General features: G+C 46.9%; 10 protein-coding genes across 15 annotated transcripts; 2 read left to right on the top strand and 8 right to left on the bottom strand.

Annotated features, from left to right (window-relative positions):
- Positions 1-15,972: 15,972 nt before the first annotated feature.
- UBLCP1 (ubiquitin like domain containing CTD phosphatase 1) lies at positions 15,973-33,566 on the top strand. The gene is made up of 11 exons (XM_084637396.1): positions 15,973-16,126; positions 20,185-20,375; positions 20,906-20,997; positions 21,397-21,482; positions 21,574-21,689; positions 22,851-22,949; positions 23,973-24,010; positions 26,738-26,836; positions 27,337-27,453; positions 29,811-29,938; positions 32,549-33,566. The coding sequence occupies exons 2-11, from the start codon at positions 20,222-20,224 to the stop codon at positions 32,574-32,576; spliced, it is 957 nt and encodes a 318-aa protein (XP_084493522.1). The 5' UTR covers positions 15,973-16,126; positions 20,185-20,221; the 3' UTR covers positions 32,577-33,566.
- A 20,859-nt stretch (positions 33,567-54,425) lies between these two features.
- Positions 54,426-56,898, bottom strand: LOC311525468 (ovomucoid-like). Of its 2 annotated transcripts, XM_084637643.1 has the most exons (5): positions 56,837-56,898; positions 56,221-56,414; positions 55,618-55,640; positions 54,865-54,989; positions 54,426-54,622 (listed from the first exon to the last, which is right to left on the bottom strand). In XM_084637643.1, exons 2-5 carry the CDS (start codon positions 56,276-56,278, stop codon positions 54,577-54,579), a joined length of 252 nt encoding a protein of 83 aa, XP_084493769.1. In that variant the 5' UTR covers positions 56,279-56,414; positions 56,837-56,898; the 3' UTR covers positions 54,426-54,576. The 2 variants fall into 2 exon arrangements, with proteins under 2 accessions (XP_084493769.1, XP_084493768.1); XM_084637642.1 differs by lacking the exon at positions 56,837-56,898 and having other exon boundaries at positions 56,221-56,651.
- A 6,512-nt stretch (positions 56,899-63,410) lies between these two features.
- Positions 63,411-66,270, bottom strand: LOC311524611 (ovomucoid-like). Its single transcript, XM_084635870.1, has 4 exons — positions 66,156-66,270; positions 65,671-65,693; positions 64,952-65,067; positions 63,411-63,625 (listed from the first exon to the last, which is right to left on the bottom strand). Exons 1-4 carry the CDS (start codon positions 66,211-66,213, stop codon positions 63,580-63,582), a joined length of 243 nt encoding a protein of 80 aa, XP_084491996.1. The 5' UTR covers positions 66,214-66,270; the 3' UTR covers positions 63,411-63,579.
- Positions 66,271-70,932: 4,662 nt separating this feature from the next.
- On the bottom strand, positions 70,933-75,560 carry LOC311524610 (ovomucoid-like). The gene is made up of 4 exons (XM_084635869.1): positions 75,394-75,560; positions 73,544-73,566; positions 71,378-71,493; positions 70,933-71,137 (listed from the first exon to the last, which is right to left on the bottom strand). Exons 1-4 carry the CDS (start codon positions 75,449-75,451, stop codon positions 71,056-71,058), a joined length of 279 nt encoding a protein of 92 aa, XP_084491995.1. The 5' UTR covers positions 75,452-75,560; the 3' UTR covers positions 70,933-71,055.
- Positions 75,561-84,675: 9,115 nt separating this feature from the next.
- On the bottom strand, positions 84,676-89,046 carry LOC311524608 (ovomucoid-like). The gene is made up of 4 exons (XM_084635867.1): positions 88,922-89,046; positions 87,072-87,094; positions 85,121-85,236; positions 84,676-84,880 (listed from the first exon to the last, which is right to left on the bottom strand). Exons 1-4 carry the CDS (start codon positions 88,977-88,979, stop codon positions 84,799-84,801), a joined length of 279 nt encoding a protein of 92 aa, XP_084491993.1. The 5' UTR covers positions 88,980-89,046; the 3' UTR covers positions 84,676-84,798.
- An 8,729-nt stretch (positions 89,047-97,775) lies between these two features.
- LOC311524609 (ovomucoid-like) lies at positions 97,776-102,378 on the bottom strand. The gene is made up of 4 exons (XM_084635868.1): positions 102,234-102,378; positions 100,386-100,408; positions 98,221-98,336; positions 97,776-97,980 (listed from the first exon to the last, which is right to left on the bottom strand). The coding sequence occupies exons 1-4, from the start codon at positions 102,289-102,291 to the stop codon at positions 97,899-97,901; spliced, it is 279 nt and encodes a 92-aa protein (XP_084491994.1). The 5' UTR covers positions 102,292-102,378; the 3' UTR covers positions 97,776-97,898.
- Positions 102,379-114,645: 12,267 nt separating this feature from the next.
- On the bottom strand, positions 114,646-132,427 carry LOC311524607 (serine protease inhibitor Kazal-type 6-like). 3 transcript variants are annotated; one of them, XM_084635865.1, is made up of 10 exons: positions 132,129-132,413; positions 131,385-131,407; positions 128,282-128,406; positions 127,925-127,970; positions 126,560-126,687; positions 126,369-126,414; positions 118,345-118,422; positions 116,781-116,806; positions 115,684-115,799; positions 114,646-114,852 (listed from the first exon to the last, which is right to left on the bottom strand). In XM_084635865.1, the coding sequence occupies exons 1-9, from the start codon at positions 132,184-132,186 to the stop codon at positions 115,721-115,723; spliced, it is 609 nt and encodes a 202-aa protein (XP_084491991.1). In that variant the 5' UTR covers positions 132,187-132,413; the 3' UTR covers positions 114,646-114,852; positions 115,684-115,720. The 3 variants fall into 3 exon arrangements, with proteins under 3 accessions (XP_084491991.1, XP_084491990.1, XP_084491992.1); XM_084635864.1 differs by lacking the exon at positions 114,646-114,852 and adding an exon at positions 115,892-116,017 and having other exon boundaries at positions 115,683-115,799; positions 132,129-132,427; XM_084635866.1 differs by lacking the exons at positions 114,646-114,852; positions 115,684-115,799; positions 116,781-116,806; positions 118,345-118,422 and adding an exon at positions 124,344-124,556 and having other exon boundaries at positions 132,129-132,420.
- A 12,299-nt stretch (positions 132,428-144,726) lies between these two features.
- LOC311524605 (ovoinhibitor-like) lies at positions 144,727-159,572 on the bottom strand. 2 transcript variants are annotated; one of them, XM_084635859.1, is made up of 14 exons: positions 159,414-159,572; positions 158,773-158,792; positions 157,569-157,705; positions 154,510-154,570; positions 153,015-153,151; positions 152,188-152,248; positions 150,760-150,881; positions 150,198-150,258; positions 148,751-148,887; positions 148,181-148,241; positions 146,784-146,920; positions 146,224-146,284; positions 145,376-145,491; positions 144,727-144,927 (listed from the first exon to the last, which is right to left on the bottom strand). In XM_084635859.1, the coding sequence occupies exons 1-14, from the start codon at positions 159,460-159,462 to the stop codon at positions 144,882-144,884; spliced, it is 1,206 nt and encodes a 401-aa protein (XP_084491985.1). In that variant the 5' UTR covers positions 159,463-159,572; the 3' UTR covers positions 144,727-144,881. The 2 variants fall into 2 exon arrangements, with proteins under 2 accessions (XP_084491985.1, XP_084491984.1); XM_084635858.1 differs by lacking the exon at positions 144,727-144,927 and adding an exon at positions 144,986-145,236.
- An 8,812-nt stretch (positions 159,573-168,384) lies between these two features.
- LOC311525479 (serine protease inhibitor Kazal-type 5-like) lies at positions 168,385-191,739 on the bottom strand. Of its 2 annotated transcripts, XM_084637650.1 has the most exons (14): positions 191,636-191,739; positions 190,384-190,409; positions 189,041-189,177; positions 188,196-188,262; positions 186,226-186,356; positions 184,987-185,074; positions 182,692-182,783; positions 180,768-180,867; positions 178,310-178,437; positions 177,915-177,978; positions 176,890-177,011; positions 171,627-171,675; positions 169,864-169,915; positions 168,385-169,152 (listed from the first exon to the last, which is right to left on the bottom strand). In XM_084637650.1, exons 1-13 carry the CDS (start codon positions 191,691-191,693, stop codon positions 169,910-169,912), a joined length of 1,068 nt encoding a protein of 355 aa, XP_084493776.1. In that variant the 5' UTR covers positions 191,694-191,739; the 3' UTR covers positions 168,385-169,152; positions 169,864-169,909. The 2 variants fall into 2 exon arrangements, with proteins under 2 accessions (XP_084493776.1, XP_084493777.1); XM_084637651.1 differs by lacking the exon at positions 191,636-191,739 and having other exon boundaries at positions 189,041-189,112; positions 190,384-190,401.
- A 57,987-nt stretch (positions 191,740-249,726) lies between these two features.
- Positions 249,727-255,038, top strand: LOC311524532 (pancreatic secretory trypsin inhibitor-like). The gene is made up of 4 exons (XM_084635699.1): positions 249,727-249,893; positions 251,084-251,124; positions 251,759-251,868; positions 254,836-255,038. Exons 1-4 carry the CDS (start codon positions 249,839-249,841, stop codon positions 254,879-254,881), a joined length of 252 nt encoding a protein of 83 aa, XP_084491825.1. The 5' UTR covers positions 249,727-249,838; the 3' UTR covers positions 254,882-255,038.
- Positions 255,039-261,720: the final 6,682 nt, after the last annotated feature.

Below are 261,720 nucleotides of genomic sequence, written 5' to 3'. Positions count from 1 at the left end.
CCCGGTCCGCCGGTGCACGAGGCTCCCCCTGTCCCCCATGTGTGCACCCCCCCGGCATATGGGCGCACGAGGCTCCCCCCTGCGTGCACCCCCATGTGTGCCCCCCCCCGGCACATCTGTGCACGAGGCTCCCCCCTGCGTGCACCCCCCATGTGTGCACCCCCCCCGGCACATCTGTGCACGAGGCTCCCCCTGCGTGCACCCCCCCATGTGTGCACCCCCCACGGCACATCAGTGCACGAGGCACCCCCCCATGTGTGCATCCCCCCAGCACATCTGTGCATGAGGCACCCCCTGTCCACTCCTGCATGCACCCTCCACGGCACATCAGTGCACGAGGCTCCCCCCGCGTGCATCCCCCCATGTGTGCATCCCCAGGCACATCAGTGCGCAAGGCTCCCCCTGCCCTCCCATGTGTGCACCCCCCCGGCACATCGGTGCACAAGGTACCCCCTGTCCCCCCCCGCATGCACCCCTCCGGCACATCGGTGCACAAGGCACCCCCTGCCCCCCCCCTGCATGCACCCCCCACGGCACATCAGTGCATGAGGCTCCCCCTGCGTGCACCCCCCCATGTGTGCATCCCCCCAGCACATCTGTGCACGAGGCTCCCCTTGGATGCACCCCTCATGTGTGCACCGCAGGCACATCAGTGCACGAGGCTCCCCCTGCATGCACCCTCCCCCGTAGGTGCACCCCCCCCAGCACATCGGTGCACGAGGCTCCCCCTGCATGCCCCCCATGTGTGCACCCCCCAGCACATCTGTGCACGAGGCTCTCCCTGTTCCCCCATCTGTGCACCCCCCGGCACATCGGTGCACGAGGCTCCCCCTATGTATACAGCCCCCCCAAATCTTGGTGTCTGCAGCTGCCCCGAGCTTCGTCACCCCCCCCCCCAGGTGCACACTGCATTTCCCCTTCTGGGGCACTTGGCCCCGGGACTGCAAACTGCCACCCTCGCGAGCCCCCCTCTTCGTTTCTCTCCTTTGTGTTGTTTTCTGGTTACAGACTCACTGCTCCGGGCTCTGTCTCCAGCGAGACTCGTACGTGTGTGTGGGGGGGGGGATGTCTCAACGCTTCACATGTCTGCGGATTGTCCCGCGCTTGCCAAATAGTACCGGACTGAGCATTGCAGCTCTCTGGATAGGTAGGTAGGTAAGGGCTGTATGGCGATCACCTTACCAAACACTGAAATGCAGCCACCCCTGGGCTGGATCACAGCTGCAGTTTAGCAACAAATAGCTACGATTTAGGACAGGAAGTGAAAAATATTGCAGTTGAGGGAAATTACAGTGGGAATTAGGGACAGACAATTGGGTTTGGGATTTTTTCTTCTAGCTCCCCTCATAGCAAAATCTAACCTCTGAAAAGAATCCAGTTATCCAAGGGGGAATTTGGTCAAGACACAAGACCTAACACATCTTTTTCAAAAGTGCGACAAGCTCTTCAATAACTATAAGAGAGCACACAACATCTGTTTCATGTCTCAACCAGAAGACAATGCAAAATTCTTGCAAGAGGGAAAGACTGAAAAATGCTTTGTGATCAATTCCAAATAAGGGAGTCTCCCTCTAACTACAGTAAGAGACTTGAAAGATGTGTCTAGTATATATTTAAAATGTCGGCAGCTACATAACTGAAGCCCTAAAACAAGTTTGTTACCATTCCTCTTCAAAAATGTCACTAAAGTCAGAGGCTTGGTTTAAATTATGATGAAAGATTATTTTTTTAAATGCTAACGACCCTTGGCCAAGTCTCAGTTCTGCCTGTTTCAGATTTGAAAGATATAACAGGCTATGCTATAAATCAGAAAATCAGCCCTCAACGTCTGGTAAAATTCAGGGATATAGTCTCTGGATGGATTTTTCTATAGACACCTCTACATTTATGTTTTAAAAATGAAATTCAGTGAAACCCTGTTGTAAAGCACACAATGATTTAGCAATTAAAAATATTAAAACTTACTATAAGAGACAGGTAAGTGATGCAGTATCTTTTATGGGACCAACTGAACAAGCTTTCGAGCTTATCTCACCTACTCTGTCTCTATCAGATCCTGGGACCAAAATGGCTGCAACACTGCAAAAACTTACAAAATCTTTTGCAATAGTGTACTTTAATTTCAATAGTGCCTTTGTTGCAGGACCTGCTAGGAGATAATTGACCTTTTGTTGTGATGCTTTGTCATCTTTTTCAGCTGGAGAGAATATTTTGTGTCACAGTCAGTTCTCTCATACCACAGCCTTGAAGGGCAGGAAGTATTGTTTAAAGACCCAGTCCCACAGCCCTTACTACTGTAAATAGTTCCATAGGAATACTCATATGAGTAAGGGCTGCAGAACTGGGGTCTAAATGTGTGTGGTAAAGCAAGAGTTACAGCCAAGTCTGAGCAATGAATTTGTCCTTATGGTTTATTAATTGTAAAGCTCCATTGTTCGAAGCATTTCAAATTAAGCAGCACAAAAGCACTAAAACTATTCAGAAGGCAAAAATCTTGTTGTGTCCAGGGGATGGACTATCCAACGTAAGTTTTTCCTCCCATGTCTAACTTACAAGGGTCCTTGCCTACAGACAGCCCCCCAACCTGAAGCAAATACTCACCAGCAACCACATACCACACAACAGAACCACTAACCCAGGAGCCTATTCTTGCAACAAAGCCCGTTGCCAACTGTGCCCACATATCTATTCAGGGGACACCATCACAGGGCCTAATCACATCAGCCACACTATCAGAGGCTCGTTCACCTGCACACCCACCAATGTGATATATGCCATCATGTGCCAGCAATGCCCCTCTGCCATGTACATTGGTCAAACTGGACAGTCTCTATGTAAAAGAATAAATGGACACAAATCAGATGTCAAGAATTATAACATTCATAAACCAGTCGGAGAACACTTCAATCTCTCTGGTCACGCGATTACAGACATGAAAGTTGCGATATTACAACAGAAAAACTTCAAATCCAGACTCCAGGGAGAAACTGTTGAATTGGAATTCATTTGCAAATTTGATACAATTAACTTAGGCTTGAATAGAGACTGGGAGTGGCTAGGTTATTATCCAAGGTAACCTATTTCCCTTTGTTTTTTCCTATCCCCCCAGCCCCCTTCAGACATCCTTGTTAAACCCTGGATTTGTGCTGGAAATGGCCCACCTTGATTATCATACACATTGTAAGGAGAGTGGTCACTTTAGATAAGCTATTACCAGCAGGAGAGTGGGTTTGTGTGTGTGGTGGTGGTGGTGGGGCGAGAAAACCTGGATTTGTGCTGGAAATGGCCCAACTTGATTATCATACACATTGTAAGGAGAGTGATCACTTTAGATAAGCTATTACCAGCAGGAGAGTGGGGTGGGAGGAGATATTTTTTCATGCTTTGTGTGTATATAAAAAGATATTCTACACTTTCCACAGTATGCATCCGATGAAGTGAGCTGTAGCTCACGAAAGCTTATGCTCAAATTGGTTAGTCTCTAAGGTGCCACAAGTACTCCTTTTCTTTTTGCGAATACAGACTAACATGGCTGTTACTCTGAAACCTTACATGAGGACTGGAGGACTTCCCACAGAGGCACAGATTCTACAGAGGTGTAGCGTTAGATCTGAAGCCATCCAGTGCTACTGAGAACAGATATTCAAAGAACAAGCTCTGTCCATTCTTTGAAAATTCCCCTGGTCTGAGTGCCCCAAACCTTCTTCAAAACACTCAAAGACGACCATTTGAAAATTCCCCTATCTTCTTTCTCTACAATGTAGAGTCTACATACAAGTAACTTCTGTTTCTGTGGGATTCAGACTACATTCATTGAAATCAATGGCAAAGCTCCCATTGGCTTTAATGGTGCAGTATCAGCACCTGTGAGTCCTACTCCATATAATCAGTGGTACTCCTGCTGGGAAGCATGAAAATGACATCTTACACAGAGAGAACCATCACATCACTCACAGTTACAGATAATGTGACAGTCATTTACATTGAAAATTCCTTTTTTGATATGTTTCTATTCTTATTTGGTAAGTATTTATGTAATAAGGGTATTATAACAATCTATGAGTTTTCCTTTCAGTGTGCAAGCAAATGATAAGAATCCAATCTCAGTTTTTGTTTTGTCTATCATCTCTCATGTTTTTCATTCTGAAAAATGTTTTCGTTCAGAAAGACACAAGCTTCTAATGGGTAGACCAGGTACATGGCTTTGCAATTGCTCCAGTGTCATATTTTTAAAATCGTTCTGCTTCACTTGTCAGTGATTTCAAAGGCCTTTTATGATTCTCCATTATTGTACTTCTGAATTCAGTTATCATTTACATCTCGTTAGTAACACAGGGAAACAATTTTTATTCCAAACTTTTAGCAATCAGCAGAAAAAGAGCTGGCACATATCAGAAACAAAAGCTCTGTTGAAGTCCGAAGAAAAGCCTGCACGGAGGCATCTCATTAAAACTTTCAAAAGACCTTCTCATAGCTCAGAGATAATGTGGAAGCTGGTGACAGTGGCTGGACATGTGCCAATACCTCAAATCAGACACAAAGAAAGTTTCTTTGAGGGGTGTAATGATGCTGGTTCTGGTGGGACCCAACTGAGTGTGCCAATTCAGGACAAACTGCTTAAAGCAGGGCAGTTACAGCCCAAGACTGGGGTTTCTATGCACACCAAGGCAAAGGAAACCAGTCAGACAGAGAAGACTTTGGTTTTACCCCACTGGCTAACCACAAGTCACACAAGCAATTCCCTTAGACACTCCAGTTTCCCAGGATCACCACCAGTGCCACTCGTTATGGGGACAAATGGTTATGAAAACCAATACCCCAGTAAAAGAAAAAAGGTTCTCTCAATCCCAAAGGACCAACCCCCAGACCCAGGTCAATATACAAATCAGATTTTACCCACAAATCACGCTGTTACCAATCCTTTAGAATCTAAAATCTAAAGGTTCATTCATAAAAGGAAAAAGATAGAGATGAGAGCTAGAATTGGTTAAATGGAATCAATGACATACAGTAATGGCAAAAAGAAAAGGAGTACTTGTGGCATCTTAGAGACTAACCAATTTATTTGAGCATGAGCTTTCGTGAGCTACAGCTCACTTCATCGGACGCACCATCTGATGCATCATCCGATGAAGTGAGCTGTAGCTCACGAAAGCTCATGCTCAAATAAATTGGTTAGTCTCTAAGGTGCCACAAGCACTCCTTTTCTTTTTGCGAATACAGACTAACACGGCTGTTACTCTGAAACCTGTCATTAGTAATGGCAAAGTTCTTGGTTCAGGCTTGCAGCAGTGATAGAATAAACGGCAGGTTCAAATCAAGTCTCTGGAGAACATCTCCAGCTGGGATGGGTCATTCAGTCCTTCCTTCAAAGCTTCAGTGTAGCAAAGTTCCTCCAGAGGTCAGAAGCAGGATTGAAGACAAGATGGAGGAGCTGCAGCAGTTTTTTATATTCTCTTGCCCTGTGGTCTTTCTTTCTTTGTCCCAAAGACAAGCTGTCCATCACACGGCATGGAAAAACCTCAGAGTTCTGTCCATAGGCATGTCCCTGCATACCTTGCTGAGTCATAAGGCGAGTCTGCCTTTTCTCAATGGGTCAATTGTATAGCTGATGGTCCTTAATGGGCTATCAAGCAGGCTAGGCAGAGCTGACACCAGCTTGTCTGGAGTGTTCCCCAGAAGCATAGCACAAGTTTGAAATACTGATAGTATAGAGCCAATATTCATAACTTTAACTACAAAAATAATACACACAAGTAGACAGTATAATCATAACCTTGTCTTAGACACCTTATTTGACCCCCCCTTTATACAAGATTTGGTGCCACTACAGGACTTTGGTTGCAATAATGATCTGTACAGTCTCAGCTTAAGTCAATAACGTCAAAAGGGGATTTCAAGGACAGCAGAAACACTGGCCTGGATGAAAATGCAATGTATGTCCAAAATGGAAAATGATTGGAGACTTTGTATTTTAGTGTTTTCCATGCAATTATTGCAAGAAACATTTATGTTAATTTACTTACACACACACAAATAAAAGTTAATCTTTGTATGTATTAGGTACAGTGACATAATGAAGTGTAATGATTATATACACAAACTGTGTCAAAAGAACATTATTAAAGTTGCAAAGTCGGCACTGAAAAGTTAGGAAATGTCCGATTTTGCTCATGCATTAGGACAGTCTTTAGTTACATGATCACATACTATTTTTCCCCGCACAGGACCCCTGCCTCATTCAGAGCACAGGATTCATGGTGCTCACTTAACGAGGAGCAGCAGCTATCAGTATTTTTTTTTATTCTCGTTGTGTGTGTGGCACCAGGACTTATTTACTGCACACTATTCAAACTTGGCTCTGTACACAGAATTATGGATTTCCTCATGGTCTTTTCTATGGTGCTCATCACTATGGTATCTAAGTGTTTACACTAATTAATTATCTTCACAACTCCCCTGTAAGGTGAGAGGGGGCTATTTACAGGTGGGGAGCTGAGGCACAGAGAGAGTAAGGTCAAAGTATCCACTAACTCTGGGTTCCCAATCTGAGTCACCTAGATCCAAATCCTCAGAGATATTTAGGTGCTGAATTCCCAATGGAAGCACAGCTTCCATGGATTTCAGTCGCAGTTGTGAGAGCTCAGCACTTCTGCAGATCTGACCTCATGCCAGACAGGTCTCATATCTGGAACGCACAATTAGTGACCATCTATGAACAGTATGGTTTAAGCGCATCACATCGGAACTCTAAGAAAGGAACGTATAGAATCCAATTCTCCAGAGCAGCATTCAACTGCCTACATGAGACCACCTTTTCTCTTCCCATAATCCCCTGCATCATGTATTACACACCTTTGAACTTCTGCAACAAATGAAGCAGCAGTCCTACAGACATATTTCTTTACTACACAATGCCAGAGAAGGTTCTTCCTGTGAATGAGGCAAGGGTCCTGTGGAAAAATAGTATGTGATCATCTCATTTTTTGAAACATACTTTTTAGTGTGCAATTTCCAAGGTTTTTTAAAGGATAAAACTGAATAAACAGAAATTCCATTATGTGGAATCATACTGACTCCCACTTGGCTGTCAGCACTGTGTCCTTTGGATCCACAGCACAGACCTCTGCCAGTTCTTCTAACAGAGTAACTCATAGCAGTGGTAGGTTGTCACCCTCTCTGTTGACCAGCCACTAGAGTGGGATAAGAAGCATCCTTTGCCAGTGGGTTTCACAGCTATTTGCTGACAGAAGAATGAGGAGACTCAGGAATCTTGGGTTCCATTCCAGGCTTTGGAAGGGAGTGTTCTCTAGTGGGCACAGTCACCTCTGACTATTGTCCCCAAGTATGACCCCTTCTGACCCATTCCCTTCAACCAGTCCTATGTTCCCCACCCCTGCCTCCTCATCCCATTCTCCTTGCCTACCCAGCCCTAGTCTTCATCCCAGTTCTAGTCTCATTGCCCTGCCAGTCTTAGTTTCCACCTTGAGTCAGTCTCCACATCTGAGCTGTCATTTCCCGCATAGGCTCCCAGTCTTCTTGCCCAGCTGCCCCATATTCCCCCCCCCACCCTAAGCTCCTCATTTGATCTGTCTTCCCCCAATTCCAAGTGTCCTTGACTAGCCAGCTCCAGACTGTCTCCCCCTGGCTCCCAGAACCCTCCCACAACCCCCCTAAACTCTTAATCTGTCTTCCTCCTCTCCCCTCAGGCTCCCAATTCTTCCCCTCCCATCTTCCTGTTCCCAGTCTCCTGGCCCAGTCAGTCCATCTCTCCCCCATCTCTACTTCCAAACTTTCCAAGATACTGTTTCTCACTTCATCATTGAGAATCATACAGGAAAGACCAAAAATCAGCAAGAAAGAAATCAAGATTTTATCATTATCATAATAATGAGGACGCGGACCCAAGAAAAATCTATAGTCCCAAAATATACAGCGTTTACCACTGCCTAAGTAGTAATGTGCTAGTCTCTGTATTGAGAAGCTCTAAAACATCAGGTAGAAGAGAGAGCTGGAGGTACAGGTAAAGTGATGAATGAATATTTTCTCTGCAAGCAAAAGTACCAAAATCATCTATCTTACTAAGGCGCCCAACATCCTTCTCCAACTCCAGGTAACCTAGAACATAACAACAACAGAAATAAATAAAATTGGGTCCAAGAGTGGAAGAAAGCCAATGTTCAGATTCAGAAAGTGATGAATTAGATCATACATATTATGCCACCCTCTAGTAATTACAGCATGTACCAACACCGATATTAAACAATCCTCACAACACTCCTGTGAAGTAGCTATATAAGTACTGTAAACTCGATTTTATAGATGGGGAAGCTGAGATACAGACTAGGGAAGGCTTATATTTTCAAGTGTCCACTAATACTGAGTGTTTCAGTTTAAACTTGAGACACCACTGTCTCTCCAAATGGTCCCCTTACAATAGACACACCCCAAATTAGTGAACACTTGGAAATTTAACACTAAGTGACTTGCCTAAAGCTACACAGTGACTCAGATCAGAGCCATCATACAAATTCAGGAGTTCCTAAATGTCATGACTGGGCACAAAATTCACTAGAAGATCATGCTGCCTGTTAAATTACATTGACAATCACTGGTCATGACAAGCAGTGCAGGCCTGAATAAAAGCTACACTTGGTATGAACAAACTCATTTTGCAAAACTTTGAACCTATTCAGATACTATAGGTTTTAATGTTTGACGTGTACTCAGATGCTATTGGATTCACCTACCCCTTCTGAGAGACTATGAAAAAGGAAGCAGGGTGTGGGGCAAAAGGAAAAACAAACATGAAACTGTGCAAAAAAGGCTGAAATGGGAGACCAAGATTAATAAAACTTGATTTAAAAAATAACACCCACAAAACACCCACTGGTGCACTGAATGTAGGGGTTCTTCTGTCCCTGAGAACACAGACTCCCCTTTACATTTTTTTTCCTGGCATGTGTTTAAGTTAGAGGGAGGGTGGGGGAATGTCACAGATTCAGATGATTTTTCCAAACCAAAACACAGTCTGAGGGGCTTGCAAAGCCTAAAATTCTGGACAGTCGGCCCATCTATAATCCATACCACATTAAGGCCCTGCTCCAGCACCCATTGCAGTCAGTAAGAATGGCAGATGCTCAACACCTCAGGCTTGCAATGTTGTTACTTTTGCTTTCTAACTCATTCACTCTTCACAATCTAGAATTTTTCCTTAATAGAGCATTCCTGAAGGCAGCTTTCTGTCTGAGATTTCCATACTAACTGTTTTCTATTTTTAACGGCCATTTTAAAGGATCCTTTTGTTCCATTTCCCAAATAGAGCTACATACTGCGGCTGCTCTAAGAGTTTGATCCTGCTCTCTAATATGCAATATGCACCACACTTTAGGAAGTCAGCCACTTGGCTTCTGCACGTATGCACAGGAACACATTTTGCAAGATGCTCAGCAGTGCCTGCCAGGAACATGAGCTGCTGGAATGGAGCCAGTGCGCATCGGTTTGATGTGCCACCACCTCTTTTATTTCATTCTGGAGCATACCAGGACAGAGAGGACATGAGGAGAGGCAGGAGGGAAGGCTTGCTTTTAACATTTCCATGTATTTTTGTTCTTGATTTCCTGCAGTTAGTTACCCCGTTCTGTACCCAGTGAGCACTGTCCACAAGACTTACCCTTTAACTACACAGAAGAGACTGTGCTGTCTAGATTTAACATGAAACTTGGTACCACCAGCTCCCAGACTTTAATTCTGTGTGGGCTTAGACAAGTCACTTAACCCACTCTGGACCAAATTTAGAATTGCATCCACTTATGCCAGTATTGAATTTGGGTCTGTGTGCCTCAGTTTCCCCAGCTAGGAAATTATCTACACCACAGGGGTGTTGCAATTATTAGTTAAATGCTTGTATTGTGCCTAGCACAATGGGGTCCTGCTCCCTGGCTGGGGCTTCTTGTCATTATCACAATACCAATAATAAAAATAATTTGTGCATCATATCCCAGGAACAAAGTATGCAGTATAAACATTGAGGCCTAAAATGACCTCTTCTCTTCAGCTTCATTCCCCAGACCAAATAAGAAAGCTTACTTACTTTTTTACTTCATTATTTTTCTCTTAGACTTGTAAGAACCATCAAAGATTTCAGAGACAGGGAAACTACCAAACTACGTGACATTTTCCTACTCAACATCTTTGAAGAGAGAGGAAATGGGAACCAGCCTTGTAGGAGTATGGGGGAGGGTAGTGTTCCTATGTAGCAGAACGTTTTAATCTCAAAATACGACTTTGTTAATTGCTATGTACAACTCTGGAAGCTCCCTCATAGAGGGACACGTCAACAGAGGACAATTGCATGTCATAAAAGGAAAATATGATTTCAAGGAAAATGTCTTCTTGTCTGAGATAGACACAACAAACAGTATGTGAGATGCATTTTAAAGGTAAAGGAGTACTTGTGGCACCTTAGAGACTAACCAATTTATTTGAGCATGAGCTTTCGTGAGCTACAGCTCACTTCATCGGCTGTAGCTCACGAAAGCTCATGCTCAAATAAATTGGTTAGTCTCTAAGGTGCCACAAGTACTCCTTTTCTTTTTGCAAATACAGACTAACACGGCTGTTACTCTGAAACCTGTCATTTTAAAGGTGTAACTGCCATTTTGGGGAAAAAGCTCATTATCTGCTGCTTCTCAGTGTCTCTTAAAATTACATATTTTTGTAAACTCCTCCATCACATATAGTTTATTTAGTGAGGCCCAAAAGTATCAAATTAAGACTTTTTACAACTTCTACTCGAGTTTTCACATGTAAGAAATCAGGCTGTTTGCTGCTGAACGATTATTCCCTAACTTCCATAAAACAGGAAACCCCCATGTTACAGGACATCATCTCTGTGCAGAGGTTATTTTTCCTTTCTCTGCAGTACTTCTGCCATCAGCAAACAAACAAATAAAACCCTTTCAAATGATGTCCATCCACAGTGATTACTCAGGAGATCCTTGAGGGGAGGGGTAGCCTCTGCAGAGTTGGTACAGTGAGACACCAAGCCTGATGGGAATCAGCTGAGCAGTTGTAATAGCCTTGGGTGGTACTAACTGCTGAGTCAAGATCCCTAGGCACTGAGGAACCTCCATTTAAAGGGTCTATTGCAGGGGTGGGTAAACTTTTTTGGCCCGAGGGCCACATCTGGGTGGGGAAATTGCTTGCAGGGCCATGAATGTACGGCTGGGGCAGGGGGTTGGGGTGCAGGAGGGAGTGCTGGGTGTGGGAGGGGGTGCGGTGTGCAGGAAGGAGCTCAGGGCAAGGGGTTGGGGCAGAGGAGGCGTACAAGGTGTACGAGGGGGCTCAGGGAAAGGGATTAGGGTGCATGAGGGGGCTCAGGGCAGTGGTGCAGGGAGGGGTGAGGAGTGCGGGAGGGGGCTCAGGACAGGGGTGCAGGAGGAGTGCGGCAGGGGGTTGAGATGCAGCAGGGGGCTCAGGGCAGGGAGTTGGGGTATGGGGTGCAGGAGGGATTCAAGCTCCGGCCCAGCACCGCTTACCTGGAGCGGCTCCAGGGTGGCAGCGGCACGCACCAGGGACAAGGCAGGCTCCCTGGCCCCACGCCACTCCGGGAAGCGGCCGGCACCTCATCCCTGCAGCCCCAGTTCCCTGTTCCTGGCCAATGGGAGCTTCGGGAGAGGTACCCACAGGCAAGAGCAGTGCACAGAGCTCTCTGCCCCACCCCCACCGCACCACAGGGACATGGTGCCAGCCGCTTTTCGGAACGGCAGGGGGCCCATGGCGCCACGGGGCCGGCAATCCCGCGGGCCGAATCCAAAGCCCTGAGGGACCAGATCCGGCCTATGGGCCGTAGTTTGCCCACTCCTGGTCTATTGGGATGATGATGAGAAGAAGATGCACAAGAGAACAGGAGTTGGAAGCTATGTAAAGGCACAGAACCTCTCAGTGTGTGGCCCTCTGCCTCCAACAGATTTCCTGGAATCCGCATGGATTTCAGAGGATCCACTGGGCTTCAGACCAAACCCACAATCTGCTCCATAAGTGCCAACAATAATCTAGGGAAACATAAATGAGAGGAACCTGGCAGTTTTCCTGCTCCCTAAATGCCAGCTCTATGTTTTTTCACTGGAAAAGACAACCTGATCCACTGAGAGTGAAAATAAGTGTCAACAGAGAGAAAGCGCCACCTCCTCTTAAGTCAATCATACTAGGCAAGCTATTTAAATGATTCTATTTTAAAAAGTTAGTTTCCCCTCTTCATATACCTTAATAAAAAATATACCGCAAAAAGATAAAACTTTCCTAGCTATAAACAGAGCCTCATGATCACCGTTAGAAATTACTTTCCGATGTTGTCATAAATAAACGTGCAGTGGTACAAGATTGTGAATTGGTTATTCATCTCCCTGACACTCCGTGAACATTGAAAGGTGACTTCTATTTGTATGTGCTGCTTTATTTTTTAAAACTACATTTATGGATTACTTCTTTTCAGTAGCCTACCAAAACCAGAGATATTGACAGAGTAGTAAATGAACACTCATCTAATAAAGGGTACGTATACACCAGCGCTGCTGCTATGCCACTGTAGCACAGACACTTGCTACAGCTACAGAAGGGTTTTTTCTGTTGTAAATCCAATCCTTTACAGCAGGTAGGTTGACGGAAGCAGTGTCTACAACAGGGCTTAGGTCAGCTTAACTAATGTCTCTCAGGGGGTGTAGCTAGGTTCATCTAACTTTTAGGTGTATGGCCAACTCTACACTACAAACTTACATTGGTATCACTCAGGGGGATGAAAAATCTAACCTCTAGCACAGATAGCACTGTGTTGACAGGCGAGCTTCTCCTGCCGACAAAGCTACCGCCTTTCACGGAGGTGCATTAACTACCCTGATGGGAGAAGTTCTGTCAATGTGGTAGTATCTTTACTAACATGCTACAGCTTTTCTAAGTGTAGACCTGCCCTCAGACTTCTATGCTAGTGTGACTGAAGAACTTCTTTCAGAGTAGCAGCCGTGTTAGTCTGTATTCGCAAAAAGAAAAGGAGGACTTGTGGCACCTTAGAGACTAACCAATTTATTAGAGCTTCTGTAGCTCTAATAGAACTTCTGTAGCCAGCAACAGAGCCTCACATTGTGGAAATCTTCTCTTGTAGGGTGGCTGTAATGCTGTGTTAAATGGGCCTCATGCAGTGAGCTGAACCAAGAGCCACTGTAGGCATGTAGCTTAACTGGGGCCTAATCAAAAGAACTGGTGCTAGAAGTGTTGGGAGCCCTAGTGTAGACTGGGTTTCAGTTGTCAATGCAGAATTCAGCCTCTTGCCAATTAAGCCTTGACTACACATAGCAATTACATCTATTTAGTTAACTTGGTACAACCCTCTCATGTTAATACCATTTAAAATGTAGCTTAATCTGCTAACATATTGAATTAAGTTAAATTTATATTAGCTACTCTTAAAACTGATTTATGAGTGTCCATTCAATAGTGTTCTACTGAATTGATTTAGACAACAGTTTAGTTAAATCAGTGCACTTTGAGTGTATTCAAGGCCTTAGACATGATCCCAGCAGGGTTAGATGACATGCTGAAAACTCTAGTGAAATCCAAAATGCTGTCGACAATAAATGGGAGTTAGCAGTGGTGGAACATTTTTCAAACATTGCCTAGTGCAAAGAAGATTCTGGAGAAGCAGTAAGTGGAAGGACAGCAGAGAGGATGTGAAATTGGAGAGAACAGGGAGAAAAAGGAGGGGATTAATGTAGGAAACAGTAGAGTGAAGGCAGAATTCTGTAAACCTAATAAATGAACAATTTAACTACGTGTTTGTGCATATTGGTTTAGACAAGTTCAGGTATTTGTCCTGGGATTCATTTAGGAGGACTAGGTGTTTTTGCTCTTCAACTACCACCTCTATCTTTCCCCCATTAAATTGGAATTTCTGAGGGCAGGTAGGGATCCCTAAAGAAGCTGCAAAGTGTTTGTCACTCCTGATTTCATAACTGTTCATACACTGATGTCTCACCAAACTTTGGTTGCCCCAGTCACAAGAACACAGAAATGATCACATTGGATCAGACCAGCAGTTGATCCAATCCAGTATCTGGTCTCACCAGTTTCCTCAGAGGAAGTTTATAAGAAACTGTACAACAGGTAATTATGGAACAACCTTCTTACATGGAAAGTTTCTTCATAAACACTGCCAACTAGAGGGTGACTTATGCCCGGAGGGTTTATATCTCTTCTACACCTCTGATGTAACTCTGGATGTTCTTGCTAGCCATGTAAGTGCTTGTCTCACAGAGCCTGCCCTATACTATACCTAATGAACTTGGCTAACTACAGATAAGAATCCAGAAATACCCATGATAAGATAGGCAGGTAACAATTTAATTCCAGGCCATGTTTACTGCCTGCAGCTGACAATTATCTTTCCAATTCTATGAAAACAGCAAGCTGAAACACACTGGAACAGGGTAGGGCATCTAGTAAACAGACCTTCAAGTACAGAATACCGTTTGCTACTAATTTAGAGTGAATTTATTAAGGCGTGTGGGTTTTTCCATGTATACAAATGAAAGCCTGCTTCTGCCAGCCTGAAATATTGAGTTAATGACCAGCCAGTTGTTGAGCTACCTGCTACCCTTCTCATTGCCACAACTCCCAGCCAACAAATAATAGAACCTCCCCTTCCCCAACAGCCAAGGCAGCTTCCCCAAGTAGATACAGCTCCCAACACACACACAACATCTCTGGCACCCAGACACCCTCTACCCCTGCTGCACAGTCCCAGCCCTTAAGGCCAGGACACCCCCTTCACAGGCATGCGTCCCAGCCAACATGCATGCAGCCTCCTCTTGCCCACCAGCCATACCAACCAGCCCAACGTGCATGCAGCCCCTAAATGCACATATAACTTCTAGTCTACAAAACCATTCAAAAATTCATTTCCAGTGAATGCATCCGATGAAGCGAGCTGTAGCTCACGAAAGCTTGTGCTCAAATAAATTGGTTAGTCTCTAAGGTGCCTCTAAAGAGTCCTCCTTTTCTTTTTGCGAATACAGACTAACACGGCTGCTACTCTGAAAACCATTCCTGAGACCGAGACACGCCCCCCCACCACGTCCCCTACGGAGCCCCTCCCTCCTGGGGACCTAGACTCCCCCTCAGAGCCCCCCCATCCAGGGGGCCTAACACCTGCCCCCTCAGAGCCCCCCCCCCCTTCCTGGGGGCCTAGGGCTCCCTTCCCTGCCCTTCAAACCCCTCCTACCCAGGGGGCTAGGCCCCCTTCTCCTCCCCCCTGCCCTTCGGAGCCCTCCCTTTCCGGGGGCCGAGCATCCTCCCCCTCAGAGTGCCCCCTTCCCCCTGCCCTTCGGAGCCCCCCTTCCCCGGGGGCCGAGCATCCTCCCCCTCAGAGTGCCCCCCTCCCCCTGCCCTTCGGAGCCCCCGGGGGCCTAGCATCCTCCCCCTCAGAGTGCCCCCCTCCCCCTGCCCTTCGGAGCCCCCCCCCCCCCCGGGGGCCGAGTATCCTCCCCCTCAGAGTGCCCCCCTCCCCCTGCCCTTCGGAGCCCCCCCCTCCCCGGGGGCCTAGCATCCTCCCCCTCAGAGTGCCCCCCTCCCCCTGCCCTTCGGAGCCCCCGGGGGCCTAGCATCCTCCCCCTCAGAGTGCCCCCCTCCCCGGGGGCCTAGGCCTCCCTTCCCTGCCCTTCAGCGCCCCTCCCCGGGGGCCTAGCCCTTCAGCGCCCCCCGACCCGGGAGGCTCACCCCAAAGGCCCAGCCACCCTGGGTCCCCTTCAGCACTGCAGCCCCTCCCACCGCCACCCAGGCCGGCCCCCCCCCTTCAGCTCCTTGTCTCTCGCCCGACGCCCCCGCTCTCGTCCCGTCGAGACTCGAGGGCGCACGCGCACTGTGCCGAGGCCCCTTGCCCAGGTGGTGCCGCGCGCACATCCGGGTTATCGGTGGGCTGCGCGCGCTCGGCGGCGGGAAGTGGATGGCCCAGTCCTGACGCCTGTCCAGCCACATCCGGGTCCTTCTCCACTACTACTTCCGGGTCGCGGGGGTGACGGCAAGTTCCGCTTCCGGTGTGGCCGGTACCGGGAAAGTGCCGGTTCCGTTACCCAGGGTGAGTGAGGGGGCGAAGGGCCCTTTGCGGCCGCCCGCAGTCGGGACTGGGATCCCTCTCCCACACCGCTCCGTGGGGATGCAGCGGGGGGGGGGGCGCTTCTTCCTCACGGGCCGTGCCCGGCGGGCGGGGGGGCAGCGCCGTGGCTGGACTGAGCTGGGTGGGTGCCACAGGTGCGCCCCCGATGCCGCTGGCTGCAGGGCACCAGCCATCGCCCTGGCTGGCGAGGGCCTGCGGGCCGCGGGACGGGCCGCGGGGGGCCGGCGGCACGGCGCGTGGCGAGGCCCCGGGCACGCCGGTGATGGGGGGCGGTAGCCTCGCCGCTCGTGGTGCGGGCCTGCGGCGTGCCGGGGAGACGGGCTGACATGGCGGCCTGGGGCGAGGCGGTCACTGTGGGCGGTGGGATGGTATCTCAGTGTGCAGGCGGTGGGAGTTGCTAACCCGCAGGTTTAGAAACTCTCCCCTGCCTTTGGGGTGTAGGTGCTTACGCATGTGTCTGTTGCATTAAGGAAAAATGAGAGCGGTCACGAGCCTTGGTTGTAGGAGCCTCGTTAGAGTAGGCCCACTGGCCCCTACTAGCTTGGTAGGCCCTCGTGTCTTGTCTTCCATTTCTGAATAATGGTCTAAGCTGTGACTCCTCAGAGCCCTGGTATACAGAAGACCTATGATAGGTGAAGTGAAAGGGAGACTATGGAGCGCTAGCAATGGAAGTCATTCTGAGTTTGACCAAAACAGAACTTTTGCAGCTGTGCAAGATGCAGAGAGCTTTATCTCCACCATAACATCTGAATTTCTAACTGGAAACATTCTTCTGGGTGGCGAACAAGCTGGTTAATCTGTTTGCATCCACTAGCAGAGCTGAGTGTTCCTGACAGTGAGGTGCGCTCTCTCACTTTCCAGATAAGAGCCTTTGGATTTGGACAGCGCTGTTTGTCTTGGGGGAGGGGGGTGGCAAGTCATCTGAGACCAAGTTTCCCCCAGTGTTGCTCACTGAAGTTCAGGGGGTGCTGGGTGACATGCAGACACAATCTGAATTAGAACCTAGTTCCTCTCAGCTAGTGAAGACCAATGGGAAGGTGCTGGGGTCACTTTTGGAGGGCATGATGCTAGCTGTTGCTAAATAAATGACTACTAGACCTATGCCCAATAAAATCTCTTGATGCTGCAGGTTTATCGCACTTTAATTTTTTTAATGGAAGATTCTTGAGGAAGCTGATGTAGCTTCAGCAGTGCATGAAGTCCTTTGCTCTCTTTGATCCAGCTGTTTCCTTCTAGGCCCATCCTGGGCACATTTGAGAAAGCTGATTGGTTCTGATAACTGATGATCTCTTGGCTGTGGATGAAGTTAATTCAGATCTGTTATCTGCTTCTGATACCAGGCACCTGAAGGTGGTGTACTCCAGCAGCAATAGATGGTTGCTTAAGTGGCTGTACAAGAGAGGAAGGCTGATCTTGTATGTTAAGCACAGGACTGACATGTGAGAGATCTGGTTTCAGTTCATGGCTCAATCCCAGTTCCCTGTGTGATCTTGGGCAAGTCACTTATTCTGTCTGGGCCTACTTTCTCATCTGGAACATGGGGATATATGCTCTTTCTCTTGCGTACTTAGACTGTAAACTCTTCTGGGCAGGGATCATCTCTTACTCTGTGTTTGTACATCACTTACTGCCATGGGGTCTGAGTTTGCTAGGGGCCTCTAAGTGCTACTCTGATACAAATAATAATTTTTCTTTTTGAGCGACCATACAGGATAATATTGGATGCATATCTGTCTTGAAGGATTTAGAATAAAACCCTCAATTTTTTTTATCACCTCTCCTGTTCAGTTGTGTATATGTGGCAGTTAGGAGCGTTAATGAGGAGGTGTGGACTGTGGTATTCTCAGGACTATACAAGCCTTCTGTCCTCATCTGATTTGATTGGTGTCATTGAACAATTACTTCCCTGTGCCTAATAGAGCAAGGGTGTGGTGAGCACTAGTATCCCTTGTGGTCTAGTGGTCAGGATTCCTGGTTTTCACCCAGGCGGCCCAGGTTCAATTTCCCGTGTGGGAACCAGGGGCCCCTGTTCTGCGAGCCCCCCACCGCCTCCCCGCTCCCACACTCCGAGCCGGCTGCATACCTTGCAGCCAGTCCAGTTTCGAACCGCACCCAGAAACCATCTGTACATGCTCGTGCTCCATACACTGCATTTCCTCACCCTCGTGTCCCGCCCCGACACCAAATGGCGGGACTATCTTCCATCTAAAGTGGGTGAGGAGCCCCGGTGGGCCAGCCTTTATTTCACCTTGGTCCCATGGCCCGCTGGAGACATTAGTTGACGGCTCCTTCATGGAGCTGTGAGCACGGGCATGCACCTGGCACGGTTCATCCTGAGGCCTTCCCCTTTTGCTGGCGCACGCCTATCTTGAATGCGCCAGGTTGCAGCCCCTATTCTGGCTCCTCCAGAACCTCTTATTGAGGTTATGGCTGCACTTCTCCCCACACTTGTTCCTTTTTGCACACCCTATCTGTGGCCCCATGTTGACGAGGAGGTCTCGGGACTTCCTCCTCCTGGCTCTGGCCAAAGTTACCATCTATAATACCAGGAGGAGGATGTTAGACGAGGGGGTGCTCTGCGACTGCGGGGCCTATTTCCGTTCCTCCCTAGTTTCATGCATCCGGGCAGAGTTCCACTGAGCAGCGTCCGCTGGCTCCCTCAACAGCTTTGAGGAGCAGTGGGCACGGTCCGGGGTTCTCTGCTTAGTGTCCCCATCCGGTATCCTCATTTTGAACCTTTGACCTTCACTCCGATCCCTGTTTTTCATTAGTTGTCCCCCGCAATCAGTTGGTCCCTGGGTCCAGTGGTCCCTCCCGCTAGGCTGGGGGAGGGGCCTTTAGCAGTAGGTGGGCATGCGCCTGCCCACCTCCTGGGTTTTTCCAATACGACTAGTACGGCTGAGATCCAGATAATTCTGAGGTAGAACACTGGAGAGAGCATCAAATAGAAAAAAAAAAATCAGATTTAAAGCATCTGACAATTTCTTTTCAGTCTGTAGTTCCAACTTGCCTTACTTATTTTTAAACACTTCCATGCACTTGCTGTAGATGTCCTCAGCACTTCTGTGCATCAGCTCTTTCCACTTTCTAATGCCAACCTTCTGTTTGTCCCTTGGGACAGTTTATCACTGGTGATACAGGAGCCTTCTCCTCTTCCCCTCCTGCTAATCTGGAACAGCCTTCCTTTGACCTTGTACCCTCACTGATTCTCCACCCGTTTTCAAACCTCAACAGAAACCATGTTTTCTTCCCTTCTCTATACTACTCATCTCTCTTTCCCTCTGCTATTTGTATGTTGCTGTGTGTGACTTAACTGTAAGCTGTTTTGGACACAGTTGGTATAAATGATACTAAGTAAATCAACAATAGGGTTGTTTTGAGTGAACTATAAGGTACTTATTATGATGTAATTGCATTGTCTGGGCAAGTGCTTTGGCTTTGTTTTCACACACCTACTTTGATAATGGCACAATAAAATATGCCCTGGAGTGTGTTGTATTACACATCTGTAATGGTGTAAATGAGTAGGCAAGGCTAATGCTTAAATCTAACTGTCAAGATTAGAAATATATTTATACGTAGTTCTTCCATAATTACATGTGTAGAACTCACACTCTTGACAGTCTCATTGCTTAATAGTTCCTTAGTGCAGTTGAGATTTGCAGTGACTATGATTGTGACGCTGCTTTACTATAGTTGGGTGCTACTAGCATAGACTGGGCTGGATGTGCATTGAATCAGCATTGTTGGAGCACCTTAATGAATATAATACTGCTAAATTCAATACAAATGTAACTACAGGCCCCAGTTTTAGCTCTGCACTTTATCCCTCAGTTTTAAAACTTGGTCATAGCTGCTGCAGTTCATACAAAATTAAAAACTTTAAACAAACAACCTAAGTAATACTGCAGCTTTTAAAATACTGTAAGTATAAACTTAATTGCCTTCCAATTAAATGCTTTTCTCACTTCTGTATTTTTTTTAATATCACCATCTCTTTGTCCCTTCCCTTCTTGCAGATATCGCTGGCAGTAATACTGAACATATGCTTCAAGGATGTCTCTCTCTCTCATAATAAAATGGGGTGGACAGGAATATTCTATAACCTCATTATCAGAAGATGATACAGTGTTAGATCTTAAACAATCTCTCAAAGGCCTTACAGGAGTGCTACCAGAGCGCCAAAAGCTGCTTGGACTTAAAATGAAAGGTAATTCTTCACATTAGTTATTGGTGGAGCTGCGTAACTCAGAGGAAGAATCTGCTTTTGTGTGTCCAAGCTGTATACCCCAGTGGAGCTCTCTCCTCCCCACCCGAATGGCTATGGATTTTGGATGGGTGTGTTCACAGGGATGTCACACGTCACGGGATGTTGCTTAGCATTGGTACATCATGCCTGTTTTTAAATAATTTGCAGAAATTTCACATCAGTCAAAGTTTTTTTTTAAAAAAAAAAGTAAACTGCAAGTATGAGAGGGATTTTATGTATAGTACCTGGGCAATGAAGCCCCTGTCTTGATTGGAGATTCAAAGCACTGTTGTAATATAAGTAATTTTTTATTTCAGTTTGGCATTACTCTGTATTAATACAGGTTCATAATAATAGTCTATCCTTGAACGTGTTAGTGACATAGGGAAACTGAGGCTCCAATGACATGGTATTTAGTATGGGTCTGTCATCTTAAACCAAATGAAATCCCTCGACTTCAGTGCGAAAACAATGATCTGCTTGTATTGTAGGCAAACCTGCAGACAATGATGTTAAGCTCGGAGCTCTCAAACTGAAACCAAATACTAAAATCATGATGATGGGAACTCGTGAAGAGAGTTTGGTAAACATTTTCTTTTTGCCCATTTGTTTCTATAAAATTATGAACTACACTTTGTCATGTGTTTCCTAATTGTGACTGAAATTCTAGTGTTCCAGAGACTAGTTAGTTTAAGAATAATGGCACCATACCAACTTTGCTGCTCCTGCCTTGTGTGTAAAATGAACTTCCCTGTAGAACTGTAATAGATTTGCTTGTTATAATTGCTGTAGTGATCAGTCTTAAGTATAAGCTCTGTTATGTGCTTCTAGCACCTCTGAAACGTTTCACTAATTGTGCCACTGTTAAAATGAAAAGCATATAGATTAAGCAGTTTTATCTTTTTCCTGTAATGTGTTGTAACAAAATCCTGAGATTCAATTGTGTTTATTTTAATGCTGCTGTATTTTTTCATCCTTCTAGGAGGATGTCCTTGGACCACCCCCTGACAATGATGATGTAGTCAATGACTTTGATATTGAAGAAGAAGTTGTTGAAGTAGAAAATAGGTGTGTTATAGCCATTTTAAGAAAAGATTGCAATGTTGCTGAATGTTCAGTCCTCACTTGTTAACTATAACTGTATGTACTGTTGTATTAGGGAAGAAAACCTACTAAAAATTTCCCGCAGAGTCAAAGAGTACAAAGTGGAAATTCTGAATCCTCCTAGGGAAGGGAAAAAGCTGTTGGTACTAGATGTTGATTACACACTGTTTGGTAAGTTATCAAACTTTTTTTTTTTTAAGAAATTAGTCTGGTCATTAACTACTATGTTAGCCTTTGATAGGTATTTTTCCCCTTACAAGTCACAGTTAATACCATCTGCTTGTACCACCATACTGCTGCCTTGTACTGTTTTTTTGTCTTGCATTGCTACTATTTTTAAAATAGCCTTGTGCTTTATCAACATTGAATACTGTTGATTTAAGGCCACAATACATAAACACGGGATTTGGGATCCATGCACGGTACCGCATTATAGCAGGGACCGCATTAAAATGAATTGCAATTAAAGTAATTTAAATTTGGGATCCGTGGCTGCAACCGCATTATATGCGAATTTGTGCTATATAGACGTGTGTTCTAGCGAGGGTCCGGTGTAATTTTCCTTTTGTATGCTGTCCCAGGCATTGAGGTGGCAGTGAATGGAAAAACACTTATTTTAAATATGATAAAGTCAACCTGTAGGTGATAATGTTTCTCTTTTTGGTAAGAGGAGATTAGTTCAGTGTTGATTCTCCATGGAGTTTTGAAACACCACTCCATAATGCATTGCATATTTAAACTACCAAAATGGTTTCTCTGAGAGATCAGTGTTTTCTTATGACTTCACAGACTGTATTGGGATATGGGGACATTATGGAGTTTGACTCTAAACCTTGCCAATTATCTTTCTCTCTCCTTTCCTCCAACCCCCTAAAAAATTATGTGTGAGATGTTTGTAATCCAGGATCAGAATTCAAGTCATTAGTAAGAACATGAGTTGAAGGTGCTGTAATAATGAGAGTTTCACAGGAAGCCATTTTCTAATGAAGGCAGACTGTTATGTTTATGTGTTTGACAGTAAGAATCATTAAGGCACATGGTCACAAATATTGCCTTTTGAAATAAAGGAGGAAAAATGGTCCTATGGTTAACTGGACTCTGTCTGAGGGAACCTATGTTACATTTTTGGTTCTGCCACAGGCTTGGGCAAGCTACAGTCTCTCTGCTTTAGTTCCCAGAGTGGGGATACAACTTCCCTGTATAATAGGATTTAGGAGAATTTATTCATTGTTTTTTTGTAGTGTTGGGTGTTTCATTGATGGGGCCCATACAGGAATTGGATTTAACAAAAAATATGCTAAACTAATAATGAGTTGTTTGTTTTCCTCTCAGACCATAGGTCATGTGCAGAAACTGGGGTAGAGTTAATGAGGCCATACCTTCATGAATTCCTGACGTCTGCATATGAAGATTATGATATTGTAATTTGGTGTAAGTTATTTTCTTTACCAAATGAAAATCTTGTGAATTGTTTAGCATGTGGGATGCTGCAGTAAAGTTGTTAAATATAATTGCATCTTTTGCTGTTTATTGTAAAACCTTATGCAATACCTTAATTTTGGCTGTATTGAATTTAATCCCTGAGTGAGTAGTCGGTTCATGCTCAGTAGTGATTAGATCTATTTTTAGAAAGATGGTAGACCTCATGTGATAGCTCAGTGGTTTGAGCGTTGGCCTGCTAAACCCAGGCTTGTGAGTTCAATCCTTGAGGGGGCCACTTAGGGATCTGGGGCAAAAATTGGGGATTGGCCCTGCTTTGAGCAGGGGGTTGGACTAGATGCCCTCCTGAGGTCCCTTCCAACCCTGAGATTCTATGATTCTATGTAGCTAAACACAGTATACTGCCCAGGCAAATAAATGAATGTGGTGAAGAAATGAACAGGGTATAAAACAATATCGAATATTACTTTGTACAGATTAACAAGTAATTGAAGGGATCAAGATGTATGTTAAACACCCATACGCTGCTTGATGATGTGCATATATCCCAAAGCAGCCAATAGATAAAGCGTATTCATCAGCAGAGTGGGGCAGGAAACAAGCAAAACTCTGCCATTATTACAGGGTGGTCACTAATTTGCCCTAACACACCAGTTGGTTTCCTGTCTTCTCGCAGGTTGAGGCTTGTCTCGAGCTGAGCTACGGTCTAATTTTTTTTAATCTAGCTTTAATCATGTTACAGCAAAATGGTTAATTTAGTTTAAATAGTCTGCCTTTTAAAGTGTGTGCAGAATTTGATCTAGTCTGTTAGCTTTTTCAAGCTAAAAGGAATTAGTTTCAACTAAATATTTTATATAGGAAACAAACTTGAGGACAGTGGTGGAGGGAAAATGTAATGATAGTTTAACTTGTACCAAGCAGTTAAACAGAAATGATAGTTTAAAAGAACTGAAACTTTACCTTTCACTGGTTCATCTTGATAAAGTGTTCTTCTCCCTCCTCCCCTTGTTTTAGCTGCTACTAATATGAAGTGGATTGAAGCTAAAATGAAAGTAAGTTATGTCTGGAAATATCATTTGTTTCTGTTATGTTGTTAGTATTTGGTAGATAGGGGTTTGAAACCTTTAATCGGACTGTGTTCAGCAGCTTATATAGCAATACTAGCAGTTAGGGAGTGTGGGCAGGGCGATAAAAAGCTGTTTGGGTTTTCTAAAAGTTCCTAGTGTTTTTAAAACAGTCTCCCTCACAAAACTGAGAATAATCCTAATTTTAGAATTCCATACAAATGCGCTAGGAGGTGCTAGAGATTAGATTGGTCATGCAGATTTTGCTCTCATTTGTATATATAATCTGTAATTATATCAAATACTATTTTTCATAAATGTAATGCAGTTTTAAGTGTCCATAGATACACATGTAGCATCCTAGAGAACAGCAGGAGGGAACCCCTCCCATTTTTTCCTTGCACCTTCCCCAATGGTGGAGTTCTGCTCTCTCCTGTGCCTCTTACAAAGTCCATAGGAGCCCTTTCAGATCCAGTTCTTTACTGATTTAAGCGCAATAGACAATTAGCTAGTGACAGCACAGCTGACTTAGCTGTGAACATATTTGCAGCTAGCTTTAGCTATCCACTTAGTGAGCTTAGTAAAAATTACTGTGTGCTTGCTTTGTAATTTTCAAATTCTCAAAACTCAGTCAAATCAAAACCAGTTTCAGTTCCAGATTTATGCCTTTTGTACTTCTGCTGTTTTGGCTTTGTAGCTGCCATTTTTTGAGTGTTTTTTTAATTGGGACAAGTATATTTTCCACTTTGCTTATGCTCAGAATAGTCATGGTCTTTTTATAAATCAGCTTCAGATAGAGATCAGTGATCGAGAACTTCAGGCAAAGCTATGAAAGCTTTGAGTTATGAATGAAATTGGGGTGAGAATGGTAAACATGACCCATCCTTAACTATGGTCAATTGTACCTCACTATGATAAATTAGTCTGTCAGACTTTCCTGCTCTTATTTTTTTATTGGCTAGCGTTTATTGCGAGGGAAACTTCAGAGAGTTTACATTTCAGTTCACTGGTACTAAAAAATGGTTTCAAACCAATGTGGATATATGATTAAATATCTTTGTAAAAGGGTTGCTTACCACTCATGTGAGGTGCAGCTGCTGCCTCAGTTTCCCCTCTCTGGTTGGTCAGCACTCTAGATAAAACCAACAATCGTCCTGTCATAGGTAAAGGAAAGTCTAATGAAATAAGAGATCCAGAAAACCAATAATTTGCCTTTCTTTGTCCACAGCCCATTCCCTAGATACATGCAACAATCTCCCCTTGATTGCTGGGATAGAACCAGACTACCTCTAGATGGTACCTCGGCGCCCCAGGGGCGCCTGTGTGATCTCCCTCTACCATGGGCTGCAGGTAGTCCTGGATAGCAAAGCAGTCATTTGGTCTAAACTCAGCTGTATCTGCTTCATACTCAGGCCTTCCTGGTTTCCTTCTCTGCTGGGAGCCCCACTGTGGTCCAGGCCTCAATCTTGGTCACTTGATTCCCACCGATAGCAGTTTGCTGCTTCTCTCTCTAAACTGAGTAGAAGACCTCTCTTGTATAGTTGTCCCCTTCCATAGCTTCAAGCTTATGTTGCTTCTAGCCTACAGTTTGCATCCTCCATTTGGGAACAACCACCCCCAAAGTACCTGGCCTTAAAGGGCTGAAACAGAAAAAAGTTCTGGAGCTGTCCTTAAAGGACCACCACACGTTGTTAGTTCTCAGAGGTAACATCTGCAGCAACAAAAATGAGGCAGAATAACTCAGTTCAATTTTATTCTTATCACACACACATAAATGGAATTCAGATGCTGTTTAGCATTTTGCTTTGGTATAACACTGACACTGATCTATGTAGAGAGCACTCTTCATTTGTAAGAAGATTCACTTTGTACATAACAGCAAGGCATTCAGGTGTGGCTAGATGTCTGAAGGAAAGCTGTTGCAGTGGATGGTTTGTGCTTACTTGGCGCATGGTTCTGAATTTTAATTCTGGTATGTGCAACAAAGGAATAAATAAAATTTACACATTATAGCAAAGTTTAGTGTTACATGATAGTTTTAAGAAAGGATTTGAAATAGAAATGATGCAGTGTCATTTACTCAAAGATTATTTTCTATAAATGATCTAAGTTGTCTGTGCTCCCATTGTTTCAGGAGTGGCCAGGTCTATAAAAGGTGAGCCACATCTGTTGCAAGGCTGATCCTTTCATTAGGCACTTACTTACTGTCCCACATGTTGACTACTATCATATTTGCTTGGTCGTTGGGCCTGGCTATAATGTGGAACAGGAGCAAATTGAAGAAAGGAAAACACACGCTCTTTGTTACACACTTAGCTCTAGAGACTGAGCGGGGGTCGACATCATCTAGAAATTTTGGAGAACATTGCCCCCTCTTCTCTTCTTGCTTGTTGTGGATACAGGGATGATACTGAGGTGGGTCAGAAGCTCTCTGTATCTTCTCTCTTCACTGAACTCACTGATTTTATTCTGATGTCAGTTTATGAAGTTTGGCCCGAGGAATTGCAATACTACACTCTCACCAGTTTTTTCTGTTAGTAGAATTCTGTACTTTATTCTCGCTGAATAGGAGAGTAGAAATCTATTTTTTGCATGTCTCCATTCATCCTCCGCCGCTGACCCCTTCACAAATATAATGTGTTGCAATCAAAGTTTTTAATTGATAGCAGTAAAACTGTCTGTCTGGAATTTCAATTATTAATCTCTGTTACCCAGGAGCTGGGAGTGAGTACAAATGCAAACTACAAGATAACCTTCATGTTGGACAGTGCTGCCATGATAACGGTGCACACTCCAAGGAGAGGACTAATAGATGTAAGAATCATTTTGTATTTCCTAGATTAATGGCTTTCCTCCTTTTAAACAGCAAAGTTTTTTCTCTTTTAAAATAGCTGGTGATCGGAACCCCCTTTATATATTTTTGTTTGTGTTGGGACTTGCACATAAGAAAATCCTAAAAACCACCTGAAGTTCAGGAAGGGGGACTGGGAAGAACAATCTCACTGTAGCATTTTGAATTTACAGTCGTTCTTTGGTTATAATAGACAATGTGGCGGTCAAACAACTAATAAATAGGGCTATTAGGAGAACATTCATTTGTGTCACAAGACTACTTTTCACGATATACATTTAATGAGTAATTTTGAAGTACTATATTGAAGACAATAGACTGCATGCACCTGCTAATTCTTCAGCAAAAGGATAAGTGAAAAGTACAGTAAAGTTGCAATACTGATGGTATGATTTCCACATCTCTTGCAATCTTTACATCATGTGTTTTACCTCAGGTAACTCTTACACACTTCTATTTGCAGGTGAAACCTCTTGGTGTTATATGGGGCAAATTTTCGGAATTTTACAACAAGAAAAATACTATCATGTTTGATGATATTGGACGAAACTTTCTAATGAACCCACAAAATGGACTAAAGGTAACTTTCAATGAAATTATTAGCAAAGCAGCAACAAATGAAAGTAAATTGACTTCTTATAGCTGCTTTCTGTATTTCTTTACTGTGTTTTTAAACTACTGTGAGATGTTGATGAACAAAACACAATGCATATTTGATAGTTTAAAAACAAAACAACTATTTGGACTAGATAATTGCTTTTTAGTAGTAAGGGAGATGTACTGAATATGGTATTTTGATTTACTGTTAAAGTAGAAACATTTAGACTACTGAAATGAAGTAGGAAGACTAAAGACCAATCAGATTAGGCCCCACTGTGCTTGGTGCTGTACAAACATAGGATATATGACATTAAATATCTTGTTGCTATACTTTATCAGAGGTATGCCAATATAAAAAAGGTCCTGCTCCTATGAAATCAGTGGTACTGCAGAAATGCAAGTTATCATACGGAACAAAATTGCCAACTAACTTGTTTTCAGACTCCTCTTTATTGATGTTGATTCAGTAAATAGAAAGAACACTGCTTGAATTTCTGATAATGGGTTAAACTTGTTAAACTCGTGTTGTTCATGAGGAAAAAAAATCTTGTCAGTCTAAGAAATAGGACTCCAAGATGTTTGCACACGGACATATGATGGGTGAAATTGTATGAAATTTTCAGTAAGAAATGTGCACTGTTTTGGGAAGCAGAAGATTATCAATGCTCTTTCTGTGACAGGACTGCCCAAGGATATTCCTCCAGGGCAAAATCCTAAGAGAAGTGTATGGCAAAATGCTATTAGTAAAGTAGAGGGGGAAGAATGGTGAGTGGCTAAAATGAGGCAAAGGTATAACACATACCAAGACTAAGGCAATTGTCAGCAAAGCTATATTAAAGCCTTCTTTTTCCAAAGAAGCTGTCACCCTAGTAAAATGTTTGTGTTGGATGAGACATGTTGTTGAGGTAATGCCACAAAGTTCAAGGAACTGAAAACTATTCTTACATCCCTTGTTGTTGTAAAATCTATCTGGTTGTGTTAGAAATTGTGGCAGACCAGTGCAAATCGCTTGACCGTTGAGTCTGACTAGAGGGAGACGTGATGAAGTGCGAGACTGACAGAACAGTATCATTACTTGTTCACGGGGGTACAGCACAAATGTGTTACAGCCCAGATTATATTGACAGCAAGACAAATTGGAGGTGGTTGTTGAGAGAGGATGTTGGAGGAGAGGGAATCAAGATCAGATTTTCAACCTAAGGCAAAAGAATTTAATCAGCCACTCCACTTGGGCTTCACTGATTGTCTAAAAGCTTATGATACAAGTAGATAGCGAGATTTGGAATGAGTTTCACAGCTCCTTTAAAAGGTCACAGTCAACTCAAAATCATTTAAGTTTTTTGAACCCTCTATTGTTACAAGCAACACCAGAGATTACTGAGACACAAAACTTCCTTTTCAGTTTTGTTTTGTGCAGTTATTTTTACTTTGTTCCTCTCTCCACCCCCTTTTTGGTGGTGTGTGTGGGGGCGTCTTTCACAGAATAATAGGGGAGAGAAAAATGGTAGGGAAAAATGTAATGCCACAAACTAGCAGGGGAATTTGGGGAAGACGCAATACCTGACGCTTCAATTGACTTGTATTTGACTCTGTCCCTTTAACTAACTCAGAAGTCAAATAACCTGTAATAGACATGTTCAAGCTAGAATAGCAGCAGATTGATCTGGGACTGGAAAATACCTTAAGTTCTTACTATAATTTTGTACCTCTGTGGTGAGATGGCAACAGGAACAGACTGAGAACAGAAAAGTAACAGTAGTGTTCTGTTATGGATACTTAAGGGACTTCCTTTCTATGAGGTAGAAAGTTTTCTACAGAAACTTGTGGAAATGATCATTTAAATGTCTCAGTTATGGCCATCCAGGCGTCCAGATTCCAAATGCAGTATGCATACCACATAACTTAAGACTTTAGTGAACTGAGCTTCAGATTGTAGGCACTTCTGGACTAACTAGCGGGAAAGTAATTATGAAGAGTATCCTCCTTTGCTCCTGTTTGAAAAAAATGAGACAGCAAGAATTTTATTTTCTAGTTGGTTTAAGCGGTGGGCATTTCATGAAGGATGAGATCTCTCAAGAATTAAAAGCCTATAAAGTACCCTGTTCTATACAATACTGGAAAAGACTTAGTTGGTATAGTTTGTATACAGATTATTTTTGTGTAGACTTTTCTGGGATTTCTCTTTACATGAGTGAGTGGCAGGGACGCCTAACTTACTCTGAACAGTATACTTACTTCACAAATAATAAAAAAATATACCTAATTCACAAATAACCAAATGTGAGAGAATTGCAAGTGTTGTGTTAGGCAAATGCTTATACTTCTGTCTCTCAATAGATAAGACCCTTTATGAAAGCACATTTAAATCGGGATAAAGACAAGGAGCTTTTAAAGCTTACTCAGTACCTCAAAGAAATAGCAAAATTAGATGACTTTTTGGAACTGAATCACAAACACTGGGAAAGGTAAGGACTATGTCAAGTTTTCTCCCTCCCATCATCCCTAAATACCATATCCTGCTTTAAAATTACCTGGAAGGAAAAACTGCACTGCTACACACACTTCAACTTGAGATGGGATGGGTCTCTAGTTTTTGGTTAGAACTTAAGGCTTTGATTTATGACCTAACCCACTAAATGGTTTGGGACCTGACAGTTTGGGTGAGCACCTCTTGTTCCATGTGATACTATAGCAGTTGTGGTCAGTGGAAGTGTTCAACCTAACTGCTCTATAGTGGGGTATGGAGGTTAGGGTGTTCTCAATCAGAGGGCCTGGAAGTCCTTCTCTTCTCACCCCCAGTCTGACAGTCTAACTTTATTAACCTTCAGGGCATATTACAGTCTTTTTTCAGAACATATGATTAAAGAGTTGGAGGTGGTTAAATGTGGATCACTGTATATAATGAGGTTCTTAATTGTTAATGAGGGTTTATGCAATGCAGAGGGGTTATGTTGTGCACCAGGTTTGGGCAGTAAAGTATTAAGGCCATATAGCCTTTGGGGGGAGATTTTCAAAGGCATAAAAGGCAGGTAAGTGCCTAACTTCCATTGAAAGTCATTGGGAAGTTGGGCAACTAACTCTCATTTGTGCTTTTGAAAGTCTTCCTCATAATCTTTTATACAAGTGCCCTGAGCTTTGAGAGGAGCTTGCTAAAAGTGGAGTAATTGAATGGCCTTACTCTTTAATGAATGGTCATCAAAACCTTAATGTTTAAAGGCATCTTCCATCAGAATTTGTCAGACTCCTAACAGCAGAATGTTTAGACCAAAAGAACTTAGAGAGAGAGCTATTCAGGTAATTTCTGATTAACTGAAATTTCATTTAAACGTGTTTGTATATTTAGTTAGTTGTTACTTTCAAAAATAGTAACCATGTCTGTGTTGGATTGTAGGAAATCTACTTTTCACAGAGGGGAATGATGGTGAAATCTTGAAAGCTGCCTCTAACCACCACCTTTCCATCACCCAGTGCATTAATGATCATAGGTCTTGAATCATTCCATTTGTAATAAGTCATTCAAAGGCATGCTGGTTCTTAAGCAGTGTCATTATAAAAGAGCTCGTGTCATAAATATAAAGGGAAGGGTAACCACCTTTCTGTATACAGTGCTATAAAATTCCTCCTGGCCAGAGGCAAAACCCTTTCACCTATAAAGGGTTAAGAAGCTATGGTAACCTAGCTAGCACCTGACCCAAATGACCAATGAGAGGACAAGATACTTTCAAATCTGGAGGGGGGACAAAGGGTATTTCTGTCTGTGTGATGATTTTGCCGGGACCAGATCAGGAAGGCAGTCTCAGAACTTCTGTTAAGTTAGTAAGTAATCTAGCTAGAAATGCGTTAGATTTCCTTGTGTGTAAAGGCTGGTAAAATAAGCTGTGCTGGATGGAATATATATATTCCTGTTTTTGTGTCTTTTTGTAACTAAGGTTTTGCCTAGAGGGATTCTCTATGTTTTGAATCTGATTACCCTGTAAGGTATTTACCATCCTGATTTTACAGAGGTGATTATTTTACCTTTTCTTTAATTAAAATTCTCCTTTTAAGAACCTGATTGATTTTTCATTGTTCTTAAGATCCAAGGGTTTGGGTCTGTGTTCACCTGTACAAATTTGTGAGGATTCTTATCAAGCCTTCCCCAGGAAAGAGGGTGTAGGGCTTGGGGGGATATTTTGGGGGAAGACATCTCCAAGTGGGCTCTTTCCCTGTTCTTTGTTTAAAACGCTTGGTGGTGGCAGCATACGGTTCAAGGACAAGGCAAAGTTTGTACCTTGGGAAAGTTTTAACCTGAGCTGGTAAGAATAAGTTTAGAGGGTCTCGCATGCAGGTCCCCACATCTGTATCCTAGAGTTCAGAGTGGGGAAGGAACCTTGACATGGTGGCAGGGTGGTGGGATCGTTTTGAACTAGAAGCACAGCAGGATTTTAAAAGCCAGTTTTGTAAAAGGTGATTGCAGCGATAGATTCTGTGTGTCTGCCTGGGGGACAGAGCAACAGGCATAACAAAAGGATTTTTCTGTAGGTTGAAAACAGCTATCGGGTTACAGCACAGCAAAATTTTACAAGTCAGGTTTTTGGGGGGTTTTTTTGGTTTTTTTTCCTAACTCTCAGGTGTAAAGTTAGTTAAAAACAGAGAGGTTAGGATGACAGACTGCACTGTTCAACAGAAGTTGGAATTAGCCAGATTTGAGGCTGAGGAAAAACAAAAGGAAATCTAACGCATTTCTAGCTAGGATTACTTACTAACTTAACAGAAGTTCTGAGGCTGCCTTCCTGATCTGGTCCCGGCAAAAGCATCACACAGACAGAAAAACCCTTTGTTCCCCCCACCTCCAGATTTGAAAGTATCTTGTCCTCTCATTGGTCATTTGGGTCACGTGCCAGCTAGGTTACCTTAGCTTCTTAACCCTTTACAGGTGAAAGGGTTTTGCCTCTGGCCAGAAGGGATTTTATAGCACTGTATACAGAAAGATGGTTAACCTTCCCTTTATATTTATGACAGCTTGTGTACTAACTAACATTCTCCCCTCCCCCCCATTTTATTTTGTTAAAAATAATTTGTTTTGTTTCTTTCAGGTACCTTTCAAAGAAGCAAGGACAATAGCTTTAATAAACTCTTGTGGCACTGAACTGAAGGAAACATAATTTGAGATCTTTGGACTTTTCCTTGCTTTTCTGCTAGAACACAATAGTGCTGGACACTGACTCAAACACCAGAATGACTGCTTATACTTGGTCTTCCAGTTGGTTTGTTCTAATTTTTTTTTTTTTTTAAGATCACAGCAATAAGCTCAAAGAGAAATAAGTTACTTTTTCTTGCATTCATTTCCGGTGTTATTTAAAATACTTTCTCTTTCATTGCTGCCATAATACCCCCATAACCATTAAAGAACAACACCATTCTGAAACTGGAAAAACAATTGTTTAGACCAAAAAGGTTGAGTAAGGAGCTAGTCTTGGCATTCTCTGAATTCTATCAGTCCTCTTTCCCCTCTGTCTTAGAAACAGTCTCCCTCTCCCATTCCACTATTTAAGACTATAAAATACAAGCTGTCTAATTTTGGTATATATTAGTAGGTCAGTGTTTCTTTGTGCAAGACAGTTCAAGATTGGAAAGCACCATCTCTAAGGCACATATATACCTGTGTGCAAACTTATACTATAAAGCAGTGGATTACCGGAATACAAAAGACAAAATTACAGAGGGAAAGAAATCCAACCTTGTTTAAGTGAAAAGCAGTCTGCCTGAAGAAAAATTCTCCTAACCCGATAAAGGGTGTAAACCTCAAATGAGAGTCACATTCCTACTAAAGCATGAACAAAACCCTTGTTCTGTTCTAGTTAACCTTGTCAAAGTGCAAACACTGTGTTTCAATTATAATATTCAGCCATACTGTTTTTAAAGTATAATTTACTTGCGCTGCTTGAGCCTGCACTATAGAAGTGTCATGTGTGACTGCTGTTTTGCATTACTGACAGTCCTGCATTATGCAGTTCTTGTATTTGAAAGAAGACTGACCCTTTCAAATAAAGATGGTATATATTGTTCTTAAGGAACTATAGCAGTTGTGTAAATAAAATACCTTTTTCTTAACGTGTTGGTTGCATGTGTCTTATGTTATTTTTCTTAACAAGGATCTCTTTCTCCTTCCCCATATTAATCTTACACAATTTTTAAGGACCCTCTTTTCCCGTCTGTGTGAATAACCCTATCATTGAATCACATGAGGATTTTTGCATCTAATTGTCCTAATTTTAGTGGGAAATGGTTTTGGGTTTTATTGTCAAAGAAAACAGGTTGGGAAAGAGATGTACTTTGTTAACTACCTTTACTGGGTAAATGAACTATGACACTACATTTCAGGACTGATCAAACTCTCACTGAACTAAATAGACCTTAAGGGTGGGAGCTGGATCAGGCCCTTATCTAGCTGTACACCTGCGCCCAGTACATGTACCTTTAAGGCCACAGTTCTGCCATCAGATCCAAGAGGGCACATCTTTGCATTCACATGGAGTCCCACTGAAATTAATAAGAGTCTGCCCACATGGATCAGTTTGCAGGATAAGGGCCTTCTGTTACTGCTCCGCAGAGTTACATTAGTCTTTTTTGTAATATCACCTTGTGGCTCATAGTCAATGTGTGAGCTGCTGTAACTTCCAGATCCTTTTTTGCAGTACTACTGCCTAGCCAATTATTCCCCATTTTATAGTTGAGCATTTGATTTTTTTTTCCTTCCTAAGTGAAGTATTTTGCTCTTTTCTTTATTGAATTTCTTCTGATTTCAGACCAATTCTCCAATTTATCAGGGTTATTTTGAATTCTAGTCCTGTCCTCCAAAGTGGTTGAAACCCCACCCAGCTTGGTGTCTGCAAATTTTATAAGTGTACTCTCAACCCCTTAGCCAAGTGATTAATGAAAATGCTGAATAGTACACGACCCAGGACTGACTTGTTGGAATTTCTGAAGGTAAGATGGTATTAAATAACCATATAGAAAATCACAGTGGGACTTATGCTCAGTTTTACAGTTACTTCTTGCAGTTGATTTAGGAATAGATCTTCCTTTTTTTTAATCAATAGCCATTAACAATTTTCATTCTTCCATTAGATAGTGTTAAAGGAGAAATAAATTAGCCACATCCTCTTAATTTTGATACTATAACACAGCTCTTGTGAGATGAGCATCTGTGAAATGGGAGTATGGTATAGGCCAGCGCAGATTAGACTGATGTTGAGATACTGAAGAGCACAGCTGTCTCGAAAGAGAACTGGGGCAGTAAGCTATGTCTACACTACCCAGTAAGTCAACCTACACTACGCAACTCAACGTAGCTGGAGTTGATGTACCTTAGGTCGAGTTACTGCAGGGTCTACACTTTGTGGGGGGGTCGATGGGATAAACTCTCCTGTCAACTTAATCTTCTCGTCAGGGGTAGAGTACAGGGGTCGACTGGAGAGCGATCTGCTGTCGATTTGGCAGGTCTTCACTAAACCCGCTTAATTGACTGCCGGTGGATCGATCTCAGAGCGTTGATCCCAGCTGTAGGGTAGACCTGCCTTAAGTGTCAGACTGTCAAGGCTACAGACACAAATGAGCCATTAAGATGAACGTGCTATAGCATAGCTGACTGACTTGTCAAAAAATATACAGTTTCCTATCCACTGCTCCTTGTGGCTTTGTGCCAAGCCTAATTGAATTTTAAATAAGTAGACCAGAAAGCTGTTAAATGCAGATCTTTGTTTTAGGTAAATAAAACTATGTTTAGGGGTTTTTTTTAATTCAAAATGCCTCAGACTTCTGAGCCAAAATCAGAGAGACTGGCTTACAGATTTCCAGCCCAGAAATACTTAGTAACAAACCCTGAAGTTATGGAAAGCTTTGAAACAGTGATCCTTTTACTTGGATATGTTGCAATTACTATAATATTAAAATACACAATTATTTTATATGAAACTATTTTAAAACTCCTTAATAGTGACTCATACTAACTGTATACCCCAATGAATAAAGAACCCAGTAAGAGGACCAAAAAATGCCACCATGGCTAAACAGCAGAGCAAGAGATAGAGATGAAAAGACATCCTTTAAACATTGAAAGTCAAGTCCTACTGAGGGAAATAGAAAAGCTCAAACTCTGGCAACGCAACTGTAAAAGTATAATTAAGCAGGCCAAAAAAGAATTAAGAGCAATTAGCAAAAGACAGAAAAACTATCAGTGTGGCCTCTGGCCGATCAAGGTGCTGAAGGAGCACTCGAGGAAGACCGGGTCCATTCCAAAGAAGCTAAATGAGTTATTTAGATTGGTCTTCACTGCAAAGGATATGAGGGAGATTCCCACACCTGAGCACTACTTTTTAGGGGACAAATCTGAAGGAGCTGTCCCAGATTGAGGTGTCAATAGAGGAGGTTGCGGAACAAATTGATAAACTAAACAAGTCACCAGGACCAGATGGTATTCCCCCAAGAGTTCTGAAGAAACTCAAATATGAAATTGTGGAGTTGCTAACCGTGGTATGTAACCCATTGCTTAAATCATCCTCTGTATCAGATGCTTGGAGCTAATGTAATGCCAGTTTTAAAAAAAGACTCCAGAGGCAATCCTGGCAATTACAGACCAGTAAACCTAAGTTCATTACCAGGCAAATTGGTTGAAACTACAGTAAACAACAGAATTATCAGACACACACATGAACACAATATGTTGGGGAAGAGTCAATATGGGGCTTTTGTAAAGAGAAATCATGTCTCACCAACCTATTAGAATTCTTTGAGGGTGTCAGACATATGGACAAGCGTGATCCAGTGGATATAGTATACTAGGACTTTCAGAAAGCCTTTGAAAAGGTCCCATACCAAAGACATTTAAACAAAGTAAGCAGTCATGGGATAAGAGGGAAGGTTCTCTCATGGATCATTAAGTGGTTAAAAGATAGGAAACAAAGGGTTGGACTAAATGGTCAGTTTTCACAATGGAACGAGGTAAATAGCAGGGTTCCCCAAGGAGCTGTATTGGGCTCTGTGCTATTCAACATATTCATAAATGATCTGGAAAAGGGGGTAAACATGTGGCAAAGTTTGCAGATGATACTAAATTAGTCAAGATAATTAGGTCCAAAGCTGATTGTGAAGAGTTAAAGAGATCTCTCTAAACTGGATGACTGGGCAACAAAATGACAGAAGGAATTCAATGATGATATGTGCAAAGTTATGCACACTGGAAAAAATAATCCCAGTTATACATGGGTTCTAAATTAGATCTTGGAGTTAACCTGTGTAGCTCTCTGAAAACATCTGCTCAATCTGCAACAGCAGTCAAAAAAGCTAACAGAAGTTAGGAACCATTAGCAAAGGGATAGAGAATATGACCGAAAACATCATAATGCCACTTTGTAAATCCATGGTACACCCACACCTTGAATACTGCGTGCAATTCTGGTTGCTCCACCTTAAAGGAGATATATTAGAATTGGGAAAAATTACAGAGAAGGGCAACAAAAATTATTAGGGATACTGAACAGCTTTCATACATGGTCTGTGCTGTGTAGGAGGTCAGATGAGGTGATCAGAGAAATTTTAAGACTAGAAAAATATCAATGAATCTTGTAAATTTTAACCTAAAATCTTAGTTTCTTGGCCATAAGAGTTACATACATTTATTTAAAAAAAAAATCAACATTCTTGTAAGGATTTTTACCAGTAAATTGTTGATGTTCAGCCTTAATTCACCTTATTTTTAAAGTATCTTGCCATTTGGTCTCTGAATAGCCTGTAAGGCCTCAATGACTTAGAACTTCAAGTCTTGCTGTCTACAGCCTCACTAGACCAATGGATTGAAAAACCTTTGTTTTTCAATGTCACTTATTAGAGGGGATGTTTGCTATTTTAAGACTATCACCAGGTATTATAACAAGGAAAGCAGGTTATGTTAGAGTAAAATGACCACAAGTACTCCTTTTCTTTTCACAAGGGGGTGCTATCACAATTTTAAAGAAACCATCCGACCAAGTGAGCTGTAGCTCACGAAAACTTATGCTCAAATAAATTGGTTAGTCTCTAAGGTGCCACAAGTCCTCCTTTTCTTTTTGCGAATACAGACTAACACGGCTGCTACTCTGAAAAGAAACCATTGACTCCTACAATAAAGAGCTGCTGAGTTTATTTCCTATTTCTGTCTTCTGAACAGGAAGCAAGAGAGATTTTCAGAGGCAGAAGCAGCTCTGATTTATTGTACTTTATAACAAAGCATTGTCAAGTTGAGCACAAGGATCTATATCCATTTATAAAGTACATTACTAGAATCTTAAACTTCCTGATTGCTTCTGATGTGCGGTTACTGAATAGAAAACAAAGCACAAAGTGGAATTACTCAGAGAAAAGCAGTCATGTTTTGTTTCCACAGAGGCCTTCAAAATAACATTGACTCTGTATGTTGCACTCTGAAAATCATTAGATCCGGTGGGCTCAATTCTGCCCCAGGACACAGGTTCAATTCTAATGGAAGGCCCTGTAGTCAAAGAGGGTGGTGCATTTGCAGAGAAACATCTATGGACATTTGAAGAAAACTCAGAGAAGGGTAACGAAGATAACTAAGGAGCTGGAAGGACTGATTTAAATGCAGTGTTAAGGGGGGACTTTCAAAGACACAAGAGACCGATGCCCAACTCCAGTGAAAGCCAAAGCTACCCTTTGAGGCTGCCTAGCTCCCCTCTGTCTCTGAAAATCTCTCCCTAAAAATGAAAATCCAGCGTTAGCGTAAACCCACTGAAGTCGGTAGAGTTACACCATTGGAAACGGGCCTATTATGTTTACCTTGGCTAAGTGACAACCAGAGCTACATCTACATTGCAGCTGGACGAAGTAACGCCCCACTTGGGCCGACGTACACAGCTAGCTGAGCTAGCATGCTAAATAGAGCGGTGTGGCCACGGCAGCCACAGAGGTGGCAGCTCTGGCTAGCCACCTGAATACAGTCCTGTCCAAGAACCTAGGTGCAGACTCAGGCAGCTAGCCCGAGTGGCCGCCATGGCCACGCAGCTATTTTTAGCGCACTAATCTGATCAGAGCTAGTGCGTGTATCCCCCCTGCTGCTTTGTACATATACTCCAAGGGGAGAAAAGTTAGCAGCCCACCAGTATTGGAAGGCTGTAAAGACCAAAATGGCAGAAAAATTATTTAGCATGATACAAATGGCTGGAGTCCTGTGTTGGAAATATGAGGTGAATGGCTCATTATTATCAGTGATATTATCCTAGTTCCTAAAAGCCCAAATGAGGGATCAGAGCCCTGTTGTGCTAGATGTTGTACAAGGAAGTGAAGCAGCTAAGATCATATAGCAGCCAACGGTTGAATCTGGGACTAACATTAGAGTCTCCTTAATCCTAGCCTCGTGCCTTAGCTACTGGACCACCCTGCTTCCTCAGGTCTTTAGCCCCTCGCCTAGCTGCATTATTCCCCCCACCCCCCTATGCGATGTCTCTAGCTAACTTCCTGCTTGGTGGAAATCAGGTGAGGTCTCAGCCCCCTCTCAGCCATCCAGCAAACACTGCCAGAAAAAGGCACAACAACAGATTGCCTGAAAGTGAGCAGTATAAATACAGGCAATCTTCCTTTTGCAGCCCCGAGCTTCATTCTTTAACGCATATTTATGCCTTTTGTTCAGCTCTAGGAATACACAGATCCTGCTTTGATACACTGCAGGCACTTAGATATGCATTTAGTTCCCCTGAGCCTTTGCAGGCTTTGGCATGTTTCCTCTACACCCCCCCGCCCCCATGTCCTCATTTACTGGTTTCCTGTCGCTCTCTCCTAACGAACAGCTCCAGCACCAATTAATTTTCTTTTGCACAGTAATCAGGGACAAATCAAAGAAAGCTTGTTCTTGGATTGCACAATGTTCCTACTAATAGGAGTAGTGTCACGGGTGCAGGGGAAGAAGTGGATCATTAACATTTAGTTCAAAGTTATTTATTTTCTTTCTGAGAGTTCATTTGATATTCTAAGTGCATCTGTTATGCTAATACAAACACTGAAAGTGTTTGTGGTACATGTACATTAGGAAGTAAAAAGAAAAGGAGTACTTGTGGCACCTTAGAGACTAACCAATTTATTTGAGCATGAGCTTTCATGAGCTACACACGATAGCTTATGCTCAAATAAATTGGTTAATCTCTAAGGTGCCACAAGTCCTCCTTTTCTTTTTGTGAATACAGACTAACACGGCTGTTACTCTGAAACCTGTCATTAGGAAGTAACTGAGTCTGTAATTCCCACTGTGGTAGGGGACCCTCTTAAAACACTGCAGTGTCTCTTAGCACAATTAAAACATGAGCTATTCTAGGGAGCATCTAGGGCTGAAGCCACATTTGCAGCCCTGTTCCATACTGTGCTGCAGCCCAGCTAAAAGTCCAAGGCCAAGATCTGTGGAAGTGGCTAGTGATTTTTTTTTTTTTTTGGTGCCCAACTTGAGGCATCTTGATGGGTGTTTCAGAAAGCAAAGTGGACCCTCCCAGAATTCAGACACCTCCAAGTTTTCCCAGATTGAGCTCTTAAAAATGGAGGCACCCAAAGTCACTAGTAACTTCTGAAAATGTTGGCCCATGCCTGTAGCATGACTTGGGAACATAGTTAAAACATGGTGCCATCCCATCTGCCATGATGATCTGTTCACAGCCAGGGACTGCAGTTTTGCAAGTTATGCCTTGAACACAAGCAAACATTACAGTATAGATGGTTTTATTCAGAAGAAGCCCATGATGAAGGGCTAACTGCTCCCTAAATGGGCTGTAGAAAGGGACTTTCTAGGTCTTCAACATAAGTTCTACATGGGACTTCCTTTGGGCACTGGGTACCTTCCCAGTTTGCAGTGAGATTTTCTTATGTTCTGACCCCCATTCCCCCCACACGGGGGTATTTAGACTGCTTATCCACTGCTACAAGATGTGAGCTGACACAGGCATGGAAGATCAGACAAATACAGGGAGACCTCCCTGGAAAAAAATTTCATGAAATGCAATTCCAGGCTCCCTGACACGAGAGACATGAAAGGGGCACAGTCAGGTTAATAAGTTCTACTGAAAACAAGCAAACCTTTCACCTATGTCTGAGCTTATTGAAGTCCTCAAATCATGGTTTAAAGACTTCAAGAAGCAGAGAATCCTCCAGCAAGTGACCCGTGCCCAATGCTACAGAGGAAGGCGAAAAAGCTCCAGGGCTTCCAGGTTGTCCTTTGCAGGAGGTGGGTCTGAACCTCATCAGAGTTCCCAGAGAAGTTATATCTCCATTTGAACACTCGATCCAAGCTTTGGGAAGGTTTTGAGTTTGGCTCAGGATTTCAGTCTCCCGTGTTTGGCTCTGGTGTCAATTTCCCGTGGACCACAGAGGAAGACTACAGTATCAGCAGCAACAGTCTACTGCTCCTCATCAGAACTACAGAAGATGAACCTCCAGACCGAAGATGAGACCAAAAAATTCAGCATCCACTTCTTCTGTGCCTAATGTCAGATCTCACGTTAACATCTAGCCAATTTCTACAGTGGGTGGCCAAATATTACCACAGACGGGATGGTTTTTGGACACTATAAAAGACGTTGATACCATCCAGTTTGAAACCCTGCCCCTCCCTCACTTTTCACAGACCCCTCTCATGAGAGAGCGTTAAAGTCAGAAAGCAATTCTCTACTTCTGGAGGAAGCAATCGACAAACACTAGTAAACCTCAGAAATCAGGGGTTTTTTTTACTTCTGCTAAATTTCTAATTCCAGAGAAAGATGAAGGACTTTGCTCGGTCCTAGAGCTGAGGAACCTAGCCAGCTACATCTGAAAGTTTCTCTTCAGAATACTAACTCTAGGATCTGTTCCTCTGCTATCCAGATTGTATCGCTGCTCTCGATCTAAAAGATACGTACTTCCATATCTCGAGAAGACCATCACACAGGAAGTACTTTACCTTAGGGCAGGGCCATTTCCAATACAAGGTCCTCCCCTTTGGCCTTTCTACTGCACCCTGCATCTTTACAAAATGCGTGTCAGCTGTGGCTGCTTTTCTGAGAAAGAAAGGAATTTCCGTTTCCCCATGTTTCCCCGTGACTGTCTTCTGATAGGCCACTGAAGATGAACTAAAGTCCATCATTCATTACACTTGCTCTATGTGCTGGCGGGGGGAGGATCTCTGTTGCCCCAAAACATGAATCGTGGCCAAAATGAACAAGTTTTCCACGTATTACAGGTGCCCAATGTCTCATTGAAACAATGCAAACGCCTCCATCACTAGACAAGTGAGAGATTTTTTAAAACGGCATTTAAACAATTCCCTAAAGTTGGCTGGTCTCACTGCAAATGTGTCCAGTCTTAGCAGTGGTGGAATGTTTTTACACATCAAACTCTTTAAAAATAAATATGATTGAAAATTAAAAGATACGTCACTCCTTGCTAAGCTTAACATGTTAAAAGAGTGGAGTTTTAAACTCCAGACAAAAATGTGCAGGTAACCAGCACAACTTAAGTGGCAGTGATGCAAATGACAAGACTAAATGCAGGTTATTTTTATGCTTATTACAGCAACTGGACAAAGCTAAATTGCCAGCCCATCTATTTATAGCCTAAGCATGCTATAAGCTTCGCAGTTAAACCTGTATCATTAGTTCTGAACCATTGCTCGGAGAAACATTGAAAGATGTGCCTAATTGCATATGCTGAGACTCTCACAGTGTAACTCCAATCAAGGATGCTTCTGTGGACCTGACATTCTAAATTGCATGGCTGGTGTCCAGAGATAATAAAAGAGCCCAGAGATTTATGGAAGAAAGGTTACAACTGGCGACTTCCAGATCCCATCTGTCCTCACATTTAAAAGTTAACACAGCATGTTATGTATAGAGAATGCAAGCAGAGGGCAAAATGCATGTGCTTGAAAACATGAATGTTGAGTGAATCAGATTTTGAGAGATTAGGGTACAGATCCAAGCCCCCTTAATTGATAATAAAGGACAACCCGAGTAATAAAACAGTCAGCTGGTCATGACATCTCAGAAGTCAGTAACAACATTCCACCTCTACTAAGATTGGACACATTTGCAGTGAGACAACAGTTACTCAGCAGTTAGGGAAAACATGGAGGGAGGAAAACAGCAGTCTCCAGGTTAAACCATGAGATACAGGGTTCACGAGGCATTTAGGGAAGCATACATCAAAGTCATTTTGGCTCTGAAGGCCAAACGCTGCCCCTGATTATATACTCGCAGTCCTCAATGATGTTCCTGGGAGTTGAACTCTCACGACACACAGCACAGTTTAGCCCTTGGTGAATATTACTTGGCAGGCAAGCTGTAAGCATCCAGGGCCATTGGCTGCAGGATTTTGGGGGCTTTGCCAAATCTACTTGTGTTTTGGCATCATAAAAGTTTTTGTGCCTATAGCACCATAATCCTTTTGCCAGGTATTAACAGCTGTTAATAGGGCCAGGTTCAACATGATGTCTAGGGTTACTACCAGGGCTCCGTTTCAGAATAAATATAACACTGGGCTCAAGCCCCCACCTAAAACCTTATTCACTCCCAAATTCTTTGAATACAAGAGTAAAACCCAGATTACTTTTAACAGTGTCCCTCCTCCCTCAGCCAATATGCACCAGCGTCTCTGGGATCATGAAACACAGTTATTTAAAATACAGGGTTAACACACTATTGAAATAAGCTTTTTTTAAAAAAATAGAGAAAGCCTCCTAAAATAGGTGCCATCTGGTACAATCCTCAGACCCTTTTATTGGACTAGTTTGTTGGGTCCCTTAAACTCTTACTCAAAGCGCAATCCCCACCCGCCGAAGGCATACTCACATCTTTGACTCAGCAGTTATCAAGCAGATGCAAAGTGGGGAGACAACCCCTTCAGCTAGATTGCTCTGCACAATACTAAGGTACTTCTGCAGGTCCAGTGGTCTACCACTGTCTAGTGAGGATTACTTAGCTATTTCATTGACTACATCCACTGAGCCAAGTCAGACCCAGTCTATCACTGCTAACTTTCACCTAGTCTGCATTGCTACTCAACCTGCACTGGCAGCTCTGTGGCTATTATCACTACTCTCTTACAACACAACTGCTCTACTACATGGCCAATATGACATGCTGAGCCTTATTAAAGCCAAACAAAACATTCAATAAAATCCACTCTCTTACTTTCCTATACCCTGCACTCAGCTACCCTATCTGAGCCCACCGTCTACTGGATTAGGGTGCCCAGCTTTTCCTATTGAATAATCAACATAAATTCATCTTCTCAGCTACCCTTCCACATCTGTGCAGTTACATAGTGTATTTAACATAATTCCTAAGAACAGAAGACACAGAAACACCAAATGAGGCAGCTTCAAGCGTTCTATGAAACCATTCTGAAGCATATGCAAATAAACCTGGCAGCAGGAAAGGAATCCCCTCAATTTCTCCATTTTTCCTATAGGGGGAGCCAGAACCTAATATGCAAATAACAAGCTAGCAACACACTCTTGATTTTCCCTTTTTACCTATAAAGGGCACCAGAGAACTTCCAGTCCCAGGAACTCCTATCCCAGGGATTAATGGCACAAAGAATTTTGCAGTGTTGACTTTATTGTACAAGCAAAGCCAAAGGGAGAAGCTCTTGTGGTCCCCATGGAGCTTAGGATGCCCAGAAAATGGATTTCCGTGCAGGGATCTGCACATGGAAACTAAAAACAAAAGCAGCGCTGGGGAGCTGCTGCAGGACTCTGATTGTGTTCATTCTGAAGCTGCATCAACAGAAAATTTGAGGTGCCGGGGAACGTCTCCCTCATCTTCCCTATGGTCATGGCCTTTGGCTAAAGGGGACTGAGTTCTCAGTATCAATGTGTTTAAATGGTCCATAGTATCTGATGCAAAATTTTCCATGACTTATCCTAAAAGGAGAGATCCAGAGAAATCAACCCAACTGATACAGTACTTCTCGAGGACTAATAGCCCCTTCCCACAGTGACAGCCATGGCTGGGAGGGCAGGGAGAGGCTCTCTTTCCATGGAGGGGGAGTGGCAGCTGTACCCTTCAGAATAGGGCACGATTGAAGTCTCTAAACTTAGAGAATCTCCTAGGGTATGCATGGAGATAAAGGGATACGCAGAAGGCCGGGGCCAGCCCCAGGATCCCATTTGCTCAGCTACAGTCCCTCAGAGCACCCACCTGGATTTATAAACCCATTTTGTAGAGACGCTGATAGCTCTGGAAAGCAGAAGACATTTATTTGTATGTGACACGCCCTGCTGTCAACAATGGGAGCCTGTGCCACAGGAGTTTGATAAGGGTGGGCATCCTTATCAGACTCCAACCTAAACTGGCTGAGTTAGGTCTTAGTGTGGACAAGGCCATCTTGCTTTGCTTGTGCAATGGAAGAAATGCAGCAGAATTCTTTGTCCTCTTTTTTTTTCTCCCCTGGGGGAAAAAATAGGTCCCCCTGCATCTCATATGAGGTCTTTCCCATTTATAGCAAAAAATATAATACAAAGCATAGAGTAACATTGCTGGGAAATAGAGATTGTAATACCAATAACATGCACTAGGTGGCGTCACTTATTGCAGGGTGTTGTGTATTCTGAAATGAAACATTGGTGATGAGTGGTCTAGTTCTAGGGTATCTTTGTTCATTTGCTTGGTCTGACAGGCATGATGAGACTCCCAGTAGCTGCCCCATATAGATATCTGTGCGGGGGGTTGTGTAGTTGCAGCCTGAATCACAGCTGCCTCCTGGAATGATTCCAGCTGAGGACTCAGAGTGTCCCATGTATATTTCCTGGGGAACCCAAGGCGTCTAACCCCACAGCCCATCCCTTACTGAATACATCTTTTATTTGTGCTTTATTTGTCTTACAGAGAGTGAGGGGCCAATGGCAGGTGTTGACTCAGTGATTCTGTCAAGAAAGCCCTTAACACTTTGGGCCAATAAAAGAACCAAGACCAGCACCTGTGTTGAATTTATGGTGCTTTATTCAACCAGGAAACTGAGAGCACGTGATGACCTTGGGTGACCAGGGAAGGCAGCATACAGGAACGGCAGCTGTAGGTGGAGATTCCCTAGTAAAGCCTGGGTGAAAGTTAACCAGTACCCCTTGTGCTATACACCAGTTCTCCCATCACTTCCCCTAGAGAGAGAGAGAAATCAGAGGAGCCAGGGTAGCAGGCATGGTACAAATGTAACCCACACACGCCTTGGGTGTGGTGCTCTGTCCCCGCTAGGGCCAGGGAGACCACTTACAGATTAATGAGTCAGCTCCAGCCTTGGCTAAGGGCCATGGGGCTTTTAACTCATGCAGCAGGGGCTCATGCACTAAGCTCCAGAGATCCCAGATTCAGCCCTGCCTGCCAACGACTGGGGTCTGTCAGTGTTACACAAACACCTGAGAAAACTAAAAAAAAAAAGATACTGGAGATTCTGGCCTCGGCACCATAGGGCCGGGAAGGGAGCCGCTCCAGAGGTTCCTGCTCAATCATACACGAGCTACTGGGCTCGGACTCCTGCCAGAGCGGAGTAGCAGTCAAAGGTTGAAGTGCCATTGCTCTGTGTGTGTACGCATGAGCTTACAATCGTCTAGCACCAGAGGAAGGGGGGGGATGAGCTAGACCAGAAAGCCTCCAGCCATGCTATCTCCCAAAGGTACTTACCTGCCCCGCCCCCCCCAATGGATCTGAGCACATCACAATCTTTAGCGTATTTATCCTCACAATCCCCCTGGGAGGCAGGGCAGTGCTAATATCCCCACGTTACAGATGGGAAACTGAGGCCCAGAGAGACTACGGGTGCAGTCCGCAAAGTCCCTCTTTTGGGCACCTCTGCGATTCACAAAACACCCACCCAGCTGCTGCCTAATCCTGGAAGCACCTAACCTCCCCTGGCACCTCTGTTTTTTCCTCTGGCCATGTGCAATGCAGCCTCCTGCCAGGCACCCGGTCACCTAGCTCCCACCTAAGCCCCAGAGTGATTTGCCAGCTGGGGAAGAGAGGTGTTCGGCTGCCTAACTCAGTGTCAGGGCCCATCCCGGTAGGCGCCCTCTGAGCTCTCCTACTGGATCGGGCTCCTCTGGCAAGTTCACACAAAAGAAGGTGGTTTTCCCTTATCGCCTTTAGCCCAGAGGGTAGGTACTCATCCAGGATGTGGGAGACCCCCGGTCCAAGTCCCTCTCTGCCTGAGGGGGAGAAGGGTCTAGCCAGGGACCTGCTACCTCTCAGGAGAGTGCCCTAACTACCAATCTGAAAGTTCTGTGCTGAGATGTTCACCATTGTAACACCTCGGTCCCTTCGTGGATCCCACCCTGCATGACATGCCCAAGTTCACACAGGAAGTCTGTGGCTGAGTCCCTAACCACTAGCCCATCCTTCCTCCTTCAACCCTCTGCTCACGCACTGGTGGCTGGTGCTGAGGATGCGCATGCTACGTCCTTCTACGGGGCAGGGTAGCCGCTGCTTCTGAAACCCTTTCCTGTCGTGGCAGCCTGCCTGCCTCCATCGTCAGCATGGAGAATGCCTCCTGGCAACTGCCTCTTGGGCACCAGCATTTCCACACCCCACGAAGCTGGGCTCCTGCTCTGGAAGCTAAAGCAGTGCTCAGCGCCTCAGAGACCCTCTCCTGTTACTAGAGACTGGCTTGAATTAGAGCCACACGCTCAGCTCCCCAGCCGGAGCTTGGGATCCAGACTCATTCCGAGTCTGAATTGTGTGGCTTAGCCCCATCTGTGTCTATCGCATTAATTACAGAAAAGCCAAAAAAACCTCTGAAGGGTTTGACCCCAGACTCGGGAGCCTTCCTGCCCTGAGCTGCTGCAACCAGCTCTTGGCTTTATCTCACCATTCAAACAACAAAGAGTCTGAGCAATTAAGACTCTCTGAGTGTAGACCGCTGTGCCACCTACCCTGCCTAGAGGGCTGATGCCAGGCAGGCTGCTGTCTATGTTCAGCGTTAGGATGCAGAACATGTGCCCTGCGGGGGATTAGTGCTTTGGTGGGAAATGAGCAGTCAGTTGATAGTGGTTTTTCCAGCTGAACTTGTGCTACAGACCTCAGGGGTCCAAAAGATACAATTTCTGTGTAAACTATTCTCATTAGCAAGAGCATTTATGTACAATCCCAGCTGGATCATCCAATTATACATAGGCCAATTATCAAGGTTTTACAGCTCGGTTTATGGGGTTTCCTGGTGTTTCTCCTTTTCTCAGCTGTTTGAACACAACGGTTTTGGAGCATAATTTGCTCGTAAGTGGAGGGGTTGGCTTAGGGTACGGGTACACTGCATTAAAGGCCCGCAACACGGGCTTGGCCCAAGGCAGCTGAATTGGGCTCCCAGAGGTAAAAATTGCTGTGCATATGGTCAGGCGTGGGCTGGAGCCCAGGCTCTGAGACTCACCCCATTGTGGGGTTTCAGAGCCCAGGCTCCAGCCCGATCATCTACACTGCAGTGTTTAGCCCCATAGCCCTACAAGCCTGAGTCAATTGCCCTGGGCTCTGAGACTCTGTGCCATGGGGTTTTATTGCAGTGTAGACAAACCCTGAGTGACCCAAACCAAAGGTTTGAAATACCTAGACAACAGGCTCAAATCCCAGAAGAGTCAGCTTAGTCCCTTCATTCTCCTGAAGCTGATCAAATAAATTCCCTATGACTTTCTGTGGGTGGCTCTTTGGGATAAGTCCTCTCTCTGCCTCTGGTGTGATCATTAAGTACCCCAGGCCACCTCTCCAAGTACAGGCCTTTGGCAGGTGTGCTTGGTCCCAATCCCTTTCCCCCAACTGGAATGCTGCTATGCCTCATCTGATTAAAGCCTTCTGCCTCGTTGCTTCGGGGTGTACAGGCTGCAGATCCTCTAGCTCTCTGGAGTGTGGCCTGCATCATATAAGCGTACAATATTATTCACCAGTCTCAGGTAACAGCAATTACCATCACTAAATATACCCCTGGGTCTACCTGTGGCTTGCATTCTCCTTCATTCTCCATGCTGAGCTGGGTTCCACTTTCCCTGCAACAGTGGGAGAGAGAAACATCCACTGTCACAGTGCTTCGCATAAGACCACTGTTAAATTGAAATCCTGGGGTGCACCGAATGAGCAGTGTGGCTGGGTCAGGCATATCCATGGTTACCACCCACACTGCCAGGCGGGTACTGCCAGTTCTTTCCATGCGTGCCAGGCCCTTCCTCAACCACAGGCTGCCCTGAACATGGCGCCTCCTCAGGCATTCTGGTAGTTTCGGTTTGACCCCTTAGGTCCCACCAGGCTCTAGAGAGAGACGCACGGTCCCCGTGGTGCAAACTCGTGACATTGGCATCATGGGTGTGGGCGCCCGCCTTGGCTAGAGGATGCACTGCTCCGAGTGGTGACCTAGGAGCACTAGGCACCACAGAAACTGTAACAAGCCTCAGCTGAAAGACTGCCTGTGAGCCAGTGGGCCAGCTCAGCAGGAAGTGATCAGTGAAACCACTCACAGCATCGGGAGCTTAGGCCCAAGGCCTCAAAGGTATTCAGGCTCCCAACGTCTATTGAAATCCATGGGCCTCAGTCCCTCTTCCTCAGGGCTGCATTTTATTTCTCCAAAACAAGCCAGCTCGACATAATTTCTACATCAGCCAGTTCCTTCCCACTGACCCAGGAGCCGATCTGCAGCCTCCAGCTCTCACTCCCCCAGCCTGGAAATTAAGAGTCGCTCTGCTCCCTTCTGCTGAGTCTTTTCTTCAGCTTCCAGCCTTCCTGGCCTGCTCCCTTCAGCCTGGGAGCTGAGGAGAACCTCTCTACCTGAGCTAAGCCTGCTTGTTATACACTGGCTGGCCTGGTTCTGAGACCCCCAAGCTTTGACCATGTGATCCGGGGGCTCATTCCCTTCACCTGGAAGGTGGGGGTGAGCCTGGGGCAGAGTGCAGCTGAGCTGCAATCCCCTTAAGGGCCCGCTCGCCCTGTGACGCTGCCCTTCTGAAGGAGCTAGGGGTGTTCATGGCAGGTAGAGCTGCTCTCGGGAGAGCCCGTTACTCGTTTGCACTCACCACATTGCTGAACACAGGAGACATCTGTTGCCATATTTCACACCATCCGTGCCACAGACGGGATCGTACCCCTTCGGGCAGAAAAAGGGGCCACGCCTCTTTGCTTGTGGATACCGACTGCAGTCAACCTGAAAACACGGTTGCACAATGCTCCAAACTCATTCAATGAGGTTGTTATTGCTAGTGGTTTTCCCCTCTATAGCGTATTCTAGTAAGCAGAGGGCACCTGTTCTCTCCCCCTTCTCCTGCCTTCTCTTTCTGCTGGTGTCTGTCTGTGTTCAGGGGCAACTGACTTGACTCGACCAACAGCTCTGGTAAGTGAGCAGAGAACGTTTTGGCTGCAGACCTGTTGCCATTTCCACCAATGACAAAACCAAAGCAGGACCTGTAGCTCAAAATGTCCCTGCCCTGTGAGGCCAAGAGCAGAAGCTTTGCGTCATGTGTGGCTATTGAGCCTTAGCCCACAATAAAAGGAGCCTAAGATTTGGCACTAGCCGTGGGGGGACCCCCAAGTGATATCTATGTAACTATGAGCCATACCAAGTAGTTGCACGAGCATTTTGAGTGCAGAGCTCTTTTCAGTGGAGCGGAGGGTGTCGTTTTAGAGCTTGTGGGAACTGGAATTTCTGGCCTGCAAAAGTTCACCCCTCCCCCCCCGAATTTGTTCCAAATCGGAACGAACAGCTGGAAATGGGAAGTTTTCTGCAGAAGGGAAAATTTCAAAACATTCAGTTTTGGAAGGGAATTTTTTCAAACTTTCCAGGCTGGCTGGCTAGGGAGCTTGGTGGCCTAGAGAGCCTGTCCGCCCCCCAGCTCAGGCAGCCGGCCGGGGCATTCCCACAGAACATTTAGACTCTGTTGAATCAGTGTGTTCTGATGGAAAATGTCCAACCAGCTCTGCTTAGAGGTCCTTGCTGAATGTCTGAGACACCCTGAATCGCAGGATCAAATCCTACCAGAGTCAGCTCAGCTCTTCATTCTTGCATGGTCGATGTGTTCAGTCCCCTGCAATTTCCTTGTCTGTAAACCAAGGTCCGGTTTCCTCTGTGTGAGGGTTAAAGATCCCCTGGCAGGTTTTGTAGGAACAGGACTTTTCCATGGGGTAACATTACTTCTCCCACCTCTGTACACCCAAGTGGACCCCTGCTTTCCACCCCGGTGATGGCTGCATTCCACAGGGCACTGTAGTTTGTAAAGCCTGTGGGATTGAACGCCATATAAACATATAAATTATGATATGCCTGGATTTACCTTTTCCCCACATTTGCCTTTATGCTTCATGCCAGTGTTGATTCCAGTTTCCCTGGGAGAGAGAAGGAGAGATTAAAACTATTTCAGAATATAACTATAATGGAACAATTGTACCCATTTTTCTCTTGTCTGCTATACCAGGATGGTATAATTTGCCCATTATTCTAGTCTGAACTGATTTCTTTCATCCCATGCCTCCATGAACACCCTCCTGATGCATTCTGGGATCTGATTGTGCTAGGTGCTGTACACATATATCATAAAAAGGAAGCCCCAGGCCCAAATAACTCACCAGATTGCTGAGCACAAGAGGCACTTGTTGCCATATGTCATATCATTTGTGCCACACCTTCATACAGAAAAAAGGCCCTTGCTCCTTTGCTTGAGGGTACCTGGTACAATCGACCTGCAAGAATAATTACACACATGTATTATCATCACTTTTAGTAAAGCCGGTACTTTGCCCTGATACAGCACAAAGCAGTCAGCTTCACCAAAGCACCCTGAGGTATGTTGATATTATCCCCATTTTACAGATGAAGGGAGTAGAAATCTTCTGGCCTGGTTTCCTATCTCTCAGTCCTGTGCTTTCCCCACAGAACCATTCTTCCCCCTGGTTTTAACCTCTGTCTATCCATCCCTCTGTCCACCCAGCCACCCACAGAATGCAAGTAAAATGCGCCATCCCCAGGGTTTCAAGGCAACACTGTGATGCTGATGCCCTGTGTGTTCTACAGAACAGCTGTTGTCAGGCTAATGTCTTTCCGAGCTGCAATGAGCCGTGGAAGTACCGAGAAGCTCAAATGTGTCATTCTTTGCTAAGTCCCTCATACCAGCCGGGAAGGCCCCATGCCCAGTTCGTTCTCCGGAGCTGCTCCTGTCCCTTCCCTGGGAGCACTTTCTCTCTGCAGCTTTCTCTCTGTAAGCCCCTTCTCTCCAGAAGCCCCTTATCCCTGGCAGTAGCTTCCTGCCACGGTTTGGGAGGTCCCTTTGCTGAGACCCAGGCCTCCCTGGCTGTCTGCTTTTTGCAGCTCTCCCTTGGGAATCTCCTGCCTCCAAGAACATCTCCTAGACTCCCTGTTCTGGTGGGGTCTCCAGACAGTTCCCTGTCTCCAGAGAAATCTGGTGATCTGGGAGCTCCTCTCCTCAGGATCATTCTGTCTCTGAGGGACCTGCCCTCCTTAGCTAAGCTCAGGTAACCTTTTTATTAGGTCCCAGGGCTCATTTAGCAGTCAGTTACCCCCAGGTCAGCATTCAGCAGGCGATCAAGGGCAGATTGGGCCCTGATTCCCCTTAAAGGGCCAGTCTCCCCATGGCACCCTGAGTTCACACGACATTCTACCACTTATCCAGTTTGAATGAAAGGCGTTAATGTCCACTTGGGAAGCTGGGCTCCTGTTACATAGCTACAAGTCCTCCAATGGAAGGACATTGTCAGTGTGGGCTGGATTTCAATTTGTGTTCTAGCTTGAATGGCTTAGTACAAAAAGGGACAAACCCTAAACACTGACTTGATGAAGATGGCCAAATACTACAGTCGGTGGCAGTTACCACCAAGACCGTTCTGAGTGTGTTCCACCTTTATAACGCCAGAGCAGGCCAAGAACTGAATTGCTGTCTCAATGGGCATCGCTTGAAACACAAATCCCACCCAGTCTACCTTGGCATAACCCTAGATAGATCCTTCACACGTCTTAACCATGTAACAACCTTCTAAGTACATGGGCTGGCACTGCAGGAGAAGCAAAGGCACAGACTCTCCAATCATATGGCTAGGGTGACCAGATGTCCCGATTTTATAGGGACAGTCCCGATTTTTGGGTCTTTTTCTTATATAGGCTCCTATTACCTCCCACCCCCTGTCCCACCACTGTTTTCACATTTGCTGTCTGGTCACCTTAGGTTTAGCCCTCTGTTACTCTGCAGCAGAATTCTGTGCTCTGGTCTGGCTCCATTCATCTCACGTCAAGTTGGTTAGCACACAACTACACTCAACCATGTACATCATAACTGGGATGATTCGACCCACACCAGTACCGTGGCTCCCTGTGTTAAACAACATCACTCCTCCACATGTCTGCCGGGAGGTTGCTACAGCCAGGATTGTTGAGAAGATTGGGGCAAACTCAAGCCTACCCCTGTACACAAGGGCACTTGCTTTGAGTCAGCCTTTGTGGGGCCCCTGGCACCAAATGTCTCTGTGCTGTCGATGTGGTGTGAAGAATGACTTGCAGCTGAGGTCAGAAACCAGTCTTTTATAGCTGACCCCACCACGCGTGGACCTAGCTTTGATTTGCCATGCCACTCTTGGGTCCTTCTGAACCTAGTCAAGTGAGCCAGGGTCAATGTGCAGCCGGCCCTTCACACCTGGGGCCACCAGGAGGACCCCACATGTGGCTGAGGCCAAAGGCAGACAATGTCACACATCTGTGATGACTGCCCCCGACCAGATTTGATGCTGGTCTGAGGGGCTCTGCACGTTGCTGATGGGGCTGCCACAAACTGGCTTGGCAAGAGCTGCATCCAATCAGAAGAAGCACTAGTTAAATGTGTGCCCTAGCTGAATGGCTTAGTACACACAGGGACAAACCGATCCTCAATCCCAGCCAATATTTGGCCTATGATCCCAATAGGAATTGCAAGGCCTTCTTCCCAGGTGTCAGTTTCTATGCAGCAGACACAATTAGCCAGCATGTAAATTTCTTCTTCTCCTTCTCCCCCAAAGGCCCCCATAAAGGCTGGGGGATCAGGGCCCCAGGCCCACATTGTGCTGGGTCCAACCAGACACAGAAAGGAGTCAGTCCCTGTCCTGGAAGGTTTACAGTCTAAAGAAACAAAGAGATGAAGGGTAGGAAATGGGGCTACAACGTACAAGCTAGAAGCCTGATGAAGAATTGGTCCAACTTTATTAGTTAAATGGATTGTGTCCCGTCCCCGTCCCCTCCCCCACAAAAAACCCAAAAAACTTGGCTCCCAGCTTGAGCTGGTCAAATTAGTAGTTGCAAAATAAAATGATCTGATGAATTGAAGCATTTTTAGTCTGGGCAGGAAATGGCTAAGAACAGGCTCTGATGTTGGAAGCGTCTGTCTGAAATCACTCAGAACCAAGTTTTGGACACTGTACTGCACCACGGTAGAGGCGGCGAGATTGTTTACGTTCAGTCATACGGGTCGAGAGCTCCTTTGCGTCCTCACAACAGCCACCTGGCACCCCAGTCACCTTTGCCATCATACCCAAGTAACCAGCTGCCCAGTTCCTACAGCTGTGCCAGCTGCTTTCAAGTCCAGGCACCTTGCCCGTTGGTGTGTAACTCTCGTTTGGACAGCCAGTTTTGGCCTGGCGGGAGGGGAAGTGGTGATGTGGCATCAATAGACAGCCAGGGGCACTGTGTTCAGAGGTTGGGGGCAGAGGGATACTCCCCCCCAGTGCAGCCCCAAACTCAGGCAGCTGATACTTCTGCTGAGGACCAAGCAAGGTTGGCAGTTTGTTGGTCTGCTGCATAGGGGTATGAGGGCACCGCAGACCCTGGCTCGAGGGTCTCTGTGGTCTCCTGTGCACCAACGAGGAGATGGACAGCCTCTGCAGGTCCTGGGTCTGGACAGGCTTGGGAGGAATGTGGGTAGCTGATTGGGTGGGGGTGGGAGGGTTAAAAATCACAGAAGTAAAGAATTTGGCTGAGTTTACTTTATTGAACAGCAGCTGTAGAGTCAGCGATGGTGGCAGGAGCCCTCGAAATGGAGGAGGAGCAGAGATCGTGTCTCCATGTGGGGATCTACTGATGGAAACTAAAAGCAAAAAGGGTCCAGCTCCACCTCAGCCCCATTGAGGATTCAGCATTCTCCTTCTTTCTTAAAGCAAAGACTTCCAAGGTTTTCCCTAGAAGGAAAAACCAACACACAGAACTCAGGGCTGTAACTGGTTGGGAAACAAGGGCAAAGCTTCTGTCAAGGCCCCATTATGTCAAATTAACCAGAGCTTATTCGCTGACAGGAAAAATTAGACGGAGGAAGTTGACCCTGCCTGTAGGAGGTAAAGACAGACAGGCGCCAGCAGGGGCTAGAGTTACATGACAATTGTGTTTTCATTTTTATGAATGGGTCATTTATTCCTGTACTCACCAGACTGCTTTGCAAAAGAAGCATTTGTTGCTGTATGTTTTGCCATCAGTGCCACAGATCGGGTGGAGCTCCTTGCTGCAGACAGAAGGTGGCTTCTGGTACTCACTGCAGAAACCCTGTGGCTGCTGTTATTATTAATTATTATTATTACTAATGCCATTCTCTGTATTACATGAGGGCCCTGCTGGCGTCCCATGGTGCTGGGTGTGCTATGAACACAGAAGGGACAGTTCCTGCCTCCCAGAACTCACATTATCTAACCTGCCCCTCAGCTCTTTCTACAGAGGTTCTGATGAACTGATTTCCCAATTCCCCTCTTGCTGCCAGCAGGAGCTAAGAAAGGGCACCGACACAGCCCGTCTCCCTGGTCCATGAGACTCTTCCGAACCCGCATCACAAGGTGTGTGAGGGAAGGGGCATCTGCGCAGGCAGCTGATGCTCAAATATAAAAATCCTTGTGCCCTTGTGATATCGGCCCCTCCCTGTTCTGTCTCTGAGTTGCTCCCAGTGCCTCCCGCAGGCCCATCACAGAAGGTGTCCTGTCCAGTAAAGATGGAATCCATCACTCTGACCACATGGAGTCTCAGGCCCAGGGATTCACTCTCCCCTTCACTAGGGCGCAGGGTCAAGCCTGCTCCCAATTTACTCCTGAGTCCTAGCATGCTTCTAATGCAGAGGTCATGGGCTCCTTGATGTTCCAAACCAGGGATCAGGGGAAGTGAATAATTAGTTAACAGTGAGAGTTGGACTCACCTTACCATTGTTAGCAGTAGCATCTGGAACAAAAACACAGACACAAATGACACAATGAAGGGAAATGCTGGCAGGAAAGTCACTTAAGAACATTCATCTCTGTAGGACAATGCATGCAGCTTCCTCATTGTCAAATGTGACCATGGGAAGGTTCCCTACACTAACGCCAGCTGTATGGTAATGTAACTCCATGACCCTCACAAGCAGGTTAGACAGCAGTGTGTGTGAGATGAGAATCAGACCCCAGTGGGAATGGAGATTTACAATCAGGCTAGCAAACCACAAAGGAATGTCTGATAGAAGCATGTAGACAAATGCACTCACGCTCAGACCCATAAATACTGTCATCATTGCCCATGATTAACTGCAGGTGCGACTGTTTGCAGTGCCCAGATTGGGGTTTGGGTAAAGGCCCATAATGGCTCCTCAGTAACATCTTTCCAAAGGAAATTGCTGTTTCTGCCATGAACCACTTCCCCTGCTTAGTCTTGACACCCAAATGTCCGTAGCTGGTGCCGAGCTGGTTTTTAACAGTCGAGCCCGTGCTGAAGGTTAGAGGGTCAGACACAGAGCTCCGTACAGGCTGCAGCAAAAGTTACTTACCCTGAAAGCTGGAGAAGAGCCCCATAGCGAGGAACACAACAACAGCTGCTGTCTTCATGGTGGAAGTGGTTCGTGGGTCTGCTGGAGTCTGTTAGTGCTGAGCTCTGCAGATGCTCTCTCTCAATGCAGCCCAAGGGAGGAGATCTCATATATATAGACAAGAGGTTGGGTTCTCCACTTGGATTATGAAATCCCTGTTGAAATGGTCACTGACTCTAAAAACCAGTACAGTGAATGGTCATTCCCTATTCCTAATTCATGATGGCTCATTGATCATCTAAGTCAGATGTAAGTACGTTTGTTGCTCCCTGATTAGTTGGCTAAAACTTTTCCAGGAGGAAGGTCAGGTGTGCCGAGCAACAAATAACAAATACTCTTGTTCATGCATGACAATCCTGCTTGTCAGATGAGCCCAGGTGTTTGCATGAAGAATGTTCCCCATCCCTAATGCAAATAAACTGCACAATACAGGACGCTCATAAGTGGCCACTATGAAAACACTTTGGGGATTGCAATAAATATTCGTGAGGAAAGTTACATTGTTCTCACACGCATGGCTAATTCTACCAAAATCGTAAATCTTAGTACAGCATTGTAGAGAGGAGAGATCATTTACCTTTGGCCTGTGTGTCTGTGCACTGTTGCTTGCTCAGAACAGCTGCTTTGCATCACTCACACTAGTCTATGCTATCATGCCCCAGTAACCCAGCACATTCTAGGGTCTGCGTGTCCTGTTCCCAACACACCTACGCCTGCTTTAGTGTTCAGGCACCTGCCAGCCTGTTTGTAACAGCTCATTGGACACTCGAGCTCAGGCAGGAGGGAGACGATGTTTGGTGGATAAACGGGTCTGCGCAGATGTGACATACATAGACTTTCAACTTAGTACCCCACAACATGGTGACTAAAAACATTTGCATTATCACTATACAGTTAGCATTATACAATATCAATAGAGCACATGTTAAATGGATTATTAACTGCCTAATTCATAGGCCTCAACAAGTAGTTGTTAAGAGGAAATAATCAGTGAATGAGGGTGGTTCTAGTGAGGTTCTGCATGGATCAGTACTAGGCATGGCAGTTTTCGACTTTTTTCATCAGTGCTCTGGAAGTGAATACTAAATAATTGCTGATAAAATTTGTGGATGACACAAAGGTTGGAGGAGTGGCATCTAATGATGAGGGCAGGGCTGTCAAACAGAACTATCTAGATTGCTTCGTAAGATGTTCTGTAACATACAAAATAGGTTTTAATACAGCCAATGAAAAGTTATCCACTTGGGTCTAGCGGCTGCAGGCTGGTCCTGTAGAATAGGGGACAGTCTTCTGGAAAGTGGAGACTGTGAAGCGGAGCTAGGCTTCATAGTGGGCAAGCAACTGAGCATGAGCTCCCGATGTAACAGAAATGGCTAACGAGACCCTTTGGCTGTAGAAGCAGGGGAGTGCAGGCGTTAGGAGGTGATTTTACCTCTGTACATGACAGAGCAAACAGGGGACAGCAAACAGGGCAGTTTGAGAGGGGGAGAAGGAGATTCCCCTGCTGAATGAACAAGGTGCGAGTACTAACTTCGGGGTGAGTGAGTTTGTTTGGCTGTTTGTGTTTTTCTTTCTTTCTTTCTCTTTCAGGTTATCTCAGTTATTTTCAGTTATTTCAGATACTGGGTCATTTGGGATTGTGGGTCTGGGGACTGTTTGCGCCTTTGTTCCCTGGATCATCCTTGATCATCTTTAATCAGCCTCAATCAGCCTTATGATCATCCTACCCCTGTGTGATTAACGAGGGGGTAGGGCTGACGGAGAAGAGAAGGCCTTAAAAGCCAGAGGCTAGGTGACCAAGGAGAGCTAGCAAACAGGGGAGTTTGAGAGGGGACTGGTAAAAGGGAGTCATAATATAGTCGCTATGGTTAGGAAGGGCCGCATCGCCAGTGACAACGCTGCTCCTGTCTCCTCCACCTGCACCTGCATCCAGTCAGAGAACCTGACCATGGAGGCCTCCACCCAAATCCTGGTGTGGATTTGCAGAGACTGTGGCCTGCATTTCCCACTCTCAGAAAGCCAGGCTGGGGGGACCATCCGGTGTGAGAGGTGCCTGCTGGTGGAATCTCTCAGGAAGCAGGTGGGCGAGCTACAGGAGGAGGTGGCTAGGCTGAGGAGCATCCGTGCGCAGGAGGAATTCCTCAAGAGTATTCACATGGAGACATCCAAGGCTGAGGAGGCTACCCAGCTACAGAGGACTGCTGTCACACCACCCGGGGAGAGGACATGGCTCTGTCACAGGGAGGACACTGGCTCTGGTGACTTCTGGCGGCAGGCTGTGCTCCACCTCTGCTCCCAACCCACCCACCATGGTATCGGAAAACCAATATGCTGCCCTGGCAACGAGCGATGAGGAATCACCCCCAGAGGAGGAGGAGAAGCCATGTACCCCCGCGGCTGGGAGGATCACAGCCACCACTCCCAGGAGGAAAAGTAGGGTGGTGGTGGTTGGTGACTCTCTTCTGAGGGGGATGGAGGCACCCATCTGTTGCCCTCACATGGCATCCTGGGAGGTATGCTGTCTGTCAACTGCCCATATCCAAGACGTTATGGAGGGATTGTTAAGGATCATCCGGCCCTCTGACTACTACCCCATGCTACTCATCCATTTGGGCACTAATGATACTGCGAGGTATGACCCTGAGCAGATCAGAAATGGCTATAGGGCTCTGGGAGTAAGGGGGAAGGAGTTGGGAGTGCAGATGGTGTTCTCTTCGATCCTTCTGGTCAAGGGTAGGGGCCCGGGCAGAGACAGATGCATCCTGGAGGTGAATGCCTGGCTGCGAGGATGGTGTCGCCAGGAGGGCTTTGGCTTCCTTGACCATGGGACACTGTTCCAGGAAGAAGGACTGCTAAGCAGAGATAGGGTCCACCTATCAAGAAAGGGGAAGAGCATATTTGGCTACAGATTGGCTAACCTAGTGAGCAGGGCTTTACACTAGGTTCAAAGGGGGCAGGTGACCAAAGCCCACAGGTAAGTCAAAAACATGGATACCTGGGAGAAGAGTTGGAATTGGGGGAAGCATGGGCTGGTATAGCAGGGATAAGGGAGAAACAAGACAGAACTAGGGGGGGAATCAAATCAGAATCTGAGATATCTTTGTACTAATGTGAGAAGAATGGGAAATAAGCAGGAAGAATTCAAAATGCTGGTAAATAAACACAACTATGACATAGTTGGCATCACAGAGACTTGGTGGGATAATATGCATGACTGGAATATTGGTATAGAAGGGGACAGCTTGCTCAGGAAGGGCCGGCAGGGGGAAAAGGGAAGAGGTGTTGCCTTATATATTAAAAATGTATACACTTGAACTGAGGTTGAGATGGAAATAGGAGACAGACTTGTTAAAAGTATCTGGGTAAAGATAAAAGGGGTAAAAAACAAGGGTGATGTCATGGTAGGGGTCTACTACAGACCACCAAACCAGGAAGAAGAGTTGGATAAGGCTTTTTTTAAACAACTAATGACATCATTCAAAGCACAGGACTTGCTGGTGATGGGGCACTTCAACCACTCAGACATCTTTGGGAAAATTACACAGGGCACAGATTATCCAGTAAGTTCTTGGAATGCATTGGAGACAATTTTTTATTTCAGAAGGTGGAGAAAGCTACTAGGGGAGAGGCTGTTCTAGATTTGATTTTGACAAATAGGGATGAACTGGTTGAGAATTTGAAAGTGGAAGGCAGCTTGGGTGAAAGTGATCATGAAATGATAGAGTTAATTACTGTAAAGAATGGTAGGAGGGAGAACAGCAAAATAAAGACAATGGATTTCAAGAAAGCAGACTTTAGCAAACTCAGGGAGTTGGTAGGTAAAATCCCATGGGAAGCAAGTCTAAGGGGAAAAACAATTGAAGACAGTTGACCGTTCTTCAAAGAGAAATTATTAAGGGCACAAGAACAAACTATCCCACTGTGTAGGAAAGACAGTAAGTATGGCAAGAGATCACCCTGGCTTAACCAGGAGATCTTCAATGATCTAAAAATAAAAAAAAGAGTCCTGCAAAAAGTGGAAACAAGGGTCAAATGACAAAGGATGAATATAAACAAATAACAGAAGTATGTAGGACAAAATTAGAAAGGTCAAGGCACAAAACGAGATCAAACTAGCTAGAGACATAAAGGGTAACAAGAAAACCTTCTACAAATACATTGGAAGCAAGAGGAAGACCAAGGACAAGATAGGCCCATTACTCAATGAGGGTGGGTGTGGGGAATAATAACAGAAAATGTGGAAATGGCAGAGGTGCTTAATGACTTCTTTGTTTCAGTTTTCACCAAGAGGGTTGGTGGTGATTGGATGTCTAACATAATGAATGCCAGTGAAAATGAGGTAGGATCAGAGGCAAAAATAGGAAAAGAGCAAGTTAAATATTACTTAGACAACTTAGATATCTTCCAGTCACCAGGGCCTGATGAAATGCATCCTAGAATACTCAAGGAGCGGACTGAGGAGATATCTGAGCCATTAGCGACTATCTTTGAGAAGTCATGGAAGATGGAAAAAATTCCAGAAGACTGGAAAAGGGCCAATCTATAAAAAGGGAAATAAGGACAACCCGGGGAATTACAGACCAGTCAGCTTAACTTCTGTACCCAGAAAGATAATGGAGCAAATAATTAAGCAATCAATTTGCAAACATCTAGAAGATAATAAGGTAATAAGTAACAGTCAGCATGGATTTGTCAAGAACAAATCATGCCAAACCAACCTGAGAGCTTTCTTTGACAGGGTAGCAAGCATTATGGTTAAGGGAGGAAACAGTAAACGTGGTATATCTTGACTTTAGTAAAGCTTTTGATATTGCCTCTCATGACCTTCTCATAAACAAACTAGGGAAATGCAACCTAGATGGAGCTACTATAAGGTGGGTGCAAAACTGGTTGGAAAACCATTCCCAGAAAGTAGTTATCAGTGGTTCACAGTCAAGCTGGAAGGGCATATCAAGTAGGGTCCTGCAGGGATCAGTTCTGGGTCCGGTTCTGTTCAATATCTTCATCAATGATTTAGATAATGGCATAGATACTACACTTACAAAGTTTGTGGACGATACCAAGATGGGAGGAGTTGCACATGCTTGGAGGATAGGATTAAAATTCAAAATGATTTGGACAAACTGGAGTAAATAGGGACATGAAATACAATAAGGACAAATGCAAAGTACTCCTCTTAGGAAGGCACAATCAGTTGCACCCATACAAAATGGGAAATGACTGCCTAGGAAGGAGTACTGCGGAAAGGGATCTGGGGGTCAGAGTGGATCACAAGTGAAATATGAGTCAACAGTGTAATGCTGTTGCGAAAAAAAGCAAACATCATTCTGGGATGTGTTAGCAGGAGAGTTGTAAGCAAGACACGAGAAGTAGTTCTTCTGCTCTAGTCTGCGTTGATTAGGCCTCAGCTGGAGTATTGTGTCCAGTTCAGGGGGCCACATTTCAGGAAAGATGTGGACAAATTGGAGAAAGTCCAGAGAAGAGCAACAAAAATGATGAAAGGTCTAGAAAACATGACCTATGAGGGAAGCTTGAAAAAATTGGGTTTGTTTAGTCTGGAGAAGAGAAGACTGAGAGGGGACATGATAACAGTTTTGGAGTACATAAAAGGTTGTTACAAGCAGGAGGGAGAAAAGTTGTTTTAATTAACCTCTGAGGATAGGGCAAGCAGCAATGGGCTTAAATTACAGCAACGGATGTTTAGGTTGGACATTAGAAAAAATTTCTAACTGTCAGGGTGGTTAAGCACTGGAATAAATTGTATGGGGAGGTTGTGGAATCTCCATCATTGGAGATTTTTAAGAGCAGGTTGGACAAACACCTCTCAGGAATGGTCTAGATAATACTTAGTCCTGTTTTGAGTGCAGGGGACTGAACTAGATGACCTCTCGAGGACCCTTCCAGTCCTATGATTCTATGGTTCTATGATTGCTGGGACCAATACTGGAAGATTGACTCCAACTGTGGTGTCCACATTTGAAAAAGGATGTTTAAAAATTGGAGGAGGTGCAGAAAAGAGCCACAAAAATGACTTAAGAACATAAGAACAGCCATATGGGTCAGACCAAAGGTCCATCTAGCCCAGTGTCCTGTCTTCCGACAGTGGCCAGTGCCAGGTGCCCCAGAGGCATCTGGCAAACAGAGGCTAAGGACACCATCCCTGCCCATCCTGGCTAATAGCCACTGATGGACCTATCCTCTATGAACTTTTCTAGTTCTTTATTGAACCCTGTCATAGTCTTGGCCTTCACAACATCCCCTGGCAAAGATTTCCACAGGTTGACTGTGCATTGTGTGCCTCGAGCACTGGAGGAAATGCCTGAGCAGTGAGAGACTTAAAGAGGTCGTTCTGTTTAGCTTATCAGAAAGAAGGCAGAGAGGTGACTTGATTGCCGTGTGTAAGTACCCTGAAGGGGAGAGAATACTGGGTACTAAAAGGTTCATTATGAGATCAGAGAAAGGCAGAACACAAGTCAGTGGCTGGAACCAAAGCCAGACAAATTCCAATTAGAAATTAGATGGACATTTTTAGCGATGAGTGTGACAAACCATTGGAACAAACTCCAAGAAAAAATGGTGGATTCACCATCTCTGGAGACCCAGTCTGGGTGACTTTCTGGAAGCTGCATTGCTGGGCCCGGCACAGGGGTAATGGTGAAATGTAAGACCTGCGTTATACAGCAAGTCAGACTAGATGATGTAATGGCCTTACGCTCTATGAATCCATGGCTCTGTGACGTGGGCCGTGTCACATTTCTGGGGTTAACTGAATCCCTGCATCTCTGCTCCCTCTGGGGTCTACTCAATGGCACCCCCCTTAGCTCTCCAACCCGCGGTCATCACCTTTTTATGCACCTTTTACTGGGGCTTCGCTCATGGTCTCATGATTTGATCCAAGGAGAACGCTCAGAGTTGGAAGGGAGTCCGATACAGGGAACGTGTCTGGGGTTTGTGTATCGATATCTCTAGTAGGAAAAGCCATGGCAGGAGGTGATATAATAATTGCCAATCTGTGGCTCCTTTAATGCCTGTGACTGGTTACTGCACTTTGTGTTCTCATTAACTCCGGTCTGTAAGCTGGTGGGGGCTTGTGTGAGACACGGGAGAGCAGAGTCCCTCCTTGGAAAGAGAAAAAAACCATAGGTCACGAATTCTGCTGAGTTTACTTTATTGCACAGACGAGGGGATAGTCAGTGATGCTGTCAGGAGCCCTGGAAATGGAGGATGAGTCGAGAACGTGGCTCCATGTGGGGATCTGCTGGTGGGAACTAGAAGCAAATGGGGTTCAGCTCCATATCAGCACTCAGCACCCCTGAGGATTCAGCATTCTCCATACTGGTCAAAGCAAAGATTTCCAAGGTTTTCACTAGGGGGAAAGTAAGAGACACAGAACTCAGGCTTGCAACCCCTATGGCAATGAGAGCAAAGCTTCTGTCAAGGCCCCATTATGTCAAATTAACCAGAGTTTATTTGCTGAAAGGAAAAATTAGACTGAGGAAGTTGACCCAACATCTAGGAGGTAAAGACATGGGCGCAGGCAGGGGCTTGAATCACACCACAATTATGTTTTTTTTTTTATAAATGGGCTATTTATTTCTTTAGAATCATAGAATCGTAGGACTGGAAGGGACCTTGAGAGCTTATCTAGTCCAGTCCCCAGCACTCCTGATCAAGACCAGTGGTGGGCAACCTGCAGCCTGCAACCTGCATGCAGCCCATCAGGGTAATCTGATTGAGGGCCGTGAGACATTGTGCTGATGTTGACTGTCTGCAGGCACGCCCCCCTCCCCCTCCAGCTCCCAGTGGCTGTGGTTTGCCATTCCCGGCCAATGCGGGAAGTGGTGGGCCGCAGGAATGTGCTGCCTGCCACTTCCCGCAGCTCCCATTGGCCGGGATCGGCAAACTGAGGCCACTGGGAGCTGTGGGGGGCCGTGCCTGCAGACAGTCAAGGTCAGCACAATGTCTCGCAGCTCACAATCAGATTACCCTGATGGGCTGCATGCAGGTTGCCAACCACTGATCTAGACCATCCATGACAGGTGTTTGTCTAACCTGCTCTTAAAAATCTCCAAGGATGGAGATTCCACCACCTCCCCATGCAATTTATTCCAGTGCTTAACTACTGCCCTTGCTGCAATTGAAGCCCATTGCTTCTTGTCCTATCCTCAGAGGTTAATTAAAACAACTTTTCTCCCTCCTGCTTGTAACAACCTTTTATGTACTCCAAAACTGTTATCATGTCCCCTCTCAGTCTTCTCTTCTCCAGACTAAACAAACCCAATTTTTTCAAGCTTCCCTCATAGGTTATGTTTTCTAGGCCTTTCATCATTTTTCTTGCTCTTTTCTGGACTTCCTCCAATTTCTCCACATTTCCCCTGAAAAGTGGCATCCAGAACTGGACACAACACTCCAGTTGAGGCCTAATCAGTGCAGAGTAAAGCAGAAGAATTACTTCTCATGTTTTGCGTTCAACACTCTTGCTAATACATCCCGGAATGATGTTTGCTTTTTCTGCAACAGTGTTACACTGTTGACTCATATTTCTCTTGTGATCCACTCTGACCCCCAGATCCCTTTCTGCAGGACTCCTTCCTAGGCAGTCATTTCCCATTGTGTGTGTGTACAACGGATTGTTCCTTCCTCAGTGGAGCACTTTGCATTGTCCTTATTGAATTTCATCCTATCTACTTACAAGACTGCACTACAAAAGGCACATTTGTTGCCGTATGTCTTGCCATCAGTGCCACAGATCGGGTTGTACTCCAAGGTGCAGAAAGTTGGACGACTCTGGTACTCACTGCAGAAACCCTACAAGTGAAATGAATATCAGTGTTATTGTCTGTATTGGAGTAGTACCCTGACATTCCCATGGTGCTGGGCATGCTATGAACACAGAGGAAGGGACAGTCACACCCCCCACCCCGCCACCACCGCACTATCTTTCCTGTCCCTTGTCTCTTTCTACAGTGGTTCTGACTTCCAAATTCTCCTCTCCCTGGCTGAAGGAGCTGAGCCCGTCTCCCTGGTCCACGAGACTCTTCCGAACCTGCACCATAAGGTGTGTGAGCGAAGGGGCATCTCCGCAGGAAGCAGATGCTCAAATATAAAAAGCCTTATGCACTTGTTATACCATCCCCTCCCCGTTCTGTCTCTGAGTTGCTTTTTGAGACTCCCACAGGCCCATCACAGATGGTGTCCTGTGGAATAGTGTATGGAATCCAGCACTCTGACCACATGTAGTCTCCGCCCCACGGATTCGCTCTCCCCTCACTAGGGCCTGGGGTACAGTCTGCTCCCAAATTGCCTCATGAGTTCCAGCGTGTTTCTAACCCAGAGGTCCTGGTCTCCATGATACTACATACCACGGATCGGGGCAAGTGACAATTCATTCAAAGTGAGAGTTAGACTCACCCGATGACCCTGGCCGACAGCATCTGGAAGAAAACACAGACACAAACCATACCACGAAGGGAATGTCAGAGGGAAATCAGTTAATAACATTCATTTCTGCCTAGGAAAATGGATGCAGCTTCCTAACCAGCAACTGGGCCATGGGAAGGTTTTCTGCTCCCTCATCCAATCGGTGTGACAAATAGAAACATGAGCGTAATGCACCCACAGCCTGCCTGAAATATCATCACCGGGGCACACAACTAATTGCAGGTGCGATTGTTTGAAGCTCCCAGACTGGAATTTGGGGAAAGGCCCTTAATGGCCCCTCAGTTACATCTTTCCAAAGGAAATTGCTGTTTCTGCCATGAACCACTTCCCCGGCTTAGTCTCAACACCCAAATGTCCTTAGCTCGTGCCAAGCAAGATTTTAACAATCGAGCCCGTGCCGAAGGTTAGAGGGTCAGACACAGAGCTCTGTACAGGCTGCAGCAAAAGTTACTCACCCTGAAAGCTGGAGAAGAGCCCCACAGCGAGGAACACAATGGCAGCTGCTGTCTTCATGGTGGAAGTGGTTCGTGGGTCTGCTGGAGTCTGTTAGCGCTGAGCTCTGCAGATGATCTCTCAATGCAGCCTAAGGGAGGAGATCTCATATATATAGACAAGAGGTTGGGTTCTCCAATTAGATTATGAAATCCCTGTTGAAATGGTCACTGATTCTACAAACCAATACAGCAAATCGTCATTCCCTTGTAAATTGTAAGTCAGACAAGAATGTGTCTGTATCAGATACCCTTTCGGGACTGCAATAAATATTCGTGGGGAAAGGTTAAACTGCCCTGACATACATGGGTGAATTTAGACTAAGCCTTTGTAAATCTTGACGCACCTGCAGAGGAAGGCAGATTAGTTACTTCAGATTAGTTACTTCATCGGATGCATACTGTGGAAACTGCAGAAGACATTATATACACAGAGACCATGAAACAATCTCCTGCTATTACCAGCAGGAGAGTGGGGTGGGAGGAGGTATTGTTTCATGGTCTCTGTGTATATAATGTCTTCTGCAGTTTCCACAGTATGCATCCGATGAAGTGAGCTGTAGCTCACGAAAGCTCATGCTCAAATAAATTGGTTAGTCTCTAAGGTGCCACAAGTCCTCCTTTTCTTTTTGCAAATACAGACTAACATGGCTGTTACTCTGAAACATCTCAGTCTGAGAATCAAAACCGGGTCCCTGAGTCATGAGAACATAAGAACAGGCACACTGGTCAGACCAAAGGTCCATCTAGCCCAGTATTCTGTCTGCCAACAGTGGCCAATGCCAGGTGCCCCAGAGGGAATGAACAGAACAGGGAATCATCAAGTGATCCACTCCCTGTCACCATTTCCCAGCTTCTGGCAAACACAGGCTAGGGACACCATCTCTGTACATCCTCCTATCCTCCAGGACCTATCTTCCATGAATTTATCTCATTCTTTTTTGAACCTTGTTATCGTCTTGGCCTTCACAACATTCTCTGGCAAGGAGTTCCACAGGTTGACTGTGTCTTGTGTGAAAAAATACTTCCTTTTGTTTGTTTTAAACCTGCTGCCTATTAATTTCATTTGGTGACCCCTAGTTCTTGTGTTATAAGAAGGAGTATATAACACTTCCTTATTTACTTTCTCCACACCAGTTTTGATTTTATAGACCTCTATCATATCCCTCCTTAGTTGTCTTTTTTCCAAGCTGAAAAGTTCCAGTCTCATTAATCTCTCCTCATATGGCAGACACTCCATACCCCTAATAATTTTTGTTGCCCTTTTCTGAACCTTTTCCAAGTCCAATATATCTTTTTTGAGATGGGGCGACCACATCTGCACGCAGTATTCAAGATGTGGGTGCACCATGGATATATGTAGAGGCAACATGGTATTTTCTGTCTTATTATCTATCCCTTTCCTAATGATTCCCAACCTTCTGTTTGCTGTTTTGACGGCCACTGCACACTGAGTGGATGTTTTCAGAGAACTCTCCACAATGACTCCAAGCTCTCTTTCTTGAGTGGTAACAGCTAATTTAGACCCATCATTTTATATGTATAGCGGGGATGATGTTTTCCAATGTGCATTGCTTTGCATTTATCAACGTTGAATTTCATCTGCCATTTTGTTGCCAAGTCACCCAGTTTTGTGAGATTCTTTTGTAGCTCTTCACAGTCTGCCTGGGATTTAACTATCTTGAGTAGTTTTTGTATCATCTGCAAATTTTGCCACTTCACTGTTTATCCCGTTTTCCAGATCATTTATGAACATGTTGAATAGGACTGGCCCCAGTACAGACCCCTGGGGGACACCACAGTTCACCTCTCTCCATTCTGAGAACTGACCATTTACTCCTACCCTTTGTTTCCTATCTTTTAACCAGTTACCAATCCATGAGAGAACCTTCTCTCTTATCCCATGACTGCTTACTTTGCTTAATAGCCTTTGGCGGGGGACCTTGTCAAAGGTTTTCTGAAAATCTAAGTACACTATATCCACTGGATCCCCCTTGTCCAAATGCTTGTTGACCCCCTCAAAGAGTTCTAGTAGATTGGTTAGGCATGATTTCCCTTAAAAAACTATATTGACTCTTCCCCAAGAAATTATGTTCATCTCTGTGTCTGACAATTTTGTTCTTTACTATAGTTTCAACCAGTTTGCCCGGTACTGAAGTCAGGCTTACTGGCCTGTAATTGCCAGGGTCACCTCTGGAGCCCTTTTAAAAAATTGGCCCCACATTAACTAACCTCCAGCCATTTGGCACAGAAGCTGATTGACATGATGGGTTAGAGACTACAGTTAGTAGTCCTGCAATTTCACATTTGAGTTCCTTCAAAACTCTTGGGTGAATCCCACCTGGTCCTGGTGAGTGATTACTCTTTAATTTATCAATTTGTTCCAAAACCTCCTCTGATGACACCTCAGTCTGGGACAGTTCCTCAGATTTGTCACCTAAAAAGAGTGGCTCAGGTTTAGGAATCTCCTTCAAATCCTCATCCGTGAAGGCTGATGCAAAGAATTCGTTTAGTTTCTCCACAATGGCCTTATCGTCCTTGAGTGCTCCTTTAGCACCTTGATCGTTCAGTTCCCCACTGGTTGTTTAGCAGGCTTCCTGCTTCTGATGTCATTAAAAAAATGTTTGCTATTACTTTTTGAGTCTTTGGCTAGCTGTTCCTCAAATTCTATTTTGGCCTTCCTAATTGTATTTTTATACTTCATTTGCCAGAGTTCATGCTCCTTTCTATTTTCCTCACTAGGATTTAATTTCCACTCTTCGTAGGATGCCTCTTTTGCCTCTCACTGCTTCTCTTACTTTGTTGTTTCGCCATGGCGGCTCTTTTTCGGTTCTCTTACTTTATTTTTTAATTTGGGGTATACATTTAAGTTGAGCCTCTATTATGGTGTCTTTAAAAAGTTTCCATGCAGCTTGCAGGGATTTTACTTTTGGTGCTGTACCCTTTAATTTCTGTTTAACTAACCTCCTCGTTTTTGTGTCATTCCCCTTTCTGAAACTAAATGCTACAGTGTTGGGCTGCTGTGGTGTTTTCCCCGCCACAGGGATGTTAAATTTAAGTATATTATGGTCACTATTACCAAGCGGTCCAGCCATAGTCACCTCTTGGACCTGATCCTGTGCTCCACTTAGGACTAAATCAAGAATTGCCTCCCCTCTGGTGGGTTCCAGGAGTAGCTGCTCCAAGAAGCCGTCATTTAAGGTGTCAAGAAAGTTTCTCTCTGCATCCCGTCCCAAGGTGACATGAACCCAGTCAATATGGGATAGTTGAAATCCTCGATTATAATTGAGTTTTTTATTTTAATAGCACCTCTAATCTCCCTGAGCATTTCACAGTCACTATCACCATCCTGGTCAGGTGGTCGGTAATATGTCCCTACTGGTATATTCTTATTATTCGAGCATGGAATTACTAGCCAGAGAGATTCTATGGCACAGTTTGGTTCATTTAAGATTTTTACTTCATTGGATTCATTTGATTTCTTTCACATACAGTGCCACTCCCCGACCAGCACGACCTGTTCTGTCCTTCCGATGTATTTTGTACCCTGGTATTACTGTGTCCCAGTGATTATCCTCATTCCACCAGGTTTCTGTGATGCCTGTTATATCAATATCCTCATTGAATACGGGGCGCTCTAGTTCACCCAGCTTATTATTGGTATAGAAGCACTTTTAAAATGTGTCGCTTTTTAGCTGTCTCCCGTAGCATGACGTAATTAAATGAGACTTTTTTTCATTTGACTGTTTCTCATCAGATCCTACCTGTACTTTATCATCTTCCATCCTCTCCTCCTTACTAGGACATAGACAATCCCCATTAGTAGATCCTGCCCTAAGGGATGTCTCTGTCCCAACCACGTGCTCCTCCGCACCTCTCGGCTTTCCCCCAGCCCTTAGTTTTAAAACTGCTCAACGACCGTTTTAATTTTAAGTGGCAGCAATCTGGTTCCAGTCTGGTTTAGGTGGATCCCATCCTTCCTGTATAGACTCCCCCTTTCCCAAGAGTCATTTCGGGCTGCCTCTTTATACCAACCTCCCCGTTCTTTGTCTCTGACGTCTCCCTGCCCCCAGACTCTCCTGAGTCACTGGGAGTCCCCCAGGGCAGCCCAGAAGTGAGGCAGCTTCCATGCACATGAAGAACCAAATGTGGAAGGTTGTTGGTCTGCTGCACAGCGCAGCTCAGACCCCAGTCAGAGGGACTCTGCAGTCCCCTGCGCGCCATGGAGGAGACGGACAGGCTGGGCTGCTCGTGGGTCTCTGGGGGGGCAGTATCGGAAGGATCAAGGGTTTGTTGGTGTGTAGGGTGTGACGCACAGCATGGATCCACATGCCCACAAGCCCTTTACACCTCCCACCCCGACAAGTAGCCCCCTGGGCCCTATGTCTGGGTTGGGGATCCTGTATCCTCCCATCCCTTGCTGTTCTCCCAGGTCAAGGCCTTTTACGTGGGCTTTGCTCACGGTCTCATGTTGTGGTCCATGGAGAGCACTCAGGCCTGGAAGGGAGTCAGACACAGGGAACGTGTCCGGGGTTTGTGTATCGATTTATCTTGTAGGAAAAGCCATGGCAGGAGGAGATATAATACTTGCAAGTCTGTGGCTCCCTTAAAGCCTGTGACTGGTTACTGCACTTTGTGTTCTCATTAACTCTGGTCTGTAAGCTGGGGAGAGCTTGTGTGAGACATGGGAGAGCAGAGTCCCTCCTTGGAAAAGGGGAAAAAACCCCACAGAGGTCACAAATTCTGCTGAGTTTGCTTTATTGCATAGACAGGTGGGGAGTCAGCGATGCTCTTAGAGGCCTGGAACCGATGGATGAGACGAGAACGTGACTCCTTGCAGGGATCTGCTCATGGGAACCAAATGCTAAAGGTCTTCTCTTTCCTTGTCCTCATTGTGCGACTTGCATTCTCCATAATGCTGAAAGCAAAGACTTCCAAGGTTTTCACTAGAGGGAAAGAGAGAGACACAGAACTCAGTGCTGCAACCTGATGGCCAAAGAGAGCAAAGCATCTGTCAAGGCCCCAGGAGGTCAAATTCACCAGAGCTTATTTGCTGACAGGAAAAATTACACTGAGGAAGTCGACCCAGCCTCTACGAGGTAAAGATATGGGCGCAGGCAGGGCCTTGAATTACCTCACAATTGTATTTTAGTTTTTGTTAGTGGGCCCTTTACTCTGATACTTACTAAACTGCTCCACAAAAGACACATTTGTTTCCATATGTCTTGCCATCAGTGCCACAGACCGGGTTGTACTCTAAGGTGCAGATTTCCGGAGGCTTCTTGTACTCACTGCAGAAACCCTACAAGGAACATTAGAATTGCTATTACAGTAATTGTCTGCATTTCAGTAGTGCCCCGATGCCCCCACTCGCCCATGGGGCTGGGCATTCTCTGAATAGAGAGGAAGGGACAGTCCCTGCCCCCCAGAGCTCACAGTACCTAATCCTGTCCCTAGTCTCTACTGACGTTCTGACTAACTGACTTCCCAATTCCCCTCTCGCTGCCAGGAGGAGCCGGGCCCGTCTCCCTGGTGTAAGAGACGTTTCTGAACCCACATCACATGGTGTGTGAGCGAAGGGGCAACTCCGTAGGCATCAGATGCTAATCTGACATTACCCAGGGTACAATCTGGACTGATGAACAGCTGTGTCCCCTCAATCCTCCAACCTGGGGTGCCTTTTACTCTGCTTTGCTATGAAAGCAACCACTCCTGTTCCTACTCACACACAGCTTCCAGCATGTAAATTACTCCGAGCTGTACAGTATGAGTCCTTTGGCAAGCCACTCTTGAATTACACTACAGGGGAAGAGCAGCAAATTTCCAGTCCCAGAGTTTCCCCCAGAAGTGTGCATCTTGTACTGCCCAGCACCCTCCTGGACCATATAAGCTCCTATAAAGTCTGTCATTTTATTAATAGAAAATGAAATGCACAAATCCTATTGTCGCAAATGGAGTTTTCCAAACACTTCAATCCAAACACACTGGTTTAGATAAAACAAGATGCTTAACTACAGAAAGATAGATTTTAAGTGATTACAAGTCAGGAGGCATCAAAGTCAGGATTGGCTACAAGAAAATAAAAGCAAAACACCACTAACGCCTGACTTATCAAGCTACGTGAATTCAAAGCAAAAGGTCTCTCTCACCAAATGCTTCAGCAGTCTTACTGGCTGTCATTTCCGCCAGGACCCCTCCCTCAGTCCAGTGTTACTTTCCTTGTCTTTCAGGTGTTGTTGATGTCATGGGCAGAGAGAAAGGGAGGAGTAACTTGGGGAGTTTGTTCCCCATTCTTATATTTTTCCCTCTTCTTTGAGCATCATCTCCAGCTGGGGTTCATGCGACAGAAAGTTTGTAGGGATGGGAACCTCCAGCTGTTCCTTTGCCAACAAGTAAATTTCTCGCTCACAGCTTTTTTGCTGCCAAAGAATGGCCCCTTAACCGCGTGATGGTCCATTTGATTATGTGGAGACCTGGCTGAGGTGTTAGTTTGTCTTTTGTCTCTGGTTTATGACTGTTTCCCCATACTGGGGACATGTCTTATACAGTAGAATCTTATAACTTTACATACCATGGTGTCTCACAGACTTAACAGGACAATAATGTTCAGCACATTATGAGTTTTCAAATGATCCCTTACACTGCATACTTTGTACAAAATTTATCACAGTCTTCTTAAAGGGGTGAACGTAGGGGTACAGGCTGGTCTAAGAGATGCTTCTGAACCTACATCATATAGAATGTGAGTGAAAGAGCATCTCCACAGGCAGCAGATGCTCATAAATAAAAAACCTCATGCTCTTGTCATACCGTCACTTCCTCTGTTCTGTCTCAGTTGCTCCCTGTGTCTCCCCCAGGCCCATCACAGACTGCCCTGTACAATAGTCTATGGAATCCATCACTCTGACCCTATGGCTTACGTCTACTCGGCAGTGAGACACTCCTGGCTAGCTCAGGTCAGCTGACTTGGGCTCGGGCTGTACAATTGCTGTGTAGACATTTGGGCTTGGGCTGGAGCCCGAGCTTTGGTAGCCCACGAGGGGAGAGGATCCCAGAGCCCGAACATCTACACCGCAATTTTTAGGCCTGCAGCCCAAGCCCCCTGAGCCCATGTCAGCTCAGCCGGTCCAGCCATGGCCAGGTCCTGGATCTTTTGTTCCAGTGTAGATGTACCCAGGGATTCTCAGCCCCAGAGATTCACTCCCCCCTGGCTCGGGCACGAGGTAGACTCTGCTTCTGCTTTGAGTCATGAGTTCTAGCATGTTTCTAACCCAGAGATCATGGTCCCTGTGATGTTACAAGCCAGAGACTGGGGAAAGTGATTATTAATGAACAGGGAGAGTTCGACTTACCTTACCAGCCTGGCCAGCAGCATCTGGAACAAAACATACAGACAGAATGAGACTGTTTCAGATTCTCTTGCCCATCCTGGTGCTGGGGTTATTGATGTCCCGAGTTCTGACCAAGTCTCTCTCTTTACTTTGATACAGAGCCTTTTCAAATGTTCTGGTATGGGGTTGTGCCACTAGGGATGTCAGCTCTTGTATACCTGTGTTAACTGAAGTGACGTCGCAAAGGAGGAACGGAGGAAGGAAGAGGCAAACATTCTTGGGACGTTCCAGAGTGATCCTACTCTAGACAGGTGTCTCCTCTACAGGATCTCACCCTCACCTTTGGGGGAGGCTGGGGAGTTTCCTACTTTTCCAGGAACTTCATGTTGTAGTACATTACAAGCATCCAGAAAGAGAGTTTTACATTTTACTCTAACATCCGTTTGGATGGTGTGACCATAACACTGCACACTCTGCCATGGACCCTGTCTGGTCCGTTCATTGACACTGTCTGAAAAATACCAGACCACTAACGGTTGTGTCTCAGCAGCTATTTTGCAGGATCCAGGATCTCACGGGCATCCATAAAAACCTCAGCAGCTTTTGACTCTCTCTCGCTCCGTATCCGATGAAGTGAGCTGTAGCTCACGAAAGCTTATGCTCAAATGAATTGGTTAGTCTCTAAGGTGCCACAAGTCCTCCTGTTCTTTTTGCGAATACAGACTAACGCGGCTGCTACTCTGAAACCTCCATTATTTGAGTGTCTCTTCAGAGTTAAGCCATAGCACAGAGTTACATCAACAATTACTCAATTCTAATGAGACGTTTCATTCTGAACAGGTCTGACTCTGTTTGTTAATGAAACTCTATCCAATTGACTAAGATCTCAGCCCCCCAAGTGAAGATTATCTGTATTAAGGAGCTATGGATAACGGGATCATCCAGCATTACAAGGTAGGGATTTAACCCCAACAAAGCAAATGTTTGGAGAGGATCTAAATCCTCCGGTTTCGACTTTGGCAATGCCATAGATCTTGTCATGCTAATAAAGTATCGTTGAACTGGATTAATTCAGGGCATAAAGCAACTCCTACGTAATACAAAGTAAGAAGAAATTTTTCCTGTGGGAAGCTTCCCTCAGAACTGCTGAGGGCCTTGTACATCGCTCTAAATACACTGGCACAGGCTAGTGTTGGAAACAGAGATTGGGTAGAAGGGTGCCTGGTCTGATCCAGGGTGGGAATTTTTGACTCACGATGGTAGGGTAAGTAGATAAAAATTGTGAAAAACTGGGGGGAAGGGGAGGGGAAATAGGCACCTATATAAGAAAAAGCCCCCAATATTGGGAGTGTCCCTATAAAGTCGATACATCTGGTCACCCTACCTAATGGGCTCTTTGTGGAGTTTCTTAATAAACAATGACAGGAATTAAAATTATGTAGGCAACTAGATCAAGAATTTTACTGCCAACCAACCCCCTTGTCCCCAACAAAATAATCAGAAAACAACTAGAACCGTGGATGAGAAGAAATTCCAAAAGAAAGGGGATTCCATGGATGTTTGTTTTCTAGGGGCTGTGAATCTTTTGAGCTGCCTCGGTTTCTGGCAGAGTCAGTGAGATCCCAGCCCAGAGAGAAGCCCGAGAACAGCCCTTCCGAGCTCTGGGATCCGTGCAGGGAGGTCAGCGCTCCTGGAATCAGCCTGCTGCTCAATGTCCAGGCTGTGCAGCGGCATCTCAGAAATAAACCAGCTGCTCCTGGAATCAGCCACTGTGGGGGTGTGCGAACCCCTTTAGGGATGAGAGTGAGGCTGGCCCCATCTTTTCGGGGATAGGGCAAGGTTCAGCACAGGCTACAGCCAAAGTGACTCACCTGAGTAGAAGCAGCAAAGTGCCAGAGCGAAGAGCAGAACGGCCCCTGTTATCTTCATGGCGGACGTGGCTGTCTGGTCTGCAGTGGGCTCTTGGTGCTCTGCTCCCTCAGTAAACCCCCCACACAGAGCCCCACTATATATAGGGTGTCGGAGAACCCACCTTCATTGTGACTCACCCGAAATACTCACTCACAACTCCGGCAACCGGAAGCAAAGCTCTCAGTGGGAATGCCAAGCTGTGAACAATGTTTCCTCCACAACAAGTTTCCAGGATAAGTTGGAGGAAAAGTCACACCCTTGATTTGGTGAATAATGGAGTAGTTATGTGGGCTGAGTGCTCATCATGGCGCACATGGGCAGCCGAACCTGGACATTCCTGATTGTCAGGACTGTGAGTGTGGAACATATTTGTCACGCTGCACGTTAAAGGCACCGAGCCAGCAAAGCACCTGTGTTACCAGCCTCTTCCGGCCAGACTCTGCAGTCGGTCCCCGCAGCAGGGGGAAAGCTGACCATAAGCGACGGTCCTGCTGTCCTGATCTTGCACGTATTCTGCCCGGAGCCGGTGCCTGGCTTAGTTTAGAGGAGCTAGAGGGCAGGTCTAACTCAAATATAAAGAACCTCGTGTTCTTGTGATACCATCCCCTCTCTCGTTCCATCTCTGAGTTGCTCCCGGTGCCTCCCACAGGCCCATCACAGATGGTGTCCTGTCCAATCGTACATGGAATCCATCAGCCTGACCACAGGGATTCGCTCTCCCCTCATTAGGGCCTGGGGTATAGTCTGCTCCCACATTGCTTCATGAGTTCCAGCGTGTTTCTAACCCGGAGGTCCTGGTCTCCATGATGCTACATACCAGAGATTGGGGCAAGTGACAATTCATTCACAGTGAGATTTCGACTCACCCGATGACCCTGGCCGGCAGCATCTGGAACAAAACACAGACACAAAGGACACAATGTCAGAGAGAAACTAGCTAAAAACAGTCATCTCTGCCTAGGACAACGGAAGCAGATTGCTAACCAGCAACTGGGCCATGGGAAGGAGTCCTGCACCCTCATCCAATTGCTGTGACAAATAGAAACATGGAGAGTAATGCACCCACAGTCTGACCTGAAATCATAGAATCATAGAAAATTAGGGTTGGAAGAGACCTCAGGAGGTCAACTAGTCCAACCCCCGAATAGCACCACTGGGCCTACAATTAATTGCAAGTGCGATTGTTTGTAGTTCCCAGACTGGAGTTTGGTTAAAAGCCCATAATGGCTCCTCAGTAACATCTTCCCAAAGGAAAATGCTGTTTCTGCCATGAGCCACTTCCCTGGCTTAATCCTGACACCCAAACGTCCGTAGCTGGTGCTGAGATGCTTTTTAATAGTCGAGCCCGTGCAGAAGGTTAGAGGGTCAGACACAGAGCTCCGTACAGGCTGCAGCAAAAGTTACTCACCCTGAAAGCTGGAGAGGAGCCCCAGAGCAAGGAACACAACGACAGCTTCTGTCTTCAGGGTGGAAGTGGTTCGTGGGTCTGCTGGAGTCTGTTAGCGCTGAGCTCTAAAGATGATCTCTCAGCGCAGCCCAAGGGAGGAGATCTCATATATGTAGACAAGAGGTTGGTTCTCTCTCCACTTGGATTATGAAATCCCTGTCGAAATGGTCACTGACGCTACAAACCAATACAGTGATTGGTCATTCCCAATTCTTAATTCATCATGTCTGGCTGGTCATCTAAGCCAAACGGACATTTGGTGCCCCCTGATTCGTTGGTTGAAACTTTTGCACAAGGAGGATTGCGTGTGCCAACTAACACATAGCAAATGCTTTTCTTATGAACGACACTCGTCATTGTCACATGAGCACAGGTGTTGGCATGAAGAAGAGCAGTTCACCAACCCTAATGTTAACAATCCCACATTACCGGATGCTCGTAAGTAGGGCAAGAATGTGTCTGTATCAAATACTCTTTGGGGACTGCAATAAATATCACGGGGAAAGGTTAAACTGCCCTGACATACATGGGTGAATTCAGCGTAAGCCTTTGTAAATCTTGACGCACCTGCAGAGGAAGGCAGATTAGTTACTTCAGGTGCGTCCAGGGCTCTGCAGGTTGCTGAGAACCGCCACCTTGCGTCCCCGTCACATTCATCTTTGCTGTCCAGCACCAGAAACCAGCATACTCCAGGGTCCATGCGCCCTGTCCCTCGCGCACTGCCAGCCCCTTTACCATTCAAGCCCCTGCCAGTCTGTTGGTAAGAGCAGCTGGGAAATTCGATCTGGGCCAGGAGGGAGGGGAAGTGGCCACGTGGCACCAGCATGCAGCCAGTAGCCCCGTGTCCATATGTTAATGGGCACAGGCAGAGCTCCCTCGGGGCAGCCCCGAACGAAGGCAGCAGAGAGGTCTGCTGGGATCCAGAGGAGCGGGACAAGCGGTGGCTATGCTGCATGGGGCAGGAAGGCAGCACAGACCCCATGCGGCGGGACCTCTCCGCCCCTTGTGCACCACGGAGATCGTGGCTGGGTTCAGCGTACAGGTCTGTGCTGCGGGGATTGGGAGGGGTGCGGGGTCGCTGTGGGCTATGGCACAGTGGGACACCACATGGCCCCAGTGCTGCTGCGGGGGAAGCGGTGGGATGTTCCCTTCTCTGCTCCCAAATGCAGGAGCAGCTGGGAACCGGGTAACTGTCTGGGTGCACCGGGCCCTGCTTCTGTGGAAACTGCAGAAGACATTATATACACAGAGACCATGAAACAATCTCCTGCTATTACCAGCAGGAGAGTGGGGTGGGAGGAGGTATTGTTTCATGGTCTCTGTGTATATAATGTCTTCTGCAGTTTCCACAGTATGCATCCGATGAAGTGAGCTGTAGCTCACGAAAGCTCATGCTCAAATAAATTGGTTAGTCTCTAAGGTGCCACAAGTACTCCTTTTCTTTTTGCGAATACAGACTAACACGGCTGCTACTCTGAAACATCTCAGTCTGAGAATCAAAACCGGGTCCCTGAGTCATGAGAGCATAAAAACAGGCACACTGGTCAGACCAAAGGTCCATCTAGCCCAGTATTCTGTCTGCCAACAGTGGCCAATGCCAGGTGCCCCAGAGGGAATGAACAGAACAGGGAATCATCAAGTGATCCACTCCCTGTCACCATTTCCCAGCTTCTGGCAAACACAGGCTAGGGACACCATCTCTGTACATCCTCCTATCCTCCAGGACCTATCTTCCATGAATTTATCTCATTCTTTTTTGAACCTTGTTATCGTCTTGGCCTTCACAACATTCTCTGGCAAGGAGTTCCACAGGTTGACTGTGTCTTGTGTGAAAAAATACTTCCTTTTGTTTGTTTTAAACCTGCTGCCTATTAATTTCATTTGGTGACCCCTAGTTCTTGTGTTATGAGAAGGAGTATATAACACTTCCTTGTTTACTTTCTCCACGCCAGTTTTGATTTTATAGACCTCTATCATATCCCCCCTTAGTTGTCTTTTTTCCAAGCTGAAAAGTTCCAGTCTCATTAATCCCTCCTCATATGGCAGACGCTCCATACCCCTAATAATTTTTGTTGCCCTTTTCTGAACCTTTTCCAAGTCCAATATATCTTTTTTGAGATGGGGCGACCACATCTGCACGCAGTATTCAAGATGTGGGTGCACCATGGATATATGTAGAGGCAACATGGTATTTTCTGTCTTATTATCTATCCCTTTCCTAATGATTCCCAACCTTCTGTTTGCTGTTTTGACGGCCACTGCACACTGAGTGGATGTTTTCAGAGAACTCTCCACAATGACTCCAAGCTCTCTTTCTTGAGTGGTAACAGCTAATTTAGACCCATCATTTTATATGTATAGCGGGGATGATGTTTTCCAATGTGCATTGCTTTGCATTTATCAACGTTGAATTTCATCTGCCATTTTGTTGCCAAGTCACCCAGTTTTGTGAGATTCTTTTGTAGCTCTTCACAGTCTGCCTGGGATTTAACTATCTTGAGTAGTTTTTGTATCATCTGCAAATTTTGCCACTTCACTGTTTATCCCTTTTTCCAGATCATTTATGAACATGTTGAATAGGACTGGCCCCAGTACAGACCCCTGGGGGACACCACTGTTCACCTCTCTCCATTCTGAAAACTGACTATTTACTCCTACCCTTTGTTTCCTATCTTTTAACCAGTTACCAATCCATGAGAGAACCTTCTCTCTTATCCCATGACTGCTTACTTTGCTTAATAGCCTTTGGCGGGGGACCTTGTCAAAGGTTTTCTGAAAATCTAAGTACACTATATCCACTGGATCCCCCTTGTCCAAATGCTTGTTGACCCCCTCAAAGAGTTCTAGTAGATTGGTGAGGCATGATTTCCCTTTAAAAAACTATGTTGACTCTTCCCAAGAAATTATGTTCATCTCTGTGTCTGACAATTTTGTTCTTTACTATAGTTTCAACCAGTTTGCCAGGTACTGAAGTCAGGCTTACTGGCCTGTAATTGCCAGGGTCACCTCTGGAGCCCTTTTAAAAAATTGGCCCCACATTAACTAACCTCCAGCCATTTGGCACAGAAGCTGATTGACATGATGGGTTAGAGACTACAGTTAGTAGTCCTGCAATTTCACATTTGAGTTCCTTCAAAACTCTTGGTGAATCCCACCTGGTCCTGGTGAGTGATTACTCTTTAATTTATCAATTTGTTCCAAAACCTCCTCTGATGACACCTCAGTCTGGGACAGTTCCTCAGATTTGTCACCTAAAAAGAGTGGCTCAGGTTTAGGAATCTCCCTCAAATCCTCAGCCGTGAAGACTGATGCAAAGAATTCGTTTAGTTTCTCCACAATGGCCTTATCGTCCTTGAGTGCTCCTTTAGCACCTTGATCGTTCAGTTCCCCACTGGTTGTTTAGCAGGCTTCCTGCTTCTGATGTCATTAAAAAAATGTTTGCTATTACTTTTTGAGTCTTTGGCTAGCTGTTCCTCAAATTCTATTTTGGCCTTCCTAATTGTATTTTTATACTTCATTTGCCAGAGGTCATGCTCCTTTCTATTTTCCTCACTAGGATTTAATTTCCACTCTTCGTAGGATGCCTCTTTTGCCTCTCACTGCTTCTCTTACTTTGTTGTTTCGCCATGGCGGCTCTTTTTCGGTTCTCTTACTTTGTTTTTTAATTTGGGGTAGACATTTAAGTTGAGCCTCTATTATGGTGTCTTTAAAAAGTTTCCATGCAGCTTGCAGGGATTTTACTTTTGGTGCTGTACCCTTTAATTTCTGTTTAACTAACCTCCTTGTTTTTGTGTCGTTCCCCTTTCTGAAACTAAATGCTACAGTGTTGGGCTGCTGTGGTGTTTTCCCCGCCACAGGGATGTTAAATTTAAGTATATTATGGTCACTATTACCAAGCGGTCCAGCCATAGTCACCTCTTGGCCCTGATCCTGTGCTCCACTTAGGACTAAATCAAGAATTACCTCTCCTCTTGTGGGTTCCAGGAGTAGCTGCTCCAAGAAGCCGTCATTTAAGGTGTCAAGAAACTTTCTCTCTGCATCCCGTCCTGAGGTGACATGAACCCAGTCAATATGGGATAGTTGAAATCCTCGATTATTATTGAGTTTTTTATTTTAATAGCCTCTCTAATCTCCCTGAGTATTTCACAGTCACTATCACCATCCTGGTCAGGTGGTCGGTAATAGGTCCCTACTGGTATATTCTTATTATTCGAGCATGGAATTACTAGCCAGAGAGATTCTATGGCACAGTTTGGTTCATTTAAGATTTTTACTTCATTGGATTCATTTGATTTCTTTCACATACAGAGCCACTCCCCCACCAGCATGACCTGTTCTGTCCTTCCGATGTATTTTGTACCCTGGTATTACTGTGTCCCAGTGATTATCCTCATTCCACCAGGTTTCTGTGACGCCTGTTATATCAATATCCTCATTGAATACGAGGCGCTCTAGTTCACCCAGCTTATTATTGGTATAGAAGCACTTTTAAAATGTGTCGCTTTTTAGCTGTCTCCCGTTGTATGACGTAATTAAATGAGACTTTTTTTCATTTGACTGTTTCTCATGAGATCCTACCTGTACTTTATCATCTTCCATCCTCTCCTCCTTACTAGGACATAGACAATCCCCATTAGTAGATCCTGCCCTAAGGGATGTCTCTGTCCCAACCACGTGCTCCTCCGCACCTCTCGGCTTTCCCCCAGCCCTTAGTTTTAAAACTGCTCAACGACCTTTTTAATTTTAAGGGGCAGCAATCTGGTTCCAATCTGGTTTAGGTGGAGCCCATCCTTCCTGTATAGACTCCCCCTTTCCCAAGAGTCATTTCGGGCTGCCACTTTATACAAACCTCCCCGTTCTTTGTCTCCGATGTCTCCCTGCCCCCAGACTCTCCCGAGTCACTGGGAGTCCCCCAGGGCAGCCCAGAAGTGAGGCAGCTTCCATGCACGTGAAGAACCAAATGTGGCAGGTTGTTGGTCTGCTGCACAGCGCAGCTCAGACCCCAGTCAGAGGGACTCTGCAGTCCCCTGCGCGCCATGGAGGAGACGGACAGGCTGGGCAGCGTGTGGGTCTCTGGGGGGGTAGTATCGGAAGGATCAAGGGTTTGTTGGTGTGTAGGGTGTGACGCACAGCATGGATCCACATGCCCACACGCCCTTTACACCTCCCACCCCGACAAGTAGCCCCCTGGGCTACCAACCTCCCCATTCTTTGTCTCCGACGTCTCCCTGCCCCCAGACTCTCCCGAGTTCAGGATCCTGACACAAGGAAGAAAGGACAGCAGCAGAATACGGACCCTGGACTTCAGAAAAGCAGACTTTGACTCCCTCAGGGAAGTGATGGGCAAGATCCCCTGGTGACAGAGGATGTGGAAAAAGCTAATGTACTCAATGCTTTTTTTGCCTCTGTCTTCACTAACAAGGTCAGCTCCCAGACTGCTGCGCTGGGCAACACAGCATGGGGAGGAGGTGACCAGCCCTCTGTGCAGAAAGAAGTGGTTCGGGACTATTTAGAAAAGCTGGATGAGCACAAGTCCATGGGGCCAGATGCGCTGCATCCGAGAGTGCTAAAGGAGTTGGCGGATGTGATTGCAGAGCCATTGGCCATTATCTTTGAAAACTCATGGCGATTGGGGGAAGTCCCGGAGGACTGGAAAAAGGCTAATGTAATGCCCATCTTTAAAAAAGGGAAGAAGGAGGATCCTGGGAACTACAGGCCAGTCAGCCTCACCTCAGTCCCTGGAAAAATCATGGAGCAGGTCCTCAAGGAATCAATTCTGGAGCACTTAGAGGAGAGGAAAGTGATCAGGAACAGTCAGCATGGATTCACCAAGGGCAAGTCATGCCTGACTAATCTAATGGCCTTCTATGACGAGATACCTGGCTCTGTGGATGAGGGGAAAGCAGTGGACGTGTTGTTCCTTGACTTTAGCAAAGCTTTTGACACTGTCTCCCACAGTATTCTTGCCAGCAAGTTAAAGTAATATGGGCTGGATGAATGGACTATAAGGGGGATAGAAAGCTGACTAGATTGTCGGGCTCAACGGGTAGTGATCAATGGCTCCATGTCTAGTTGGCAGCCGGTATCAAGTGGAGTGCTCCAAGGGTTGGTCCTGGGGCCGGTTTTGTTCAATATCTTCATAAATGATCTGGAGGATGGTGTGGATTGCACCCTCAGCAAGTTTGCAGATGACTCTAAACTGGGAGGAGAAGTAGATACGGTGGCAGGTAGGGATAGGATACAGAGGGACGTAGACAAATTGGAGGATTGGGCCAAAAGAAATCTGATGAGGTTCAAGAAGGACAAGTGCAGAGTCCTGCACTTAGGACGAAAGAATCCCATGCACCGCTACAGACTAGGGACCGAATGGCTAGGCAGCAGTTCTGCGGAAAAGGACCTAAGGGTTACAGTGGATGAGAAACTGGATATGAGTCAACAGTGTGCCCTTGTTGCCAAGAAGGCCAATGGCATTTTGGGATGTGTACGTAGGGGCATAGCGAGCAGATCGAGGGACGTGATCGTTCCCCTCTATTCGACATTGGTGAGGCCTCATCTGGAGTACTGTGTCCAGTTTTGGGTCCCACACTACAAGAAGGACATGGAAAAATTGGAAAGAGTCCAGCACAGGGCAACAGAAATGATGAGGGGACTGGAACGCATGACTTATGAGGAGAGGCTGAGGGAACTGGGGATGTTTAGTCTACGGAAGAGAAGAATGAGGGGGGATTTGATAGCTGCTTTCAAGTACCTGAAAGGGGGATCCAAAGAGGATGGCTCTAGAGTGTTCTCAATGGTAGCAGATGACAGAGCAAGGAGGAATGCTCTCAAGTTGCAGTGGGGGAGATTTAGGTTGGATATTAGGAAAAACTTTTTCACTGGGAGGGTGGTGAAACACTGGAATGGGTTACCTAAGGAGGTGGTGGAATCTCCTTCCTTAGAAGTTTTTAAGGTCAGGCTTGACAAAGCCCTGGCTGGGATGATTTAATTGGGGCTTGGTCCTGCTTTGAGCAGGGGGTTGGACTAGATGACTTCCTGAGGTCCCTTCCAATTTTGATATTCTATGATTCTATGATTCTATGAGTCACTGGGATGCGGCGCTGGCTTACAGCAAGTATCAGCACGGTCAGAGATCTGTCAGGCTCCCCCAGGGCAGCCCAGAAGTGAGGCAGCTTCCATGCACGTGAAGAACCAAATGTGGAAGGTTGTTGGTCTGCTGCACAGGGCATCAGCGCAGCTCAGACCTCAGTCAGAGGGACTCTGCAATCCCCTGCGCGCCATGGAGGAGACAGACAGGCTGGGCAGCTCGTGGGTCTCTGGGGGGGCAGTATCGGAAGGATCAAGGGTTTGTTGGTGTGTAGGGTGTGACGCACAGCATGGATCCACATGCTCACAAGACCTTTACACCTCCCACCCCGACAAGTAGCCCCCTGGGCCCTATGTCTGGGTTGGGGATCCTGTATCCTCCCATCCCTTGCTGTTCTCCCAGGTCAAGGCCTTTTACGTGGGCTTTGCTCACGGTCTCATGTTGTGGTCCATGGAGAGCACTCAGGCCTGGAAGGGAGTCAGACACAGGGAACGTGTTCGGGGTTTGTGTATTGATTTATCTTGTAGGAAAAGCCATGGCAGGAGGAGATATAATACTTGCCAGTCTGTGGCTCCCTTAAAGCCTGTGACTGTTTACTGCACTTTGTGTTCTCATTAACTCTGGTCTGTAAGCTGGGGAGAGCTTGTGTGAGACACGGGAGAGCAGAGTCCCTCCTTGGAAAGGGGGAAAAAACCCCACAGAGGTCACAAATTCTGCTGAGTTTGCTTTATTGCATAGACAGGTGGGGAGTCAGCGATGCTCTTAGAGGCCTGGAACCGATGGATGAGACGAGAACGTGACTTCTTGCAGGGATCTGCTCATGGGAACCAAATGCTAAAGGTCTTCTCTTTCCTTGTCCTCATTGTGCGACTTGCATTCTCCATAATGCTGAAAGCAAAGACTTCCAAGGTTTTCACTAGAGGGAAAGAGAGAGACACAGAACTCAGTGCTGCAACCTGATGGCCAAAGAGAGCAAAGCATCTGTCAAGGCCCCAGGAGGTCAAATTCACCAGAGCTTATTTGCTGACAGGAAAAATTACACTGAGGAAGTCGACCCAGCCTCTACGAGGTAAAGATATGGGTGCAGGCAGGGCCTTGAATTACCTCACAATTGTATTTTAGTTTTTGTTAGTGGGCCCTTTACTCTGATACTTACTAGACTGCTCCACAAAAGACACATTTGTTTCCATATGTCTTGCCATCAGTGCCACAGACCGGGTTGTACTCTAAGGTGCACATTTCCGGAGGCTTCTTGTACTCACTGCAGAAACCCTACAAGGAACATTAGTATTGCTATTACAGTAATTGTCTGCATTTCAGTAGTGCCCCGATGCCCCCACTCGCCCATGGGGCTGGGCATTCTCTGAATAGAGAGGAAGGGACAATCCCTGGCCCCCAGAGCTCCCAGTACCTAATCCTGTCCCTAGTCTCTACTGATGTTCTGATTAACTGACTTCCCAATTCCCCTCTCGCTGCCAGGAGGAGCCGGGCCCTTCTCCCTGGTGTAAGAGACGTTTCTGAACCCACATCACATGGTGTGTGAGCGAAGGGGCATCTCCGTAGGCATCAGATGCTAATCTGACATTACCCAGGGTACAATCTGGACTGATGAACAGCTGTGTCCCCTCAATCCTCCAACCTGGGGTGCCTTTTACTCTGCTTTGCTATGAAAGCAACCACTCCTGTTCCTACTCACACACAGCTTCCAGCATGTAAATTACTCCGAGCTGTACGGTATGAGTCCTTTGGCAAGCCACTCTTGAATTACACTACAGGGGAAGAGCAGCAAATTTCCAGTCCCAGAGTTTCCCCCAGAAGTGTGCATCTTGTACTGCCCAGCACCCTCCTGGACCATATAAGCTCCTATAAAGTCTGTCATTTTATTAATAGAAAATGAAATGCACAAATCCTATTGTCGCAAATGGAGTTTTCCAAACACTTCAATCCAAACACACTGGTTTAGATAAAACAAGATGCTTAACTACAGAAAGATAGATTTTAAGTGATTACAAGTCAGGAGGCATCAAAGTCAGGATTGGCTACAAGAAAATAAAAGCAAAACACCACTAATGCCTGACTTATCAAGCTAAGTGAATTCAAAGCAAAAGGTCTCTCTCACCAAATGCTTCAGCAGTCTTACTGGCTGTCATTTCCACCAGGACCCCTCCCTCAGTCCACTGTTACTTTCCTTGTCTTTCAGGTGTTGTTGATGTCATGGGCAGAGAGAAAGGGTTTGTCTTTTGAGTTTGTCTTTTGTCTCTGGCTTATGACTGTTTCCCCAGACTGGGGACATGTCTTATACAGTAGAATCTTATAACTTTACATACCATGGTGTCTCACAGACTTAACAGGACAATAATGTTCAGCACATTATGAGTTTTCAAATGATCCCTTACACTGCATACTTTGTACAAAATTTATCACAGTCTTCTTAAAGGGGTGAACGTAGGGATACAGAAGGTCTAAGAGACGCTTCTGAACCAACATCATATAGAATGTGAGTGAAAGAGCATCTCCACAGGCAGCAGATGCTCATAAATAAAAAACCTCATGCTCTTGTCATACCGTCACTTCCTCTGTTCTGTCTCAGTTGCTCCCTGTGTCTCCCCCAGGCCCATCACAGACTGCCCTGTACAATAGTCTATGGAATCCATCACTCTGACCCCATGGCTTACGTCTACTCGGCAGTGAGACACTCCTGGCTAGCTCAGGTCAGCTGACTTAGGCTCGGGCTGTACAATTGCTGTGTAGACATTTGGGCTTGGGCTGGAGCCCGAGCTTTGGTACCCCACGAGGCGGGAGGATCCCAGAGCCCGAACATCTACACCGCAATTTTTAGGCCTGCAGCCCAAGCCCCCTGAGCCCATGTCAGCTCAGCCGGTCCAGCCATGGCCAGGCCCTGGATCTTTTGTTCCAGTGTAGATGTACCCAGGGATTCTCAGCCCCAGAGATTCACTCTCCCCTGGCTCGGGCACGAGGTAGACTCTGCTTCTGCTTTGAGTCATGAGTTCTAGCATGTTTCTAACCCAGAGATCATGGTCCCTGTGATGTTACAAGACAGAGACTGGGGAAAGTGATTATTAATGAACAGGGAGAGTTCGACTTACCTTACCAGCCTGGCCAGCAGCATCTGGAACAAAACATACAGACAGAATGAGACTGTTTCAGATTCTCTCGCCCATCCTGGTGCTGGGGTTATTGATGTCCTGAGTTCTGACCAAGTCTCTCTCTTTACTTTGGTACAGAGCCTTTTCAAATGTTCTGGTATGGGGTTGTGCGACTAGGGATGTCAGTTCTTGTATACCTGTGTTAACTGAATTGACTTCGCAAAGGAGGAACGGAGGAAGGAAGAGGCAAACATTCTTGGGACGTTCCAGAGTGATCCTACTCTAGACAGGTGTCTCCTCTACAGGATCTCACCCTCACCTTTGGGGGAGGCTGGGGAGTTTCCTACTTTTCCAGGAACTTCATGTCGTAGTACATTACAAGCATCCAGAAAGAGAGTTTTACATTTTACTCTAACATCCGTTTGGATGGTGTGACCATAACACTGCACACTCTGCCATGGACCCTGTCTGGTCCGTTCATTGACACTGTCTGAAAAATACCAGACCACTAACGGTTGTGTCTCAGCAGCTATTTTGCAGGATCCAGGATCTCACGGGCATCCATAAAAACCTCAGCAGCTTTTGACTCTCTCTCGCTCCGTATCCGATGAAGTGAGCTGTAGCTCACGAAAGCTTATGCTCAAATAAATTGGTTAGTCTCTAAGGTGCCACAAGTCCTCCTGTTCTTTTTGCGAATACAGATTAACACGGCTGCTGCTCTGAAACCATCATTATTTAAGTGTCTCTTCAGAGTTAAGCCATAGCACAGAATTACATCAACAATTACTCAATTCTAATGGGACGTTTCATTCTGAACAGGTCTGACTCTGTTTGTTAATGAAACTCTATCCAATTGACTAAGATCTCAGCCCCCCAAGTGACGATTATCTGTATTAAGGAGCTATGGATAACGGGATCATCCAGCATTACAAGGTAGGGATTTAACCCCAACAAAGCAAATGTTTGGAGAGGATCTAAATCCTCCGCTTTCTACTTTGGCAATGCCATAGATCTTGTCATGCTAATAAAGTATCGTTGAACTGGATTAATTCAGGGCATAAAGCAACTCCTACGTAATACAAGGTAAGAAGAAATTTTTCCTGTGGGAAGCTTCCCTCAGAACTGCTGAGGGCCTTGTACATCGCTCTAAATACACTGACACAGGCTAGTGTTGGAAACAGAGATTGGGTAGAAGGGTGCCTGGTCTGATCCAGGGTGGGAATTTTTGACTCCTGATGGTAGGGTAAGTAGATAAAAATTGTGAAAAACTGGGGGGAAGGGGAGGGGAAATAGGCACCTATATAAGAAAAAGCCCCCAATATTGGGAGTGTCCCTATAAAGTCGATACATCTGGTCACCCTACCTAATGGCCTCTTTGTGGAGTTTCTTAATAAACAATGACAGGAATTAAAATTATGTAGGCAACTAGATCAAGAATTTTACTGCCAACCAACCCCCTTGTCCCCAACAAAATAATCAGAAAACAACTAGAACCGTGGATGAGAAGAAATTCCAAAAGAAAGGGGATTCCATGGATGTTTGTTTTCTAGGGGCTGTGAATCTTTTGAGCTGCCTCGGTTTCTGGCAGAGTCAGTGAGATCCCAGTCCATAGAGAAGCCCGGGAACAGCCCTTCCGAGCTCTGGGATCCGTGCAGGGAGGTCAGCGCTCCTGGAATCAGCCTGCTGCTCAATGTCCAGGCTGTGCAGCGGCATCTCAGAAATAAACCAGCTGCTCCTGGAATCAGCCACTGTGGGGGTGTGCGAACCCCTTTAGGGATGAGAGTGAGGCTGGCCCCATCTTTTCGGGGATAGGGCAAGGTTCAGCACAGGCTACAGCCAAAGTGACTCACCTGAGTAGAAGCAGCAAAGTGCCAGAGCGAAGAGCAGAACGGCCCCTGTTATCTTCATGGCGGACGTGGCTGTCTGGTCTGCAGTGGGCTCTTGGTGCTCTGCTCCCTCAGTAAATCCCCCACACAGAGCCCCACTATATATAGGGTGTCGGAGAACCCACCTTCATTGTGACTCACCCGAAATACTCACTCACAACTCCGGCAACCGGAAGCAAAGCTCTTAGTGGGAATGCCAAGCTGTGAACAATGTTTCCTCCACAACAAGTTTCCAGGATAAGTTGGAGGAAAAGTCACACCCTTGATTTGGTGAATAATGGAGTAGTTATGTGCGCTGAGTGCTCATCATGGCGCACATGGGCAGCCGAACCTGGACATTCCTGATTGTCAGGACTGTGAGTGTGGAACATATTCGTCACGCTGCACGTTAAAGGCACCGAGCCAAAGCACCTGTGTTACCACCCTCTTCCGGCCAGACTCTGCAGTCGGTCCCCGCAGCAGGGGGAAAGCTGACCATAAGCGACGGTCCTGCTGTCCTGATCTTGCACGTATTCTGCCCGGAGCCGGTGCCTGGCTTAGTTTAGAGGAGCTAGAGGGCAGGTCTAACTCAAATATAAAGAACCTCGTGTTCTTGTGATACCATCCCCTCTCTCGTTCCATCTCTGAGTTGCTCCCGGTGCCTCCCACAGGCCCATCACAGATGGTGTCCTGTCCAATCGTACATGGAATCCATCAGCCTGACCACAGGGATTCGCTCTCCCCTCATTAGGGCCTGGGGTACAGTCTGCTCCCACATTGCCTCATGAGTTCCAGCGTGTTTCTAACCCGGAGGTCCTGGTCTCCATGATGCTACATACCAGAGATTGGGGCAAGTGACAATTCATTCACAGTGAGAGTTCGACTCACCCGATGACCCTGGCCGGCAGCATCTGGAACAAAACACAGACACAAAGGACACAATGTCAGAGAGAAACCAGCTAAAAACAGTCATCTCTGCCTAGGACAACGGAAGCAGATTGCTAACCAGCAACTGGGCCATGGGAAGGAGTCCTGCACCCTCATCCAATTGCTGTGACAAATAGAAACATGGAGAGTAATGCACCCACAGTCTGACCTGAAATCATAGAATCATAGAAAATTAGGGTTGGAAGAGACCTCAGGAGGTCAACTAGTCCAACCCCCGAATAGCATCACTGGGCCTACAATTAATTGCAGGTGCGATTGTTTGTAGTTCCCAGACTGGAGTTTGGTTAAAAGCCCATAATGGCTCCTCAGTAACATCTTCCCAAAGGAAAATGCTGTTTCTGCCATGAGCCACTTCCCTGGCTTAATCCTGACACCCAAACGTCCGTAGCTGGTGCTGAGATGCTTTTTAATAGTCGAGCCCGTGCAGAAGGTTAGAGGGTCAGACACAGAGCTCCGTACAGGCTGCAGCAAAAGTTATTCACCCTGAAAGCTGGAGAGGAGCCCCAGAGCAAGGAACACAACGACAGCTGCTGTCTTCAGGGTAGAAGTGGTTCGTGGGTCTGCTGGAGTCTGTTAGCGCTGAGCTCTGCAGATGATCTCTCAGTGTAGCCCAAGGGAGGAGATCTCATATATGTAGACAAGAGGTTGGTTCTCTCTCCACTTGGATTATGAAATCCCTGTCGAAATGGTCACTGACGCTACAAACCAATATAGTGATTGGTCATTCCCGATTCCTAATTCATCACGTCTGGCTGGTCATCTAAGCCAAACGGACATTTGGTGCCCCCTGATTCGTTGGTTGAAACTTTTGCAAAAGGAGGATTGTGTGTGCCAACTAACACATAACAAATGCTTTTCTTATGAAAGACACTCGTTATTGTCACATGAGCACAGGTGTTGGCATGAAGAAGAGCAGTTCACCAACCCTAATGTTAACAATCCCACATTACCGGATGCTCGTAAGTAGGGCAAGAATGTGTCTGTATCAAATACTCTTTGGGGACTGCAATAAATATCATGGGGAAAGGTTAAACTGCCCTGACATACATGGGTGAATTCAGCGTAAGCCTTTGTAAATCTTGACGCACCTGCAGAGGAAGGCAGATTAGTTACTTCAGGTGCGTCCGGGGCTCTGCAGGTTGCTGAGAACCGCCACCTTGCGTCCCCGTCACATTCATCTTTGCTGTCCAGCACCAGAAACCAGCATACTCCAGGGTCCGTGCGCCCTGTCCCTCGCGCACTGCCAGCCCCTTTACCATTCAAGCCCCTGCCAGTCTGTTGGTAAGAGCAGCTGGGAAATTCGATCTGGGCCAGGAGGGAGGGGAAGTGGCCACGTGGCACCAGCGTGCAGCCAGTAGCCCCGTGTCCATATGTTAATGGGCACAGGCAGAGCTCCCTCGGGGCAGCCCCGAACGAAGGCAGCAGAGAGGTCTGCTGGGATCCAGAGGAGCGGGACAAGCGGTGGCTATGCTGCATGGGGCAGGAAGGCAGCACAGACCCCACGCGGCGGGACCCCTCCGCCCCTTGTGCACCACGGAGATCGTGGCTGGGTTCAGCGTACAGGTCTCTGCAGTGGGGATCGGGAGGGGTGCGGGGTCGCTGTGGGCTATGGCACAGTGGGACACCACATGGCCCCAGTGCTGCTGCGGGGGAAGCGGTGGGATGTTCCCTTCTCTGCTCCCAAATGCAGGAGCAGCTGGGAACTGGGTAACTGTCTGGGTGCACCAGGCCCTGCTTCTGTGGAAACTGCAGAAGACATTATATACACAGAGACCATGAAACAATCTCCTGCTATTACCAGCAGGAGAGTGGGGTGGGAGGAGGTATTGTTTCATGGTCTCTGTGTACATAATGTCTTCTGCAGTTTCCACAGTATGCATCCGATGAAGTGAGCTGTAGCTCACGAAAGCTCATGCTCAAATAAATTGGTTAGTCTCTAAGGTGCCACAAGTCCTCCTTTTCTTTTTGCGAATACAGACTAACACGGCTGTTACTCTGAAACATCTCAGTCTGAGAATCAAAACCGGGTCCCTGAGTCATGAGAGCATAAGAACAGGCACACTGGTCAGACCAAAGGTCCATCTAGCCCAGTATTCTGTCTGCCAACAGTGGCCAATGCCAGGTGCCCCAGAGGGAATGAACAGAACAGGGAATCATCAAGTGATCCACTCCCTGTCACCATTTCCCAGCTTCTGGCAAACACAGGCTAGGGACACCATCTCTGTACATCCTCCTATCCTCCAGGACCTATCTTCCATGAATTTATCTCATTCTTTTTTGAACCTTGTTATCGTCTTGGCCTTCACAACATTCTCTGGCAAGGAGTTCCACAGGTTGACTGTGTCTTGTGTGAAAAAATACTTCCTTTTGTTTGTTTTAAACCTGCTGCCTATTAATTTCATTTGGTGACCCCTAGTTCTTGTGTTATGAGAAGGAGTATATAACACTTCCTTATTTACTTTCTCCACGCCAGTTTTGATTTTATAGACCTCTATCATATCCCCCCTTAGTTGTCTTTTTTCCAAGCTGAAAAGTTCCAGTCTCATTAATCCCTCCTCATATGGCAGACGCTCCATACCCCTAATAATTTTTGTTGCCCTTTTCTGAACCTTTTCCAAGTCCAATATATCTTTTTTGAGATGGGGTGACCACATCTGCACGCAGTATTCAAGATGTGGGTGCACCATGGATATATGTAGAGGCAACATGGTATTTTCTCTCTTATTATCTATCCCTTTCCTAATGATTCCCAACCTTCTGTTTGCTGTTTTGACGGCCACTGCACACTGAGTGGATGTTTTCAGAGAACTCTCCACAATGACTCCAAGCTCTCTTTCTTGAGTGGTAACAGCTAATTGAGACCCATCGTTTTATATGTATAGCGGGGATGATGTTTTCCAATGTGCATTGCTTTGCATTTATCAACGTTGAATTTCATCTGCCATTTTGTTGCCAAGTCACCCAGTTTTGTGAGATTCTTTTGTAGCTCTTCACAGTCTGCCTGGGATTTAACTATCTTGAGTAGTTTTTGTATCATCTGCAAATTTTGCCACTTCACTGTTTATCCCGTTTTCCAGATCATTTATGAACATGTTGAATAGGACTGGCCCCAGTACAGACCCCTGGGGGACACCACTGTTCACCTCTCTCCATTCTGAAAACTGACTATTTACTCCTACCCTTTGTTTCCTATCTTTTAACCAGTTACCAATCCATGAGAGAACCTTCTCTCTTATCCCATGACTGCTTACTTTGCTTAATAGCCTTTGGTGAGGGACCTTGTCAAAGGTTTTCTGACAATCTAAGTACACTATATCCACTGGATCCCCCTTGTCCAAATGCTTGTTGACCCCCTCAAAGAGTTCTAGTAGATTGGTGAGGCATGATTTCCCTTTAAAAAACTATGTTGACTCTTCCCAAGAAATTATGTTCATCTCTGTGTCTGACAATTTTGTTCTTTACTATAGTTTCAACCAGTTTGCCAGGTACTGAAGTCAGGCTTACTGGCCTGTAATTGCCAGGGTCACCTCTGGAGCCCTTTTAAAAAATTGGCCCCACATTAACTAACCTCCAGCCATTTGGCACAGAAGCTGATTGACATGATGGGTTAGAGACTACAGTTAGTAGTCCTGCAATTTCACATTTGAGTTCCTTCAAAACTCTTGGTGAATCCCACCTGGTCCTGGTGAGTGATTACTCTTTAATTTATCAATTTGTTCCAAAACCTCCTCTGATGACACCTCAGTCTGGGACAGTTCCTCAGATTTGTCACCTAAAAAGAGTGGCTCAGGTTTAGGAATCTCCCTCAAATCCTCAGCCGTGAAGGCTGATGCAAAGAATTTGTTTAGTTTCTCCTTTATGGCCTTATCGTCCTTGAGTGCTCCTTTAGCACCTTGATCGTTCAGTTCCCCACTGGTTGTTTAGCAGGCTTCCTGCTTCTGATGTCATTAAAAAAATGTTTGCTATTACTTTTTGAGTCTTTGGCTAGCTGTTCCTCAAATTCTATTTTGGCCTTCCTAATTGTATTTTTATACTTCATTTGCCAGAGTTCATGCTCCTTTCTATTTTCCTCACTAGGATTTAATTTCCACTCTTCGTAGGATGCCTCTTTTGCCTCTCACTGCTTCTCTTACTTTGTTGTTTCGCCATGGCGGCTCTTTTTCGGTTCTCTTACTTTGTTTTTTAATTTGGGGTAGACATTTAAGTTGAGCCTCTATTATGGTGTCTTTAAAAAGTTTCCATGCAGCTTGCAGGGATTTTACTTTTGGTGCTGTACCCTTTAATTTCTGTTTAACTAACCTCCTCGTTTTTGTGTCGTTCCCCTTTCTGAAACTAAATGCTACAGTGTTGGGCTGCTGTGGTGTTTTCCCCGCTACAGGGATGTTAAATTTAAGTATATTATGGTCACTACTACCAAGCGGTCCAGCCATAGTCACCTCTTGGACCTGATCCTGTGCTCCACTTAGAACTAAATCAAGAATTACCTCTCCTCTTGTGGGTTCCAGGAGTAGCTGCTCCAAGAAGCCGTCATTTAAGGTGTCAAGAAACTTTCTCTCTGCATCCCGTCCCGAGGTGACATGAACCCAGTCAATATGGGATAGTTGAAATCCTCGATTATTATTGAGTTTTTTATTTTAATAGCCTCTCTAATCTCCCTGAGTATTTCCCAGTCACTATCACCATCCTGGTCAGGTGGTCGGTAATATATCCCTACTGGTATATTCTTATTATTCGAGCATGGAATTACTAGCCAGAGAGATTCTATGGCACAGTTTGGTTCATTTAAGATTTTTACTTCATTGGATTCATTTGATTTCTTTCACATACAGTGCCACTCCCCCACCAGCATGACCTGTTCTGTCCTTCCGATGTATTTTGTACCCTGGTATTACTGTGTCCCAGTGATTATCCTCATTCCACCAGGTTTCTGTGATGCCCGTTATATCAATATCCTCATTTAATATGAGGCGCTCTAGTTCACCCAGCTTATTATTGGTATAGAAGCACTTTTAAAATATGTCGCTTTTTAGCTGTCTCCCGTTGCATGACGTAATTAAATGAGACTTTTTTTCATTTGACTGTTTCTCATCAGATCCTACCTGTACTTTATCATCTTCCATCCTCTCCTCCTTAATAGGACATAGCCAATCTCCATTAGTAGATCCTGCCCTAAGGGACGTCTCTGTCCCAACCATGTGTTCCTCCGCACCTCTCGGCTTTCCCCCAGCCCTTAGTTTTAAAACTGCTCAACGACCGTTTTAATTTTAAGTGGCAGCAATCTGGTTCCAGTCTGGTTTAGGTGGATCCCATCCTTCCTGTATAGACTCCCCCTTTCCCAAGAGTCATTTCGGGCTGCCTCTTTATACCAACCTCCCCGTTCTTTGTCTCTGACGTCTCCCTGCCCCCAGACTCTCATGAGTCACTGGGAGTCCCCCAGGGCAGCCCAGAAGTGAGGCAGCTTCCATGCACGTGAAGAACCAAATGTGGAAGGATGTTGGTCTGCTGCACAGCGCAGCTCAGACTCCAGTCAGAGGGACTCTGCAATCCCCTGGGTGCCATGGAGGAGACGGACAGGCTGGGCAGCTCGTGGGTCTCTGGGGGGGGCAGTATCGGAAGGATCAAGGGTTTGTTGGTGTGTAGGGTGTGACGCACAGAATGGATCCACATGCTCACAAGCCCTTTACACTTCCTACCCCGACAAGTAGCCCCCTGGGCCCTATGTCTGGGTTGGGGATCCTGTATCCTCCCATCCCTTGCTAATGTAATGCCCATCTTTAAAAAAGGGAAGAAGGAGGATCCTGGGAACTACAGGCCAGTCAGCCTCACCTCAGTCCCTGGAAAAATCATGGAGCAGGTCCTCAAGGAATCAATTCTGGAGCACTTAGAGGAGAGGAAAGTGATCAGGAACAGTCAGCATGGATTCACCAAGGGCAAGTCATGCCTGACTAATCTAATGGCCTTCTATGACGAGATACCTGGCTCTGTGGATGAGGGGAAAGCAGTGGACGTGTTGTTCCTTGACTTTAGCAAAGCTTTTGACACTGTCTCCCACACTATTCTTGCCAGCAAGTTAAAGAAGTATGGACTGGATGAATGGACTATAAGGGGGATAGAAAGCTGGCTAGATTGGCGGGCTCAACGGGTAGTGATCAATGGCTCCATGTCTAGTTGGCAGCCGGTATCAAGTGGAGTGCTCCAAGGGTTGGTCCTGGGGCCGGTTTTGTTCAATATCTTCATAAATGATCTGGAGGATGGTGTGGATTGCACCCTCAGCAAGTTTGCAGATGACTCTAAACTGGGAGGAGAGGTAGATACGGTGGCAGGTAGGCATAGGATACAGAGGGACGTAGACAAATTGGAGGATTGGGCCAAAAGAAATCTGATGAGGTTCAAGAAGGACAAGTGCAGAGTCCTGCACTTAGGACGAAAGAATCCCATGCACCGCTACAGACTAGGGACCGGATGGCTAGGCAGCAGTTCTGCAGAAAAGGACCTAGGGGTTACAGTGGATGAGAAACTGGATATGAGTCAACAGTGTGCCCTTGTTGCCAAGAAGGCCAATGGCATTTTGGGATGTGTACGTAGGGGCATAGCGAGCAGATCGAGGGACGTGATCGTTCCCCTCTATTCGACATTGGTGAGGCCTCATCTGGAGTACTGTGTCCAGTTTTGGGTCCCACACTACAAGAAGGACATGGAAAAATTGGAAAGAGTCCAGCACAGGGCAACAGAAATGATGAGGGGACTGGAACGCATGACTTATGAGGAGAGGCTGAGGGAACTGGGGATGTTTAGTTTACGGAAGAGAAGAATGAGGTGGGATTTGATAGTTGCTTTCAAGTACCTGAAAGGGGGATCCAAAGAGGATGGCTCTAGAGTGTTCTCAATGGTAGCAGATGACAGAACAAGGAGGAATGCTCTCAAGTTGCAGTGGGGGAGATTTAGGTTGGATATTAGGAAAAACTTTTTCACTGGGAGGGTGGTGAAACACTGGAATGGGTTACCTAGGGAGGTGGTGGAATCTCCTTCCTTAGAAGTTTTTAAGGTCAGGCTTGACAAAGCCCTGGCTGGGATGATTTAATTGGGGCTAGGTCCTGCTTTGAGCAGGGGGTTGGACTAGATGACTTCCTGAGGTCCCTTCCAAATTTGATATTCTATGATTCTATGATTCTATGAGTCACTGGGATGCGGTGCTGACTTACAGCAAGTATCAGCACAGTCAGAGATCTGTCAGGCTCCCCCAGCGCAGCCCAGAAGTGAGGCAGCTTCCATGCACGTGAAGAACCAAATATGGCAGGTTGTTGGTCTGCTGCATAGGGCATCAGCGCAGCTCAGACCCCAGTCAGATGGACTCTGCAATCCCCTGTGTGCCATGGAGGAGATGGACAGGCTGGGCAGCTCGTGGGTCTCTGGGGGGGCAGTATCGGAAGGATCAAGGGTTTGTTGGTGTGTAGGGTGTGACACACAGCATGGATCCACATGCCCACAAGCCCTTTACACCTCCCACCCCGACAAGTAGCCCCCTGGGCCCTATGTCTGGGTTGGGGATCCTGTATCCTCCCATCCCTTGCTGTTTTCCCAGGTCAAGGCCTTTTACGTGGGCTTTGCTCACGGTATCTTGTTGTGGTCCATGGAGAATACTCAGGCCTGGAAGGGAGTCAGACACAGGGAACGTGTCCGGGGTTTGTGTATCGATTTATCCTGTAGGAAAAGCCATGGCAGGAGGAGATATAATACTTGCCAGTCTGTGGCTCCCTTAAAGCCTGTGACTGGTTACTGCACTTTGTGTTCTCATTAACTCTGATCTGTAAGCTGGGGGGAGCTTGTGTGAGACACGGGAGAGCAGAGTCCCTCCTTGGAAAGGGGGAAAAAACCCCACAGAGGTCACAAATTCTGCTGAGTTTGCTTTATTGCATAGACAGGTGGGGAGTCAGCGATGCTCTTAGAGGCCTGGAACCGATGGATGAGACGAGAACGTGACTCCGTGCAGGGATCTGCTCATGGGAACCAAATGCTAAAGGTCTTCTCTTTCCTTGTCCTCATTGTGCGACTTGCATTCTCCATAATGCTGAAAGCAAAGACTTCCAAGGTTTTCACTAGAGGGAAAGAGAGAGACACAGAACTCAGTGCTGCAACCTGATGGCCAAAGAGAGCAAAGCATCTGTCAAGGCCCCAGGAGGTCAAATTCACCAGAGCTTATTTGCTGACAGGAAAAATTACACTGAGGAAGTCGACCCAGCCTCTACGAGGTAAAGATATGGGCGCAGGCAGGGCCTTGAATTACCTCACAATTGTATTTTAGTTTTTGTTAGTGGGCCCTTTATTCTGATACTTACTAGACTGCTCCACAAAAGACACATTTGTTTCCATATGTCTTGCCATCAGTGCCACAGACCGGGTTGTACTCTAAGGTGCACATTTCCGGAGGCTTCTTGTACTCACTGCAGAAACCCTACAAGGAACATTAGAATTGCTGTTACAGTTATTGTCTGCATTTCAGTAGTGCCCCGATGCCCCCACTCGCCCATGGGGCTGGGCATTCTCTGAATAGAGAGGAAGGGACAGTCCCTGCCCCCCAGAGCTCACAGTACCTAATCCTGTCCCTAGTCTCTACTGACGTTCTGATTAACTGACTTCCCAATTCCCCTCTCGCTGCCAGGAGGAGCCGGGCCCATCTCCCTGGTGTAAGAGACGTTTCTGAACCCACATCACATGGTGTGTGAGCGAAGGGGCATCTCCGTAGGCATCAGATGCTAATCTGACATTACCCAGGGTACAATCTGGACTGATGAACAGCTGTGTCCCCTCAATCCTCCAACCTGGGGTGCCTTTTACTCTGCTTTGCTATGAAAGCAACCACTCCTGTTCCTACTCACACACAGCTTCCAGCATGTAAATTACTCCGAGCTGTACGGTATGAGTCCTTTGGCAAGCCACTCTTGAATTACACTGCAGGGGAAGAGCAGCAAATTTCCAGTCCCAGACTTCCCCCGGAAGTGTGCATCTTGTACTGCCCAGCACCCTCCTGGACCATATAAGCTCCTATAAAGTCTGTCATTTTATTAATAGAAAATGAAATGCACAAATCCTATTGTCACAAATGGAGTTTTCCAAACACTTCAATCCAAACACACTGGTTTAGATAAAACAAGATGCTTAACTACAGAAAGATAGATTTTAAGTGATTACAAGTCAGGAGGCATCAAAGTCAGGATTGGCTACAAGAAAATAAAAGCAAAACACCACTAATGCCTGACTTATCAAGCTAAGTGAACTCAAAGCAAAAGGTCTCTCTCACCAAATGCTTCAGCAGTCTTACTGGCTGTCATTTCCGCCAGGACCCCTCCCTCAGTCCAGTGTTACTTTCCTTGTCTTTCAGGTGTTGTTGATGTCATGGGCAGAGAGAAAGGGAGGAGTAACTTGGGGAGTTTGTTCCCCATTCTTATATTTTTCCCTCTTCTTTGAGCATCATCTCCAGCTGGGGTTCATGCGACAGAAAGTTTGTAGGGATGGGAACCTCCAGCTGTTCCTTTGCCAACAAGTAAATTTCTCGCTCACAGCTTTTTTGCTGCCAAAGAATGGCCCCTTAACTGCGTGATGGTCCATTTGATTATGTGGAGACCTGGCTGAGGTGTTAGTTTGTCTTTTGTCTCTGGTTTATGACTGTTTCCCCAGACTGGGGACATGTCTTATACAGTAGAATCTTAGAACTTTACATACCATGGTGTCTCACAGACTTAACAGGACAATAATGTTCAGCACATTATGAGTTTTCAAATGATCCCTTACACTGCATACTTTGTACAAAATTTATCACAGTCTTCTTAAAGGGGTGAACGTAGGGGTACAGGCTGGTCTAAGAGACGCTTCTGAACCTACATCATATAGAATGTGAGTGAAAGAGCATCTCCACAGGCAGCAGATGCTCATAAATAAAAAACCTCATGCTCTTGTCATACCATCACCTCCTCTGTTCTGTCTCAGTTGCTCCCTATGTCTCCCCCAGGCCCATCACAGACTGCCCTGTACAATAGTCTATGGAATCCATCACTCTGACCCCATGGCTTACGTCTACTCGGCAGTGAGACACTCCTGGCTAGCTCAGGTCAGCTGACTTGGGCTCGGGCTGTACAATTGCTGTGTAGACATTTGGGCTTGGGCTGGAGCCCGAGCTTTGGTAGCCCACGAGGTGGGAGGATCCCAGAGCCCGAACATCTACACTGCAATTTTTAGGCCTGCAGCCCAAGCCCCCTGAGCCCATGTCAGCTCAGCCGGTCCAGCCATGGCCAGGCCCTGGATCTTTTGTTCCAGTGTAGATGTACCCAGGGATTCTCAGCCCCAGAGATTCACTCTCCCCTGGCTCGGGCATGAGGTAGACTCTGCTTCTGCTTTGAGTCATGAGTTCTAGCATGTTTCTAACCCAGAGATCATGGTCCCTGTGATGTTACAAGCCAGAGACTGGGGAAAGTGATTATTAATGAACAGGGAGAGTTCGACTTACCTTACCAGCCTGGCCAGCAGCATCTGGAACAAAACATACAGACAGAATGAGACTGTTTCAGATTCTCTCGCCCATCCTGGTGCTGGGGTTATTGATGTCCCGAGTTCTGACCAAGTCTCTCTCTTTACTTTGGTAAGAGCCTTTTCAAATGTTCTGGTATGGGGCTGTGCCACTAGGGATGTCAGCTCTTGTATACCTGTGTTAACTGAAGTGACGTCGCAAAGGAGGAATGGAGGAAGGAAGAGGCAAACATTCTTGGGACGTTCCAGAGTGATCCTACTCTAGACAGGTGTCTCCTCTACAGGATCTCACCCTCACCTTTGCGGGAGGCTGGGGAGTTTCCTACTTTTCCAGGAACTTCATGTCGTAGTACATTACAAGCATCCAGAAAGAGAGTTTTACATTTTACTCTAACATCCGTTTGGATGGTGTGACCATAACACTGCACACTCTGTCACGGACCCTGTCTGGTCTGTTCATTGACACTGTCTGAAAAATACCAGAACACTAACGGTTGTGTCTCATCAGCTATTTTGCAGGATCCAGGATCTCACGGGCATCCATAAAAACCTCAGCAGCTTTTGACTCTCTCTCGCTCCGTATCCGATGAAGTGAGCTGTAGCTCATGAAAGCTTATGCTGAAATAAATTGGTTAGTCTCTAAGGTGCCACAAGTCCCCCTTTTCTTTTTGCGAATACAGACTAACGCGGCTGCTACTCTGAAACCTCCATTATTTGAGTGTCTCTTCAGAGTTAAGCCATAGCACAGAATTACATCAACAATTACCCAATTCTAATGAGACGTTTCATTCTGAACAGGTCTGACTCTGTTTGTTAATGAAACTCTATCCAATTGACTAAGAACTCAGCCCCCCAAGTGACGATTATCTGTATTAAGGAGCTATGGATAACGGTATCATCCAGCATTACAAGGTGGGAATTAACCCCAAAAAACCAAATGTTTGGAGAGGATCTAAATCCTCCGCTTTCTACTTTGGCAATGCCATAGATCTTGTCATGCTAATAAAGTATCGTTGAACTGGATTAATTCAGGGTATAAAGCAACTCCTACGTAATACAAGGTAAGAAGAAATTTTTCCTGTGGGAAGCTTCCCTCAGAACTGCTGAGGGCCTTGTACATCGCTCTTAATACACTGGCACAGGCTAGTGTTGGAAACAGAGTTTGGGTAGAAGGGTGCCTGGTCTGATCCAGGGTGGGAATTTTTGACTCCTGATGGTAGGGTAAGTAGATAAAAATTGTGAAAAACTGGGGGGAAGGGGAGGGGAAATAGGCGCCTATATAATAAAAAGCCCCGAATATTGGGAGTATCCCTATAAAGTTGGTACATCTGGTCACCCTACCTAATGGCCTCTTTGTGGAGTTTCATAATAAACAATGACAGGAATTAAAATTATGTAGACAACTAGATCAAGAATTTTACTGCCAACCAACCCCCTTGTCCCCAACAAAATAATCAGAAAACAACTAGAACCGTGGATGAGAAGAAATTCCAAAAGAAAGGGGATTCCATGGATGTTTGTTTTCTAGGGGCTGTGAATCTTTTGAGCTGCCTCGGTTTCTGGCAGAGTCAGTGAGATCCCAGCCCAGAGAGAAGCCCGAGAACAGCCCTTCCGAGCTCTGGGATCCGTGCAGGGAGGTCAGCGCTCCTGGAATCAGCCTGCTGCTCAATGTCCAGGCTGTGCAGCGGCATCTCAGAAATAAACCAGCTGCTCCTAGAATCAGCCACTGTGGGGGTGTGCGAACCCCTATAGAGATGAGAGTGAGGCTGGCCCCATCCTTTCGGGGATAGGGCAAGGCTCAGCACAGGCTACAGCCAAAGTGACTCACCTGAGTAGGAGCAGCAAAGTGCCAGAGCGAAGAGCAGAACGGCCCCTGTTATCTTCATGGCGGACGTGGCTGTCTGGTCTGCAGTGGGCTCTTGGTGCTCTGCTCCCTCAGTAAACCCCACACACAGAGCCCCACTATATATAGGGTGTCGGAGAACCCACCTTCATTGTGACTCACCCGAAATACTCACTCACAACTCCGGCAACCGGAAGCAAAGCTCTCAGTGGGAATGCCAAGCTGTGAACAATGTTTCCTCCACAACAAGTTTCCAGGATAAGTTGGAGGAGAAGCACAGCCTTGATTTGGTGAATAATGGAGTAGTTATGTGGGCTGAGTGCTCACCATGGCGCACATGGGCAGCCGAACCTGGACATTCCTGATTGTCAGGACTGTGAGTGTGGAACATATTTGTCACGCTGCACGTTAAAGGCACCGAGCCAAAGCACCTGTGTTACCACCCTCTTCCGGCCATACTCTGCAGTCGGTCTCCGCAGCAGGGGGAAAGCTGACCATAAGCGACGGTCCTGCTGTCCTGATCTTGCACGTATTCTGCCCGGAGCCGGTGCCTGGCTTAGTTTAGAGGAGCTAAAGGGCAGGTCTAACTCATTCCAATGGCCTGTGACCCCAAGAAGCTGTTTCCAGTGTCGTGAGATTCCAGGATCTTGGTTCTGTCCCCTTCCCCCAGTTGTGCGCCCTGCGGCAGCTGCAGTGATGGGGTGACCCAGGAGATTTTGTGGCACCTGGAGATCCCCGTGCACAGAAGAGATGCTGCTTTGCCCAGCTAATCCATCTTGAAGACAGCTTTGTGATGGTGCCGCACCATTGAACTGCCAGAACTCAGGTGATGCTCCGACTCTTCATCTCCTTGTGAAGCCTGGGAGCTGTGCCCAGTTCTCTGCTCAGCCAGACATGATGAAATCCCATCAGCATCTTCTCTCGAGCCAGCCAGCTTTTGGGAGATGCTGTTGCCTTTGGGTCTGCACCTCCTGAGCAACCCAGCAACTCAGCCTTGTGCTCCAGTCTGCTGGGCCACTTTGTGGGACAGGTTTAGCCCAGTGTTGACTTAGGGCCCAACCCTGCATGATGCTGGGCACCCTCGAGAAGCTCTGAGAGCTATTTAGGATAAAACCAATCATACTAATGTAACCCTTCTGCCAGGCCAAGTTGATAGCAGCAAGGGCCGGGTTCAGTGCACAGGGGTTCCCTCTCATCAAAGCAAGTGCAAAACTGGCTCGAGCCCCCACCCAGTGACCGGGGAAAATCTTACACACCCCCTGGGCGCCTCAAGGAGGCAATACTTCCCCTCTCGCAAGCACGGAGTCTCAGTGTAGCAGAGAATCTTTAATAACATGAGGTAAACGACATCAGCATTAAATTGGGGAAACACCACAGCTAGTGTTCATTAACCAAACCATGAGCAAAGACCCACCCCAGCAAATTGGGCCACATCCTTTCCCTCGGTTTCTTGAGTCCCAGAACCCAAACGTCTCTTGAGTCCAGCAATCCACAAATCACCCAAAGTCCAAAAAGTCCAGCCCCAGAGTTCAAAAGTTCATCTGCAAAGTGTTACTCTCCAGTCTGGCTAAAAATGTGCCTGTGTGGGCGGGGGGAAAGAGGCAAGGGGCACCTTACGTGACCTGAAGCTGACTGCCCCACAGGGCTCCGCTCCGTCATCTCACAAACGGCTCCGCGCTGCACAGCTCTGTCATCTCACAAACGGCTCCGCCAGCCTATCCACGAACAGCACCACTGCTCTCTAGATCTTCCGGCTCCCCACTACTTGACACAGTGCTCAGTGATTCCAGCTCTCAGTGATTTCCGCTCATAGTAGTGGGAGCCTTAGTGCTGGTGCCCCATAAGGCCAAAGTGAATACAACACAGTACCTGTAGCAAGACTCTTAATAGACCCAAAATTAGCTCTGACATTCCACAGTGGAGAGAGACAGAGGTGCAATTGGTGTTGCAAGCCCTCACAAAGGGGCCCACACCACCAGCTACTAATATCTATCTCAAGCCTCTCTCAATTCAGAGTTTTGGAACCCATGGCCCTTGCCTAGCGAGTGCTACTTAGTTGATGGTGAGTCCCTCCATCGTAACAAAAGGCCCAGTACAGTTCCAAGCACAGTTCCCATAATCAGGGTAATAACAATTTATTCTTCCCGCCCCAATAACAGAGACACTGGGGATCCCACAACAGCCAAAGTGACCATTGGGCAGCTATGGCCTCATTCTAGGCGGGGTGGGTGTGCCTATGCAAATGAGATCGGACCCTGAAGTTATTTTCCACAACTTGCCACACCTCACCACCAGATGTCAGGGTGGAGCTCATCCTGACTCCGCTTACACTAATATGAATGACTGTATCTCCTTGAACTGATCTTGCTCACCTTCCCCATGGCAGCATGAATGCTCCATTAAAGGTTGGGACTTACCAGCCGGGGCTATCTAAGTCCCCCAGTGCAAGTGGAAGGACATGACCAAAGATTTTTTTTAGCAGTTTCCAGTACAATGGTCTATCTTTCCGTGTTGATGCCCCTTGAGTTCTCAGTCTCCAGCAACCCAGTGAATAGCAATTCTTTGGAGAGGAATGTGACTTTTGCCTGTAATTCCTCTTCTCCATATGTTATAGTTTGACTGCACAAGTACTCTTTCTATCCCCTTCCTTTTTCCTCAGAGTTGGGAGGAGAGATACTTTGGGTGTCAAAGTTTGTGTTCATACCATCCTAGAGGTGGGATGGGAACTGTAGAGAGATCTTAACTTCATGCCCTTCCTGGAATTGAAGCAGGGCTTCCTAGGAGATGCTGAGGTACCGGCAATGTGTCTGTGCACATGGGGCATAACATCTTGGAGAATGGGGAGGGAATTCCTGCTTGTCTCCCACTAGAAGCTCAAGACCCAATGGACTCCAATACCATGGTGATGGGCAGGATGCAAATGCCTAGGCTTGTTAGACAGATGGACAGACAGAGACAATTCTTCCAGGAAAAAATCAAGATGGTGTCCAGAAGAGAAGGCGAAAGAAGAAGAGTTCATCATGGTGAGTAACTTGTGGCTCTTAGAAACCGCATCTAACCTGCAGCTTTGCATCGGAGACTGCAGATGATGGTCTCTTGGTGATATGGGAATAGTTGGGAGAGCTCCTTTACAAATGGTGTCTCCATCAGTACAGCAAGTTGTAAGATGTTCTTGTGAGCTGCTCTTGTTTATTGCCAGCCAAGAGAAGCAAGGGAGGGCAGCTGTGGTTAAGTACAAGTGTAGCTGATGCTTCCCCTACTCAAGTTTCATGCCTTCACAGAGGCCAAATTGGTATTTGGCATAAAGCCATTGTAGACACTATCATGTCAAAATGTGCATGGCATCAAGATGGACCTGTGTGCCATCTCAGCTTCTGGCCACATAATGGAGCGGTACATGCTTGATGGTAATGGGCAGTTCCTCAAAATGTGCTGGCCCTCTGGATTTCAGTGTCTGTTTTGATGTGTATGGAAAACCCATTAAAATATGCCCGGCCTTGACTCCCTCAGGGTACATTTTGACAGACATAGGAAGCCGATCCAGATATGTCCTGCCCTGGTTTTCACTCCCAGCGCCAATGGGGCAGAGTCGGATTCATTTACCGAGCCAGAGACCTTCAGCTTCCGTCGTTCCTGCTGAGGACATTTGGAAATTAGCAGAGAACACGGAAGAGATTTGTGCTGTTTCCTTGTTCAGTATAAATGAATCCATAAAACCAGAGCTGGGTGCCCGCTAAGGCTGGTCAAGACATCAACGTGCCTCACACACACTTTTAAAATAAGGAAATGGAAGGTTAGGGCAAGCACCACCACACCCCCCCCCACCCCTCTACCCAGCGACACGGGCCTCATTGCGAGCACCAGCACCATGCACCCCCGAGAATGCAGCACACCCAACCATCCCTTCTTCACAGCCCTGCCCTGCTCAAAGATCCTCTGGGACACAACACAAACATCCCCAGGCTAGCAACACCCATTCCCCATTCTCCTCGCTATGCCTTGGGTTCAGATGAACCCACGAGAACATTTCAGGAGGGGCGTATGACAAAATACTGTTGTATTCCTCTTCTTAATGGCTCTAAAAGGCATTCACATGCTGCACCAGAGAATGCAAGGAGCCAGCATTAACCACTTTCTCTGCTGGCTGACAAGGGCACAGAAAGATTCAAGTTCTGTTGAATAAGGTTCTTCTGTCTAAAACCCTACCTGCTCTTACCCTGCGTCAGACAGCCAGTGTCCAGATAAAGTCTGGGTTCCATGGTGTGGACAGATTGTCTGGGATCTGGATGAGAGGGGCTTCCTGGGGGTTCCACCTCCATCTATCACAGCTCCCATCTCTCAGTTCATGGCACTACCCCTGCAGTGCACACTTTTGTCATGACATCTCCTCTCCTGGCCTGTGCTGCTCTGGTGAAGTTTTTATAAACTTTGGGGAAAGTTCCCCTACCATGGGAGAGCATCTCAGCAAAGGGTTAAGAGCATTCTTGGCTCCACCAGCAGTGATAATTATATTTCAAAGAAAACAGGCAAACCCCAACTCTTAAAAGGCACCAGATTCAATTAAATACCCTGCTAGAGTTTCCCATCAAAGGCAAGGAGAGATGTGTGACACCGGCTAATCAAACCAAACTCCATGGGTGTGGTGTTTTGCCGCTCCTCATGCTTCCATCCCTCTGGCAACCCCACCCACACCTCTGTGTCTGATGATAGCGTCCTGGAGTCTCCACTGACTCATGCTCCTTCTAGCAGTGGCTTCATTTCTACTGTGCCTCAGAGTATAGGCTAGGCAAAGGAGCAGGAACACACTGAGGTGGAGCAGGGAGGGGTTAAGGCTCCTGGTCTCCTTCTCCTCTTTTTCCCACCTTCAGAAGTGGGGAAGCCACATCCTGCTGTCTCTGGCAGAGACAATGGCTGAGTGTTATGCCATGTATCTTTGCTGATCCCCAGAACTCAAATCTGAAGTGCAACACGGTGGGAAGTTCCTTCACCTGTTCTCCAGAGGCTCACTCACTGTCCCCATCTCATCTTCATCCTCCAACTGATTCCTTCAACCCTTCCTGCAGCACCAGAGGAGACAGAGCTGGAAAAGACCCCTTTGGTAGCTTCTGTGGAGGCTGGAAGCGTGGTGACCCTGATGAATTCCCCATTAGAACAGAATGAGCAAAGCCTGTCCCAATAAGCAGACTTCACAGAAACAACAGACACACTTCAGGAGCCCGTTGAACGTGCTTTGCCTACTTAGCTGAATGGAAATTGCAGGGTTGTGGGGGAGGGAGGGAGAGAAAAGCTCCAAAGAGATTTGAATGGGAGTAACATTGATCTGTGAAATGGCCAGACAGAAAAACACATGGAAATATATGTAAACAGCTAACCTGGTATCATTTGTCATTTCTTCCTTTCAAATAACTCATTCAGTGAGTTAGCATATTAAACTCCATTGGAATGATGAGCAGAGCTGAGATGGGGGTGTTGTTATGCTGGAAGATGTTAATGGCATCCATCAATTACAGAGCTGGTTAAAACCAGTGGGTGTGCTAACCACCCTTCTTTCAGATTCCATGGAAGGAGCAATTAAGCCCCTTGAGGCCATGAAATAATAGGAGGCCACTGCCCAAGGCACTGGGCCACACAGCAAGATATGATCAGCGCTAAGCCATGTGGGTTGCGGGGTTTCCCTAGAACTGGTTGCAAATGCAGGGGTGAGGGGATGGATTGGTTGTAGTTCTGTGCATGTGCGAGACAGAAAAACAGAAGCCAGAGAGGGAAGCAGTATTGAGAGTGGTCCCGAGTGGGAGCAGAGGACAGAGTTCCTTATGGGACATGGCTGGCTGGAGGAGCAGGCTTGGAAACTGAGCAAGGAAACTGCCTGTTGCTGATTATTTCTACTAAGCAAAACAGGACTCTGTAGATTATAAATAAACAGGCTCGCACCAGAGAAATAGCTGACTAATGTAATCCCTTTCTCCACCTAAACAGAAACAACCCAGCAAGGCCCTGAATCTCGGTTAACCACTCAGGTCGAAAGGGCAGCAGTACATTCTGAGACAGGAGAAATCAAGCACCTCTTGAAAGGTGAATGAGTCTGGGAAGAATCTGGATCAGTGCTTTTCAATCTGTGGTCTGTGAACTCCTGGGGGTTCACAGACTATGTCTAAGGTTACCAAAGGGGTCCACACACCATATCGAAATTTTTTAGGGGTCGGCAAATGAAAAAAGGTTGAAAACCACTGCCCTAGATCATCATCATCAGAAGAGCGGAACGGGTGTGAGTGTTCGAAAGGGAAAGAGAGAGAAAGAAAGTTTTGTCAACAGAGAACAAGGAGCAGTGACTCACCACAGTGCATTTAACTGAGCCCGGGAAGCCAGACGAAAATCGGATGTTGCCTGTCTCCTCTAAAATATAACCATTCCTGTTCAGAGGAGATGAGCTGCCCCTCAAACCTTTGCTGGGACATTTTATGATGACAGGGAAGCATGTCCAATATTTATAAAAATGCACTCAAAGCCAAAGAGGGGATTTATCCCAGAATATAACCCCATTGCCTGTGGGAAGATGCCTTTGGAATCAGTTATAACAACGTGGCAGGAGCAAATGGAATATTGCCATTAGGAGTAGGGTCAGGCAAACCTCCAGAGGCTAGTGTGGATGAGATTAGGGCTGGTTGGGAATTTTTTGATGAAATATTTTTTTAATTGGAAAATGCCAATTTGTCAAAAACAAAGTTTTTCAGGGGAGAGGGTCAGTGTGTAGATGAATTTCCCAACTTGAAAAAAATGTTGAAAAGCAAGCACGTGTTGAAATTGCCAAAACACACCAGTTAGACACATTCTAACTGAAACCAATGGAGGCTCATGATCAGCTTGTGTGAATTGCCAAACCCGCTGGTCCAAAGTTAATGATCATGGCTAGCGCCTCTGCCCTCAACTAAGTGTAAATGTTTGAGATTGCTGCCTCTTCTGACATCAACGTCGCCTCCCTTCTGAATGACCTGCAGAATTCCTGGACCACAAAGGTCAGTTCCTCAGAGTCTCATATACTCCAAGCGTAACTTGCTTTATTTACACCAGGCCTGGAACAGAGGTGGTCACAAACAGCATGTAGGCAATCCTCTATACCCGAAATCCCAGCTCACAGTCATATACCTGGTTCCTGGGAAGATTCTCAGTCCTAAGAATTGGCTCTAAATATAGAACAAATAAAGCAGAAAGCAAACTCTGTGCTGTCTGCCAGAGCTTCTCATGAAGGGTCACTTCATTAAAAAAGTGACAATGTAACTGTAATTCTTCAAAGACTAAAAACTTGCTGACTCCCTAAGAAAAGAACAGAACATGCAAGTCTATGTGTAGTGGCCTTTTGAAACCGCCAGCCATATAAAGTGAGTCAGAGTCTTGAAAGGCAGCGTGGTCTAGAGGCAAGAACACAGAGCTCCTGAGTTCAAATTCGGCTCTTCCACTCACACTGTGTGGCCTTGGGTGAGTCACTTCTCCCTGTCTCAGTTTCCCCATTTGTGTAACAGGGACAACAACAGTAACCCATCTGTCTAAGATGGATGCTTTGAGTGTGTGTTAGCTAGTGCCTGGAACATAGAAAAATGCTAATCAATATTGTGTGTCATGGGCCAAATTCATCCCATGTATATGCTGGATTTACACCAGGTATAATTCAACCCATGCCCAAATCTAATACCGGGCAATATATTTTCTGATAGGTTGTCTGGTGGCAGATTAGAGTGAGGAAACTCAGAGAGAAAAGGAGTACTTGTGGCACCTTAGAGACTAACCAATTTATTAGAGCATAAGCTTTCGTGAGCTACAGCTCACTTCATCGGATGCATCTGATGAAGTGAGCTGTAGCTCATGAAAGCTTATGCTCTAATAAATTGGTTAGTCTCTAAGGTGCCACAAGTACTCCTTTTCTTTTTGCGAATACAGACTAACACGGCTGTTACTCTGAAACTCAGAGAGGCACTCGATAAAATTCACCTTCTGTGATCTCTGCAGTTGGGAATTGGAAAACACCAGCTGTTGGTGACCAGTTAGAAGAGGTAGCCTGGTACCAGCCAGCGGATTGATATCACAACGGGATATGTTCCCCTCTTTGTGCGATGTGTCAGAGATAACGCGCAATAGGGAACCTGCCATATTCCTGCAAGCAGGGTGGAGAGTGGATGTGTGTGTAGAACAGAACTTCACGTAATGAGGGGACCACCACACCCCAGCTCCCCCAGCTTCTTTTAGTGCTGTAGATTTTCACTGTCCATCCCACCCTCGTGATGTTAATTGAGCCCTGGGGTAAGCAGGTGTGTCTTCCGTGCTGCACTCACACCAGGAATCAGTTTGGCCCATAATGAGGATAAACCCTGCTAATTAAACAGGGGAAGTGTTAAGTGGTAGGACCAACCACTTAGGGTAACCCATTCTTACGATCACCTCATGTCACCTGTGGGATTCTGGTACAATCACAGACCCTGCAAGATTGCCTATTAACTCCCGCTGGATGCCTGCCATGGATCTGGCCAGAGGCAGGCTTACCCAGCTGTGCAAACTGCATTGTAATCACTTTACAGAGCAGCCAAAAAGCTTCAGGGGTAGGGAGTCCATCCAAACATGAAGAATGTTAATTCAAGATGCCAAACATTGAGCTAGGACTGGAAAGCTCGTGCTTATTCGCTGTTATTATTGTTTTTTCATGTTCTCAAACTTACTTACAGGAAAGTAAAAGTTTGAACACAGCAGCAGCACACAAGGGGAAGCTGCCTGAACTCTCCGTTATTAAGTAAGCCCTAGTTAGAGTGGGCAACCATTTTGGAGACCCTAATCATGACTGTCCACAAAAATCGTGGGCTCAACTGTGTTCCCTGCTTTACTTTAGTAACTGCACCCCTATGGGAAAGCCGTCCCATAATTTCTTCCTTCTGCTCTGACAAGCGTGGCATGCATAATGTTCATTTAAATTTGTTGCCACACTGAGATTCATTTTGGCTTTTAAAAATTGCACTAACAAGAGCCAAATACAGAATAATTATCAAATTCCAAAGTGCCCTAGAACAATGTTCTCTGCCTGGTGCAGCTGGATATTCCAGCCTGAAAGGTATGCTCGGGTGGGGGGGGTGCAGTGATATTTCTGGGAATGGATCTCATTAGGAGACGTGTTAACGTCAGTGGTATGATAAAGCATACAGCATGTGAATTTAGGATCCCCATAAGTGCGCCTTGGCTGGCTGTCTATCTATCCAGAGGCATATAAAGGGTTAATCATATTTTCGGAGGAGTTGGTAAATGTACGAAGGTACAGTATGTTGGAAAAATCTGGCAGGTTTAAACAGCGTCTGGGACAAAATACCTCCAATCTGCTCACGTCTGGGATTGCTGGCTTTGCTTGACATATCAGGATTACGGCAGTCGCTGCCTGGATGCTTCCTAAGACTGCATGAAACGGCAATGTCTATACAAATCTTGGAGCAGATGGGATTTGCCATAAAACAAGCTGCCATTCGATGTGCTAAGTGTATGGGCAAAAAAAAGTCACCTTTGTTCTGAACTGTAACAGCGATGCCCGACCAGAAGGAATATCATCAGGAGAACCTAGGAGTGTTATGGACAAATATCCAAATAGTCAGAGGTCAGATTGCGTCCAGCTAAATGGCCCAAAGGTTTGGATGCTTGTCTGAATTAGGGGCTCAAACCCACCTTGAAAGTTACACTGAGAAGCTGCCAGCCCCGGGATGTGCTACCTGGCGTTTAACCAGGGCTGCCCCAAACCTCCCGCCCGCCCCCCAGGTGTGTATGTTCTGCTGCGAGGTGGGCAGGGACTGAGGCAAGTGTCTCTTTCCCCAGCTGCTGCACACAAACAAAGAGAGGAAGCAGCAGCACCGGGCAAACACAGTTTGGTGCTGGAAAATACCCAGGGCAGTGAGAGTTCAGCCTGGAAAGCTGGGGGTGGTGGGGTGTGGAGAAGTCCAGGGCCTCCCCAGAGGATCCTTGGTATAGTCTCTGCACTCATCAGAGGCATTTTTATAAGCCCCAGATGTGGTGTGACAGTGGAAAACGATCGCTGCCAGAGTCACTTTCTTCTAACACTGAGCAAGGCACTGTGAGTAAAGGGATTATCCTGACAGCCACTCGCTCCTTCTGCTTCCCTGGTGAGCTTCTGCCCAGAACCAGCCCTAGCCCCCTCCCGCCTGCCTTCCCACTACAGATTGAAAGGAACAGCTGCGCACACATCCCTACCTCCCTCCAGTTTGTTTACCTCTTTGTAGTAAAGAGGTTCCTAATTTTGCCCAAGGTACAGAGGCTGTCCGCTCCCTGTCCCTGGCCTAATGAGTTGCATATACAACCCAAAGCTGCACCGACCCCTTCTTGCAGCTGCAAATGGGTGCTGTCCCAGAGCAGCCCCTCATGGCATGGGACAGCCCTGCAGGTACCGTCAGTTCCAAAAATAATCCACTTACACCCAGAGTCTTTAAGAACAATAGTTCCCCTCTTTTGGGAGCTAGCTTATTCTGATTAACCAGCTCCCCTGCCCACAAGAACTCCCCTGTTCGATTCAGGGTTTCACAGCCCTCCTTCTTGGGCTATGCCCCAGCTGAGTTGTTCTTCCTGGGAAGGGAAGGGAAAGGAAGGGGGCTCAGCAGCTTCCTCCTTTAATAAGCTTAGACCCTCTTTCTGAGTCCCCCTCCCCCCAAGGTCAACTCCTCAGGTGCTGGATCCTGCCCAGCTGAGCGTAACAGCCCCATGCACCTGTCTGCACTGCCTGGGGGAGGGGAGCTTCGCCCTCTCTCCCTACAAGGCTTTTGGTCCCAGATCCTCAAAGGCATTAAGGCACCCAACTCCCACTGAAATTCCCAGGAGGATCTCACCCACAGGCAATTAATGCCCAGATTTAGGGCCCACCGTAGTCCACACACCCCCACTCAGCTGCCGCCTACTCTTCCAGTGCCTACACTCACTTGGCACCTCAATTTCCCTAGGCACCTACGTTTCCGCACCTGGGCACATCCCGCAGCCTCAGACGGGCGCCTGTCCCCCTATCTCATGCCCGAGCCAGGGGGAGGCCTGGCTGACTTGTGAGGCATGGCTCAGCATGCCTAACGCCACACAAACCTGTTGGGGCAAAGGGAACCTCCCTCGTAACCACTAGCCCAGGTGTGAGGGTACTCGCCAGGCACGTGGAAGAACCATGCTGAATTGCCCCACCTGCCAGATGAGTCGAGGGGCTTGAGCAGGGGGTTCCCACCTTTGAGACGAGGCCCTGAGCCTCTGGACTATGGGGTGAGGCGGTCTCAGTCTCTCCTTTTAAAGTTGCTCCACTGTGTGCTAACTATGAATTGGGCCAGAGAGAGAGCCTGACGCTGCAGTTAGGAAATGCCCCTGAGACGTGGGGAGCCCTGGTGCAAATCCCTTTTGCCCATCAAGCAGTTGAGGGAATTGAGCCAGGGTCTCTCACAACCTTTAGTGGAACGACAAGACGCCCATGCTACAGAGGGGGAACCGAGCCAGAAAGCGACTGACCACAGGGAATATGTGGCAAAGGTGAGAATTATTAACACCTGCCCGGCCAGGTCCGAGGCTAGCTGTTCTCTCGGAGACACTGATGTAGGACTTAATCAACCGGTGCCACAGCCCTGGGTGTGGTTCCTGCTCTGCTTTTTTTATGTACTTGTCATTTTCTTCTCTGGAAAAGGAAATGTGATGCTGTAGTACAGGAATCTCCCATAAATTGGGCCCCCGGTGCACATCGCTAGTATTATAGATTCATAGATACTAAGGTCAGAAGGGACCATCCTGATCGTCCAGTCCGACCTCCTGCGCAACGCAGGCCACAGAATCTCACCCACCCACTCCTGCGAAAAACCTCTCACCTATGTCTGAGCTATTGAAATCCTCAAATCGTGGATTAAAGACTTCAAGGAGCAGAGAATCCTCCAGCAAGTGACCCGTGCCCCACGCGGCAGGGAAAAGTGAAAAACCCCCAGGGCCTCTGCCCATCTGCCCTGGAGGAAAATTCCTTCCCGACCCCAAATATGGCAATCAGCTGAACCCTGAGCATGTGGGCAAGATTCACCAGCCAGATACCCAGGAAAGAATTTTCTGTAGTAACTCAGTATTACACACTCTATCCTCAGGTTTCAGAGTAGCAACCGTGTCAGTCTGTATCCGCAAAAAGAACAGGAGGACTTGTGGCACCTTAGAGATGAACAAATTTATTTTAGCATAAGCTTTCGTGAGCTACAGCTCACTACATGCATCCGATGAACCGAGCTGCAGCTCACGAAAGCTTATGCTCAAATAAATTTGCTCGTCTCCAAGGTGCCACAAGTCCTCCTTTTCTATCCTCAGGCATTGTCTCACTTCAGCCCTTCTCTGTTTGTTACGGACAAAGGAAACAATCAACAAATTCTGCTGAGTTCACTTTATTGGGCAGGCCAAGTGGAGACACTGTCGTCACCAGCAGCTCCTGGGGAGAGGGCATGTGGAGACCGTGGCTGTGAGCAGGGATCTGCCATGGCTGGCGTGAAAGCAAAAGGGAAGCTTTCAGCACTCAGCAGTGAGGAGGATTCAGCACTTTCCAAGATGCTGCAGTCGAATACTTCCATGACTTCTCCTACAAAAGGAGCAAAACAGACTCAGGCACTGCTGGGGATAAGAGACATTCAGCTCAGTGCCGCAGACACAGGACAGGACCTGGTGCCTGGGAACAGCCCAGCTTGTCTGTCCAAGACACTGGCCAGTTCCTGATGTGTCAGAGGAAGGGTCAGGCCCCTTTTTTAACTTCTTGCCTGAGGCAGAGTGGTCTGGATGGGAAGGGCCTCTGGCTTTTCCTTTGGGGTTTTAGACCTTGTTCCACAAAGACAGTCAGTCTGAGCCCATTCAAACTTTGAGTTAACATGTTTGCCATGGGGCAGGTGGCTCCCACAGCCCTGGGAACCCTGTGGACACCTCTCCTGAAGTTTTCAGAGGTGCAGTTCACCCCTCGCGGAGGTGCAGCAGAATCACAGAATCATAGAATCATAGAATATCTGGGTTGGAAGGGACCTCAGGAGGTCATCTAGTCCAACCCCCTGCTCAAAGCAGGACTGATTCCTGACTAAATCATCCCAGCGAGGGCTTTGTCAAACCTGACCTTAAGAAGAGGCTGTGCACCAAGGCAGTTCACAAAAGAAGGCTCAGGAGGGATTCACCTGGGGGCACAGGCTGTGGGCCAACTCCCTGCATGGGTGGATTTCATTCAGGGAGCGGAAATGCCTTCTAGTGAATTTGGATTCATCCGGGTCTGTTCTGGGTGAGGCGCTTCACTCAGAAAACCTCTCACTGGGCCAGAATTATAGACTGGTCCATAGAAGCAGAAGCAAAATGGAGAGAGGGCCTCCCTGCCGGGAAGAAAATCGGGAAGCCAGAGCAGCTCTACTCGTTTTAGTGACTTGCTTCCACTTACTTGACAGCCTTGCAGAAGGCACATTTGTTGCCGTATGTCATGCCATTCGAGCCACAGTGCGGGTTGGACTCCCTTGTGCAGTACATGCCGTCGTCCATGAACTCCTTGCAGTCAAACTGCAAAAGTAATAATAAAACCCGTTAAAACTCCTTTCTCCACCCCCCCTTCTTTTTCTTCCATGGCACTGATAATCAATTGACTCACTTACTCTCGTCTTTCTACTGAGAGGAGTTAAAACAGCAGCAAGGGTATTGTCTGCTCCCCGGAGAGAGAAATCCTTCCACGGCCAATGGATGTGGCATCAGAAGGAGCATCTCCGCAGGGTTGTAACCACCTACTTATCAAGAGGAAATTCTGGTTTCCCAAACAGGTTGGCCCAGTCATGTCAGAAGCGAATAGATATCAACACTCTTAAAACCAATCAGCCTCCAGTGCAGCTAGCTCCCTCCGGATCGGAGCCAGACTGTCCCAACTGAGTGCACCGACCTTTCCTAGGCACTCAGAAACTGGGTGAACAAGCTCCAGTCCTGCAGCTTCCATTTATTAGGAAAGGTTAAGACAGGCATTGGTCTAACATAACTCTTGGTCCCTTCCCACCGGATGGACAAGCGAATCAGAGTTTGTAAATGTCTCCAGCATGCTAGTGTGTCGATATGGATTCTAATCACATTGTACAGCTGGTTTGGCTTTGGTCACGTTCCAGTAATTGACTCTGCTATTGGGAAATAAATAGCCTGCGTAGTACCTATTTGCAGCGTCTCTCTCCTGTGAGAAGACTGGGCTGTGGAGCTAGAAGGAAAAGGAGCAGTGTGACTCTGCTCTGGAATACATTCTGCAGACACTGTGGTGTCTGAGCCCGCTCAGGTCTCATCCCATGGACAGTCCATCTTGTGGGTCTGCCTGTGTCCCACAGCCCAGCTATATAATTGTGTCACATATACAAGGCTACACTGCCACGAGCGCTGGGGGACCCTGGAAGCACCCATCGGTTCCTGTTGTTTTTTAGGGTTTTCCAAGGCCTGAGCTGTTCCTTACAAAGCCATTTCTCTGGGATCGGGGGGAAGTGCAAAGTAACAAGCAGAAACAGCTGCACTAACCTGGTCCCCGTCTTCACTGGCCACATCTGGAACAAAACCACAGATAGACAAGATTTTACAAAGCCACCAACTATCTGACGGAAGCTGAGTGAAAGTTGAGTTCATTTACAAAAACCTTGAAAATGACAGTATTTTCCTGAATATGATCTCCTGCAGTACAGGCTGCATGTAGGGGGAGGGGAGGGCTAGTAAATCAATGATCGGAATCGTTGTACAGGATTTTATTAATTGACCAAAAATACGAAGTGACTTATCACAGCCACTCAGCTGTTGCATTGCATCATGGGTACATTCAGCAGACTCCTTGGGGTGCTCGCTAACCCCCGTGGCAATACTGTGATTGCAGCAGCGCTCAGCAGGCAAAGGGTTCAAAGGGAAGTGAAAAAATATATTTTAAGCTGTGTGAGCATTTTAGGTTGCAGCAGGTCTGCATAACTGAAGGTGGCTGGTGTTGTCTGTGGCTTCAGAGCACATGAAGCAGAGACAAGGTCCCTGGAAGGAGGGGGGGAGGGGCATCAGCTTAGGAAAATTAGCCAGTCCTGGTGGTCAATGTTAGATTCCTGGTCAGCCCTGTGGCCAGTGGTTCATCCCATGACCGCTTCGTCGAGGTCAGGACACAGGGAGACCCCGTGCAGGGATACTGAGCAGGACGAGCTGTGCTTAGATTTTTCCTGAGCCAGCCAGGAAGAATCATGGCAGCTGTCTGTTTCTGTCAGCCTCAACAGACAATCAATCCCCTTTCTGTTTCCTCACCCCCAGACAGCCTGCAGGCAAGCTCTCGAGCTGAGTCCTTCTCTCCGGCTGGGGGACATTGCAATGGCTTTAAGGAGGAACCTCACAGCCGGGGTATAGGTGAATGTAGGATCCTGGGGGCCTAGATCATGCACTCCAACATGGTGCTTGAACCCATATTAAAGAAGGGTTCGGACTAAGGGAGGCTCCAGCTTCGCATCCCACGAGGCAGGGCCTCCATCGCGGCTCGCTGCTGCCTCCCCGCTGCTGCCAGGTTAGCGATTTTGTCGTTAGCGCTGGTGACTTTTTGGTCTGCTTGAGCTTTTTCCAGCTTTTCTGCGACACATCACAAAACTGCCACTTGCAATGAAATCGGGCGACTTTGGCTAGATCTTGTGACAGAATCACTACATTGGCAACACTGGGGAAGGCAGAGGTGAGAGCCGCAGGGGTGGGCGGGGTACCTGGGGGGGCAGGGAGGATGCCAAGCGGGGCTGGCGTTAGGCACTGGAGAGAGCAAGGGGGTGTTGGGTAGGGAGAGGGAAGGGGGCATTTTGAGTGTCGGGTCTGTAATTGGTGGGGAGAGGGCTTAGGGAGTCGTGGTCAGCCAGAGGAGGGGGAAGGGAGGGTGCCTGGAGAGAGGGCAGGTGGGCTCTGTGAGGGGCATCTGGAGGGTCCCCATTCCCTCACAGGGAGCTGAGTGGCTCTGGTGGGGCGACAGCACTGGGCTGCTCCTGGCTGCTGGCCCCGGAGAACTTGGCTGTGGGGTGCTTCTCTGGGACGGGCTATGCGGTGTAGGCCTTACCCAGCCCCACTCAGGGGTTTTCTGTACCTGGAGGAGCAGGTCCCGGTGCAAGGGGCTCAGCCTGGCTGGAAGGTGCCCAGTGTGAGCAGGAGATACGGCGGCTCTCTGCTCCGGAAGGAGAGACGGCAGCTGAGCCGGGTCTGGACTCTGGGGGGGTCCTCCTGGCCCCAGGGAGACCCCGCCCCACCCCTAGACCCAGCTCTTCACTACAGAAGGAGAGATGGCGTCTTGGCAATCAGAAGTACTGGAACACCATTGTGCTGGCATGACATGGGCACTGCCCTAACACCCCTCCTCTCAGGGCTGCCAAGGACCCAGCATCTCATGACACCCATGCACGGCACAGGCATCTTGGCTGGAGCCTTCGACATCCAGCCAGTCACTCCTGGCTGCCAGGAGCCACTGATGCACCTGCTCTGCAGGCACCAGCCAGGCAGCCACTCTGCCTCCCCTCCCCACACAACTGCCCCCTAAACGTCCATCCCTCCTTCTCCCCCACCCACCCAGCACCCCCCAGACATCCTAGCCCGGTCCCCTCCAAAGCCCCAATTACCCATCCACCTCATCCAACCTGCGCTAGCAATTTCTATGCATCTCCATGTTTTATTACTGCTACTTCTTCAGGCAGGCTGTGTGGTACTGGGGCATGTGCTTTAAGGGCTGAGCTTCCCAGAGACTGGGCAGGGCATTGTGACAGCCTTGTTGTTATGCCTGGCCAGCTGGACACAGAATAAAGCAGAGCTCTGGAGAGCAGCTTAAGCCCCAATTGATCACTGAACATCACAGGCTGTGTTGACCATAAGCTGCAGTTTATGTGCAAATCTTTTGGAAATCAGCTCAACAAATACTTGGCGTAAAATGTCACAGATGAAGCGTGACGAGACTTGTCAGCTGTGCTCTCAGGTGCCTGTTTGGCTTATATAAGACCACAGGGCCTTCTGGTGTCTTCCTCCTCTGGAGCAGGCAGCTCCAGAGCTCTGGTGGATCTCTGCCCTAATTAAGTCTCACTTTGAGCTGGGTGAATAAGCCATAATCAATCAGTTATTCCGTGCCTTTCCCCGCTCTTCGTCCACACACAGCCTGTGATTTTTCTCAAGAGCGTTTGCTATTGTAACTAGCTCACTGAAAAACAACGGCAAACAGTTGTCGGCCTGTGGATTCTCTCTGGCAAGCGCGCAACACGCTGAACTGGAGCTGTTTGAACGGGACATGCGAGTCCCTGGGTATCCGTGTGGAGACCAACTCCAGATGTTCAATAACCGTGAGCCAGGCTCAATAAATCATGGGATTAGCTTGAAAATCATGAGATTTTTTAAAAAAATGAATAAATACACGTAGGGGTTTTAATTTGCCTTCGGCTCTTTGCATCTCCGGGGGTCCCTCGGCTCCTGTTTTCAAGCTTTTCTTCACACTCTCGAGGACGAGACATTTTTGAATGAACACTGAGATTCTGTCCTAATCACACGCTTCCAGGAACTGGGGCTTTAAGAAAAACACCAGCTATTGCAAGACTCATGATAAACTCACAGGATTTGGCAACACTGGAGCACAGTTCTCAGATTGCTGGTGCCAAACGTCACACTTGCAAATGTGCTTTCTACAAACATCCTGTAACAATCACTTAAAATATCTGTCGTCACTGCCATTCCTGAGGGCAAACACCTGGGCTGCAGCAGTCACTGGCTGGGAACACTAGAAAGGCAGAGATGCAGTTCCAAGCACATCCATCTAAAAACTCAGCCCAATCTTAGCAGCCATCGGTGCTGCATTATTTGCTCCCTTTCAGTTTTATCTCACCCCCTGCTGCTGCTGCCCCTGACATCCAGTAATCAAGGCTCCCTAGGGCTAGAGATGTTAGACAGCACTATGTACAAGCTGCAGGAAGAGTTACTCACCAGAGAAGAAGAAGAAAAGAGACAGGCCGAGTAGCACAAAGTAACCTGTTGTTTTCATGGCTGTTCTGTGCAAGGCCAACAGCCTGCTCTGGAGATGCTCTCTCAGCAAGAAACCCACAGAGAGTGCTCATGTACATCTCTTTATATACGCACGGGCACGTTCACATTCCCCACTTGCATTATGAAAACTTTCTCCCTCTCCTTTCCCAAGTAATCATTGGCCCTAGGAACCAGCTGTTGTTTATGAGGCTCCGTCCCAGGCGTTAGGAATGCTGCCCTATCCACATCAAACCCAGAGAACTGGGTTAAGTATGCAAGTCACAAACTACGGCTTCTAAATGGCTCCGCCAATGGTAATCTCCCTTTCTCCAGTAATCACAGGAGTCTCACAAAGGGAGAACTTTCAAAGCAGTGACTCAGGAGGGAGGCTGGTAATTGTCCTGCTACGGGGCCCTTCCTGAGTCCCTGCAGTGGGGTTTTGCAGTGCAGCAGGCTGGCTCTTAAGGGACATGTAGGAAATGACTCACACCAGGAGAATGGAGTGGGTGTGAAACCAATTATTTGGGGCACCCTTTCTATTTTTGAAGTCAAGACTACATTTGTTCAGCTGGGGTGGAGAGAGGCAGCATAAAGTGATATGATTTCATGGCTGTTTGCAGAGTCCCAGATCAGACATGCTGATGCTCCTCCTTCAGCTGTTTAAACTGGGGCTATAAGCTGTTTTTCAGGTCTCCTAAAACCCGAGAATACATCCTGGCCCCAGTCCTACCTTTGGTGTCAGCAGGAAGGCACCTGCTGAAGAATCAGATGACCTGGGCTCTTTGCCCAGCTCTTTCCACTTACTTTCTGTGCAACCTGAGAGACAACACATACATGCAGTTTGCCCATCTGTAAAAAGGGGATAACAAGTCCTTTGAGACAAGGAATGTTACATATTGGTTTCATTTGCCCATCCCAGACAGACAGTTCCATTGAGAACAATGGGGCTTCCTGCATAAAGACAGAGCTGGGTGAGATCTAGCGTCTTGTGGTTCCTGGCACCTGTATTGTCACATGGTGCCTTTGGATGCAAGCGGCTAGAAGAATCACATCAGCAAAGAAGAGCTATCGTCTTCAGGTCAGTTCAACCAAGAATGGAGAGTGGCTCATACAGCACTGCCATTGCTAACGGCTCTGAAAGCCCCCCAAGAATTACAAGGACAGGAGAAAGGATTTCACAATGTATAAACCTGCCACTGAAACCAGAGGTGGGCTGGATCCAAACCTCAGATCCCAGTACTCCTGAAACAAGGGCAGAATATTTACCATAGGGTAAGTCACAATTAAATGTGTCACATGTGAACTGCTAAGCCACCTTTGAACTACCAGGCAATGGTGTGCACGTACAGATGATATCAGCTCTAACTCGTTAGTATGACTATCTGTGCGAGAACAGGAGGTTTTTTTGCTTCCTTAGCACCAGCCAGGTCCTCATACAATAAACCAAAGAGCTGCTCAAAGATAGGTCAGTCCATGGTGCCCCGCAATGGGACTTGGGGGCAGGGGCTGAAGTGAAGAGTGCCCCATCACACAAACATCCCTGAAAAAATCCAAGACAGGTTTGAAATGTGTCTGGTTTTGGTGCAGCTAAAAAAACCTGGGTTTGGTTAAGTCTTTTGAAACGTAATTATTACTCCTATGCCAGTGCAGATGCCTCTTAAACATTTGCAGAGATGCTGGACAGTGGCAGAGGAAACTTTGCCAAAGCCTATAAAAATGTCATCAAAGTGGAACGGGCTAGGACTGGTAAATTACCATGGTGTCAGTCACACGTGATGTTTGTTGAGTGTGTTGTGTGTTGTGATAATGTCTATGAAACAAGACATTAAATGAGGACAGGAGGAGGTAAACAAAGGGAATATTTGCATTAAGACACTCGTGTTCTTGAGGGAAACTATAGCATGTGTTCTGTCCTTCTAGGTCACCCAGCCCCATGGCGTATGGGCACCTCAGTTTTTTTTTAATCACAGTGAGCTGATGCAGCGCTGAATGTGGTTTGCTCTGCATGCTAAGTAGTGTTCAACCTCAGTTCAGCTAACATGACTGCTGACAAAATCACAGGGTGGTCATAGAATAGCAGGGTTGGAAGGGACCTCAGGAGATCATCTAGTCCAACCCCCTGCTCAAAGCAGGACCCCACAACCTCCCCGGATCAGAGTTTATCATGTGATGGAGCATGGCTGGATTGAGCAAAACATTAAGAAATGTGCCCTAGGAAACAATCCTGCATGGGCTGAGTGGAGGACTAGACCAGAGGACCCACCAAGTCTTGGCAGCTGAATGATGGTTTTTTTCACCTTTCCCAGCAGCATCTGGAACTGGCCGCTGGCTGCTCTGAGCAGGTGTGGAAATTCCTAGCTGCCTAATTTGTCTAGGAGCATTTGACCTGTGAGGGATCTTCTCTGAGCCTCTCGCAGGCCAAATGGGGCCAGGGGCAAGTGCTGACCCGGATGGCCTGCCTCCCTCAGAACCCGTGGCACAGCAGAGGCCAGCGGGGCACCCTCGGAGGGGCAGATAGGGAGGGCAGCCCTGGCAACTCCTGTTTGTGATTCAGAGTCACAGATTCAAAATGATTCACAGTTGGAGAGAGTTCCCTGCCACGCTCATGTCTCTGCTCTTCCCCAGGGAAGCTACACCCTGGTTAGCCAACCAGGAGCCATGGCATAACCCACAGCCCACCTCTCCCTTGTAGACTTGGAGTGGTGCTGCCAAACAATGTGGCAGAGCAGGGTATAGGGCTTTACCGAGGAGCCTGCGGGACGCTGGCAGCAGAGTCATGAACAGACACCGATTCCTCATTTCCCCCACTGGCATGGCTCCTTGTGTCTGTTCTGACATGACAGGACTACCTGTTCCCATAGCCTGGGGCGAAGGAAGGGTACAGACGCTCCAGAAACCACATTGTATATTGCACTGAATTACTGATAAACTGGAAATATGGAGAACGTCAAGTTACTAAGTCTTCTACTGAAAATTGCTTCGTTTTAATGCTAGAAGGAGGGAGACAGCAGCCTAGCCCATGAAGGGAGGTGGCTGGACTGTTGCTATGCCAAGCAATGGAGTCAGAAAGGCCAGGAGGGGTGTTTGGAAGTCCCAGATTATAAACCAGACGAGATGGATTCTACATTGCATGCATCAGCTGCGCGGAAAGAGAGTGGAAAGCGGAGAAAGGACAGAGAGGTGAGCAGGTGTCAGGTCATGCAGGATGTTGTCACCCTCACGCGGAGGGTGGGGGGGTTCATTTGTCTGCATGCTCTTTAGCTGATTCGGGCGCATTGAGATGGCAGGTTGCTACGTGTCACTCACACTCATGCGGGTCAAAATTCACACCACCGCCTCTGTCACACACACTCACCGACGGATGTTTTCATTGGCTTCACGCTCCCAGGCGGGCAAAACGATGCGAGGCACACACAACTCACAGCCTCCCCCCCGAGTGCCATTGTAAGACACAGGCATTGGTTAAGCAAAGAGCCCGGCCCAAGGTCTATGGGCTACAGTTTCTATGGGCGCCTATGGTTTATATCAGTGGTTCTCAAACTTTTATACTGGTGACCACTTTCACACAACAAGCCTCTGAGCGTGACTCCCTCCCCCCGCCCCCATACAGTACAAACACTTTTAAAATATTTAACACTAGTATAAATGCTGGCGGCGAAGTGGGGTTTGGGGGTGGAGGCTGACAGCTCGAGACCCCCCCCCACCTAATAACCTCACGACCCCCTGTTTGAGAACCCCTGGTTTGTATCAAAGCAGAAAGCGAGTTGCTATAATGCTGCAAAGTTGCATAATAAACTCCAGTAAGAGGGCCACCCAGTGCATGTTACTGGCGTTACACTCTGTGGTCTCATAGACAGACTCCAATTCCGAGGCCCGAAGGGACCACCGCCATCGCACATTGCAGACCACAGGGCCTCACCCACCCACTGTCATAGTCCCTAACCTCTGGATGAGTGACTGACGTGCTCCCCTGCAACTCATTTCCCTTTCCCCCACGTGTTCGCATTACTAATCATGTTTATTACAGTCAGATGGTACCTAAGGGCCAGGACCCTGGAGGCCATAACGCCTTGCCCAAAGAACAAACTGAGGCAAAGCATGCTGCTGAGTTTACTTTACAGATCAAGCCAACAGAGGGACCGAGAAGCCCCGGTGAGCTGCCGGAATCTGGGGTGAAGGGAGAAGGTATTTCATTGCAGGGCTTTGCTGGCGGAAAGTGCAAGCAAAAGGGCCACTATCAGCTTGGCACCACTGGGGATTCAGCATTCCCCATACTGCCTGAAGTGAAGTTTTCTGTTACTTCGTCTGGAGAGAGAGAGAGAGATTGATTAGCAACGAGTAGCCCTGGAGGAATAGCCTCCCCCCTTTACTCTGCTAACCGGCTAAAATACAGAGCACTTCTTTGGTGCTTGGTCCCTTTTCCTTGCTGCTTGTGACAGTCATTTTGTGCCAGCCAGTGAGAGGGGTTTGGAAAGGGACCAATAACTTTTGAATGCTTCTGCTAAAACCCAGTTTACACCTCTACCGGTGAGGGACCCGGGGGAACTGTGGGCCAGTAACTGGGGATCTGAACTGAATTCTAAGGGAAGCAGAAGAGAAATGAGACTCCTCTGGGCTAAGCAGCTGCAGTGTTTGTCTCGGCTAGGGGATTAGGTAGAAAGTAGGTGGTCCTGAAGAAAGAGAACCAGGTTTCAAGAGGGCGCTAGATTTGTGAGGGCCGATGGGGGTGCTCTGGGATGCCAGCAGAGTTGGGTGGCTGCAGGACAAACATCAGCATGCTGTCATGCCCAAACAAACAACAGGAAGTATTTTTTCACACAACGCACAGTCAACCTGTGGAACTCCTCGCCAGAGGATGTTGTGAAGGCCAAGACTATAACATGGTATAAAAAGAATTAGATAAATTCATGGAGGATAGATCCATCAATGGCTGTTATCCAGGATGGGCAGGGATGGTGTCCCTATCCTCTGTTTGCCAGAAGCTGGGAACAGGTGACAGGGGATGGATCACTTGATGATCACCTGTTCTGTTCATTCCCTTTGGGGCACCTGGCATTGGCCACTGTTGGAAGACAGGATACTGGGCTAAATGGACCTTTGGTCTGACCCATATGGCTGTTCCTATGTCATGTAACACTGACTGGCCTGTCAGGGTGTTTATTAAAGTTCTCAGAGTGGTAGCTGTGTATCTGTATCAGCAAAAACAACGAGGAGTCCTTGTGGCCCCTTAGAGACTAACAAATGTATTTGGGCATAAGCTTCCGTGGGCTAAAACCCACTTCATCAGATGCATCGAGTGGAAAATACAGTAGGTAGATATATTTACACAGTACATGAAAGGATGGGAGTTGCCTAGAACTGACCCCCCACTTGGTAAGGCAACTCCCATCTTTTCATGTACTGTGTAAATATTTAATATTTATAGTATCCTAGTGCCCAAAGACCCGTCTCAGGATCAGGGCTCTGTTGTGCTAGGCACTATATAAACAGGCACTGGCTCTGCCTTGAAGAGCTTGAACTCTGATGTCATTCCGCAACATGCGGAAGGTGGAGAAGAGAAACAAAGGCATACATTACATAAATAGCTACTTTCCCCAGCTGCCCCTAAGCCTGGCCATTGTCCATGGGCCAGTTCCTGGTTGGGGTTGGTATGCAGCAGAAGAGGGTCTTGAGAAAGAAGGAAGAGGCCTTGCAAATCAGACTGGCAAAGACAGAGGAATTATTGCTCATTGCTAATCAACGCCTCTGATAATAATTGACTCGCCAGCTTTCTTTGTTCAGGAGTGGGGTGAGACAACAGCCATGGCAAAGCCCATTTTCCCAATTAGTGGAGCAGCCGATACCAGCAGATCTCAGAGTTTGAGGGTTTGGAGTTTTTCTGCACACCGAGGTGTGTGTTAGAAGGCTGTGTTAACGTTACCCCATCACATTTGACAGCTCTGGGCTACTCTTAACACGTGTCTCCTATCATATTCCCAGTCTTGTCGCCAAGTGCCTTGAAAACGGTATCAGCATAACACAGATATTTTCCCTCAGGTTGGCCATGCTGACGCACTGAATTGAAGGTATGCCATATATACGTATAAACAGTTAATAAGGCTGATGTCTGGGCTTTACCTGGGGACATTCTCCATCATTGTTCTGGTCAACGTCTGCTCCATTCCTTCGGGAAGAAAGCAAGGTTAGGGTGGATGAACACAGAGCAGCCTCTCAAGAATTAGATCACCGCATCGCACCCTGGGAACCAACACGACGAGCGAAATGTCCATACATCTCTGTAATGGCCCAGCAGCTCTTGTGGAACTTACGCGACAGTAGAGCAAAAAGCACATTTGTTGCCATAGGTAACGCCGTCAGTGCCACAGATTGGGCTGTACTCCAGCGTGCAGGCCGCTTCCTGACCTGTGGGTGTTTTCATGTAGCCAGTGCAGTCAACCTGCAACAGTCACAAGGCAACACAAGGTTCAATCTATAACCCTCCCTCTCCTTCTTCTAGGGATCGGATTGTAACTGGCTTGCTGTCTCTCTCCCCTGTCTGCCGGGAGGAGGTAAAAGAAGAGGAGAACAAGGCCAATTGTAGGAAGCAGAAAAGGCTGCATGAAAGGCGAAGCTGAGGTCAGTGGTGTTTATATCACGTGCAAGATACAATCCCAAGTAATAAGGTGTACAGTTCTGGAGGAACATAATGTACCATTCAAGGCAAAAATTACTGAAATTCCACGTTGGGATTTTTTGTTCCGAATGACATTTTGTTTCAATGTTTATATTCTGTTATATGTTAGAATAAAATAGAAAATCAAACCTCAAAATTGAAACAAAATGTTTTAACTGAACTGAAACAGTGTTGTGGGTATTTTGGAAAATTTTATTTTATGGGAAATTTCTAAATTTGTTTTCATTCAAGTTTGGAACAAAAACAAATTTCAAAACTGCAGAATTTCCTGCAAAATGGAAATTTTTGTTGCTCCCAGCTCGGTTGCTAGTGCATTTGTAACACCGACAGACCCCAGTCATTGGTGGGCAGGATCGAACCGAACATAAAAACATAAGAATGGCCCTATGGGTCAGACCAAAGGTCCACCTAGCCCAGTATCCTGTCTATTGACCGTGGCCAGTGCCAGATGCCCCAGAGGGAATGAACAGAACAGGTGATCATCAACTGATGCATCCCCTGTCACCTGTTCCCAGCTTCTGGCAAACAGAGGCTAGGGACACCATCCCTGCCCATCCTGGCTAATAGCCATTAATGGACCTATCCTCCCTGAATTTATATAGTTCTTTTTTTAACCCTGTTATGGTCTTGGCCTTCACAACATCCTCTGGCAAGGAGTTCCACAGGTTGACTGTGCACTGTGTGAAGAAATACTTCCTTTTGTTTGTTTTAAACCTGCTGCCTATTAATTTAAACCTGCTGCCTATTAATTTAACTTGGGACCTTTGGAGCTAAATGCATGAGCCTCTACTGCATGAGCTAAAAGCCACGTGACCCTTAGCGAAGGCAGTAGCCGACTCATTAATCTCTAAGTGGTCTTGGTGGCACTAGAAGGGACAGAGCACCACACCCAGGAGTGTGTGGGTTACACATTCATACTGTCTCTATTGTGAGGACATGCCATTGCTAATGTATCAGGAAGTAGGTTATAACAATGAACAGAGCAGATATTTGGCTGTACCTGAACACATCTTCCATCATGCTTTTTGACAATCTTGTTGCCACGTCTTGAGAGAGAAAGAGAGAAGAGTATGTGAAGAGAGGTTAGTTTGTGAGCACTTTGCAGGAATCTCACTCATTACATCTCTTCAGTTCTATGATGCTGATACAATTAACTAAACTCCTTTAAATCAGATAGCTCCCAAGTGATCTCTGGTTGGACTGATCTCTGATCAGTGAATACCAGACTCACAACGATGAGTCGCAGAATCACATCAAGCCATCTCGTCCGTCCCCAGCCCAGTGGTGCTTATACTATGGGCTTTTCTGTGCTGCTTTGCTGCTTTGGTTAATCAGAAGAAGTTACTTAAGAACTTACAGGATTTCTCTGCAGAACAAACACTCATTGGGGTAGGTGACACCATCACTGCCACAGACTGGGTCAATCATCCTGGGACAAGGAACTTCTCTACTGGGAAGCACTGCATAGAGACTGCAAAGAGGCTGCAAAAGAGAGTGTCATTTGGGTGTGACCTTTACTACAACATTACACCTGATAGCTCTGTGCTTCTCTGTGTATCCACTTTGCCTTGTGGTCCTCCCCCACCTGTACCCCACTCTTTGCATGTGCCATCCCCTTGTAGTTCCTTTAACAGAGACTTTATAGGACATACTAGAACGTTTCCCCCCATCCTGAATGGGAGGCGAAGGGGTGGTAATCATCCTAGGTTCCTCTAGATCTCCTGCTCTGGAGGGGAAGGAGAGCTCACCAGAGCTGGGTGAATAATGATTTTTTTTTCTTGGTTTGTTGGTAATTTCAAAAAGTTATATATACGTGAAAAGGGGGGATGGGTTGCAGAGGAAGCTTCACAGAGCTCTTATACCTGGGTACAGTTTCCGTTTGGACCAAACTCCCAAATCTTCAAAATTTTTGGAAAATGGAAAAGGGAACTAAACCTTTTGTTTTGATTTTTAAGCATTTTAAAACATTTTTGATTTTTTCAAAATACAGTTAGAGGGAAATCTGAAGCGAAAAGCCATTTCAAGCTGAAAATATTTTGCTCAAAAAATGTGGAAATGAAATGTTCTGATTTTTTTCTGATTTTTTAAAATGAAAAATTCAACAAAAGGGACTCAAGGTCATTGGATGGTTGTGTCCTGAATCTGCATTTTTTTAGCAAAAAACGTTTCAGTTGAAAAATGTTGCCAAGCTCGAAGTTCAGCCTGGAGCATGTTCTCTGTGTTGTCTTTACGCTGACACTGGTCGCCTTCTGGGAGACAATAAAGATTGAGCCTCAAAAGATAAGCTAGGATTTCAAACCTCAATTTCCTGCCATATCCTTCAAAGACATTATTGTTTTGAGTTTCTGTATCGTTGTGGGCCAGGATTGTATGTAACGTCTCTCGGGGGGATGTGACAGATGTAAGGCCTGGGAGTTCAAAAGACTGCATGGAAAATGGGCCGGACAAGGATGGACTTTTGGGACAATAAGTGTGAAGTGGATTTCCTGGGGAATCCCCAGGGAGACATTAGTGCAAATTCCCCAGCTCTGGTTATGCAAAAATGCAGCCTTCTGAAATGATGCCCTGAGGAGAGGGTCATTGTCTGCTGATTACCTGTTACAGAAGGCCAGGATCAAAGACCCTAGCTGTATAAAGAAAAGGAGGACTTGTGGCACCTTAGAGACTAACCAATTTATTAGAGCATAAGCTTTCGTGAGCTACAGCTCACTTCCTCAGATGCATATCGTGGATGCAGTTTCCACGATATGCATCTGAGGAAGTGAGCTGTAGCTCACGAAAGCTTATGCTCTAATAAATTGGTTAGTCTCTAAGGTGCCACAAGTCCTCCTTTTCTTTTTGCGAATACAGACTAACACGGCTGCTACTCTGATAGCTGTATAAAGAAAGGGCTGATCTGCCCAGTCTGGGTAATGGTTCTGGATCTCAAATGGATGAACACATAACCATGGGGAAAACCCAGTCGTGGATTTTGAAGGACTAAAACCTACCAGAGCCCCAAATTAAAGCTGGGAGGTGACCAAGGAACTGCCTATGCCTCTGTGGGATTTGGGAGAAAACCTCCTTAGGCTCTTTTGAAAATTACCTATGTGACAGGGTCAGGCCACATGGCTATAGGAGATTGTTAGAAGGCCAATATATTAGTCCCAGATTAAGTAGACCCCTTTTCCCTGGGTAAGGTAACAGGGGCAGTTCCAGAACAAGCAGGAACTTGCTGGAACCAATTAAGGCAGGCAGGCTAATTAGGACACCTTGTGCCAATTAAGAAGAAACTGCTAGAATCAGTTAGGACAGGCTGGCTAATCAGGGCACCTGAATTTAAAAAGGAACTCACTTCAGTTTGTGGTGTGTGTGTAAGGAGCTGAGAGCCAGAGGCACTGGGAGCTGAGAGTGAGAACGCGGACTGTCGGAGGACTGAGGGGTACAAGCGTTATCAGACACCAGGAGGAAGGTCCTGTGGTGAGGATAAAGAAGGTGTTGGGAGGAGGCCACATGGGGAAGTAGCCCAGGGAGTTGTAGCTGTCGCCCAGCTGTTCCAGGAGGCACTCTAGACAGCTGCAGGCCACAGGGCCCTGTGCGTTCCACCAGAGGGGAAGGTTTCTGGGCTGTTCCCCGACCCACATGGTGGATCAGCAGAGACTATGGGTATTGTTTTCCTTCCTTTTCCCCATGCTGGCTGGTGATGAGGTTATCTGAGTAAAACAGCAGATTTGAGCCACGAAAGTGGCCAAACTGAGGGCTGCCGTGAATCTCTGAGGCGAGCAAATCTGCCAATAAGAGCAGGACCCACCAAGGTAAAGGAGGAACTTTGTCACACCACCCGTAGATCTGTGTAGGTTTTTATAATGGTGCCCACCATCCTCATGCAACAAATATTCTCACATAGCCAAAACATTCAGGTAAAATGTAGTCTGCTGGTGGAAAATGAGAGACTAGAAAATGAGGTGATTTTCTTGGAATCAGTCAATTTTATGAACTATTCACTGAAGTCCTTTAATTATATTCAGATGGCTGAAATTTTGTGTAGCTTTTAAAACAAAAGGCAAGGGATACTTGATCACATGTGACACTATGATGCAATTGTGTTTGAACTAAAAAGCACATGGAGTATATTAAATTAACAAGGGGCCTTGACAAATGCATTATGGATTAAATTGACCCCTCTGCACTAGGGCTTAAGTGGGCTTTAAGCGGTACATTGGCCTTGCATTGGCCCTCTATGCTGGGGTAAATTTCACCCTATATTATTAGTAGTTATTGTTTGTTTTTATCAGTTGCACCGTGTGGAAACAATGGATCCAAATCCCAGGGATCCATTGTCTCAATTCTACAGCAAGGCAGTCATTTCACTTTTTGAGGCACCTCTATTCTTTCATTGGTGTTTAGTGGTTTTCCATATGTGCCTATCTGTGATGGACCTAGGGATCAGGGGAAAATGACAAAGAAGATCTGAAACTCACCTGACCTGCCCCATTGGCGACACCTGGAACAAAAAACAGAGACAAAAATGATAAAAACAAAGCAGCATCTTTGATAAACATCCATTAGGAAACATGTTTCAGAGCAGCAGCCGTGTTAGTCTGTATTCGCAAAAAGAAAAGGAGTACTTGTGGCACCTTAGAGACTAACCAATTTATTTGAGCATGAAATAAAAAATAAAAAAGCACGAAAGCTCATGCTCAAATAAATTGGTTAGTCTCTAAGGTGCCACAAGTCCTCCTTTTCCATTAGGAAACATTAATCCTAAAGAATAACCAAATATACACTCTTAACTCAGGAAACCAACTGTTCCTTCTTGTATTGATGGCCACAGCTAATATTATATCTCCTCTGAGTAAATATCAGATAACGTTCTACAGCTGGAATTTTTTGATTGTTTAATAAAAACAGAGTTTTTGGTTGCTCCTTAATGATGAAATGCAATGTGAACTTTGCCTCTGCGACCCACAAGTCCTGGTAACGTCCTAGAGGTTCAAGTAGGACTTAAGTGGTACAGAGGCCTTGCAGGAGCTCTCTGCACAGGAATGAATTTCATCCAAAGAGAAATCCCATACCAACCCGCTGGCTTGGAACTGTTCTTGGCACAAACCCTAGCTCAGTGTCACCTCTTTAAGGTTGTGCATACATCACTGACTTCTTGGCTTCAAGAGGGCTAGAGATATCTGCCAAGAGGCATTACACAGCCTACAACAAAATCAACTCACCGGAAAAAGAGCTGAAAAGCGCCAGACCGAGCAGCCCAAAGACACCTCTTATCTTCATGGTGGAGGTGATGGGTGAGTGGGAGTCAAGTCTGTAGCTGCTCTGCTGAGTAGATGATGTTTCTCAGATTCCACTGCCCGAGCTCACAGAGATATAATGTGTGTATCTCCCCAACCTTGACTGTGAAATCACCACCCTAACAGCACTGTTGGCTCTGGAAGCTAGCTGGTTTTTATTGAGGCTTGTACGGAGCTGTAAAGAACATTTTCTTATCAGCGAGATGCCCAGGAGAATGCAATAAACACACAGGCTGCACCCAGCTTGTTAACAAAGCTTGCTGTACAGTGGGTCCTTTGTTTTTCCTGGACAATGAGCACATTGTCTATGCGGTGGAAGCTATGAAATTGGAGGGAGGAATCTGGTAATGTGGATGGACCACGCCATTAAGTTGTTACATTGAATGCTATTCAGATTGCGTACTGCATTACATATGTTGTAAGATATTCTAGAGTGCAACAGCTTTTGAATCAGTTATTTGGGGTGACGAATATAGGGTTTACATGAGACTTTAAAGGGGCCTGAAGCTGGGCCTCTACAGATTCCACGCATTCTACGGACACTTAGGGAGGTGTGAGGACTTGCCATACTGTCCTTCCCCATCCTCTCCAGGGTTTTCTTGCTGTGCTAGGTTTCTCACTGACAGATGGTCAGCTAGGACTTCAGCTGAAAGTCTGGGTTTGGAAACAATGGATAAAGGTTAACATATGTTTGGTGGGGTGAATTCTGTGCCAAAGAATATGCAAGTTTCTAATCATCAGAGGAGTGAAGTTCTGGAACAGCCTCCCAAGGAGAGCAGTGGGGGGAAAACTCTCAAACTTGTTTCAAGACTGAATTTGAAGTTTATGGAGGGGATGGTATACTGAGGTTGCCTACAATGGCATATGACCTGTCCACAACTGCTATTAGCAAATACAGTAGAACCCCAATTATCCAACCCTCCATTATCCATCTCTCTGTATTAACCAAACAACCAGGACTCTGGGTCCAGAAGCTGCCAAACTCTCCTGTGGCCACTAGATGGTGCTTCAGCCTTGCACTTTCCCATTCTCTGGATTATTTGAATTTTTGATTATCCTATCTAGCCCCGGTCCAAATAGATAGGATAATTGGGGTTCTGCTGTATCTCCAACAGCTGGAGATGGGACAATAGATGGGGAGGGCTCTGAGCTACTACAGAGAATTCTTTCCCAGGGGTCTGGCTAATGGGTCTCCCCCACATGCTCAGGGTTTAACTGATCGCCATATTTGGGGTTGGGAAGGCATTCTTCCCCACGTCAGATTGGCAGAGACCCTGGGAGATTTTGCCTTCCTCTGCACTGTGGGGTACAAATCACTTGCTGGTTTGAGCTAGATTTTCTGTAACATCAGGTCCTTAAATTATGATTTGAGGATGTTAGTAAGTCAGCCAGAGGTTGTGGACCCATTGCAGAACTGGGTGGGTAAGGTTCTGTGGCCTGCGATGTGTGGCCTTAAAGTCTCCGAGACAAGTATAGGCTTCATTAAAGCATTATAGATGAGGGTAGGGCCCTTGCAATAGAATGAGCCATAATTAAACGCCACATGTACTGCCATGAAGACTGAAAAGCAAATATAGACACTGCATAAAAGAGATCCTTTGTGCTAAGGAAGTAATGTAAGCAAAGGAGGAACAAAGGGTTTCGTCTTTAGAGACCACATCCCACCTGCATATGGGCAGGGAGTGAATTAAAGGGAACCTGAGTTTTTAAATAGAAAATCAGAAACATTTTTCTTCTTATCCTGGGAGATGCTGCTGACTCTAGGCCTAAGTGGGCAGGCTGTCGTTGCTGGTTGCTGAGGGTGTGTCCCACGGCAATCCGAGGGGTGACTGCAGCGTGGGTAGGCGTACGCACATAAGTTTGACCCATTGCTAATAATGACGGTTTAGATGTGGCAGGACAAGCTTCAGCACGGACTAGCAATGTGGGTATGTGCCTAGGGTCCCGGGTGGGCTTGTGCAGCCCATGCTAAAGACCGTGGCACATTCTATCCTGCTACTTTTAGCCGTGCTAGCGGGGTTATGTCGACACCTCAGTCTGCAGTGCAGACATACCCTGAAAGGGCAGGATGATTTTAGCTACCGGGTTAAAGACTGCAGGCTTTGACTCCCTGGCTCCAATGAGAGTTTTGCCTGAGTCAGAAACAAGGAACCTCTTCTGGGTTTGGTCCTTTTATCTGTAGTTTTGTTGGAAATATCACTCTCTGGCATAATCCCTCCCTGAGCTCGCTGGAAAGGACGCACATTCATGAAACAAGAAGGCAAAAAATAATCATAAAGGAAGTTTTATGATGTTTATTTTTGAGGCTTAGACACTTCATGCGAGGCTGACCCCAGCCCAATAAGACCCCTGTGTTTCAGGGTGGGAAGTATATTGTATTGCGATTGCATCTGCACAGACAGTCAAGCCAAGCGCGCTAGTCTGAGTGCCTAAACCACTCATCAGTTGAGGGACGGGCATTGTGCAAGTCTATAAGAGAGCCAGGCAGCCCATGCCAGTGGGTGGAGCCTGCAGGGTGTTGGGTAGCAAAGGGTCCTGCTACAACATCCCAACAGGGTGAGCCAACTCCTGTTTGGGGAATAAATCCAGGCAGGAGAAATTCCTTCTACTACAGGATTTCCTGGGTGACTTCTTATGGCCTGTGCTATGTAGAAGGTCAGAGCAGACATGGACAGTGCCCCCTTCTGCCTTAAAATCAATGTGTAATGATCATAATACCTAATTCTCCTATAGGGCTATTCATCAGCGGATCCCAAACCTTTCAATCACACACCAGAGAAAAAATGGTTCCCAGATAATTAGAGGAGGTAAAAATGAAAATATTTGCAATGACTATTGTTCCAATGGTCTCCAGCCCTCACTCTTTGGGATCATGAGTAAGTAGTTTTACAGTGACAGAGGTTCACTTCGGGATGCAGTTTGGATGAGGGTGAGGAGATGACCCTGGGATTTCTTGGGAAGGATTTTCTCTAATTTTAGAACCAGCTGGAAAGATCCCAAAACTGAAGAAACGTGCAGGGAGGCGGATACGCTGTGTATGTCGGCAGGTCAGTCAGGTATCATCTCTCTCACATCTTGAGGCAATTGAGGTACAGATTTCCTGGTCTCCTCTTCCAGAATGAGTGATATCAATGTTTCCATGGACACAGAGCTGAAAGAACCGTTCCAGTCTATGTTTCTGGGTCTACAACCTCAGTAGGAGAGAAAGGCACCAACGTGGACATCTGAGAGAAAAAATCGTTAGATAGCCGTTAGATAACCCGTACTCACCCCTGAGCACTGAGTGTAAGATATGGCCATCATCAGAACACTTTTGATTTTTATTTAGGGGATTAGGATTTTGTAGGGACTGAAATGGGGATATTGTTGGTTTGAAGATTGGCTTCTTTTATGGGGAGAATGGTTGCCAATTTCCTGCTAGTATTTGAGTTCATGTTGGACTGTGCATGATGAATTATTATGGGAAGGGAGCCTAGGATTGGAACATCCTTCTGTCTTTTCTATGCCAAATGGAAATAAATAAAGAGGTCTGGCTGGTGGGTCTTGCCCACGTGCTTAGGGTCTAACTGATCGCCATATTGGGGGTCGGGAAGGAATTTTCCCTGAGGTCAGATTGGCAGAGACCCGCGGGGTGGGGAGGGTAGGGATTCACCTTCCTCTGCAGCATGGGTCATGGGTCACTTGCAGGTTTAAACTGGTGTAAATGGCAGATTATCAGTAACCTGAAGTCTTTAAATCATGATTTGAGGACGTCAGTCACTCAGACAGAGGTTAGGGGTCTACTGCAGGAGTGGGTGGGCCAGGTTTGGTGGCCTGCGATGTGCAGGAGGTCAGACTAGTTGATCATGATGGTCCCTTCTGGCCTTAAGATCTGAGTCTAATTAATAAAAACTGGGTTTACCCCACACTTTCACTCATGTTCTTTGTTAACATCAACTCCTTTTCGAGAGAGAGAGAGAAATTAGTGAAAATCACTGATTACTATAGGAGATCAGTTCACTTCAATATATTGTACAGAAACTACCAACACATTTAATCAAAAATCCCTGTAGATTTCATAGGGAAGGTATTTATCTGGTAGGGAAAATTTACCGCCAGCTACCCACTGGTACCAGCATCACTGAGCTATTAGAATTGGGCAAGTAGCGGTCACTCCCCCACATTAAAGCTGCCTCGTCTGTCTGAACTGGACCCGCTGGGGTTTGCAGTCTGGCTCTTTTTGGAGAGTGCTCCCCTGTGCATTGAAGTGTTGTGAGGGGCCCTGGAAGAGTGTTGAGGGATGTGGGAGGAGCGCACAGGACAGTGAGAGGCTGGGATTCTAAGCAAAACTAGCCCATTATTCTCCTTCTTTGAGGAAAATGCTTCCAGCAAAGGATATTCGCAGCTCAGCCGTGAGGAGGGAGGTGTAGGTACTTACGAGATTAGCCTACAGGTCTTGCATTCATGCCAGTAGGTGACACCATCTGTGCCGCAGACAAAGCTAACCACTTCTGGGCATAGTAACTCGCCATCGTACACAAACGGTTCTTGGTCGTACTGGGTGCAATCAAGCTGCAGAAGCAATCAAATAAAATGAGTGTAGCCTTTATTGTATGAAGTAATTGTCCTGCCCCTACGTTTCTCATCTGGACTCTTCTCTCTGTGATCAAGGAGAAGTCACTTGGGGCCTCCATCTGCAATCCTTTGCTGCAGTCCGAATGGGGAGGTGGTCAGCAGGCGTCTTTTCCCGTTCTCTGGGGCTGATGGGAAAGGACATTGCAGCAATAGTCAGGCATGGGAGACTCCCTTACAACTATTCCTTGCTGTGGTCAGCCTCATGTCTTCAAGACGTCCCCTCCAGATTCCTGACCATCAATTCAGGTCGCCTGAAGGAGAGAGCCAGTGCTGAGAGAAGCCATCCCCGGTGTTACGCGGAGGCCAGTGTGTGCTGGGAGCTGTGTCTGTGCTGTGCGAATTCTCACGCAGCGAGAGGTGGCTGCTCCGCAGTTATGTGGCTCGCTGTTAGAGCTGGTGGAAAATGGGCAGCGCTTTTGAAAAATATGTCCTTTTTTAGCATTCCTCTTTTGTATGGCGAGAGTGGAACAGGGAAAGCAACGGTGTGGCTGCAGTTGCCTCTTAAGGTCTCTTGTCCAGTCCAGAGCATGTAAATGGCTGTTGGTCATCGTCCGTGATGTGTCCGGCAGTTAGCACTACGTCACGGGCGCAGTTCAGCGGTTCCCTCACTTTCCATCTGTGGAGTGAGTATGGACATCTTCCATGTCGGGTGTCAATGCAGTTTAGCGCTGCCCATATGCGCCATGGGGAGCAGAAGCCCAGGACTTGCACAGTTGGGTCATTGCATTTAGCCCAGGACTTGCACAGTTGGGTCATTGCATTGAAAAATGTCAACATTTTTCATCCTAGCTCTATTCCCTCCATGTGCCCTGCACTCCGCTCCCCAATCCCGCACCTGGGGCTCGGGTCTCAGCCTCCGGCCCCACGCCCCGGCCACAGGCCCTGTGCCCGAGGGCCACGCCTAGGGCCTCACTCCCGGCCCCATGCCTGGGGCTCTGCTCCTGGGGCCATGGCCGCTGGCCCTGTGCCCGGGGCCCTGAGCCTGGCCCCACCCCCCGCTCCCAGGCCTCTGCTCCCACGGCACATGGGGTCCCGCTGATGGTCCCTGGCCCAGGGCTCCACTCCTGGCCCCACGCCCACCCCCAGCTGTGGCCACAGCCTCTGCGGGGGGTGGACATGGGAAAGGGGGCTGGCTTTCAAGCCCCCCACTACTAATGTTCCAGCCCATTGCAAGTAGCACCAAGTAATCTGGGACACAGCAGTCATCAGGACAGAGATCTCCCATACTGAGAGCTACTGAGTATTAGAACTGCATCCTGAAGCGCTCAGAGCTCAACATCATGACGTGGCCATTTCCATCGGGTTAAGTAGAGATGTGAGGTAGATACAGGGAGAGCCATCCCAGCCACTTCTGAATACTAGGGTGTCTGCATTTTTGGTACCATTTTCATTCCAACCCCACATTTTCAGAGGTGTATACATTTCTAAATAAAATACCTTTGGCAACAGACATGTTCATGGCCAGTCTCACAGCAGAAAGGAATTGTTTAATTTTGGAACGTTTCATAGAAACCTGTACTGCTAATCTGAGTTCTCAGAAGGTTAAAATAAGCATTTTTCAGACACTTTATTTGCTCTTGGAAAATTCAACCCTCCTCATTTTAAAATTTCACAGTTGCAAGAGACTCGCCCCCCTCAGAGAGGACATATACTTTTGGGATGTCTGGAAATAAAGGCAGGTTTGAAATAATGGCGATGATTGTATGGCAGTACGTCGCGAGCCTGCAATAGTCCAATGCCAATATTCCCAATGGTGCATCTAGACAATATGATCCCAATGCACAGTCAGCAAGTGATTTAAAAAGTGCTCCACGCCAGTCTACAAAATCATCGAATGAAATGTGCCCTGGACACACGCACTAGGTGGCAGGGCTACACTTGTCTTGGGAAACTTGACTAAGAACCTGTTAGTCTCTAAGCTGCCCCAAGTGCTCCTGTTCTTTTTAAGAACACAGAGCAGGTCAAAGCCCTGGCTGGGATGATTTAGTTGGGGATTGGTCCTGCTTTGAGCAGGGGGTTGGACTAGAGGACCTCCTGAGTTCCCTTCCAACCCTGATATTCTACGATTCTATGATTCAAAGCTCTTTTAATGCTGCCCAAGCACACGGTTGCACAATGTTTGTTCAGTGCACTTTAGCTGCCCCGCTGCTCTCTATATCTTTCACAATCTAACCACACATTATGCCACATCATGCAGCGATGTCTGGCGTTCACTAATCTGACTGTCTGGAAACCATGGGCCAGAACCTCAGCCAGTATAATTAGCATGACTCAGTCTGAATCGCTGGGGTTTACTCTCTCTGTGCTGTATTACTGAGGTGGCTCTGTTTTTTGATATGCCTAACTCTTAACCATAAGGACTTTGGGCAATTTTCCTTTTGGTATTGATTTCACTGATTTTTCCAACACCTAGATCTTGGGAACAGTGTGGTTAGGAACCATTTATCCATAATAAAGCATCAGAATAAAGTGATAAGAAATGAACAGAAAGAACTGGACTAACCTGATTCCTGTTTTGGCTAGCAATACCTGGAACCAAAACAGAAGCAGAAATATAAAAGGATGCAGAAGGACTGAGATAATTACATATCATGTGCTAACTGGTTTGCAGAATAACTGAATGGAGTTTTCTAACCTGGGAAATATTAGGGAATGACAGACAAGCTACTGTTGTGATGAGTGTGGCATAAAACGCCCAGACAGACCGAACGTTTCCTGTACTAGTGGCCCTGGAGGGAGCTAGATTAGTGAATAGCAAGAGAACTTTTGATGATTTAGCATAGCAGATTTTTCTGGGTCCTACTGATCAGCAAACAAAATGCATTTCAAACAAGACGTTTCAAAATAGTGTTGGCACGTCTGAAATCTGAGGAGCCGCTCACCCTTCCCATGGGAGAAACCTCCAGAGAGCCAGACTCTGCTCTCATTGACAGCTGGGTAATGGCACAGACCACGGGACCGAAGAGCAGAATCCGGCCCCAGGAGTTTCCACTCACAGACTTTCATTGGAATTGCCCCATGCTTTGCCCTGCTCAGTGGAAATGACATGGGGCACCTGAGGTCTGTGCTGATCTTTGGAAACTTGCAGAGTCCCAGCACCTCTGTCCTGCTTCCCAGGCCCTTCAGCTCCCCTGCCAGCATGGCTTCTTCAAGTGTCCTCCTCCCAGGCTTGCTCATCTTCCTCGCCCTGAAACACACACACCCCCTCCCCCCAAGGGAGGTTTGGATCGTGGAGAGGACCCCTGAGCAGTGTAAGCTAACTGGGATGGCATTCCTTTACTCTGCTTACTCCTTGTGGGGGCGGGGATGGGGCAGGAGGAATTCTGTGCAGAGTGACTGTCGGAACAGCCAGACCCACCGCTGCTCCACAATGCACCTGGGAGGCTACAGAGCCAGCACCATCCCCACTTCCTCCCATCGGGGTAGCCCGCTGTCCCCTCCAATCATGGAAAACTGCTTATGCTGCTGGAATTTCCTTTCAAACTACAAGTACCAGAGTCCCCCCTCCACTAGGTCAATTGGGACAACTCAGGGACGTTACAGTGCAGGGAGTCCACTGTCCAGGGTCAGCAGTAATATCTCTTAGGAAGAAATCAGCTCCCATTAGACTGAGCCACTTCTCCAATTCTACTAACTTCCCAATCTTTATAAAGGGAGCAGGGCCCATTAAGATTGGTACGTACTCGGTTCCGGGACTGTGCCTTGCACACTGCTGCCAGGATGTCAGTGATTGCTAATGAACAATATAATTGAATACCGTGGTGACACTGAGCCTTTCCTGTTATCAGTCGTGATTTCCAGTGTTCAGAGCGTCACACGGGACTTTCTACCAGCTACAGTGAAAGCGACTTGCCTGAGAAGCAGCAGAGAAGGGCCAGAGTGAGGAGGACAAAGACACCCGCGATTTTCATGGTGGAGGTGGCTGGTTAGCCCGGCGTTCAGTCTGTTAGACCTGCGTGTGCCGTAACAATGCACGCCAACGGAGCTCACGCCCACACATAGACACTGGCCACTGTGATTGTGAAAACACCCTCTGATGTTGTTTTTGGAGCCGGGGAGCAGCGGTGGCTGGGGGTGGGGCTGCCCCAAGCACTAAGGAATGCATCCTGCTCAGTGACGGACAAGGAAATGTTTATCTGAAAACTACTCCAGGCTCTAACTTCTATCTGCTAAGGACAGTGGGCTAGGTGTGCAAATTGTTCCCTGGGGCTCGTGAGGAAAGGGGGTGCAGGGCTTCATGGCCTGGCAGAGAGGAGGGATAGAATGAATATTTCTCTGGGCCCTGGTTTGAAAAGTTGACTAATGAGGAAGGAGGGTCTTGCAGTGAAAGCGCAGGACTGGGCCTCAGGAGATTTAGGATGTTCTATAAACAGAACTGACCAAGTTATGGGCACACAGCATACACCCTACTTTTTTCCCACGGGAGAGCAAGGGATGCTGCGCAGGGAGGAAGGACCATTCCCTCAGACTGGTATTCTGTCTGAGACACCCAGACACTGTTGAAAGTTACTAGATTGAAACCACAACTCAAAATCTGATGAGTTTTCCATTATTCTTCACTCTCCAGAGGGTTAAATGAGGCTGTGACAGGTTGGGTCACAGAGACCCCCTTGGGATTGCCACCTGATATGCTGAGACTACTACCTCTGAGCTTATTTTCCCTGCCAGCTTGGGACTCCAGAACCCTGCCTTGTTAAACCAGATACACTAGCCTGCTGTAGACACAGACCCGGGTTCGAACCCTGTCCCCCAAAGCTGCAGACTAAAGTGAAAACAGCTTAAGAAGTGCTCCTGTCTCCAGCATCCAGATACCCAGTTCCTGTCAGGGTGGTTAAGCACTGGAATAAATTGCCTAGACAGGTTGTGGAATCTCCATCATTGTTTAACTTTCTCTTTAAAATTTCCAATCACCTGTCAGGGATGGTCTAGATAATACTTAGTCCTGCCAGGAGTGCAGGGGACTGGACTAGATGACCTTTCAAGGTCCCTTCCACTCCTATGACTCTATGATTGTGCCCACAACTAATTATGGGTGTGGAACTGCACCTGCAGTTATTTGAACCCACAAAACTGTGGGTGCAAAAATAATAGCCCATTTAAGTCTGTGCTGAAATTAAGAACATAAGAATGGCCCTACTGAGTCAGACCAAGGGTCCATCTAGCACAGTATCCTGTCTTCCACCTTGATTATCATACACATTGTGAAGAGAGTGGTCACTTTGGATGGGCTATTACCAGCAGGAGAGTGAGTTTGTGTGTGTGGTTTTTGGAGGGGGGTGAGGAAGTGAGAGAACCTGGATTTGTGCAGGAAATGGCCCACCTTGATTATCATACACTTTGTGAAGAGAGTGGTCACTTTGGATGGGCTATTACCAGCAGGAGAGTGAGTTTGTGTGTGTGGTTTTTGGAGGGGGGTGAGGAAGTGAGAGAACCTGGATTTGTGCAGGAAATGACCCACCTTGATTATCATACACATTGTGAAGAAAGTGGTCACTTTGGATGGGCTATTACCAGCAGGAGAGTGAGTTTGGGGGGGGGGGGGGCGGAGGGTGAGAAAACCTGGATTTGTGCTGGAAATGGCCCAACTTGATGATCACTTTAGATAAGCTATTACCAGCAGGACAGTGGGGTGGGAGGAGGTATTGTTTCATGGTCTCTGTGTGTATATAATGTCTTCTGCAGTTTCCACGGTATGCATCCGATCAAGTGAGCTGTAGCTCACGAAAGCTCATGCTCAAATTAATTGGTTAGTCTCTAAGGTGCCACAAGTACTCCTTTTCTTTTTGTCTTCCAACAGTGACCTGTGCCAGGTGCCCCAGAGGGAATGAACAAAACAGGGAATAATCAAGTGATCCAGCCCCTGTCACTCATTCCCAGCTTCTGGCAAACAGAGACTAGGGACACCATCCCTGCCCATCCTGGCTAATAGCCATTGATGTACCTATCCTCCCTGAATTTATCTAGTTCTTTTTTGCACTCTTCTTATGGTCTTGGCCTTCACAACATCCTCTGGCAAGGAGTTCCACAGGTTAACTGTGCGTTGTGTGAAAAAATACTTCCTTTTATTTGTTTTAAACCTGCTGCCTATTAATTTCATTTGGTGACCCCTAGTTCTTGTGTTATGAGAAATAGTAAACGACACTTCCTTATCTACTTTCTCTACACCAGTCATGATTTTATAGACCTCAAACATATCTCCCCTTAACCGTCTCTTTTCCAAGCTGAAAAGTCTCCGTCTTATTATTCTCTCCTCATATGGAAGCCGTTCCATATGCGGAATAATATTTGTTGCCCTTTTCTGAACCTTTTCCAATTTCAGTATATCTTTTTTGGGATGGGGCAACCACATCTGCACGCAGTATTCAAGATGTGGGCATACCATGGATTTATATAGAGGCAATATGATATTTTCTGACCTATTATTTATCCCTTTCTTAATTATCCCCAGCATTCTGTTCACTTTTTTGACTGCCGCTGCATCTGATGAAGTGAGCTGTAGCTCACGAAAGCTTATGCTCAAATAAATTGGTTAGTCTCTAAGGTGCCACAAGTACTCCTTTTCTTTTTGGTTTCAGAGTAACAGCCGTGTTAGTCTGTCTTCGCAAAAAGAACAGGAGGACTTGTGGCACCTTAGAGACTAACAAATTTATTTCAGCATAAGCTTTCATGAGCTACAGCTCACTTCATTGGATGCATTCAGTGGAAAATACAGTGGGGAGATTTATATACATAGAGAGCATGAAACAATGGGTGTTACCATACACACTGTAACCAGAGTGATCACTTAAGGTGAGCTATTACCAGCAGGAGAGCAGGGGGGACCTTTTGTAGTGATAATCAAGGTGGGCCATTTCCAGCAGTTGACAAGAACGTCTGAGGAACATTGGGGGGTGGGAGGGGGCTCTGAGAGGACCTTCCTTCTTATCCCATGGCAGCTTACTTTGCATAAGAGCCTTTGCTGAGGGACCTTGTCAAAGGCTTTCTGGATGTCAAGTCTTGTCAGTGCCATCTTTCTGAGACAAAATAGCTCTTCACAGGGAGAGATGTTCCTCCGCTTCGAGAACACTGTAATGTTTCTGAAGAGACCCAGGGCCCAGCCCAAATCATCCAGAGGCAGAGAATGTCAGACCCAGGGCTGTGCAATACTGCAGGACTTATTCACCTGAGAAGCAGGAAAGTGCCAGAGTGAAAAGCACAAAGACACCTTGTTGCGTTCACAGTGGAGGTGGTGGTTTGGTCTGTGGTGAGTCTGGTAGTGCTCAGCTCGGGAGTTAATCTTTTTGTGTTTCTCCACAGGTGCAACTCACACACACACATACACACACATATATATACACACACACATGCAGGTGTGCAGATCATCCAACCATATTATTGTATTGCTCTGTACCTTGGGTGAACACCCTACACCCGCACCTTCATCTTTATAAAATGATTGTGTGGTATCCAATGCAAAGTTTGTCATGTTGGATGTCTTCGGAAGGCTCATAATGCACTGAGCATGGTTGTTATAGGGAGGTTATAGTAATTGTTACAGGAATGTTATAGTAAGGTTATAGGTTATAATTTCATGTATATAGCTATGAGGTTGAACACAGGGAAGATGTCAGATGTCTGCATGAGCTCACTACAGTATTGTGATCCTGTTATCTTTGTAGCTTGAGGTTAAATTCCATGTAAAATCATGAGACAATGTATTTGATGTGGCTACATTTTCCGGCTATCCCGTATGACACTGATGGAAGGAAGTGGCTGCCTCTCTGGAAGTTACATCCTAGAGGGAGTAGAACGTCAAACAAACAATCCGTTTCTAGCACAGATTCACACTTTCTGTTCTCTCTGGCATCGTCACTCAACAACCCGGAAAGAAACGTGGTATGTGACACGGTGATAAAACAGGACAAAGAAATGCTGGTGAGTTTTGTTTTATTGAACAAGAAACTCAGGAGAAATCAAGAGCCCCCAGGATGCCGGCTGTGCTGAGGATGGGTCTTTATGAAGGCTATGCCAATGGGAAGTGAAGCAAAGGAGGGCTCTCTCTCAGGGCTCAGCACCTCTGAGGATTCAACATTCTCCAAAATGGCTCAAGGTGAGAGTCCCATTGCTTTCCCTGGAGGGGAAGAGAGAGAGAACTGGATCAGAGATGGAGCACGCAGGATGCTAATATAGGTCTCTTCATTCGAGTAGCGCTGGAAGTCTCTGATAGGGTCTTAGCACAGCATGGCAGACCATTCAAAGTAATAGAATCTCAACAGCTATTTCCATCCATGCTTAGCATTCAAAGAAAAGTGAAAGATTTCGCTCCTTCATCAGGAACAAGAAGCGTTTGTGAAATATTTTTCATGACATACTGAAACTCTAGGCCAAACAGGTAAAACTCATTGCAGATCTGCAGTTCGTGACATCTGGAGATCCGCTTCTGTCAAAATCAACATGACCACATACATAAGGAAACAGGCAAATGTGAAGTATGGGAACTTTACTTATGCCTCTTACAGATAGATAGATTGATTAATCACTTTAATTATTTAGAAGAAGAGATTTAGTTCTGTACGTACGCAACTGCACTGCAGAATAGACATTTGTTGCCGTAGGTTTTGTCATCAGAGCCGCAATGGGGTATGTTCTCCTGCGTGCAGCTGGGGCTGGGTGTAACATAATCACTGCAGTCAACCTGCACGCAGAAGAGGAACAGCATGTTTGTAAAGCACGTAGCAACAAATGGGGCTTTGGGTGCTACAGCAATAATAATCTATTCCTGCACTAAAAAAATTCACTTTGCCATCTAAGAATCTGATAACTGACTTATCCACTCGCCTCTCCCTGCTGGGAGGAGTTACTATAAAAATAAAGCTTGTTCTCCCACTTTGACCTAAGCAACATCTGCTGACCACATGTACGAGGGTAACAGCAGGCGTTTAGAATGCCCTCTACACAGGGTGCCCTGCTTGTGATCAGAACATATGGGACTTTCCAACTTGCCCAGTGTATTGTCTTGGAAAATCCCAGTATCCAAAGAGGTCACTGTGCTGATATATACAGGGGTCCTGTGTCTCCCCTTCCCATGGTCCTAAATCAGGCTGCTCGGAGCTTAGCCTGATACTGTGAGAAGAGATGAGAAGAGATGCTATGGGGAAGTTCACATTTCTGCAGCACTGGGGCATTGCTGCTGCTGAGCTCATATCCCATTCCTCTCCTCTCTCCCCTCCTTTCCCCTGATCTCAGTGCGGTTTATGGATAATAGCCATTTGGTGTAGCTAGCTGAAATTCATCCCTGGGAAGAAGACCCACACGAGGGCAATGTGGATAGTGCCTGAACCATCTCTCACTGAAGTCAAGGGGAGCCTTTCCAATGCCATCCACGGAAGTAGGATCTGGTCCTTCTTTTGCATCTGGTGTCACTTACCATTGCAGTTTCCTGTTTGCATTTCCCATGGTGTTTCTTGGTAACACTGGTTCCATGTTCCCTGGAAGAGGGAGAGACTGAAGTTAGGAGCTTAGGCTCATCCTGTTACACCATAGCTGCTGATTAAAAATGACACAAACTCACATATACTGTCTGGAATTCAGAAACTATCTCAGTCAGATGCCTTATCACCTGTGACAAGGCAGGATAAGCATCTCTTAACAGTATATTCTTATTTGTTACTAGACATGTGACGTCTCCTTACAGTGTATCCATTTGAATAACATGCCGGCCCATTCTTTCCTCTGCTCAATCACCACTCAGCCCCCCGTTGAACTCTGGGGGTGGTAGTCTGTCCCCTCCATGATAGCCCAACTGAGCACATGCAAGGGGCGGGGGAGGAAACTCAGAATAGACTGGAGAGGCAAAGAAGAGGACCAGGGGCTAAGAGATCGGCAGAAAGAGGTCTATGAAGAAATTCTGGTTTTTATTAAGGCTGGTATCTGGAGCTCCGCCCACTGTGAGTAACTCAGAAGGAATAGTCTCTGCACAGTACTTACGAGTTATGGGCACACAGCCTGCATTCGTTGGGGTAAGTGATGCCATCTGTGCCACAGACCTCAGCCAGGAGAAGTGGGCAGGCTGTCAGAACTTTGCCATCCTCAGTAGTTCCCCGGGGGTACTTACTACAATCCACCTGTAACAGCAACGTCAAGCAATCACCGTGGTGCCCACGAGTCACCTCCCCACTCTGAGCCTCCAGCTGTTGTAGCTTTTGCTGAACGACAGACTAGGGTTATACTTTAAACTTCTTCTTCCATTGAATGTGGTGTGAGTAGTTCTCTCCCCTTCTCTCATGCTGGAGAGTAAGGAATGCCCAGGTGGGAGAAAGGATCATTCACTCAGTCTAGGCCCTGTTGAACTTAAATAGGAATCAGAAGTGCAGCTTTAAACCAAAGCCTCAAAAATCTAATAAGTTTTCATTTATGATCCATTTTCCAGGGGGTTAAATGAGGCTAAGAAATTGGTTCAGCCCATTAAAACAGGGAGAGAGAAATATGCTACCCGATCTTGTTTCATTCTGTAAAATATGAAAAACCCTCAGGCGAGAGCCTCAGCTAGTGTAAATTGATGGAGCTCTGTGCACTTCAGTGGGAGTCCGTTTAGCCCTTTGTTGTAATATTTTCATAGTTTCTCCGACAAGGTGTCTGCCTGTTGCTCTGTGTATCTCATACCATCTAAGCACAGATTGTACCAGGAAAAAAAATGCCATCCATCTGACTGTATCGAAATGGCATATCTAAATCCCAGGGTTTTGCTCCTTCAAATATAAAGCACTGGGGATGTTTTGTTTCTTGATGGCCAAACTATTGCTGTGTTTAGAGCTGGTCAGCCTATACAAAATAAATCAATCCAATCTTTTTTTTATTATTAGTGGTCATGTTCATCCAATGATTTCTGTATTTGTTCATTCCCCCTGCATGTAGGATGCCCTGACAGTGATCAGAACACAGGGGCTTTTTCACCTGCCCAGTTTATTTTCTTGGAAATCCCAGTATCAAAGGAGAGGAATGCACTAATCTATACAGGGGACTTGTGTCTCCCCTTCCTCTAGTCCTAAAACTGGCCGCTCAGTGCTTCGCCTGGTACTGTGAGAAGACTGCTATGGGAATGGGATATCTGTTCATATTTCCAGAGCACAGGATCATCTCAAAGCCCATTCCTCTTGTATCCCTCTTTCTTTCTTCTGACAGTACGCTGATGTATATAGATAATGGCCATTTCATGTAGTTAGGGTGAATTCACCCCCTTGCAGAAGATCCCTACAAACTCTAGGCACCACTTGAATCCATGAGTATTGTGTCTGAGCCATCTCTCGCTGAGGTTAGGAGGTGTCTTTCCACTGACATTACTGGGAGTCGGGTTTGGCCCTTGTTTTGCATCAGGTTACACTTACCGGCACAACGTCTTGTTTGCATTTCCCATCATGCTTTTTGCTAACATTGGTCCCATGTTCTCTGGAAGAGAAGAGACTGGAATTAGGGAGCTCAGTGGGTAACTCTCCCTGCTACACTCAGGGCAGTGGTAGAATGAACCAATCTCCCATATACTGTGGGGGGGGGGTACAGGTGGCATCTGATTGAATTAGTTTATCTCCTTCTACAAGGCAGTACCAGGAACACTGAGTCCAGTATAATCCTATTCTTTACCAGATATGTGACGTCTCTTTCTATTGTATCATTTGGAGTAACATTCTGGCCCTTTCTTTTCTTTGTTCAATCATCACTTAGCCCCCTGCTGCATTCGGGGGGTAAGGGGAGGCGTCATTTGGCCGTTCCATGTTTCCCCAGTGAGCCAATGCAGGGTCAGGAGAGAAAACTCAAGGCAGATTAAATGGATAAAGAAGTAGGGTCAAGGGCTAAGAGACCTCCAGAAACAGGCTATGAAAGATATTTATAAAGGCTGTTTTCAGGAGCTTGGCTCTTTGTTAATCACTCAGAAGAAATGCTCTCTGTACAGTACTTACAGGTTATGGGCACACATCTCGCATTCATTGGCATAAGTGACCCCATCTGTGGCACACACTGGTTCCAGGATCCTGGGACAGACGAGCAGTACTTTGCCATCGTCAGTAGTAGTCCTGCGGTGTGAAGTGCACTCAGGCTGGGAAAGTAACACAGCAATAGAATTGTTGCATCCTTCGATCTATGAAATGGTGCCCCATGAGTCACCCCCCGTGTCTCCAGCCTTTCTGGTGTTTATCACAGGAGAAATTAGGGTTATGTTTAAAACTTATTGTTCCACAGGAAAGAGGGCTACTCAGTGCTACTGTAGTTTTCTCTCCTGCTGGAGGGGAAGGAATGCACAATTGGGAGGAAGGCTTCTTCACTCAGACCTGTATTCTGTGGGACACACCCATAGGTATTCCAAGTGGTGCATTTACTCAAAGCCTCAGAACTCAAAATCTAGTGAGATTTCAGTTATGATCCAGTGTCCAGAGAGAGAAATGATAAGAATTTGTTTCAGTTCATGCAGAACATCCAGAAAGAAATATGCTGCCAGATTTGTTGTATTTGTATGATATAAGAAAACCTGGGGCAGATTCTCAGCTGCTGTAAATTGACCTAGCTCTGTTGATGGCAGTGATAGTTGATTTAGATAGTTGATTTACAACAGATGAGTATATGGCTCTTTGGTGGTAATTTTCATGCTTTCTCCGGTGTGGTGTCTGCACGTTACTCTATGTACCTCATATGGTCTAAGCACAGATAGTAACAAAAAAAGAGAAAAGACAGAAATTCCTTCATTCTGACTGTATGGAAATGGAGTGTCTGAATCCCAGGGTTTTACTCTTTCAATTATCTAGAACTGTGGTTGTTTTTGCTTCTTGATGGCCCAAACAATTCCCTCAGGTTTAGAGCTTGTCAAATAGGTAAAAAAATAATGATTTGTTCTGATTATTGCTCAAAAACAAGAGTGGATGTTTTGAATCCTCCTGCACTCAGACTGCCCTGCCTGGTGTCACAACACAGGGGTTTTTACTACCTGCCCAACTCATTAGCTCAGAAAATCCCAGTATCCACCAAGGTGAATATAAACCAGGGGTCTTGTGTGTCCTCTCCTCAGTCCCAAAGCCGGCTGTTAACGCGTCGCCTGACACTGGGAGAAGAGATTGTTGCGTGAATAGGGTTTGTTTCACAGTTCTGCAGCACTAGGGCCTTTATGCTCCTTATCTCAGATCCGGTTCACCTTCGGTCTCCCTTTTTATATTGCAGGATATGGATAATGGCCATTTGGCGTTGTTAGGGTGAAACTGATCCCTAGATACTAAGGCAGCACGTGGTCTATGCATCGCCTAAATCCATGCATATAGTATGTGACCCTTCCCTCACTGAAGTAAATAGGTTGGAGTCGCTCCATTGGTATGAATAGAAGGAGGTTCGGCCACTTACTGTGCAACAGGTTTCACTTACCGCAGCTGTTTTCTCTTTGCACCTGCCGTCGTGCTTTTTGCCAACACTGGTCCGGTGTTCCCTGGAAGAGGGAAAGACTGGCGTGAGGGAGCTCAGTGAAGTACTCTTCCTGTCACCCTCCAGGCACTGGTAAAATGAACCAAACTCCCATAGATTGGATGGGATCCAGGAAGCGTCTGAGTTAGATTATCACCAGCTACAGGGCAGTAGCTACATCTCTGACTAGTGTAATGCTATTGGTTAGCAGATATGTGACGCCTCCTTACAGTGTATCATTTGGAATAATATTCTGGCCCATTCTTTCCTGAATGGCCAAGCACCAGTCATCCCACTACTGAATTCTGGGGGTTGTGCTCTGGCTCTTCCATGATAGCCCCACTGAGCACAGACAGGACAAGGGGAGGAAACTCAGAGTACCCTGGATGGGCAGAGAGGAGGGTCCCTGTATAAGGGAATTATAGAAACACGTCTATGGAGAAATGAGGATATTTATACAGGCCACAATCAGGAGCTCTGCCCATTGTTAAGTACTCAGAAAGAATGGGTGATGTACAGTACTTACAAGTTATGGGCACAGAGCATACAATCATTGGGGTAAGTGATGCCATCTGTGCCACAGACCTCAGCCAGGATCCTTGGGCAGGATATCAGGACTGTGCCACGGTGGTACTCACTACAATTAAGCTGTAAAAATAATACATCAATAGTACCAGTGTGGCCTTTGTTATAAGAAATAGTGCCCATGAGTAATCTCCCCACTCTGGGCCTCCAGGCCTCAGAGCATCTCCCACAATACAAACTAGGGTTAAATGTTAAATTTATTCTTCTATTGAAAACCGGGTGAGTGGGTTCTAGGTGTTTTCTCTCATGCTGGAGAGCAAGGATCATTCCCTCAGACTCATATTTTCTAGGAGGCACTCACGGTATATTGAACGTAACTAGGTATTAGAAGTGGATCCTTAAACCAATATCCCAATATTCAAAATCTAGGGAGTTTTCATTTATGATCCAGTCTCCAGAGGGTTAAATGGGGCTAAGAATTTGTGTCAATGCCAGCCAAACATGCAGAGACAAAAAGGTTTCGAGATCTTGCTGTTCCAATCTGCACCATATAGAAACCCTCAGATCAGCTCCTCTGCGTGTGTAAATCGATTCACCCCAGCTGTCCCCTCTATGTTATTTGTTCATGTTTTCTCCAACAAAGAGTCTGGCTGTTGCTCTGTGAACCACACACGGTCTAAGCACAGACTGTATAGGGTAACAGAAAAAATGAAATTCCATCCCTCTGACTAGGAAATTGGAAGAGCTGAATCCCAGGGTTTTACTCTTTCAGATTGATGGCATGTGGGTCATTTAACTTCTTGATGGCCCTGACTAATCCCTTTGGTTTAGAGATGGACAAATACATAAAAGATACTTGAATCCAATGATTTGGAATGATTATTGCTGCTATTCATCAAATTATTTTTATGGTTATGGACAACAGCCGGGGTGTTTGGAATCCCGCTGCACACAGGGTGCCCTGCCTGGGAGCAGAAATCGGGGTGTTTTCCAACCTTCTCAGTGTACGATCTTGGAAAATCCCAGTATCCAAAGAGGTCAAAGCATTGATATATACAGAGGTCTTGTGTCTCCCCTTCCCATGGTCCTAAATCAGGCTGCTCAGTGCTTAGCCTGCTATTATGAGAAGAGACTTCTATGGGAACAGGTGTTAAGTGCACAATTCTGCAGCACTGGGATATTTCTGCTACTTGTCTCATATGTTGCTCCTCTTCTATCTCCTTTTGTTATGAGGTAATACTGTAGTATATGGAGAATGGCCATTTTGTGTATTTAGGATGAAATCCAGCCCTGTGTATAAGGCAAGGCACACCCCATGAGTCCATTCATACAATGCCTGAACCAGCTCTCATTGAAGTCAACAGGATTCTGTCCATTGACATCAATGGGAGTAGGATCTGGCTGTAATTTTGCTTCATGTTACACTTACCAGGCCGATTTCATGTTTGCATTCTCCATCATGCTTTTTGTTAATGTTTTCCCTGTGTTCTCTGGAAGAGGGAGAAACTGGAGTTAGGGAGCTCGGTGAGTAACTGTACCTGTTACAGTCAAGAGCCGGTAAAATGGTGCAATCTCACATATATTGTATGGGATACAGGCAGTGTCTTACTGAGTTAATTTATCACCTTCTATGAGGCAGTATGAGTGTCAACAACTTGTATCTTCCCATAAGTTACCAGACATGTGACTTCTCCTTATAGTGTATGATACAGTCTTCACTAAAAGGGTTAATTGTGACCAGATGCTTCACAATCAATATGAACAAAAAGAGGGAAAGAACACAAGACAGAATAGGGACAGCCCAGAATATTTAGATAAGTTAGATGTATTCATGTTGGCAGGGCTGATGAAATTCAGGAAGGAACTAACTGAAGGAGTCTCTGAACCATTACTGGTTACTGTCAAGAACTCATGGTGGAGGGCCAAGGTCCCAGAGGACTGAGAAGAGGAAACAGAGTGCCTATCTTTACAAATGGAAAGGAAGAGGACCTGGGGAATTATAGACCAGTTAGTCTAGCTTTGTAGCCTGCCTCTTTAATGATATCCTGATGGGATATATGGTGGGAGTGAGGGTTAGTGGGAGTAGTGGGAAGCAGAGGAGAAAAGTCAGAGTACATTGGAGGGGCAAAGAATGGGGCCGGGGCTAAAAGGCCTACAGAAATAGGCCTATGAAGAAATGATGGTATCTATAAAGGCTGTTCTCAGGAGCTCTGCCCAGGAAGTACTCCGAAGGAATGTTCTGTGTAAAGTACTCACAGGTTATGGGCACACAGCATACATTCATTCGGGTAAGTGACGCCATCTGTGCCACAGACCTCAGCCAGGATCCTTGGGCAGCGTATCAGAACTTTGCCATCCTCAGCTTTAATCCTGGGGTACTGACCACAATCAAACTGTAAAAGCAACACAGAAATTGCGCCGGTGTGGCTGCTGTTGTATGAAATAGTGCTTCAGAGCGACTCCCCCACCCGGGGCCTTCAGCCTCTGTCCCTTCAGCCACCAGATGCACAAGGGCCCTATTTTGAACATATTCTTCCCTTGGCAATGGGGGGAGTCGTTCTGCAGGAATTTACTCGTGTTCTCTTGTGCTGGAGGGGAAGGAAGTCGTGGATGGGAGGAAGAATCAGTTCCTCAGACTTGCAGGGCTGCGCAGAGGTTTTTGTAGGCCAGGGGCAAAATGTGAAACTGAGGCCCCCACCCTTCCAAAAAATGACCACAGGGGGGAAGATCATGGAGAGTGAGTCCACCCACGCTCACTGCGCAGGAGTGGCTCCAGTCCTGTGGCTCTGGGCCTGGCCCAGGGGTCTCAGCACTGCTTTGGTCTGGCCCAGCCATCACTCCAGCATGATAGAGGGGCAGCTGGGCCAAACCTGGGCAGCACCGTAAGACCTTGAGCCATGTGGCAAAGCCACACAGTTTGGGACCTTCTCAAATGGGGGACTCAAGGCAAAGTGCTCCTTTGACCTCCCCCTTTCAGCAGTCCTGCAGATGTGTATTCTTTGTGAGGCATCCATGCCCTGTTGAAACTAATTAGGTATTGCAAAGGGAACATTAACCAATGCCTCAAAATCAAAATCTTTTCATTTCTGATCCAGTCTCCGGAGAGTTAAATGTTGCTAAGAATTTGTTTCAGCCCATGCCCAACGTGTAGAAAGAAATATTCTTCCAGATCTTGTTGTTTTATTCTATAAATTATATAAAAAACCCCTCAGGCTAGATCCTCAGCAGCTCTAATTAGATGTATTTCTATTAACTGCAGTTGAATGGGTGCTGTGCCTAGGATCAGAACATGAGGTGGTTGCAACCTGCCCAGTGTATTATCAAGGAAAATCCCAGTATCCATGAGACGAATGCACTGAAATATACAGGGGTCTTGTGTGTTTCCTTCCCATAGTCCTGAAACTGGCCACTCAGCGCTTAGCCTGATACTCTGAGAAGAGGCTGCTATGGGAAAGGAATTTATGTGGACGTTCCCAGAGAACGGGGGCATTTTTGCTCCTTGTCGCAAACCCTACTCCTTTTCTAGCCCTCTTTCTTTCTTCTGACACTGTAGCATAGAGTATAGATAATGGCCATTTCGTGTCATTGGACTGAAATTCAGTCCTTTGCAGAAGGCCAGTACAAAGTCTATGCTCCATTTAGTCTAGGCATGTGGTGTCTGACCCATCTCTCACTGACATCAAGAGGAGTCTTTCTGTTGACATCAGTGGGATTAGAATTTGGCGCTTCTTGTGCATCAGGTTTCACTTACCGGCACAATTTCCTGTTCACATTTTCCATCATGTTTTTTTATAACGTTTTTCTGATGTTCGCTGGAAGAGGGAGAGATGGGAGTTAAGGAGATCAGTGAGTTACTCTCCCTGTAACCCTGAAGATGCTGGTAAAATTAACCAAACTCACACATACTGTGTGGGATACAGGAGGTGCCTGACTGAGTCAGCTGATCACATTTTAGCATCACTGATTAGCGTAATCCTATTGGTTATCAGACAAGTGATGTCTCCTTATAGTGTATCATCTGGAAAAACACTCTGGTCCATTCTTTCCTCTGTTCAGTCACCACTGAGCCCCCTGCTACAATTGGGCACGGTAGTCTGGCTCTTCTAGGATAGCTCAGCTAAGCACATATAGGGGCCTGGAGAGGAAAATCAGGGTGGACTATAGGGGCAAAGAGGAGGGCAAGGGGTTTAGTGACCTACAGAAATAGGCCTAAGAGGAAATGATGGTATTTTAAAGGCTATTCTCAGTGGCTCTGCCTATTGTTAAATGCTCGGAAGGAATGTTGTCTGAGAGAAGTGACGCCATCTGTGCCGCAGACCTCAGCCAGGATCCTAGGGCAGCGAGTCAGGACTTTGCCATCCTCATCAACAGCCCTGGGGTGCTGACTGCGATCAAACTGTAACAGCAACACAGTGGCAGTACCAGTGCAGCCTTTGTTACCCAAACAGTGCTTCTGGCCAGCCGCCCCGCCCTGCACTTCCAGCCTTGGTACGAGGGTTCTCGTGTACCCTTATGCTTCCCTTGGAAATGGGGAGAGGCAGGTCTGCCGGAGCTTTCTCTCGTGTTGGAGAGGCAGAAATGCACACGTGGGAGGAAGGATCAATCACTCACTCAGACTCCTGTTCTGTGTGAGGTTCCCAAGCCCTGTTAAGTCTAACATGGTACTAGGAGTGGATCCTTAAACCAAAGCCTCAATATCAAAATCTAGTAAGTTATTTATTATGGCTCACAGTTAAATGAGGCTCCAGATGGTTAAATGAGGCTGAGAATTTGTTGTGGCCCATGCAAAACGTTTAGAACCTGGCTTCCGGATCTTGTTGTTTCTTTCTGTGTGTAAAATATAAAAAACCTGACCCTCTAGTCTCAGCTGCTGTAATTACATAGGCCTCTACGATATCGATAGAGGTCAATTTACACTGGCTGAAGATATGCCCCCTCAGTTATTGTTGCATAGTTTCTCCAGGGTTGCGCCTTCTGTATCCCACACAGGCTAGGCACAGAGTATATCAGGGAAACTGAAGATGGAATTTGATTAGGCTGACTGGGTAGAAATGAAGCATCTGGATCCCAGGGCTTTACCTTCTCCAGCATATGGCCCTGGGGTAGTTTTGTTTCTTGATGCCCAAACTATTCGCATTGGTTTAGAGCTAGTCAAATATGCAAAAAAATAAATTCACCAAATAACATGTCTGCTTATGGCTCATATTCATGAAATTATTTCTGAGTTTGGGGAGACAAGTAAGGGTATTTTGAATGCCCTGCCTGTGATCAGAAAATGGGGTGTTTTCCAGCCTTCCCAATGTATGATCTTGGAAAATCCCAGTATCCAAAGAAGTCAGTGTACTGATATATACAGGAGTCTTGTGTCTCCTCTTCCTATAGCCCTAAATCAGGCTGCTTGGTGCTTCTCCTGTTACTGTGAGAAGAGACAGCTATGGGAACAGGAATTGTGTGCGCAATTCTGCAGCACTGGGATATTTCTGCTTCTCGTCTCAGGCCCTATTCCTCTTCTCTTGCCCTTTCTTATGACGTTAGAGTGTAATAGATGGAAAATGGCCATTTTGTTTATTTAGGTTGAAGATCACCCCTATGAAAAAGGACAGTACATGGTCTAGGTACCACTTAGAGCCATCTATTTAGCGCCCAAATCATCTCTCACTGACTGAGGGCAAAAGGAGTCTTTCTGTTGACATTACTGGGAGCAGGATCTAGCCTCTACTGTACATCAGATTACACTTACCGGCACAATTTTCTGTTGACATTTTCCATCATACTTTTTGCTAACATTGGTCCCATGCTCTTTGGAAGAGGGAGATTGGGGTTAAGGAGCTCAGTAAGTAACTCTCCACATTACAGTCAAGGTGCTGGTAAAACAAACCGGATTCACACGTACTGTGTGGGATACAGGAGGGGTCTATTGGAGTTAATTTATCACCTTCCATGGGGCAGTATCAGCATCACTGGCTAGCATCGTTCTAGAGACAAGGCGGGAGGGGGGGGGGATATCTTTTATTGGAACAACGTCTGTTGGTGAGAGAGGCAAGCTTTCGCGCGACACTGAGCTGCTCTTCAGGTCTGCAGAAGAAGAAGCTCTCTGTGTAAGCTCAAAAGCTCGTCTCTCTCACCAGCGAAGTTGGTCCAGTAGACAATATGACCTCACGCACCTTGTCTCTCTAATGTCCTGGGACCGACACGGTTACAACAACACCACACCGTATCATTCTTTTAGTTACCAGACATGTGACATCTCCTTATAGTGTATCATTTAGCAGAATACCATGGCCCATTCTTTCCTCTGCTCCGTCAGCACACAGCTCCCTTGGGATGCTGTAGTCTGGCTCTTCCATGATCCCTCAGCTAAGCACATACAGGGGAAAGGAGAGGAAACTCAGGGTACTCTAACAGGGCAAAAAGAATAGGGACAGGGCCTAAGAGACTTACAGGAACAGGCCTGAAGAAATGATGGTATTTCTAAAGGCTGTCATCAGATGCTCTGTTCATTGTTAGGTTTCAGAGTAACAGCCGTGTTAGTCTGTATCCGCAAAAAGAAAAGGAGTACTTGTGGCACCTTAGAGACTAACAAATTTATTTGAGCACAAGCTTTCATGAGCTACAGCTCACTTCATCGGATGCATTCAGTGGAAAATCTCCCTGCTGTATTTTCCATTGAATGCATCCGATGAAGAGAGCTGTAGCTCACAAAAGCTTATGCTCAAATAAATTGGTTAGTCTCTAAGGTGCCACAAGTCCTCCTTTTCTTTTTGTTCATTGTTAGTTACTTGGAAGGAATGTTCTCTGTACAGTACTTACGAATTGTGTGCGCACAGTCCACATTCGCTGGGGTAAGTGACGCCATCCGTGCCACAGACTTCAGCCAGGATAAATGGGCAGGCTATCAATACTTTGCCATCCTCAGCAGTACCCCGGGGGTACTTACTACAGTCTACCTGTAATAGCAATGTCAAGCAATAGAAGTGGTGCAGCCATTTAAATATGAAATAGTGCCCATGAGTAATCTCCCCACTCTGTGCCTCCAGCCTTTTTAGCTTCTGCCATAAGGCAAAGTAGGGCTATATTTTAACTTTATTCTTCCATCCATGAGTCTGTTCTGCAGTAGCTTTCTCTCATGCTGGAGGAAGAAATGCACAGCTGGACAAAGAATCATTCACTCAGACCTGTATTCTGTGGGAAGCAACCATGCCCTACTGAAACTAAGGAGTTATTACAAATGGAGCCTTAAACTGAAGCTGCAAAATCTAATGAATTTTTGAAACATGCTTTCCAGAGGGTTAAATGAGGCTAGAAATTTGTTTCAGCATGCAACATGTGCAGAGAGAGATGCTACCAAATCTTATTGTTCCAATGTGTGCAATATTAAAAAACAAACAAACCCTTAGGCCAGGTTCCCTGCAGGTGTAAACTGATGTGGCTGTACTAACATCAAGAGACATCAATTTACTAAAGATCTAGTCCCTCGTTGTGATTTTTTCATAGTTTCTCCAATGCTGTGGCTACATGTTGTTTTAAGTACCGCACAAGGTCTAAGCAGAGGTTGTATTAGGTAAAATAATAAATATAATAATAAAATTCCATCAGTCTGACTGTTTGGAAACAGAATGTCTGAATCTCGAGGTTTTACTCTTCCAGATATAAAACACTGGGGTAACTAACTATGTAGCTTGATGAACCACCCAACTATTCTCACTGTTACAGAGCTGGTCAAATATATATCGCACTTCCACTAAATTATACGTCTATTGTTTGTATCCATCGCATTGTTTATTTAAGGTATCATTCAGTTCTAGAATTATCTGGGGATAACAAAAATATTTGTTGAAATTATCTGGTAAAAAGACAATAATCCCCCAATAATGTCTTTGGTGACCATTATACAAACAGCCGCAGGTTGCAGTGTTTTTCATTCACTCGGCCACAGTGTGGTCACCAACCATTTATCTTAGGTCAGAGATCTGGAGAAAGTGACAGAGAATAAATAGAAAGATCTGCCACTCACCTCACTGCCCCGGGCAACAGCTGAAAGAAAATCACAGAGAGAATCATAAAACAAAGCCAACTAATTGACAGGAACAGGTTTTAAGTGTGCGAATCTCTTTTATGGAATAATTCCATGCGGTTTCTAACCGAGTGACTGTCAGTGAACAGATTGTTAAACTAAACAAACCATGTGTGAAATTTGGTACCATGCTGGTAATTGAGGATAAGGTGTCTTATTTTTAATGTAACACGGTGTTTTGTTGGGGTTTTCTTTTCTTTTTTACAGGCTGTGTTTTGTGATCCAAATGGAGATCTACAGGATATCACTGAAAATATACTTCAGTATAAATAGTTGATGTCTTAACAGCTGATTGTGCCCTTGTATCAGGCCCTTATACATTTAATGTCCTTCACTGTGCCCACATCTTAATTACAGGTGTGAAACTGAACCTGCAGTTACTTCTACCCACAAAACTGAGGGTGCAGAAATAATTCGCCCATTTAAGACTGTATGGATATTTGGCCCTGGAGATCAAGTCTTTTCAGTGCCATCTTTTGAAGAGAAAAAGCTCTTCTAAGAATGAGGCTATGTTCCACTTTGAAGACACCTTAATATTTTTGAAGCTGGCTAGGACTCTCAGTACAGCAAGAATTACTCACCTGAAAAGCACCATGTTGCTAGAGAAAGAAGCACAAAAACACCCATCATTTTCCTGGTGGAGAGGAGGTGGTGGTTTAATGTGTGTCGAATCTGTTAGTGCTCAGCTGAGGTGATGCTCTCTTAGTGCTCCCCACCGATAATGATCATGTACCATGTGTATGTTTATATCTACATGTATATACACTCGTGCAAGAGACCAGCCTATCCAACTTGATTACGAAACAGCCCTCCAGTTCTGTCACTGGCACAGTAGGCCTGCCAATATTTACTGAGGTCTTGACTTCGAGCTAATGATTCACTTTTACTAGCTAATTGATTTTGGCTGGTCCTTTGATTAGTCGCTTGAGACAGGTTTTCCTGTATCAGGAAAAAAAAAGAAAAGAAAATAGAAAGTTAGAGGTGTCAGCGAGTAGCCTTGAACATTAAGAGAAAGCTGCGATTATTCCACAGAGAAGAATGAAGTCTTTGTTTATGGTGCAAACTCTGGTTGTGGTGACCCAATGGGCTGGTGGTCTGGGGGGAAAGCATGGGGAAGGGGGACTGGTTGTGGCTATTTGTTCTCACATCTTTTCTGAGATAAGACCCCAGCTCTGCATGTTAGACATCATCAAAGTCCAGACCCGAAGAAGAGCTCGAAAGCATGTCTCTCTCACCAGCATAAGTGGGTCCAGTAAGGTCCAGCATAAGTGGGTCCAGTGGGTCCCCCACCTTGTACTCAATTGCTCAGCTTTGGAGAACCAATGCGCAAACTGAGACTCTCATGGCACGTAGTGCAGATAGTCACAGAATTTAGGCTGGAAGGGACCACCGGATCGCTTGTTTGACTCCTGTACAGCACAGGCCACCCACACCACCCAGCCCCTACACCCTAAACCCAACAGCTGACATGAGCCCAAAGCGTTACGGCCAACAGGAGATTCGACTGTTATGTACCACAGGAAGAGAACAGGAGGGACTGAGGTGCCCCAGTGCCCGAGGCCCCCGCAATGGCCAGGAAATGTTGAAGGGAGAAATAGCAGATAACCCTGGGAGTCATAACCCCTCGGAGGATGGTGAAGCACTGGAATGGGTTACCTAGGGAGGTGGTGGAATCTCCTTCCTTAGAGGTTTTTAAGGCCTGGCTTGACAAAGCCCTGGCTGGGATGATTTAGTTGGGGACTGGTCCTACTTTGAGCAGGGGGTTGGACTAGATGACCTCCTGAGATCCCTTCCAACCCTGATATTCTATGATTCTACTGTCATATGGTACTAGCCCTGAATAGGTAGATTTATTACAAATCTTTGCTACTGGACTAGCAATTTCATGTGCCAGTTCTTTCAGCATTCTGGGATGGACGTTATCTGGTTCCTGTGATTTGAGCGCATTAAGCTCTTTTCGTTTTCTTCCACCTCAGATGTGGTAATTTCCATTTCTAGACACTCCTTTCCATCAGCCGTCCTGCCTTCATGCACATTTTCCATATTATCATCCTCATTGAAAACCAAGGCAAAATATTCATTTCGGTTTTGGACCAGACCCAGATTATCTTTGATCTCCTTTCCATCCACACTGCAGAGCAGCCCAACCTCATTCTTCATCACTCTCTTTTTATTTATAAAACTAAAAAAAACCCTTATTATTTATTTTAATTTCCCCGGCAAGAGCTAATTCAGCTTGACTTTTAGCACTTCTCACCTTATTCCTACATTTGCTAACCTCCATGATGTCTCTTTCTTAGCTGATCAACCCCTTTTTCCCATTCCCTACATGCTCTCTGCTTACTCCTACTATAAATTTGTTAGTCTCTAAGGTGCCACAAGTACTCCTTTTCTTTTAACCTTTTTGGGGCAGTGATTCATCCAGCTGGGGCTGCAGTCTTTCCCTACATGTTTTTTCTCCCTTGCCTGGGTTGCAAATTTCAAATAGTTTTTGGATTGTTGATCTGCTAGAAGAAAGGGGCTCTTGAAAACTTTATTGATGTGGTCTATAGAAACCAACAAGAGACGCTGGCTTCAAGTGAAACTTAGCCAAAGGCTACAGAAATGTCCCCATCTCCATATCAGTCAGGAGAGATTATTTACAGACCAAGCCAGAGTTAAAATATAGCAAGTCAGCATATTCTGCCAAGATAGCTCGACTGTAAATTGCAATGAAGTTGTATAAACAAAGGGAATATTTGTATTAGGAGGCAGCTATACAGGAAAGTCCCTCAGGCACCTGGTTGGTACAGATAACCCAGAACATGGCTCACCAGCCACAGACATAAGTTATCAAGGTCTTATTTCTTGATCCCTACCATGCCTAGAGGCCTGGCCCATGTAACACTCCCCGTGCTAAAGGAGCCTGAGAAATTGGAACAGACATGGTACTAAACTACCCCGAGTGACTTGAGTCACTCTCTAATAAACCTCACTGCGGTGGGCAGAAGGGGAGGGAATAGCCGTGTTCTCTGAGAAATCCCTTCAGCCCTAAACAGGTCAGTTGCACCCTAGAGCTTGTTGAGAAGAGGTAGCTCTTTTCTTCCAGTGGGTTGATGGACGGGCTCCCTCCTCCAGTTTCCCCTCAGGCCATCCCTCCACACAATGACTACCGCCTTGCTGAGAGCTTCAAGGTGTCACAGGGTAGCTGGCTCTTTCAGGGGAGCTGGGCTCAGCGACCTCCCAGCTGAGACTGAGCAGCTAGGGATCGGGAGTGATAAAATCCAGCAAGTGGCCTGGATGGGGTGGGGACGGCTACAGGAAGCAGGCTGGCTCCTTTGGCAGGCGAACTCCCAGGCAAGTGTCTGGAGCAGGCCTGGGAGAAGAGCTGCCAGGAGCAGCCGCTCTGCCAGGAAGGCCCCGGGTCAGCAGGTGAGTGGGGATCAGTGATCACTCAGTGCTTAAGGTGCATGCAATGGCTGCACTTCGTTCTCTGTCCACTTCCTGCTGATGGTGATAACACCACCATGAGCCACAGAGCCCCACCAAGATGCTGTGCGGGGAAGCTCAGCCCTTAAAGGCACAGCGCCACATACCACCACGGGCAAAGAGCCCAGTTTGTGGCTGACTCTTAGGCAAGTGACCTGTACAGAGGAAACCTTCAGGGAATGGTTGGCCCCTGCTGAACACCCTGGCTTATGGGGAAGGGACGATTGTTGTGCTGAATTTGTATTATTTGGAGGAAATAAAGCTGAAGCCCTGAGAAACAAGACCTGTACCACACTCTGGGCATGGTACCAATCGCTCCTGGGATTGGGAGACAGATGCATGAAGTATGCACCTAGCAATATGTGTTCGTCTCTCTTTCTCTCCAGGTAGCAGGGACTTGACTTCGTTTTTCTTTTAATGTGCTGTGACTGGGGGAGGGTTGGTGGAAGTAGAAGTGGGTTATTCCCTTTGTTCTAAAGGCCAAAGGACTTGAGGGTCGGCATTTTTTATTGGGCACAATCAACACTGTACTGATTTCAAACGAAAATGGAATCGCTGCCTGAAGGAACTTGCAGCCTAGACCAAGGGAGAAGGTTTGCCAGAGAAATAGTGAGTGGTGTTAATCATTCAGTATTTCTTGGGCTGTTATCGCTGCTGTGTGGGTGTTTTGTGTGCTCACATTTCGTCTATGGAAAATAGATGGCACAGTAAGTTACAAAAATAACGCAACTCATTCACCTTGGATAGATTGAGGTCATTTTACCTTTCAAGCAGCTGCATGTGTTCTTTGCATGTCTCTCTACCTGCAATCCCCCAGGAACCACATGGAAAGAAGTCATGGCATCCCCTGAATTTATTTCATTGAGCAGAATTATCATAACTACACCCACCCCGTGCATGGTACTGGCATTACACGCTCTGCTCTCTAGAACCAAGGTGCAATCATTCTTCTCAATGAACTGCAAAGAGCCCAGTGAGCCACCGGAGATTGTTATCTCTTCCTTGGAGCTATAACTCAAGACAAGGAATTCTGCTGAATTTAATGAATTGTCAAAGCAAAGAGTCACCAAAGCAATTAAGGGCCTTTGGAGCACAAGATGAGAGGAGAATGTGTACCTACCTGAGGATCTACACAGCAACTTCTACAAAGGAAATTGCTAATGGAAAATGAGCACAAAGACTGGTTTTCCACACTCACTATGATAATGAGCAACTTCCTCTTGTATTGGCTCAAATACATAAATGAATCTGCTCCAGCCATACTTGCCTCCTTTTGTGTGTGCATCCCAGGTGAAAGAGCTAAGTGGGGTAGGTTTCAGAGGAGCAGCCGTGTTAGTCTGTATTCACAAAAAGAGCAGGAGGACTTGTGGCACCTTAGAGACTAACCAATTTATTTGAGCATAAGCTTTCGTGAGCTACAGCTCACTACATGCATCCGATGAAGTGAGCTGTAGCTCACGAAAGTTTATACTCAAATAAATTTGTTAGTCTCTAAGGTGCCACGAGTCCTCCTGTTCTTCTTTCTAAGTAGGGTAGACACATAGTCCTTCTGCTGGCCTCTGGGGTGGCTTTCACCATGCATGACCATGGGGGGCAATCAAGATAGTGAATTTTTTAAGTCAGAAGTGGGAGTCTTTGCTCCCTTCACAAGCAGCAGGATGCAGTGCTAGCCATTACTGTGCCAGGGACCATGGTGATAGTACAAAATTACAGTGCAGTAAATGACACGCACTTGATAATAATATTTTACTTGTGGTTTACCCCTCGCCCCCCACCCTCCCAATGGCCCAACCTAGACTCCACTGGCATTTAGGGCAGATGTGCTAGAAGAAAGGGGCTCCTGAAACTTGATTGCTAAGGTCTGTAAAAGGCAATGGAGCAACCTGAAGGAATTGGGATCAGACAAAATTATGAAATTCAGTCAAGGTCTACAGCAACGTCACATGAACCTTATCTGAGGGGAGAGGTTATTTACCAAGGCCCTGTAAAAGTGGATCAAATGCTGTTCTGCCAGGTGTTTTGGAGATGAATTGCAATGAAGTTCTATAAACAAAGGGGGACACCGCTATCAGGGAAAGCACAATGGGTGCGCGCACCCGACAAAGCGTCCAGAGGGGCACACAGGGTGGAGTTCCCAAGGTGACTGCCTGCAGGCCTGGGGCCTTTAAGACACACCAAGTTAAATGAGCACAGGAGACTGAGTTGCTCTCTGACACAGTGTCATATCCTAACATAATCTGGAAGGCCATCTCCTAGAGGCCCATTATCCTAGAATCATAGTCTGTTTCCTGCCATATCCCTACCTGGGTAATTCTAAGACAGAACATCAACTAAGGGCAGATTTGCCTCTAGTGTGCAAATTTCCTGGATGCAACCCACACCCAGCAGGGTCCTGGGCCATGAATGGGGCTCACGGGTGCTACTGCAATACAAATAATTGTAATAACATGGCTCTGTTTTCAAAGAATTCATTTGGAGACCAGGGTCTAATCCTACATCCTCAGTTACGTCTCTGCAACCTCGTTGAAGTCTGATATTTCTAAGGGCAGACAGCCTCTAGTGTGTGCTGATTAAACAGACTTTGTGTCCTTCTGACAGCATGACTTTCACTGTGGCTTAGCTAAGGTTATAATCATTCACTATGTGACTTTAAAAAATCAGAGAGAAGGACACCTACAGTGTCAGACCTCATTTCCCATCCCCGATCAATGCAGGATTTATCCCTATGGTCTGTGAGCCTGTACTTTGTCCAATTCAAGCTTCATTGACTCAAGCAATGGGTCTGTGACCTCCTCCCATTATTCCGTGCACCCAGATTTGGCCCTACAGACAGCCTGAGTGTCCACTGGCCAGGAGTTGGAGGGCTATTCATTTGCATTAAGCAGATGGAATGAATTTTGGCTACCTCATCTTTAAATATGGAGGGCGCAGGCTACTGAGACTATATGTCCCAGCATGAAGAGATCCAGCTGGAGCTGAGTGGCTTGAGAGCTTGGATCGAGATATAATATTGCATGCTGGGACTTGTCGTCTCTGTGGGCTGCGTCTCCATGTTAAAGGTGAGGGCAGCCAGAGGATGAACCATTGAATTCTGTAAGCAGCACTTATTTTTCAAAAGTTATTCCCCCAGCCACAGAACTATGTCCTGGGATGAAACTTGGGTATGTGCCGTGCACTACTTTCCATCCCTACTCACGCTGTGTACGCGATCGGCGTTTGCAGCATTGGTGTAGCCAGGCCGGTCACAGGATATGAGAGGGACAAGGTACGGTATAAAAGAAATTACCTCCCCTAGCATATCTCTTACACAATGGAGGTCATTGCTTTGACTGTTGAAGATGTTTAGAGAACCTTTGGGCATGTTGGGGCTACAGAAGGAATCCCAGTGGCTTGGGTTCTGTTAGACCCCCCGCATGCCATTGAAATGGGAGCTTGGCACGTAGCTCCCTTGCGAATCATGGCCCATGGCCCACAGAGGGAGCACCCAGAATGCCCCACTGCACTAAACTGGGACGTTTGCTTTCACAATGACAAGAGCTTGTGTGCAGCAGGAGACGCACACAGGCCAGTGTCTCGAATGAGGAGAGTGCAGACCCACGCCCTGGCTTTGTGCTGTGACTCCTCTTGGACTTTGCTGTGACTGCCGCATCGTGCCGTTTGGGGCTCCATGCCCCAGGAACAATTTAGCATCAAGTTTTAATAGCGCTGAGGGCCTGATCCTGCTAGGGACTGAGCAATCCATGTGCAGTACAGAGCACCCTTCGGTTCGGCAAGGAATTATGATTATTTGTTGTACCATAGCCCCTAGCAGCCCATGACATATGCCAGGACCCCATTGTGCTAGGCACATTACACCCTACACAGCTGACACCCCCGGAAAACCATTCATTTAAACGTACCCCTGCTCTTTTATCCTGTTTTTCTCTCACACACCCATATGTATGAAAACAGGACCAGCAGGAAAACGTCCAGTCGCTCTATAACCCAAAAGCCCAGGGAAATGCAGCTCACCGGACAATCACAGTAAGAAACAGCTTTCCCGATGCTTGCTGGCATGCCCTGTGCACTCTCATGGGAGCACCAGCACAGCCAGAGTTTCCACCCGTCCTGCAGCTGGCCGCCTGCCCCGTGTGCTTACCTGCAACGTGAAAGCTAGAGCATGCGAAAGGGACAAACGATGGAGCGGTCAAGTGGGGGAGGAAAGGGAAAGAATGTGAAAGAGAACAAGGAGGAGACACTGAGAAAAGAAGGAACAGGTTGGAGAAAGGAAACCAGCGGAGGGTGAAATGATAGAGAACCTCTCTTCCGAAGGAGAGGAATTGTGTGTATTTATCTATGTTGCCAGTGATAAGAGAGAGAGGGCTGAGCTCTACTCGAGCTGATTGAGAAATGCCAATTCTTTTAAAAAATATATATTTCCTTCACATTTTTCTCAGGTTTTCGATGTAAAACCAAAGCGGAAACCCCCCCTTCTGCCAAAGCTTTTAGGTTTTAGTAAAAATGTTCAGTTCCAGATTTTTGGTCTTTGCTGAAAAACTGGAAAGTTACAATGAAACCAGTGTCTTTGAAACTGTTTCATTTTGCTCAAAGAGCCATTTTTCATTGGACCCAAAAAAAAAAAAAAAATCCAGCCGGCTCTAATCCCTATTTTCTGGTCCTTTCCCTGGTCTTTATTCTGCAAGTTTCCCCTTCCTCTCAGCTTTTATTTCTGTCCTTTTCTGCTTTGAGGAGCTGGGACCCTTCACTCCCAAACCGATGCATGTGGGACTTTTCCAGCAGCCCTCTCACTGCAAAGAAAGCAGGGGGATTATACAGTGGAAAAATGTCTTTAAATAATCTGAGCAGTTCAGTACATTCCAACCTGACCTAGAATTGACCTTAATTCAGATAACGAAACTCCCAGTAGTTTCTTCTCTTAGGGCTAGGAACTGGATGCCTTGGTCTTGTACAGCTCTTGCAAATGGGGCACTAAGTGAGTCAATTCCCCAGCCTTGCAGCTGGAGACTTCAATGTGAATCCTGATTTCGGGCCAGTGTGATAGGATCTTGGTCTCGGGGGGTCCCTGGTGGAGATGTGGCCCCATCAGAAGGTCTGGAGGAATGAAATGCAATGTCAGTATTGTCTTCAGTCAGGGCTGAGGCTAGAATAGCTGGGAGTCCCTCAGGACAGGCTGGAGGTACATGGGCAGAGTTGTAGCGGGAGGAGGGCCTAGGACTGGGGAGTTATTTATATGTATTATTCCCTGTCCTGGCTGCTCCAACAAGGTTGGAGCCAATTAAAAGTGTCTCACCTTCTATCTAAAAACTGGCCAGCGGCTGGAGTCCACCAACCCCACAGACCTCATCTCTTCCTGCTGTCCCATCTCCTCCCATCATTCTAGCACCAGGCCTCTCACTGTCCTGTCACCTTCCACCCACCTTAGCACTGCTGATACGGGAGCTCTTTTCCCCAACAGCTTCTGCCCTATGGAGCAGCCTGCTTGTATCTGTCCAAGTCTCTTCAAATGTCAGTTCAAGGCCTCCCCTCCCCTTCCCCTGCCCCTCTTCATTTCTCAATTATTGGTCTTAGGACGGAGTGCTTGAAGTCATTCCCCATGTGCCTTCACATCACTTCTGCCCTTTATACCTTGCACTGTCTGCTGTCCAGCAGTATCTGCCATTGTGAGAACAGTTGGGGTAGAGTTTGCCAGGACGATGCAAAAAGGAAGCTGTATTTTTCATATTCCAATCAGCTCTTAGATGATGAATCCCCAGTGAGACGGGCTCTGATTCAGCACACATTGACCACAGCTAGAAACGTCAGATGGTTGCAATGCCCCTATCTAGCCTGGCTGCCCCAGAGGAGGAGATCCAAAGGCACCCTGGGCCAGCCTGCAACACTGCAGTGAAGCCAGCAGCTGTCCGCTTGCTAGTACTCTTCATGTTTCTGAATTCCATCCAAAATCAGGGCCTCTCAAACCCATGGCTGGACAAGAAAATAAGCTCCCGCAATGGCCAGAGGAGAGACTGCCGGGAGGAGTGGGGGAGCAGTCTGGATTGATTCTGACAGAAGAGTGCTACGGCAACAGTAAAAGAATCATCCTCATAAGATTAACACACACTGCATTTTATAGTGGCCAGTCAACCTGCAGATCTCAACGTGTTTTACAGTCACAAGCCAGGGAAGCCTCACAACAGCCCTGTGAGGTAGGGAAGTATTTTATTAATCTCCTTTTTGCAGATGTGGGAAACAGAGTCACGGAGGGGTAAAGTCACTTACCAAAGGCCATGCAACAACTCTGTGCAGAGCCCGGAGCCCCTGACTCCCAATCCCCTGCTGTAACCATTACACCATGCATCCTCCCTTTTGGTGTGGCATCATCACAGGTTACTTACAGTAACTGGGAGTCCCATGTGTCTATTTATTCTCACCTGGACTCTTCATGTGAACCACTAGAGTAACATCTAGGGGCAAAGTGAGGTCCAACTACCCATCCAGAGAGAGGTCTATCCACTAACCTAATCTGCTACTTCTATGGAGGGTGCAGATCAAGTGCTGATTAAACAAGTCCCTCAAAGGAGGCATGGTGGAGAAAAGTAACAGGTTTCTGCTGAATTCACTTTATTGAAGCAGCACAACGATATATCGTGATGTGAGGAGAGCGGAGAATGGGACTCCCTGGAGGGACCACAGAACCATAGGAGCTAGAGTTGGGAAAAGACTGACTGGGCCATGTAATGCCATCTCCCTACACCTGAGCCAGTGCAGGACTGTCCCCTAGAGAGTGCAGGAGAAGGACGAAGGCAGGCTTTGCTGCACTGAGGATTAGAGCAACTTTCTTGATGCTTAATATCAATTCTTCCATGACTTGTCCTGGAGAGAGAGGGAGACAGAGAGCTTAGTGTCATCGTCCTGGAGGGCAAAACCTCTCTAAAGAGCACTTGGAAAACCAAACAGTGCCCAACTCACTGCACTCCTCAGGGAATCTAGCCCCACAGGCTCAGCCCTACATTGCGAGGGGCCAGGAGGGGCCAGGGAGCAACACACGCTCTGCAAAGAAGGCAGCCTGCACCTCCCTTCCCCAGGACAGCTCGGCCTGAGAAGGCTTGCACTGCTTCTGCAGGTGCTGGGATGGTTCACCCGGGGGGTTACTCCTGGGCACTGTCACAGGCCCAGCCGCAAGCCGCCCTGGTTACCTGTACTGGGGAGGGATTCCCTCCGTCCCCATTTAAATCCCATCACCACCCCCAAAGAAACAACATGGCAGGGCCCCTCTCTTTGGGTGCAGAGGGGTGGGTAAGGCTCCCTGCAGAGCCTATCAGCCAAACTCCAGAGACCATTCAGGATTTGGGCTGCAAATCCTTGTTCTGGTGTTGTGCTCTGACCATAATGAAAAGCAAAGGTCTGGGCTTTCTGCAGAATCCCTGGGTGAAATTCAGTGGTTTGTGTTTTGCAGGAGCCTAGGTCATTTTCAAGGTCCCTTCTGGCTTAAAAATGTACGAGCCTATGAATCTGGACATATCTATCTAGGTGCTTTTATGGCCTCTTGTCACAGCAGCAGGAGATGAGCATCTTTGTCTGTACCTTTGTCACACTTCCGCTTTGATACTTGCTGGTGGTCTGAACTCCTTTAGTTCTTGGAAGAGAGAAAGAGAGCAAGAGGTGAGCCTCTCTGACCATCTGAGAGCCTGAGCATTGTTATGTTAGATAGGCATGTGGTCTTATTATTTATGCATTCATTTGTTGTGTGATAACAACGTGCACTCTGTGTTGTACATTCAAACAACATTGTGGGTCACAAAAACAGGGTCAAGAAACCTGGGAACCTGCCAGCTAGAGGAAGTACCCACAACCTCAGCCTGAAGCTAGCAACAATTGTTACTCACTCACGCCTGGAGCCCCGACTCTTTTTTTCACTTCTTTTGTCTTCTCTTTCTTCCTACACTGTCTGTTTGTCTTTGGTTGGGAAAATTGACTTGACAAAGCTAACGTCTTTGTAAGAGAGCTGGGAATGTCTGGGTGCAGCCCTGCAAACATTTCCACCATGTAAGAAAAGGGTTAAGAAAGAAAAACTGGGTTTGCAAGTTTTTTTCTGATGTGTTGTATAAAATAAAGAGAGAACATGGAGCACCATGAGTGTGGTTTTTAAGCAGTGAATGCCTTACGACAAGAGAGAGAATCCTGGAGCTTTCAGTACTAGGAGTGAGATGCACTGTAACAATGTGTTAATCCACGTGGGATTACAGCACCATTGACTCCAAAGACAAACTACTCACTGGTTTGGCGTCAGGCCCAAACCGAGAACCCAGAGATGCGCTCATCTGGGACAAGGCAGAGCACAAAACCCATTCTCCTTCAGTGTATCTGGCTGTGCAACAATCTTCAGAAGAGATCAGGTGAATCCAGGGTCTGGCCATTTAGAAATGTTGCAAAGCCTTGCTCTCTCAGAAAGCCTTTCCTCCATAAGTGACTCTCGCAATCTGAACCCCCTTTTATTTCCAAATCCCAGCCGACCCCCTGGCCCTCAAAACACCCTACTTCAAGCAGAGTTTTGACATTGAAAAGGGAGATGTTCCAGAGATTCCTTGAAGTCCACTAGGGTCTTCGCCATCGTTATTGATTTTACATGGAAAGCACCCAGATATTATGGTGATGAGTGGTAGTATAAAACCCTAAAACCGTCTGAACCACAGCCTAAATTTAATTCAGATCTAAACCCCATCTCCTTGCTCTGTCTCTAATTCTTTCCTGTCTCTTTCCCCATAGTTTTAGGGCCATAGCAGCAGGTAGACACCACAGTTGCCAATTTTCACGTGGTAAATAAGCACCCTGACTTTCACAATAAGCCAAAAATCAAGCTAATCCCTTTTCAAAACAAGCCAATCCCAAAGAACCCCAATACTCTGTGACTAGATCCCCGCAGCGTGCAGTCTGGGACTGTGATGGGTCTGCTGTGCACCCCTGGCTCTCTCACCCCCCTTGCCCCTGTTTGCCAGGAGCCGATAAAAAAAAAAGAAGCAATGAGCTACAAGCTAATTAAACTACCAGCTACAAGCCAAAAACTAGCCAACAAGCAACTCACAAGCCAATTAAGCCAAAAACAAACCCAATTTCTGTGTTTTTTCTGCAGGTTTGGCATGTCTGGTAGACACGTGCCTTATTGTTATGTTACCAATGTGAATTATTTGCACAGCAGTAGTGCCTACAGGCCCTAGTCAAGCACTAGGTCGGTATCGTGCCAGGCGCTGTACAAACGCAGAACAAAACGATGGCACTTGATCCAGAGAACCTGCACTGTTCTTGCATCTGGTGTCACTTTAATTAATAAGTAAAAGAGATGGACAAACCTGAACGCATGCTCCTATATTCTTTATACCAATCTCAGATCTCGTTTTCCTGGGGAAATAAAAGTCAGAGGAAGAGATTAGACAAGATGACTGCTCACTTTCCTCTAGAGAGTCACATCGCTCCAGAAGTCACCACCACATTCACTAATTTCAGAGCAGCAGCCGTGTTAGTCTGTATCCGCAAAAAGAAAAGGAGTACTTGTGGCACCTTAGAGACTAACCAATTTATTAGAGCATAAGCTTTCATGAGCTACAGCTCACTTCATCGGATGCATTGTATTTTCCACTGAATGCATCCGATGAAGTGAGCTGTAGCTCACAAAAGCTCATGCTCAAATAAATTGGTTAGTCTCTAAGGTGCCACAAGTCCTCCTGTTCTTTTTACTAATTTCAGACAACAACGGATAGAATTTTTTACAATTTCCTTGGGACAATGTCTGATCTCTCCCCAACCTGAGTAGGATTCATTCTCTCTCTCTGTGTGTCTCTGTATTTCCATTGGGCCCTTCACCGTGGCTTCTGACACCTCCTCTGATACTGGAAGGTACCATTAGCAACTTTCCCCTACCTTTTAATAGCAATTGTTGAATCCCTATTTTCGCTTCAAAAGAAGGAAGGGTTCCTTACCCTGCAAGCTATGATCAATTGCAGTAGCTGTCATGCACTGCTGAGACCCTGACCCAAATCATTCTTATTTGTTGGCTCTCAATTAGGAAATAAGAGAGGCCATAAGAGGGTTTTCCAAGAAGTTGAGGTTCTATAAAAGTGCTAGTCATGTGTCAGAGCACAGCGATTAGCACCAAGGTGAGCAAAGAGAACCAAGCGCTCACTCTGTCAACTTTTCCTGTGGTTGTAAGAGCTAATGGACTTTTCCCGCAGGTTCATTTTAACTCTCCTAGGTATCCGCAAAAAGAAAAGGAGTACTTGTGGCACCTTAGAGACTAACAAATTTATTTGAGCATAAGCTTTCGTGAGCTACAGCTCACTTCATCGGATGCATGCAGTGGAAAATACAGTGGGGAGATTTATATACACAGAGAACATGAAACAATGGGTGTGACCATACACACTGTAACCAGAGTGATCAGGAAAGGTGAGCTATTACCAGCAGGAGAGCGGGGGGTGATGGGGGGACTTTTGTAGAGATAATCAAGGTGGGCCATTTCCAGCAGTTGACAAGAACATCTGAGGAACAGTGGGGGTGTGGGGGAGGGGGGAATAAACAGGGGGAAATAGTTTTAGTTTGTGTAATGACCCATCCACTCCCAGTCTCTATTCAAGCCTAAGTTAATTGTATCCAGTTTGCAAATGAATTCCAATTCAGCAGTCTCTCATTGGAGTCTGTTTTTGAAGTTTTTTTGTTGAAGAATTGCAACTTGTAGGTTTGTAATCGAGTGACCAAAGAGATTGAAGTGTTCTCCAACTGGTTTTTGAATGTTATAATTCTTGACGTCTGATTTGTGTCCATTTATTCTTTTACGTAGAGACTGTCCAGTTTGACCAATGTTCATGGCAGAGGGGCATTGCTGGCACATGATGGCATATATCACATTGGTAGATGTGCTGGTGAACGAGCCTCTGATAGTGTGGCTGATGTGATTGGGCCCTATGATGGTGTCCCCAGAATAGATATGTGGACACAGTTGGCAATGGGCTTTGTTGCAAGGATAGGTTCCTGGGTTAGTGGTTCTGTTGTGTGATGTAGCTCCTAGGTGTGTTTGTAACAAGACAAGGTCATAGGAGGCTGATCTGATTTTCAATACATGGGAGACTCCTCTATTTGGGGACATTTGTTTGCTGAGACAGGTCAGTTAAAACAAAACAAGCCCACCACAATGCACTAAGGGCTCTGCTCTCTTCCCTTCAGCTGCTCCTGGTCAATCTAATCTCACTTCTGGTCTCTCCTGCCCTTAAGACTCTAAGCATACAAATGAGAGGAGATTTTAAGACTTCCCTCTTTTCCGTATACAGGTGTTACACCCCTTGGCATAACTGCTCCTGATTCTGCTGAGTCCATAGCTCTTTGCTCCTGAGAAAAGCTCATCAGAACGTTCCACTTTCAAGGAATTAAAAAGAAAGGGAAGCTAGTCGTGTGATTAAAACACAAGACTGGTCCCTGGATCCTCAAAGGTATTTAGGTGCCTAACTCCCATTAACATGTGGAGTCTATTCCCAGCTCAGCTGCAGTCCCCCTGTGTGACCGTGGCCAAGTTGCTGCTCTCTCTGTGCAAACAGAGGGATAATTGTGCTCCCATATTTCACAGGGGCATGTTGTGCAGTGTAATTCATTCACCTTTGGGGATCCTGGCACTGGCGGGGTGAGGGCAAAGGAGAGCCGGGGTATTTGTATCTTCAGTAAAGCTGGCACAGTTCCCTAGGAGAGGCGCGCTCAGACTAAGCAGCTGGGACAGTGCCTAGGTAGGGCCTGCAGCATGACCCCCCCAAGCATTCACAGAGTGCTATTCCCATTGGAAACTTCCCAGAATTTCTCATTTGGGGAACTGTTTCAATAGCTGCTCCGAGTCAGAGCAGAAACTAAAACATCAGCAGGTCCCATGGGATGAAAAATCCACTTTCCATAGGGTTCAAGGCCATAGAAGTGCCAAGGTCACCAGTGGGGAAAGCGCTCATGCCAACCTACTTCCACTCTGGGCAGCTGCCACTAGATGGCATCAATCCATCAATCCAAGAATAGTAAATATGGCAGGCGACCAGCTTGGCTTAATGGTGAAATCCTAGCGGATCTTAAACATAAAAAAGAAGCTTACAAGAAGTGGAAGGTTGGACATATGACCAGGGAAGAGTATAAAAATATTGCTCGGGCATGTAGGAATGAAATCAGGAGGGCCAATTCGCACCTGGAGCTGCAGCTAGCCAGAGATGTCAAGAGTAACAAGAAGGGTTTCTTCAGGTATGTTGGCAACAAGAAGAAAGCCAAGGAAAGTGTGGGCCCCTTACTGAATGAGGGAGGCAACCTAGTGACAGAGGATGTGGAAAAAGCTAATGTACTCAATGCTTTTTTTGCCTCTGTTTTCACTAACAAGGTCAGCTCCCAGACTGCTGCGCTGGGCATCACAAAATGGGGAAGAGATGGCCAGCCCTCTGTGGAGATAGAGGTGGTTAGGGACTATTTAGAAAAGCTGGACGTGCACAAGTCCATGGGGCCGGACGAGTTGCATCCGAGAGTGCTGAAGGAATTGGCGGCTGTGATTGCAGAGCCACTGGCCATTATCTTTGAAAACTCGTGGCGAACCGGGGAAGTCCCGGATGACTGGAAAAAGGCTAATGTAGTGCCAATCTTTAAAAAAGGGAAGAAGGAAGATCCTGGGAACTACAGGCCAGTCAGCCTCACCTCAGTCCCTGGAAAAATCATGGAGCAGGTCCTCAAAGAATCAATCCTGAAGCACTTGCATGAGAGGAAAGTGATCAGGAACAGCCAGCATGGATTCACCAAGGGAAGGTCATGCCTGACTAATCTAATCGCCTTTTATGATGAGATTACTGGTTCTGTGGATGAAGGGAAAGCAGTGGATGTATTGTTTCTTGACTTTAGCAAAGCTTTTGACACGGTCTCCCATAGTATTCTTGTCAGCAAGTTAAGGAAGTATGGGCTGGATGAATGCACTATAAGGTGGGTAGAAAGCTGGCTAGATTGTCGGGCTCAACGGGTAGTGATCAATGGCTCCATGTCTAGTTGGCAGCCGGTATCAAGTGGAGTGCCCCAAGGGTCGGTCCTGGGGCCGGTTTTATTCAATATCTTCATAAATGATCTGGAGGATGGTGTGGATTGCACTCTCAGCAAATTTGCGGATGATACTAAACTGGGAGGAGTGGTAGATACGCTGGAGGGGAGGGATAGGATACAGAAGGACCTAGACCAATTGGAAGATTGGGCCAAAAGGAATCTGATGAGGTTCAATAAGGATAAGTGCAGGGTCCTGCACTTAGGACGGAAGAACCCAATGCACAGCTACAGACTAGGGACCGAATGGCTAGGCAGCAGTTCTGCGGAAAAGGACCTAGGGGTGACAGTGGACGAGAAGCTGGATATGAGTCAGCAGTGTGCCCTTGTTGCCAAGAAGGCCAATGGCATTTTGGGATGTATAAGTAGGGGCATAGCGAGCAGATCGAGGGACGTGATCGTTCCCCTCTATTCGACATTGGTGAGGCCTCATCTGGAGTACTGTGTCCAGTTTTGGGCCCCACACTTCAAGAAGGATGTGGATAAATTGGAGAGAGTCCAGCGAAGGGCAACAAAAATGATTAGGGGACTGGAACACATGAGTTATGAGGAGAGGCTGAGGGAGCTGAGATTGTTTAGCCTGCAGAAGAGAAGAATGAGGGGGGATTTGATAGCTGCTTTCAACTACCTGAAAGGGGGTTCCAAAGAGGATGGCTCTAGACTGTTCTCAATGGTAGCAGATGACAGAACGAGGAGTAATGGTCTCAAGTTGCAGTGGGGGAGGTTTAGATTGGATATTAGGAAAAACTTTTTCACTAAGAGGGTGGTGAAACACTGGAATGCGTTACCTAGGGAGGTGGTAGAATCTCCTTCCTTAGAGGTTTTTAAGGTCAGGCTTGACAAAGCCCTGGCTGGGATGATTTAACTGGGAATTGGTCCTGCTTTGAGCAGGGGGTTGGACTAGATGACCTTCTGGGGTCCCTTCCAACCCTGATATTCTATGATTCTATGATTCTATGAATCCCACACCCTTACCTGGTGCATCACCTACAGAAATAGCGAAGGAAAACTGAGATCACTTGCACTGAATCGATCCACAAAACAAGTAAGGAAAATTAACTCTTCTCCTGCCACCATGCAGCTTGAGGGATTAGCTGACTCATTAGAGCTCCCTTTCTAGAGCAGCTTTGAAGAACATTTGATGAGTCACTTATTCAACAATTTTCACATGAATTACCCAAGGAATTGTTTTTTCATTATTTACCCAGCTGGCTTCCTCTCAACTCAAATGACTCTACTAAAGTTATAAGGGAGGTACGGGTCATCCAGCTGTCTAGGAGTCAGGGAGGCAGGATTCTATTCCTGGCTCTGCCACTGATCTCCTGTGTGACCTTGGGAAAGTCATGTAGCCACTCTGTTCCTCATTTTCCCAATCTGTGAAACGGGGAGAATATCACTTTGAGATCCACCTATGAGAAGAGAACTATATAAGAACTATCTATCTATGTTATTATAAAAAGGCAGGGAGAGCAGCCTTGCCCTGAGGAGTAACTGTTTCAAAGAAAGTATTAGTGTACTTACAGGATTTGATCGCACAGCATACACTCGCTGCTGTGTGTCACACCATCTGTTCCACACACCATCTGGGACGTCTGGGTGCACAGTACTCTCCCTTTGGTTTGGGGGTACTGACTGCAGTTGGCCTGTTGATAGGACACAACAGAATCCTGGGGTGAGCGGTCACCCTGGGAGAACATCCCTGCCCTGCTGTCTTTGTGGGTTTGAGAATGGAAGGAGAGACAGCAGGTGTCAGGCTTGGGAGATGTCCGTGTAACTATTCAGCTTGCAGAAGAGAGTGTCTGGTTTTCTCTCCTGGGGGGCAAGACTGGACTTGTTTACACTTACTGGGGGATCAATGTGCAGTGATCGGTGCATCGGCGGTAGACCTGCTAAATCGACCACAGATCGCTCTCCCGTCGACTCCTGTACCCCACCGGATCGAGATGAATAAGGGGAGTCAACGGGAGAGCAACACCGCACAGGGCAGACCGCGTGGTAAGTAGATCTAAGCTACGTTGACTTGAGTTACACTATTCACGTAACTCAAATTGCGTAGCTTAGATCGAATTTCCCCTGTAGTGTAGACAAGGCCTTAGACAGTATAGAAAGGTGGGGTCTGCAGTCAACTTCTAAACGTGACTCACAACTGGGCCCTTTGTGGATAAGATGAGTGAAGGGAATCCAGCTAGTCAAAGCCACTCTGGGCCTGTTGGATGAAGAGTCAGCAGCCACGGGACAAGATCTGAGCTACCCAGGATGGGGCAGAGATGGAGATTGTGTGTGCGGTCTCAGCTCTGCAGGGATGGCTAGGCAGGAGAGCTGTGACTACTCCTTACCGTGCCCATGCTGCTTGTTTTATGTTACCTCTCCTTTCAGGGGCAGGGACTACCCTTCATCATCATGGCTGTACAGCACCTTGCACAGCGGGGCCCTGATCCCTGCTCGGGGCCGTGAAGCACCACACAACCCGAATACCACTATCTGCTGTCAGTGACAACGAGAAGCATTGAGCAGTCCCTGGCGTTGTGTGTGAAATCCAGCCTCACCTTTGCTGGAGCAGCATTGGCGCATTCCCCCTCAGACCTTACTGTAATGCTGTTTCCAGTTCTCCTGCAGAAGGGACAAAGGGTATGGATGCAGTTACAGTGCCACCGCCCTCTCCCAGCGAGGGACAAGTCCCCTGGACGTTCACCGCACTGGGCTGGTGTTTCCAAGTCTACGAGGACTTTTAAAATCACATTTTTCTGGGGCAGGAGGGGCCATGGACGCTTTTGCATCTTAACTGACTGTCATCCTTTTAATCTTACCTCTTCCGCTTTGTGTTTGTTTCCTGGCAAGGCACCAAGGACCACGCAACGCTAGCCATGAGAGAAATAGGACTACTCCATTACTCTTGTAAAAGGAGAATGGCAAGGTATTGGAAGCCGTGGCTCATACTCACATCATCTCCAAACACAAGAAGCATCTGTTGCTGTATGTTTTTCCGTCAGTGCCACAAATGGGTTCCCAGGAATTTCTGCAGAGAATTGCGTCACCCTTTATTCCATGCAGAATTCGCCTGCAGTCCGTCTAAAAAGAGGAGGAAATAATATCTGATGTTTCTTTGCATCCTTATCCAGTTAGACCTTTTTTTTGCAATTTAACAGAACTTGAGACCTATCTCCTAGAAGGCTTAAAATCACAGCATCTTCATTTACTAGGGTACAAAGTTGCATACAACACACACACACTCCACAGCTCCTCTGATCTTTATTGAGACCACGTTTCAGTGTGTTAGGTCTCTCTCAGGGTCCGATTCACATAAGAAGATAACCTACTTCTGCTACCTGCTAACAGAGTTATTCCTTTATTAGAGTAGCAAAAGCCTGTACAATTAGCCCTGAATGTATCAAGTTTAATCTCTGCTGACATCCCTTGTCGGAGGATCGTTGCATATACATTTACTGTAGAAGAAACTGCTGGATGTTTTCAATACTGACCTCTTATAATGATTGGTGGCTGGGATCAGGACTTTGATGTCTGTCTCCTCTGGCAGACAACACCCACCAGATGGCAAAAAAGAAAAACTGATGGGAGCTTGTCAAATAACGCTAAAAACGATCGAAAAATAGGTATCGGGAGTTCACACTGTCGTTATTCATGGGGCCATATTGGCCATTGTGTGTGAGTATTCAAACCAGTGCTGGGTCGTTTGTAAAAACATCCAGGAATCCTAAAAGTTTCAGGGATTGCAGCCTGAATATTGACTGGTCAGGAATTCAGACCAGGAGACAGAGTCATTCTTATTTTGTTATTCTCCTATTTAAAAAATTTCAGACATCCATTCAGAGAGAAGGAACAAGAACAAGAGTTACATCCGGAAAAGAGGGGATTTTTAGCCTCTAAGCTTTTATCACCGTGTGTACCTCCAGATATTTTAAACCCTCTTCAACTTGCCGGTATCAATACGGTTGCTGGGAAAGGAATTGTCATTTTCTGATCTTATGGCTGACTATTCTGGGGAACATAAAGAACAAGGGATGTTGCTCTGAAGAACGTTATTACAAGACTTCCCAGTTTAGCATCATCTGCTAATTCCATTAATGTGCTGTTGGCTCCCACTTCCATGCAGTGAATGAAGTTAAACCAGACAACCGTGACCTTTGCAGGTCCCTGCTAGACTCCTTCCTGTACTCAACACATTGTGACTATCATCTGCCTTATGTGACAGTGTTCATATCCAAGGCAATCTGATACCCTATCAAAGAAGATTCCTTGGAGTTGCATAACTCCCTCCAGTGGCTGGACCTCATAAGAGCATATTAGCCTACTACCGCTGCCCCCTAATGGAATTTGCTCCTTTTGCTCATGAGGCAGGGCCCATGCTTTTGGATCCGGAGTTCCTGGGTTCTAACCCTGCTGATGACCCATGAAAAACTAGGTGGTTGCTTTTGCTCTCCAGACCAATTCCAGTTATTCAATAAAGTCCTGTTTTATCACAAACCACTCCAAGTCCTTCCCACTTCCATTCTGAAATTCTGTCAGAAAATATAACCAAGCTGCTGCTGACATGGTTTGTTCATTATAACCCAGAGTTCGTCTTAGAACATAGGAGCATAGGAACTACCGCATTTGAACAGACTCCGGGTCCACATACTCCAGGATTCTGTCTCAGATTCCTCTGAAGCAGCTGGGGCTAGCCACTGTCAAAGAGCAGGCAGATAGGGGCAGTCTGTCCCCCACATTAGTCCTCATTCTAGTCCCTCATAGCTAGAGATTAGTTTAACCATGAAGTTTTACATCCCTTCCAAAAATTTTGTTCGCATTAGTGATAGGGGGACCAGATAGCAACTGTGAAAAAATGGGACAGGGGGTGGGGGGTAATAGGTGCCTATCTAAGAAAAAGTCCAAAAAAAGGGACTGTCCCTTTAAAAATGGGACATCTGGTCACCCTAATTAGTGATAATGCTGGATATTCTTGTAATCCATATAAAGGTCCAATCCCTTTGAATCTTGATAGACTCTTGGCCTCAATGAATTTCTGTGGCGATGAGTTCCGCTGTCTAATTATGCATTGTGTGAAAAAAAGTGTTTCCTTTTTGAATTTGCCACCTTTTCATTTCAATGAACGTGTCTTTGTTCTTGTGTGGAGGACAGGGAAAACAGAAGCTCTAATCTACCTTCTCTAAACCATTCATTAGTTTAGAGACTTTTCTCATGTCCCCTGTTCTCCATCTCCTTTCTAAGGTAACAATCCCAATCTTTTCAATCTTTCTTCATGAGTCTTTCGCCAGGCCCCTCATCAGCCTCACAGGCCTGCTCTGAACCAGGACTGATGGCTCGTGGAGCCAGTGCTAGCTAGGCACTTAGAGATTGCTCCTTGGTTCCTGGATTTTGCTAGAGAGTGAAGTTAGATTTACCGGAATGATAATGCCGTTGCCAACACCTTGGTTCTCTCTTTGGTTGATGCCAGACTGTGTTCCACAGGTTCCACCGTACTGAGCTGTGCCTTGCTGCGTGCTGGAAGGAAGGAAGAGGTAAAGCATGAGCTTCTTGTAGTGTAGCCCTGGCACATAAAGCCTCTAACAAGGGTGAACGCACACACGTCAGCTTCCTGCCTGTCCTCATTACATGAGATTTCTCAAATACTCTTTCAGGATCCAATTTCCAGGCCACCTACCTGCTTGGCACTAAAGCAAAGCTTTCTGTGGAGCTGTTCCCATCCATTCCCATTGTCTTCTTCCCTCTGTCTGGCCTGTTTAAGTGGGAGAGGATGGGGCTCTTTGGTCCCTCATTGGAAAAGAAAGCCTAATATGGATTATCTCCATGAAGGTTACGTTGAAACATGAGAATGGCTGCCATCAGACAGAGGCAACTCATGGGCGGGGGGGACATGCTGGGTCACATGCTCCCTTCCCCCAGATTTTCTGCTTGGCTTGAACTGAGCATGTTCAATAACACTGGAAGCCGGCTGCCCTCACTCTGCCCCTCCCTGCCCCCACTATCAGCAGGCACGGGTCACCTCTTCCATCAGGTGAATCTTTGATCCAAAGACAACCACAGACCGAGTGGAAGTCAGTGGGTGTGCGCAGTATTCTTTCAGGCTCAATGGAAGGAGCAATTAAACTCATTTACAGAGTAGAGATAGGTACAAACAATGAAGGGACTGCCCAAGGCACATGGCAGGTTGTTGGAAAGGTTTCCCTGATTACAAATATGGTGGCTAGCAGATTGGTTGCAGGCTTTATGTGCTGAAGGCAGAAAGCCAGGAGGAGGAAGAGGAGGGAATTGTGAACATGTCCCTGAAAAGAGAAGGCAGAAAGACAAAGCTTCTTGGGCACAAAGCCCCTTGAATTGGCAGATAGGGGATTTTGGAGCAAGAAAACAGCCTGCTATTGTATTCTCCTGTGGTCAGGGCAACAGGACAGTGGGGACAAGAAACAAAATTGCACCACGAGTAAACCTGACTCTTATCATCAATGCCTCCTCCTGATGGAAACAGCCCTGCAAGGCCTCGCGTATTGGCTAAATGCTAAGGCCAAAGGGGCGACGATCCTCTATTCCAGGGGTAGGCAACCTGCAGCATGTGTGCCAAAGGCGGCAGGCAAGCTGGTTTTCAGTGGCCACCGGTCCGGGGGGCTCTGAATTTTAACTTAATTTCAGATGAAGCTTCTTAAACATTTTAAAAACCTTATTTACTTTCCATACAACAATTGTTTAGTTCTATACTATAGACTTATAGAAAGAGACCTTCTAAAAACGTTAAAATATATGACTGGCACGCGAAACCTTACATTAGCGTGAATACATGGAGACTCGGCACACCCCTTCTGAGAGGTTGCCGACCCCTGCGCTATTCTCTGATGTCACTCACAGCTTAGCACGGCAATGAGCACACCTGTCTGAACGCCGGGCTCCCATCCTGCATTCCAGCCCAGGTAGGAAGGCAGGGACCCTGTATTCTACATGCTGCTGTCTGATGGGGCCATGGCAGAACAGCATGAGCCTGGCTCTCGGAAGAGAGACCACTGCAGGGGTTAGCTAGCATTAATGGAATTGAAGCCCAGTTCTGTCTGCCTTTCCCAATGAACAGTGGCAACACAGCTCCTTCACGTAGGGTGGGCATGGTGGGGGAGAGACAGTGCATTTAAAAGTTGCTACAATATTTGACAGAGGAGGACAGAGAGGTCAGATCTGGGGGGTCAGAAGCTGGAAGTATTTCTCTCCACTAAGGTGTAACGTAGCCTGATTTCAGGCTGTCAACGCAGATGGGGACTAGACTGGGACAGCAGCTCGAGCCATTGCTTTGGTCACTCAGAAGTAGCTGTGTGTTTCCATACTCACCCTCCATACCCGCAGTTTGGTCTGCTATCGCCCTGAGCAGCCTGGCTATTGGTAGAGCAGGGAGAGGTCCCACCAGACTGGCTGCAGCTGTTCTGTGAAAGGGACAGAAGCACATTTGATGCGGGGTTTCTTCTGGGCTCTTCTATAATCTTTGAGATCTTTCTGCCTCTCCAACCACCCGCACATCAGCATTGAAACTCCTGGCTGTGACTAGGAGCAGCATATCTGATATTCTGTTCTGGTCAGGCTCCAATACTCACCAGAACCTGGGGTGACCAGAGGTAAGCCCTAGGGCCTGATTCACCCTTGCCTTGCTTGCTCCTTGTGTCATTGTTCCCACCAGTGCAGAATGTGTGTGGGGAGTGTGTGCGTGAGAAACACTCTCCAATCCGAATGCACCCACTTTGCACTGGTGTCGGTGTGCAGGTTAATGGTGAAATGGGCCTTCCATTCAGTGCTTCCCAGTGTGACCTGCTTCATCATCATTATCCGGGAGTGGTACCCAGAGCAGCTTGCACAGGGGGTTGGTTTAGAGCAGCGGTGAAGTTCCCTCTTTCTGTAAACTCCTTAAGCAGGGAACTCTGTTCACAGCCAGCCTCTCTGGGAACAACGATAACAATGCACAAAGCAAATATCACCCAGCCATAGCGCAGTCACGGTGCTGTAATAAGCAATACAACAAAAGCCAAATGTAACTAGACCAAACACACTGTTTGAAAGCCCAGAACAGGAAAAGGGATTGGGGCAGAGCAAACAGTGACTGCTCATGGCTCTCGGGAGCAGAGCAAATGGGCCTGCATTGTGGCAACAGGGAAAGTCCATAGGAAAGGATGGCTCCTAGCAGGAGAGTGTGGAATGAATAAAGACCAGGAGTGACAAAGCTGCTGCGAACTTGCTGAAGGTGAGAGCTTTATGGGAATGGGCTCAAAGATAAACACGCCGGCAGGGCAAGCGGAAAGAGGAGGATGCCAGATACATATCACGCAGAGGTAAGATCACTATAGAAAAGTCTTCCCATGGAAAAGGGTTGGCTACAATCAATGCAGGGGTACAAAAATCCATGGAAAAGCTCCAAAACCAGTTGTAGGCCCCAAACATCAGAGCGCCAGGAAAATTCCTGTCCCCAGGGAACACAGGACCCTTAAAACAGTGGGACTATCATGGTCCTGTTCTGTAGTGAGGGAGCAGGCCATGGGGTGGGGGGGGAGGTAGATTCTACATGCTCTGGAGCAGTCCTGGGTGTCACCATGGAGGCAGGCCCACTGGATTTACCTCTCCCCAGAGCTACCGGCTACAATTCCTCCAGGAGGAAGAATGGAGGCCAGCACCGAGTCTTGTGCAACCTTCAGGCTGCACAAAACTTCTGTCATAATAGCGCAGCGGATGGCTCACCAGCCTGGCCTGAGAAGCCGTTTGTTTCTGTTTGCTGCATTCTAAAAACCAGTAACTGGCATATAAGGGCGGTGGGGAGGAAAACTGGCTGAATCCACAGACAACCCTAAATTATTACAAGGATATCCAAAGAAAGAAATCCAAGCTGAAGGGCCATTTTCATGACCCAGAGTGTGTCAGCACAAGACTGCCTTAAACGAGGAGTTTCTCTCATCCTGAACACAGCAAAGCCTTGTTTGTTTCTAAGCTGGGTCCTCCTCTGCTCAAACCACAGAAACCACTTTCCTCAGTGTAGACAGGGCATGGTGCTACACTCTTGGGCAGTCAGCAGGAGTTGTGCCATTGACTTCAATGGAGGCGGAATAAGGCTCAGAGTGAGTAACCGCCTTCTTTCATTGGATTAAAACTCCTTTCTCCTTCCTCTTCCCCTCCATCTCTGTGCAGCCTTTAACGGTGCAGGTCACTCCATCATCAGGAACCACCTGGGTACGCAGGCCTGTCTGATCCCCTCCCTCCCGGCTTTGCTCCGACGGTGCCTATCATGCCATTCACAAGATAGAAACTACAACTGGCATCGGGAAGCTACATGAATGTTGCTCTCCCAAATATTGTGAAGGGCTTTATGTCTTATGTCCTCGTGCTGAACTTCCAGCCTGGTGACAACTACAGTCCATGGCTACGACCTGGACTTTGGTCTCCTACCAAAGCAGCAAGAAAATAAATAATAAAATTAAATACCAGGCCACTAGGTATTGGAAAGAGAATCTGGGTTTCCTTCCACACAGTAGTGAAGTACATAAGGACTGTGCCACTGTCCAGAGATCATCAATATGTGTCGTTTATCTTAGTGTAAAGGTAAAACGCCCCTGGGCAGGTAGCAGTCTGCACAAAGCTGAGCCTTACCTGATACGTGCTCTTCCCATCAAGGCTGTTCAGAGTTGGTTGCTGCGTATTTCTACCAAACTGGATGCCTTTTTGAGCATCTTCTTTGCTGGAAGAAAGGGATAAGGAGAGAAAGTGAGCCCAGGACCAGCTGACTCCCACTTGCAGATGAATGATGTTTGTTCCAAAGCTCGACTTAAGCTTGAACAAAAATTCACTAGAAAAACAGGTCAGAAAACAGCAGAACAGAGTGAAATACCCAACCAAACAAGTCGATTGACAAACAGGAGCGGGGTGGAGGGAGGGAGATAAAATTTGAATGGAAACTAGATATCCTGTATGTTGTGTACTGCCCACTTTGGGGGGTATTTCTAACCTTCATACATGACACAGGCTGCATGAACAACGTGAGTGGATGATTGAATTTAATGACCCTACAAAAAACCACGGATTTCAACTATGACATTACAGGGCTATGGTTCATACCAAGTCAAAGGAGCTTTGAGACCGCTTGACCACACCAGAGCATACTGAGAATTTCCCAAATCTGCAACTTCCCTCACTCAGGAGGTTTGCCCACCCTCAGTGAGCACAGCGGGTGTGTGCTGGGGGGGGACACCTCTGTAGAGCTACAGATAGAAACATTGCTTCGGGGCATAACAGAATTCAGATGGAGCCCCTAATACAATTTTGAACCCCCTCTCCATATTCCCTGTACACCCACCAAAATGTCCATGCTACCACACACCACCACCTCCTAGTTAAACCCACAAGTTCTTGATGACTCTGTCCTACTCTCTGAATTTCTCTTCCCCATTCCCGCTTCATGCTACATGCCGACCGAGATGGTGCCTTCATATCAGTGCTGCAATTGCAGACGCACTGAGGAAGCTGAGTGGGGACATCTGGACAGTACAAGAGATGAGTGGAAGACTTCGCAGGAGCTGCCAATAGCGGAGAGAACTTCCCCTCTAGCAGGGGTGGTGACTTTCGATCTTTACCCACATCTCCTGGCCTTTCCTTCAGCTCTGCTATCCCATGCTGCTTCTCACCTGGCCCCGGGGCCTTCACAACAAACAGAAGGAGGAAGAGGGGCAAGTGCTGGAGACTTACACAGTAGCACCTCATGTGGGACCACTTGGATTCAGGGATCTCAAAAGCCCAACTTGGGTGGGACTCGATACCTGTGAATTGCTCTGACTTGGAACACATGGTTCCACCTTTTGCTGGAGTTACTTGGAGGAAAGTTTCTGTACTCACAACTTCTCTGCACACATGAGGCACTTGTTGCTGTGCTGCCGGCCAGAAGCGTCACGCACGGGGTCATTCTCTTTTGTGCAGGTGAGTTCTCCATTAGCGTTGACTTGTGATAGAAATTCACTGCAGTCATCCTGCAGAAGGGAGTAGCACATTTTATGCAAGGTGTCTCCTGTGTTCTACTGGCTGAGTTTTTGGAAACGTTGGCTTTCTCGTCAGGAAAGTATTGCAGCACAGCAAATGCAAGTATTCTAGCACTTTTCCCAACACTCTTAACATACAGAGGGAGCAGTGATAATAATTTAACCTACAAACAGCTCCAAAGCAGCCCTGGTTCTGCACAAATAATTAAAATGGATTAAGAGGCAGTTAAATCTAAAAGCACAATGCAACACACCAAACCAAACATGTAAAAGCCCAACAGCAGAAGTGGAAGGTAGCTTGGAGGAGGGTAGGTAAATCTGGTCACTGGTCCGAAACACTATTTTGTTGACATACCCAATAAATCCTAGTAGATTAGTGAGGCACGATTTTTCCTCTACAGAAGCCACGCTGGTTGGTCCCTGTCATATCACACTGATGTGTTGTATAATTCTATTTTTAATTATCATTTCAGCCATTGTAGTTGGTACTGAACTAAGGTTCACTGGTCTGTAATTCCCAGGATCTCCTCTACTGCCTTTTAAAACGATGTATAACATTTGCTACCCTCCAACCATCTGATATATTTTTAACAGTTCAGTCACTTCATTCTTAGGTGCCTTCACAACTCTTGGATGCCTTCCCGTTGCTCCTGGTGACTTGCTGCTCTTTATCATTTTGCTCTCACTCCAGGCATCTTCTGCAGAACAGTCTGCTCGAACACTTTCAGTCTAGGTTTTGCTCTCCTCTGGGTCTCCATATATAATTCTCAACACTCCAGAAGGGTTCCATTACAGAGTGTTCACCGCCTTCTAGGTACATATCTAGCCCCCTTTATCATAACCTCTGAGTGCCTCATGATTGTTAATGTATTTATCCCCCCAACACGGCTGTGAAGTAGGGAAGTGCCATTATCCCCATTTCACAGACGGGGAACTCAGGCACAGAGAGACTAAGTGACTTGCCCAAGATCACAAAGGAAGTCTGTGGCAGAGCAGGGATTTGACCCTGGGAATGCTGAGCCTCAGGCTAGCACCACTGAACCATCCTTCCTCTCTCTGGATCACACTTGACCAAGCTAGGGGGAGTTCAGATTAGATTTTTCATGGAACAGCTTTCCCCATCTCCCTTGTGGATTTTTAAAGTAGCCTGGACTCTCTAGGGTTAAAGGTTTCCACCATTTATTCAGAGAAAGAGTGAATGGGGAAGGTACCCATCTGATCTGACACCCTCTGACCCAAGCCATTCCACTTACGGACATAAAAAAAGCAAAGGGGGAAAGGGAAAAGTCCCTCGACTGAAAGAGACACAGCCACATGAGAAAAGGGCTGGCCGTGAAAGTCATGGAGATAAACGAGACACAATAAGGGCTCATTTGCTCCCGCACCCTGCCCTGGTCAGAGCTTCAACGCAGCGTTATTGCTATTCATTGTTTCTCAAGTGCCAACAGTGTGCCTGGAGCTTTACGAATGAGGCACGATCCCTGCACTAAGAGCTGATCAGAGGCAGGCTGTACCTTGCAGGCTGGCACGTATCGGAGAGGGACCATGAGCAGAGTTAGGTATCACTTTGAATTCTGGTTTGTCAAATGCTGCACATTACCTGGTATTCTGCCTGCATGGTAACAACAACAGACTTTGGCCTGATCCTGTGGGCAAATGGGCTGTTATGGCCCTTTACTCACAGATTAACTGAGCTTGGATTTCCCATTATAGTGGGTAAGGTAACCAACACAAGGCTACTGGGCCAGAGACATTAATCTAACCGCTTCTTTGGGTGCACAAAGAAATCCTTCATGCCTTGGTAGCAATCAGGATAACCTTTAGCCTCACCTTTCCTGTCGGGCCTCTGATCACATTTTCTCTTCCACCTGTGAGTCCATTATTTACTTGACTTGCCCTGAAAGAAGGGGAGGCAGAGAGAGACAGGGAGTTGCACAAACCTCAGCTGGAAAACCAAAATATCTAACGACTATGGACCTCATCCCGCAAACCTGTCCGAACCCATGCAATGCCAGGCGAGGGGACGGAACTCAGGCTCTAAGTTAGCTACACATGCACAAATTGCTTGGCCTCTCTCCATCTGCTGCCACTCACCATGCCTTCTCTTTTCCCCCCAGACATTTCTGCCACGCATGTCCATATCAAATTTCCCTTAAATGGCACATATGTAAAGCCAGAAGCTAAGAACATGCACTGATTTTTTTCTGGACATGTCCACTGTTATTTCCTGCCTTGTTGGCTTCAAAGGGTAACAGGACTGGGGGGAGGGAGAGCTCAGGGGTTTGAGCTATTGGCCTGCTAAACCCAGGGTTGTGAGTTCAATCCTTAAGGGGGCCATTTAGGGATCTGGGGCAAAAATTGGGGATTGGTCCTGCTTTGAGTAGGGGGTTGGACTGGATGACCTCCTGAGGTCCCTTCCAACCCTGAGATTCTATGATTCCTCGGGGGTAAATGAAGGTTTTGGGGAGTCAGAAACTAACCTCTCTGAACTGAGGGTCAGAGGTTGCAGTATATCCCTCAGCCAAGGGTTTATGCCATACAGATGGAATTAAGTCCCACAAGAGTAGGACTGAATCTGGAGGAGGAGAGGAGAGGAGACATGGAAAACAACCAGTCTAGCAGCATGAGCTGTTGCTTTAGCTACTCTGATGCAATTGTTTATTTCTCATACTCACATCAGATTTCTACACATGACGCATTTGTTGGTGTGTGTTTTGCCATCAGGGCCGCGGACAGGGTTGTTATCTCTATTGCAATAAAAAAGCCCACTGCGTAAGAGCGGCCAAAATTCCATGCACTCATCCTGTAAAAGCTAAAAGAGAGCATTCCATGGAGGGCTTCCTCCCTTACTGTGGTGGGTGGGAGTTTAAGAACTGTTATCAGAGCTTGATATTTTTCTGCACGGAGTGGTTAGAATTTCAGGACCTTTGCCCTTTAGAGGCAGTAACCCACTCCTGTTGTGTCTTAGCATCCCGTCCTCATTGCCCATTATCCTGTCTTTAGCTCTTTCCACAACTTATTTAATATGGAGAACCACACAGTGGAGTCCAAAGAACAGGGTTTACTAACTATAAGCAACATGCATAGCCTAACTACATACATACACTGCTGCTCCAGTGGGGCTATGCTGGCTTCCGAAACATAGCGAGGGCCACTAGAAGGCTGGCTCACCAACTATTTAAAGGCATACTACCAATTCCTCGATGCTACAACTTTGGAGAGAAGAATGTGTGGTTATAACCAAATGACTCTCCCTCCTGCGTTGCAGTGGAATGAGCTAAAAGCAGCTAGTGGAGAGGAGAGAACGCAACCCTAAAAGGGGCAGCTCAGTGCAGATGTGGTGATTCTAACTGAGCAGAGCAACCAGATTGTGATTCAGTTACAAGAGATGAACTTCAGCAAAGCATTAAATTCTCAGCAAGCTGAATATTACGCTGCCTACTAGAACATCAGCGAATGCGTTCGCCAGTGGACAGCTGGAAATATAGACTGGGCAGAATTAATGTTCCAACTCGTTATTGGTTTGGATTGCTCCTTGTGGAAGTGGGCTTTTACTGGGGATAAGCAAATGGGTCTGCATAAAATAAAAACTGAGCTGACTCAGCTCAAATATTGAATCAAATCATTTTTTTTTGGAGATTCAAAAAAGTGGGTTTAAATTGCATGGCTTTTAATTGTCACCAGCGTGGGATGCCAGCTGGATCAGAAACAAAAGTTGTAAAATACCATGAGAAAAGCATCTCTCACACTATCTCTCACCTGCATCTCATGAGCTCTCTGGGCCAAATATATCCAGATAAGCATCCCAAAGCCTGGCTGTGAGCTATACCTGTTATCAATTATGGAAGTTACGTCTCTGAGAGATTTGCAGTCTGAGTTCTACACCATTGGGGGTGGGGCGGGGGGAATATTCTGATCTTCTTTTAAAGCCTGCCAGCCCTTTTGTGTTATTTTTAGGTGCTAATTAGGTTAACAAGCTAATTTAGGAAACGTATCTAGCAGAAAGAGGTGCACTAACCTTATTTATATCTTTGCTGGCAATACCTGCGACAAAAACACAAACACAGACACCATATTATGAAGCCTGAGGAAAATTTAAGATAAAAGTATTCCCTTCATAAACTCAAATAATGGAAAAGATTGGATGAATGCTAATCTAATGCACTAATGGGCCCAACAAATGTAACTTTTTAGCTAGTAATATATCAGATTTTTCATGGCATGTAGAATTTGCCATTCCAGACCCATACTTCTGTACATTCCTTGTTTTCTCTCTCTCCTTTGCTGTGTTATTTTTCATGTTCTTGAAACCAAAGACTTGAAGACATGTCAGTTACTGCTTATCTGCGCTAGACTCTAAATGCTTCGCTCCACCGCTTTGCCAGGGACGCCAACCTCTATCAGATGTGGCTGTTTCTCCCACACCTCCACTTACACCTGGAACCCCTGAGCTAACCCATAAAGCCACACTACTTTTCCCTCTAAATTCATCCTCAAGGCCCACTTTGACTGCAAGCCTGAAAAAAATTAGTCAACTAATAATGGCTCAGCAGAGGGGCAATTAGAGAGAGCTGATATAAGTATCCCTCTGCCAAATCAGTACTAGCTGTAGATAGTTTTCTCTCTCCCTGGTGTCACAGTGAACCCACAAGGAACTCTCCCATACATCCTTCTCACAATGAAGGGGTACATGGTAGAAAAGTTTGCCCCAAAGCATCAGCCTTTTATTTAACATTCCAGCAGGTTCCTGGGAAAATACATTCAATGCTAACAGAGCTGGTGAAAAATTCCCATTTTCAGGAATTCACAAAACCAGTTTACATTTTTGGTTCTGGCCTTGACTTCCGTGTGCAAAAATTCAATTACCTTTTTTTTTTTCTTTTTTGTAATCTGGACAACAAATTGTCCAGTCTCCACAAAGAAAGCATTTAGACAGCAAAATTACATTTTTACCCATCACAATGAGTGAAAGTGGATGCTCTCACACCGCTGGTGGAATTCCATCCTTTTCACTTACCGGAGAAAAGGCCAGTTACCCATGGCAACATCATGCATAGTGCCAATTTCATAAATACTCATCAAAAAGCCAGTTTTGTTACAAATGCTAAGAACACAAAAATGATGGAGCTTTTCCCCTTAGAACAAGCCACTTCTCCAGCTGGATGACATTTAAATCTCTTTAAGGACCCAACCCATCTTTCGTCAAAGCTTCCTACGATTTGAAGTGTCACTTATAAGATCCTGGGCAGATTAGAGAAAAAGTTACTCACCTGAGAAGCAGCAGAAAAATGCCAGAGCAAGGAACACAAAGGTATCTGCTGTCTTCATGGTAAGGGCAGTGGCTGTTGGCCTGTGTCTAGTTTATTACTGAATTGCTTGGTAAAACCCCAGTGAGAGAGCTTGGATCATATATATATATATATAGGTGGCCAGATACTCCACCTTGATTGTGACATAACTTTCCCAAGAATCATCATTAGCTGTGAAACCAGTTTGCTGAGGGGAGTTTCAAATTCTAATGATTCCATCATCATCATTAATTTCCATAGGGACAGAATAAGTTTGAGTCATGCCCTGGATCTTGTCAAAGTAAGAAATTTACAAATGGATCAGGTCAATTTCAAATACAACCAGAGGAGCCTCATCATGGGACACTCTGCAGGGTGGCTAGTGAAATCAAAGTGCTTATCTAGGTACCTCATGATTTTGCGCCCTATATTTACAGGCAATAGCTGCTAGGGGTTCTATTTTAATTAACTGGTTCCAGTGACGTCAACAGGAGCTCGGGGGGGAGGTTCTCAGAGCCTCTGAAAATCAGGCCACTTTGATTTGGGGGCCTAGGAATGAATGTAAGTGCCTAGCTAGCTCTAAAAAGAAAAGGAGTACTTGTGGCACCTTAGAGACTAACCAATTTATTTGAGCATAAGCTTTCGTGAGCTACAGCTCACTTCATCGGATGCATACTGTGGAAATTGTAGAAAATGTTTTTATACACACAAACCATGAAAAAATGGGTGTTTATCACTACAAAAGGTTTTCTCCCCCCCCCCCCCACCTACTCTTCTGCTGGTAATAGCTTATCTAAAGTGATCACTCTCCTTACAATGTGTATGATAATCAAGGTGGGCCATTTCTAGCACAAATCCAGGTTTTGTGCTGGAAATGGCCCACCTTGATTATCATACACATTGTAAGGAGAGTGATCACTTTAGATAAGCTATTACCAGGAGGAGAGTGGGGTGGGAGGAGGTATTTTTTCATGCTTTGTGTGTATATAAAAAGATCTTCTATACTTTCCCCAGTATGCATCCGATGAAGTGAGCTGTAGCTCACGAAAGCTCATGCTCAAATAAATTGGTTAGTCTCTAAGGTGCCACAAGTCCTCCTTTTCTTTTTGCGAATACAGACTAATACGGCTGTTACTCTGAAACCTAGCTAGCTCGAGGCATCCAAGTTTGAAGATCCTGGGCTTGGTGCCTAGTTGAACACAACCAAGTCTTTTCAGACAGTTCCTAGAGTTCGCACAACAGCAACGCTAATGAAAATGCTCTGCAGCTCACAGGATCCAGGATCTTTATCTCCTTCCCACCACTCCACAGCTTTGGGCATGCTTCAAAAGACAGGACACTAGTGCTGCTCATGGCACTCGTTAGATCCACACGGGCACTGCTCCTCAGAAGGAAGAGTAGAGTCTTTGTAAGGGTGATGTTGTCATTGTATAAGGCAGGAGAGGCTCCTATGGACCCTTATGTGCCAAGCTGGGGCCTATCTAGCAGAAAGAAGGTCCTAGAGAGGGCATAGCAAATGGCATGAAAGACAGTGCCTAAGCTCAAGAATGTGAGTCCTGCAGAAAAGAACAGGCAGCTGGTCTTGTTCTCAGCGGAAAAGAAGAATTTGTGGTGACAATGTCATTTCCCCAAATCAGGAAAGAGATGGCTAAAACTAAGAAACAAATAGACCACAGTAATTAAAGGTTCAACAGTTGAAGGGCAGAGAAGTCCTCAGTGCAAGGAGGAGAAGCAGGTTAGGTGCAATTTTGGTGACCTTGACCTGTTCCAAGCAAAGAAGAGGAATTGCCTTCTCGGGAAGGGTCCCACTTTGTGCATGGTAGGGAAGAGGGCCAGCAAACAACCCGTTATTTCTGGCCCGGATACCCTCTGGATGAAATGCCATTTACCTGTAAGGAATTATCTGTGGCCTGTGTCCAGGCACAACTAACCACCACAGCTCAATTTCAATATGGACACTTAAAATAAATTGCTGTGGAACAATCTGCAGACTGAAGACTCAGTTCCCAGAAGCATTTGTTAATATTCTTTCTGGCTGGATCCAAAGCCACATGGAAGACTTCACTGGGCTTTGAGTCAGGTCCCTCAAGCACTTTTCAGGTGTAGCTGTCAAAGTGAAGGTGAGTAACATCTCCCATCCATTTTGCAGGCAGAGAATTTGAGACACAGAGAAGCAAAGTGACTTTCCCAAGGTCACACCGAAAGTTATTGACTGAGCTGGAGAACCAGTCCCCTCTTCCCATTCCAGGGTCCTAGCCACTACACCAGTCTTCCTCCAAATCATTTCAAGCAATATATAAATGTGAGACAATCATATGCTGTTCATGGACATTTTGTGAACAGAAATAGAGCGATGTGTAATGCCAGGGGTCAGAAAAGGAAAAAAAGTGACCTCAGTAATCATCATCCCATAATTCTAACTGCCAAATAAAATCATGGAAGAGAAGAAAAATCCTAAACACCTATAGGGTGTAATGGTCTGGCCCCCTTCACCACTAATTCCAATGGGAGCAAGATTAGCCCCTAGTAGAACAATGAGGAATAGGTAGCATGAGTTTATACAATGTAAATATTGCCTGAAAAACTTGATTGCTTTTATAGACCGCTTTGTCAGATTCAGTCTCAGTCCTGCAATGAGATGCAATGTAGCCCCATTGACTTCAGTGTGGGTCTGTCCAATTAGAGCTGATTGCAGGAGCAGAGCCCGAGTGAACAAGGGGTACACTGGATTTTAGTAACGGATTTGGTAGTATCTTGTGAAATATGTATTAAATGATGTCATATAGATGTGTGGGCTGAACGCCGTCATGAGGATTGAAAAACTGGCTAAGAGACTATGAAAGCAAAGGACAAGGATAAACCGCTATGTATCAACTTGGGGGAGGTGTCGAATGGGAACTACAAGGATTGGTGTTAGAATGACCGGTGGTATTTAACGTCACCATTCATGGCCTGGAAGACAAAGTAAACAGCACACGACCGATGCTAAACAGAGTGGAGCTGCACACCCCAATGAGGACTGGTGCCAAGAGAACTTGAGGGATTAGAAAATGAGGTTAAAACGAATAAGTGAGAATCAGGATGGAGACATTCAGGCTCATACTTGTGTGGGAAGTAATCCAAAATGCACACGTGCTGGGTGGGAAGCAGCAATGCTGAGAGAGACCTAGGTGGGGCAAGGCAATGTAGCTGTTGATAAAAACACCAGTGTCCATTTGGGCTCTATAAGCATCAGGTCTCAAAGCCAGAAGCTAACAGTGCCTTCTCTAGTGAGCTCTGTCTGGTGCACCCACACCTGGAAGAACACACTTTCTTCTGGACACCACATTGCCAGAGAGATAGTATCAACCTGAGGGAAGTTTAGAGAACAATAAAATGGACAGTGACCAAAATAGCTATAAACTCTCAACAATGCTAGCATGCTCTCTTTCCTCTCAGTCCTTCCATCACCTCATCTCTACCCTGCCCCCCATTTCTCTCTTTCATCAATTCACAGATTTTAAGGCCAGAATGGTCCACTTGTGATAATTGTTGTCAGTTGTCACCGGTGTGGTGCTCTGCTCTATCCAATGTTGATAACAGTCAGCTGCGTGCATGTGTTCCCTCTGCGTGCTGCCCCGGCTTTGCACAGATTGCTGGCACAGCAGACCCCGAGAGAATGCCCAATGACCACAGACCCCGATAAGGTACGAAGGCACCCGACCAGGTTTATTGTCAAACGAAGCACAGTAATAGTTCCTCGCAGACTCTACAGGACATACTACGAACATGTCCCCCGACAATGGACCGGCTCAGTCAGTGGTGGGACTCTCCACTGCCCCCTAGGCTGGACAAAGACATCCACTCAGGGGTGCATTCTTATACACAGCTACAGACAAGTTACACCTCACTCCTGACGCACTGAGGTACAACCCTTCTGTACGTTGGGGTGCTGCCTCTCCCCTGGTACATGTTGGTTCGAACCAACAAGTCTATCCATCATATTATCTCTTTGACCCTGTCTTTACGATGGGTCAATCTGTTCCTCGTTATCTCTGTGGAACATGTTCGTACCAGACTGTTCTGGTGCCATCCTGGCACATGTTCATCCTATTAGTGCTTGATCCCCTTTAGATATGTGTATACGTCCAATTAGCAGCCTTCTTCCTGCCAACTTCTGTGAGCAGGGCCTGCCTCTGGCTCATGGCTTAACTTTGATTTATGTTAATAAAGTCTTGACCATTCCTTTGGTTCAGGCCTCAGGCCTTATACCAGGCCTTTGATACCAAGGGTTTATGTTTCAGAGCCTCATCTTACTACAATAATCTAGCCTGACTTCCTGCTTAACACAGGCCAAAGAATTTCTACCCAACAATTCTTGCAGCAAGCCCATTATGGCCTCATTGTTTCCTTGCTCCTCACATCTGTCTGTGTCTACCAGTTGTCTCTTGGGGCAGGGATTGGGTTTGTACAAAGCCAAGCACAAGGAGGTCCTGGTCTGTGACGGGGGCTCTGGTTCTCCAAATAAATAATAATAATGGTAAGAACAATAGAATCATAGAATCATAGAATATCAGGGTTGGAAGGGACCTCAGGAGGTCATCTAATCCAACCCCCTGCTCAAAAGCAGGACCCATCTCCAATTAAATCATCCCAGCCAGGGCTTTGTCAAGCCTGACCTTAAAAACTTCTAAGGAAGGAGATTCCACCACTTCCCTAGGCAACGCATTCCAGTGTTTCACCACCCTCCTAGTGAAAAAGTTTTTCCTAATATCCAACCTAAACCTCCCCCACTGCAACTTGAGACCATTACTCCTTGACCTGTCCTCTTCCACCACTGAGAATAGTCTAGAACCATCCTCTCTGGAACTACCTCTCAGGTAGTTGAAAGCAGCTATCAAATCCCCCCTCATTCTTCTCTTTCGCAGACTAAACAATCCCAGTTCCCTCAGCCTCTCCTCATAACTCATGTGTTCCAAATCCCTAATCATTTTTGTTGCCCTTCGCTGGACTCTCTCCAATTTATCCACATCCTTCTTGTAGTGTGGGGCCCAAAACTGGACACAGTACTCCAGATGAGGCCTCACCAATGTCGAATAGAGGGGGACGATCACGTCCCTCGATCTGCTCGCTATGCCCCTACTTATACATCCCAAAATGCCATTGGCCTTCTTCGCAACAAGGGCACACTGCTGACTCATATCCAGCTTCTCGTCCACTGTCACCCCTAGGTCCTTTTCCGCAGAACTGCTGCCTAGCCATTCGGTCCCTAGTCTGTAGCTGTGCATTGGGTTCTTCCGTCCTAAGTGCAGGACCCTGCACTTATCCTTTTGAACCTCATCAGATTTCTTTTGGCCCAATCCTCCAATGATCAGTGTCTTGTGCGTGAACCACAGCATGGACCTAATTTTCGTACCTGTGTCCTTTGTAATAACATGCCCATTCCATGAGGCGCTGGGGCAGGCTGCAGGCTGGGCTCTGAACCGGGCTTTCTGCAGGGTCGAGTTGAGCACCAGCGGCAGGGGAATTTCGCAAGGCTGGGTTCAGGTTCATTTGGGATGATAATAGTAATAAAGCTTCACGCGTCCCAGCTTCAAAGCACTAATAAATCCCTGCAAATCCCTTAAGTATTGTTATCCACGTTTGAAAGATGGATCAGATAGCCAAAGCTGGGTCACACCTATCTTGGACTATTCATCCAGGTTGTTATGTTGGCATCTACTACCATAGTGTCCAAGATCCTCCCTCCAAGCGTCAAACCAGCAATGTTGTCTCTCCCTTGAAGGTTGGGTGACTCTTTCTAGAAGAGATTATCTAGCTCAGCCAGAGCCTGCAGGGTTGATGCAGGAATCAATGGCTGGCATTCTATGGCCTGTACTCTGCAGGAGATCAGACTGCATGTCCCCAGCGCTCCCTACTGGCCTTAAAAATCTACAAATCTCTAAGGCTTCCTTCCCTGACCCCAGGCTTGAATACAAACTCCGAGCAGGAGGGTAATAATGTGGGCAAAGGTGAGTTGCATTTAGCTGTCGATGCAGACTGGTTAGGGGTCATTCCCATTTCACCAGGCACATAGTCTTGGACCTGCTCCCAAAAGGTTCTTACTCCCAGTCATGAGTGTCCCCTGTTGGGCAACAACTTTTGCTCCAGAAGAATATAGCTGTTGTAGGAGGCTGTGGTTAGAGAGAGCGAGAGACACTCATGAAGCTGCAACCAAAGCCCTGTGGGGCTTTGAAAATCAGAACACTGCCCTTGACCTGGACAACGGGGAGCCAGAGCAACAGTGATCTCCATTAGTTCTGTGGAAATTTCATACTGCTCTAACGGCCACATCTACGCAGGCATGATCTGCCCCTTAAAAATTGGCACACTGGAGCAAGGGGCTTGGGTTTGCACATATCCTTGCAGGAAAAGCGATTACATGGGGCAAAATCAGCACAGCACTGCGGGGCACCACAGGACTCTCTGACCAAGTCGGCGACCAAGTCCAATGCTCGGACTGCATTGGCAAGAGCTGGTTTGCAGCTTGGAGAGGGGTCATCAAAAGCTCATAATTCAGGGCATAAACTGATCACCTGCATGGCTTAGAAAGGAACTTTATCTTCCTGTGCAGCATTGCACAGCCAGACAGGTGCATTGTGGGTATTTTATGCCTTCCACAGAGCATCAGGTCTAGGCCCCTGCTGGAAGCTCAATATTGCACGCTAGTACACCGGAAGTTGTATGCTAACCCTGTGTCCCAACATAAAATCCCATTTTGACAGGTTCAGGACAAAGCAGAAAGTTTCTTGTTGTGGCTTTGAATTTCCCATGGAAACAAAAGGCATTCCCTCTCCGACCCCAGGGAGAAGCCTGCCTCTGGGCTGCCAGCATGGCTGGTTTCAGTCCACCCAGCGGGAGGATATTGCTGGGAAACATTTGCATTGGCCAACGGGAACAGTAACGTTTCGCTCTGGATCCAATCTGCAGTGGCAAGCAAGTAAATCCTTTTTCATGCACAAAGGTTTGTTGTGGAGCAGAAATTGATCAGTTTAAACTGGGCAGCTTTTTTTGCTCCTGTTCCCAGACAGTGCCCCAAATTTCAAACCCTAACTAGGACACTCGACTGACCGTTGGGCCCCGGAGTAAGAAGTGGCTTGTTCTCCCCAGACATTCCAAACCTAAGTGATGCCAGGTGGGAACCTGGATGAAGGGAAATTACCTGCCCTAACAGGAGGAGGCCAAGAGCTGCAGAGTCTGGCTGTCAATGGCTCTTGGCCTTTAGTATCACTGTCCCTGGTCTGTGGAATTGCTTAATTGCACCATCAGAACTTTAGAATATCCCACTGGAAACTAGAGAGCAATCGTCTTTCAAGTGTGCACCTGATGCCACCGCAATGGTCAGTGGCCATTCGTCTTGGGGAATTTGGGGAAGAGACTCACCGTCTGTGATAAATAAAGTGAGGGAGGGGTAGCTCCCTTTTATGGACACCCAGCCAGCCAGTAGCTATAAAATCCCTCTGAGTAGCTGTACTCTAATTGCTCTACCTGTAAAGGGTTAAAACGTCTCACTGCTATGCATAGGTAAAAGGAAGTGAGTGGGCACCTGACCAAAAGAGCCAATGGGAAGGCTAGAACTTTTTAAAATTGAAACAAGACTCCCCTTTTGTCTGTCTGTGGTTGTTCTCCGGGGAGAGGTAGGGGAGACAACAGCTCTGCTGTGAGAAGCTTTGGGCCAGGTATGAAAAATCATCAGTATCACACCTAGAAAGTCCTCATTTGAAACCCCAGCTATGTAAGAAGGTCAGGAAATGTCCAGGAAGACGCGATGAGGTTTATCCCTTTTATTTCTTTATGGCTTGTGGATTCCTCTGGGCTAACCCTGGTGCTCTTGTTTTGCTTTTAACCTTTAAGCTGGACCTCAAGAGAGCTATTCTTGATGCTTAATCCTTGTAGTTGTTTTTTTTTTTTAATCTAGCAAAAGCCTAAATTCCCAGATGTATTTTCTTTTCTATTAATAAAATTTACCTTTTTTAAGAACAGGATTGGATTTTTGTGTCTTAAGACGTTTGTGCATGTGTTGGTTAATTAGCTGGTGGCAACAGCTGATTTCTTTCTTTTTTTTTTTTTTTCTTCTTTCTCAGCTCTTCCCAGAGGGGGGCTGAAAGGGCTAGAGGGTGCCCCACAGGAAGGAATTCCCAAGTGCGCCTTCCTGGGCTCTCAAAGTGGTTGCACTTGGGTGGTGGCAGCATCTACCATCCCAAGGTCAGAGAGAAGCTGTAGCCTTGGAAGTTTAATACAAGCCTGGAGTGGCCAATACTAATTTTTAGAGTCCTTGCGGGCCCCCACCTTCTGCACGTGAAGTGCCAGAGTGGGGAAACTGCCCTGACACCATCCAATGGGGGCAAGGGAGGCTGGGGGATTTCTGTGCAGAGGGGGTGAAGAGCCGGAGGAAAGAGGAGGATATGGGAATTATGGGAAGGGAAGTGTGCGCTCGAAAGTAGCTTTACTAGAATTAGTCAGAAATGTGTGGTTTTGTTTCCATGGAAAATTTCAATGTATGGAAAAAAAATGAACACCGCAACTTTTTTGGTTTTTGGCAACTGAAAAACAAAAATTTCAAGCCAAAAACTGCTGCATATTGAAAACTCTAGTTTTCCAACAAGAACCTGAAAATTTTCAAGGCAAGCACGTATGTTCCACAGAATTGTTCATTTAGTAGAAAGCCCAATTTGACCTTAATAAAGGTTTTGATGGAAATTTTCAACTAGCCCTAATCTTTACATTTCACCGGCTGTGCTCCTGAAAGCCTCACTGTGCCAGCCTTCCCACCACGTGGTGCTTACATCGTGGTGTCCCCGGTGCACTTAGCCAGTCGTGCAAAGGGGAAGTCTGTCTTGACTCTTGCAAAGGATCATCTTGTGCCCTGGAGCACGAGGTTTGGTTATCCAGCTGAACATAGATTCATAGATTCTAAGGTCAGAAGAGACCATTATGATCATCTAGTCCGACCTCCTGCGCAACGCAGGCCACAGAATCTCACCCACCCACTCCTGCGAAAAACCTCTCAGCTATGTCTGAGCTATTGAAGTCCTCAAATCGTGGTTTAAAGACTTCAAGGAGCAGAGAATCCTCCAGCAAGTGACCCGTGCCCCATGCTACAGAGGAAGGCAAAAAACCTCCAGGGCCTCTTCCAATCTGCCCTGGAGGAAAATTCCTTCCCGACCCCAAATATGGCGATCAGCTAAACCCTGAGCATATGGGCAAGATTCACCAGCCAGTTACCCAGGAAAGAATTTTCTGTAGTAACTCAGATCCCACCCCATCTAACATCCCATCACAGGCCATTGGGCCAATTTACCAAAAATAGTTAAAGATCAATTAATTACCAAAATCATGTTATTCCATCATACCATCTCCTCCATAAACTTATCGAGTTTAATCTTAAAGCCAGATAGGTCTTTTGCCCCCACTGCTTCCCTTGGAAGGCTATTCCAAAACTTCACTCTGATGGTTAGAAACCTTCGTCTAATTTCAAGTCTAAACATCCGAATGATCAGTTTATATCCATTTGTTCTTGTGTCCACATTGGTACTGAACTTAAATAATTCCTCTCCCTCTCTGGTATTTATCCCTCTGATATATTTATAGAGAGCAATCATATCTCCACTCAGCCTTCTCTTAGTTAGGCTAAACGAGCCAAGCTCCTTGAGCCTTCTTTCATAAGACAAAAAGAAAAGGAGTACTTGTGGCACCTTAGAGACTAACCAATTTATCTGAGCATAAGCTTTCATGAGCTGAAGTGAAGTGATGAAGTGAGCTGTAGCTCACGAAAGCTCATGCTCAAATAAATTGGTTAGTCTCTAAGGTGCCACAAGTCCTCCTTTTCTTTTTGCGAATACAGACTAACACGGCTGTTACTCTGAAACCTTTCATAAGACAGGTTTTCCATTCCTCGGATCATCCTAGTAGCCCTTCTCTGTACCTGTTCCAGTTTGAATTCATCCTTCTTAAACATGGGAGACCAGAACTGCACACAGTATTCCAGGTGAGGTCTCACCAGTGCCTTGTATAATGGTACTAAAACCTCCTTATCCCTACTGGAAATACCTCTCCTGATGCATCCCAAGACCGCATTAGCTTTTTTCACGGCCATGTCACATTGGCGCTCATAGTCATCCTATGATCAACCAATACTCCGAGGTCCTTCTCCTCCTCCGTTACTTCTAATTGATGCATCCCCTGCTTATAACTAAAATTCTTGTTATTAATCCCTAAATGCATGACCTTACACTTCTCACTATTAAATTTCATCCTATTACTATTACTCCAGTTTACAAGGTCATCCAAATCTTCCTGTATGATATCCCGGTCCGTCTCTAAATTGGCAATACCTCCCAGCTTTGTGTCAGCCTCAAACTTTATTAGCACACTCCCACTTTTTGTGCAGAGGTCAGTAATAAAAAGATTAAATAAGATTGGTCCCAAAACTGATCCCTGAGGAACTCCACTGGTAACCTCCCTCCAGTCTGACAGTTCACCTTTCAGTAGGACCCACTGTAGTCTCCTCTTTAACTAGTTCCTTATCTACCTTTCAATTTTCATATTGATCCCCATCTTTTCCAATTTAACTAATAATTCCCTATGTGCCATGGTATCAAATCCCTTACTGAAATCTAGGTAAATTAGATACACTGCGTTTCCTTTGTCTAAAAAATCTGTTACTTTCTCGAAGAAGGAGATCAGGTTGGTTTGGCACGATCTACCTTTTGTAAAACCATGTTGTATTTTGTCCCATTTACCATTGACCTCAATGTCCTTAACTACTTTCTCCTTCAAATTTTTTCCAAGACCTTGCATACTACAGATGTCAAACTAACAGGCCCATAGTAACCCGGATCACTTTTTTTTCCTTTCTTAAAAATAGGAACTATGTTAGCAATTCTCCAATCATATGGTACAACCCCTGAGTTTACAGATTCATTAAATATTCTTGCCAATGGGCTTTCAATTTCATGTGCCAATTCCTTAAATATTCTTGGATGAAGATGATCTGGGGCCCCCGATTTAGTCCTATTAAGCTGTTCGAGTTTCGCTTCTACCTCAGATATGGTAATATCTACCTCCATATCCTCTATCCTGCGCAGGTGGATGAAGGTGGGGCATTGATAGGCAAAGTCTGTTTCCACAATGATTTCCCAGAAGTGGTGAATCTTCCCATGCCCTGGGTCCCTTAATGGTCAGACTAGTAATTAGCACAGATCCACTGCCTATGAGGTTCTGTCCCAGTGTCTGAGTCATTGAGGGTATGCCAAAAGTGCAGTTAGACTCCCTCGGTCGGCCCATGCCAGCTGACTCAGCTCATGGGGCTTGGGCAAAGGGGCTGTTTAATTGTGGTGTAGACATTCGGGCTTGGTCTGGAGCCCGGGCTCTGGTACACTCCCACATCAGGGTCCCTAAACTGCAGGTGTGTACACCACAATTAAACAGCCCCTCAGCCTGAGTCCCGCAAGCTTGAGTCAGCTGGCACAGGCCAGGTGTGGGTTTTTAATTGTCGTGCAGACATACTCTGGACTGCAATACTCCAGATGGAATCCAAAAAGTCAGCTCCAAGTTTGCATTTGTCGATGTTCCTCTCTCTCTCTCTGCCTGCAAGCAGACCTGACAACCCGAGCCCTATATACCCACCACACAGGCCCAGCACCGGGACGGGGAAGAAGTCTCCATGGCCCAGGCTGTCACTTGCTTCTTTGTCAGGTTTGCCAAGGAGGGGGCTAAATGCAGTTGTCATTATAGTGATGTGGACATTTGTGTAACCTGTCCCCCACTTCTGCTGCCCCTGCTTGGGTCCATCGGCTTTGCCTGGAGTGCCGGGTGGTGTGCACACACACACATACCCCAGCCCCGGAGCGCAGGCCAGCCTTCATTAGCCCCAGCCCCATTCATGGAGGGAAGAGCCCCCCGCAGCACAGCGCCGGGAAGCAGGAAGGGGACTGAGGGCAGAGCGTGGGCAGGGCCACCCATGGCTCTTTGGGCAGGCTCAGCCTGCCCCAGCCTTCAATACCCACCGCCCATGAGTCTGGCTGCAGATTCGGTCAGGGCTGGAGTCAGTGTTCGGCTAAGCAGCTGCAGTTGCTGTGTTCCAGTACCACCTTGGCATCTCATGCCTTGGCATACCTGATCCTCGGGCTATTTGCCTTTTGTGCTGGCTTTAGGGACCAAGCTTTGCCATGCTAATAGCCCTGGCTGGTGATATCATGGCATCTGCTTTCGGAGACGCAGGGCAGATATATGCTTATGATGTGGTAGCATTAATTAGTACTGGATTAAAAATGAATCAGGGTTCATTTAATTGGACCCGATTCAGACCCCCAATTCATTTCATGTAGGCCACAAGGTGGGGATAACATTAAGGCCCTTCCATCCCTCGAAAGAGATCCACTGATGATTTGGAAGGTTAAGTCCCAGTTGCCCCTCACGACTTATGTAACAATCTCTCTCCACACATCCCCTGCATTCCCACTCTGCTAGAGACCCTGTTCTCACCACAGCCCCTGGGCTATTTTCCACACCTACCCATGGAACACCCTTCCTGAGCTCCTCAGCAAGGCCATTATTACCCTTTCCTCATTCCAGTCCCGCCCTGGGAACCCGTCTCTACCAGCGCACTTGCCAAAGGAAGGACTTGAATGTATGGACATATTTCTAGTATGTGTCATTTAAAAAACCCTTTGCTGCACCATGATGTGCACTTGGTCTGGCTGGTAAGCAGCCACCCTGCCTCATTGTTGCGTGACCCCAACGTCGCGTTATCAGACTGCAAATTCCTCGGGGCCAGGACCACACCTGCAAGGTGCTTCGTATGCTTTTGGGTCTGGAAATGTAACAAACAATACTCATAAACCCTGAGATCTTTGCTGAAAGGCCCTGGGAAGCGTTCTGCTTCCTTAATTCCACTCTCTGAAATAGGACAAACACTCTGTGCTGATTGGTTTCAGAGTAACAGCCGTGTTAGTCTGTATTCGCAAAAAGAAAAGGAAAAGGAGTACTTGTGGCACCTTAGAGACTAACCAATTTGTTTGAGCATAAGCTTTCGTGAGCTACAGCTCACTTCCTCAGATGCATACTGTGGAAATCTTCTAGTATGCATCCGATGAAGTGAGCTGTAGCTCACGAAAGCTGATGCTCAAATAAATTGGTTAGTCTCTAAGGTGCCACAAGTCCTCCTTTTCTTTTTGCGAATACAGACTAACACGGCTGTTACTCTGAAAAAAGAAAAGGAGGACTTGTGGCACCTTAGAGACTAACCAATTTATTTGAGCATAAGCTTTCGTGAGCTACGCTGATTGTCACCTGGTTTGCATGACTCTGCTGCTGCTGTGACATGAATTCTCCTGGCTGAATCCGCTCCGTGATGATGCAGATTTGCTGAAGGAATAGACAATGCTCACGCAGTTTCACTGGGGAAATTTATAGAACCTAAAGAATCAACAGCTCTGTGAAAAGAGCCAAACTCTTACGAAAACAAGATAAATGAGGCCAGGATATTTACATTGGAACAAGCCAACACCCAAACGGATTAAGCGTACAACCAAGACACTCAAACAATTTGCAGTGAAATTTTTTAAACAAACACATGGTGTGCCAACGGACCCTAATAAAATTACAGAGAAATACAATGGATCCTTTGTTCCTTATCAGCGGTGCATCTGTTGGGAACCATTTTCCAACCTTCCCTGGGAGAGCAGCTTCCTTTGGATCTTTATCTAATGAGACGGTAAGTGTCTGACAGCATTTTACAGCCCCGACTCAGGTTAGCATCCCTATTCAGAATGAGTGCTTAAGTGTTTACATGAATAGGGATGGATTTAAGCATGTACTTATGTGCATTCCTGAACTGCAGTCCAACATGAGTAATGGGTGTGGATTAAGTTCTCTCAGAGGCTAATTGCTGAGATGCTTAATAATTTATTAGACTAAACCTTGGATTTTCTAGGGTATTTTTATTATGTCACTGAATGATGTTTTAGTCTGCGTAATACCTGCACAAATGTTAACAAGCTTCTGTACGAGTATAGTGGGTTACTGATACCTCTAAAATTAGCACCTCTACTGTCCAGACTTTTTGAATTGAAAACTTCATTACAGACCTTCGTTTCTCAGTTGTGTTTGTTGCAGGGACTAGTCACTTTTTGGTATCTATGTCTGTGGTGTCATTTGATTATGTTGTATAACCAGATCCTGACCGAGCTACAATACTTTCTATTTTTTGTGAACTTTAAAAAAAATACTGACACATCAAAAGGAGAAAAGATAAAAGTGTGTTACACACACAGAGCAGTGCTGAAAAATAAACATTCTAGGGTACAATTTGCTGGAGGCTGAAAATGAAACAGGAGACTCAGAACAGAAGTTAGGAGTGATGGTTGATAAAGCACTGAGGTGGGATTCAGGAGATTTGGGCTTAATTCCCAGCTTTGCCACAGACTTCCCATGTGACCTTGGCCAGTTTCTCATCTGTAAACTGGGATACGATGCTTCTCTTTCTGCCACCATCGTCTTGTCAATATAGACTGGTAGGGAATGTCTCTTGCTTTGTGTTTGTCCCGCACCTAATACAGCAGAGCCCTGGTGCAGGCTAGGGTCTCCAGGCATTATTGGAATGCAAGTACTGAATACTAGCAGACACAAGAGATGTTAGGGTTACACAGGACACAGTAAAGAGGTACAATGGTTTAAAATGAAACTATGGTGTGGCTTTAATTCAGGAACCTGCATTTTTCCCACAAAGACGCCTTCAGCTTAAAAAGGAAATGGGGTAGAGTTTTTCAGTCTCACTTGATAATAAATTTAGAGGCGTTAACATTTTGCAAAACCCTCTCCAACACAAACAGAACTGATGCTGGGCGCAGACGGGTGGAATGTAATTACAGTCAGCCAACTAAAAAGGAAGGACTTCATTATTAGTAACTATGAATAACGTGCTCTAATGGTGTGAATTGGAATATGTCAAGCCGATTTTGCAAGTCAGTAGGGTTTGGGAATGGGTGACAGATACATTAAATGGTTTGAACAGAAACATGAAAACAGAACCTTTTCTTACGTCATTTCAGATTGACATCAGACAGGAGGCACATGGTAACAGCGCCAATGGGCGTATGGGACTAAAGTTCATCCCATGGAGAGATCACCATGTGTAGGTGCAAAGCATCATGTAGAGGGGCAGAGACTGAGGCTTTGTGGGGGGGAATTGTTGGAGGTGGGCTGAGGAGAAAATGGTCTGATTTCAATCTGGTTTACATTCGTATTTGAAGCTGCATTAGGGCTAATGTTTAGGGGTGAGTTTGGATTTAAAGCCATGGGTATCTCATGAGCTGTTCTCACAAGATTTCAGCCCAAGGAAATCGATCTGGTTTCAAAAGATTTGGGACAGATCAGGAGTAGAACTAGAAAAAGGCCAGGGTTTCAGTATGGGGGCATGGCCCAGAAGCAACATAGCAAGCATGCCTCCGGATCCAATTATTTGAATCTGACCCCCTGTGTTCAAAGGTCCAAGTCCTGGGTTAGTCTGGTCTCTAGTTTGACTGGGTTTGCTGCTGGGTTTTAGGAAATAGGAGCAAGTGGGACATGGGAGGAATTAGTAGCATGAATGACTCCTGAGATTATCTGCCCATTAAGGGAAACGGAAGAACACCTTTGTTTGGATGTCCTGACGTATGCACCGGGCAGCATTTCCCCTTCTGTCTCCTTAACAATGCTAACCACAACAAAAGCCATAAGCAACTTCTGGCTCCAGATATTGTGCAGTCCTTACTGGGAGCAGCTTTGCTGGTGATATTTCATCACTCGTTAGTTTCAGGGATCCAAACCAATGATTGCGGAGGCTTTGATGGGTTTCCCCCTTTGGTAGCTGTCAGGTGGCCAGGGCAGGACACTCCTGCCCTATTCTCTGTAACAAAAAGCATGGGGGTGGAATGGTACGTGGAAGAACTTGTGCATTCTAATGACAATGATTGCTCCACACAAACCACTTTAATAGGCCTCATTCAATCCCATTGAACTCCACACCATGTAGCACCAGCCCTGCCCTCTAGCAGCTTGGCAGGGAACCTTCAGTGGAGACAGAAGCCTCCTCTCTGGAAGGAACGCTCCCCCAGCAGCTGTTGGAGGTGCCCTGCCCATTTACCCAGGTGGATTCCTAGAAATATTAGTTTCTATTTATTTTCTCTTTCGCTGTCCCGCTGGTATAAAGAGCCTGATTGTGCATCCATGAGACAGGGGAGGTCTTTATGCCCTAGAACAGGCAATGAAAGGTTTTTGCCTTCCTCCCCAAATCCCATGTCCATGTTCCTGCAGGATCCGCTGTCATGACACAGGCTGCAAGGCAAGCTGCTCTTCCCGGACCATCCAACCATAGTTCTCTTTGCTAAGCCTGCCAATAGAGGTGTTCAAGTCAGTGCTGAAGGCGCTGGGGCTTGTTTTGTGTGTGTGAGTGATAAAAAAACTCCCATCCCTGGAACTTGGCTGGGAACTGCCTTCCAGACTCCCAGAGCTTGCAGTCAATAGACTCACACTTTGGAGGCAAATTGGAACTCGTGATCCCGAGATGAAAGGCTCCTTCTCCCGCTCCGTCTCCCGAGCCAGGAAGTGCCACACAGCTATCCGCATATCTGATCGTTTCAGCAGAGCCCCACCCCAATCAAGGCGGAGACTATTGTTGCGTTTGTCTAATTCATCCAGCTCCCCCCTCCCTGGGGGATCCTGTTCTCCCTCCATTTCTGTCTGTCTTATAAACTGACACAGAAACGAGAGGCCCAAATGGACCCTGAGCAGTGGCTAACGCAAACACACCACGCAAGGCAGGCAGTGCTGACTGAGAACGTGGGCTGAGTAAATGGATTCTTCTCTCTGCCTGGCAGCCCTGCAGTTACGAGAGGGTAACCACACCGGTCGTAAAGCCTCAGCCAAACCATAAATAATAGGAATGGGCCTAATGGGAAACAGTCTGAGCTGCGAGCTGGGGAACGAGCTGCTACGGAACGGGGGAGGGAATAAAGCAAGCAAAAGTGTTTGGGGAACTTCACCATCAGCTTTTTGGGTGGTTGATTAATTTGGCCAGCGAGGGATGAAGTGGAATTTGACCGAAGAGGGAGTGATTGAAACTCAGTGCTGGGAGGCCCGATTCTTCTCACAGGTGCTGGGCAGGGGAAGCGGAGAGATCAGCGAAGGTGGCTTTAAAAAGCTTCACATCACAGAGTAACAGATTTTTTTTAAAAATCACTAGAAGATGAGTGAAAAGTCCCCAGGCCCAGCCCATTTCCCCACAGGGTTTTCCAAGCCCTACACTGAAAGGCAGCTGCTAGGATCCATCCTCCTTGCCTGGTTTCAGAGTAACAGCCGTGTTAGTCTGTATTCGCAAAAAGAGCAGGAGGACTTGTGGCACCTTAGAGACTAACCAATTTATTTGAGCATGAGCTTTCGTGAGCTACAGCTCACTTCTTGCCTGTCACTCTGACCACGTCACTCCCTCTATGAATCCTTCCACTGGCTCCCTTTTCGGCTCCCTCAAATGCAAGTGGCTTGTCCTTGCCGCCAAGAGCCCTGCGCAGCTCTGCCCCTCCTGGCTCATCTGCTCTCCTCTCCCATCGCGCTGCCACCTTCACCCCACCCTCTCCGCTTCGACAGTCCTGCCATCTGGGACATCCATTTTGCCCACAAACATCTCTGTGCTTCCCTTGATGCACCAGGACCCGTCTCTGAACTAACCTGTCAGGCCTCTGTCCTCCTTCCCTTCAGATCCGGTGTTAAAACCCTCTTCTGTGGGAGGCCTGCCAGACCCGGAAGTAAACACAATCACTGATAACATTTGCTGATGATGCCCTGGGGGAGTGGTAAATAACGAGGAGGACCAGTCACTGATACAGAGCGATCTGGGTGGCTGGGAAACTGGGTGCAACTTAGGAAACACTCTGCATTTCGATAGGACTAAATTTCTTCCTCCGTCCCCAACCCCACTTTGAGAAAAGGTCTCGCTTTGGGCCTACCAGTCCTGGTAGCCAAAAAGGGCCTGGTTTGGTTCCCTGCCACACTACAGTGCAGGCCTGAAGAGAGACTCCTTGTGGCCCTTCCCCAAATGGCGTCGGGTGCCACTTCCATAGCATTGCTGGCCTCAAAACCAAAGACCAGTCCTTCCTGGGACTCCATCTTGGATCTCTTGAGTGGGGCTGCTTTGTCCTGCCAGTCTGCTTTGCCAAGCTGAGCCCAGAACAGACATTTTTCTGTCGTCCAGGAGCCTTTCAAAGAGCTCGCCAGGAAGAGACACTAGTGAGCAGAGACACAAGGCGGGGGAGGTAATATCTTTTACTGGACTGACTTCTGTTGGGGAATGAGACACGCTTTCGAGCTTCACAGAGCTCTTCTTCAGGTCTGGTGAGCAGGGCACAGGACTGCTGTCACATAGGGACAGGACAATCCCTAATTTCAAGCAGCTAGATTTTGCTCCTTTTCCCAAACTTCACCCAATTGACATTCAGGGCAGGAGGACTTCCAGACAAAGCCTTAATATGACTGTTAGCCTTAACTCTCTCAGTGATCTATGTATCCCACGGCATTTAGATAGCTGTATAGATGAGAGCCCATGTGATTGCATGGCACTGAATTTTTGTACCACACCTTTCACAGCCGGGGCTACCCAAGGGGTTAACGTGGCTGATTTGGGAAGGATTGTCCAAGAGCAAAACAATGTTTTGCTGAAAGGGGGGAAGAAGTGAGTTATTTTCTGTCTGGTGACTGATCTATTTTCCTGAGCAGATGCAGGCTCACTGGGAGGTGAGCAAGGCCTGGGCCGCGACAGGCATGCATTCTGCAATGGGCGTACGTTCTGTGCCAGCTGGTCTCTCTCTGAGGCCAGAAGAAAGTTCTTTGCTGTTTGCCTAAGGTCTTGCCTCCTCCCCTTTGAGAAGCTCACACACATCACAGAGGAGTTCCGATAAGTGAGCGAAATGTGCAAGGTTGGTGAAAGAAGCCTTTGCAGAGACCCTCCCCTGCTGCACAGGCTGCCTCCAAAAAGGCAGCGTGGGAGTAAGATGGTAACAGAACCACACCCAAGCTCCCTGGCGTCAAAGGGAGTCCACTGACCCCAATGGGGTGTTGGATCTCAGCTTTGGAACAGACGTCTCTGTAGACATGAGACACTTGTGCCCCAGGAGGTCATGGAGCTCTGTGCACGGACCTGGAACCTGAGCACTTGAGACAGTCAGAGGTGCCCACTCCGATGGCAGTTGGGATTCACAATAATGAGTCTGTTTGACCCTCCTAAAAGTATTTCCCAGGGGTTGTGTCCCCCCCCCCCACACCCCCCCACACCTCCCCACACACCCCGACATTCTGCAGCTGTGATCCAGGGATGGGCGGAGGGAGGATGTTTGTTTGCAGGGAGAGAGCGACGGAGTGGGTGGCTGGCCCTATCCACTTGTGCAGGGCAGCCACCCCAGGAAAACAATGAGTAGCACATAAAAATAAACAGTGCATTGGACTGCATGCAAAGAAAGACAGCCACTGCTGCCCGCTGTCAGGGGAAAGGTGACTGGCTGAAGACAGCAGGCTCCACGCAGGCAGCTGGCATTGTCCTGTCCAGGGCCACCTTTTGGGGCTTTTCAGACACGCATTTACAGGAGGCAATGAAAGTGAAAGACTTGAGAACCTTCCTCCTCCAGATTCTTCCTCTCTGCCTCGCCTTCCCTGCTCCAGCGAGAGACACATCCTCCTCCTGCCAGAGCCCCAGGATTGATGCTCATCTTCCTCCCACTCACAGCTCCTTTGATCTTCTGGCCAAATGAAGCAATCCAGCCCACTCCAGCAGGCAGCTGGGTGGAAACTTTCATCTGTGTCCAGGGGCTGCTGCCTGTTGCTGCACTCAACTCATGGCTGCAGTTGCACACCTTGCCTTCATCTTCCCTGGCTCCCTTCCTCCCATCAGAACCCTCTCTCTTTGCTGGGACCAGCACGGCACCACTTTGCCTGCTCCTTCCTTGTGCAGGAGAGCAGGACCCAGGGGGCTGGGGCTGCGGAAGCACGTGCAGAAGGGAATTGCAGCGAATCTGCTGCAGCATCTGAGTCTGGGCCTGGTGGCAATTCTGAGCACAGCACTTCTGCCATCGCCGGCCATCGATGTGGAACAGCTGGGCACAAGTGTTTACAACACACACACACACAACAAAGCGTGTTCACCCCTGCCAAAGCAGGTGCATCTCCCATTGGCTTCAGTGGACATTGTGTCTGTTTGCTTCAGGTCTGAATGTTGCTTCGTGCTCTCTGGTGCACACACGGACCTGCTGCCCACTGTTATATTATCTCCTTCCTTCCACCCTTGGCTGGGTCCCCCCACACCAAAGGCTCTCAAGCAAACTAAGCCATCATGGGATAAAAGGGAAGGTGCTCTCATGGATTGGTAACTGATTAAAAGGTAGGAAACAAAGGGTAGGAATAAATGGTCAATTTTCAGACTGGAGAGAGGTAAGTAACAGTGTCCCCCAAGAATCTGTAGTGGAACCAGTGCTGTTCAACATAGTCATAAAGGATCTGAAAAAGGGGTAAACAGGGCGGTGGCGAAGTTTGCAGAGGATACAAAATTACTCAAGACAGTTAAGTTCAAAGCAGACAGAGAAGAGTTACAACAGGATCTCACAAAACTGGGTGACTTGGCAACAAAATAGCAGATGAAATTCAACGCTGATAAATGCAAAGCAATGCACATTGGGAAACATCATCCCAACTATACATATAAAATGATGGGGTCTATATTAGCAGTTACCACAGAACGTTGGGAGTCATTAGGAAAGGGATGTAAGTAGGAAGAGAGCCTAAAATAATAAGCCCTTTTATTAAAGGCATGGTATAAGGCAGTACCTGCTCACAGAGTCTGGCAAGAACAGGACTAATATTGCAAATCTACACATTCCTAAAAAGTGCTCAGTACAAAGTACTTACACAAACACACCCTGATATCAAGTGGTACCAAAACATCCCAATATTAAAAATGGTACAAAAACATTCCCCAAAAATAACAAAAACACACTAACCCCTCCTAAAAGATAAGGTCAGGATGACAGTATGTAACTTGTTTATATCAGGGTATAAAAATGTACCTCAGAAGGAGTGTCTTTGGCCAGCCTAGGGGGAAGTAAAAAGTCCCGCCACTGACTAAACTGAGTCCATTGTCACGGGCATACATGTCTTAGTATCCTCGTAAAGTCTGCCAGGTGCTATTACCATGCTTCGTCAACAATAAACCTGGCTGAATGCCCTCATACCTTAACGGATCTTGTGGTCATTGAGCAGCTCGCTCAAGGTCTGCTGTGCCAACTGTCTGCGCAAAGCTGGGACAGCACACAGGAAAAACACACACACGCAGCCAAACATCGAACCACAAGGGATAGATAATAAGATAGAAAATATAACGCTATTATAGAAAACCCACCAGCTACTCTCACTAGAGCCCTATTCAAGCGGGCTATGGGCTGCTCTGGAGTCTAGAATTGTTGGAGTGCAGAGTTCTCTGGCCACTCCTCTAGCCACTGCCCTTGGGCCAGGGACTGCAAGGCAGGGGGTGGCATAGGGCTGTGTATGCTGGTCCCACAGAGCCCTTGCATTGGATGGAATTCCCACAAGGGCTGGAGATGGAAAAAGGGGTTATGGGGGTGAGAAACAGATGCTGACCACTGTCTCCACACTTGCACCATCTTGTGGAGGTGTCCTGAGACTTGTCTTGTGGCCTGATTCTGGAGGTGCTGGGTGCTATCTCTGCTCATTGACTTCAGCTAGTGGTGAAAGCATGAAAACCTTAAATAGCCATGATACTGAGAGAGGCCAGACAGTATGAACTGCAGTGCATCCATAGCCCCGTGTACCAATACCAAGGATGTGTATTTGTGCGTTCTTGGAATCTCTAGGGAGTGATTCATGAAAAAATCCCAGAGCTGGTTTTGTACCTAGCCAGCCTTTGAAGCTTGACTTATGGGGAACAGTGGGAGGGATGGGTTTTACCTGTGTTCAGGAGCATGGGGGACACAGCAAGACTTTGGGTGTAAGAGGCTGAATTGAAACAAACTCAGCACTTTCATTTTGAGTGAGCAAATGGGCAGGATCTTCTGCTCGATGCCCAACAGCCTTAAGGGCAGGCAAGGAGGTTGGCCTAACAGTCTCCTCTTGTGGGTGATGGGCAGTTTACGGTCTGTTCAGTGTGCATTGGACTCTGTTTGTTGTTCTTTCTGTGACACCTTGCCCTTAACAATAAAGGTCCTTTGCTTTGGGAGAGCTGGGGATAGGGGGGTCACTGGTGAAACCACTGTCCTTTGTCCTCGGAGAGAAAGCAAAGCGCACCTGCAGGCAGTTAGGCAGATTGGCCCGCTGGGGAGCATAAGGCAGCGCGCCAGGCAGCCTTAAAACCCCCAGTCGGGTGGGGGAGTCTCCTCCACCCACAAGATGACGTCTGGGAGCCAGAAACTTTCAGGGGGTGCCCTGGAAGGGTCACAGAGTGGGGATACAGGTGCCGTCCCTGTGACACTCTGACAGCCCCCTCTTACCATAAAGCAGTACAGCCCACCCCACAACGCCCTGCAGCTGCAAGCCCGCCGGAGGCCGGCCCTGGTCTGCTGATGGCTGCATGGCTGTTTTGACAGCCCGGGATACATTGTTTTCTGCTTCAGTTTGTTGAGCAACCTCAAGTGGGTGGACACACACCCGGCTTAACTACAGCCCTGGATCTCACCACCCTCAGCTGCATTGGCTCAACCAGAGCCCGAAACACACACTTGTTCTGGGTGCCCTGGATCTCACACTCCACCTGAGAGAGGTTCCCTCATTGCGTAATGCCACATTGCGTCTGCTTCTGAAATGGCTGTTTAATGCTCTTTCTCCCGAACCCAGGACTGAATTTCCTTAACCTCACAATGTGCCCTCCCCACTTCTCCACAGAGACTCAGGGCTTCGTGCTGAGACTGTGCGATTCTGCGACCTGGGGACGTCTGCCAATTCCTCCCCCGCCGGCTGCTGAACAGACCCCGTTCTGGAATGGGACTGGTTCAGCCAGGCGAAAGGTTCCGTTTGCCCAGTCTCTGCTTGCTGAGCCGGCCAGTCCCCCACACTTTAGCAACCCTTGAATACAAGTCAGCCAATGAAACAGCTGTTTTGTGACTGCCAGAGGCAATAGGGCTCACACAGCATTCTCGGCGTGGGCTTTACCTTCCCATGTCACACCACCCACCTGTCATAAGTAACAATGATGATGCTTAGCACTTCTAGAGCACTTTTAATCTTCAAAGTGATTTACAAACATAATCCTCTCAGCATCCTAGGTTGGTAGGTGAGGGTTGTTATTTCCAGCTCACTCATGGAGAAACAAACCCAGAGAGGTTAAGTGACTGCCCAAGGCCACAGAGTGAGTCAGCGGCAGAGGTAGTAGTTTCTGAAGCCCCGCCCGGGGTACGATCCACTAGGCTAAGCTGACTCTTACAGGGGACCCCACCAGCATTTCTAGCACCAGTGCTGAGGCCAACTGAGTTTCAGCCCAAGGTGCGGAACTTGTTCTGCTGCGGCTTGCATCCACCTCAGCTCCTCCATCCCACCTATTAGGTTCTGAAACTGTTCCCATTGAAATCAATGTTAAAGCTCCCCCAGAATGAAATGGTGCAGAGTCAGACCCTTAAAACAGCCCCAAAACTTATGCTTTCAGATATATATGTTTGTCTTACTTCCTGTTGCCCCCTGTGATGATGTTATTTTGCATGCAAGGAGTAATGGTCTCAAGTTGCAGCGGGGGAGGTCTAGGTTGGATATTAGGAGAAACTTTCACCAGGAGGGTGGTGAAGCACTGGAATGCGTTACCTAGGGAGGTGGTGGAATCTCCTTCTTTTGAGGTTTTTAAAATCAGGCTTGACAAAGCCCTGGCTGGGATGATTTAGTTGGGGATTGGTCCTGCTTTGAGCAGGGGGTGGACTAGATGACCTCCTGAGGTCCCTTCCATTCCTGATATTCAATGATTCTATGCTCCAGAAAATACATTTATTCTTCTATTTTCTTTGCATTTTGAACCATTTCATTTAGCCTCCTTTGTCTCCTCTCTTGACAGTCCCAGCTTCTCAGTTTCTCTCTAGCGAGGACTCTCATCAGCCCTTTCTATTTCTGCTGGGTCTTCCTCTGGGCCTGTTCAGTACTGCGCACGCTATTGCGGGTCAGGGTACCCACTAGTTTCTGTAAGAGCTTTAGAATGCTTTCCGGTTTAGTCACCATCCCCCCCAACCTTTCACGTTCTGCTGCACAGTGAACAGAGGTTGTCATTCACCGGATTCTTTTTCCTGAGCGGTTACAGCCATCTCTGAATACAGCAACATGGACAAGTGGTTCAGATGACTCCTTCCAATGTGCATTATCCTTGCATGAGTCAGCACTGAATCTCATCTGCCCATTCACCAGACTCGACTCAGTTCCTCTGACCTTCCTCGGAGTCATCTCCTGTCTTAACTAACCTCAATCATTTCGAGTCCTCTGCTAATTTTGCTCTCTCTGCTCACTTCCTTTTCCAGATCACTGAAATCCATGACAGCGCTATGCCTCTGACCAGATGACTGTTTCAGCTTCATGAGCCTTGAGTGGGACATTAGAACGACTTTCAGAAAGTCTTTGACAAATGAGGTCAGCCATGTCTCCTTTGTCCACTATTGCCTATCCTCCTCAGGGATGCTTTTTGCACTATTTTGTGCAGCTTGGCCCAGTTCAAAAGACAAACCTGCTCTTCAGAATTGTAATTCTGAGCCTCGGGCATATTTACTCTCTCAGCGATGGTGTATTAGTATCCAGAGAGAGGACAAATTCCAATGGAAGCAGGGAACTCGATTTTTGATGGCAAATTTTAACACGGGTCTCCTGCGAATCCCTTTCCAGCACATGAGTGAAACTATCCCTGTTTGTGCAACACTGACAGAGACCTGGGATGAGACTCAAATTCCTTCTCCTTTCCAACTGTTCTGACATACAGGTGGGCATGCAGGAAATCTTCCATTTGCTTGTGTCTCCTAGGGCCAAATCCTAATTTTGACAATTATTCAGCGTCATTCATCCAATGATCCCAAATTGCTCAATCAAAGTCACAAAGCAATAGGGATCACTTTACCCGTCTCCGAAATGCAGGTGGCAGCCTTTAAACAGTGAAGAGCAACACAACACAGCAGGTCAGGACAGAAAGGAGCTGTAAAAGAATCCCATATCCAACTTCAAACGCAGGAGAATTTCAGGCAGGAAGGATGCAAATTATCCAACTGGAATTTTCCAGGATAATGGGGCTAAAATCTATAACATGAATTTCCTGTGCAGGTCTGAGTTTCATATTTGCCCCTCTAACGGCTAAGATTTGCACTCACAACCAGGGAGCTGTTGCAGTCTCACTTTGTCACGTTTGCACCAGCAATGCAGTTGCAAGTCTAAAACTGTAGGTGCAAACTTTGCGCGTGCCAGCGGGCCCCATTGAAGGGGGCTGCTCTTTAATGATCATAAATGATCAGGACTTCAGTTTTATGCCTCATCTGCAAGACTGCAGCACATCTTGTAACACCTGAGAAGGGGAACAAGCTCACTACTGACTCAGGGCGACCAGTGCCACCTGCTGAATTATAGGAGAATTTGTGGCACCTTAGAGACTAACCAATTTATTAGAGCATAAGCTTTCGTGGGCTACAGCTCACTTCATCGGATGCATAGAATGGAACATATAGTAATATATATATATATATATATACACACATACAGATAAGTTGGAAGTTACCATGCAAACTGTGAGAGGCTAATTAGTTAAGATGAGCTATTATCAGTAGGAGAAAAAAACTTTTGTAGTGATAATCAAGATGGCCCATTTAGACCGTTGACAAGACGGTTGTGAGGATACTTAACTTAAGGAAATAGATTCAATATGTGAAATGACCCAGCCACTCCCAATCTCTATTCAAGCCCAAGTTAATGGGATCTAGTTTGCGTATTAATTCAAGCTCAGCAGTTTCTCCTTGGAGTCTGTTTTTGAAGCTTTTCTGTTGCAAAATAGCCACCCTTAGATCTTTTACTGAGTGGCCCATTCTCTGACATCCCGGCTTTTTCATGAATTCTCCGAAGGGACCCCGCCAGCCCACATCAGTTGCCGATGCAGGATCCAAACAAAATGCCTTGAAAAGCCGCTACATTGCATATATTCCATGATGTTAGGAACACTGAGTCACTTCCATCCCCTGTAAAAAGAAAAGGAGTACTTGTGGCACCTTAGAGACTAACCAATTTATTTGAGCATGAGCTTTCGTGAGCTACAGCTCACTTCATCGGATGCATCCCCTGTGTAATTCCACTGATTTGGAATTGTGGGCTGAATGTGTCAAGCTGGGTTTTGGAAGATTCTTGGTATGTAGCAAAATAATTTTAACGTCGGCTGGATTCTACATTGTGTTTACTAGGCATTCATTCTCTCACTTTCTCTTTCTTTTGGGCTAATGTGGACAGCAACTCATTTGCCAAATTGCAGAAAGTTCTTCTTTCCCTTCAGTCTCAGGCAAGGCATGTATTTGTTTCTCTGTTCATGGAGCAGGCAGTAGAGTTCCTGGTGCTATGGCAGATACGGTCACTGCTTGGGCAATAAACTACTGTAACTGCAGCATGCCCAGGAGCTCTTCCCACAGGCTGGAAACCCATTGGACTAGGCCCTGAGCAACCGAACACAATGGTCCCTACTCCAAAGAGCTTACAATTCTCTTCTGTAGTCAACAAAGAGAAGGAAGGTCAAACTACTTTAACTAGCCACTTCATTGTTCTCTAATTTCAGAAAAAATTATGTTTTGTCAATATTAATCTCAGGCATTATTAACCAGAATTTGTATTACAATTGTCCCTGCAGGACCCATCCAAGATCAGGCCCCACTATACTAGGCTATACAGAGTCACACCTGGGAAGAGACAGACCCTGACCTCCCTGGGGCACTGAGGGTACAGACACAGACGAGAGAGACACAGGGCAGGAGAAAGAAAGTTCTATTATTACCTCATTTTACAGATGAGGCACAGAGATTAAGTGACTTGCCAAAGGCCGTATTATAAATGTCAATACTGAACGTGGTATCAGCGTGGTATCTGAATAGCTGGCACGTTGATGGATGTGAACATCAGGGCTCATTTCTCACTCTCTACTCGCTGGTCAGCAGGGACTAGGTTTTATCTTCCCCCAGAGTATGTCTACACTGCAGCTGGTAGCATGCCTCCTAGTGCAAGCAGACAGGACTGCACTAGTTCGGTAGCCTGCCCCACTTCCTGGGCCCAGACTTGGGTGGCTAGCCTGGGCCACCGCCTGTGGTGCAGTGTAGACATACCCTGATAAAGGAAGGTGAAAGCCCTCAGTGAGGATCACTCCCAGGAGCAATGCAGTGGTAGCTAGTGGTAGGCCTAGCTCCCATGCATACAGACCCCATTGCCCCAGCCTGTCAAAGCCCATGCTTCTGATTCAGGCCTTTAGGTCCTTTAGCAGAGTCACCTGGTGATGCTCCTCAACAGTGCCGAAGTTCTACCTCAGCATCATCTCAGGGTCCTAATGCAGCATTCTTGAGGTCTGTTATTTTAGACACTAAATAGCAAGAGAACACTAGGGTTGGGGATAGCAGGGTCCAGAATGAAGACCCACTAACAGCTGAGAAGGATGTACTGGCCCTTTGCTGCACCCTGGCATGCTACAGCCAACCCAGAGACTGTAGCTGCATGCTGCAGTGTGAATGTGTGTGACGGAGTAGTTCAAATAAGCTGAATTCAAATCACTGATGCTGGGAATCATCAGTAATGATGAAGGGTAATACAGGGTAAACTGATGCTGGGAAGGGTAATGCAGAAAGAGAATAAAATCACTGATTTCTAGTGACCTGAAGAAGAGCTCTGTGTAGGCTCAAAAGCGTGTCTCTCACCCCAGTAGCAGTTGGGCCAATAAAAGATGTTACCTCGCCCACCTTGTCTTTCTAACCCTGACATTCACACTGGAACCAGAGCTTCCTCTGAGTCTCCTGGCTGACTAAGTTATTGAAAATGATGGGAGTGTGCATTAAGACCAGCACAGGAGACATAGTCTGAGAACTAACACACTTCACCACCACAGCTAGACATGCCTGCCTAGGAGCACTGGGGCATGCAGCACCTTTGAGATGAAACTTGCTCCTTTCACCCCCCTGAAAGTACTCTCGGTGGGAAACGCTTCTTGTCCCTCCATAACCCTTTCTGCATCAAAACTAAGGTTTTTAAATTAAAAATGTTATTGCAGAACAGTCACGATAGTGCTGAAGGATGAAAACCTTTGAGAGACAGGAAATGGGAGCCAAGAGCAGAGATTGCAACCAGGGAAGAAGTAAGACTGTAATAGACACGGATTGACATTTGGATGAACATTGACATGGGGCAGAAGAATGCTGTGGGCTGGGGTCTCCTTCAGACTATAGACCCTAGGCATGTGAGTCCTTGTATGTGCACTTAATACATCTTTCTTTATTCTACTTGTATCATTACCAGGAACCTGTTACAAAGTAAATGTCAGTGTGTGATGTGCATGAAAGTCCCAAAAACGTAAGGTTGGAAATTATACTGCCTTGTCCCTGAGGACAGCCTTTCTATGCTGTACTATCAAGGAGCCTTCTAGTTACAGTCTCTTGGCTATTTCACACCCTAACCTGCACATACCCTCACTCAGACACCAGCCTCTCAATATGAACCACCCCAAACACACTGGCTCCCAGCCCTCTATTTATAAGATCTGTCTGGGTCACATGACACAGATCAGCTGACCTTTCCCATAAAAGGCAGCTTTCCAGCTACTTTAGCCCCTCTCTCAAAGCAGAATATCTCAGCGTGTGGGTGAAACAAATGCACCTAACAAATAAGGGTCTTTTTCTGGTCTGCAGTGAAGTTTGTGGCCTGGAGCTAGGGAAGTGATTCCGATGTAAAAACAGCTGAAGTTTTTTTTTAAAAATTATAAACTGAAAAAAACAGTTCTTCTTCCTCCTCTCTGAAAAGTGAGCCCTAGGTGGAGACTGTGTGTTCAGCCTCACAGCAAACACACTCCTCTCGATTACACCCAGCCCTCTGACCAGCCACACCTCTCCCAAGGCAGAGGCTTGCAATGAAACCCTCAGCTCTTTCCAGCTCCGCCCACAGGTTTTATCTCTTTCTTGTTTTGATCTCCCCTCCCCCTCCTTTATGGATACAAGGGAAGGGCAGAAACATAGAAATTTAGGGCTGAAAGGGTTGAGATGTCTTCTGGGCCAGCCCCTTGCTCTGAGGCAGGACCAAGTCAACCTAGACCATCCTTGACAGGGGTTTGTCTAACCTGTGCTTAAAAACCTCTAATAAAAGGGATTTCACAACCTCTCTAAGAAGCCTCTCCAAGTGCCTAACTATCCTTATAATTAGAAAGTTTTTCATATCTAAAATGACCTAAATTTCCCTGGCTGCAGATTAAGCCCATTGCTTCTTGTCCTGCCTTCAGTGGCCATGGAGAACATTGATTACTGAGCTCTTTAGAACAGTCCTAAACATATTTGAAGACTGTTCTCAGGTCTCCACACTTCAGCCTTCTTTTCTCAAGACTACACATACCTCGTTTTTTAACCTTTTGAACCTTTCCTCACAGGTCAGGTTTTCTAAACCTTTGATCATTTTTGTTGCTGTCCTCTGGACTGTCTCCAATTTGTCCACATCTTTTCTAAAGCCTGGTGCCCACAACTGAACACAGAACTCCAGCTGAGGCCTCACCAGTGCTGAGTAGTGCAGGACAATTACCGCCCATGTCTTACATACCACACACCTGTTAATACATCCCAGAATGATATTAGCCCTTTTCACAACTGCATCAGACGGATGACTCATGTTCAATATGTGTTCCGCTATAACCCCCAGATCCTTTTCTGCAGTACCACTGCCTAGTACTGCACACAGGCATCAAATATCAAATTCCCCATTTTGTATCTGTGCATTTGATTTTTGATGCCTGTGTGCAGTACTCTGCAATTGTCTTTACTGAATTTCAGCTTGTTGCTTTCAGACCAATTCTCCAGTTTGTCAAGGTGATTCTGAATACTAATCTTGTCCTCCAATGTATTAGCAACCTCTCTCAGCTTGGTGTCTTCTGCAAATTTCATAAGCATCCTCTCCACTCCATTATCCAAGTCATTAATGAAAATATTGAACAGGACTGGACCTGGGATAGGCCCCTATTTGGCCTCACCTGATACATCCTCCCAGTTTCACAGTGAACCATTGATTATCTTTGAGTATGGTCTTTAATCCAGTTGAGCACCTACCTTATAGTAACTTCATGTAGACCTCATTTCCCAAGTTTGCTTATGAGAATGTCATGTGGGACTGTATCAAAAACCTTAGTAATATCAAGATATATCACATCTACTGCTTCCCCCCATCCACTAAGCCAGTAACCCTGTCAAAGAAGGAAATGAGATTGGTTTGGCATGATTTGTTCATGACAAATCCAAGTTGGTTATCCCTTATTATCCTCTCCATGTTTATAAACTAACTGTTTGTTTATACCAGTATCTTCCAAGGTATCAAAGTGAGGCTGACTGTTCCCCTTTTTTAAAGCTAGGTACTACATTTTCCTTCTCCAGTCCCCAGGGATCTTAGCTGTCCTCCAGGAGTTCTCAAAGATAACTGCTAATGGTTCTGAGATTGCTTCAGCTGGTTCCTTAAGTACTCTAGGGTGAATTTTGTCAGGCCCTGATGACTTAAATACATCTAATGTATCTAAATATTTCATTGCCTGTTCCTTCTCTGTTTTCATTTACTTTCCTTCCCCCGGATATAATATTAAGTGTTAAATATCTGGTCACAATTAACTTTTTCAACACCTCAGCCTTCTTGATGTCATCCATTATTAGCTCCCCTTCCCTCCTAAGTAGAGGACCTACATTTTCCTTCATTTTTATTTTGCTTCTAATGTACTTATAGAACCTTTTCTTATTGCTTTTTTCTGTTCCATGGTGCAACTCATTTTGGGCCTTAGCCTTTCTGACTTTGTCCCTACAGGTTTGTGCTGTTCCTTTGTGCTCCTCCTTAGCAATTCAGCCATGTTTCCACTCTTTGTAGGATTCCTTTTTGATTTTCAGATCATTAAAGAGCTCCTGATGGAGCCATATTGGCCTTACCATTCTTTTCATCTTTCCTTTGCATTGGTATAGTTTGCTGTTGTGCCTTTAATATTGTCTCGTTAAGAAACTGCCAGCTCTCCTGAACACCTTTTTCCATAAGATTTTCTTTGGTGGGACTTTTACCTACCAGTTCTCTGACTTTGGACTTTTCCACATTTGCTCTTGTCATAAATATAAAGGGAAGGATAAACACCTTTAAATCCCTCCTGGCCAGAGGAAAAATCCTTTCACTTGTAAAGGGTTAAGAAGCTAAGATAACCTCGCTGGCACCTGACCAAAATTACCAATGAGGAGACAAGATACTTTCAAAGCTGGAGGAGGGGGAGAGAAACAAAGGCTCTCTCTGTCTGTGTGATGCTTTTTGCCAGGAACAGAAAAGGAATGGCGTCTTAGAACTTAGTAAGTAATCTAGCTAGATATGCGTTAGATTCTGTTTTGTTTAAATGGCTGATAAAATAGCTGTGCTGAATGGAATGTATAGTCCTGTTTTTGAGTCTTTTTGTAATTTAAGGTTTTGCCTAGAGGGATTCTCTATGTTTTTAATCTGATTACCCGGTAAGGTATTTACCATCCTGATTTTACAGAGGTTTTTCTTTTACTTTTTTTCTTCAATTAAAATTCTTCTTTTAAGAACCTGATTGCTTTTTCATTGTTCTTAAGATCCAAGGGTTTGGGTCTGTGTTCACCTATGCAAATTGGTGAGGATTTTTATCAAGCCTTCCCCAGGAAAGGGGGTGTAGGGTTTGGGGAAGATTTTGGAGGGAAAGACGTTTCCAAGCGGGCTCTTTCCCTGTTATATATCTTTTAGACGCTTGGTGGTGGCAGCAATAAAGTCCAAGGGCAAAAGGTAAAAATAGCTTGTCCCTTGGGGAAGTTTTAACCTAAGCTGGTAAAAATAAACTTCAGGGGTTTTCATGCAGGTCCCCACATCTGTACCCTAGAGTTCAGAGTGGGGAAGGAACCTTGACAGCTATATTTATTGTATCTAAACCCATTTGGAAACACTAGAGTTACATGACACAATGCTGACTGTGACATGTGGCCAATGAAGACCATGGCAAGTTGTGTTTAGTGTCTTATCAGACAGTGGTGGTCAAAACAGAGTCCCAGAGAAAATTATCCTGCCAAGGAGCCTTCTAATGCTGGAATTTTCATTGTAGACAGGCAGTAGAATACGGACTGGAAAATCCAGATTTCGGGTGCCAAAAGTTCTGAACCAAAGCCCACTGAAGTCCTTGGGAGTCTTTCATTGATTTCACTGGGCTTTGGATCAGGAGAAAGAGAAGATCTAAGACTATTTCACTAGTGGCACCAGAAAACAGCCAGTCAAACAGCCAACCAAATGGTCCCTTCTGGCTTTAAAATCATAGAATCATAGAATATCAGGGTTGGAAGGGACCTCAGGAGGTCATCTAGTCCAACCCCCTGCTCAAACCAGGACCGATCCCTAATTAAATCATCCCAGCCAGGGCTTTGTCAAGCCTGACCTTAAAAATTTCTAAGGAAGGAGATTCCACCACCTCCCTAAGTAACGCATTCCAGTGCTTCACCACCCTCCTAGTGAAAAAGTTTTTCCTAATATCCAACCTAAATCTCCCCCACTGCAACTTGAGACCATTGCTTCTTGTCGTGTCATCCGCTACCACTGAGAACAGTCTAAAGCCATCCTCTTTGGAACCACCTTTCAGGTAGTTGAAAGCAGCTATCAAATCTCCCCTCATTCTTCTCTTCCGCAGACTAAACAATCCCAGTTCCCTCAGCCTCTCCTCGTAAGTCATGTGTTCCAGTCCCCTAATAATTTTTGTTGCCCTCCGCTAGACTCTCTCCAACTTTTCCACATCCTTCTTGTCATGTGGGGCCCAAAACTGGACACAGTACTCCAGATGAGGCCTCACCAATGTCAAATAGAGGGGAACAATCACGTCCCTCGATCTGCTGGCAATGCCCCTACCTATACATCCCAAAATGCCATTGGCCTTCTTGGCAACTAGGGCACACTGTTGACTCATATCCAGCTTCTCATCCACTGTAACCCCTAGGTCCTTTTCTGCAGAACTGCTGCCTAGCCATTCGGTCCCTAGTCTGTAGCAGTGCATTGGATTCTTCCGTCCTAAGTGCAGGACTCTGCACTTGTCCTTGTTGAACCTCATCAGATTTCTTTTGGCCCAATCCTCCAATTTGACTAGGTCCCTCTGTATCCTATCCCTACCCTCCAGCATATCTACCACTCTACCAGCTTTTTCCACATCCTCTGTCACTAGGTTGCCTCCATGCTTCAGTAAGGGTCTCACACTTTCCTTGACTTTCTTCTTGTTGCCAACATACCTGAAGAAACCCTTCTTGTTACTCTTAACATCTCTTGCTAGCTGCAACTCCAGGTGTGATTTGGCCTTCCTGATATCACTCCTGCATGCCCGAGCAATATTTTTATACTCATCCCTGGTCATTTGTCCAATCTTCCACTTCTTGTAAGCTTCTTTTCTGTGTTTAAGATCAGCAAGGATTTCACTGTTAAGCCAAGCTGGCCGCCTGCCATATTTACTATTCTTTCTACACATCGGGATGGTTTGCTCCTGTAACGTCAATAAGGATTCTTTAAAATACAGCCAGCTCTCCTGGGCTCCTTTCCCCCTTATGTTATTCTCCCAGGGGATCTTGCCCATCAGTTCCCTGAGGGAGTCAGAGTCTGCTTTTCTGAAGTCCAGGGTCCGTATTCTGCTGCTTTCCTTTCCTCCTTGTGTCAGGATCCTGAACTCGACCATCTCATGGTCACTGCCTCCCAGGTTCCCATCCACTTGAGCTTCCCCTACTAATTCTTCCCGGTTTGTGAGCAGCAGGTCAAGAAGAGCTCTGCCCCTAGTTGGTTCCTCCAGCACTTGCACCAGGAAATTGTCCCCTATGCATCTATGACCCCAAGAGGTGTCTGGGTTCAAGACCACCCTGCCTTTCCCAGACTGTTACATGGGAGCTAAGTACTGCCTAGATCCCAGATACATGGCAGTCCCAGTAGAGGACAATGCAGTTGCTACATGAGGATGGCTGTAGGGTTTTTCCCTGTGCATGCTGTCACATGATGAACCCGTGTGCCCTAGGAAGCCAGGGAGTAGTAGCTAAACAAACAGGCATTATATCAGTAACCTCTCTGCCACTTATTGATAAGAATCCCAGATCTCTATTACCATGTCCTATAGCAATAAAGCATCCTACTGGCCTGCCTTTACTGTTAACATTGGGTCTCTCTGCAGCAGGTAACAATAAAGGGATGCCTTTTTACACATGAAAAACAGACACTTGACCAAACTGGATTAAAATCAAATCAGTTCCTGACACCAAGGAATGAGACCTGCATTAGAACAGGGACAGACCAGCTGATTGTGGAAAACATCTCTGGTTCCCCAGACTGAGCCCTGATGCCCTTCAGCCTCAGATAGACCCCCCACATTCCCACCCCAATATCCATCCTCTTTGTCCGCTTCCAAGATAGCCGGGAATTGCTCTTTACCAGTTATTCCCTGTTTACCTGCATTACTCCACACTCTGTGCTACAGCCTGAGACCCATCAGAGAAGATGGGAGACAAGCTTGTCCTCACAGATATTCAAAGTTGGGTGCTGGAGGGATGCATCAGTGAGATGGTGAAGAGGAGGGTCATAGATCAAACTGGAACAGCAGGACTGAACTAAAAAAGGCTGGAGAATTTGACTGGGCTCAGTCAGGGCAAAGAGAGAATTGTGGAATGAATAAGGCTTCAGGGGTAAGACTAGACAGAAAGAGGAAGAAGGTATCAAGACAGACATGACCCCTCTAGTAGATTCTGGGTCAGTTCAAAGCCCTGAGTGAAATTTTTGGAACAATTTTTTAGTTGCAAAATTGCCTTTTTTTATCATTTGAAATTTTTCATGAACTATTGTACAGTTTTTCTAAATTTTTCATTTTCACTGGATTTTTCGTGACATTTTTCCTGGTAACTGCGACAGACAGCATTATCAAAATCACTGTCAAAAGCTGTTTCATTTCTGAGAAGCCAGGGTTTTTGGTCAATAACTATTTTGATAAAAATGTTAAAAGATTTTGATTGGTTGCTGTGTTGCGGAAGCCATGTTGGTCCCACTATATTACAGGGACAAGGTGGGTGAGGTAATATCGTTTATTGGACCACCTTCTGCAGGTGCCAGAGACAAGCTTTTGAAATTCTTTGGAGCTCAGGCTAACTTGAAAGCTTGTCTCTTTCCACAACGGAAACTGGTCCAATAAGAGATATTACCTCACCCAGCTTGCCCCACTAAAAGATTAGGGGGGAAATTCCCCAAATGTGAAAATAGTCTATTCCGAACCCAGTGAAGCAAAATCAATGTCAGTATTTGGAAATTTTCTATGCAGTTGTTTCCCCAGGTTTCAGCTGGCTCTGTAAGTAGTTTGAGGCATGGACAGACATTCAGATCTGAAATCTTCTCTTCAGCAATCTGCTTTGCAGATTGTTGCAGTGGTGGCTGAATGCTTTTTGCGCAGACGGTTCTCCTGATGATGTCTCCTACTGACTTGCTCTGCCATCTGCTGGTTGTAGCAGCACTAGAGATACTGCCCTACTTATAAATTAGTAATAAAACGAACTCCTTTTTCTGCTGAGCCATCTGCAGTCCCATTCAGAACTATTTGCATTGTGCTTAGTTTTCCTGCTTAACGGTTCAGAAACAAAATGGGGTAGCAGTTGGGCCCAAGACATTTAGGACCTTCAGACACAGTTTATTTTCACTACTTGAGCTGCCTTTACAGCCGTGGCTACTTCCCTCTTGATTGTTTCTTGCCTCTTAAATTCACTATGGTTACTTCATAGAGTCACAGATTTTAAAACCATAATGGACCATTGTGATCATCTAGTCTAGTGGTTTTCAAACTTTTTTCATTTGCAGACCCCTACAAAATTTCAAACAGAGGTGCGGACTCCTTTGGAAATCTTAAACATAATCTGCAAACCCCCAGGAGTCCGTGGACCATAGGTTGAAAACCATTTCTATGGTAACAAAAAGCTTTTGTGGACCCCTTAAACATAGTTTGAGGACCCCCAGGGTCCACGGACCACAGGTTTAAAACCACTGATCCAGTCTGACCTCCTGCATAATAAAGGCCATAGGTTCTGACAAGGGTGGGAATGAGCGTACTGTGCTGGTACCTGCTATGACTAGACCCAGCCAGAAAGTAGAAATCTCTTCCTGCAAAAATTCATGTCTTTTAAATCGTTTTCGTCATAAACTGGAACAGAATTTTTGGCTGGCCGGATGCCCACCTACAAGGTTCTGGTCAATTTCACTTTCAGTGATAAAAATGTCCTGTGTACAACGGAGTGTATTGTCTCGAGCATCCTAGAGCACACCGCTTTACCAGGAGAGTCTGTTGCCAACGGCCCTGCTAGAGAAGTTCAGTGGGAGTCACAGATTGCCACCCCGGTTGCGCAGGGTGGTGCTCTGCAGAAGGGAGTTCTTTTGAACAAGAAAAGAAGGTCCCATTGTAGTCTCAGCACATCCCAATGGACGGTTGGAGTCACTTTGCCAAAGCTAAAAGAACAGGAGGACGTGTGGCCCCTCAGAGACGAACCAATTTATCTGAGCATGAGCTTTCGTGAGCTACAGCTCACTTCATCGGATGCATAAAGTGGAAAGTACTGACAAAGCTGGCTGACTTGCTTTGGCTGTCGATGCAGCCATCAGTGAAACCAGCCCCGGGGATAGCGCTGTGAATTCCAGTGAACTCGAGGGTTGATTTACAGACCCAGCCATAGACCTTGCTGGTGGAATTGACACGGGGCTCAAAGAGACCACTACGTTGTGTGACAGGGTCAGGCCAGATGGCTACAGGAGAGTGATAGAAGGCAGATATATTAGCCCCAGGTTAAGTAGGTCCCTTTACCCTGGGTAAGGTAACAGGGAAGGTTCCAAAACCATCAGGAACCTTCTGGAGACAATTAAGACTGACAGGCTGATTAGAACACCTGCAGCCAATCAAGAAGCTGCTAGAATCAATTAAGGCAGGCTAATCAGGGCACCTGGGTTTAAAAAGGAGCTCACTTCAGTTTGTGGTGTGCGTGTGAGGAGCTGGGAGCAAGAGGCACTAGGAGCTGAGAGTGAGAACGCGGACTGTTGGAGGACTGAGGAGTACAAGCATTATCAGACACCAGGCGGAAGGTCCTGTGGAGAGGATAAAGAAGGTGTTGGGAGGAGGCCATGGGGAAGTAGCCCAGGGAGTTGTAGCTGTCGCACAGCTGTTCCAGGAGGCACTCTAGACAGCTGCATTCCACAGGGCCCTGGGCTGGAACCCGGAGGAGAGGGCGGGCCCGGGTTCCCCCCAAATCCTCCCAACTCCTGGTCAGACACAGGAGGAGTCGACCTGGACTGTGGGTTCATGAAAATGGCCAAGCTGAGGGCTGCCGTGAAACTCCAAGGCGAGCAAATCCGCCAATCAGCGCAAGACCCACCAAGGTAGAGCAGGGACTTTGTCACAGTTGGTGATGTCAACCTCTGAGGTTTGACTTGCCCATCGGAGTTTCTCCAGCTCACAGTGAAGTCTTCACATCAAGGCTGGATGCTTTCCTGGAAGATATGGTTCAATCAAGACATGGGCTCAGTACAGAGGGAAATTGGGTTAAATTCACTGGCCTGTGTAATACAGGCAACCTGACTCATAGATTCGTCATAGTTTTTAGGCCAGAAGGGACCATTACATCATCTAGTCTGAGTCACTGGCAAAACTCTCAGTGACATTGATGGCCCAGGATCCAGCCCTAACTCCGCAAGACGCCAATGGGGGAAGATTTCAGAGTAGCAGCCGTGTTAGTCTGTATCCGCAACACGAAAAGGAGGACTTGTGGCATCTTAGAGACTAACACATTTATTTGAGCATAAGCTTTCGTGAGCTACAGCTCATTTCATCGGTGAAAGCTTATGCTCAAATAAATGTGTTAGTCTCTAAGTGCCACAAGTACTCCTTCTCTCAATGGGGGAAGAGTTTATTTTAAAATCAGCGTGGATCTAGAAATAACCAAAATAATCCAATGCCTCAGAAACGTGGGTGAGCAAAGGGGCAGTTTGCAGTTTTGGGTACAGTCAATGTACCTTCCAGCCTAACTGCAGTGCTAACAGGGGAGGGAGTCAATCTCCAAGGGCTTATTCGTGTAGTAAGGTGCTGCTCAGAGGAGCAGGGGTGACAAGGTCACTCCCTAAATTAGCAGAGGAAAGGTGAATGGTAGCATGTGCCCGTGACTGTTCACATTAGGGGTGAAAGCCTAGCCCAGTGAAGTGCTGGGGAGTTTTACCATTGATTTCTAATGGCACTAGGGGGGTTCATCCTCAGTGTCTAGTCCTCAAATTTCCATTAATAGGATTGGGAAAGAATTTTGGACCTGACAAATGGAGCCTGGGAAGCACCCCGCCTTCCCTGGGACAGTCCTTACTGGGTCACTCATTTTCCTTTCCTCAGTTGAGAGACTTTTAACAGAGGGCTTGTAAGGGTCCGTGGTCATCCCTCCCTGTCCATCTCAGCGAGGGCCCCTGCCTGCTCACTACAGAGTCCTAATAATCTCCAAAAGCTCTTAGCAACTGGCCAATATGCCCCCATCTAGCATAGATGCACAGTATCCAGAGCAAGGTACCCGATCCCCATGCAGCAGGGTATGCATCTACAGCTGCTCGTGTGGCATAGCAGGATGGCAAATGCCTGAGGGAGAGTCTCATGGCAAAGTCTGCTGCCAAGTCTAACTGAATCTGTGACCCTTTGTTGCACGTGTAGACAGTCTGGAGGGAAGAGGGGGACCGTGCAGTTTCAACTGGAGCTTGTGTGAGGTTTAAGTCAGACCATGTGGCTTTCCATTACCTTTGGTGTTAATATGTGCCTCGGGCCATTGCAGCTGGACTAATGCTCAGTGTTTACGTTCTAAAATGCAAGTGATAACAATAATAGCTGGTTGGATGACAATTCTCTCCCTTTTAGAATAATGAGGCTTAAAGTCAGTGACCTGGGAAGTGCTGAGGGTAGATGTCTCGACTTATCCTTCAACTAGCTCAAGTGATAGACAAGGGAGATGCTTCAGATCTTAGCACAATCCCTTACACTGCCTGGCCAATAAATTAAAGACTGGGGTGCACTATGACTTCATTATTCGTATTTATTAATAATAACAGGGCCCGTACCTAGGTTTTTTACTTGGAGTTTTAATCAGTAGTTGAATTTTGTTTTTTAATTCACTGTCCATACAAGGGAGTAGTACTCTGAGTGAAAGCAATGGATACACTAGGTAGCTTCCAGAGCCCTGAATACAGTAAGAAAGCTCGCTGCTAGCCACTGAGCTCCTTTGGCTAAACAAGAGGACATGAGTATCGATGGAGCAGAAAAGGAGATCGGTGACTGTGGGCCAGATTCTCCACTAGTGTAACTGGAAGTAGCTCCATGGAACTCAGGGGAGCTCCGCTGATTCCCCAGCTGAGGATCTATCCCTGTGTCTAACCAGCAGGAGGCTGACTGGCTCTGAGGATGAGAGTGCAGAAGAATCTGAAACCATCAGTGCCATGGCAGTCACCGACGTCTGGAAATGAACAGAGGCTCCTGTGCAGAGCCTTGAGCGCAGGGGTGATGCACACGCTTCCCTGCCCTGCTTAGAACATTGGTAGCTGTGCCGAGCATTAGCTAACGCCCCCTCTGCCAGCCTGGGCCAACGGCAGTCGCCTATTTAGCATTTCAGTTTTTTAGGGTGGGAGAGACCCCTGGCAAGTTTAAAGCAGACTGCAAGGACCCACTTGGCCACTGGATGTCATTGCTGTTCAGTTTGATGTTAGTAGCAGCAGGGCATGAAGCTCGAACCGTGATTTATCAGCAAAATAGATGCATGCGTACTGTACAGAATGATCAGCAATACAAGCTGCCTCCACCCACCCCTGCTTGGTGTATTTCCAGCAAAATGTATCACAAAAAAGGAGGCCCATGATGAATCAAGGGTACTCTGTGCTGCCGGGGGTATTTTAATATAGGGAGATTGTTCTCGCCGTTCTTCCATAAAGCACCCAGGCTGCGTATTCTGAAGGCAAACTCTCCCCATCGATATTTTCTCTCGCCTGTGTCCTCTCCCCATCAACTTCATATGGATTCTAATAAATGAATGAGACTAATAACGCAGCTTGCATCAATTTGCCTTTGTAGATGGCATGCACTTTCAGCAGCCTCCGTGTAATTAATTCAGTGGAGCAGCATGTCACTGTTACATTTTTCTTCACCCACCAGCACAGCGGAACAAAAGGAATTTGCTCGCCTGCGCTATTGTGAAGGAATTATTTTAATCTGTCGGTTTTTCATTTGGGATGGAGAGTTGAAGGAATGGGAAAGTGGAATTACAGAACTATTTGAAGCAAGCATGTCCCTCTGAAGGACTATTTCAAGCCAACACCTTGAGTCCTGGACCATACCCAGTTGGAAGAGGGTCATGCCTTGTGGAAGAGGAAGTGCTCTGTAGCTCTAGGGCTCCAATCCTGCAAACATGCAGGTATTTCACTTTACTGCCATGAATGGCCCCACTGATGTAGCCCCATTGAAACCATGGGAGCTATTCAAAGCATGAAAGTTAAGAATGTATAGGTGTTCGCAGAATCAGGGTCCTGAAGCATCGTAAGACATTGTTTCTGACTGTAACTCTCCACTTATTGGACAAATAATTCAGCACTGAATTATTCATAACAGGTCCAGTGTCTTAAAGCCCCTGCTCCTGGAAGCCCATGATTATGGGAGGCTCTCAGCTTTCATTTTAAACAAAAGTAAAAATATCTGACCAGCTGTAGCTAGTTAACACAACATTGACTTTGGCTGTGCTTGGCAATTCTAAACATTTCCTGCATATAGTGCTGAGTAATTCCCATCATTCAGGAAAGGACTTAACCCCTTGCTTAAGAGCTGTCCTGGGTAAAAAGAAAAGGAGTACTTGTGGCACCTTAGAGACTAACCAATTTATTTGAGCATGAGCTTTCGTGAGCTACAGCTCACTTCATCAGATGCAGAAGGGCATGCATCTGATGAAGTGAGCTGTAGCTCACGAAAGCTCATGCTCAAATAAATTGGTTAGTCTCTAAGGTGCCACAAGTCCTCCTGTTCTTTTTGCGAATACAGACTAACACGGCTGTTACTCTGAAACCTGTCCTGGGTAAAGACAGACTGAAGCATTTGCTTAAATGCTTCCCACAATCGGTCTTTCTGAATCTGTGAAATGCAAAAGTGCTTTCCTCTGACATCAGTGGTAAAGCCTGGATCCCCAAGGCTTTTGTTCATGGGAATCTCTGGATGTTCATTGCGTGGGGTACCTGGACAGGGAGAAGATGTCTGGTAGTAGAGAACTCTTTAATCTTGCAGAAGCTGGTTAAGCAAGATCCAGTGGCTGGAAATTGAACCTAGACCTATTCTAACTGGCAATAAGATGCAAATATTAGACAGGGAGGGTAATTAGCCATTGGCGCATCATACAAAGGGATGTGGTGGATTCTCCATCATTTTTTATTTCAAAATTCACTTCCCTTTTATGTAACAAAATATGTTTAAAAGGGAAAAATCTCCCCACAGCAGCACAAGGAACCATTTCATTTTTGACCCAAAATTGTTGTTTGACCCAAAACCACATTTTTGTTCCTCGCGTGGTCCAGCCACCAAACTGCTCCACCCCTAGTGCAGTGACAGGAGCATTCTAGGCACAGCACTCGGCGCATGCACTGGGCACAGGGGTAAACCTCAGCATGTCACTGGTATGCAAGTATATCCTGGATCTGAAACGTAAGGGAGGAGCAGAGCACCCAAAATTAGTGGGAGATCAATCCCTGTCAGTGCTGGTACCACCCGAGAGGACGAGGATTTCAAGGTGAGCACATGATGCTCTCCCTCCATCTCGCAGGCAGGCAGAATGGCAGGTTGTGTGTCTCCCCTTTTGGGCTGCCTGCTTGCAGCAAACAGCCCCACTGAACCTGTGCTAAAGCAGGGGGGGTGACAGAGGGATGGTGAAAGACACGCCACCCCTAGCACTTCCAGTAGCCTTGCAGCAAGCACACCCAGGAGCGATTCCCATTTACACATCAGCTTTGGAAAACTCCCAGGAGACAGTAGTTCAGCGTTTCTCCTGATCTTAATTTGAGATGTCCGAATGTTTCCAGGCTCGTTCATCCTGCCTCTAAGTGAATCTTTTCTGTGCCTGAGAAACCACCCTGTGGATCCTTTTCAGCATGACGAATGTGACATGCATCGGGAAGGGGCCTGAGATGCATTTGTAGGAAGAGACGTGAGTGAGTGATTTGCTAGCTGAGTGCAAGATGGCGTCGACACACTAGGTACGTTAAGCCAACGTGGTTTGTGCGGTCTGACACCAATGTGCTGGGGATTGTACCCTTTTGGCCCCAGCCTTCTCCATCAGCTGCTTTGGATTCACTTGTTTTATCTCAACCACATTTACTCTAAAGACATAAAAGCACAAAGCAATGAACAAAGGGCGTGTGGTTGGAGTGGGAGTTTATCATAGGAGCTGGCACCATTCCCCAGAGGGGACAGGCTCAGGGAAGGGAGTGTGTTTCCCTGGCTCATCCAAGTGCTAAAGACTGTGAAAAGGGATTCTGGTTGCACCTGTTGGAACTTCAGGGACCTCTGTCCTCGCCAATGCACAGTCTCTACCCATCTGGAGCAAAATCCTGAGAAATGTTGGGGAACAAAGCCCTGAATGCAGCGGGCACCAACAGGGACCCTCGCAGACCCTGCCTGGGGCTCTCATGAAAGATGATGCTCATTTACACCAGGAACCAGGAAGAGCATGGTAGTTAGGGCTTCACTATGCACATTCTGCAACAGATGGGCAGGGAGCTGAAGCTGATGGGCCCCAGAGACCCTTCCATGGTATCTGTAGGTGTATTTAATGCTGGTTTCCACTTCCATTTGTGGTCAAGGCCTTTTCCGTACCTCTGAGATGCAATGACACCAGGAATGTTACTGATTTCTCTGTGCCTAAAGAGAGTTATCTGCTGGATCTTGATAATACTGACACTTTAAATCAACGGGGCAGGGACCCGAGAGGGAGAATTGATCTTTCTCTTGGTGAGCCCAGTACAACAGGGAAGCCATCCCATATGGTTTGGCAAATCAGGGTGAGATAGATTTCTTTCTGGGCTGGAAACTGTGAACAAAGAAGGAGGAAAACCTCACTCCATCACCCTAAGTCCTGTAGCACACACCAACACACTTATGTTGTAGTCCACTAGCTAAAGGGTTAATCACTGAGGTGCACCATATTTCCATCAGGGAACCAGCCTGAGTCAGTTTTCTCTGGGGAAAGGGGATTGGAGGAATGAATGTTACACCCATACCGGCCACTTCACAGCGAGATCACTGGGCATTTTACACCCACCTCACCCCGAGCATGCCAGGAACTCACAACAATGGCAAAACCTCCAGCTCTTACCTTGACCACACCTCAGACGAAACCAGCCGCATCCTCTGTGTTACTCTGAGCAAAGCAGACGAAGGAGGGAGTGCATTGCAGTTAGTTTATTGAAACAAATGATTAGAACGATTCGAGCTCTCACTGGAGGGGGTGGGGTGAGAGCACCGGGAGCTTGGGCTGCATGCAGAGATAGGAGAAAAGCTCAAATCAGAGAGGAAGAAGAGGGGAGCGTCCGGTATTCATCCCTCCAAGATCCTCACCTGGCTCTGCAGGAATCCTTACCCCAGGACGTTCAGTATCCCCTAAAAGACAGAGCAAGAGCAGTGAATGCAGAGCTGAGCTCCTGGCCAGGGGTTACATTGCACAAGACCAGTAAGAAACAACTTAGAGCTGCAATAAACGGCTGCCAGATTTTAGGCAGCAGGGCCACTCGCACTGGAGTCACGCTGCTTCTCTGGGCTCCGTTGTTCTCTGGATCTCCCCAGTTTGTGATATTTCCACCACAGTTGTACATTACCCAGGAACGTGCAGTTAAGGGACCAAGTCCGCGGCTAGGCCGGGAATAATGCACAATGAGTGGGAGATAAGAAGAGACTTTGTCCTGTCCCAGGAGCTTGAATTAAATGCCTGTCATGTTCTGGGGCATGGGGTTATTGCAGGCTGATGCTGGCCCTTTAAGAGGAAGCAGGGCCAGGGCACCTATGCTGCATCAGAGGACCCTGATTAGGGCTTATAAGGGGGCCCCTGACCTAGGGAGGAGGGAGACCTGGTCAGTCAGAGTTAGGAAGCTGCAGGCAGTAGGACTGCCCGAGTCCCCAGGGTCAGGGAGTGAGAGTCTGAAAGGAAAAGTAGCCCAGGGGAGCTGACGAACTGCTCTTCTTTGGTTAGGTTATGTATGGGACAATCAAATACCCAAGAGAGACCGTGGGCATGGCAGTATGTCCTTTGCAGGCTGGAGAGAAGCAGTGCCCTGTTGCAGGGGCCATTCCAATTGGTGGCATGTTGCTTCTCTGGGCTTGGTTGTTCTGTGGATCTCCCCAGTTCTAACGTTTTGCCCTCAGCTGCACATTGCCCAGGAAAATGCAAATGGGGAGCAAGTCTGTGGGCTAGGCAGGGGCTATTGCATGATGGGCTATGAGCTCAGGAGAGGTTTGGACCTGTCCCAGCAGCACAGCTAGGAAAAGGGGCAGCATTTTGTAACATTTCGTTCATTTACGTTTGTTGCTGAAAGGTACATAAAAAAACTCTTGTTGGAGCTCAGCAATGAGGGTCTCTCCTAGCCAGTGGTGAGCTGGAGCCAGTTCGCACCGGTTTATGTGAACCACTTGTTAAATTTTGAAGCCGGTTTAGAACCGGTTGCTAAAGGGGTGGGCAAACTCCAGCCCGTGGGACCGTCCTGTCTGGCCCGCCTGAGCTCTTGGCTGGGGAGGCTCCCCTGAAAGTCCCTTTTTCATTTTTACTCACCCGGCGGCACTCCGGGTTTTCGGTGGCACTTTGGCGGCAGCGTGAAGGAGCCGGTTCTTCAGCTTTCAGCAGCTCATCGCTGCAGTCCTAGCTCCTCTCCGTGGCTTCTCCTGGAGCCCCTGTCACTGACTCTCCGCCTGAATTGGGGATGTCATGTACCGAGAAGGTGCATAGGGATCAAAGCTGTTCAGATACGAGGGCCCTTTGGTCTAATTCTCATTCGGTAGCAAAAAGAAAACCAATAGAGTAAGCAATTAACAATAAAAATATCATCTAGATGTATATATCTTTCTTTCAAATACAGGACAGAGAAACCTTCACATGCAACATATTAGTATCCTGGAATATCCCCTGGGTATAAAGTCAGACTCAAAGCGCTGGTAATCCAGCGAGAAACTGCTGAATTGGAATTCATTTGCAAATTGGATACTATTAATTTAGGCTTAAATAGAGACTGGGAGTGGCTAAGTCATTATGCAAGGTAGCCTGTTTCCTCTTGTTTTTCCCTACCCCCCCCCCCCCCCAGATGTTCTGGTTTAACTTGGATTTAAACTTGAAGAGTGGTCAGTTTGGATGAGCTATTACTAGCAGGAGAGTGAGTTTGTGTGTGTATGGGGGTTGGGGGGTGTGTGTGAGAAAACCTGGATTTGTGCAGGAAATAGCCCAACTTGATTGTCATGCACATTGTGTAAAGAGTTGTCACTTTGGATGGGCTATCACCAGCAGGAGAGTGAATTTGTGTGGGGGGGTGGAGGGTGAGAATACCTGGATTTGTGCTGGAAATGGCCCAACCTGATGATCACTTTAGATAAGCTATTACCAGCAGGACAGTGGGGTGGGAGGAGGTATTGTTTCATATTCTCTGTGTATATATAAAGCCTGCTGCAGTTTCCACAATATGCATCTGATGAAGTGAGCTGTAGCTCACGAAAGCTCATGCTCAAATAAATTGGTTAGTCTCTAAGGTGCCACAAGTCCTCCTTTTCTTTTTGCGAATACAGACTAACACGGCTGTTACTCTGAAACCTATACTGAAATATTTGCCAGTTGTCTTAAATGCTGCTTTATGACCAGCATCCTTATTTATCGTACAGATTCTGACTGAGGGACTGGTCCAGATCCCATTGGGTTCAGGAGTCTTTCCATTAACACCAAAGGGAAGGGGATCAGACACTAAGTGAATTTTTCCGCAGCAGGAAGAATTGCAGTTTTCAACCAAGGCATCTTCGGTTGCAGAGGTTCCATACACACAGTGTTCCACAGCTCACTCACCTGAGGAGCAGCAAAGCGCCAGGGTGACAAGCGTGAAGACAACTGTCAGCTTCATGGGTGGGATGGCTGTCTCTTCAAGATCAAGTCTTAAACTGCGCGATACTTAATAAATTCTCCTGTAGAGCAGTACATGGCCAGCACCTGTGTCTATACTGGGGACCCTGCCTGTGCTCCTCCCAGTACTTCCGGTGGCAATTAATCTGACACATTTGCACAATTAACGATCAGATGAAAGATGCAAATACCCCTCCTCTTGTATCCTGCTTTGCAGGCGAATGGAAAACACTGAAGAGGGATACCTGCCAAGTTCTTCTAACAGCTGGCCATGTGTACAGGAGATGTGGCTGAGGGAGAAGAGCGTTAGGCCTTTTGGCTGTAGCACGTCAGAACATTTCATAATGCACTCGGGTTTTCAGATTAGGTTTGTGACAAGCAAAAACTTCTGTTTGCTGCCTCACAAATCTCCTTCACTTCCCTGGGGGGAAACAAATAATACTCTGAGTCTAGATGTGTTTCTAAAATGGAAAGAAAATGGACTTCCCATGTCAGTCTCAATTTATTACTGCGATGTACGCTGAGTGTTTCCTGAGTAGTCAGGAAGACGTGCTGCACGAGAGCTCACTTTCTGCACACGCTGCGCGAGTCTGTCAAAGAGTTAGATCCCAGGTTGGTACTTCAGAATTGCATTTTGGTGACACAAATGGCCAAAATCTGCCATGCATCAAAATAGCTTGTTCAGTCCTGGGTTGCTGACAGAAGGAATTCCTGAGGGGGGCTGTTCTGACAATAGAGCCTACAAATGTACCCAAATTGTGAGCTCAAGTCGAAAATGTATGTAAACGTTCATAAGACGTTACAATAACCTACAATCACCAATGCTGGTGGGGAAAGGTACAAAAGGGAGACAGAATAAGTGAATTAGTCTAAACAAAAAGGCCAAGTTGACCCAATTCGAAGACTGTGTTGAAATTAATCTTATTAAGAACAAGAGATGTAGAGCTGGAAGTTAATGAACCATAATTGGTAGGTCGGATATTAGGCTTAATTAATTGAAAAAATAATCAGGGGATGGGTTATTTCACCTGGCTCCCTTTTGGGGTCCTTAAAAAAATGAAATTTTGTGGGTAAAGAACAAAAAAAGAAAAAGAACAGGTGGAGAGCACAGAGGGAGGCACCCCCACCATTTCCTGGGACCGTGGGCCTTCACCGTCCAATCCTGGGAGGTGTCCTGACCAGAACGGGCCACAAAGAGAGGGACCCAGATGATATCACCACTCCTGATGGCGCCACCTGAATCCCAACCACCACTCAGGATGGTCGTTATTGCCAGCCCCGATGCCGTCGAGCAGTCTGCCAAAGAAGGGGAGTCTCGCCTTCTGAGACTGGCCTTACCAGCCGCCGCCGCAATATCGCCCGTCCAGTGCCACTCATTTATTCTCTTTTCCCCACCTTCGATTCCATCTAAGAGACGGTCAAACACCAATGGGTGGGGGGGTCTATCCACAGCTAAAGGGAAAGGGAACAAGGGAGACTGCAAAAATGAAAGCCTTTTTCAGCACTGCACAGTTAATTGCTGTCACTGCTTTTCTCTTCTTTTCTGTATCTTGAATAAAAAGTTTTAAAAATACTTAACAGTGTGCGTGCGCCCGTGCTCAGCGAGCTGAAGTCTCTGTAAACCAAGCCCCGGACCCTGTTTAACTCTGTTTAATGTTAACTAGGAACGAGATTACGTTAAAACCTTTGGCCCATCTCTTTCCTCTAAGTTAATACAACAGGCCTACACATTCCAATCAAGCCTGGAGGCAGGCAACAGCTTGGCCCGTCCGACTGCAATGTTCAAAACCCTTGCACTACGACTGGGCGGATCCTGGGAGCAGCTGACCCCCATGAGAGATGGTCCTAGGGATTCCCTCTGTGTTGTTACAACCTCAGTTCCCTTGTCGTTCCTGTCTCACATGGCGCTTGCTGATGTCTAGCTGGGCCTGTGAGTACCAGTGGTTCTGAGCCAAACTTTGGATCCCAGCCACCCCAGCCACTGGGAAACTCCGTCACTCCCGGGGGTATATTCATTTCACACGGTCACAGTTACTCTTACGCAGGAGTTAGAATGAAAATATACCGGTCATGCCTTAGCTTGGCAAGACCCAAAGTGAGGGCGCCTCTGCCTGGAATGGAAGTTGCCCATCAAGGAATTAACACTGTGCTATAATTACAGATCCTGGATACCTCTCATCTGCTGAGTACATGAAGAGCAGTAACGGCTAAAATTGAGTGCCAGCAATCCAGCCTTTCCTATGGCATCTACTAGAGGGACTCCTCTGTACAATGACTGCACTGTGCTCGCTCTTGGACAGATCTGCATGGGAGAGCAGAGGTGCACACTTTTTACAGATGCTGGGCTAATATGGCACTGAGCTACCCACGTGCCAGACACATCTGAACAGCACTCTGCGTGAAGCGAGACAGGCATCCGAACACGAAGCAGTCGAATGACAGATTTTCCAAGGACAGCAAAACAGAAAAGTCCTTCGGCTAGATCCTCAGCTGATGTCAATTGGCATCACCCCACTGAGGTCAATGGAATTCAGCTGATTTACACTAGTTTGGGATTTGGCCCAGTGATTTCAGTGATGCAGCTTGCAGAGGGTAAAGGTGGCATAACTGGACCCTACTGAACATGGGTTAAATTGACTCCTGGGCACAGGCCAGCAGATGGCCTACATGTCACCCGCACTAATGCAGTGTGGTTCCTTGTCCCCCCGTAGAGGCTAGACAATGTCCAGACATTTATGAGTCTGCTACTGGCTTTGAGCTAATAAGCCTGATAGTTTAGCTTAGCTGTAACCCTGCAAACTAATGCTTCATCGAGACGTCTGTGGTGAATGGAGCGTGTGCGGGCTCTCTGCACAGGATGGAATTTCACCCCCTGACTGTTGTCATTCAAGTTCCTGAGAGCTGTCGACTGCTACAGCTAGATGTAGATTGTGGTGGGCCTTTGGGCATAGGAGGAACTGGACAGGCATTTCTACCCAGCTGCACCAAGATCATTCCTCATGCCCACTAGGCAATGAAGTGGTTCAGCACCCAGCAGGCGGACACATGTGGTGGGATGAACGCTTTCCTCCCCATTTTGCAAACTGGCCTGCCTCATGCTGCATAATTCCAGCTCCATGTGGATTCCCGGGGACAGCCAGAAGCAGATTTCATCATCTTCATTTGGCCAGAGGTTTGTGGCCGTTCTTCTCTGATCTGGACCTTGCCACAGACCTCCGGGCCTTTGTAAGCCCCAGGCTGGATTACTTCACGGAGCGCTATTTGAACCTACTCTTGAAGACCTCTCAGACCCTTCCGCGAGTGCACACTGAGGCTGCCTGCTTAATGCGCAGTGCTAGTCTGATGGAGCAGGTTACAGCTGCCCTCCCCCGAATGCTGAGATTGACCTATAGCACCCTGGATACCTCAAGTCCCAAGCTTTCAGGCTGCTGAGCATTCTTGACTCCCACTGACATCAAAGGGGTGCTTCTCTCCCTGTTTGCTCTCACAGCTAGGATGCTCTGGCTAACCATCCTGGGGGGCTGGAGAACAGGATGTCCTCAGAGGCAGGTCCTTGGCGCAGCAGCTCACCACAGTGCATTAGAGCCCAAGTCTGTTTGCCTACAGGGCCCCAGGCACTGGACCATGGAGGTGATTGTGTGTGATGTGCTGAGCTGTAGCTTGGGACAGGGGATTCTGATGAGGCTCATACTTGTCAGCACTCCATGCTCCGTATATTGGATGAAGTTCTCCGCCAGTGTCGACTGGTGCAGCTCCACTGAAGTCAGTTCCATTGAACAGAGCTGTACCAGTTTGCATCAGCAGAGAATTTGGCCGACTGCACTTCAAACCAGAGGCTTTGTGATAACTGCCATTGTATCAATTACAACAATAAAATAAATTGACACCTGAAGCTCATATGTTCAGCGGGGGGCTGGAACAATTTTTATACTGCGGGTGCTGAGAGCCATTACACCAAACTGTAAACCCTGCATATAATGGAACCACTTCAAGCCCCCAGCACTGCTAGGTCCAGCACCTATGAATGTTCAGTTCTTCGTGTCAAAAACATGGATCACTCCTAATTCCCTTTCTAATTCAGGCCTAATTGTATTTGAAGTACCTGGCCTCTCCAGAGACACTGCCTCAGAAATTAATCCTTGCTCATAGCCAATTAGTTTGCACTGACATTTAACTAGTGTGCTGTAAATATCCGGGGTTTACATTGTTCTGTTGGAATCTCATTTCATTTGCATGATAAACACTCTGTAAATACTTAAGTACTCACTACCTTAAAGAGCTGTGTGTCCCAGGGTAAATTAACAAGGACGTTTGGAGGGGAATCTTCCTTTGACAGCAGTATTGCTACCCTTGGCTGTTCCTATTTTGGCTCAAGCTACTGTAACGCAAACACTTTTTCTAATTGATTTTGGCATCTACTCTTCTGCGTTCAATTAATTACAACTGCCTTGATTCATAAGCACCTCTTAGTAATGTTTTACTCTGCTCTTCTCTAGTTATTTTTGGCTGAGATATCAAAGTGCTTCAGAAACATTCATTAACCCTTATAATACCCAGCGGGGTGTATCTGCTCTCCATTGCAAAAGGGCCCTAGAATCATAGAACCGTAGGGCTGGAAGGGACCTCAAGAGGTCACCAGGTCCAGTCCCCTGCGCTGAGGCAGGACCAGGTTAACTTAGATCATCCCTGAAAGGTATTTGTCCAGTCTGTGCTTAAAAACCTCCAATGATAGGGATTCCACAAACTCCCTTGGAAGCCTATTCCAGAGCTTAACTCTCCTTTGAGTTAGAAAGTTTTTTGAAATATCTAACCTCAAGTTCCCTTGCCTCACATTAAGCCCATTGCTTCTTGTCCTGCCTTCAGTGGCCATGGAGAACACTGAGCTCTTTAGAAGAGGCCTAAACAGATTTGAAGACTGTTCCCAGATCTCCTCACTTCAGTCTTCTTTTCTCAAGACTAAACAAACTTACCTCGGTTTTTTAATCTTTTGAACCTTTCCCCATAGATCAGGTTTTCTAAACCTTTGATCATTTCTGTTGCTGTCCTCTGGACTGTCTCCAATCTGTCCACATCTTTCCTAAAGCCTGGTGCCCACAACTGAACACAGGACTCCAGCTGAGGCCTCACCAGTGCTGAGTAGTGCAGGACAATTACCTACGGTGTCTTACTTACCACACTCCTGTTAATACGCCCCAGAAGGATATTAGCCTTTTTCGCAACTGCATCATATTGGTGTCTCATCTTCAATTTGTGATCCACCCTAACCCCCAGATCCTTTCTAGCAGTATTGCCGCCAAGCCAGTTATTCCCCATTTTCTAGCTCTGCGTTTGATTTTTCCTTCCTACCTGAAGTACTTTGCACTTGTCTTTATTGAACTTCATCTTATTTCAGACCAATTCTCCAATTTGCAAAGGGCATTTTGAATTCTACTCCTGTTCTCCAAAGTGCTTGCAACCACGCACACCTTGGTGTCATCTGCAAATGTCATAAGCATCCTCTCCACTCCACTATCCAAGTCAGTAATGAAAATGGTGAATAGTACTGGACCCGGGACAGCCCCCTGTACAACCCCACTAGCTATACCTGTCCAGTTGGACAGCAAACCATTGATAACTCCTCTTTGAGTGCGGTCTTTCAACCAGTTCTACACCCACCTTATAGCACATCTCCCCAGTTTGCTGGCGAGCATGTGTCACTGACTGGCCCTCTGAGGCAAGCTGGGCTCAGCTTTGCCTATGGCTTAGCAGCTATCGCTCATCCTCACTGATGAGCTGGCAACACAAGGGCTAATTAGTGACCCCAGCTGGGTGTAATGGGGCTTGGTTAGAAAGACTGGCCCCAGCTGTGGTGGGAAGCAGGGTGAGCAGGACTTCAATAGAGTCAGGAGCCCAGGGGAGGGAGGGGAGCCCCCCGCTGGGAAGAGACTGACAAAGTCTGGCTGAGGCACCCCCAGGGAGCAGATTAGGCTCCTGTCAGGGGCAGTCCCCAGTTAGAGCTAGCAACAGGAGAAAGAGACCCCCAGGGAGTAGAATACGCTCCTGCGGGGGAGCCCTGAGCCAGGGCCTACAAGGAGAAGGGAATAGAAGAGAAGCCAGGGAGGGGCAGAAGACCAGGGGATGTGGTATTTGGACCCCCAGCAGGAAAAGCCTGGGGCATCAGAGCTCACAAGAGCAGGGAAAAGTGCCCCAGGAGGGGTGACGGACCTTTTGTGCGCCTCGACTGAGACTCTGAGCACTCTGGAAGGGGAGTGAACTGTTATATGACCTGGCAGAGGGCCCTGCCTCAGAAGACACCATTGCGGCCAAGAAAGAGGTCCCTCGGGGAGGAGTCAGAAGTGAAATCTTGCAATCCTGTGTCCAGGCTCAAAAGGATACTTCAGAGGCCAGGATACGGCATGTCATGTGGGACTGTGTCAAAAGCCTGACTAAAATCAAGATACATCATGCCGACAGCTTCCCCCGTCCACTAGGCCAGTAGCCCTGTCAAAGGAGGAAATTAGGTTGGTTTGGCATGACTTGTTCCTGACAAATCCATGCTGGCTGCTCCTTATTACTCTGCTATCCTCCCAGTGCTTACAAACCGATGGCTTAATTTGTTCCAGTATCTTTCCAGGTATCGAAGTTAGGCTGACTGGACTGTATTTCCCCAGGTCCCCTTTGTTCTCTTTTTTTAAAGACAGGTACCACGTCTGCCCCTCCCCAGTCCTCTGGGACCTCAGCCAGCCTCCGGGAGCTCTCAGCAATAAATCACTAACAGCCAAGATTACTTCAGCCAGTTCCTGCAGTACCCTAGGGTGAATTTCGTCAGTCCCTGAGGACTTGAATACAGCTAACCTGGCTCAATAGTCTTTAACCTGCTCTTTCCCTAAGATGACTTGTGTTCTTTCCCCATTGTTGTTAATATCAGTTGTTAATTATCTGGTCACCATTAACCTTTTTAGTGAAGACTGAAACAAAGTAAACAAACAAAACAAACCCTTCAGCCTTCTTGATGTCATCAATTTGACGTAAATCCAGTAATTTCCTACGATGGAGTCTCCAGATGGAGACGGGTGATTTGACCCAAGGTGTTTCTGTTGCATGCCTAGAATAACAGAAATGTGTTGTGGTGGTCAAAATAAAAAATGTCCACAGAGGTCAATTGAATGCTTAGTGGCCTGCCTGTATTATTGTTAGGTATTGTGACGAAGTGGGACTGTTCTTAATGTTTCCTCTGAATAGTGTGGGGGTGCCTCAGTTTCCCCTATGCAATTCTTCAGTATCTAGGGGGTGGGATAAGGGTGTATGATCATTGCAGAGCCCTAGAGGGCATGTGTGTGCAGGAGTCTGGACACAGAGAATGGCCGACACCCTGTTTCCTGGCAACTGATGGCCTGGGCCCTTCCCCCCTGCAAGGTGAGAGCTAAAGGGTTGGAGAACAAAGGAATCCGGTGACCTCCTGGCCCAGGAAAGGGACAAAGCCCAGAGGAGGAGGGGCTGGAGGGAGTTTCAGTTTGGGATTGGCTGGGACATGGAGTGAAGGGCAGACATGGTTGTCTGGCTCACTGCCCCCCAAAATGGACCCAGCTGAGGGGTCCTGTTCTCTGTACCTACAAGCTCTGTGTTAGACCATGTTCCTGTTGTCTAATAAACCTTCTGTTTTACTGGCTGACTGAGAGTCACGTCTGACTGTGGAGTTGAGGGGCAGGACCCTCTGGCTTCCCCAGGACCCCGCCTGGGCGGACTCGCTGTGGGAAGCGCACGGAGGGGCAGAGGATGCTGAATGCTCCAAAGTCAGACCCGGGAAGGTGGAAGCCGGGTGAGCTGTGTGTCCTGCAGACAGGCTGCTCACAGAAAGGAGACTTCCCCAGAGTCCTGACTGGCTTCATGGGGAGCAGTTCCAGAGCATCGCCTGGGGACTCCATGACAGGACTCGCTGTGGGAAGCGCACAGAGGGGCAGAGGATGCTGAATGCTCCAAGGTCAGACTCAGGAAGGTGGAAGCGGTGTGAGCTGTGTGTCCTGCAGACAGGCTGCTCCCAGAAAGGAGACTTCCTCAGAGTCCTGATTGGCTTCACAGGGAGCAGTTCCACAGCATCGCCTGGGGATTCCATGACAGGTATATGAGTATGCCATGTAATTATTACTGCTGTTAGGTGTATGTGTAGCCAGTGCAATAGGTTTGTGTAGGACTCTCCAGAGAGATGTGAAGTCACACTCCCTTCCCTACGAAACTAACTTACTCTGTGGCCCCAGTCCAGCAGCGAGCGCCATGCAGATGTCCACATGAAGCCCTTATGTTGAGAATGACAAAGGCTGGAGGCTGGAGATGGCGGGTGCATAAAGTAAGGCTGCTGACGGCTAAGGCCACTCATAACCTCAGCTCTGGTTTATTTTCTGATTCATGCATTTTTAGAATTGTAACAGCCGGATCTTCCGGGCGGCTCTTGGAGGCACTGTGAAAAAGGCTGTAAGGAGGGAAGAGGAAGAGTGGGAGGCAGCCTGGTGTATAGGGGCACTGAGGGCTGCTCCAGACGACAGCAGCAAAGGCCTTGCTCCATATGGAATTCTCTCCACGGAGTTTGTCAGCGCCAGGGGATTTGTTTGTGTTTACAACAAGGGGGAAATTGTTCTTTAACTGATCAGTGGTTTTTCCCAGCTGGATACGGATCCGTCTGCCTGTCCCAGGTTTTAAAACTTAAAATCCAGACAAGAGGCATCACCAAAGCATTCCGGACCTGAAGAATTTATCACCCAATTAGGCCAACTGTGGAATGTTTTTACAAGATCTCCTCCAGTTCAAAGGGAATAATCCTGGGGCCGTTCTCTGGCCTGTGTGACCCAGGGGGCCAGACTAGATGATCATAGTGGTTCCTTCAGACCTTGGAATCTGTGAATCTATGAATAATTGTAAAAAAATATAATTCATTCAATGTGATTGTATGGTGCCCCCTTGTGTGAAGAGGCAGAAGTGCAGCCACTGTTGACGTGAAATGTTGCACTATGACCAGAACTGGGCAAATATCACAGCAAATTTTCCACAAATATTATCTGAATTTTCAGATAGACCGATTTCAATGTGTTTGTGCCTCTTTGTGTGTTTCCTTTCTGCTAACAGCCTCAGAAAAGAAGTTACTGGCAGGAATATTCCTGGACCCAGTGGACACTAGGGCGTTAGAAAATGTACGCCAGTTCCTAAACACGAAATATTCATGTGATTCTGAGCACCCACACATCCAGCTCCTCCCACTCGCATTCATCCACAGAACCTCAGCAACAACCTCAGCAAGCGGCAGGTGTCTTTTCAATATCCCTGCGTCTATTTCAAAAGTCTCTTCGTATGTTTAAGAAATCTGAGGTTGCCACTGAATGTGGGTGCGCCTTAGAAGCAGAGGGGCGTGTTGCCGAGGATGGTTGCAGGCAGGCAGCTGGAGGCAGAGGGCTGTGGAGGGGAAGTGTCCGGGAGTGTGTTTGGGAAATGGTGCTTTAGCTGGTGAGATCCTTCATTTCCAGTGATTCCAATCATGGAAGATGCCTAACTTCAGGGACTGAAAGCAGAATTTGACCCTCTGTCCTAAACCAGACAGGGCCTAGTTAATCTCCTCTGTGAAGCCACCCTGAGCAGATGGGACCCCTGGGTGAGGTGTTGATAAAAGGAGAGGAGATATTCTTGTCAACTTCCTAAGCTTCCCGTATTTATTGCCCTGCCCTCATCCCCAAGCCACTTTTGCTGACTCTGGGCACTGTTTATCTGGGCACTTTGTTTATCTGCTAGAGGAAGACTCTGCACAAAAAGTGGTTCGATTGGTAAAAGGAATTCCTGTTAAGTGAGCGAGAGGGGAAGGCTTAACAGGAATTCCTCTTATCAATCAAACCATTGTTTGTGCAGAGTCTTTCGTTTAGCAAATAAACCCAAGGGGCCAGCCCTGTCCCTGATATGACTCCACCAACGCCATGGGTTTACACCTGGATTGGATTTGGCCCATCTTGCACCTGGAATTTACTGGCCTCGTTTTCATTACTTCCTTATCAGTATCCAGGTGACATGTACGCAGGTATTGCTCAGATTAGCAACAAAACCTGAACATTATGATGAGCCTCAAAACCAGGTCCCTATCAGCTGTAGTAGCAAATATCAAGCCCCCAGGAGGGGAAAAGATAGAGGGTGTCTGGGTGCAGAAACAATGTACTTAGTGAGCCGTAGCAAGCTATTTCTGGGTTCAAGGCTGGGGTTTGTCCTGCCTATCAGCCTCTATTATAATATCTGTGAGGACATTAAAAAAACACTCCTCTACCAGCCTCTCCAAGAACACACGTCTTCCCTTCGATTCCTTCTCTTACAATGCAGTTATCGATGTTGGGGGTCGCCTCTTCTCAGAGGATGGGATATAGAACTGACATCGGGGCCAGAGCAGTGATCCATTGAAGGGTTTTTAAATCCACTGTAAGTGTTAGTTGGGCCTTGATCCTCCAAACTCTTAGACATGATAAACTTTACACATGTGATTAGCCCAGCTGGGGCCATTGGGATGAGTTATAGGTATAAAATGAGGCATTACGGGACCAGCTCCTTGGTTTGAAATCCCAAATGATGATCTCCAGGTCTGACTTCAATGGAAAGCTCTTTGGGGCAGGGACTGTATTTTTGTTCTGTGTTTGTACAGCGCCCAGCACAACGGGATCCTGGTCCGTGGCTTGGGCTTCTCAGTGCTACTTCGGTACAAGTTATTAATAACAATATAGAACTGGTTTTGTTGGCTCCAGCCATCTCTCTCCGTAAGATAAAAATCCTATAGATGGCTAATGCGTGGAGTTCTTAGCTCACCCTTTCATTCACAGCTTACCACCCGGCACTAGAATCAGTACTGTGGTTAAAGCTCCACTGGGTATTAGGATAATACTGGGTCTGGGTTGCATTCTGATGCAGGTTTTAATGCGCAAGGGCTGAGCTATTCCCTCTTCTTCCCCTGTTTATCTGCAAGATGCGGCAGTGACGAATGGCTGCTCAGGCCTAGCGGTTGGAGCAGGAGTCGGGCGCCAGGAACCAGAGTCAAGGGTCAGAGCCAGAGTTGGGAGTGAGCAGGGTAGGAACAGGACTGGGGGGACAAGGCAGGCCTCAAGGTGATTGTAGCTGTGGGCAACCAGTGACCTGCTGCCAAGCTTACCCGCAGGCCTGCTGGCTCCCTTCAGCCAATCAGGCGACCCTACCACAACTCAGCGGCACCCATCAATCTGCCTGGAGCTCGGGCTGGCTAGTCCCCGAGCTTTGCTGACAGAGCTCACCCCTTGCAGGCAAGTGCATCCATCCACTGATCCCAAGCCCCAGCTAAGCTGCTGCCCCAAGTGGGTGCAGTCAGGCTCCACGCTGGTGCAGGGGGCAGGAATCCACCTGCCCCCACCCCTTTGAGTTAGTTTCTTGCACAAAGCCCCTTTGCTTTGGCTTTGCACAGAGGACCAGGATCCCCCTTCCTGCAAGAGGATGTTTCTGTCCCGCACCTGTGGCCACCGCCTGTGAGCTGAGATGTTTCCCCATTAACTTTGGGTGGCTCTTTGCCCTGACGCACCAGACTGATCCAGCCATGACTCAGAGTCCTCCTAGCGTTTTGAATGTTGTTGTCCACACCTTGGGCTTGTGCCAAGTCCCGTAGAGCCATGGGCTGACCTGGGCGGGTACAGCACAAAGTGGGCAGGGCCTGGAGAGCCATATATTGGATCGAAAGAAAGCTCCCTGCGTGGGCTTCTTGAGAGAGGATCTCCTGGAGACAGGCAGATTCTGACTCCGTCTGCAATAAACAGCCATGAAGGCAGCTGGCCTCTTCCTGCTCCTCGGCGTGGGGCTTTACTGCTGCTCAGGTGAGTGTGACGGGGTCAGTCAGAAGCTGCTTTTCCTGCTCCCTCTAAACTTTCCCACATGCAGACAGTCCAGACCGGGAAAGCAGCCACTGGGCTGGTGGGGATCAGGGCGAGAAACCCGGGAACCTCTTCAATGTTCAGCATTGAAGAGCACAGAGCCTGACACCTGCTCGTAGACGGCAGCAGATGGCTGGAGGGTCAGGCTCTGTGTTCAGCGCTAGAGCGAGAGGCCTGCAGCCAGACCGCAGGTGAGCCAGTCTATTCCTGGGACACAGCAATGCCTGGAAGTGAAGCGGAGCAATGCCGCGTTGAATTACAGTCCCTGCGCCATGGGAGTCCGTACAGCCACAGGGGTGAAAGTCCAGCCCTTCCTATCAAACCGGCGATTCTCAGCCCCCAGCTGACTCAGTACTCCATCGAGCGCCGCACACAGAGCAATTCAACTCCCTGGGCTCGCACAGCTCTCTGTGGGTCCCAGAGGAGTTCACACAGTTTCCTTCTCCCTCCGCGCTACCCGAGTTCACCATACCCCAGCAGGGAACTCTGCGCCCAGGCCTCAGCTGGTGTAGATCGATGTGGCTCCACGGAGAATCCGGCAGGCGCAAGGGAACTCCCTCCTTGCCTGCTTCCGAGGTCACCAGCCGTTTGTCATCATGGGGCCTGATTCAGCTCTTGCTGACCCCGCTGAGATCAGCTGCGCTATCCGCACAGGCGAGACCATAATCAGGCTTGTAAACTGTGGCTGTGGCCCATAACCGAGTCTGGGCAATCAAAGGTCCCTTTGTTCCTTGGCAGCACCAGGTGGAGCTTGAGCGAACTGCCGGGAACGTCAGTGTCACGGGGCTGGGTCACTGTCAGGAGCCTGCTGTGGACGCGGTGGGTTTTCGTCAAGGCACAAAGGCAGAGCGGGGTGGAGGTGGCTCTGCCGGCTGGCAAAGGGCAGGTGAGCGGAGCAGGAACAGGAGTGAGATCAAGAAGGAAGGAAGCTGAGGGGGGAAGAGGCTGCCCCAAGTCAGAGGCATGGAAAGGGAGCAGAGAGGAAACTCAAATGGGGTCCTCCTCACAGGCGTGGGGTGGGGGGCCTGGAAGCAGCAGGAGAGTTTCTGTTGGACCTGTGCAAGGAGCAGGCTGGGAGAAGCCAACAGCCTACTTGATCTAAGGAGTTTCCTTTTCCCCCCCATGTGTTTTAGGCAATGCCAAACCGGGTGGTGCTTCTGACGGAGGGAAAGAGGTAAAGACTCCTTCTGTGCAATTTAACTGCATATTCTTCTTTGCCGAGGTCATTCTGTCCCAGTGTCGTGGAAAGCCAATACTGCTAAAAACAATGAGGCAAATTTGCCCAGTGGATAATGCAGTGGAGTGACAGTCAGAAGACCTGGGTTCTAGCCCCAGCCCTGTCACTGACCTGCTGGGTGACCTTGGGCAAGTCACTTTCCCCCCTCCCTGCCTCAGTTTCCCTACCTGACAAATGAGAATAGTGTTGCTGCCCTCCCATTGCAAAGTGCAGTGAGATCTCTGATGAAAAGTGTTAGATAAGAGCTGATTAATCGTCTTAAATGCCAAGCTAACACCACCGTTAAGATCCCAATTGTCAGAATGAAAGTTAAAATGAACCCGCACAGTGGCAGCTACCCACGTTGCTTCGGAACTCTCCAGGTGGAGCTCTTAGCAAGCCAGGACTGGTCACAATGGGATAAGTGCAGAAGAAATTGAGGACCTGGTACAGCTTCGGTTAGTCCTCCTGCAGGACCATTAGATTTTAATTTCTGCAGTTCCCCACCAGCCTAAAGCATCCCCTTCAACATGAAGTTCTTTTCAGCAATGCCTTGTGTAAGGTACATTAATACTCCCCTTTACTCACACAGCCAGATTGTGGCAGATATATGCTTCCGGGCTGCCCCAAAATCCTCGACCCTGTATGTGGCACCGACAATGCGACGTACCCCAATGAGTGTGAGTTGTGTGCTGAGAACCTGTGAGTATCTGGACGCTTTTGAGTGCAAATATTTCAAAAGCTGCTGTTTTCACATGGGCCTTGTACAGCGGAGCTCTGCCATAAGTCCCCTGTTCATGCAGAAAGCCATGACTTTTGGCTTGGTGCAATTTTCGGGGATAAATTTTGCCATTCCCCTCTTCCCTGCTGATGCTGTCTTCCACTGGCCTAGAGTAACACTGGAGCCATCTTCACCGGCTCGTCCCATGCTTACTGTTAGCTGTGGCATTATCATAGCACCTAGGAGTCCCGGTGGTGGACTGGGACCACATTGCGCTAGGCACTGTACAAACACAGAGCAATAAGACAGTCCCTGCCCCAAAGAGACAAGAGACAGACAGGCTGATGGGGGAATACAAGGAGACAACATTGGACCAGTGGAAGTGGTGCACACAGTGTATTAGAGGCTGATCCAAAGCCCGCCCAAGTCAATAGCAAAACTTCCGCTGGTTTTAGTGGGCTCTGGGGCTGGCTCTCAATGAATCTGTGCGTTGTGGGAATCCCATTTCGGATCAGAGCATGTAGGTAGGTGTGTGAGCGGAGGGAAGCCAAGTTGTTCCAGCACATCTGCTGCAAAGAAAATAAGACTTAGCTGACCCCAGCTGCCTGCAGTCCTCATGGTCTGCTGTGGTCTGGGCCAGTGCCATTGCCGATAAAGATGGAGACAGTTCTTCTGAGGTGCATTGCATCAATTGAATGGCAACTGAACCCAGCAATGTGCCGACCAGACGTATGAGAACCCGCACTGCATTGGCAGGGGTAGCGGGAATCTCCAACTAGACCTCCAGTTCTAACTTCTGGTTTCAGAGAGAATTCCACAAGAAGGGACTCCTGGGCCCATCTTCCAGCGGAGTTCCTCCTGATTTTCACTGGTGAAACTGAGGGCAGAATTTGTCCCATAGAAAAGTGAGATGGAAAAGACTTAGGTGGCCTTGGCCATTCCCAGTAGTCTGCTCTATGGTGACTTCCTCACATCTGAAGGCCAAAGAGGAGAGTTTCTAAGGAGACAGGAGTACAACATAGATTCAAGAATGCACCAGTGGATGGGACTTTAGCTAGGGAACCGGGATCAACGACCCAGCTGTCCTGGGGCCCCCACCACATCCCTTTGAGATTCAGTGAGCAGCTACTCTGAGCCCACTGTCCTAGGTCGCTGTGTCTGGCTGTCACAGGGTTTGCTACAGCACAGCATTGTCTAAAGACAACGCCCACCTCCACTTCCAAAGGTCTCCAGTGACTTCTAGATGATACGATACATGCAGGGGAGAGGGTTGTGTAGTATCCTTAATCCGCAGCGTCACTAAGGGCTGGGCCAAGAGCTGGTTCCACAGTGAAGAAAGGAGGAGGGTTTTCAAGTGAGATTCAAAGAGGGTCAAGTGATGCGGAGGGGTCCGGAGTGAAGGAAGGAGGAGATATGAGCGGGGGGGTGGGGAGGGGGTGTGCAAGAACAAAGTGCTCCCTACCCTCAGAGAGCTGCCGGAACAGGAGAGGTGACGGTCCGAGGAACAGAGCGCCTGATCCCATGGAGATGAATGAGTCTGTCCACTGACTTCAGGGGGCTTGGGATGAGGGTCACAGTGAGCAGGCTGGGGAGCAGGGGCACACGGGGCTGGAGAGGAAAGGTGGGGAGAGTCCCTGGTGGAAGGAACTGGATTCAGGGAGGCTGGAGAAGTTGATGGGAACTAGAATGACACTGGCCTGCATTTTGCAGTGACAGGGCGCTGGTCCTGCAGCGTTTTTTTCAGGGGCCCATTAATTTGTGCAGCCAGCAGGGACCCCTAAAGATGGGCTGGGTTTTAAAAAAGGGAAATAAATAATGTTACCAGTCCTCTGTTAGTTTGGGAGCTCCAGGAGTACAAGTTCAAATGAAACACCATGTGGTTTCACTCACACAGTGTGTCAGGGCTGTTGATCTAGACCTCAAAGCCCATGCAAAATGCCTCCTTATCAGCATTACACGAGAGATAAGAACCCTGTCCTTGGTCTCTGTAACGTCTTGTCTGGTGGTTTGCAGGAATAGGGAGCTGAGAGTCAGGACCGAGGGGCATTGGCAGAGGTCTGAGAATGGTGGAGGAGGGGAGCCCAGGGCTAGAATAGCAGGGGGGCTGCAAGGTAAGATTGTGGGGTGCTAGCAGAGCTGTGTATGAGACGGGGATCCAGCAGCAGCCTAGCAGGTGTGCTGAAGGCCAGAACTGAGATGTGGGTAAGGAAAAGCTGGGGGTGCGGAATTGGTTAGTGGAATAGTCACTGGTCCTGATCTCACTTGCACTGGTGTCATTTCATTAGATCGCTGTTTATTGGGGTGCAAAATATTCATAAAAATCCACACCTGCTTGCGGCTTTTTGTTGTTGTTTTTTGGAATTTCTATGCACACCTGGGAAATGGATTTGGTTTCCCAAGGTGATGAACATGAGTATTTCAAGAGAAAACTGAACCAATCTGGAGTCAATTAGGCCCACAAAGCTGTTATTTTTTCACAAGTGCATATCTGCATTTTCCCTGCTTGTGGCATTAAAATAGTCGCAAAGAGTCATGTGGGGCAGGTGCAAATGTGAATGAGACAAAGTGGGGCGTGTTTGCATGTGAAACCCCTGCACAGAACATCTCAGCGTGGGCTGAGTTTAGCTAGGCAGGAGTTGCAGGTTCTTGATTGCCAGCAGGTGTCTGATGTCTGCTTTGCAACAATGAAGTAATTTATTCTGACAGGAGATGTCAGAAAGTATTAGCTCGGAGGTTTACAGGAATTAATTAACTCATGTCCCTAGTAACCCCCGTCCCCCACCCCGAACTGCCTGCCGAGAAGACCTGGGATCAGCCTATGACTGTGTGTAATTTTAAAATGACATTTTAATTATTATTTTCCACCTGATGTTTCTCCCTGGAGTGGGAGAGTCTTCCCTGCCCAGGGGGTTTCAAGCTGCCCTGATACGTTTAACCTGTCTTTTCAGGAAAAGGCAAACTAATGTTCGCATAAAGAAGAGAGGAATGTGCTGAGTGCCTCGTGCACTGACCGCCTCTGCTCAGATGCCGGCAGAGAAGTGGGCGTGTGACAATTCCCGATGAAGACGCACACGGCTGCCACTGCACCGTCCTGCTGCACCATTCATCGGTTCATAGATATTCTCCATTCAATAAACCTGACAGCATTGCAGCCGCTTGCCCGGCTCGTCTTTTCCAGTTGAAAGGTGTGAGTGTGACCTTTGGTTTGGGATACGGGGGAAATCTAACGAGCTGTCAGCAAAACTCTTGGAGGAACTGCCCCCCCCCCACTCACTGGGGAAGAAATGACCGGCTTAGCATTCAAAAGAGCCAATTCTGACCTCCCTGACAGCAGTAAACATGCAGAATCACCCCCCTGATTTTGCTTTGGTGTATCAAAGGTTGGGATCAGGCCCGCACACTTTAACCTGGGCGCTTTACTGGGAAGAGGCAAGACTGGCCTACTCAGTACTGAATCGGCTTTGCATTGTGCACAGAAGCAAGAGCTAATGGCCTGAGTGTTCACCTGCAGCTCCTGCAAACGTCAGTGGGACTCACGGGTGGCTGGTTCCTCTGCAACCCTCAGCTTCACTCGGCAGAAACAAATTCCCCTTTTTGTCCTGCCTCGTAACCCCTCCCGTCCGCCCCGGCACTGGGACACCGCTGAGCCCAGACATTGAACTGGGTGACTTTGGCTGTGCATAGTCTTTGGGCTGGTCCCCTGCCCACGGGTGAATTTCACCCCCCTGAGCAGCATTTCAACCCAGATACCTCCACTTTGACCCTCCAGTGTGCGGCCCAAAGAAACGGGAGGGCGTTGAATGCACTGAAAGAGGGGCTGGGTCATGTCTGGCCACTAGGGGCTGCTGTTGGACCACAACATTTTGATAGCCAGAGTTTGAAGTTGTGTTTAAACTGTTTTCTGTGACGCTGGCAACATTCTAGGATCTGCAGCTGGAGACTTTAGATTTAAATAGAAATTTGGGGGAAATCTGCACAAGGTGTCTTGCAATTGCCTTGATGCAATCAAAATAGGGTGCCTCTCCCTTCAGCCCCGCTAATTTCTGTTTCTCAGGTGAGCTGCGTGTCATCCTCCTGGCTGTGCACTGATGCTGGTTGCCTCTTTCTGTGCTGCACCCTGATTAAAAAATGTCATGAGCCACAACCCTTAATTACACTCCTGGCTTCCCCTCTGCCCAGGCTGCGGTGCTGGCAAACGCAGGCAGGCCCCAGTCCCACAGCTGGGGCCATCTGGGCAGGCCCTTGTGCCCACATGGACCTTTGGTTCCTCACAGGCAGACTGGTGCACACACAGCCTCACTGATCTCAGGCATGGGGATCTGACTGCAGGCTTGGAGCCTAACACTGAAAGTGGAGGTGTCAGGGCCTAGCACAGAGGCAAGGTTCTGCCCTCTTGGGAGCAGGATCAGCAGACTTGGAAGGGCTGCCCTGGTAGAGGGAGAGCCCGGAGAGGACTGACATGCAGGAGGAAATGGAGATGCCAAACCCCAACCATTATTTACCCAGCATTCTCACAGCCTGTGGCATGAAGAGGCAGGATGCCACGTGGTTAGAGCACTGGCCCAGAACTGGCAAGATCTGAATTCAATTCCCTGCCATACACTCCCTGTCATTGTGTGACCTTGGGCAAAGTCACTTAGTCTCTCTGTGCCATTAACATTGCACTCCCTATCTCACAGAGGTTGGGAGGAAAACTGCGCTGAAGATTGTAAGGTGGTCAGAGACTGTGGTAACAGAGGCCATGTAAGAACCATAGATTGCCCTGTGGTCAGGGAGAAATTGCACTCTGATGTGATTGGCAAGAGGGAAAAGGGTTCTGATTTTTTGCTGCTATTAAGAGTTGCAAGCGTTCCGAGCTGTACGGGTACCTTGGAAACTGGCTGAGCGAGGCACCTGGTAGAACTGACTCTGCTACCTTTAATTCAGACGAGTCCAGGGTCCTGGACTCGCAAAGGCTTTGAAGCTGCAGGGCTCACTTGTGCCTGTCCAGTTAGTGGGGGAGCTGGCAGAGCAGTTTAGTTTTTACCAGCTAATTAGTCCTGGCAATTTTAGAACCAGGCAAAACCCAGGTGAGGCTTTAGAACAAGATTTGCTACCTTTGGGGCTTGAGCTGCGCTGGGAGAGCTCAGGCAAAAGCAGAGGTCTGAGCTTCTGCCTGCCTTTTTACTGTAAGCCCTGAATAGCATTTCATTTGTATGCTGGGCAGGAGTTAGTTGCAAAACAAACCTTCTGCTCCGTGAGTATCCTGTGCTTCAGTGCTACCAGCATGGGTTTGGGTCCGTCTTTAATGATGTTTCCCTTGGAAAATGCTGGTGCCAGAGAAATGCTTTTGAAACCCCAACAAAAGCTCTAAAGACAATGAAACTCAAAACGCGTCCAGCTGGAGCATGGGGAATGGGGTGGGGGTTACGACTCCTGGGGTCTTCTCCCAGATCTGCCATAGAGCTTGTGTGTGACTGCGGGAAAGTCACATACCCTCTGTTTGCTCCTCTATAAAATGGATGGAAGGACAATAGCAGCCTCACAGGGGCTTGTTAATGTTGGTGCTTGTAAATTGCTTTGAGAGCCTTGGATAAAAGGGGTTATTATATGTCTAATGGGGCGTTGTTAAGGGAGCAGGACACTCAAAATCCCTTGGTTCTCGACAGTTTTTAGTCTTACAGCACGATGAGACATTTTGAGTGCGTCGGCCCCAAAGTCCAGTGCATGATGAGGAATTAGACAGGAAAGGCAGCCAGCCCTCTCACCGTTCACTGCTCTGCAAATTCATTGAACTGGTGACCAGTGTCTACGGGCTTCTGTACACTTGAAACACTTCAGTGTAGACACTACCCATGCCAGTGGGAGGGGTTCTACATCAGCACATGTAATCCACCTCTCCGAGAGGTGGCAGCTAGGCAGATGGAGGAATTCTTCTATTGACCTAGCACGGTCTACACCAGGAGTTGGCTTAATTACATCACTCAGGGGGGTGGAATTTTCACACCCCTTCGTGACGTAGCTGGGTCAATCTAATTAGTGGAGACCAGACCTAAGGCTCTGCACCAACACAAGATGGCTCCCACCTATGGGAATCTGTGTGGTACTGTAGAATGCAAACCGATGCCAGCCTCTGGCATGCTAAACGTTAGTCAGCAGATGTCCTATCCAGACAGTATCACCCACCTCTAACCAGAGAATTTGACTGTTTATGGAAGAGCTGACCCAGCATGGCAAACATCAGGTCCCCGGAGACTAAAGGCAGGCTCAATGCTATGTCTACTCAGAGTTTCAATCCACTGCAAATTATGGATTCTTGCTCAACACAACCCAGGTGAACCCAGGCTGTGAGGTCCCAGATGTATTCATGTAGTATGGGAAAGGAGGTATCTGCCAATGTAAGTGGGGCATTCTGGAGTTTCAGTGTAGACGGAACACACAGCAAGCCTTTGGGGAACAGAACTTGTCCCTACTCCAGTCTGGGTGATTTCACCCCTGTGCAGAGCCAGTACTAGACCTGTGCACCTCTTCAGTCTGGATTAAGCCCAAATGAGAGTCTGTAAGTGGTGCATTGGCCCTGTAAACCCTGTTTGGAGCTCTTCGTAGGATTTACATGGTGCACAGGTGGCCTTCCACGCAGGGGTGAATTTCACTCACTGGAGAATTACCCCAGAAACCAGCTTCCTGACCAAATGGAAATTCATCTCTAATTCAGCCTTATGAATTACACATTAATCCAGTCCTTAACTGAAGTACATCTGTGCCACGGCTGATGGCACCCCTCAAGCCCGAGATAGACAAAGGGGAGCCCTTTCGAATGTTTTCCCTGGTTCAGGAGGTTGTATAAGAACTCATTAGTAATTGCTTCCATGTCTGCACCCTGCTAGGAGCCAGGTTTGCTTTTCTGCGCCCTGCTAGGAGCCAGGTTTGCTTTTCTGAGCTTTTTTTCAGTTAGTTTCACCAAGTCCCTATAATGCTGTTCACATCACCAGCAATCTGACACACTAAATGGGGGGAAAGAACAAAATTGTACTTCAAGGAAGGTGGCAAATGGCTTCTGTTTTTGTCTGATTAGCTGCAGCCTTTCATCTGGTGTTCCAAGGGTAGCACTTCCAAAAATTATTGTCCAGGGGAGCTATGAATGCAATTTAAATGACTCAGTTAGGTGGGGAAACAGGGCTTGTCAGTACTCAAGAAGGAACACTGTTGAGTCGTCAGCCTCTCTGCCACTGCTCCCCTCCCACAGCTTTTCGGGTTGTTCAGCCAGTCAGCTAAATAAGAGAGGCAAAGGGGGCTGCAGCTCCCCTGTAAGTGAGGAGATGTAATTAAGCACTATGGAGGAGTTGATGGGCAGAGGACTCTGGGCTGGGCTGCATTGCCTCATTCGGGGCTCTGCCAGGGAAAGAACTTGCTCAGAGAAAGGTTTCAGAGTAGCAGCCGTGTTAGTCTGTATTCGCAAAAAGAACAGGAGGACTTGTGGCACCTTAGAGACTAACCAATTTATTTGAGCATAAGCTTTCGTGAGCTACAGCTCACTTCATCAGATGAATGCATCCGATGACGTGAGCTGCAGCTCAGAGAAATGCAGAGCCTGCCCCAGCACCCTACTCTGGGATCAGAAGTGCTCAGATTGCAAAAGAGCTGAATGCGAGCATTGCAAACGAGAGGTTCGTCCATCATCCCTCACCCAGAAATCAGGGTGCCAAGGATGGGCTAGATTCACTCCTGCCATATGCTGGCTTCTGAGGGAACCAGGGCACAGGGTGCCCCGGGAGGAAAGGCTGCTGGTGTTGGAGAAAGGCCAGAGCTGACTCGAAGAGGCTGGGCCACATCTCCAGGGGCTGGAGCAGCCAACCAGATGAAGGAACAGCAGGCAGCTTGCCCTGTTGACCTCTGCTCAGAGGAAAGAGTTTTTGGAGCTGGCTCCAGGGCCTGCAGGGTGGGCGCGAGGGGCTGCAGAGACCCCTCCCTGAGCTCCACAGGTCTGCTACCTCCACAAAAGCCAGCCACTCTGCTGTGTCCTCCCAGATGGGCACTGACTCTCTCCTGGCCTTTGCACCCCCTTTGCTTCCTCTGGGGCAAGGGGAGGAGCAACGGGCTGCAAGGACCGCCCTGTCTGCAGGGGTGACAGTCTGCACCGGTGCAGGGCATTTTGCTCCCTAAGTGAGCCCTGGCTGTGCAGTGCTGCGGCCAGGAGTAGGATGCACCAGCAGGCAGGCAGCTGCACTGAATTCTCCCTGTGATTTCCTCTGGCCGCAGCACTCCCCTTCGCTGCTTGCCCTGGCACTGTGTGGGCTGTTAAAAGCTGCTGCATTTCAGGGGTGGGCGGAGTGATCGGGTAGAAGGGGCTATAGGGCAATATGAATCATTCACAGATGACACTGGTTTAACCAATCAGGACGAAAACGGCTCATTCATTCCAGCAGAGCACAGTCAGACCAAGTGCCCTGTCATGGGGGAAGCACAGTGTGACGTGGGTACTAGCTGCAAAGAGACAGGGCTGCCCTCGCTCTCGCATCAGGCTGGATAGTTCCTCGCTCCGCAGCAGCTACACATAGGGATGAGGGGGAGTATGTGCCACACCGGGACCGCCCGCATTGACCCTGGCTTTGCAGGGCTGGACTGAGGGTGAAGGCTCGACAGAGGAGCCCTGCATGAGGCGCCCGACAGGAAGGAACCGTGACGCAAGGGGACGGATTGTCGTGGGGTTAAATTGGGGGATTCATCTGGCCCTACTGCCGGCTCCTTGGGCAACTCGGTTACTCCCTCAGTGCCTCGTCTGTGAAATGGGGAGATCAGAGCCCTTCTCTCCCAGACGTCATCTGTCCTAACGGCTCTTTGAGGCAGGGACTGTGGGTGCAGGGTGCCTAGCACTGCTACTCAGCCGAAGCAAGGGTTGAAGCCTCTGGCCCACAGTGAGCAACTCTCTGTCTCCTGGGCCAACGTCCGGCGCCTGGCTGGGCTGTGTCCGCGTCAGCCGTTTCACCTGGTGGGAGGTTCTAGTTTCCGACTTTGAAACTAAACAAGCCCTTCCCCAGACATTTCTACAGACCAGTCCCAAGGCCCCTGCTCTGCTTCATATGAATTTTCCCTTCCATTCTTTGTAAGAGACTAAATCGAAACTAGAGTTGGTCCAAAACAAAATGCTTACAGAAAAAGTAGTTTTGTCAAAATCTGTTTTGTGGGACCACGTCAATTTTGATTACATTTTCTACAGGAAAGTCTGACCAGATAGTTTCCACTTTCTCATTTCGGTTTGTTTCATTTACGGTTGTATAGGCTGTCAATGTATAATGATATTCGATCTGATAGTACACATAACACATAGGACTGTACAATGTTTTGACATTATCAGAAGGAAACATTTTTATTTTATCGAAACAAAGCTTTTCAATGGTCAGGCACTGAAATTTTTTCAATTTTCATTTCATGGAAAAATGCGAAATCTCAGCTTCTCGGTCTAATTCGGAATGACGGAAAGTTCTGCTCCATCAGCACTTCCTGCAGAACGTCAATTCTGTTTTCTGAACAGCTCTAATAAAAACCAGTTTAGAAAGAAGGCAAAGAAACAAAAAGCCAGCGGAGGCCTCACCAGCACCAAGTAGTGCTTCCATGGCTTCTAGACAACCCTCCTGTTAATATACCCCGGAACAATATTTGGGGTGTTTTCACAATGGCATTACATGTTCATTTTGTGATCCCCTGCAACACCCAGCTTCCTTTCCGCATACCACCACCTAGCCAATTATTCCCCACTTCAAATGTGGGCATTTGATTTTTCCTTCCTAAGTGTAGTACTTTGCACTTGTCTTTATTGAATTTCACTTTGTGGACTTCAGACCAGTTGTGGCTCC

The sequence above is a fragment of the Lepidochelys olivacea genome, assembly GCF_965140295.1.
Source record: "Lepidochelys olivacea isolate rLepOli2 genome assembly, chromosome: 8".
In the NCBI taxonomy this organism is placed as follows: domain Eukaryota; kingdom Metazoa; phylum Chordata; order Testudines; family Cheloniidae; genus Lepidochelys; species Lepidochelys olivacea.
The sequence above is the reverse complement of the archived record's forward strand: the minus strand, read 5'-3'. Positions and strand labels throughout refer to the sequence as shown.

Excerpts from the sequence above, each read along its gene's own strand:
- LOC311524607 (XM_084635864.1), bottom strand. The coding sequence starts at position 132,186 with ATGAAGATAAGAGGTGTCTTTGGGCTGCTCGGTCTGGCGCTTTTCAGC. Across the intron at positions 116,807-118,344 it reads ACCGGGACCTGCTCCTCCAG|ATGTGGCCAGTGAAGACGGG; the intron begins GTACAGAAAACC and ends GTTTTGTTCCAG. Across the intron at positions 116,018-116,780 it reads CCAGTGAAGACGGGGACCAG|GTGGTTACAACCCTGCGGAG; the intron begins GTTAGTGCAGCT and ends CTTGATAAGTAG.
- LOC311524605 (XM_084635858.1), bottom strand. The coding sequence starts at position 159,462 with ATGATGGGTGTTTTTGTGCTTCTTTCTCTAGCAACATGGTGCTTTTCA. Across the intron at positions 153,152-154,509 it reads GTGAACAGGAAATTGTGCCG|TTTGATTGTGGTCAGTACCC; the intron begins GTAAGTGAAACC and ends TTGCTTTTACAG. Across the intron at positions 152,249-153,014 it reads ATGCTGTGTGCCCATAACCT|AGAACACAGGGAAAACATTA; the intron begins GTGAGTACTTTA and ends TCCCTCTTCCAG.
- LOC311524609 (XM_084635868.1), bottom strand. The coding sequence starts at position 102,291 with ATGAAGATAACAGGGGCCGTTCTGCTCTTCGCTCTGGCACTTTGCTGC. Across the intron at positions 98,337-100,385 it reads CTGCTGGCCAGGCTGGTAAG|GGTTTCTGCAGTGAGTACAA; the intron begins GTAAGTCGAACT and ends TGTTCCTTGTAG. Across the intron at positions 97,981-98,220 it reads GTCTTTTGTGGAGCAGTCTA|TGAAAACCTTGGAAGTCTTT; the intron begins GTAAGTATCAGA and ends CTTTCCCTCTAG.
- LOC311524608 (XM_084635867.1), bottom strand. The coding sequence starts at position 88,979 with ATGAAGATAACAGGGGCCGTTCTGCTCTTCGCTCTGGCACTTTGCTGC. Across the intron at positions 87,095-88,921 it reads ACTTTGCTGCTTCTACTCAG|ATGCTGCTGGCCAGGCTGGT; the intron begins GTGAGTCACTTT and ends GTTTTGTTCCAG. Across the intron at positions 84,881-85,120 it reads GTCTTTTGTGGAGCAGTCTA|TGAAAACCTTGGAAGTCTTT; the intron begins GTAAGTATCAGA and ends CTTTCCCTCTAG.
- LOC311524611 (XM_084635870.1), bottom strand. The coding sequence starts at position 66,213 with ATGAAGACAGCAGCTGCCATTGTGTTCCTCGCTGTGGGGCTCTTCTCC. Across the intron at positions 65,068-65,670 it reads CTGTCGGCCAGGGTCATCGG|GGTTTCTGCAGTGAGTACCA; the intron begins GTGAGTCTAACT and ends TTTCACTTGTAG. Across the intron at positions 63,626-64,951 it reads GCCTTTTGTAGTGCAGTCTT|TGAAAACCTTGGAAATCTTT; the intron begins GTAAGTAGATAG and ends CTTTCCCCCTAG.
- LOC311524610 (XM_084635869.1), bottom strand. The coding sequence starts at position 75,451 with ATGAAGATAACAGGGGCCGTTCTGCTCTTCGCTCTGGCACTTTGCTGC. Across the intron at positions 73,567-75,393 it reads ACTTTGCTGCTTCTACTCAG|ATGCTGCTGGCCAGGCTGGT; the intron begins GTGAGTCACTTT and ends GTTTTGTTCCAG. Across the intron at positions 71,494-73,543 it reads CTGCTGGCCAGGCTGGTAAG|GGTTTCTGCAGTGAGTACAA; the intron begins GTAAGTCGAACT and ends TGTTCCTTGTAG.
- LOC311525468 (XM_084637643.1), bottom strand. The coding sequence starts at position 56,278 with ATGAAGACAGCAGCTGTTGTTGTGTTCCTCGCTATGGGGCTCTTCTCC. Across the intron at positions 55,641-56,220 it reads GCTCTTCTCCAGCTTTCAGG|ATGCTACTGCTAACAATGGT; the intron begins GTAAGTAACTTT and ends TTTTTGTTCCAG. Across the intron at positions 54,623-54,864 it reads TTCTTTTGCAAAGCAGTCTG|GGAAAACCTTGGAAGTCTTT; the intron begins GTGAGTACAGGA and ends TTTTCCTTCTAG.
- LOC311525479 (XM_084637650.1), bottom strand. The coding sequence starts at position 191,693 with ATGAAGACAGCAGATACCTTTGTGTTCCTTGCTCTGGCATTTTTCTGC. Across the intron at positions 188,263-189,040 it reads GTCATGTGTAGAAATCTGAT|GGCAAGTCAAGTAAATAATG; the intron begins GTGAGTATGAGA and ends CCCTTCTTTCAG. Across the intron at positions 178,438-180,767 it reads GCAACGGCATTATCATTCCG|ACGGACTGCAGGCGAATTCT; the intron begins GTAAATCTAACT and ends TCCTCTTTTTAG.
- LOC311524532 (XM_084635699.1), top strand. The coding sequence starts at position 249,839 with ATGAAGGCAGCTGGCCTCTTCCTGCTCCTCGGCGTGGGGCTTTACTGC. Across the intron at positions 249,894-251,083 it reads GGGGCTTTACTGCTGCTCAG|GCAATGCCAAACCGGGTGGT; the intron begins GTGAGTGTGACG and ends CATGTGTTTTAG. Across the intron at positions 251,125-251,758 it reads CTTCTGACGGAGGGAAAGAG|CCAGATTGTGGCAGATATAT; the intron begins GTAAAGACTCCT and ends TTACTCACACAG.
- UBLCP1 (XM_084637396.1), top strand. The coding sequence starts at position 20,222 with ATGTCTCTCTCTCTCATAATAAAATGGGGTGGACAGGAATATTCTATA. Across the intron at positions 20,376-20,905 it reads GCTTGGACTTAAAATGAAAG|GCAAACCTGCAGACAATGAT; the intron begins GTAATTCTTCAC and ends CTTGTATTGTAG. Across the intron at positions 24,011-26,737 it reads GGATTGAAGCTAAAATGAAA|GAGCTGGGAGTGAGTACAAA; the intron begins GTAAGTTATGTC and ends TCTGTTACCCAG.